This window comes from Manis pentadactyla, chromosome 5, assembly GCF_030020395.1.
Source record: "Manis pentadactyla isolate mManPen7 chromosome 5, mManPen7.hap1, whole genome shotgun sequence".
Taxonomy (NCBI): Eukaryota; Metazoa; Chordata; class Mammalia; order Pholidota; family Manidae; genus Manis; species Manis pentadactyla.
Window position 1 is genome coordinate 13144045 of NC_080023.1, and position 243956 is coordinate 13388000.

A 243956-nucleotide genomic window follows, 5' to 3' on the forward strand; every position below is an offset into this window, starting at 1 on the left:
TCTCTGCTTGCTGGATGGGATGCTGCCTGATTCATGAATCACTTAATAAAACCAATTAGATCTTCAAATTTAGTTGGTTGAATTGTTTTTAACACTTTTTATACAGAGAATTATACTCTACCTTCTGTTGGGCAATGAATGTCCTACAATATCTTATCATTTTTCTAGAAGCGAGGACCATGGAGACAAGGAAGCCGGGAGGAGAGAACGGGGAGGAGAGAGGGCAGGGAACGCAGGGGAGAGGAGGGAGCGTGTGTGCCCCATCGCCCTGCCTCTTCCATCACGCACGCTTTGGCTGGGCTTCCTTGCCCACCCAGCTCAGCAATCAGTGGTGGCCCTGTAGCCCAGCTACTTGCCCTCCTGGAGTGACCCCCTCTTCCAAAGGACACTCTGAGGGCTGTCAAATAAAAGCAACATGACTTGGCACTTAAGAAAAGTTTATTCAGTGTCAGATCAGGGTCTGAGACAGCCCGCCAGCACATTCTGATAAACTGCCCCAAAGCCCCTTGGTTTGGGCACATCTCACATACTGTTTTTACAATAAGGGGTGGCTTCAAGGAAGAGGTTATGTCAATGGATACATCAGGGAAGTGCCCTAAAGAACGATGAATGTTCTTTCTGTGTGTGATGCCATCTGTGTGTGAGAGGAAACAACTCTAGGATCACTCATTATTCTCCTAAAGGAGTCTCCTAGGGACAGATGAACCACACTGGTTTATCTTCTTTCAAGCATTCTGGGCTGGGATTTTTTGTCCTGGTCACGTGTGAGGGGCTATGAGTCTTGCAAAACAGACAAGAATGGCTACAGGGCATCTTCACAGCACAGCATGAGCTGAGCTGCGCCTGCAGCTTGCATAGTCATTTGCCACGGGACCACCATAGGGAAGCACAAAATTTCATTTAATGTCACAGGGCAAACTCCTGAAAGGCTGGTGGGGAGCTCAGAGCGTGGAGTCATCCTCTCAAGGGGAATCCTAGTTCTGCCACTCACAGCTGTGGGGGGGGGGGGGCAGCTGCTGCCCACCTGTGCCTCAGTTTGCTCATCTGTAAAATGGGGAGATAATAATACCTAATAGGATAATTGTGAAGATGAAATAGATATAAGGCATTAGAATGGTGCCTGACATTGTAGGCACCATATATTATCATCCCCACAGATTCCAAGTGAAGAGAGGGTCCGTCAGACCAGGAGTCAGACTTAAGGCTGCTACTATGTGTCAAGTACTTGGCCAGACCACACAGCTAACTGAACGGGGGATGCTGTGTTTTACAGAACGAAAAGGGCCTACCTCTTGTTAGTTACAGCCCAACAGGCAAGACAGACATTCAATAAATGAGGACAAATAATTAACTAAATGATGACCAATTGAAAACTCTAGAGACTGACAGAGCTCTGAAATAAAAAGGTTTGCTGAGCCCTTAGAGACGCAGCCAGAATAAGGACTGAGTCCTGAGACAGGAAGCTTCTGCTCCACCAGCAGCAAAGCCAGTTCACAAAAACAGCTTGTCTGTCAGACTCAAGAAATAGGGAACGTTGATGAGGGGCCTCAAGGAAAGAACAGTCTTTAAATTCACCCTGGCTACAGGTAAGGAAGGCGGACTAAATAACTCCTAGTGGGGAAAGCCTGGGAATAGGTGGTCAGTTCATAAAGAAGGTTTGTGGGTTGCTTGTTGATGAAGGTCAGACACTGGTCATGTGCAAGGGGGATGCGATGGTCCTGGGGACCTTCTAGATGACTGTTCATCCAGGAATGTGGAGTTCCTGGTTAGCTATGGCCCACAGCTATTGACAGAAGACCTTCCCTTGTGTCTCTCCCTCCTTCTCCATCCCTATGTCACTTAATTTTGGACATTTCAGAATGTTTGCCTTGCCAGGAATGACAAAGGAAACAAACCAAATTCTCTGACTAAAGGCAAAGTCCAGTGATAAAGATTCATCTCATTCATGTAAACATAAGGAGTTGCCCACAGCCCGAGACCTCCCCCCACTTGCTGGTGTTTTGGACTATCTCCTCCCAGTTGTTCCCAATTGCCTGTATACAGTTTTCCACTGAATCTAAAGCATTGCTGGCTTTCAGTTACACCATTGTGTTATGGCACAAAGATACTGCCAATTAAGCTATGATACATCATCAATTGTAAGACACTGCTGGCTTCAGTGACAGTAAAATATACAATGGTGTGTGCCTTCACACTGACAGAGGGCAGTGTAATGCGACTGAAACAATTGGGGTCACATCACATTTTATCACACATATATCAGGTATCCTGCCTTTCACTTGGCATTACAGATTTTCTCACATCATTAATAATTTCTTGGAAATGTGATCTTTAATAATAGTATTATATTTATGATTAACACAACTACATTGTGCTAACTGGGTGGCTTATTTGCAGGCTGGAATACTAAAGTGGCTGGGTGCACAGACTCTAGTACGAATGCCTGTTCAAATCCTGACTCCTGCTACTTCCTAACTGTGGCCTTGGGCAAGTGACTTCTATGTCACACTCTTCTCAACTGTAAAATGGACATAAATGGAGGAGTTTCCTCATTAGAGTGGTGAGGACAGGTTAATGCTTGTAAAGCACCTACAGGATAACAAGAGCTCAATAAATGTCAGCTGTGGTGATTATTCAACAATCCTCTGTTGGTCTTTTAAGTTGTTTCAAAGATTTCAGTAATTAATGATGCAGGAATTAATTTATCTATTCTAAATTTTTGCCCTTGTTCCTAATTATTTCACAGCATCGAAGATGTGGGATTACTAGGCCAAATGGTAAAATATCTTAAGGGTATTGATAGAGAACATCAATTTCCCCTCCATAAAGGTTCTATTTGGCCTTCCCACCAGAGCAAGGTTCAAAAAGACACCTGATAACACGTGCATTAAAGATCACTGCTAGTTTGTTAACTATTATAACTGCCATCTTCCTCTTTCCGTTTGCATTTCTTAGATAACCAGTGAAGTGGCATGTTTTAAGTTTTCTCTTATTCAGATTTCCAGTCCAAATGACTCTATCCATAGATTAGAACAATATGCAAAATTTTGAGTAGGAAATTCTCCCTGAAAATAGATCAAAGGTATATCCAGGAAACTAAGGCAGTGGTCAGAAAGGGACTTGTTTAACTCAGGAGTATTTCTTAGGACATACTGAGGTTCCCTTAATGCCAAGGACATTAGAAAAACATCAGATTTCTACCCACAATTCCCCACACACAGCTGTTTAAAAGCCCCAAGACAGCAGATGCCTCCAGGGAAGGAAGTGGGAGTCTGTCTGACACTTCCTTTAGCCTCCATGGAGCATTTTACTCCCTCCCTCTCCCTAAAATGTCCCAGCTGGTATTTATTTCACATCTAAGTGCTAGAGTGTCACAATCACCTATGAAAAAAATCAACTTGTGGAAAAAAAATTTGGACTCCACCTCAATTTTCTTTCGGGGACCGAGACCAGAAGTGGTACCTTCCCACCCTTCTTCCAAAGCCCCATAGAGGCTCTCAGCTGTGGACGGCAGTGCCTCCCTTCACGGTTTCCCAGTGGCATCATTTCAACTTTTCATTTCCTGGGCTTTTTAACAACTGTGACTTGAAAACGCTGCCAGGAGGAGCACGAGGTCACACGGGAGAGTACTCCCGAGGTCACAGCCCAGGCTTGACCTTCCCCTAAAGGTGTTTGTGCCAGGAGGGCCGTTCCCAGTCCCGGGTTACTCGAGGGCGCTGCTCCAGCCCTGCAGAGTGAGTGGTGGTGTCATTGCCACCTTCCCAGAGAGAGAAGTGGAAACTGTGAGCATGAGGACCAAGAGCTTTGGGGCAAACTGAAAATGCAGAAGTCAGTGCTCTTTCCCAGGATAGGCCTATCATTACCCCTCAAGTACAATTATAATAAATAATAATCAGGTGTTATCTCATTGACTGTCCATAGCTACTCCATAAAGCAGATCTTACTGTTGTTCCCTGTGGGAAAGTTGGGTTCCTATGGCCAGGATCCTCACTGAACTTAAACCACCTGATGTAACTGGCCTGTTGCTAGGCTACCGCTCCACACCTGTAGGCAATAAGCTATTATCGCGCTATATAGAGAGCTCGGCCCGGTGCTCTGTGCGGAGGCGGGGACGCTAGTGCTCGACCTACCGCCAGGAGAATAATCCGGATATTAAACCCTTTCACCCCAAAGAACGTTTTGCTGTCAATTTCTTTGGTCACACTGAATCCATAGCAAATTTGCCCGGGGCTGAAACCCATTGGCAAGACATTCCCATTTACAGATGAGGAAACTGTACCAGTCACAAACCAGCCAGCAAAGAGAAATGACCCAAACAAGGGAGTCTAATAAGGAAACAGGCCATAAGGGACATGGAAAAATCCAGAATCCAAACAGGGGATGGTGAGGTGACCCAAAGATTAGCAACAGCAGAAAGCCACTGCTACCCAAGAGCTGAGAGTCAAAGGGAAGGTTCCTGGCAGGCCTGCTGGGTGCTAGCAGAAGAGGGAGGAGCTGGCCAGTGGGCTATGAAGGGGACACGGCCACGGCCAAAGATGTCACTGCCCCGAGAGACGCCACCAGAGGCAGGAGGGGGCATGAGGATGTTACAGTTTCCTCCCCAACTCTTCATGTTTTCTACCAGGGCCCCCTACTGCCAAAACCTATAGGAAGCCAGTTGGCAAAGGAGCCTGGGAAATGCAGTGTGCTGCACACAGAGCAGGGCAGAAAAAGGCAAGGAATGGATCTGAGGACAGGGGTGTGACTGGCCCACTGCACACAGCATTGTTATGGGGCAGGGCCAGGTATGGAAACAAGGTGCACCTGAGTTTCCAACCCTGCAGCCTAGGAAGACAAGAGGTAGACAAAATGGCAGATGGCAGAAATAAGATGGATTCACTGGCTATTGGAGGGAGAAATTACAATCTTACCTCCCTAGCCGGAGGATCATGTAAACACCTGGGGGTGGAGGGCTGTGGACCCCTGGCTCCATTACTTATTAGGAGGGGATTTCTCCAAGCCTATCTTTCATCCACTCATTCAACATTCACTCACCAATGAGGATGGGAAGATGCAAACTGGAAAATCCTGCCCCTGTCTTGAAGGTTGGTTATGCGGACCCCTAAAAGATACGTGAGGAACAGAAGCCAAGAAGTTGTGTACAGCACCGAGCACAGGGCAGATGGTTCAGGCATGCCACTTATTATCATCAGCCCACCATGGGGGCAAGATACCAATGTGAAAACTCAATCGGCACAAAACGCAATTGGCACAAGACTCAATCGGCACAAAACTCAATCGGCACACCCCACGTGCCATCCATACAGGGAAGTGGTTAAGAGCAGGACTAAGGAATCCCATAGAATTCAGTGCAAATTCTGGCTTCCCTCTACACTAGCTTTGCTGTTTGCAGAGATTACTTAATCCCTCACGACCTTACTTTCCTCACCAGTAAAATCGGACTACAATTGACTTCATTTCAGGGTCTCCACTAATTCCCTAGAAAATGGTCCAAAGCCAAAGCCTATGTACTAACTGGACAGCATCAAAATTAAAACCTTTGGGCTTCAAAGGAACCACCAATAATGTGAAAAGAAAACCCACATTCTGTGAGAAAGACACAGAGAAAAGACAACCCACATAATGTGAGAACATTTTTGCAAATCATATATCTGATAAAGGACTTGTACTAGAATATATAAAGAACTATCCAAACTCAATAATAAAAAGACAAATAACATAGGTTTTAAATAGGCAAATGATCTGAGTGGGCATTTCACCAAAGAAGACAGGCAATTGGCCAATACACACTGAAAAGATGGTCAATATAATCTGCTATGAGATAAACACAGATCAAAACCACAGTGAGATAACATTTCACACCCACTACGATGGCTATAATCAAAATGACAGAGAATGATAAGTGTAGGTCTAGGATATGGAAAAACTGGAACCATCATACCATGCTGGTGGGCATTTAAATAGTGCAGCCACTTTGGAAAATAGTTTAGCAATTCTTAAAATGCTTAAACAGAGTTACCATATGATACCCAGCAGTTCTATACCTAAGTATATAGCCAAGAGAAATGAAAACATATGTCCACACAAAAACTTGTATGTGACTATTCAGAGCAGCATAATTCACAATAGCCAAAAAATGAAAACAGTTCAAAATTCTATCAACTAATGAATGGACAAATAAAATGTGGCAAATCTATACAATGGAATGTTATTCGGTAATTAAAAATGAAGTACTCATGCATGCTACAAAAATAGATGAACCTTGAAAACATTATGCTAACTGAAAGAAGCTAGTCATGAGAAACCACATATTATATGACTTTATTTGTATGAAATATCTAGAAAAAACAAATCAATAGAGATGAAAGTGTATTTGTGGTCTAAGGCTGTGGAAGGTGGGGGTATTGCGGGGTGATGGGTAAGGGGTGCAGATTTTCTTTTCAGAGTAATGAAAACATTCTAGATTGTGGTGATGTTTGCAAAACTTGTGAATATACTAAAAGCCATCGAATCGTACATTTTAAATGGGTGAATTGTATGGTATGTGAATTTTACCTCAGTAAATTTGTAGATAGATAGATAGATAGATAGATTAGATAGAGAGAGAGAGAGAGAGAGAGAGATAGAGATAGATAGATAGATAGATAGATAGACAGACAGACAGACAGACAGACAGACAGATAGATAGATAGATAGATAGATAGATAGATAGATAGATAGATAGATAGATAGATAGATAGATAGATAGATAGATTGATAGATAGATAAATAAAAATCCCATGATCATGGGAGCTCCTTAAAGGAAAAAGAAAAGCTTATGTACTAAAGCTTTCTTTTGGGGTGATGCAATCTTGGGGAAGTGGGAATGAAGAGGAAAAGGAGTGAGGCAGGGAAGAAATAGAACAGATCCTAGGCTGTGTGTTCCTGGACTGTCACAGCTGAGTAACAAGGGCAGCTGGTTGCTTGGTCTTACGAGATGTCCTCAGAGGGGCTGAATGAACAATCGCACCTCAGAAAAGTCCATCCAAGGGAGGAAGTGTTTATCCACAGATCTCTCCAGGATCCTCCTCCCCCAACTCGGCGGCCCCCTTCTGCAGGTCTCTCCAGGCCACAGCTGGGGAAGCCCAGCCCCTGGGGGCCCGCTGGCCAGTGTGCAGGAGGGCTGCCTCCAGGTAGTGCGGCAGCAGGGGCTCACTCCAGGACCACAGGAACCACCAGCTAGGTAGGCATGCCCTGGGCAGAGAGCCTAGCAAGTGTGTAGGGAGATGAATAAACCAAGACACCAAAACCAAGGGTTATTGTGAAATCAGATGAAAATGTAATCAAAGTTCCTGGTGCCCAGTAAACAGTAAACAATAGCATTCTGTGTTCCTGTTTCTCTCCCAACAAGCCTTTAAATGCCTTTCAGGCAGATCTCTCTTATACACCTTTGTATGCCTGCACAGCGTTTTGCAAATCCTAGTAGGTCAGTATATATTTGTCAATTCAGTGCATATTTTTAACATGCCCTGTCTGCCCACAGTACCTGACCATGGAAGGTGCTAAACAAACAGCTGATTGAACTACTGAACTGATGTGCTCTTAAAAGGTAACAACATTATTATTTTCCCATCATATGTCAATACAAACTAGAGACAAGTTACAAGAATGACAAATACTTTCTGAGCACTTTGTGCCAGTCCTCTGCAGGCATTCATCTGTTTAATCCTTGCAGAGCGTTGCCACCACTGTTCCATTTCTCATATGATTGAGACATGGACAGATTAAGGGATATGCTCAAGGTTCCACAGCAAGTAAGCAGGGGAATCATGTTCAAATGCAGGGAGGCCCACCCAGGGTCCTTATGTTTAACAATTACTCTATACTGCTTCTGCGTGTAGGTCACACTCTTCCTGAACTTTCCAAAGAAAAGCTACAAGTGTTTAATGGAACAGACAATTGCAGTGGGTGCCTTCCCAGTTCCCTGCAGCCCTGTGACATGCGGCTCGGACCACTGTCAGAAGCTGTGTGCCCCTCGGCTTCCAGGAATGCGCAGGTGGACCGCAGAACTGGTGAGAGCCCATCTGGAGAGACAGCAGAAGCTTCAGTCTGGAGGGTGGCAGCAAATGAGCACACGGGCTCCAGGAAAGCTCAGGTTCAGGGAACCTGAAAATTCAATAAACCAGGGAGCAAATTACGGGAACCAAATCTGCTCCCTGAGAAAGGATTTCAGCAAGAGAGTATATGCAAGAATAAGGCAGTTTCAAAAGCCCCATCAATTGCTCTAGATTCCGTTCAGGGATAAACTTCTGAAGACTCCAGCACAGCACCTACACTGAGTTAAAGTTGTGTGCACACCAACTCCTGTTCTCCGTGCCCATGTAAGCCCCCTTGAATTTTTTACCCCAGCTCATCTACTGAGACTGCTGGTCAGCCCATCAGTGACCTCCTCGGAGCTCAGCCCAGATGTCAGAGCTCAGCCTTCATTTTTCCTGACTTCTCAGTAGCACCTGACATTGCCGTTCATTCACTCCTTCTCGATATGCTGGTGTCACCGTACTCCGAGGACAACACATTCTCAGTTTTCCTTCTACTTGATTTTCTGCTCCTTTTCAGTGCCCTTTGTTGATTTTTCCTCTTCTCCCCAACCTCTAGGAGAGCTCTCAGCCCTTGGCTGTCTCTGCACACATTTAATGTACTGCTGGTGTCTTAGTCAATCCAGCAGCTTGACCAAGACTACCACACGTTGGGTGGCTTATAAACAACAGAAATTTATTTCTTACAGTTCTGGAGGCTGGGAAGTCTGAGATCAGGGTGCCCATGACAGCTGCCAAAATTCAGAGCTGAAGTCCTTAAATGGCCTACGCACCCTACATTTGCTATTTTCCAACTGCATTTAGGCACTCCAGGACAGCACAGTGAATTCAGAGGCACCACAGGACGGTTTCCAATTTCTAGATTAACACAGCAACATCTGTCTGACTATAACTATTAAATTGTTAGGATCTCACTACTTCTAAAACCCAGGTAGGCATTTCCTTTGATGTAGGGACACTGAACAACTACTAAGACACTAAGGGCACCTTGGACTCAGCAAGTTTGGGAACCCCTGCTCTACACAACCGTTTCTCTGATCTCATCACTGCCCCTTCACTCACCCCACCCAGCACTCCAGCCTGAGGCCCCCTTGAGCTCAACCACACCGGGCACACCCCTGCCGTGGGGCCATTGATGCCCGGATCCTTTGCCTGAGATACTTACTTCACGTGTCTAGATGGCTGACTTCTGCACTTCATCTACAATTTACTCAATGTCATCTCACATGAGGTCCTTTCTCACTGACCGTCTTAGTCAGCTCAGGCTGTCGTAACACAATATCACACAGAAGCTTATTTTCTGGAGGCCAGAAGTCCAAGATCAAGGTGCTGGCCAGTTTGGTTTCTGCAAAGACTCTTTTGCTAGCTTGCAGACAGCCACCTTCTTACTATACCTTCACATGGCCTTTCTCCAGAGCACGTGTGCAGACAGAGAAGAGCTCTCCAGTACCTCTTCTTATGATTAATGTAAGGATTTTAATCATATGGGATCTGGGCCCTGCCCTTATGACCTCATTTTACCTTACTTCTTTAAAGGCCCCATCTCTAAATACAGCCACACTGGGAGTTAGGGCTTCAACCTATGAATCTGGGGGGATGTATTCAGTCCATAACACCACCCTACCTGAAATTGCAACCCCCAAACCTCCCCAACTCTCCTTCACCCACCCCTGCAACATGGATCTTTTTTTCCCACAGTTCACACCTTTTTCATGTACTCTGCATTGTACTCGGGTTATATTGTTTATTGCTGTCCCCTCCCTGCACTGAAATGAAATTCTATGAGGGCACAGGTCTGTCTACTTCATTCACTGTAAGTCATAGTTAGTGCCTATTGCATAGTCGGCACTCAAAAATCACTTGTTGAATGACTGGCTAAAGCCTAAGAGATAACCATCCCCTCTTCTTTCCCCCATCTCCCTATTCTCTTTGCACATCACGAGGTTGTGAGGCCTGAGAAAAGGAAAAGAAACACACCTACCTAATCAATTTTAAGGCCTGGTTTCTAAATGGAATGAAATCGACCAGCTCTCCTGAAACTAACTACACCCTCGGAAGTCAATAATTCAGGGGACTGTTCTTCACCTGAAACCTGGAAACCATCTCTCTCAGGAGGACGAGATGGAAGAAGGACCATGAGGTGCAGTAACTGGGTGAGCACTGCAGGCGGCTACACCTGGGCCCAACTCAGCTGCACCGCCCCCGAGCCGGCTGTCTCGGGCCGTTCGGGCGGCTGGAACAAGTGCGAAAGACCTAGTGGCTTATAAACAACAGAAATTCATTGCTCACAGGTCATTGCAGAAGGCCAAGGGATCTCGCTGGAGCCCTTCATAGAATGTTGATCCTATACATGAGGGCTCACCTCCCAAAGGCCACACCTTCTAATACATCCATTCCATTGGGAATTAGGTTTTCAACATGAATTTTGTGGGGGACACAAACATTCACACCAAAGCACTCGATGACTTTAAACAAATCACTCCTACCTTGCTGATCCCTTCTTTCCTGTGAAACTTGGATGATATCACCTTGAAGAGTAGTGTCAAGAAACAAAAAAACACACCTCATATAGTTAAACATGGAGTACCAGATAAACAAGCAACCTCACTCCTAGGTGCACATATATCAACCTAACGGAAACAGGTACCCAAATACTTGCACATGAACGTCCACCGCAGCAGTCTTCCCATCAGCCAAAAGCACAAACAAAACTCCAACATCTATCAATGGATGAACGGATACACTAATTGTAGTTTATACACATGACAGAATATTACGCAGCACACAAAGGAAATACTGACAGGGTCACAATGTAGCTGAACCTCAAAAACATGCTGAGAAGCCAGACACAAAAGGCCACATATTGCATGATGCCACTTAAAGGAAATATCCAGAATAGGTGACTTCAGAGATAGAAAGCAAATGGGTGGTTGGCCAAGGGCTAGAGGAACGGGATACGAGGAGTAACTGTTAACACGTATGGGTTTAATACTGGAGTGACGAACATGTTTTGGAACTAGACAGAAGTGGTGGCGACAGAACATTATGAACATACTATATGCTATTGAATTTTTCACTTTAAAATGGTTAAAATTGTATTCTGTGGATTTTGTTTCAATAATTTTAAAAAAAGAAAACATATGGTAAAGGCCTTTATAAAGAGCAGCCATCTGGGCGACCAGGGTTCTGGTCTTAGTTCTGCCATTACTGGCGATGAGGATGGTTAAGTTCTCTCTCTGGGCCTCAGTTTCCTCGTCCGTAAAATGACCAGGTTGGATCAGATCACCAGTTCTCAATCAGAACAGCCCGCATCAGTCACGTGGAGCACTCTTCTTAAATACACTGAGCCACCCCACCACCTTGACCCTGGTATGCCCAAGAGGGAACTGTGCCACAGTAATGTGTTTAAAAAAAAACTTTTATCAGGGTTTGAGTCCACCCCCTTTTGAGACAATCAGACTAAAGACAGCTTGCAGCCCATGATTCTAGGACATTTATCTACAGTGTTATATAAGATGCAACTGATTAAAGAAGGCAACATAGGAAATGAAGTGCATTTATTAGGAAGATGAACTTCAAATAACCACAAGCAGTTATCTTGCAGACTTGGCAACTGCACAGGGGAAAGATACCTTCACAGAGACCATGGGGTTCTGCTTACACCGCAAAAGGAGTTTTAAGGCAGTTTAACTCAAGGCTGCAAAAACTACATCTGTGATGAAAACATGACACTTAAAAATAACTCAGGCCCCAAAATGTCCACAATATCAACGAATCTCTGAACTAATCAAGTTGACGACTGCTGTCAGGGACAGATGAACAGTCTCAAATGGAATTCGAGATGGCGTAGACAAGGAGGAGGCCCTTCAGAAACCTCCCAAATTTACAGTTATACACAGATTGCCTCTGCCCGTACACATTTTTATCTCACATAAACAATGTCCTACAAGAACGAATACACATTTAGTGAGAGAAAAACAGGACTCATTCTTATACCATGAACAGGATTACAGAAAACACAGGGCTGGACATGGCCACACTGAGACGGATTAACAACTTTTCTGGCAGTTGCCCAGCAGGCACTGAGACGAAGCTTAAAAATACGCCGGGGTAAGCTCTGTCTTTCCCTCTGTAGTTACCACCTGGATTAGGCTCCCTGAGCTCGGTCGGTTTTTCTCTGTGATCCAGTCATGGAAAGTTCTAGAACAAAGAAGATAAACTTTACATTTCAAAAGCAAAAATCTGGACACATGCTTATATTCACCTCAATGGCTTTCAGGAGGGTTTTGGGAGAAGCAGCAGATATGAAAAAGCCACGAGGTATCATGGACACACACGCAGGTCCCCAGTGACTTCTGTAGTCATTCTGATTTCTGAGTGACAGGATTTGGCGGGACATTGATTTACATTTTTGTATTTCTTTGCATTGTTGGAATCCTTCATAACACAGTGGTATGGTTTTATGTGATAAAAAAAAGATTTTATTTAGACACATGGTACACTACTTTATATTTTGCTACATTACCTTCTCAGAAATTTAAAAGAAAGAGAAGAAATTCATTCTATTTTTTTTTTTTAGTAAACATTTATGGAGCACCCACGGCTAGGCCACGCAATGGAAAAAAATACGAAAAGCAGCCTGTTACAATAAACTATGTTAAACGCCAAGAACAGGGGCATTTATTAACTAGCTCTGTGTGGGAGGAGGCAACACCACCGCCAGGGAGTGGGAAGATCTCCTCTAAGATAGGAATAAAAATGGGCCTGAGGATTTCACAAGACATAATAAGTAGCAGGTAATTTTTAAAAGAAAACATTCACCTTTGAGTCCATCATCCCTTTGGACAATCCAGCTCAGACTTTAGACTTTCTTTAATTGGGAAGCACTCGGGAGTTCCTGGGATATTGTTTAGCACCGATCTGAAACCTTCTAGATCAGAGCTGTCTAACTATCAAGTCATTCGAGCTTCCACTCTGAGGATTGAACAAACCAAGGGAAGTAAACAAGCTCAAAAAACTAAGCATTGCTAACATTTCCTGAACTATGTACCATGTCATGCCGAGCTTAGGGTGTGCCTCCGAAGAAAACCGGTCACGTTTGGATGTGTGGGGGTACGTGTGTTACTTATGCATGTTTTAAACTGTCTTCTCCTCCATCCCCACCATCTGTCTGGAGTAGGAGAGAATGCCATTCTAGCCACGGGTGGCAAAGAAGGGAATGTGCTCACACTTCGAAGCAAACTTCATGCTAACTTTTCATATGAGTTTCAAACACCACAAATGGGTGTCATGATTTTAGGAGGAAAGGGTGGCTGCCCCAGCCCACCCTCTGTGGATCTGTGGCTTGGTACTAATTCAGACACATGACCACAGATGTTCCATCTAGAATCTAAGTCCTAGATCCATGGCTCTCTCAAGTGGTGCTGGGAATGTGGGCATTTAAAAAGAAATTCAAATGCAAATACACCTCAAAGCTTGGTACAGGCAGAAATAACTGTTGCTGAGTAGCTAAGGCCACAGGCTTTGCAGCCACACTGCTTCAGTCAAGTCTTGGCTCTGCTGTGTAACCTTAGGCAAGCTCCCTTCCCTTGTGCCTCCAAGCCCTCAAGCCTTAAGGATGACAGCACCACCCTCAGAGGCTTGTTATGAGTAGTAAGTAATAGTAAGGAAGTGCTTAAATGGTGCCTAGCACATAACAAATACTACATAATACCTGTTCTGAACATAAAGTCCCAAATATCTTCATTTAGTTTACATGAGATGTAACCTCAAGCCAGAAGCATGTCCCAAACTTTACAAACATCTTGTACAAACAGCCGTCAAAGTGACTGACACACTGGCACTGCTGGGTGAGGTGGTCACCTGCTGGGTGAGAGCAGGGACCACATCTTATTCTCCGTGCTGCCCCAGGGCCCAGCACAGCATCTGGCCCACAGTGGGTGCTCAATGAATGCATGCTTACTAAATAGAGGGCTTTGGTCTAGATTTAGACAAATACAAAGAGCAACAAGGCTCACCCTTTCTCCGTGACCATCAAATGCCACTCACATTCACAAACGGATGAATCTGATTTCGAGAGCAAAGGATACTCACTCAACACTAATTTAGACATGTGAGCCCAGATAGTCGCCCTGATCAGCCTCATGCCCTCACAGCTGTTCCTCGTTAACAGAGATAATGACACCAAAGGAGCTGAGGTCTACCAAGCACTTGCTCCAGTCATTGTGCCAAGTGCTCGGCACACACTGACATTCGTTCCTCCTCACAATGATTACAGACCACGTTATGCAGATGGGGAAACTGAGGCCTAGAGCAGTTAAACAACATGCTCAGGCTGGTCAGCTGGTGAGTTAGGGGGTCCCTCCTCCACTCTGAGATCACACTGATGTGTGTGCACCCTTGGAGGCCCAGTACCCTCACAAGACCACCCGTGCTGATAAGCCAGAGAACCTGGGATTGTCTTACAGCCCATAAAAGGCAGAGAACGGGGACTGGAAACTGCTTAGTCACTGATGTTTCTGCAATACTCACTCCACTAGGAACTCCAAGGGCGTCCAGGAGCTGAAGTCAGCCTCAGGCATTGATTTCCTGTTCACCGGCGTATCCAGGGTCACCCTGCCGTGCAGAGATAAGCCTGTCATGTGTGCCTTGCCTTCGTGACAACGGCTGCCTGGTCCTCCTGGGCCACGAAAACGCACCTGTGGCACCAGAGGTGGCAGTGCTGACGTGGGCGACCACAAGGACAATCAGGGAAAAGCCAGGAAGCCATCCACATCCATCATACAGAGATCACATCTGAGCATAATTCAGTGAGGTGCTTTGCGACCTACCCTTTAGGCAGACAGGAACAAAATGAAAACCACATTTTGCCTTTTTACAAATATGGTCTTCATTGAAGTAAAGTGCTTTGCTGTTTATGTCTTCATTCACTCCCTAAATGTGGCAAACTCCGTGCTCAGCATTTTCTAAGTGTAATAATAATATTTCTTTAAATATGGGGGAAAGGACTACCTCATTTTTCATTTTGTTGATTTCTATGAAACTTCATGATTGGCAGCAAGAGAATACAAAATTCAGACGTGTGACTCTCCCAAGAATACTCAGGCTTTGGGAATCATTCAAAATAGCTGTGGGACCAAGTCACAGAAGCTCACAAATGGCAGGAAACTGGAAAATCCAGTCCCTGTGCAGTCCCAATGTCAGCTTTACTGGACTACAGGCCAGACGCCAACCAGCTGGTGCTGGAATCCTTCCAGCAAGGAGGAACTCCATCTCCAGAACAGCTGCCTCACCTGGGACAGCGGAAGAGGGCCCTGCTCCTGACCCCCCACAGGACCGTTCCCCACAGCCCCCCAGCTCCTTAGACCCCTCCCCACACACACAAACCACAAAGACTAAATACAGTCTCTCTTCCACACCGGCCTCATACGGCTTGAAAGACAGAACTACAAATATTAATGTAAAATGCATAGACTACTTTAAATAAGGAGCTAGGGACAGATGGAGGGAAGAAAAGAAAACACAAAAGAGGCAAGAAGACAGACCCACCCCATCAGCCCATCACCTCTCTGGACAGCCCAGAGTAATCTAACCCCGAAGAACTATCCTTAGGGCGTCTGGGGGGTTGTAGAAGCCAAGGCGACAGCACACAGAAGTCCCTGGTGGGAAGCAACTCTAAGACAAACGTGAGCTCTCAGCAGGGAGGCCGAGGTGGGTGGCACCCCGGAAGCCTGAGCACTTACGGGAGCAGGGCGACGGCCGCAGACCCCGACGGCATGCCGCTGTTCTTCCCCGCGAGGCTCTGGCAGAGCTGATGAACGGCACCCTTGGCCATGCCGTAGCCAATCATCCCTGGGAGACAGGGAGAAGACAGTTCAAGGACTGGCCACCACTGGTGTGTCCAAAGAACACCATGCCAGGGTCCAGAGGAGGCTGGGAAGAAGGGAAGGAGGGACACCTATGGGGAGAAAGCAGACACAACATTTCCAGCACACCTACTATTCGCCTGGCACTTAACATTTATCACAGAAGCTACGAGGTGGATCCTACTTTTATTGCTGAGGAAGCAGAGGCTCGGACAGAGTGAGTAATGTGCCCAGGCTCACGTACAGACTTGCACTGAGGTTGACTGAGAGGTTAAAGGCCAGGCAAGAGCTGGCTCTGCACTCTTGGATGGGTATCTGCTTGTGAACAAAACTGAACAGTCATCTGGAGTGCAGACTTTGAAGTCATGCTGCACAAGTTCAAACCCCAGCTCTTCCACTTGCCACTAAAGAAATCCTAGTCAGCTTCTCAAAACTGTTCTAATCCCCAGTTATCCCATCTGTAAAAGGGGGATAAAGTATACTTGATTCTGGGCTCAGCACAGGATAGGTGATCAATTCATGTTTCCCATCAAATTAATAGGAATAATGTGCCCTGGAGCCCAGCACCCTGTGTGAAGCACAACCATCTGATCAACTCTGGCATAAGTAAAAATGCTACCTAGTAGTCTTCCCTTCCTCCCACCAGCCAGCATATGGCTGACTGAAGCACGCCACATATTAGGACAGGGTTCCATCTGCCCCACAGACAAGTGGCAGTGCGGAGTCTCTCTCCTCTCTGTAGTTCCCCCAGCACCCTGCTGCAGATGCTCACTCAACAGCAAAGAAGGGTTAACTGCTGTAAATATTTTCCTTTCTTCAGAAAACCACTATATCCTCCAGAGATCAGCAGCCTCCTAAAAACCCAGCTTGCCCACTGTATGAAGAATAACAGGTGAAAAGGCATCAAAGGTCCACAGGGGGTGTGGACCCCAGCCCAGTCAGGAGCCAATCACTAAGCACTTCACCAGCGACCTACAATTGCAAAAGAGGGTCAAGGTCTCAAAAAGTTATTTAGAAACACAAGAATATTTCACCATCTCTGGCTTTTCTGCTTAATCGGGGGCAGGCGGCCAACAGTGATACAAAGATCTTACGAACTAGCCAGTGATTAAAATAAACCAGCACAAGAATCTCATTCATTAAGCCCAGCAAACTCCCAGGGCCCATGCTTCATTCAATTCAAACAATGTGACAGCAGGAATCTGATGAAGAAAGAAGCAAGTGACAGGCTACCAGCAGCCCTAACGGTTCAGTGCTAGCAATCTCTACACAATGCAAGGGGAAAAAAATTCATTTCATTAAGGAGACAAATACTTCCCCCCAATTATAAATGATCAATGTGGTCCCTAAGGATGGATTTCCAAACACAGTGCAGATCCCGAAATGGTAAACAAAAGTGATCACCATCATTTTAATAGTTTATCCTCCAGTGGACAGTCTACAAATACAACATTAGAAATAGGAGGGCAGGGGGTTTTCCAAGCATCTTTCCAAGTGAAAAACTTTCTATTTTTGAACAACTTTCCTTGGGTTTGAAGGACTTCTAAGCCTGTTCATCATTAACTTTCAAATTATAAACAAATTTCCCCAGATTCTTCTGGGGTCTGAATCAAAGTTAAAAGATTCTATGACTCAACTAAGTTTAATAACATCTAAGAACTTAACAATGAACAAACTTACTAACATCTGAAGCAGGAGTAGCTGGGCTAAAGTAAGTCTGGAGTAAATAATAATAAAAGTTTACATTTACTACTGACTCGAATACCTTTCTCAACCATTAATATCCAAGTCGCAGTCACCATATAAAGGAAGCATCATTATTTATCCTCATTTTACAGATGACAAAACTGAGGCTCAGAGAGGTTAAGTAACTTGTCAATACTGCACAGCAAGTAAGTGGCAAAACCACAATAAAAAGCCAACCTGTGTAGTTCCAGCACATGCAGTCTTAGCCACTATTCAAAACTGTATAGAAGTAAGATATTTAAAATCAGAAGAAAGGAAGAAACTCTTTTGTCCTTAGAAAAACAGTCTTTCAGCCCTTGGGTTTTCTTTTTTAAATGTCAAGCTGTTAGTCATTTTTCTTACTGACTTTCTAGTGCCTCTGGGTGACACTTCCTAGTGTCACCTTTAATAAAAATCAGATCTCAACCAAACTAACATGTAACATTTACACAGCTTTAATTACTGCAATAGCCATGGACTTCTAAGATCACAGCTCTGAGAAATCAAATAAGAAAATGAATGGCAAGAACTGTTAATCTGTAAGAGCCTCACAGCTCAGTGGGTTACATTAAAACTGAAAAGGGCACTCAAGGCCACTTACCTAAAGAGGTCCCAAAAAAGTTCTTTTTTAAGAGTTTAGGTAGTGCAGGTAGACACTTTCTGCCTCCCTGTGCTGTCCCCCACCCAACTTACATTCCTTTAGCCTTACCCCAAAGAAAAAGCAAAAGGCTGAATTGTATCCTCCAAAATTCATTATGAAGTCCTGACCCCAGCACCTCAGAATGTGACTGCGTTTGGAGATGAGACTTTAAAGAGGTGATTAACTTAAAATGAGGTAATACGGGTGGGCCCTAATCCCATGTGACTGGTGTCCTTATAAGAAGAGATTAGGATTAGGACCCAGACATGCACAGGAGGAGGACCACGTGAGGACCCCCAGGAGAGAGGGCAACTACAGGCAAGGAGAGAGGCTCAGAAAGAAATCAAGCCTGCCCGCACCCTGATCTCAGACGTCTAGCCTCCAGCACTGTGAGAGGACAGATTTGGTCGTTTAAGCCCCCAGGCTGTAGCACGTTGTTACAACAGTCCCGGGAAACTGACACAGAGGTAAAAATGCAAAGGAAACCTGGGTTTGTGTGATGTAATAGAAAAAGCACACAATTTAGAAATGGTTCGGGTTTTGAATCAAAGTAAGTTTGCAACTTAACTTGTTTTGAGTAATGACAAGTTACTTAACTTCTCTAAATTTTAGTTTCCTTGCCTGCAAACAAAAAAGATAATAATGACATCTACCCAAAGATTAGATGAGGATTACATGTGAAATGAAAGGAGTGAATCTAATAATCCTTATAATGAGCTGGGCCCTTTATACTTACCAATACCTCTAAGGTTTTACAGCTCTCTCTTCAAGACCAATGTTGGTGTCACTATATTACAATTAGGGAAACTAGTGCAGAAATTTGGTCAAAGAGATCAAATAATTTGTTCAGAGCCACACACAACTAAGGTGATGAATTCACCCAGCCCACACTGTTTCCAGGGCCCCAGTAGCTTCCCTGGGATACATGAGCACATGATGATAATAATACAAGGTTATTAACTAATTAGTATGTACTACAACACCATCCACTCCTGGGTAGATCACAGATAAATAAACCAGACTGTGGAGTTTTGGAGGGGGGCGTCAGATTCTAGTATTCCTTAACCACCATGAACGGAAGGATGACACAAATGAAGGCATCAGGAGTCCTTCCCCTGAAAAGATTCAGGGCTGAATGGAAGCAAATCTGAACTGTAAAGCAAAGGCCAAGGGCTCTGGTATTCCTCACTTCTCGGGAGAATCCAGCAGCCCCAGCAGGCAGGTGTGAGCATTCCCGTTTCCCAGGAATGAAGAAGAGAAGGCTTACCTGGAGTCCCGTCCAGAGCGGCCTTGGCACCGGCCAAGGTCAAGAGGCCCCCTTCCTTGAGGTGCTTGGTGGCCAGGTGGCTGGAGATGGTTGACGTCCACATGCTCTGCTTCCACATCAGGTCACAGTTTTTAAAGAGAGCTGAGTGAAAAAACACCATATGAGCTCAGCATTGCAGTGAAGAAACTGCAGGGGGAGCTTGGCTGGCTCATGGTGCATGGCACGCACTCCCGGCCATCCCAGCCAGCCCGGGCTCTGTCTACCGCAGACCTAATACAAACAGCCCAGGGCCAAGCGACGGTGGGGTCCAGCCCAGACCACGTGATCACTAAGTGGCCGCTTCCTCAGCTGTAACCAGTGACACTTCGCCAACACCCAAGGACTGTTAACAGGTATGCTTGACTGGCTTCCTTTCAAAGATCATTCTACTTTATGAAGGGCATTAGATTTGTAATAATCTATTTGTCTACGTCAGTCTTACTCATGATAAAAACCAGAGGGACTATTACCATATGGACACAAAGAGGGCTTTGACAGAGCTACATTTTTTTATGGCTGGAAGTTTAATACTGGCTTTAAAGATTTTCAAAGAAAGCTGGAATACCAACCATTTCACCCTACGTTAGCCCGCTGGGGAGGCGTAAGTGGCAATGTGTGTCACATCCTCAGTTGGACAGCTGTCCCCTTCCTCCCTTACAAGGCACACAGAATGCAGTGAAACTATGCCCTTGACCCAGAAAGAAAGACACAGGAAGAGGGGTCTTCAGCAGGTGACAACCAAGTGTCACATTTTCCAGGTAAAAAGGGCTAGGGGGAAAAAAAAGGATGGATCCACATTTATCACTTCTTGTTCCCAAAATACACAAGAGGCCATTAGTGTGTTCTGCCAGCCTGATTGCCCCAAAAAATACCCATTTCATGTTTAAGTGTAGTTCACAGAATATCAATTCCCTTTTAAATAGCTTTGACTAGTAAGTGTGGAAGGAATGATAGAATTAGAAAACCACCACTTCCCAACCCCCACTGGAATAACTGGGTCAGTCAGGGATAGTCCAAGAATGCATTAGTTTTGGGAATTTGAGACTGTCATGGTGTTTGGAAACATGATATTCACACATGATGCCAAAGTGCCATCCCACAGATCACTTTCTAACTGCAAACAGAAAGATGCACCTTTACAATGGAAGTCTGTTGGCTAACACCTTGACCAAACATCAAATTTGGTATCACCATGGATGGGGAGGGTGATCTGACATGGTAGGCATCCCAGTGTGATGTAATATGAAGAACACATCACTCAGGAAGAATTCTCACCTCCAAAATATTTAACCTGACTCTAAGCAAGTCTCTAGATCTAAATTCCAACTCACAGGAAATACCAGGGGTGGAGGAACAAGGTAAATGATACTTTAAAGAAGCCATTCAACAAATGCAGAACGTGGGACATTCTATACGAAAACTTCCCTGGACTCACCAAGTTGATCAGAGGAAAGAAAATTCTAGATTGAGACTAAAAATAACAACAAAATGCAGTATATAAACCTGGCTCGGAAAACATTTACAGGGGAAAACAACTATAGAAGATATGGAACAAATTGGGGGATTTGGGCTTATTATTAACCTTATAGAATTACTGTTAATTCTCTTAGGGATGAAAATGTTATGACAATACAGAATGGACTTCATCTTTGGAGATGCATGCTAAAATGCAGGGAAGTGTCAACTTAGTTTCAAATGGTTAACAAAAAAATACACACATGCAAGAGAGCGTGAGTATGGCAAATGGTGACAATTACTGACTCCAGAGGGAGGGCATCAGGGGGTTCATGGACTCTTCTTTCAAGTTCTCCGTGTTGTTGATAACATTCATAATAAAAAGTTGAAAAATGCACTCGGCTTGAATAAAAGCTCAATTCTGAGTCCTTCCGACCTTCAGAAGGATCTCCCCATTTCATACACAACCCCCAACTCCAGTGAATAGGCCCTGTGAGATTAGGGTGGAAACAATGCTGATTTCATTTTAAACTTCAGACTCCATGACCCCTCCGCCAAAGTCCCCTCTATGGGAAGAATTTTCTTCAGCTATAAAACGGAGTGTTAGTCCTCACCTCACAGACCTACTGTAAAGATTCTGGGAGACACACAGAAAAACATCGGGCCCGGCACATAGTACAAAGTCAGTCCATGCCAGAGGGACAAACAGCTGAGTGTAAGGAATGATTAACTCAGCGAATGACTCACACTTGGATTTGGCATTGCCCCCAGCCCATCCTCCAGCCACACAAAGGATTGCGTCCACCTTCTCTTCACCCAAGAGCTTTCCCACCTCAGCAGTCACCTTAAATAAAAACAGACAAAAAGCTGTATAAACTGTCAGGTAAACCTAAGCAGGCTAACATCTTTGCAGAGACCTCTGTTTGTTTTTTGCTACCATTTAAGTCAGTTAACAGTACCTAGCACTTAACACTCAAAATTAGACTTAGGACCAATCTACAGGAAGCATTTTGGAAAGTGAAGCCCAACTGCATTTCAATGTGATTTTTATAAAGCAATCTAGAGTCTTCTTTTGAATGTTCTAAAGGGTTGGAATATAAGCACCGGGGGAATAAAACAATCAATAAACAAAAGTAGAAAAAGTCTATAAAAAGATCACATAAGCATCAACACCCCAGCTACCCTTCTGATATATCTCTTTCCAGACTTTCTTTGCAAATCACAGAATATGAGATGAAAGAGGTAATCAATTCTACTGTCCCCCCAGTACAAAATCCTTTAACTGCAACTCCAAAAGAAAAATGCCAAAATTATTTTTTTTAAAGAGCTATAAAAAAACACAGCCAATGACAAAATGTTGGTAAATATTAAGTACACAGGGGATCATTTTAATTTTCTCTACTTCTGTTTGACTGAAACGTTTAGTGTTGAAAATGTATATATGTCCTTTTGTTACAATTATGAGGGCAAAAATCTTGCGACACTGACAATTTTGGCCATCGACCACAACCCTTTTCCATATTTCTTTGGAACGGCTGAGATGACACCTTCCAATTGCTTAATTAACATCAGTCTTCGTAAGACAAGCCAAGAACACACATCTTACCCAGCAGCAGTATTTAAGTCCATGACCTCTCTCTCTCTCCAGCAATTTCTCTGACCTCAAATTACTCTTTCAAAGAGAAAGCCTTGGCAATGAAAACCAGTCTTTTCTCTCCCCAATCCATACCTAAAGCTTTCCTTTTAAGAAGAACCCTGAATTTCTCTTGGCCTCTACTCATGAAAATCTCACCTAATCCCGATTTATCTTTCGTTGACCACCTTCCTGTTCCCTTGATTGCCCGCTGACCCTGCTCTTCATTCTTAGCCAGGCCCTGCTGTCAAGAGACCAGATCTCAGCTGCCAGGAGTTGGATCATCACCCACGATGTCTGTGTGTACACACAGCCTCTGCTCAACTCCTTAGGAAGCATGGGACCCGCAGCAACAATGCACTTGCTTCTTTTGTGTTTTATGACATCTATACTTTACTTTTCTAATAAAATTAAAATGAGGAATATTAAAGTTCCTCCTCCTCAAATTTTGCTCTGTCCAGTAATTGTCTGTAGATTCAGTCAGTGCCTCTTCCACTTGTTCATTGCCTGAATGTCACTAGTTCACTTACTGGCCAATGGACAGGGAATGGAGGAATGGAGGAGATATTTATACCAAGATATCCACCTGAATTTTTAACAGTGCTCCCTTCTGCAAAGTGACACTATTTGTGGGGAGAAAGCATGATATTTCACAATTGATTTGTGTATTTATAGAGTTTTGTCTGAATTCTTGTTTTACAATAAGCATATCAATTTTATAATTTAAAATATCCTGTTTTGTTAATATGCATGCTTTTGAATGGAGGAGCTCCACTTTTCACAATGTATCCTAATAACCAGGGATGGAGACAAAGATGCTCGCCACAGCATTCCTGGTAATGGTAAAAACAAAAAACTTAAAATGTATAATAAGTAGAAACTAAGGAGATTGCAATCAACCCACAAAATTAAAAATGATGTATCAATGCAGGAGATATTTTCAAGTGATCTGGAGAAGTATTTAAATGTTAAGTTAAAGGCTGACCACTCATTCGTGGAGTATAACAATGAAGCAAAACTGAAGGAACAAAATGGCAGCAGACTCAGAGACTCCAAGAAGGAACTAGTGGTTACCAAAGGGGAGGGGTGTGGGAGGGTGGGCAGGGAGGGAGGGAGAAGGGGATGGAGGGGTATTATGTTTAGTACACATGGTGTGGGGGATCACGGGGAGAACAGTGTAGCACAGAGAAGGGACATAGGGGATCTGTGACATCTTGCTGCACTGATAGACAGTGACTGCATTGGGGTATGGGTGGGGACTTGATAATATGGGTAAATGTAGGAACCACATTGTCTTTTCATATGAAACCTTCATAAGAGTGTGTATCAATAATACCTTAATAAAAAAAAATTTTTTTTAAGTTAAAGGCTGACAATAAAACATAAAATAAGCTTATCTTAACTTGTAAAACTAACAACATGTAGTAAGCATAGGAAAGACAAGAAAATGGGCCAAAATGTGAACAGTCAGTGTGGATAAAGTGAAGGTTCCTGTGGCCAGGATTCTCACCTGCCCTGACTGACTAGCTCACTACACACGTGTGGGCAGTATGTTGCTATGGACTCTATATAAAGAGCTCCCCCAGTGCTCTGGGTGACATGGTGGCACAGATGCAAGGCTGTCGGAGGGCAGAATAAAGGATGGAGTGGTGGCAGCACCAAGGACAGAGACTGAGACGGCTGCGCGGGTAGGGAGACCCAGAGGCAGAGACCAGTTTGCTGCATGCAGACTCGCTCTGAGTGAACGGGATTCGAGTGATTGACCTGCCACAGTGGGAATAAAGTTGTGTATAACCCTTTCACCCCAAGAACATTCACTGTCATTTTTCGGTCTCACTGAATCCATAGTGACCTTGCCCAGGGCTGAAACCCATTGGCAAGACAGTAAGCTAACCAGAAAAAAATCACAGGTATTTATCATCTTTTTTTTTTCTTTTTGCAAATCTCCCTCAGTGAACACAAATGGCTTTAATAAACAGAGAAAAAATAGTTTAAAAAAACAGAAGAGCACATTGCCAGAGGAAACCCCTCTTCAGGGTTCCCACAATGCCTAGTGGGACCCTAGCTGGAATTACCTGGTCAGCCTGCTCAGTAAACGAGTCTGTCATTTTGACCACAACACTCGCACTGGCCTCTTCATTCTCCACCACGTCGATGCTGGCGACCCACTGGAGCAAAGGAGAAAACAGCTTTGATCAAGAGATAGTAAGTTGTAATTCCTTTAAAGATCCCAGCTCAGAAATGTGGTGAATGGAGATAGATAAGAGGCTTAAATGAAAACCCACTAGAGAAAGGCTCTAGCAACTGACCTCTCACACGCCTTACAGGATGCTTGCCGTTGGCCAGCCTAACCCCTTACTGAGCCCCAGCCCAGCCCATTCTGCCTCCAAACACCTCATCTTGCTCTTGCTCTTCCACTATCACCCTTGAAGGCCAAAGCACACACTTGCAGAGACCCCTGGATCAGAGGTTTGCAAACACTTTCCATAAAGGGCCAGACGGTAAATATTTCAGGCTTTGCTGGCCATCTGTGCCCTGCTGCAACTGCTCGTCTGCTATTGCAGTGGGACAGCGCCCACAGGCAACAGATAAATGAGTGTGGCTGTGTTCCAATAAAACTCCACACATGGAAATATGAATTTCGTATAATTTTCACATCACAAAATATTATTCTGCTTTTGATTTTTTTTTAAACATTCTTATTCTTGGGCTATACAAAAACTGATGGCAGGCTGGATTCAGCCCATGGCAGACTGGAGTTTTCAGAACCCTCCACCCTGCGGCAAAGCACAGAGGGATGGCTTTAGGTTTAGGAATCAGACAGATTGGGGTTTGAGTCCTAGTTCTGCTACACAGCTGCCTCCTCGATCTCACACTCTGCATGCAGAGGCTCCTCACCTGTAAAATGGGAACTTACAGGGTTAGTGTGAGGATTAAATGAATTGGAGATTGCTACAGTCCCTGACACAGGTGACACACAGTTCTTACTCAGAAAGTTCCAGGACCCTGCGGTCTGAAAGCCACAAAGACAAACATTCCTACCACGAGCTTTGAAGAACATGGCATTCATTCAAGACCACTGACTTCCCGGCACTAGCCATGGGAGATACTGAGACAAAGGAAAGGCTGTATCCTGGCGCTCCCAGGATTGAAGGGGTTGGGGCAGAGTCACAGTAAATCAGTTTGCCAAATTCTGCCAAGTCAGAGGTAAGCTAAAGTGATCCCACGAGGGGGAAGCATAGCCCTTACACCTGCAACACCCGGATACCAACGGGATCTACTGTATTAAAGTCACGGGGGAGGGGAAATGAAATGGAGTGCGTGGCCCCTGGTACACAGGACCATGGTGCTCTCGGCCAGCACTCTTTAAATGTTCCCATTGTCACCACCATCCATCCATCTCCGCAGATGCTTGGAAGACAGTCTTCCTAGGTTCTGAGCAGGTGGATGGCAGGAGGATGGTGTGTTTAGATCCCTTAGAGGCATATTTCTGTGCCAGGTTATGAGCCAGAAGAAAATCCTGACACCCTCTCTCCCTGACTAGGTATCCTTGCCCTGATTGCAGCTGCTACCAAACTAAACCTCTCAGGTAAGGTCACCAGAGCTCCTGTGCGGACTTTGAACAATAACAGCTGCAGGAAGAAGACACAGGGCGGAGCCTCCCCCTCCTCCACCCCCACTACCCTGGGTATGCTCTGAGTCCTGCTGGTGGCTGGGGATCAGCTCAGCAACCACTCACCATTGCCTTTTTCATAGCAGATTGTGCAAAGCAGTTCAAAGTCTTTGCAAAACAAAGAAGCCACCAGCATTTGCCAGGCTCAGTCTTCAAGTATGGAGTCCAACCCAGGCTAAAATAACAGGGGTAGTAATGGTAATCATAGTAGCTAACATTTAAACAGCTTTTCCCATGATTAGGTAACATACACGGCCAATTAAATCATTTGCTCCGTCCAACTCCCCTGTGGAAATACTATCATCATCCCCATTTTACAGGTGAGGAAACAGGTTTGAGGGCGTTTAGCAATCAGTTCTCCATCAGAGGACTAGTCACCCACGCCAGGCAGTCTAACTCCACTACGCACCTGTCTAATTCCAGAGCCTGCCTTCACACATTTCTCCTCGTCCCCTCACAACCTCTTCTACCTCCCCTTCTGGAATGCTCTCCTCAGTCATACCCGAGTTTCTGGGCCTGACGGAAGCCGAGGGAGCAGCTCCCCACCACCACCCTCCTTGCAGAGGAAAGGCCAGGCCCCCATGGCCGGGCGTGCCACGCACTCGGGGGCAGGAACAGGCGTGCAGACCTGTGCATGCACGTGCAAGCACCCAGGTCTGGGGGTGCACACGGGCTCCCAGCTTCCTCCGGACTGCCCTCCCGGGCTGCACCGGAAGGTCCCCTTGCCCCCAGTCACCGTCGTGCCCTGCGCCACCCAACCCGAAGATGCCGCGGGGCCCTCCCGGCAGAGACCCGTTCCCCGCAGCCCGCCGATACCCAGTTGCGGGCCCGGAACGCCTGCACGCATCGGGAGCCCAGCGCGCCCCTGCCGCCGTACACCAGCACCCTGCGCGCCTCGCCCGCGGCCGCCGCCATGCTGCTCTGCCCGCACGCCTCCCGCGGCTCCCACAGCCTGAGCCGAGAGCGGCGACCCCGCGCGCCCCGCCCACCGGCCCCGCCAAGAGGGACAGCGCCGTGATCGCGCCCCGCGCCGCGCCCTCTGCTGCCACCTAGCGCGCGGCCGGCCTGGAGCACTGCGACCCGTCCCGCCCCGCGGCCGCCGGCCGGTGCTGGACGCCCGGGGTGCAGGGCACGGGCGGGGAGGGTGGGCAGGTGTGCGCGAGGGTGGGTGGCCCTGCGCTCGAGCTGCTTGCTGCGAGGCCACTGGGGAGACAAGACTAACACACGATATGTTTTCGCAGTGAAGGCTCCGAAGCCGGACGGCCTGGCTCCCCGGCTTTACAGCTGTGCGGCCCTAAGCAACTTCCTCAATTGCTCTGTCTCCTCTCCAATGAAATGGTAGTACTAATAGTCTATCCACTTAGGATTTTGGAAAAGATTTTAAAATATTAGAGTACTTAGAACAGTGTGTAGCTAGTAGTAGGAACTCAAAAAGTACCAATTGAGCATTATTAATGTTACAATGTTTACCACTAATTCTGTTACAATGCACCTCTTCTGTTTTGGGGGTGGGAGATAATTATCTATATCGGGGCATTTTTAAATATGTAAAATTGCCAAAAGAGTGATACAAAAATTGTAGCGTACTCTATTTTAAATGTTTAATTAATGTTTTTAAAACTACCACAGAAAATAACTGCAAGGTTTCTAAAAAAATATGAGTACATGTGGCATAATAGGCCTTTGGTCTGGTAGGGACACAAATTTCACCATGTAAAGTCCTAAAAAACTGTCCTTGGACCCCGTGACTATGTGCAAGACCCCATTTGACAAAAATATTAAACATCCACAGTCTACATTTGAATCCCACCAAATGGCACCACCTACTCCACCAAGAGAGCCTGACATTTTCTCTCTTGTTAATTAGTTACTGCCCATGGCCTGTAGCCCCTAATACAAGGTTCCTCAACCACAGAATTATCAGTTTTGTGCAGGCATGGTGGGGCAGGGGGTGGGAGGGCTATCCTGTGTATTGTGAGATGTTTACAACATCTCTGGTCTCTACTTCCTAGATGCCAGTGGCAGCTCCCTACCCCTCCCATCATCACAATAAAAAATATCTCCAAACACAGCCAGATGTCCCCTAGGGGGACAAAACCATCCTTGGTTGAGACTCATTGTCCTAACACTATTGTAACCCTCTTGACAGCAGTATCCCACATTATACAACATTATACATATCTATGTCACCCTCCACCCACATACAGTGCCTTGTACACAGCAGACACACAGATGTTTGCTCAATGAAACTGTGCCAAGTAAGGCACACAGATATACTTTGTTAGGCAATAGGATGCATCCCACAACAGATTTTATTATCAGAAACTTCATTGCCTGGAACAGAATTGCTAGAAGACTGGATGCAGAGGATAACACCATTTATTTAGTGCCTTTATTTAGTATTGCATGCACTGTGCTAAATGATAGGCATATACTATTTCTTCTTACTCTGCACAACAATCTATGACAGATTAGGAAACTGAGGCATGAAAGTCCCAGAAGAGTAGTAATTTGAACCTAAGTATTCTATAGAGTTCTGCTTCACTACACCTCCATTCAGCATGGCAAGGGCTTATTGGAAATCAGTTGTCTCCCATTGAATTTTTCTAAAAGTAGTTTCTTAACCCCTTAAACACCATAAATTATCAGAGGTCCATCATTTGGGGCATAAATATGATGCAAAGGTATGATACATGTTCTGCCATCTCAAGGCATGCTTAATGTTACAATAAGAATAACTAACCCTGGCCACTTACTAATGTGCTAAGCATTCTTGTAGGCCTTTTTTTATGTGTATTTTGTAACCCATTACCAGAAAATATTTGCTATTTCAAGGTCATTGTGTTGAAGGGGAGTGGTTGTATTTCAAAGAGCTGAGCTCCAGCACTAGTGCTGATATCCACTATTCTCATGAGAGAAATCTCTAGAATAGTATGTACATCCCCAGTCTACCACAAAGGGTTGCTGCAGCATCAGAGGTGAGCAAATATATGGTTAAAGCCCTTTGTACAGGGCACAGCTCTGTGCAAGCTTCAGAGACATTCTTCTTTATTTTCATTGTGGAGAGACCACAGATGTGAACCCCAGTTACAGAGAACGAAATTGATACTTCCATTCCCATATCCCCCTGCCCCCTCAGTTCTCTCCAAGTGAGGTTCCTGTACATTCTATTGGTTAACAGTGCAACTTTCTGAACCGCCCTCCAGAATTTTGTGACCAAACAAGGAATTTTACTGTGCCATTTCTGCCCAATGTTGCTCCTGAAAGCTATTGACAGCGGCTGTTGTCAGTCTCATGTGACATTAAGTTGGCAGTCAGCAATAAACTAAAAGTCAAATTTAAAAGCCACAGCATAAGATGGAAGTTACCGAGTATTGTATTCCTAGTGCCTACAGATCAGAAGAAAAAGACACATATCTTCACTACTAGAAGAGATTATGACCCCAGCAGGGTGATCATTATTTGCCAAAATATTAGAAAAACACTTTCCTTTCCCATTTCAGATGACACGACAGGCAGAGGGTGGCAGAGGAGAGGAATCTAAGTGTTGGCGTTGGCTGCCCCAGCAGCCACAAACTGACTCAGGTTGCACTTTTACCTACAGCAGATTCACCCAGTGATAAATCCAGGAATCATAGGCCTTGTTTACACATTTCCATTAAAAGCCTTGAGAACAGAGGTCATTTCATGGCATTAATAACAGTTATGGGGATTCTGACAGCAGTGACATTTTAGAGAAAGAAATGCCCAGGCGCGCATCACAGAGTTTGACATTTGATACCATGCGCGTCATTGGCAATATTCAAGTGCCATTTTTATTTTCCTTCTACCCCACACATATTTAGGAAATGGTTAATGTCTCCTTATCGTCAGATCTACCTGGTTTTGCCTGCTAACAACTTGCTTGTCATTAAGAGGTCCACACCAAGGTTATTTATACACTTGAAATGAGGAATGATTAAACCTTCTGCTGAAACACTAGTCTCCTGGGAGATATAGGGTTACCTCCTTCAGTGACACACTCCTGTACACTTGAATCGGGTGAAGCCCGTCTCTGTAGAGACTTCCGGATGCAGCTGTAGTAAACACGGCCTGCGGAGGCAGACGCTGAGGGAGGACCAGGGGATGGACTTGGAATCTGGAAATGGTGTGTTTGGAGAAGCTGCCCTTGGAGCAAGGGATTGCAGAGTGTCCGGAAGATGTCACTGACCCCCCGCCGTCACTTGGACACCTGGGGAGTGAGTGACCTGCACCCACTAGCATGCCTGGATGGTTTAAAAAGGTGTGGTATGGTCTGGCATCTTTACTCAGCTTCTCCTCCTTCATCCTGATCATTGTGGCCCTGGCAGTGCCCCACTGGCTCAGTGGGAAAATCCTTTGTCAGACTGGAGTGGACCTGGTCAACGCCACTGATCTGGAGCTGGTCATGTTCATTGGGGACATTTACTACGGGCTCTTCCAAGGGTGTAAGGTGCGCCAGTGTGGGCTCGGAGGCCGCCAGTCCCAGTTCACAAGTGAGTATGTTTGGGGCATGAAAGCTGCTTTAGAACACTTACTTTTTAAAATGTGTAAGGCGCTTGTGTCTAAATGTGGACATCTATGGCTGCCTCAAACTGTGGAATAATGACAAAGCCCATAGCTACCCAACAGCTCTTGTTCAGCACCTAGAGATGACTTCTTTTTCTTTTGTAGAGGCTTACAGAAACATTAGCAATAGGGATTCATATATCTTTGTAGGTTACCTCTATTGATAATTACTATTAAAATACTGAGTGCTTACCTGTGTCAGATATTCTACTAAGTGCTTCACACACCTTGTCTCTTTTAAGCCTTTTAACAAATTTATAAGAAAGGAATTATTAATGTTCCCATTTTGCAGAGGACTACACTGAGGCTTGGAGATATTACATAACTTGCCCGAGATCACTCAGCCAGGAAACAGCAGAGCCTGACCTCAGCCCCACGCCACATGACTTGGGAGTTTTCAGCCAGAACAACTTTGAGGTGCAGACTCTGTGCAGAAATGAACCTGCAGAGAGCCTGGTAACCACTTCCACTTCTGTTTACCTACAAGCCTAATATTCTGAAAAAAAGCAAAGGACTTCTGTGCCTGGGCTCTGGAATCAGACTGTCCCCTGTTAAAGCCCAATTCAGATTTTACAGGGCACTGGACTGCCCTCTGTGAACGTGAGCAGGCACAGATGTAGGCTGGCATCCAGTGCCTCATCGGAGCTGCTCTGGATGTAAACAGAGCAAGAATCCAAGCCTGGCCTATGAAGGGTCTCCAGAGAAGAAAAAAACAAAGCAGGGCAACATTCTACAAGCCTTTAGGACCGATTGGATCACTGGTAAGAACAGTGTCCTACAAAATCGTAATTAATCAACATAAGGCTAATGCAAAGGGAATAGGAAGTTGTATTCATTATTTGATTTTTGAATTTCAGAATTGTACTTCCAAGGATCCTGGCCTGGATATCTTACTCAGTGTAGAAAGACAGAAAGCTGGAACCATTGATAAATAAAACAGTACAAATTGACATCATTTATATATATGAAGGGACTATGTATTTGTTATGTATACAGTCAAGAAAAAAATTTTCTGGGACCAAGGATATTAGAAAAATAGCTCTGTTGAAAGCACGACATAAAAAGCTGAAAACACAAGTATACATAAACAAATAAAAATAAAAGGTATGCTACAAGGAGACCATGACAGCTATATGCAGTACTTGACCCTGAACTGGGTCTCTTTTCCTTAAAAGACATCACCGGGACAATTGATAGAACTTGAATGAGGCATCAGTCATGTACCAGTGCTAACCAAATGATTGGGGTTATGTAAGAGGATGGCCTTTTTGAGGAAATAGACCCTAAAGTATTAAGTGATGAAGGGGAAATTTATCCTCAAATGGCTCAGAAGAAAAAAAAAACTTCTTTGTACCGTTCTTGCAATTTTTCTGAAATTTGAGATTGTTTCAAAACCACACAAAAAATTCTTAATAGGGGAATGGCACAAAATTTTAAATTGCCAAAGGTGACTAAAATTAACAAACCTCCTAAAGGAAGTTTCAAAGTTCAACAAGGGAGTGACAGATTGAACAGCCGCAATAATCCAAAGACTTTAATAAGCAAGACAGTGCTTAGGGAATATGATAAAAATAGCCCATGGTAATTATATAGCATGATATATCATGTTACCATAGTTGCCTCTTACATACTAATTTATTTATCTGTTATGTTTATTATTTATTATCTGTCTCCAGCCCTTTAGAATGTAGTGTCATGAGGGCAAGTTCTTGTTTTGTTCATTGATGATCCCAAGCCTCCAGAACAGTGCCTAGCCTGTGCTAGGCACTCAAAAAACATTGCTTGACTGTGTAACTATAAAGTACTTTTAAATTCATTTGTACTGAATGTTCATATGCAAGATGTCAGACTGGTGACCTGTGCTGTACTAATCCTGCATAACCCTGCCAGATAGAAGGAGAAAACTGAGATTCAGAGAGGTTAAGCATCTTGCTGAAGGTCACAGAGTAATGAGTGCCTGAGCCAGACCCAGAGTAGCCTGACCCCAGAATTCCTACCTTCTACCACAAGCTGCTCCTTCTGAAATTCATGACTGGAAGCTTTCCCAAAGATGGTTCACCTAGTAGTCCTTACTGTTCTGGAACTCAGCAAACCATAGTGGGGAGGTGGTGGTGATCCAGAGCAGACAGCTGCTGTCAGAAATGATGGAGTCGTCACCCAAACTACTGGGAGGATGGTCCCAGGGCTGCCATAACAAAGCACCCCAATTGCCATTTTCTCTCCTTCCTTTGCCCTGGACCCATGAGAGGCTCTGAGACATCCATTGATAAGTAAACAAACTTAGGCTAGGCAGGAGATTCCTGATATTCTGCCATTTACCCCACACTGGTATCAGGATGTCAATAGGGCCGTGCTCCCTTGAAGCCCATGGGAGAGCGTCTGGTGGTCCCAGACATTCCCTGGCTTGGAGCAGCATGACTCTAATCCTCACATGGTGTGTTCCTTGTATTTCTTCACATTATCTTCCCTGTGTGCATGTCTTGGTGTCCAAATTTCCCCTTTTTATAAGGACACCAGTTGTATTGGATTAGGGTCCCCAATGACCTTATTTTAACTTAACTCTGCAATAACCCTATTTCCAAATAAAGTCATATTCTGAAGTGCTGGATGTCATGACTTCAGCATATCATTTTAGGGGAGGTGGCCACAAGGCCACCCATAGCAGAGAGTGTGAGATGGCAGATGATGACCCTAGTATAACCCAGGAAGTCACCGAGCACTGTTTCTGGAGGAGCAGCTAAAGCACAGACCAACGTTGCAGTAGGAGGGGGCCAAAGGGGAGCAGGCAAAGGGTGGGCCCTTGCACTTGGGGCTAATGAAACCCCTGCCATCCCAGCTCACAGAAATGTCAATAACCTCCTGCCGGAAGCCAGAAGCAAATGACCACTGTTTGCCCACTGGAGGATCTCAATGAATGTTCCATTCCCTCTTCCCTCCTTCCTATTCCTTCTCAGAGGGATGCCCATGGGAGACAGTTCCCTGGGTTCGTCTAACATGGACTGCTCTCTGAAGCATCACAGCAGAATGATGTGAGAATCATAACGGATGTTTTAATATTATCCCTGAATAGGATAATATTCAAGAAAGTTTTGTTTCTGCCTGCCCTGGGGGTATATAAATGTTCATTCACAGTGCTCTTGATATGATTCTCTTTGAAAATGTTCATCGGGAGCTGGGGCAAGGTTCCTCCTGATTTGTCTGGCTCAGGGAGACTGCATCTGTTATAACATTCTCTAGCTCCAGGGTGAATCTCTCTGCCTTTAGATTTATGGCTCCTGGTGCCAGCACAACATACCTGTGTGAGCACCTACAAGGTGTATCAGAGCCTCCATCCTCCAGCTGGAATCAGTATTTACCTGCATCTGTCCCTGTTGATCTGTAGAAAAAATCCCAACCCCAAGGCCCATATTCAGATGTGAGGACATGGGTGGTACGAACGTGCTCTGTGAACTGTGCAGTAGGGTCTCGTTAGAAGACCCTCTCTGCTCACCTTCACAGAGATTTCCCATCAAATCACCCAAGAAAATCAATTCCCAAATCAATCATGGAGAAAACCAAAGAAGTATTAATTACAGCCATAATTAAGGTCCATTTTTATACCCAGATCTTCTGAAAGAAAAACAAGTCAACCTAGCAGTTTGAGCAGTTGAGAAAGGAAAATGTGGAAGAGAAATTTAGCACATTCGTCTATGCTATTGAGTATTGAAGGGCCCAGCACCAGTAGGAAAACAGGGATGGCCAGAACAGACAAGGGCTTGCCGTCTGGGAAAGGCGAAGCACAGTAGTGAGTTCTGGGCACATGACATATTCACGTCTCAAGCTGCCCCCTCTAGTGCATTTCCTTTAAACTTTAGTATGCCAGAGGAGAGATTTTGTTATGCCTGTTTTGCTGATGAGGAAACTGAGGAACAGAGAAGTTAATTAATGAAATAATTTCTGTAAAAGTACTCAACATTGTGCCTGCTGTCTGGTTCCCAGTCCATCTCCCACCCCACAAGTATTCCATCAGCAGCCAGGACTTAGGTCTGACTTCAAATCTTGTCTTTTCTTATTTGCCTTACTGGTGCAAAAGGGACTGCTGGGTTTTGCTGGGATCAGAGCAAACAAATTATCCAATAATTCGATAACTATCTAACTTTAGATGCTGATAGAATGATTGATCACTTCTGTTATTCAAGTGAGGTGACTCCAATGTATACAAAATGAGAATATTTATTCAAATTCATATAAGACCTCTCGAATTCTAGCTGTACTAGCATTAAAACTTCAAATCTTTACTTATCCAAAGTATCTGACTTTTCTACTAGAAGTCCTATAGCTAAGTAGTAAAGCTAGCACTTCTTGGCTTGAGTGCCCATGGGTAAGAAATTTAACTTTTCATTTCTTCATTTGTAAGAGTGACAGAGGGTTGCCACGACGATTAACAGAATATGTGTTTCTGCCTGGCACATACTCTGCACTCCATTATTTACCACCATGGATCATATGCTTTCATGGCCATAGATTTCAAGCTGGAAACATAAATCTAACCAGTAAGTCAGATGCATCTAAAACTTTTGGAAACTGGGTACAAATATGAAAGGCCAGCAAGCAACAGTTTTCCTGGGACCACCCTGTGTGACAGGACCAAAGGTGGAGGCACCCCTCAAAAAATCATTCACAAAAAATTCCCAATGTAGTGCTTTGTTTAGAAGCTTCAAAATTACTCACAAAGAAAATCAGTTTATTTTGTCAGTGTGGTAGAGTTGAAAGGACGGCAGCTTTGAAGTCAAACAAGCCATGTTCTACTTACTAGTTACTAGTTATATGACTTCAAAGTTACTGGTTCTATGACCCTGAGCAAATCACTGAGCTTCCCAGAGGCTTGGTTTTCTTGCTTCCTTGCTGATAAAGAGCAGGGACTCTAAACTTAAAGATGGTTGTGAAGCTGAATGAAATAGTGTCATTTTATAATGGATTAAAAACTATGTCATGCTTCATATATACAAAGTTGGGTTGTGGAGTTCTTTGTAATTATATTTCCTAAAAGCACTCAGGATTAAAAATGACAGAAGCTCCTTATATAATTAATTGTTTTACATGAAGTTTATATATGCTGTGACAAAAGATGTTTGTTTAAGGCATGTTGGGACATGTATTCTGTCTTATTTCTGACTTTCAATTTGAGTATTAAAGAAGGATCTATTGCTAAAAAATAATAATAATCATTCATGGAAGGAACCAAAAGATTTGAATTTTTAAATAATGACATACGTGAAAAATACTAATATCTCAATTAACTGGGAGATCTGGAGATTGGGGCATGGCCTATGAATGTGGGGGCTGAATGAGATTCAACCTTTGCCAAATTAAGATTTTTTTATATAGTCAATACACTTCCCACTTTGGAAGCTAAGGATTAGGTATTCTTTCTCCACCCCTCCCCACATCACTCCATATGCCACAAATTCCTTCTCCCCCATCATCCTAATAGGGTTATTTCTCAATTTTTATTGAATCAGTTCTGGAGATGGATTCATATTATTATATGGATATGATTAATTCTTTTTGAAAATTGCATTGTGTGGCTGCAGCTTAATTTATTATAGCAATCCTTTGATTCATATTTTGGTTGCTCTCCAATCTTTTGCTCCTTTAATGAATTTCCAATATATACAACTTTGAGTACACGTGGAGGTGCTTTTCCTAGAAGTGAAATTGCTTTGATAGACGTTGTCAAATCGCTCTCTAAGGAGGTTGATATGAATTAATATCCTGCAGGTTTGACTGAGCCTCCTTCCCTACATTTTCATCATCTCAATGCATCAGCAAACTTTTGACCCTTGTGAATCACATAGGTAATTATCTTCTATTTTATGTGTTTGGTAAGGATTATAATGCTAGTTATTCATGCTGGATTGCATAAGCAAGAAAGGGGATAATGAAACAATTAGGTAATGAGGCATAAACTACCATGTTTGGAAGAAAAAGGGGCTGAGAGTTTGAAAAGAAAAGAGAAAAAAACCCTAAGGGACACAGAGATGGAAGAAAAGCAAAGGTTAGAGGGAAGGCTCTCAAAGAAAAATCTCTTGGAAAGAAGCTCATTTTCCAGGGTAAAGTTTCCAGTGCCAGTGAGATAACTGCCTAGAGATAAATATAAATGGAAATACAGAGCTGGAAAGTTAGATCAGAACTAAAGACGTAAACATGGAGTGTCTGGAAACTTCCAGATGGAAAGGACACTTTAAAGGGAAAAGGACAAAAATTCTAGGTCTCCAGCTTGGGAGACACCAATGTCTGTGTTTAAAGGGAGGCAGGTGAGCTAGCAAAGAGGCCAGAGGGGAAAACGGTTTGGAGAGTGAGTGAAACCAAGAGAACTTGGACTCCTAACTAGCAGCGGCCAGTCAGTGGTATCAAATGATGAAGCAGGGAGGGTGGCTCTCCCAAGATGAGGTGTTGAGGGGGAACCTTGTAGTAGCTGCAGAGGAAAGGGTGTGCCCAGGATGCTTTAGCTTTCACCATTTTAAATTCTTCATTTCTAAGTATCCAAAACAATGACTCTCCACTCCGTATACCATGTGGTATAAAGGATTTTAATCCTACATAGAGTTCAGGGTCACCTTGCCCAAAGATAAGGGGCTTAATGTGTCTCCAAGCCTGTGGGAAAGGAGTTTGATAAACTCTACCTCATCTTCTCACAAGGGTTGGATGAAATAATAGAGGTAAAAGGCCCAACCCATGACTGTGCTCGGTAAATGTTGAAGACGCAATTCATATCACTGTCCCCATTGTACTGGTGAGGAAACTGAGGCTCTGAGAAGGCACATGACTCTTCCCAAGTCAGAGAGTAAAAATAATAATGGCGACAACCACAGTAGCCATTTTTTAAAACTGACTCTTTGCTGGGCAGTGTTTGGAGTTTTCTATATCATTTCATCTTTACAGCTGGTGTGGGGTAGCAAATATAGAAAAAACAAATACAAATTAGTATTTCACTAAGTTATCCGGCCACATTAATGTGGAAAATTTATATTCTAATAGAGTATTATGCAACATGAGAATTAAGAGTCCATAATACATGGGGAAATAATGTCTGCCTTGCTGAGTCATTTGAGGAACCCAAAATGATGCTCCTGGCTTCTCATTAGTGCCCACTAAGTGGGCACTATTACTATTCCTATGCACTTCATTTGATAACCTCCACAATCTTGTAAGATGGATAGGGAAGGCAGATTCCAGAGGATCCTATTCTATAGTTGTGGCAAATCAGCAAAACTGGGATTTGAACTCAGATCTTTGGATGCCAGATCTAGACTTCACTGTGCTACAACCTTTTACACTCCACAGATACGCAGGGGACCTCTTACACCTCTTGGAGTGAATGAGGCAACAATCTGACCCAGATGAAAGCTCTGTGATCAGCCTTCTTTGATTGACTTTTGCCAGCCTCCTTGGCTAAAGAGACACACCATTCAGGGCTTATGTGCATCATCTCACAACCAAACCCCAGGGCTTTGTGGTCCATGCAACTTAAATTGCCAACTGGGGCATATTTTGATTTTGCATCCGCTCCAAGGAAGAGAGAAGAGAATTGTCATTCAACTGACAAGTGGCAAATCTGGGGGCTATGACTCCATCTCGGGAAGTCTCATGCTTTTTGAAAACCCAGCCCTTGCTGCCTGCCCGCGATCCCCATTGTTAAAGGCTGCATGGTAAGCAAGCTTGGACTTCACGAACTTGAGCCAAGCTCTGACGTTGAAATATTGGCTGTGTCTTCTCTCCCCAGTCTTCCCACACCTGGTGAGGGAGCTCAATGCCGGCCTCCACGTGATGATCCTGCTGCTCCTCTTCCTGGCTTTGGCTCTGTCTCTGGTCAGCATGGGCTTTGCCATCCTCAACATGGTCCAGGTTCCCTACAGGGCAGTCAGTGGCCCCGGGGGCATCTGCCTATGGAATGTCCTTGCAGGTAAGGAAGGCCCCTGGGGAGAGAAATTCATGTCCACGCCATCACCAGGCTGAGTCCCAAGTAGATGGGCACAAAGTGGGAAGGAATCAAAATGCCACATGTCATCCCTCACTTCCCAGGGTCTGTGACCTTTCTGATGGGCATGAATGTCCTCTTTACTGAAAGTTGCAGGGTGTCTGTCACAATAAAGAGCCAAATTGTTAGGATGTGTGAGTGGCTGAGGACTTAGAGCAGCAAAGAGAATTCAGGGTGAGAGAAGAGAGAGAGACAGGGAAATGGGGGTGAAGATGTGGATGTGTAGGGCAGAGATGGAACAGCCTTCAGGGAGTGGGGAGGAGCCCTCACAAACCATGACAGAGAAGGAACCTAGGATTTTGCATGGCTTATTTTGTTCACACCTCACAACTTCCCTGTGAGGCAATATTATTAGATCATTTACTGATAAAGAGCATGAAGCTCAGAGAAGTTAAAAGCTACACCGAAAGTCACACAGTGATGAGTGGGATTCCAACCCAGGTATAGTTGAATTTAAGCCCTTTGTTCTTTCATTAATCCATGATATCACTTATGACCATTGTGATCTATCTTCCAAGACCGAAACCAAGACAAAAGGTGTGTGTGTGTTGACTGGGTGCATATTGAAACAGAGAAATTAATTCACATTTAGTTATGTACTTAAAAGAATTATACGTAATGAAAATAATAAAATCTCAAGTAATGAGAATGTTTCAGAAAACCCAGCTCAAATGACCAAGATATTATTGTGGCAAAACCCTCACTACCTTAGCCCTATACAGGGTGACCATAAAGTATAAAAATAGCTAATGGTGTTTTATCATGTAAAACATGTATTGTAGTGTAATGTCAGTAAATCAATTTTTGTGTATGTACCTATGTGTGCAAACTGTGGCCACCCTGTAGAATTGCTTATCTACATGGCTCAACCCCACCAAAACTACTTCATGAATCCTTACTGGCTGGCATATAAACAGTGTTCAATCCTGCTTTTTAAATAAATGTTTATTTGTGTCAATTTCCTTCCTCAGAGAGATGGAATTCTCAAGCTCTACTGCTGAGAATATTTTTAAAAAGCAATTTCACAAAATTTTAATATCGAAAGGGATAAAAAAATGAATTTCCTTTGATTAAACAATTCCAAATAGGGATTTATGCTAAGGAAATAAGTGGACAAGAGCACAAAATGTACATAAAAATGTGTTTCCTGCAGCATTTTATACCAAAAACTTAGAAGCAATCTAGATGTACAGAAATAAGGTCACACTTTATTAAATTTAAAGAAATTAATTAATTGTGTGTCATTAGGAAAACATCATGCACCAGTTTAGAATGGTGCTGTAGTAGAAAATTTAACAACATAGGAAAATGTTTAAGGGGAAAAAAATCAAGTGTAAAATGGTAAGAGATCCATAATACAATTTTGTTAAAGAGAAAGAAGTGTAAAGAAATAATACTTAAAATGTTCAAAGTGTTTATTTTATACCTGGCTTTTAGGATAAAAGTAAATTTCTATTTTCACCTTTATGATTTTTTCCTCTGATGTCCAAATTTCCTTCAGTGAAGATGTAATAACCTAAACCAAAAGGATAATAAATCTGTTTTTAAAATATTAATAAAAATCAAGGCAATAGAAAAGTAGAGAGAGAGGGAGAGGATGGGAAGGAACACCAGAATGTTAAAGTTTGAAGCAACAGGTAGAGAAGCATATGCAGTTTGGAATCTTTCTCTACTTTTCTTTCCATCTTTTCTTATCTCAAACAAGGAAAAGGGATCATTAAAGAGGAGAGAACAGTCCAGCCCTCCATTGAAACCCCAATCCCTACACTAAGGTGTTCTTATCCCTTCCCACATAGCCTTATCTACATCTAAATGCTAAAATATCTAGAGATTGAATTTATCCAAACGCAGATACCCTGACCTGAATAAGGGAGAATATTAGAGAGGTCAAGATTCAAAGTCAATCTGATACGAAGCTTATTCTCTCTCCCCCACATCTCTTGCCCTTAACCTACTGTGTAAGTTATCTGCTGCTTTTAAAAGGTAATTCATACTCAAGTTCCCTAATAATTTTAAAAATCCAAAGCAAGTTTGTTGCCTGTGACACAGAAATGCCTCTTCGCGTATAGTTATTACATCTGCAAAAAGGAGCTGTGAATGAGAGCGATGTTTTGGGGTTTCAGGCGGAGTCGTGGCACTGGCCATAGCCAGCTTCATGGCCGCGGTGAAATTTCACGACCTAACAGAACGAATCGCCAACTTCCAGGAGAAGCTCTTTCGCTTCGTGGTGGTGGAAGAACAGTACGAGGAGTCGTTTTGGATCTGCGTGGCCAGCGCCTCGGCCCATGCTGCAAACTTGGTTGTGGTGGCAATCAGTCAAATTCCCCTCCCAGAGATTCAGACCAAAATAGAAGAGGCCACAGTCACAGCTGAGGATATCTTGTATTAATCACCTTCTCCTGCTCACACCTTTTCCTAAGTCAGTTTTGTAGTGCGAATGGAGACATCGGGTTTTTGCAGGCCTGCAGGCCCGAATGTCCAGTTCTTGGCAGTAAGAAGAGAAAGCGGAAGGAGGGAGGGTGGTCCCGGGGCCAGAAAAGGAAATGTTCCCAGATTTCTGACGTCTCTGTCCTTCTCTTTCACTGGGGTGGAGCTGGAGATTCTGTCACTTGCCATCTGTGCGTGACAGTGGATGGATCGCTTATTGTCTACTTCTTCATCTATAAAATGGGGATAATAACAATCTCATGAGGTTGTAAAGAAGTTTAAATGGGTGACAGGGCTGCCAGCTTTTGTATCAATATAATATGCATCTACAATTAGAGCTCTCTGCAAATATAAGGTACTGAGCACTCCAATAAATGCCTACAAAACCCTGCTCTGTTCCAGACAATACTGGGGGTTGCAAAGAGGTATAACATAATGTCCTGCCCTCCAGAAACACCTAATCTTTACACGTGACACAGGACTCAGCAACAATGACAATGAGTGAAAGTACCCACCTCTTTTTTTAAGTGGTTACTACATACTAGACACTGTTCTAAGAGTTTTACATGTTAAGTCCTCACTACAAATTCATATTGTCCATAATACTTTAGTCCCATTTTAAAGATGAAGAAACTAAAGCATAGAGAGGGTGGGAGCTTGCTGAGGTTAGAAATTCAATCAGAAGTTGAGGACCGGAGTTTATACTTGTAACCACGTTGCTAATCTGTTGCTTGGTGGCCAAGCAATCGCAAGGCAATGTGATTGATGATATAAAAGTACGTGCGAAAAGGACCAAAGAAGGAATTAATTCATAGGGATGCGGTGTGATACTAAAGAAAGTATCATGGAGTTGACAGTTGATCTGAACTTTGAAAGATAAGTAGACTTTTTCCAGTGGTGAAGTAGGGTTAGAGAAGGGCATTCCAGGATGAGTCATTAATGAGAGGGAGGTACGTGGGATGACGTTACCAGGAGGGCTTCGAAGCATGTGAATACCCACTGGGATTAGAATGTTGCTCTAATAACTCCTGTTAGATAAGCCCAGCTATTTTGTGTTGGGTTTTCCTAAGTGAAACTGTGATGATTAATTATATATGGTGACTTGGCTAGGCCATAGTGCCCCGATATTTGGTCTATTCTAGATGTTTCTGTGAAGGTTTTTGGATGAAAGTTTTTTTTGGATGGAACTAATGATTAAGTCAGAAGACTGTGAGTAAAGCAGATTGCCCTCCACCGTGGGGTGTGCCTCATCCCATCAGTTGAAGGCCTGTAAAAAAGCCTGTTCTCCCGTAAGGGATTTGGAATTCTGCAAGCAAACTGCCACTGGACTCAAACTGCAGCTCTTCCCCGGAGCTCCAGAAGGCCCGCCTATCCTGCAGATTTTGAACTTGCAAGTCTCTACCATTGGTTCATTATGCAAACCAATTCTTAAAAAAAAAAAATTCTATCTCTCTCTTTCCCTCTCCATTTCTGTCTCTGTTTCTGTCTCTCTCACTCTCTCTTTCTCTGTATATATCACACACACACACACAACCTATTGGTTCTATTTCTCTGGAAAAAGCTCACTTGTAGAGTACACAACTCTACTAATTCATTTTCCTATGATGCCAGCTTGGATTAATCCTCTCTCAGATCTCCTGTCTCCATGCCAAGTAAAAGTTATCTAATCCCCCAAATTAGCTCCATCTAAAATGACACCTGATTTGGACTCAGTCTACCTTTGCTTAATGCAGAGCTTCAGGAAATTTCCATGGCATCTCTTCTATTCTAATTTCTTGTGATTCCCTGCTGGGGCTATCTGTCCCAGCCCTCTATCTCTATCCCAGACATAGCTTCAGCACTATTTGGTAGACCAATGTCACTCATCAAATATGCAGATGACACATGGCTAGAAAGGATAGTTAATGTGACAGGAGATGGATCCAAAAGACGGTGACAGACTGCAGTGCCCTGTCTTGAAAACAAGTGGAAATGTCAGTGATGGAGCTACTAAAAACGTGCGCCCAGCCAAAGCCTTCAACCTGATTGCTGCCTTCAGATATGGCAGACCACCGTGCAGGGCCACAGTGTGCTGGCTGTTGCTTCTAACAGCATAATTCCCTTATCAGGATGGTACCTTGATCAAGATGAATGCATCCCAGGGAGTCAAAGTGCAGGCTTTCGTATGTGTGTGCATTTTTCCAGTGACAGAGTCCAAAGCTTTTGAGTTCGAGAAGTGTTTGTAACACCTTAAAATCTTCAAACCATTACCCCTCAGTTAGCAGTGTAATGTTACTGGAGATAATCAGGTTCAGTCTGAAAGACATTCTCAGGGAGACTGTGGGAGAGATCCCTATGTGGACTTTAGTGAGTTGTGTTAGGAGTTGGGGGGCAGTGGGAAGAAAGGCGATTAAATGTCTGGGTCGCACAATTCACTTGTGTGATCACTGAAATGTCCAGAGAAAATGTAAGCTCCTTTATTTTGACTATAGTTAATCTGATCATTTCATGAGAAAGGAAAAAATAATAATAAAGGCCCAGTCCAATTGAAGTGTAACCCGACTTGATCATTTATGCCCTCCTTCCAGGTAATGTTAAGCTGCTCTAAGACAAAGTGTCAGGTTCCTCAGATAACCTCTCTCCTGAAGGCAGTTCTAGGGTTATGGGAGAGGAAGGAGTGCACACGCATACTCTTGACTTCTGGGAAGGGTCCCCTGGCCTCCTGCTGGTTCTGGGGGGTGCACTGGCTGGGCTCTTTGGGCTCCTGTCCTCCCTGCTGCTGCTTGTCCTACCGCCTTCCCAGGGCAGTCTGAAGCTGGAGGAACAGAGGAAGCGTTCTCTCTGCTGGCCAGGGCCAGGTCACTACCTAGAGGACTTGTCCTCATCTTGGATTCTACTGGCTTCCACCAGATCCTCCCTCCAGCCCGCTTGTCTGCTGGTGCATAGCCAGGCTCTCCTGCTGAGCCACCCACCTCGGAACCTCACCTGGTGTCAGATGAGCATTCTGCCCCCATGGGATCCTGGGGACACCTTTCCGTTCCCTCTTAGGAAGTAGCCAAGGTGATTCATAGGCTCTCATCCCTCCCCATCAAATTGCAGACTTGACTGGTTCCCTTCTGCTAATATGACATATGCTGAATATAAAAACAATTTCTGCCTAAAAATTAAGTCTCAGATCATCGAAGTCATCAGAATGTGCTGTAAATATATAAATGGTAAGAAAGTAAAATCTCACACACAGAGCCCATTGAAATGGTTATATTTTTCCCCACACTTAGAAAAATGAAGTTAGGCTTGATAATGGCTGAAGGTCAAACAGAGGAAACATGTGAATAGGAGGCCCAGCCCTTTCGAGCTCTCCATTTCCTCCTTTATAAAATGAGAACGTTACACTAGGTGATCATGACTACCTTCCAGTGTAGGCCAGGTCCTCTGCATATTTTCTCCCTAATTCTGACAATTTATTCAAGATACATATTATTGTCTTTAATTTACAGATGGACAATGTAGCTTCAGGGAACTTAAGGAACCTGCTCAGACCACATTATTAATAAGTGATGGAGAAAGGATTCAACCTGCATTTGTATAATGTCAAGGCTACCATTTTCCCACTATAGTATGATTGCCTTTCTTGAAAGACTTCTAAGGCTCCTTCCCAAGGCTTCTGCAGATGGCTGTGCAGGTTATGCTTTGCCCAAGAGGTAACTGTTCAAATCTAGCCCATGCTCCCCTGGCCTATCCCAGCCTGTCCCCTCGGGGATGTGTCCACCAGCGAAGATGCCTTTTCTTACTGCTCACCAAGGGATCTTACAAATTCACAGCTGCCCTATCCTAGTCCATGTACAGTCAATCTGTTAATCATAATATGATTTCATGACATTGATTAGAGTATGATAATGATGATTAATTTTCGTATGTATTTTAAAGGCAACTGTCATATGCATACAGTGATAGATTTTTTTTACTAATACTAACTGCAGGCATCAAAGCCAATGAAACTTTGCTGTAATTCAGAGAAGTAATATGTCATCAGTGAGAAGAAGTACTACTCCTCTGTGTTCGTTCTGCAAAATCTGAGTAATGCATGATGTCTCAGTCCATTCGTGCTTCTCTAACCAATTGCCATAGAGTATGTGGCTTAAGTATCAGAAATTTATTTCTCACAGTTCTGAGGTCTAGAGTCTGAGATCAGGGTGCTGGCAGATCTGTTATCTGGTGAAAATCTGCTTCCTGACTTGCAGATGGCTGGCTTCTCACTATATCCTCACAAGACAGAGAGCAGAGTGCTTGAGCAAGCTTTCATATCTCTTCTTATAAAGACACTAATCCATTCATCTGGTCTCCACTCTCATGGCCTAAATTTCCAACAGGCCCGACCTCCTAAATACATCACATTGGGGGTTAGGATTTCAACATATGAATTTTGGAGAAAAACATTCAGTCCATAACACATAATTTTCATTAATGAAAATATACCAATCAAATACACAGTTAATCAAAGACTTTGATAGCAAGACCCCTTCCATATCCAATTGGAGCTGTTATGTTACAAATAAGCTTCTCTCTCTTTCAAGAAAATATGAAACTATGAAAATGGAATTAAACAATTCCTCATACTTCCACAAATATGTAATAAAAATGCTAGCTCTGCCATTAATTAAAGTCCTTTTCTAATTCATAAGGTCACTACGCAGTAGTGGATGAGTAATGAGAATAAATGCATGCTTTAGCAGAAGTTTGCAACATAATCCAGAATGACAATTGTATTATGTATTACATTCATGTACTATACATATGTGTATATATGTATTATTGTATTCATCAAAAAAGACAATCCTATTGCTGCTGCAGCAAATTGCCAAAAACTTGAAAGACAACACAAATATAGTATCTTCAGAATTTTGGAGGATGGAAGTCCAAAATGGGTCTTACTGAGGTAAACAAAGCTGTCAGTAGGACTGTGTTCCTTCTGCAGATCCTAGGGGAGAATTTGTTTCTTTTCCAGCTTTTGGGCTGCCTGCATTCTTTGCCTCATGTAATTCTTTGCCTTCTAGCAATTGCATCAGTCATCCTCTGCTTCCAACATACAGTGTTGATTCTCATAACTCTGACCTTCCTGCCTCCCTCTTATAAGGATCCTTGTGATTCCATCAGGCCCACCCTGAAAAGCCAGGACATCTTTGGGGGACATATTTCCACCTACCACAACAATGCTACTCAAATCCAGTATTTCTCTTTTTTTTTTATACTTTTTTTTCATTAAGGTATTATTGATATACACTCTCATGAAGGTTTCACACGAAAAACAATGTAGTTACTACATTCACCCATTTTATTGGGTCTCCCCCCATGCCCCATTGCAGCCACTGCCCATCAGTGCAGTAAGATGCCACAGAGTCACTATTTGCCTTCTCTGTGCTACACTGTCTTCCCCATGATCCTCCCCACACCATGTGCCAATCATAATACCCCTCAATCCCCTTCTCCCTCCCTCCCCACCCCTCCCCTTTGGTAACCTCTGGTCTCTTCTTAGAGTCTGTAAGTCTGCTGCTGTTTTGTTCCTTCAGTTTTACTTCACTGTTACAGTATTTTTTATTCTAACAATATTACTGAGGAGAAAATAGTGTTCAGATATAAAATCAATGAACAAAATACTGTATTATTAGTAATTATTAGCAATAGATTGGCATCACCATTTAGAAAACTCATGCTGGGAGTGGAGTACTACTCACCTCTATCAGCTACATGAATTTCAAATACTTATATATCATGCTGGGTACATTTTTGGAATTCATGGTGGGTTCAGAAGGAGATGGGGGGGAAACACAGGGAATCTCAAAAGTGAGCCCTGATCTCAGGATACATTATCAGAGAGGGACAGAGCCCTTCAGAGAGGCTCCTGTGCCCACTTTAGATAAATTTCTAGATGTGAAAGATTTCTCCTCTTCCTCCCCATCCTCCCCTTCTCTTCCTTTTTCTCTTCTTCCTCCTTCCCTTTTCAGTTTTGGGTGTTAAACTAACAGTAGAGCCTCATAAGAAACTAACTCCAGAGGGAAAATGAGTTCAGCCAGGACAAATTACCTTTGAAGCTGAAATTAGTCAAATGGAGAAATAAAGTTGGAGAAACCCGTTTATTGCCTACAAGCAGTCGCCCACTACTGCTTACCCGTGTCTCTTGCGACCCAGATGCAAAACAGGACCCCACCAAACTTCTCTGGTCCAGATATACCTTTGCTTCCCCCACCCTTATAATCACCTATCGATACGGAGATGGACTACTCTCCACCTGCTGGAAATACCTACTGATTCGGAGATGCACTAAGGCCAGGTGAGAGATTCTGGAAATACTGCAATTTTACCTACAGAAATCTATGTAGCTGTGAGCTATGTAGCTATGAGACATATAAAACTCTTGCCGAACACATTAGGTTTTATGCTTTCCTTTGTTCAAATAATCGCATTATCTTTTCTACTACAATGTCAACAATTAGTCAGCGGATGGAGTCACACCTCGTCATGAATGTGGCCTGATCCTTACGGAGCCCTTGCCGTGTGCCAGGCTTTGTGCTCAGTACTCCATGTGCATTATTCCACATCATCCTCACCAAAAGCCTGAGAAGTAGCCACTCTAATTACCAGATTTTGAGTTAAAGAACTAGAAGCCTAGTTTTCTCATTTGTAAAAATAACCAACTGACATAAGTGATCTCTAATTTTCCTTCTCAGTCTAAAATGCTAGGATTTTTAATGCTATGTAATTTATCATATCATACATTCAGATTTATCAAGCAGTAAACTCAACATTTTCATGTCTGCTATTAGATAATATGTGATAGAGATGCTACATGTATACACTGAAAATTCAACATTTTGAGAATTCTAACCACCCATGGAACTATATTTTGAATATATACATATTTCTGTGATAGTCATAGGTTAAATTCTCAGTTAAATAAGACAAGCTTAAATGTGGCGTGTAATCATTTGTTTTATTTCTCTTTGCTTCAGGAAAAATAATAGACAGCAATTACAAGTGACTTTGCAGCAAGGACGTTTTGTCTTTTGCCGTTTGGGGAAGAATAAATACATCTTTTTTTCATAACAATTCTCTCCATCTTAAAGATTTCAAAAGCATGGGAAGGTGTCCAAGTAAACAGAACAAAAGTTGTCCATTGTGTTGAAAGGAGATGTTTATGTAAGGCCAATGGGCCTTCCAGGCACTGCTGTAGGGAATGGTGAGCCAGTCCTTAAGGAAACCCTCTTGTCCCTGCTGATAGCCACACTGGCACTCCTAGCTAGACTGGCCCTTGTGAGAAACTGCTGCTTATTAACTATCTTGTCTGGGTGATTTCCGTCTCCAGAGCAAACTACTCAGTTTTACTTTGGGAAATAGTAATACTCTTGTTTGGAGCGGTCAGCAGAGCCATTTAAAAAACCCACCTTTCAGCATTCCACTGGAGTAGATTCTTTCTGATAGTGGGAAAAAGAAAATCCTAGAAAATTAATGCATCATGAATTTTTTCATTTTATTTTGTAAGTGTGTCACTTTTTCTTTAAGGCTCTCATCTAGAAGACTTCATCTCTTTGTCTGTCATCACTACAGCAAACATTATCAAGCTACTTGGAATTAAAAAACTGGCAAAACACTATTTTACAGCTTAGAAATGCGGGAATGCCTTACTTTTTCAAGTTTCCTTTACATATCAAGTTTCATACTTCTCACTATAAATGAAAACATTTACATACATAAATAGATAATATTCAACTTATTGAAGTTAAGCATTCACAGAATCAGTTCTTCCTTACATTGAAGTTCAGCTTAGAAATCTTATTTTTCTATTTATATTGCTAGCAAATTCTAATGATCACTTTTAAAGGGCTCTTGATTATTATTTGTTCCCATTTACAAATGAAGTTAAACATCTTAAAATAGTCCATGAAAATTTGTCCCATCTTTTCTAAGCGCTCCAACTAACTGACAAAATTTTATGATTCTTTTAAACCTAATGAACTAAAGTTAAAATCCTGTGACCATTAAATTCATATAAATGTTCTAACACGGACATAAATGGACTATGATTCCAAACCAATGGGAACTGCAAGGCTGACTTGTTTCTCTGGTAGACCAACTCATCTTAGTCAACACCAATGCCTAAAATAATAAATATGCACAGATTTTAATTTTAAAAATGTCAATACTTCGATTTTGTTTCTTTTAAATTTTCTTACCCTTAGTTCTAAATCTTGTCAGGGCAAAAAGATGCTTATTCACCAAGTAAAGAAATACCAACTCTTCTAATTTTAGGAACCACCTTCTCATCTATTTTGGGAATTGACTTCTCAGAAGGTTTGAGGTCACAGTATGATTTTGCCTCAACTCTCATCTCCTAGATGTCTACCCAACATAATACCAAAAGCTGTTTGACATCTCCCCAGCATTGCTGATCCTCCCAACTCTGCTCCACATTTTCTTTTTATTTTCATTTCATGCTAAGTAATTGAAATGTGTGTTGTGTTTACTATGTTTATCACCTGTCTTCTTCCATGAGAATGTCACCTCCGTTAAAACAGAAATCTGTCCAAGTTTTTTGTTCCTTGATGCATCTCCAACACCCAAAACTGTCCCTAAATTACATAGAGTCTTCAATTTTGAATTTTTTCAGAAACATTCCCTGTGATTTTCTTTTAATAAAAATTCATTATCATTGGTGAATGTGATGTGTGTTTTTGCTGGAGGTTTACATTGAATGAAAATAAATGATGCATTGTTTACAGAAAAGATGTCATAAGTTACATCATGATGTAATAAGATAATTGAAGAAAAAATCCTTTTATCCCAAAACCCCAAGAATTTTTAATAGCTTTATGGGTAATTAATTTACACACCATAAACTTCAGTCATTTAAAGTGTATGACTCAGTGGTTTTTCGTGTATTTACACAACTGTGCAAACATCGCCACAATTTTAGACCATTTTCATTGCCCCAAAGGAAACTGTGTACCCATTAGCCGTCACTCTCCACCACCCTTTCAGCCTGGCCCTAGTCAATCACTAATCTACTTTCTGTCTTAAGGATTTGCCTGTTCTGGACATTTCATATAAGTGGAATTATGTGATGTGGTTTTTTGTGATTGGTTTCGTTCCTGGGCTCTGATGTTTTCAAGGCCCATCCATGATGTAGCATCGTGTACCAACACTGTAACTTTTGTATGCCATCATCGTGTCCGTCATCCCAAACAGTATACATTGTGTACTTATTTTCATTCCTCATTCAAGTAAAGATATCAAGCCTATTTTTTCATTTCTATGTGGTTTTCTCTTTTATAACTTTTAATGGCTATCTCAGTACCGAATCTCATGAAATCTTCCTGCAATGGAAATTTCTAGATCTGACATTTCAGACAATCCCAGCAGTTTCTAAAATCCCTCAGTCGTGCCATCATGACAGGTGAATCTGTTATTGAACACTGAGCCAAAGGATAATGTAACAATAATCATTTTATTCCTCAACTGTTCCCTCTGCTGTAAATGAAGGTTTTATCTTCCGGAAACTGTCACAACACCTTAAGGACTGACGAGCCCCCGCAGTGACATCCTCTGGGCTTCACCACAGAAAAGATGGAAGCCGCTGCCATTATTCCTTGACTAAGGGCCATTGTGAAAACATGCAAATGATAAGCTTTCCAGAACAGCTTCATTCTAACACTAGCACTTCTTTCTCATGTCCATTTGTAAAGAAATGGGGCTTTTTATTTTTTATTTTTTATTTTTTATTTGGGAAAATTTCAAATCTGTTTAAAAGCACACTGCTATAAGCAGTCCCATTACCCAACTTCAACAGTGACCAACTCAAAACTAATCTTGTTTCATCTGTACCTTCACCTCCAAATCCCCACCTGCATTAACAATAGCCTCTCACTGAAAATATTTCCAAATTTTTGCTTGGGATGTCCCTGCCAGGTCTTCCCATAGATCTGATTGTTTTAACTTTATTTTCTAGAGATATTTTGGAAGTATTACTATGTGTCCGGCTCTGGGTCCTAACTATACAAAGATGAATAAGACATTGTCTGGGCATAAACTGTAAGGGCAGTTTCCAGACCAAGAAAGAGAAAGACAAACATTCCATTTGACCAATAATATGAGGTTGGGGGATGGGTTCCTGACATAGCTTCATGCAGACGGTGGTGGGGTTTAGAAATAAAATTGTTAATAGGAATCACACTCTGGAGTGAGGGTAAAGGTTTCAGTTAAGTTGCTAGTGTGGAAGTGCTTACACGATATTATTTTAAAGGTTAGACAGGGTTAAAGCAGCTACTACATGAGGTTGGAATTGGCTAAACCATGAAAGCAGGCCACTTCTTTGACTGAACATGGACCAGGTGTATTGGGTGTGATTCACAGACCAAAAAACCCAGAGCACTGGAAGTCACAGTGATCACACTATTTCACATTGCCCCAAATCTACACGTGGGGCCTGCCATCAGCTGGGATGTAGAAATGGAAAGGGTTGGAAAAAGGAAACATAAATGATTTCTCCATAAATTAGTACCAGCCCACAGCTATGAGGCTAAGTTAAAATGTATATAAACATAGAAACATATATAGCCAGCCATAAATGGGAAGAAACTGGGTCATCTTTGTAAAACTGAAATTTCACCTGCCCAGGGGCTCCTTCAGGCCACCCTGTCTAGGGCACCCTCCAAAGTGCAAGGGACAGTTTATTGGGACAGTGAGTTCCTAAGGTCATTTCCTTAACAAACTGCCCCAACAGTAAATGATATTCATCTGCCTGTATCAGCCACTCATAATGTACCGAGATGCACTTAGGCAAACAGGCTGTCCTGGGATCCAGAGATATCATCGCCTGGAGGAACTGGGAACCGCTCCCATTTGCTATCAGTTTTGAAGAATGAGGAAGACGTGGGCAAAGGGAGGAAGAAAAAACAAGGAAGCAGAAGACAAAGGTCTTGGAGTGAGGACATAAACATGAGCAAAGGCACAGAGGCAGGAAACAGCATGGCCTGGTCACAAAGCTTTTTAGTATCAGTGGTGGTCAAGCATCAGACAAGTATAGAGATAAAGGAAGTAGGTGAGAGAGGCCGGGCCGGGCCCAAGAGTGCTTCCTTCATCCTATGAAAGAACATGGGCTCGAAGCAAGGGTTAGAAGCAAGGGAATGTGCACCGTCAGACTTGGATATTAGAAAGATCCCTATGGACGGTGAACGGAGCGGAGTATCCAGGTGGGAACGTGCTGCAAAGTGAAAGGCAGAGGGGAGGTAGCCCTCAGCCAGGTCAGAAATATAACACAGTTGTTACAGGCTGAACTGTGATCCCCTAAATTTCTTATAGAAGTCCTGGCCCCCACTACCCCAGCATGTAGCTCTTTGTAGATGGGCCTTTAGAAAGGTAGTTAAAACAAGGTCACTCGGGTGGGTCCTGATCCAATATGTCTGTTGTCCTTGTACGAATAGATTAGGACACCCACAGACAGAGGAACGACCCTGGGGGACATGGGGAGAAGATGGCCAAGCCCAGGAGAGAGGCCTCAGAAGGAACCAGTGCTGCTGACAGCTGGGACTCGGACTTCCAGCCTCTAGAGTTGTGAAGTACATTTCTGATGTCCAAGCCTCCCAGTCTGGGGTACTTTGTTCTGACAGCTCCAGGAGAGTGAAACAAGGGAGGAACAGGATGTGGAGGAGGGGCAGGCAAATGCGGATGGTGCACATGGACAGAGGAGGAAGAAGGTTCAGGACGCCTCCCAGATTTCTCATCTGATGAGATTTGTGACGGCCAGTAACTCAATCCCACAGAAGGAGCAGTTTGGGATAAGCTGCATCTGAGAGCCTGTGGGTGGGGTATCCGAATAAAAATGCAGAGCTGAGAAGTGACTATTGAGTCTAAAGCTTCCCAAAGATGGGATAAGTGTGATTCTTGTCCCACTTCTGGGACTGTCTGGCTGTGTGCTCTCTCCTTGACTGTGAAAAAGGGCAAGAAAATAATACCTTCCCAGTCTACCTCAGAGAGTTGTTGAGGGATCCAAATGCAAGTAATCAGCACACACAAACTCTCTTTAAATATGGTTTAAAAGCAGGTTTTTTAAAGAAAAATGTATAATTATACATACTTTTTTTTGAGACACCAAAGGATGATTTAGAAACCTAGCTGAGCTCGTTGAGTTTCTTAAGAGCAACTTGCATCAAAAAGACAAACTTTTCTAGGCATAAATTGTTCTCAGTCCTGGATCTGGTAGTAAACTGTCCAAATCCTTTCTTTGTTTTGTCACTAAAAGCTATAAGCACAAAGTGGCAATTTGCTATTCCTGGAAATTTAATCATACTGGCTTATAATGCTGTTTTGCATGATAAGGGCTGTCTTATAACTACAAAAATTCCATGCATTTCTGTAAGCTTGCTTAACAATAGAAGTATTGTAAATCAGATAAGTTTCATATGAAACAGTGAGTCAAAAAGAAATTTGGGAAGTAATGGGCTTCACCTGCCTTAGACACTGTTGCTTTGATTGTTAAAATCATGACTTAATATTTTTAGCATTGATATTACATGATACTGCCACAAAGCATAGATTGTAATAATCGTAGTTAAAGCAACCCATGGTGTAAAATAATTTATAAACCAGGATCCTGAGACTGAACACTTTTAAAAACTGAAGTGGTATGAACACCTTTCACCAGAGGAAACCAACCCACTGCAAGTAAACACATTGTGTCCTCTGGTGTGACTTCTGATTGAACAGGGATGTTGAATGGTTCTTCCAACTCAGATTCTTTTTTAAAATTTTTCTTATTGAAGTATAGTTGATATACAGTATTTTACTAATTTCAGGTGCGCAACATAGCAATTCAGCAACTATATACATTATGAAATGGTAACCATGGTAAGTGTAGTTACTATCTCAGATTTACTCTGATTCTACTATGCAAATTCCAATTTCAAATTCCATTTGAAGAAGGAAATCCTGTTTATATTTTATACTTAACATTGCTGGCTTAGTATAATGGGTGCCATCTCTCAGGGGAGTGTTGTGGGACCCTAGTAGAAAGAGACTTGGAACGTAAAGGGCTTGCATCTTACCAGTATTCTGTAAAATTGTAGCCTTAAAAGTTTTCTTGTTTAGTCTTCTAGGGGAATGGAGAGTCCTAAAAATAAAAATATTTGGTTAACTGATAACTCCCCAAGTACAAAATAGTGCAGAGACAGGGTAACCCTAACAAGGTACTGGATCAACTTTTTTAATCCATAAAATTTCAATCTTTAAAAGTTGTTATTATTATAATAACACATGTCAAGAAAATTTGGAAAACATAAAACTAGAAAGAAGGTAAAGACGAAAACACTATTGATATTTTTGTTTATTTTCTTACAGATTTGGTTTCCTAAGTTGCTGTATTTAATTCAGTCAATAACTTAAATCTTTTCTGGAATAAAGAGAGCAGGATAAATAGGACAGATGGATAGATAGATAGATAGATAGATAGATAGATAGATAGATAGATAGATAGATAGATACAAGAAGCCATCTAAATAGTTTCCAAACAGGATGATAGTCAGAATTACCTGGTGAGCTTTTTAAAACTAAATCAAAATCTTCTGAGAGGGGAGGGAGGAGATAGAGGAAAGTGGATTCCTGAGTGGGGTTTGTGTGTGTGTGTGTTTGTGTGTTGAGTTCCCCAGTTGATAGCTCAGAGTTGCATTTGGGAATTATTGATATACTTTGTGTCTGGTGCCGCAGAAATTATACAGTCCCTGAATGGTTAAGGACTTAAATTTAATCAACCCAAATTGTGGAGACTGAATTGGAATTAAACTGTTTAAAAAAAAAGAAAGAATTTTGAAATATGAAAAATTGAAGAAGGTATACCTTTGACATATTGACAACTCTAATAACCCATTTATTAAAAGTCATTTATATTTTATTAGAGAAAGTTTATTTGCAACCTCAACTACTGAGAACAGTTTGTCTCTAGGAAGTATACAGAGATGAACAAACTGCTGAATAAGAACATGAGAGCCATCACTCACTAAGGCCCTTCAAGTAAAAACAAAAAGCAACACCCTGTGGCGTCCCTCAGGACTGTCACTCACAGAAGATGAAGTTCAGGGGTTATTGAGGGCGATCCCAGTCCTGATGAAGATGAGAGTAAGAGAAGATGAGTAATCTCGTTTACTCCTAGCTTATGGAAGCAGAAAAAATGCAAGGAGTTCTTGAAAGGGATGTGGGCACATGTTGGAGTGTAGATATTTGGCTCTTGGTAAGTGAACAGGGCTGGATCCCTGCTGAGCAGGCTGGGTGCCTGGGAGGTAGAGGAAGGTCAGCAGCGCCTGGTGAGACTCCTGCCCAAAGGAGCGAGGAAGAGAAAGCTCAGTGGGTCCTAGAGCTGAGGTAAGAATTGGAAAATAAAGAGAAACGACCACCGTGGGAGTCAGACACCACCAAGCCACTGAAGGCTTAGCAGACATGTAAAGATGGTCATGATCATCCTCAACAGGTCAGGAGATGGTGGGGACAGACAGGCCAGAATCTCAAACTCTAGTTCCCAGAGAAAGAACTAACTGGTTGAAGAGACTCATAGCTGAGACCTGAATCAGGTACGAAACAAAGTTCCTTATGATTCACCAGCAGGGCAGCCAACATAACATTCACATCAGAGGCTGCTGGGAGCAAAGTCCAACACCGCGTTCCCATGTGGGCTCTTCACCTGACTCCGCCCTCAGACCACCTCAGAGACACCTGGGAACCACAGAATCTCAGAAAAGCTTCCCTGGAGGCCAAAAATAAGACAGTGCTTCTTTAACAAGCAAGGTAGGTACTCAATGGCCCAAGGACCAGCCTCATCAGCATCACCAGACAACTTGTTAGAAAGCAGAACCTCAGGCCTCACCCCATACCCACTGAATCAGACACTGCCTTTTTACAAGACCCTCAGGCAATTCTATGTACTTGAGGTTCTATCCTCTAACACCACCTTACTGGTAGTGGTGAACGATGGTACCAAGTATGACCAAAGCAGACTTGTTAATTCATAAGCTTAAAAGAACCTCCAGCTGAGAGTTCAGATTAAGTGCAGAATTACTGGAATCTATAGGTTGACCAATACATTCCCTAGAGAGAAGAGCACCCAGATCTTCAAACAGAATGCCCAACATATAGAAACTAGTTATATTTTTATGCATTGGTAGAATTGATAAAGATGAAATAAATCTATCTTTTGAATAATTCACCTCTCAGAGGGAAACAAAATACACCCTTAGCTCTAGGAAAACCACATGTTGAGTGTTTGCTGTGTTGCAAGTACTCTGCCACCTGCCTTACATGTCTTGTCCCCTCTTCCTTGTATTAATCCTTACATAGATTCAACGGGCCTTCGTGTTCACAAGCTATTCTTATTCAAATTGAATAAGAATTTTTTTACTGATTTTTTTTAACTCTAGAATCAGGTTCTGTGGGACTCAGAAACATACATTTCTATAGCTCTTGAATTTCAGGCTGACCTAGAAAGCTTTTTAAAAATACAAACCTGTAAGTCATACTCCCAGGCGCTGATTCAGAGGTTCCACTGCGAGACCCAGAAATCCGCATTTTTAACAAGCATCTCTGGTGAATCCTACACACGTGAGTCACAACCCCACTTTTAAAGATGTCAGTGTGCTTGTTAATGGCCACTTCCTACGTGTACTCTGACCACGTCCCACGGAGTGAAGAGGGATTAGTTAGGACAGCTCCAGAGATGTGCTGGCTTTGCCAGCTCTTCTGTTACTGAAGTGATGCCAGGGAAATCCAGCTGAGCTGGGCAGAGCTTGGAGGAAACTGCCTGGTGGACCACAGCCAAGGAAGATGCTTCCCTGGCAGGAGGTGCCCTGAACTTGAGTCTCTGCCACCCAGAGGGGAGAACAGTGACTCACAGGCCCACCCACAGGGAAATGATAAAGTTGAAGAAAGCATTTCTTTTAAGACAGGGGAACACCTCTACAGATGCAAGCTCATAGCAAGGTAAAGCTAAGCCTAAATGTTCTCCTGTACTTCATATATATCTGTAGGAAAACTGCCCAAACACAACACTGGTAGAAGTGGTGAATTGCACAATTATGCAATTAATCCTCTGATTTTATTTTAGGGTATTTATAAAGGTGTCAAAGTTATGAGGTAAAGGAGAATACAGCCCAGATCCTTGCAGGTACTTGGTGGTGCAGCTGGAATGCCTCTCAATGGCTACGGCAGGGGTGGGCCGTACTGATAGGTGTTACAAGTCCAGTAGATCCGCACACACAGGGTTTCTGTGTAATAGGAAATGTGATGACCTATTATCAGGTACATCAACACCACTGTGGTGAGGAAAGGACACTGCGTGATGAATTCCCGGCCTCAAGCTTTGTCCTTTCTTTGAGGATGTAGCAGACACATCATAACTGCTAATTGTGTTGGGCCCTTTTAATGTACAAAACTCTAATCAAAGTGTTTTATCTACATTGATTAATTGAACTCTCACTACAAGCACAGGAGGTGGGTATACTGTTCCTTCCATTTTGTGAAGAGGAAACGAAGGCAGAGATGCACTAAATAATGTGTCCAAAGTCACACAGTGCGGTCACTCTAGGCAGTCTGGCTCCAGGACCCTGTTTTCTATTGCATTATATATCTGCAAGTGATTTGTGGTATTTCTTTATTTATTCTGGATACAAATCTTTCGCTGATTACTTGGATTGCAAGTATCCTTTCCCACGCTGTGGTTCGCTGTTTCACTCTCTTCCAGTCTTCTGGTTGAACAGAACTCTGAATTACAACGTAATTCAATTTGTCGCTCTTTTCCTTTATTGTTAGTGCTTTCTGTTCCCTTTTTAGGAAATCTTTGCCCATCTCCAGTTCATGAAAACCATCTCCTTTGTTACCTTAAGCAAGTTTAATTACTTCTCCCTTTCATGTTTACTTGGAAATGATTTTTGTGTTTGACTTAAGTTAAGGCCCAAAACTCACTTTTCCCACGTGGATATCCAGCTCACCCTCTTCATTTATTGAGATCAAAGTGGCTCATTGATTAAAGACTTCTTTCTCCATTGCTCAGCTGTACCACTTTTATAGTAAGTCAAGTGTTCTCATAAATACTAATTCATTTTCAAGGATAAGTTTGGCATAATTAGTACATAAACTACATTATATTGGAATACTTATTAAATTTTAAGAGATTTTACTAAAATTCTGGTCAAGGTACTCTTATCCCATGCACCACTGAACTATACCTCTAGTGGAAAGGGTGAAATTCCATGAATGTTCCTTGTAGCTACGGTCTACCCCAGAGCCTTCCAAAGCGTTGTGATGAGAAAATTGTTCCTGGGGGTAGAATGGGGCAAGGGGTGAGGAGAGGATTTAGAAACATACGTGGAGAGTGAAAATCTTAATCCTTCATCACACAAATTCATCTGTTCAAGCCACCGAGCGTGACCAGTTTCTTTTTCACCCTGGGATTTTTCTAAACTTTTAAGGAGTTCATAACCAGGGGTGTAGCAGGAGAAGCGCTCCCAGCCTTGTCTGGCCACAAGCCCTTTGATCTCAGAGTGCTTCACTCAGCATGGCCTCTACTTGCTGTCTAGTAGGGAGAAGAGAAGCCATTAAGTTCCTGCCAGCAAACCCATAAAGCCACCTGCTTCGGATCTCGCTCTTTCCTTCCTCATCGGGTTTTTAGTGCCCACCTTCCGGCTGAAGGGGCAGCCCTTCGCTTTGGCTCCAGGCCTGGCCCCTCCCTCTTCCTAAAGGTGAGCCTCTCTCTCAAGCTTCTTTCTCCTTCCTGGTGGCTGGCTTCTGCCCTGTGGCACGTACACATGGTTACATCACCCAATCTTTAAAAAAAAGAAAACAACCACCAGGAATGTAAAATGGTACAGCCCCTCTGGAAAACATTTTGACAGTTTCTTTAAAAATTTAAATGTACATCCGTCATGCAACCCAGTAGTCACACTCCCAGGCATTTATTCCAGAGAAATGAAACTACGTCCACACAAAAACCTGTACACAAATGTTCAGAGCAGTTTTATTTGAATTAGCCTAAATCTGGAAACTGAATCAAAATGTCTTTCAGTAGAAAAACAGTGATACATCCATACCATGGAATGCTCCTCAGCAAGAAAAAGGAATGAACAGACTGGGTGGGTCTCAAAAGCATATGCTGAGTGGGAAAAAACAGTTTCAAAGGGTCACATACTTTATGGTTCCATTTATACAACATTCTAGAAATGACAAATACAATTGGAAGACAAATTACTCGTTGCCTGGGGTTAAGGATGCGGGGAGGGTAGCATGAGGGAGACCTTTGTAATAGTTCAGTATCTTGATTAGGGTGGTGGTTACACAGTTCTGCAAATGTGATGAAGTAACATAAAATTATATGCACACATTATACCACTGCGATTTTCTGCGATTTTCTGGTTTGGATTTTGCACTATCATTATATATAGATCCTCTCATGAAACAACTTAAAACTATATACACACACACACGTATGATATGGATATCATCTCCCTGATTTTAAAGTACTGTATACAGTTATGTAGATATATAAGTAATTACTGAGGAAACTGGGTGAAGAGTGAGCAGAATTATTTTTGTTCCAACCTTCTATGAAGTAATAACTTTTTCACAATAACAAGAAAAAAATAGAAAACATCAGTATACACCAAACAAATACAACATATCAGCTTCCCTAGACCCCATGTTGCCCTCCAAAGACAATGATAGGATAGTTTTCTCCACTTTATTGCAGCCAAATGTATTGAAAATATTTTCTTTAACTGACAGTTTCCATATCTACCTTTCTCTGTACCAGTACTCAGTTCATTAATTTATTTATAAATATTGTTGAATGCCTATTTTGTTGTATGTACTTTTCTAGTTTCTTGGGACTCACGAGTGAACAGAATATTTTCCCTCGTGTAGCTTACATTTGAGGGAAGGTGAGGATGGCAGACAATAAACTAAACAGTATCTTCAAAGGCGATAAAGTGCTGTGAAGAAAAATAAAATAGGAAAGGGGATAGTGCTTGAATGAAAATAAATGTGATTTAAACAGTGTCAGGGAAGACCTCACTGAAAGGAAACATTTGAGCCAAGACATGAAGGAAGCAAAGAGGGGAGTTTGGCAGAAATCTGGGAGCATCATTCCTGGAAGAGCAAACAGCAAGTGCAAAGGTCCTGTGGCAGGAGTCTCCCTGGCTATTTCAAGAAATAGCAAGGAAATAAGTGTGATAGGAGCAGGGAGATTCATAGAAGATGAAGCCCAGGAGATAACTGGCTGGAGATGGAGAGACCAGATCACTTGCTGGATGTTGCAAGCTTAGAAAGTCAGCAATTAGGAAGACCTTGGTGAGTTCTGAAGAGAGGAGTATCATGAGCTATCCTACAGGATTGGCTGAGGATGGAATAGATCTTTGAAATTGCTGTTGCCCAGGTAAATAGTAACCCCTCCTCTGCATAACTGGTTGTACTCTTCTCAGTCCATACTCTTGCTGACTGACCTTTCAGCAGCATTTGAGCTTGTAGCTACTCCTCTCCTCTGCTCAGTATCTTCATCTCCTAACTCTTGGGCCCCTCCCTCTCTATCACTTTTCTTCCTGTTCCATAAGTTTTGGACTTTCTCAAGATTACGTTCATGGCCTCATAACATCTAAGTACAAAATGCTGTACTCTGGCAATCTTATCCTCTCCCCTGATTTCATTACAGCTATGCTTATGCTTGCAAAATGAGTATCATTAGCCAGGATGACTCACCTGAGCTGCAGACCCACACACACAGCTGTCTGTTGCATATTTCCACTTGTCTGAAAGTCCTTCAAACTGGTGTGAAATGTAACTGTTTTTCCTACTGTCTCTGTCCTTAACCCCCACTGCTTCTCCTCCTGGGTCCTCAATCTCAGTTTAAAGCAGGACATCCACCTTGTGGTTGAAGCTATAAATCCAGGAATCATCTTTAAATCTTCACTTTCCCTCACCCTTCAAATCCAGTCCATCGCCAAGTCGTCTTGATTCCACATAAGCAGCAGGTGATGCTCTACTTCTCTTCTTTGTTTCAGCTACCAAGCAGTACAAGTCAGCATCAGCTCTCCTCCGTATGCAACAAAACTCTTCAACCACTGGACCCTGCTTACCTGTCCACCTCCATCTTCCCCTCACTGCCTGCATCGCAGCCACATCAACCTTCTTTCAGCTCCTTAAGGACCAGCCACACAGGCTTGCCTGTTGGCACTGTGCAGGTCTCAGCTTTAATGCTAATTTCTCTGGGAGAACTTCCCACTCCACGAATGAGAAAAGAGCCTCCTATTCTGCTCTTCGGCACCCTGTGTCTCCCCTATCACAACCTGCACTCATCACACCCTTGGCATGGTCTTGTTAAGTTGATCCTCCTTGCATGATGTGCTGAGTGAAAGCAGAGAATATGCCTCTTATTTATCTTGTATGCCCAGAGCCTACCTTGTTACCTGCCATATTGTAAGCTCTCAAAATGTGTATTAAGTGAATGTGAATTAATGACATAAATAGATATATCCTGGGACTCATGTAAGTCAAGCCACTCTTGCCTGTCTTGTTCACTCTTGTACCCCCCAGAGTCTAGAAAAGTACCTAACACAAAGTAGGAATTCAATAAATATTTGCTGAATAAATGAATGAACACGCATAGTGAAATTCCATTCCAGTGTTCTGAGGAGTAATAAATTATTCAGCCTGATATAGTTATACTGAGAGCCATCCTCTTAATCCTTAATTGAGAGAGAAATTATGAGAATAAATTACACAGGAATGAAGAAAATATAAACAGAAAAACAAAATAATATCTCACTTGATCTTCAGACATTATATGTGCCCTCCTCCCACATAAGTGCATCATTCCCAGCTTGGCAGAAGACTAGTTTTCTCTTTAAAGGGGTTGAGTCAGGAGGCTCCATATTCGGGGGCCCCAAGTACAGCTGGAGGAGTGGGAGGCACATAATTGAAAATAGGAAAATGAAGTGAAAATCTATACACTGAATTATAGGATCCAAAATCCATTCCTCCTACCTTCCTCTGAAAAAACTAGCAGTCAGGTTTTGAAGACATCGAAAGATTCTTTTGGAGAGAAAAGGGCAACCCAAGAGAAAAGGCTTGTAGATTTTGACATTGGGGGTGTTCAGTGAAATGGCCCTAATCACTTTAGGGTGGGTTACTAATTGCCACCCTCTTCCCAGAAACACAAATAGGTTCCATTCCACCTTTTAGTGCCTCATTTTTAAATATGATTAGATGCCCAAAGAGCACCAGGCATTTAAGGAAATCCACCACCATCAAAGTCAGAGACCAAAGGAAAAAATGGCCTCAGAAGAAACAGACAAATCAGAGTACAGAAGCAAACTTTAGAGAAAGTGTCATTAATTGTCTATCAAAAATTAATAGTAAATACTGTATCAATGAGAAAAGAAAGAGCTCTTGAAAATTAAAATTTTTGATACAGAAATAAGAAATTCATAGCACAGAAGAGGAGATGGAAAATAAAATCTGTGTTAAACAACTGCTCAGCCTCCAGTTGCTCACAGTAGACTCATAATATATAGTAGTTATTACTATCTAATTCAAAAGATAAATTTGTCAGTGATGTACATGAGATTCTTTCTAATTGGAATGCATCTTCAAGAACTATTTTATTAAAATATAAATTTCAAAGTTTCACATATATTATTTTAGAACACTAAACTTGAATTTGTACACAATTAATTTACTCAGCATTTATAATATACTTTGCAATTTCTTTGATTTAAGCAATGTTAACAACCTACTATATAATCTTTCAGCCCTAACTGCTTCTATGTTTCTTGTGAAGGCTCCCATGTACATGTAAAAATTAATAAATAAAATCTATATACTTACTTCCTGTTAATCTGTCATGTCAGTGTAATTTTTAGGTTCAGCCAAAGACCCTAAAAGGATAAAGGAGAAATTTTTACTTCCTCTACAATGTTGAAGAGCAAAAAGGACCTGATCTAAGAGGGGCATCAAGAAAGAATTTCTTTGGGAAATGAAATTAGAGCTGGGACCCAAGAGATGAGCAGCAATGACTGTGTGGGCAGACATTGCTTATTGCTTAACAGTATCCAGTCTCCCTTTTTTTGTTAGTTTTAGAACTCAGACTTTTTCCTGAGGAGCAGCCCTTATAGATAGAGATGATCAATGGAATATAAGCAGAAGTTGTTGAGCTGGAGCTTCCAAAGCATTCTTTAACGGGAATGACTCAGCTGGGAAGGAGGGAGGAGGTGCCCTTTGTCTTTACCCTTCTGTCTGGAAGGCAGAGATGATGGCTGACATTCAGCAACCAGATGAACTTGAGGATAGAAACTCTACACTAATGTTGGGAGAGGCGGCTTCAGGCCTGCAGCCGTTCCATCCCCCACCGTACCCCATAAGAATGGGCGCTGGTTGTGGAACTCTTCCTGGCCTAGAGATAAAGACCTACGCAGACAGTGCTGGACTCCTCCACACTGCATGGGAATACCTTCCTTTGTTTCAGGTTCAGTGTGGGCTCCTTTGTTCCGCTGACGTGTGCGCATCCGTGGCCATCGGCACTCCCCCAGCTTTCAGGATCTCAGACTCCTTGGGGAGGAGGAAGAGGTCCTTCCACTGTGGCAAGACAGGTGCTAGTAAGCCCATTGCCCTGTGTTGGCTGCCAGGGGACCTGGTGGCTATGGGGGACTGTCACCCATTATTGAAGTTCACCTTGTTCTGTCTCTCCTCTGTGAGCAAATTGTTTCATCCAGTGCTTGACTGGGTGACATTCTGGGGGCAACTCTGATGCCAACATGCAGTAAGCAGAAAAGCTTGGACTTCCTTTTCAGGTAACAGGCAACAGGTGCCATTTGCTTGACACTAAACAGGGCAGACAGAAGCGTGAGCCTCTGATAACTTTATGTAGCTTTACTCTACCAGTCTTGGTCTTTCACATGACAAGATAAGCCTCTAATATGTTTAAACCCCTGTTTAAGAATTCTTAATCAATGAACAATAAGCTACACAACAGTAAGGGATTAATACATTGGACCATGTTAAAATCAAAAAGAAAGTAAAAAAATAAGCCATGAACTGGAAGATGTTTACAACACATTTAATTGTTGGAAGAATAGTATGTAGCATATTTAAAGAACTATAAACCAGTTTTAACAGACAAATTACCAAGTGATAAATGGGTAAAAGACAGACATTTCACTGAAGAGGAAGTGGAAATTATGAATAAATTATGAAGTTGCTCAACCTCTTGAACAATTAAAAGCACACTGACATACCACTTCACATCCACAGGATTGTCAAAAAAGTCTAGCAAAAGCAAGAGATAACAAAAATGTGCTAAATTGAGAACTCAGACACTGCTGGCAAAGGAAGGAAAACAATCTGGTATTGTCTTACAAGGTGAAGTATTTATAATCTACCTCCCAGCAATTCTATTTCTACCTTTTGCTCATAGGAATTTCTGGACTTGTGATACAAGAGACATGTTTACATTTTTTTCACAGGGCAATGGTTTGTAAAAGAAACTAAAAGCAAACCTAATGTCAATTGATGAAAGAATAGATAAATAAATTATGATAGAGCCACATGATTTTAGAATCACAAAATGGAATATTATACATCAGAGAAATTGATCCAACTGTACCTATACTGAGCAACATGGATGCATCTTAGAAAAATAATATTAAGGGAATAACATCATGGAAAGCAATATCTAGTATAAACATCCTTTAATAAAACTCAGAAACAGGAAGAAGAAAAGTGCATCAGTGCTTCAGTAGAATTGGAAATGTTTAGTCTGATGTTAAGTTTTGGGTTCACAGGTGTCTGATTTATTGGTATGCTTTATAAGTACCATATACATTATATCATTCTTCGGATATATGACATAATATATCAAAACATTTCTAACCATTAAAAATTTTTTTTTTACTTGCCTGGCCCCTTTCAGCTACCTTCCTGTTTATCTCCCTTGCATGGCTGTCAAATTCCTTAAGAAGTACAGGATCTGGTGAGGGTGTAGAAAAAAGGGAACTCTCAGGCACTGTTGGTGGGAATGTAAATTGGCACAACCACTACAGAAAACAATATGGAAGTTCCTTAAAAAATTAAAAATAGAAATACCATACAATCCAGTAATCCCACTTCTGTGCACTTACCCAAAGGAAACAAAAACACTAATCTAAAAACCTGAATGTTTATTGCAACATTATTTACAATAGCTAAGCTATAGAAGCAACCAAAGTGCCCATCAATGAATGAATAAAGAAAATGTGGTACATATATACAATGGAATATTACTTGGCCATAAAAAAGAATGAAGCCTTGCCATTTGCAACAGCATGGATGGATCTAGAAGGTATTAGCTAAGTGAAATAACTCAGAAAAAGCCAAATACCATGTGATTTCCCTCATATGTGGAATCTAAAGAATGAAACAAATGGACAAACAAAACAGAAACAGACTCAAATACAGAAAACTAACTGGTGGTTAACAGAGGGGAGGGATGTTGTGTGGAGGGGTCGAGAAATAGATGAAGGTGATTAAGAGGTACAAACTTTCAATTGTAAAATAAATAGTAAGTCACAGGGATGAAAAGTACAGTGTAGAGGGCTAGGGCAGGATACCCCAAAGTATCCCACCTTGGAAAAATGGATTATTTTAAATTAAAAGCTACTTTAGAAACAACCAGTGTGAAAATCACACTCTGATCCCCCCACTTTGTCTCCAGACATCAGGAAATAAATCTATGTGAAACATACACTTCCTGTACCAGGAGGTAAAGAGACATCTTATCAACAGGAATTCAGAGCTTAGAATACTGTATAAATAAACCTTGTTACTTTTACTAAGTTCTACCCCAGTCCAAATTGTTTAGAAATCATTACTAATTGAAGCATCTGAATATAAGTTCTCTTTCCCTGTCAATTCATAACAGATTTATTGTCTCTATGTCTAAAAAGCATAAAAACTGCCTGCTTTGATCATTTCTTTGGGTCTCAATTTCATTACTGGGCCTCCAAGCATGTATAATTAAACTTTTTTTTGCAGTGTTAATCTGTTTCATGTCAGTTGATTATCAGACTAGCTGGAAAAACTTGAAGGGCAGAGGGAAAACTTTCCTCCCCAACAACAGTATGGGGATAGTCAATAATATTGTAATAACTTTGTATGGTGCCAAACAGTAATGGTAACTACACTTATATGTAGGGAGCATTTTGTAATGTATATAATGGCCAAATCACTATGTTGTACACCTGAAACCAATATAACATTGTATGTCAACAAGAACAATTAAAATTTAAAAAAGTAAAAGAAATACAGGTCTGCGGAGTACATCCCTCACATTTGCTGACTTCCAGCACCTCTCACGCACACCTGATTAGGAGTGTCCCACCTCAAGCCCTGCATTTCTTTTTACCTTTTTTTTTTAGCCTTTGAAAGAGAGAAGAACATCTGCCCTATTTATGTTTCTACTCGGGAACAAATGGTTGTGTGTGTGTTTCCTTGTGTTGGTTTTTTAAAGAAATGGGAAGAAAAACTCCCTTCTCCCCTTTCCCATCTCTCGCTCCTCCCCCACGGTTCTCCCCCACCTGCTGCCCTCCCCATTTTGTTGTTTTGTTTTGCTTCGAGTCCTCCACATTCCTGTTTGTAATCCTTGGTTTGCCAGGTTTTCTGTTTTCAGTAAAGTCTTGTTACACCAAAAAAAAATAAAATAAAATACATACAATGGAAGCCAGAGAGGTGGGGGCAGAAGTGGCCCAGCTCTGCCAGTCAGTGCCACCCTCAGCAGATTTCAATTTAGAAAAGAGCAACCTAAGAGGGGAGGGTCCTGGTGGTTCGAAGAGGAGGCACCTGACATTCAGAAGTAGCAGTGGAGGCAAGATGGAATTCATAAGGCGGAAGTACAGGAATGTCCCATGACAACAAGAGCCTGAGGTGGGCAAGGGGCAGCCTTCTCATCAGAGCCATCCTGTAGCAGGTCAAGGGCATTGCTTCTAGAAGCTCTGTCCCTCAGGTCTTTTCTCCAGCCCTTATGCCTCCCTTTTAATAAACTCTGTTGAGTCAGGCAGGGTTGACTTCTGTTGCCTGGAGAGGGACACCTTCAGTGCTATTTTTCTCCTTTAACTCTTTTCTGATCTATCACTCCTAATATTTTACATTTCATAAACCAATATGTTCTTGGCACTAGGGACACAAAGAATAGGTTTAGATAAAGAGTTCACACCCTCAAGGAGTGCAAAGACTTATCTGTTTCCAGTGTTAGCCACCAGTAGTTGCTTGTCACAGTACCCATTCCTATCCCTCTTCTCTATTGCTGAGGTCAGGAAAGATCCAGCAATTCTACTACCGGGTATTTTTCTGAAAGAAATGAAATCATTATGTCAAAGTGATATGTGCACCCCAATGTTCATTGCACCATTATGTGCAATAGCCAAGACACAGAAACAACCTAAGTGTTCATCAACAGATGAATGGAAAGAAAATGTGGTTATACATACAATGGAATACTATTCAATCATTAAAAAGAAGGAAATCCTGCCATTTGCGACAACATGGATAAAATTTGAAGGCACTATGCTAAGTGAAATAAGTCAGAGAAAGACAGGTACTGGATAATACTGATGCCGGGGTTCTTGTTTGCGGAGCCGAAGAATGAGCTTCACAAACAGTCAAGGTAGGAGAGCAAGGTACAGGCTTTTATTTAGAGATAAAGTGAAAGGACAGAGCTCCCAGCTCACGCCAGGAGGGGACAAGAGAGTCCATAGTGGTGCGTTGTCTAGGGGGTTTTATAGGCAGTTGAGGATTTTTCGAGAACATGAAAACACTTAGGGGTGGGGACTTGTTAAGTGGTCCCTGAATATTAAAAATTAACTTAACTGTAAGGAATTTCCTGCCTTGATTTCTCTCTGGGACACCGGAGCCTTGGTCCAGGAGCATATCAAAAGGCTGCCTGCCCAGCCCCCAAGGTGGGCTGAGGTATTGTCTATTTGCTAAAGAATCCTGCCTCTTGAACTCCCTGGGTGTTAAAATGCAATCTTATCTTTAAGATGGAATTCTCCCTGCCTTTTACCATGCCGTCTACAGCTGGGTCTGCATGCTAAGTTAGTTGCTCAGTTTGCAAAATCACCTTGTCAGATCTGAAGGAGGAAAGACAGCACATAGGCCTGGGCCTTTTAGTATGCTAAAGTGAATCTTACACATGGTTACAAATGATTAGCATAATAAAACATGTGCTACTCTTCTTTATCTGGAGAACATTAACTGATCTCACTGAAGAATGATTCTAGAGCTCAATGTTTAACATAGAGTTTTAGCAGGGGGGGTTTCTTTGCATGTAGTTACATTGCTCTGACTGCAGATATCCCACCCTGCCCCATCCGGAGGCTCTCACCCTACTCTGACTACATCCATGGTCCCTGTCTCAATATCACTTATACATGGACCCTAAGAAACAAAAAAAAACCAAACTCATAGAAAAAAAATCAGATTTATGGTTATCAGAAGCAGGATGGGGGGTGGGTGGAAGAATTAGGTGAAGGGGGTCAAAAGGTACAAACTTCCAAGATAAATAAGTACTAGGGATGCAGTACACAGCATGATGACTACTGTCTGATATATCTGAAAGTTGCTAAGAGAGCAAGTGCTAAAAGATCACAACAGAAGAAAAAAACATTATTTTCTTTTTCTTTCTGTGTGTGTGTGTATATATATATATATATATATTAGGAGTGCCCCACCTCACTATATAAGTCACCCTTATATATATATATATAAAAGATGATAGCTGTTAACTGAACTTATTGTAATCATTTTACAATATAACTAAGTCAAGTCATTAAGCTGTACCCCTTAAATTTACATAGTGCTATATGTCGATTATATTTCAATAAAACCAAGAGGAAAAAAATAAAGAAAGGAGCTGAGAAAGGTTAATACCTCCCATCCCTTGCAGCTAGGGACAGCCACACACTGGTTTAATGCTCTACTGTCAGCATTTTGTAATTCTTAATCATTTGGAACAAGGGGCCCCACATTTCATTCTACACTGGGCTCTGAAAATTATGTAGCCAGACCCGGCAACAGACTCTGAAATACTAATGGACCAAATAAGATATATGGTGTCAATTAACTCAAATATTCCCCACTTTTATTCTCATACATTTCGTGAAATATATAAATTGAATTCTTCCTATTAAAGTATATAATACCTTCAAATGAAAATCAAACTCTCCACATGATGCTATTCTTTTCTCTGGAGTTGTTTTATATTGTTTTGTTTGTAATGTAAATGTGCAAGTTTAAGGAGCAACTGCTGACATGCCCCCTACCCTGAGACTAGCCCATGTGACAGTTTCTCAGTCTGTACTCACCATCAAAGGAAACCAAATAATTCTGTGGCATAGTGGATTGCTTTATTATTTACATTTTAACACTTTCAATATGCTCCACAAGAATTTTCCAGTTTGGAAAACAAGAAAGCCAAGGTGAGAATGAGAACCAATAAGTGCAAAACACTTGGAACCAGCTTGAAATCCAAGTGGGGCAATTAAAAACAAATTCTGAGCAAAAACTTTGTAAGGTTATCTTTGTGTATTAGTGCGGGTAAAATTGCAATGTTTCCAGAATCTCTCACCAGGCCTTAGTACATCTCCATATCAATAGGTGTTTCCAAAGGGTGGAGAGAAGTAGCTATCTCGATTCAACAGGTGATTACAAGGGTGGGGGGAGTGAGGGTATATCTGGACTGGAGAGGTTGGTGTCGTCCCTTTTTGCAGCTGGGTCTCAAGAAACATAGGCGAACAGAAGTGGGTGACTCCTTGTAAGCAATAAATGGGTTTCTCCCACTTTATTTCTCCCTTTGACTGATTTCATCTTCAAAGGTAATTTGCCCTGGGTTGGGAACTTATTCCCCACCCCACTCTCACCCCCATCCCCACCCCCAGAGTTACAATTAGTAAAGTTCAGCTGCTATAACAAAGGTCAAAATAACAGTGGCTTAAACAAAATAACAGTCAGGGAGTGATTCATTGGTCTTAGGCTGTTGGTGACTCAGCTTCCTTATCTCTCATGGTTTGTCTTGCTTGATGGTTTCAGCCCTGGGCAAGTTCACTATGGATTCAGTGAGGCCGAGAAATGCTGGGGTAAAAGGGTTTATACTTGGCTTTATTCTTCCGGTGGTAGGTCAAGCACTAGAATCATGCCTGCATCCAGAAGTTTGCAGGTCTATACACAACCCACCTCCATCACTGCCTTGGCCCAGAGCACTGCGTGGAGGTCTTTATGTAGTGACTCAGTCAATAACAGCTTATTGCCTATGGGTGTGGAAGCAGTAGCCTAGCAGCAGGCCAGTTACATCATCAAGAAGTTTAGGGTCTTGTGAGGATCCTGGCCGTGGGAACTTCCATTTTCCCCCACACCTGGTGATAAGAATATCTCTTTACCTCCGGGAACAGAGAGGGTACTCTTCACATGGGAGATTTGGTTCTTGCTTTCTAGAGACAAAGATGGCTCAGACTGTTCTCACACTGCATATTTCTCAAGAAATGTTTAAATCAAAATAATCAGTATGCCAAACTGGCACATTTGCAGGCAGTCTGCCCTTGGCCCTTTGGTCCTCAATATCATCTTCATACCAATGAATCCCAGATTTACATCTCCAGCCCAGAACTTTCTCCTGAATGCCAGACTCGGGTATCAAGCTACTTCCTCCGCATCTCCACTTGGATGCGTGAAGGACGTCTCACACGCCTGACAAACCCCTGCGAACCTGCCTGTGGAGAAAATGGAAGTTCCTATGACCCATCCTCACCTGAACCTAAACTACTTGGTGATGTAACTGGCCTGCTGCTAGGCTACTGCTTCCACACCAGTAGGAAATAAGCTATTATTGACTGAGCTCTGCCAGTGCTCTGGACGGAGGCAGGAATGGAGGAGGATTACAGACCCACAGACTATTGGACGCAGATGTGATTCCAGTGCTCGACATATAGCTGGGAGAATAAGCCTGGTAATAGACCCTTTCACCCAAGAACATTCCATTGTCATTCCTCGGTCTCACTGAATCCATAGTGATCTTGCCTGGGGCTGAAACCCATTGGCAAGACACTGCCCCACCTACAGTCTTCCTAGTTGATGACACCCTAGTTCCCATCCTCACTGATGACAACTTCTTCCCTACAGTAGCTCAGGCCAAAAATTGGAATCATTTTTCACTCTTTTTTCTCTCACCCAACCTCTAGTCCATGAGGAAGTTCTGATGGCCCTATTTTAAAAATATACCCAGAACCTTACAATTTCTGAACACCTCCACTCAGGCATCCTAGTCTGAACCACTGTCAGCCCTGACCTACCTTATTGTAATAGCTTGACTAGTCTTTTTGCTTCCACCCTTGCTTCTTACAGACTATTCGCAATCCAGAGGCCAGAATAATACTTTTTGAGTTAGATCCTGGGTTCCACTTTGCTCAGAATCCTCCAGTGACTCCCACTGCTCTCAGAATAAAAGGCAAAATCCTTAATGTGGCCTGTGGGTACTATGCGGTCAGGCCTCCCTGTCCCCGTCCACCCGTGATCTCATCACCTGCTGCCCCTCTCACTTGCTCCACTCAAGCCACACTGGCATCTTGCTGTTCTTCAAATATGCCAGTACATTCCTGCCTCTGGGGCTTTTGCACTGGCTGTTTTCTGTGCAAGGAAAGCCCTTTCCCCCAATATCCACATGGGTCATTCCCTCACCTCCTTAGAGGCTGTGTTCCCATGTCATTTTCTCAATAAGGCCTACTTTGCCCACCCTACTGCATACAACACCACAATCCCCCTCACTGGTTGCTCCCAACCATCATACCTTGCTCTACCTCCTCTTTTTTCTGTAGCATTTATTATCTTCTCACATACATATAATTTACTTATTATGTTTATTTTTGCCTCCTCCTACTAGAAAATAAGCTCCACAGAAGTAGGGATCTTTGTCTTTCACTCACTGGTGGATCCCAAGTGCCTAGAACAGTGCCTGGAACTGAGTAGATATTCAATAAAAGTTTTTAAATGAATGAAATGGGTGAGAAAATACTATGCTTTGGAAGTCATGCATGTACACTTCACTTCCACTCCCTCCTGTTAGCTGGAACCTAGTTACAGAATCACCCTACCAGCAAAACTGACTGGAAAATATGGTTTTAGTTGGATGGGAATGCACCTGGCTAAAACCTTTAATACTAGAGAAAAAGGGGAGACCAATATTGGGGGACAACTCACAGACTACCACAAGGGGGAGATTACCTCTCTTTTCAGGGATCTCAAATGACCAAAATTATCCAGTTATGGTTTGGGGATGGAGGAATTATAAAATGAAAGATAAGCAAGTTAAAATATTATTTTATTGCTCATATATGTAGCAACTCCTTTAATTTGAACATAGTAGGAGGGATACGATTTTTATTACTAGAATGTTTCTGCCCTTCCTTTCTAAATAAATATTGGTATTTTAAACAGCGTTGAATTGCTAGCCTGCCCAGGGTGACCCATGAAGTGCTAGATGACTGTTACTCATCAGTGTTTATCTAACTAGGTCTCTTGCCTCTCTGATCACTCCTTACTTTGCCATTTCTGCTGACAGAGGGTATCTTCCACAAGCTCTGTCCTTTCCCTTTGCACATCTAGCTCTATGATGGCTCCTTTAGGGAAACCATCAGATTCCTGGTTCTTGAATCTACCCTGTGAAGTCTGAATTATCAGCTCAAGCTCCCCCTGGATTTCTTCCATATGTTTTGCTCTTCAGTGTCTCATTGTTACTTCAGAATCAACATTTATAATTAAACTCCCTACCACCTATCACCTTCACAGCTTCTTTCTAAACCAGAAGGGAGTGTTAGGGCCTTAATAGGGTAGTGGTGTGTGTTCTCCCACATTCATAAGCTGTATCTGGCTGATTCTGCCTTTCATTTCCCAAATGGAGTCATCTAGCAAGTTCTGTCAAAAACTCATGCTGCCAACCCCTTTACCTGCTATTTAATTTTCCAAAAAAAAATAAAAATCAAGAATCTCATACAGATATGGAAATGAATACACATTAAAGATTTTATTTATCTCATGAAGGATACAGATAGTTGTTATAATAAGTACAAAAGAGAATTCTGAGAACCTATACATTTACAGATTAGGAATACTGAAATGAATGTGCAAATGGAGACGTGCTTGGCTTTTCCACAAGAGAGAGAGGGCTATCGATTTAGCTTCTACTAGACAGTACATATCTATAGACAGCACTTGTATTGCATTTACAACAATTTACAAAGTTGTGAAAGAACTTTCCTAGAATCTGAATCAGATAACCCAGAGGAGCCTCACAGCATGTCTGACAATGCATAGGTTTGCACTGAAGCACAACTTTCCCTACCCTGCTCGTTCACCACTCTTGACTCTAATCTCACCCATACCGACACACAGCTTTTACTTCTCCCAGCTTCTCCAAAGTACATTATTTAGTCCATGTTGACTCCCACATCAATAATAAACTCTTCCTGCTTTTCATAATTCTCTTTAATCTAGCATCACTCTCTTTTATAACCACCTTTTAGTCCAGGCAGACCTGATCCCTAGACCCCAAGCGAAGCCAACACCCTCCCACACACTCCTCCACATCCTGATGTCATCTTCAGACATCTGTATCCTTCTCACTCTACCGGTTCATTTCAAGCTTTTCTTGTTTTTGTATTTACCATCTGAAGGCCACAAGTGAGACCTATGCTATTCTTTAGTTATCACTGTTACACCTATTAAGACTTGATCATGTACCCATTCAACTATTTTATGAATATTTTGCATATGTGCCAGCCACAGTCTGGCCTCTAGATGTAGGTACTGGAAATCCAAAGATGAAGGCCATGGCTCCCAAAGTCCCTAGGGGAAACAGACAGTGAGCACACAATACAGGTCAGCGCTTTGAGACAGGCTGCTTCAGGAGCCGAGGCAGAGCACAGAACCTAGACGTGGAATAGCAGTGAAGATCTCTTGCAGGACATGGCTTCAGACCAAAGTCCTGGTCAAGCACAGAAGGGGGCAGAAGGAACTGGAGCATATGCACATGTAACTGTGCGAAACACTGTTTTCCTCTCTTCACCATCATGACATATCTTGCCTTTACTAAATAATAAGGGCCAGGGACACTTTTATCTTGTTGTACTCCAGTTTGTAGCAGAAAAACTTTGTAAACACTCTGTACACTAACGGTTTGACAGATGAGTAAATCTTACATCCCAAAGTGGTCAATAATACTGTTCCATAAGGATGCAAGTTATTTGGAGGCTGTGAAATTTACTGCTTCCATTAAGCATATGAATATGTAAACACTGCGGTCCTTGAAGAATATTTTAATTGGTGTATCCCCTCCCCTCCTCCGCCACCTCCAGGCACACACCCAAACACCCACACAGCGGGCTCTGGGCTAAAATTAAAAATCCATCTAAAATTAGGATCAGACACTGGTTTTCGTATCCTTCCTTATGTTTCCCCATGTTCTCTGAGTTGCATTTAACCATCTTTTTACAAAAAAAATGTAAAACCCTTTTTAAAAAAGAAAAGTTAAAATATTAAGCATTGTATGCAAAGCTATTTCAAACGCAGTATTTGGGCTAACTGCCTCAAGAGCTATGCACCCCTGGCCCAGAAGGAAGTCCAAAAATTTTTTACAAAAACAGGATAACAATCAAAATAACAGCGGGAGCGTCATCACCAGCCAGTTAGACCCCTGTAGAGCCACGTGTAGCCTATTTCTCAGTTTCCGGGCGGTCCGCCCCATCCCCGCCCCCTTGTACGTCACGACCGCGACTCCGCCCCCATCCTAGCGCTTAGTCCAAGGATCCCGCCCCTTTCCTCGGGCCGGCACGTGCACGCGCGGACTGGCCCGCCTCGGAGCCCTCAGCGGTGCGTCCAACCGAGCGGCTCCCCTTCCCCCCGCGCGCGCTCCCGCCCGTCCCGCCCCCGGGGGACGCACGCTCTCTGGCGCCCTAGCCTTACTGCGCGCGCCTGCCCACCCCCCACAAAGCCCCGCCCCCGGCGCGCGCGCGCTGCCCCCGAAACCTTGGCCACCAGGCACGCGCCCGCCCTCCAGGCGCCACGTGCTCGGGGGAGGCGGCGCAGGGGGCCGAGCCGAGAAGATGTTCTTGCTGCCTCTTCCGGCTGCGGGGCGATTCGCTGTCCGACGGCTGAACGTGAAGCGTTTCTGGGGACAGGGTCTCTCTACCACAAGCATGACGAAGGTGAGAGGCCTCGGAGCCAGCCGCAGGAGTCCTCCCCGCGGGCGACGGGGGCTTCGGGGCGGGCGGGCGCCAGTTCGGGGAAAACGGCTCAAAAGGAGAGTTCCCAGCCTGGGCAGTGGTGGGGGCGCGGGCCGCGGATCCCCGAGCATCCTCCAGCCGGCTACTTGCCGGTGGTGCGCTGTCCTCCTTCTCCTGTCTGGAGGTGCTGGGACCCGAACTGGGCAACACAGAAAAATCAGCTGGAGCTGACGTTTCCTGCGCTCCCACTCTGCGCCAGGCCCTTGTGTCACTGTTGCGTTTAGTCCTCAGACTATCCACGACAGGACGGTGCCGGTACTGCTCCCGCCGTGGCCAGGAGGGAGCCCGGGCCTTGCGAGGTGAATGTCCCCTAAGGTCCCAGAGGCGGCCAGTCACGGCCCGGACTCCTCCCGCCCTCCCTCCCCAGCTGAAGGGGAAGGCCACGAAAACACAGGTCCTCCAGGAGTAAATGCCCTAGAGGGATTCTCGAGAAAAATAATGCCTGTCTAGGGAAAAGGACTGTGCACCGAGGCCCATCTAATCGTGAAATTAAAAGGAGAGTGTCTTGCGGAAGAAAAGGCTTCTCCACCTAATTGAGCTCCAAAAAATTATGAAGAAGGTCATGACTGGGATGTGGAGGACTTGGAAGGGGGAATAGCTTGGTGGAAGGATCACAAGTTTGGGAATCATGCCTGAGAACCAGAAGGAAATGACTGGCCCCGGCCAGGAATGTTGTTGCGACTTGCCTCAGGCTCCGCCCGGGGGATCAGACGGCTGTCCCTGTGCCCTTTACAGTGCTGTGCCGCATCCGCATCCTTCCCAGGTAGCAGCCGTCTGTTTCCCTTCCCACTTGGGTCCAGGGATTCCCAGGCAATGGGCGGTCTTAGCACAGTTAGCCTAGAAAAGTTACCAATTACAAGGAAGCCTGTTGTCTTTGGTGGAAAAGATAGAAGGGACACTCTTAGCTGTAAGGACCCGTGTCACTTTTTGGAACAGACAAAGGATGTGAGAGAGGGGTCAGGGCTCTCAGTTCTGTTACATGGACTGGTAGGTCAGACGAGGCTTAGTCAGACCAGGTTTCCGTTTCCTTATCTATCAGTTGGGAAGAAGACTACAATGTTCTTTCCACGTCACAGAGTTGCCATAAGGCAGAAAACAAGTTTAAAGTCATAAATTACCATGTTAATCAAATAGTGATTCCTAGGTTTACTTCCTTATTTCGGTTGTCTGAGGCCTGGAGGGGTAAGCCTCTCGATGCTGGGTAGAATGCTCTGCTCCTCTGGGACGTTGCATCCTTTTTCTCTCTCTCTGTCAGAGCTGACCAGAGTTCTTGTTAGTATCGGCAAGTGCAGCCACTGGTTTTGCTGGGATATCATCCCAGAATATCTAAGATTTTCATTTGCAGCTTGTCAGGCAGGAAAAACTTCTGCTTTCCTAGGTTCTGTGGCTGGGCTTGAGAGTTAAAGGGACATAAAAGATTAACAGCAGAAACATGCATGTGGGACTCTTCAAAAGGAAAATGAAGACCCCCGCAAAACCTTCAGGTTCCAAAACTTATGTACCTTTTTAAACAGAAAATGAGAAATTGTGGGGATGTGACAAGACAGAGGGGCTTGGGCTAGGGGCAGTAAGTTGTGGGGCAGTGACTAGGAAATATGTGGGGGAAACTAATGGAAGAAAAGGGTTATTGTAGTAGGTTTCTTCGTAGGAGTTCATTTTGGTGTCAGCTTCCAGTCTGGTGATAAGAATATTGTCTCTTCCTTTCTCATAGGAAATTTTTTGACCTGCTTTTAGGTAGAAAGTGGAAGATGAGAGAGCCTTTCTTGCACCTGCTTTTCTCAAGCACCTTGAGCCCAAAATAACCAATATGCCAGAGCAGCATATTGGGGTGGTATGTTCTGAACCCTTTCTAATTTGATTGAAAATGGATTTGTTTGCCTACGTAAAACACCTTTCTGCTCCTCTTTATTTAAAAGTGAAGGAAGCCCTTTCTTGGAGGGGATCATGAAGACCCAGGACAGGTAGTAATTGCAGTCTTGGCTTTGGCAGGAATTTGAAACAATTAGGCAGGATCTGGAGGCAGCTGACCGCTGAGCACCTTCTTCGGTTTTGGTTTTGTTCTGTCGGTGACGGGAACATGGTTTGGGTGGAATTGTGTTCTCCTTCTGGAATTTGCAGACAGGAGTCCTTCTAAGGGATCTGCTGTAAGTATATTCTTGTTTTTGCTTTCTCAGGGCCTTGTTTTAGGAATCTATTCCAAAGAAAACGCAGATGATGTTCCACAGTTCACAAGTGCAGGAGAGAATTTTGATAAATTGGTGTCTGGAAAGCTGAGAAAAACTTTGAACATGTAAGTATTCACCTGGGGATTCCAGTTTTTAAAATATATTTTTCTATGCTTTGTTGTTAGTAGATGAAAATGCATGGAAGTTCAGTGGCCAGTGTCTTCCCAGTGAAAGTGAAAGTATGTGTCTATGGAATGCAGTTTGGTACTGTGTGTTTCAGAATGAATGGGTCTGCAATTCTGGGAAGTCAGGCCACTTCAACCAAATCACTGTGAGAGACTGAGCCAGAAGGATCTGGAAAGCACCGGATTTCTTCAGCCCCCCTCCTGGCTCCAATTCATTTCTCCCCACCCTCATCCTACCTGCCTGGCCTTCTCACCAGCCTCTACCTCCTTTTATGCCCTATCTTGGGCATAAAATACCCTGTATTTAAGGGAATGCTTTTATTTATGTGGGTCAGTGTGTCCCTGGACTAATTCAAAACAGCCTAAAGGGGCTGCTCCTCTCACTGCAGGTCTTGAGTTTGAAGGGTTTCTCAAATCCTGGCGCACAGAATAGTTAGAATGCAGGTTCGGATGCAGTTAAGTTTGGGTGGGGACTGTGATTCTGACTGCACTCTTAGATTAGTCAGGGTCTAGAGAAGGTAGGGAAACATTAGTTTCCAAGTCCTTCTGAGCCTCGGGCCACATTAGGGAGAAGTAGAAGAGTCAACATAAGCCTGTGCAACTGCATATTATTCTGTTTTAGATAATCTATTAGAATCTAATACATGTAGTCTAATAGTTATAGTAGTTATCTAATCACTGGGGAACAGAATTTGCATCCTCTCTCAATTACCAGACCTTTACCTGTAGGCAGTCTTCTGAAGTACCTTGATTAATTCATTAGTCCTTTGAAGTACCTTGATTAATTCATTAGTCCAAGAGCTAACCAGTTAGAATACAGAGCCACCTGGCCTGCCTGATGGAGAACTATCCACGCAGCACCAAGGCAGCCAGTCCTCTGGCTATCATCATGCTTTGCTTCCTGCTTTGTTAGAAATTGCCCACCTGTAGATGAGGCCCCCACAAATAACATCCAGTCAGGTCAGCCACTTAGGCTGGGGTCTGGTTGAAGTCAGCCTGCATCCCGTGCTCAGCTCCCCTCTGCAGCCTCACGTTACCCAGCATCATTGGCACTACTTTGCATTGTTGTTTTCAAATAAGTTTATATTTAACCTGGAAGTCTGCTAAATAGTTTTTGAGCTAGAATTAGAAGTGCTGTATCTGAAAAATCTAGCCTGAAAGAATTCTGTATTTTGATAAAAACACAAAAGCAGCAGATTCACAGAAACAGCAGAGTATTGTAATAATGCTAAAGGTATATGTGTGTCACTTCCCCAGGGAGCAGGGCCAACTGTAATTTTTAAAACGACTATTTTCTCTGGTTTTAGATCTGGACCACCTCTGAAGGCAGGCAAAACCCGAATCTTTTATGGTCTGCATGAGGTATGAGATGAAGATAAGGTTTATTTGGCAAACCACCAATGAGCACCTGCTATGTGCCAAGTACTGTGGCTTCATAGTTGTGCACAAAGTTTTGTATCAGGTTGAATGTAGAGTTTTATTCCAGTATTAAGCCATAGGTGGTATTTAAGATTGTAGAGAGGTGAATTGCTCTCAAAGTACTGCATCTCTTGTATTCCTCAATCGGTAGGCACTCTTTGTTCAGTTTCTGTAGTTGTGGCACTATTTTACATAATAGAATTATTTGCTGGGTTATCCTCACTGTACTGTTCAAATATACAAGTTACAAAATTTTACCAAGATAAAGGCCTTAAAAAACAAAACAGAATACCCACATTTCACAGTGAATGTTGCTGTGTGCTGAGGTGCAGGTGGTTGCTGGAAAGGCATGCCTAGAGGCATCAAATGATCGATTTTGTGTGTTTGTGGCACAGGACTTTCCCAGCGTGGTGGTGGTCGGCCTTGGCAAAAAGGCAGCTGGAATTGATGACCAGGAAAACTGGCACGAAGGCAAAGAGAACATCAGAGCTGCTGTGGCAGGTTATTTAACCTTGAAGTTTAATGTTGATAAGGATTCTTAGGGATCTGCTCTTTGAGATTCTCTGTCTTCCTCTCTTTTTGTCCTCTTACCCCCACCACCCCTACCACGTTCACAGAGAAATAACTCATCTGAGCAAATACTCATTTTCCCGCACCCGGTATACTTGGCCTTATATTAGATACAGGAGGTTAGCTGAGGGAATTTCATTTTTGATGTTTCTCTGGTTTGTATTGGGAGGTTTCATGACTATTTGTTCACTCTTGTAGTGTTGACCTTAGAGCTCCATTTTACCAGGAAGTTACGGTGTCTGAATTTTTTCCTTTACCAGGAAGTTACGGTGTCTGAATTTTTTCCTTTTTGTAATGCAAACCTGGGGTTGCCCAGCTTTTAAAGACATGGAACCACCTTATTTACAAATGGGAAAATGTTTACAGAGTGCAGGGTGCCTGTTTACACTACTTACCAAAGGTAGGTGTTGGTCATATGAATGGTTTAATAGTTGAGGCAGATGCTACTGAGTCACTTCTGAGCAGAGCAGGAGGATGAGGCCGTCACCACAGAGGCTGTGGTTACAGGTGTTACAAAAGACATTGCTGAGGCAGTGATGATTAGCTTCCTTGATCTTTGTCCCTGTGTTTATCATATATGCTTGTTAAATTTACTTTCAAAGTTCATCATTGGGTAACGATTTCATAACTTTTATTTGGGAGTTTTTGCTGATGTGATCTTAATAAAACATGGTGTTAATAATGGACATTACTCAGCTCTTAGGGTATAATTTCATTGTCATCATTTTTCTGCCATTTTTAATCTGGTAAGCTCCTGGTGACTGGGAAGCCTCCTCAGGAAATCCTGGTGTTTCAGAAGTGATGCTAGTAGTGGCGGCCCCCTCTGAGGGCCCACCCTCTGAGGAGCTAGATCAGCCGTTTTATCCACCAGTCTGTCCTCCCGCCACCTGTAGAAGGGGAGCGGGGCCTCAGAAAAGCCAAGAGTCAGAGCTGACCCCAGTGCTCTTGTTTTCTCAGCACACCACACCACACCTCTGCCTTCCGCTGTTTGAGTTGTCTCTGACTGACCCCACCTTTCTGGTTCCTCTGTCCTTTTATCCCTTTGAAGCGGGGTGCAGGCAGGTTCAGGACCTAGAGATCTCTTCCGTGGAGGTGGACCCCTGTGGAGATGCCCAGGCGGCCGCAGAGGGAGCAGTGCTTGGTCTCTATGAGTACGACGACCTGAAGCAGAAGAAGAAGGTGGTCGTCTCGGCGGAGCTGCATGGGAGGTGATGACCAAAGCCCGAACCGGGGTGGCATTCCCCGGTGTCCCGACAGCAGGGCCCTTTGGCTATGAGCTGCCTGCTGCTCAGTTTCAGGCACTGCCATGTGGCTTGCATGTGACCTCCCCGTCGCCTTAGCCATTTTAAGAGTATGATAACCGTTCCCCGTTCTGCTCCTGTCTTTCCTCACACGCATGTCCCCGCCATGATTCCATAGGCCCCTCCATGCTTGCTGGTTTCTAGGAAGCCAGACCAAGTTGGCTCCCTGAGAGGGAGGAAACACAGTGACAGACAGGTCCCAGCAGGTTTCCGTCCAGTAATTTCCATTTAGCCAGCATCTGCTGGCATTGTGCTAAATGCCAGATGTACACAGATGAAGGGATGTGGTCTTTGCCTTAGTGGTCTAGTGGGGAGGCTCTTCTTTCATCAGATTTATTGAGCACCTACTACATCCCAGCCCTGTTCTGGGTTCTGGGAGATGGTCCTGCTGTCAGCAAAGATAGCGTGAGATCTTCAGGAGATGGTGCTGTGAGGACAGTGCAGGTCCTGGCACGGCCTGGCAGTTGATGTGGGCTCTGTGACCAGTGAGCCTGACTTTGAATCCTGGCTCCCCACTTAATGGCTGGGTGGCTTCAGTTAAGTGACCAGAATCTGTCTGTGCTCCATTTTCTTCATTTGCTTAGTGGAGTTGTAATTCCAATTGCGTAGGGTTCTTAGGATGACTAAAAGACACACCTGTCAAGGGTGCAGTGCATGGCACACCCCCTAAACGGTGAGCTGCTGCATCTGTCTCTGTGCCTCCTGTATTAATTCCTCTTGTGCACAAGGAGAGCCAGGGTCATCAAACATGCACATATCCTCTTAAAGCTGATCCCTGCCCTCTGGCGGGTTAAGTAGAGAGAGCCCTGTCCCAGGTCGAAAGAAGGTAGAAGGGCCCTCAGTTCCACCAGCAAGATTATTGCAGTAAGCTCACTCTGCAGTTAGCACTTGGGGCCGCATGGCTCCTAACGCAGTGGAGGAGGACAAAACAGGCCCTGCTCTGAAACTCTTCCAACAGTTTATGTGGTAGATACAGATTTAGGGACCCACCAGGCCACCCCTTTTTACACAGGTGCAGGATCTGCAGTGGAGTGCTGTCCAGGGCTTCTCTGGCTTGGCTTGGCGGGGGCTGTGTTTCTCAGCTCAGTATATACTCTGCCATCGGCGGCCCTGGGCCCGCCCACAGACTGCGAGCCCAAGCTCCAGGTGTCCAGCGCTGGTCACTAGTTGTCTTCCTCTGTTTCTATAAGGGAAGAGTCCCTCCCAGCTGCAACACAGTTGGTGGAGGGCTTGTCTGACAGTAACACTGTGCTTTCTTCTGCCAGTGGGGACCAGGAGGCCTGGCAGAAAGGAGTCCTCTTTGCTTCTGGGCAGAACTTGGCACGCCAGTTGATGGAGACTCCAGCCAACGAGATGACGCCAACCAGATTTGCCAAAATTATTGAGAAGTCTCTCAAAAGTGCTAGTAGTAAAACAGACGTCCACATCAGGTAATTCAGGATTATGTCATACACTTGGGATATGACAGCCAAGAGGCTTAGAGATCTTAAAATCCAGCTCCCTCACTATTCAGGAGTGACTCAAGACCGGAGGTGAGACAACCCACCAGCAGCCACACACGAACTGAGAAGAGGGCTCAGTTTGAGGTTCTTTCCATCATATTTTCCCTTGTCTTTGAGAGGGTGCTATGACTTCACACCACAGGGTGGGGGTGTGTGTGTTTGTGTGTGTGTGTGTGTGTGTGTGTGTGTGTTTTCTAACAGCTTTATTGAAATGGAGTTCACAAACCTCATAATGTAAATACTGTGTAAACTATGCAATTCAGTGGTGTCTACTAAATTTAGGAGTTGTGCTGCTATCACCACAATCAATTTTAGAGCAGTTTCATTACCCCAGAAAGAAACCTAGTACCCATGAGCAGTCCCTCCTCATTTCCTTCTCCCCCTGCCATCAGCTGATGGACTGTTTCCACCTTTTGGTTACCATGAGTAAAGTCACTGTGAGTATTAGTGTTCAAGTTTTTGAGTGGACGTAGGTTTTCATGTCTTGGGATGTACCTGGAATTAAATTGTTGGACCAAGTGGTAACTGTTCAGCTTTTTGAGGAACTTACATAAATTGTGTTTTGTTTTGGCAAATTCTTTCTATCCTCTTTTTGACACAAGTGAAGAACACAGCATGCCTGCTGTGACTTGGAATGAGCATCTCTGCCCTGTAATCCTGAGCCTGGTAGCAGGGCAGGTGACCTAGGCAGTCCTGAGCTGTCGTCAGCAGCCAGGCTGGTGGACGTAAAAGCTGCCCTTCCAGGTTGTTACGCTCCTGTGATCTCCCAATAACTCTTTAGGCAAACCAAGTCTGAGCATTTGGTAATTTTTGATTAAAATAAATCAATAGATGCTTGCTTTGCTTAAATCTTCACTATCAAAGTTGTTTCTCAAGGAGACTTCCATTTAAAAAAATTCTTCAGTACTCGTGATTACAGTTCATTTCCAGCCACCCCTTCAAGAAAACCCATATGGTCTAAACTGAGTGAAGAGAAATGTGTAACCTATAGAAGAATAGCTTAAGAACATTTTTGGAATGGTTCACATACATGTAATTTGCAGCAATGTTTAGGCTCTATGAAGGTTACTTGGCAAAGACTAGTTTTATTTGAGGAGATCAGAGCTACTTTGTGTGGGCTGTGTGGTTACACATCAGTGAGGGCACCCCTGTGTACCTACAAATGTGGCATACCAACAAGGAGGACAGTGGGCCTTGTCCTCAAAGAAGGGAGGCCCTAGTTGGAGGGCAGAGGCAGGTAAGTGCAGCACGGGGAGTTGCTGCAGGGGCAGAGGGGCAGGGAGGGTGGTGGAGGAGGAGAAGGCTTGCTGATGGATATACCGCAGCAGATCTGAGCAGTTGTTGGAAGTGAGCACATGGAGAGAGTGGGGCAGGGCATCTGGGTGCGTACTGGCCCCTTGGGAAGCTGAAAGGCTTGTGGCCCAGGAAAGGGAAGGTTCCCCAGAGAGGAGGTGGGTCAGCGGGCGGGGCACACCCTTTACACGGAGGCAGCTGCGCCAAACCACTCTCCGGTGGGCAGGGGTGAGTCAGAGGCAGACAGGTGGTACTTCCAGAAGGCAGGCCTCTAATAAAACATCACGTACTGACTTTGTGACTTAAATACCCATGTTACAGCCCTGCTGCTTTTGAAGCAATTTTTTTATTGTCAGACCTTCTGTTCTTATATTCTTTTCCCTCTGAAGTTTGGTGGCCATCTCTCCATGACATAACCCCTTTTCTGTAATTTTACCAAATGTACAGGAGGGCCATAGCAGGAGCAGCATTTTGGGGATGTGGTTGTCTCTGTCCAGGGAGTGTAGGATTTCCCTCCTGGCCCCAGTTACTGTGCCAGAAATCAATAGGTAGGTGTTTTGTACCCTGGCCTCAGGGTTTGGTGTGTGGCATCTGTTTTTGGGTTGGCACTAAGGACTATTCCCTTTAAATCATTCCCATCAGTCCCATGTGTGTTGGCAACGACTCCCTTCAGTCAGACATCTCAAACTGCAGTTGAAACTGTGAGCGATAGTACAACATTGAAAAGACTGAATTCCAGCAATTCTAACAAAGCAGATAAATAGGATACTTCATTCAGTCCAGCCAGTGGGGTGTGGCCTTGTTGGTTTTTTTGTTTGTTGTTCATTTGGTTGGGTGGCTCTTTCTTTGTCTTTTTTAGAAGTACCTAAAAAAAGCAGTGGACCCCTTAACTGTCTTTAAGGACCTCTTATGGTCTCAGAGCCTTGCTAACTTTATGTTAAAACTTTAGATAAATGTGAGTAGATTAGGGGTAAAAATCAAGAAATATTTATCGATGATGCACAATTACCTGATACATTAGGGATATGAGTGAGTTCATTAGTAACCCTTCAGCTAACCTTTCGATGGAGGTGTATCACTGACCTCATTTTATAGATGAGAAAGTTTCAGAATCAAGTGAGCCTGGCTGGAGAATATACCAAAAGCAAATAGGACTCGATCATTGAAACGTTAATGAGGGTATAACTTTAAGAGCTTGTTACACCGTTTTACACACAGATGAGCTTTTGAAAGAGATAACAAAGTGTATTTACTTTTTCCCTTTTCTGCCCTGTTAGACCCAAGTCTTGGATTGAAGAACAGGAGATGGGATCATTCCTAAGTGTGGCCAAAGGGTCCGATGAGCCTCCAGTCTTCCTGGAAATTCACTACAAAGGCAGCCCCAACGCGAGTGACCCGCCCCTGGTGTTCGTTGGCAAGGGAATCACCTTTGATAGGTTCGTTCTTACCTGGTGTGCGTCCTACTTGGGCGACTGTTTATATGCACTTGTATTACTTGGTGTTTGCTTCAAAAGCATGACACTTGGTCAAATCTTGCGCATTACTTTAAATGTATTAAACTGCCACTTACAAAATGTTTCCTGTGTGTCAGAGACGCTGTTGGGCGTCTTACATACGTTGACTGTGCTCTTACCCGTAGGAGCTGGGCGTTGCAGACATTCTACAGGGCAGGAAACTGACTTGGAGAGGTTAAATAATTGGTTCAGAGCCCCATGACTAATAAGTAGAGTTGGAAGTCAAATTCAGACCTGTCTTTAAAATGTCTTAAAATCTTTCCATCATACACTTTCATTTTCCTATGTGGACACTAAAGATTCCCCATGTGGCGAGTGGTGATACAGCTGTTGGATCATATTATCTTCCCTTTGCTTCTTCAGATGACCTTTTTAGCTGACCAGTCTAGCTCCCAATTTATCTTATTAAGCCATAAGTATTCCTTAGAACTGGTTATTTGCTTATTTCAAGAAACTGAGTTGCAAGAAGGAATAGTCAGTGTTTCCCATGGAAGCGTCTGCTCCTGAATACTAGTTTCAGGAATGGTAATTTAAGTGTGAGACTTAAAAAGGATTATTTGACCACTAGGCTAGGTTAGAGAAATCTTTTTTTGGTGGTTTTTTCTTTTGTCTGTTTTTTAACTGTAGTACTTCTCAGGGTACAGAAAGTGACCTTTTCCAAATTTCCTTTTGAAGGAAATTTGTATCTTACAGGAATCATGGACCATGGTTCTTTGGTCCATGGAAGCGTGTGTGACCCCAGCCCTCACAAGAGTGCTTCTAGGCATTGTGCTGCCTTTGTCCTGAGCAGAGCTGGCTGCCAGGGTGGTCTTGCTCATAGTAGCAGTTAGTAATGTCTCCTGTGTCTTCACCCACTGGTCACCTTCTCTCCTTTAAAGCATTGGTCTCAAAGCAATCTTTGTTAGGTAGCTCATTGGTAAAAGTTACAAGCTCATACCATTCAAAATATGCATTTTTTGTGTGTGTAAGTTGCATGCATTATGCCATTGTACCTAAGTGTGTTTTAGGAAACACTATAGCTAATAAAGATTAGATAATGAAAATGAATCTGTTTTTAAATGTCTTGCTAATTGTGATGGTTTTATACTGTCTTGGGCTAATACCTCAATGCAACATTTATGCTCAGCATGACATCTATTGTTATTTAAGCTCATACTTAAATTTTTGCTATGAGAATATTTAGCAAGGAAGCCTGAGCTGGTCTTTGGGTTTAGAGAAAGCTTCCCTGAAGGGGAGATAAAGATAAGGATAAGGAAGCATTCGTTCAGCAGGGAGAAGGACAAGGAAAGGGGTGGGGAGGGTCGCTGGGGGAATTCTGGAACTGAAGGAGTACCAGAGCGGCTGGAGAGGTAGGCAGATGCCAGGGTGTGCTGGGTCCAGATGGATTTTGGACTTTGCTCTAAGAACAATTGGGAGTAACTGCAGGGTTTCTAGCAGAGGGAAAGAATGACATGGGATTTATAGGTACAGTGAAATTCTCCCTGTAAGTGTTCAAGTCAGTGAGCATTAACAACTGTGTGTATCCATGCAGCAACCACCATTATCATGAAAATAGACCACTCCTCTCACCCCCCAACCCCCACCCCAGAAGCTCCTTTGGGCCTTTTTGTAGTCACCGTTCCCCACCCTTGCTGAGCCACCACAGTCATCTTTCTGTTACTGTAGACTCGATTTGCCTGTTGTAGAAATACATATATGGAATCTTTTACTCGTGGCTTCTTTGTCTCATCATAATAATTTTGAGATTTACCCATCAGACATGTGTTCCTTTCTGTCACTGAATATTAGTAGTCCACTGTGTAGAAATAACAAAATTTGTTTACCCATTCATCTCTTGATGGACATTTGGGTTGTTTTCAGTTGCTTTATTAATAAAGCCAAGATCATCTACAAGCCTTTGTGTGGATGGTTATGTTTATCTTTCTCTTGGGTAGCTGTCTTAGGAAAGGAGAGGCTGACTTATATAAGAACTGCATGTTTAACTTTATAAGGAATTACCGAACTTTTCCAAATGGTTATAACATTTTGCATTCCCACCATCGAGGTACAAGGATTCTAATTGTTCTACATCCTCCTCAACAGTTGATATTGTCAGTCTTTCTAATCCCAGCCATCCCAGTGAGTGTGTAGTGGTATCTTTTTGAGGTTTATTTTGCATTTCTCTAATGACTAACAATGTTTAGTGTTTTCTTAATGTGCTTTTTGGCCATTGGTATATCTTTAGTGAAGTGTCCGGTAAAATCTTTTGCCCTTTTTTATAGGAGTGTTTGTCTTACTGTGTTAGAAGTTTTTAAAAATGTATCCTAGGAACATGTCCTTTGTCAGATAAATGTATTGAAAATATTTTCTTCTCATTTTGAGGCTTGCCTTTCTTTGTTTTACGTGGCATCTTTAAAAGAGCAATTTTTTATTTTGATAAAATTTAATTGATCAGTTTTTTATTTTATAGCTCTTTTGGTCCTTTTATATGCTTTTTTGGTCCTGTTTAAGAAATTACTGCCTATGTCAATGCCTGTATTTTCTTCTATAAATGATAATGGTTTTAGCTTGTAAGGCTATGATCCATTTTGAATTTTTGTGTTTGCTGTGAAAAGCACAGAGCTTTGTTTTTCTTTTCTTTTTCTTTCTTTTTATGTGGATATCCATTTATTTCAAAACTATTTGTTGAAAAGACTCTCCTTTCCCCACTGACCTCCCTGGCACCATTGTTAAATCAGTTGACCTTATAAATGTGAGTCTGTCTCTAGACCCTTATGTCCTTCACCAGGGCCTGGTGATGAAGCACAGCTTTGTTTTGAAATATAGTAATATGAGTCCTCCAGCTTTGCTTGGTTTTTCCAAAAGTACTTTGGCTGCATCCTTTGCATTTGCATATCAGTTTTAGAATCTGCTTGCCACTTGCTTTACCCACATGCAAAGACTACTGGGATTTTGGTAGTGATATTGTTTATTTTGGTAAAAACTTGGTAGTTGGGGGGGGTAATGAAATGAAGGGGGTAACCCTCATATTTAGGAGCCATGGCAAACATCCTGATGAGAGATGATGGCAGCCTCAGTAGGATGGTTGCAATAGAAAAAAAATGGGTGGATTTGAGAGAGGTCTAAAAGGTGAGCAAGGATCACCACTGGTCTTTGGTGGTCACTGTAGAACTGTGGTCCACTGGGTGGAGAGTGGGGCTGCCAGCACAGAAGCAGCCTTGAGACAGACGTGGTGGGTAGACAGAGCCGTCTCCTGCACTGGCCTGCTCCCTCTGCCCCCAGTTGTGTGATCCTGGGACTTCCTGAGCCAGAAGTGTGTTTCTTCTCATATTCTGAGCCAGTGAATCTTTAATTCTAGGTGTAAATGACAGCCATCCAATTATCAAGTGCTCCTAAGGCACATGAGAATTAGGTCCTGGTTTCCAGGGAGAGCAGGCATCAGCACAGGGAACACTCCCGTCTCCACGGCGAGCCAGCCCAAGACCTCAGGGCTCCGCCTCAAAGCCCCTGCTCAGAGCCCAGCCTACGGGGCAGGTGGCTTCTGGAGTCTTAGAAACTGGAAGCAGAAAAGCCCTAGTCAGTTAGAGAAGCTGGTTTGGGGCAGTGTGGGTTCTTGCTAATGGAAACCCTTCCCAGCTGGCCTGGTTGAGCACCTCTCCAAGGCTCTGGGTCACTGCCTTCCTGAGCCCCGCCTGACTGAGGCTGTATTTTGCCATCAGCAGAATCTCACATACCTTGTGGGTTTCGGAGGGAATTGTTCTCTGTCTGTCCTTCTGGGGGTTGAGAGGGACCTTCCCAGTCTTTGAGCTTGTCCGCTTTCTTTAACAGTTTGTACCTTTCAGTTTCAGTAAGTTGATCAATTCATAAAACCTACTGAAAAGACAAACCTATGTGGGTATAAAGACTGTAGTATCATCTTTAAAATGTTAAAATCTTTCAATTTTCTCAGTTTAGAAATTTGAATCCTCTGTAGGATAGGTGGTGCTTTTATGCAGTAGTTAGCCCTCAACTTATCTATTCTTTTTTAAGAAAATGATTTTGACTTCTTCCTTACTGTCAGTATTGGACATTGTCCTTTTCCCCACAGTGGCGGCATCTCCATCAAGCCTTCTGCAAATATGGACCTCATGAGGGCCGACATGGGAGGAGCAGCCACTATATGTTCAACCATTGTGTCTGCCGCCAAGCTCAGTCTGCCCGTTAACGTCATCGGTGAGTGGGAAGCGGAGTATATCTTGGAAGCCAGGCAAACGGTAGAACTGAAACAACAACATGGTGTCCTCAAACTTGAAAAGATCAGAAGCTGTTTAGCTGAGGTTTTCTTGTCTGTACTGATGGAGTTAAATGTGTTTTGCAACCATGGGCTGTAGCTAGAATTGATTTGTTTTACTTCTGCAAAAAGTGGTTAGCAGTCATGGGCACATGACGCTGGGTTTGTGATTGACTCCAGTGAAAAATGCTCAGTGGTCAGGGTGAAAGGCATTGCCAGCTCATTTAGTCATTGCCTCAGAGGGGTTGCAGCCAATGAAATGGTGCAATAGACAGACAGTGCCTGGACAGTAGTCCTCAGTGCTTGGCAGCTCTTTCTGGAGCTCATGATGCCAGACACAATGCTGGGAGTCCGCCACATCTCAGAGGAGTATTGGGGTGGGAGAGACTTAGGTTAAATGACTTGCCCAGTGTCCCTTAATACCATAGTCCTCTTTTGCTGAACTATTTGAAAGTAAGTTGTGCACATGACCTGTCACCCTTGACTACTTCAGCATGTGTCTTCTAAGAACAAGGACATTTTGTGTAAAGACAATCCCTTTGTTGCCAAGGGTTGATAGAGTAATCCAATTCAGACTTCCCAGTTGTCTGAAAATTAATCATTTAACATGTGTGTGCATGTATACCAATACACATGCATATTTATTTGTATTTTTGAAATCTAGGAGCTAATTAAGGATCATACATTACATGGTTGCCACGTCTCTTTAGTTTTCTTTAACGTAGAACACTATTCCTATCTTTTTTTTTTCTTTCATAACATTTTTGTCTTGTATCCCAGCTTGTCTTGTGAAGTTCTCTGATTTATATTTATTTGGTTGTTTCTTCATAATAGAATCAGATCAGACTTTTTGGTAAGAATGCCACATGGGTGACATGTACTTTTGATTGTGATACACGTAACGTCAGCTGGGTCATGGATGATGCTAAATGTGATCACTTGGTTAAGGTGGTGTCTGTGGCATGCTTCTGATGGGTCACCAGTCGCCTTGGTCCTGTGGGTGAGCCCAGCACTTTCCAGGTTCTTTCATGTACTCTTTTCTAATAGGTTTGACCCCTCTTTGTGAAAATATGCCCAGCGGTAAGGCTAACAAGCCTGGGGATGTTGTTAAAGCCAAGAACGGGAAGACCATACAGGTTTGTAAATGGAAGACACAGCCCTACCCTTCCTGGTGTTTCTAAAGGAATCTCGGGCAGCCACCTAAACATACCAGGAATGGGTACACAGTGCAGGCTCATTGGAGGGGAGGGCAGTGAATTTATTGCAAGTAGCATTTCATACAAAGTCAAGTGTATTTCTTTACAGGAATTTAAAAATGCTTTTCTATCTTATTTGTCCTGCTTCCCATATATCATACACACAAATTACCACAATTTGCAGCCAGCCTGTGTAACATGACAAAGCAGGAAAATATGGGCTATTTTCTGGGTATACCTGTCTCACATTAACTTTCTCCATTTAGGTGTTGAGGTGGAAAACACCGTCCTGAGTCAGGGACTCTCCACCCCGGGGGATGTGGCACATGTGCTGCCACAACTATTGGGCTTCTGTTTAAAAGGAGTGTAATATATGTAATACATATAAAATTGCTGAAGTTGCAAGAGTTCTTATGTCTGGAAGTCCCAGGCTGCCACTCCGCTGTAACTTTCTTAAACTCTTTAGCCTATTTATTCTCAGAAATCTTGAAATTTTTTCCCCTTCCTGTTACCAACTTGTTGATAAAATGAACCATTTTCTTTTTATTTCAAATGCTTCCAAAGTCATGGCCATTTGGTCATCAGCTCTGGTACAGGGATTATTATATTTTCTCTTCAGATTAAATATATTCCTATTCTAGTTGAAGTACAAGTGTGTTCGTAATACTTAATAATAAACGTCACACTAGCTTTTTCTCACTTTTAAATTGGGTATTGTTGTGAATATATAGTTTTGATATTCATTACTTCCATTGTCTTGTCTTGTTTTGTGTTTTTGACCATCCTCTTTGCAGGTTGATAACACGGACGCTGAGGGGAGGCTCGTACTGGCTGATGCGCTTTGTTACGCGCACACCTTTAACCCAAAGATCATCATCAATGCCGCCACCCTCACAGGTCAGACAGCATGCTTTTCCTGCTTTTGTTTGAAGAAAGTCTTACATGTTGGTTTAGAATGCACGCATTGTATTCAGGACATTATTCTGCTGAAATTTGGCTTCTCTGTTTTCGTTCAAAGATCTTTCACCAAGAAATTGTTCTGGATTTGTAACTGTTTTGAATAATAGGATTGTTATTTTAAGACATTCCAGCTGTGCCCTAAGAAAAGAAATAACAAGTGGGTCAGCATAGCCCATCCAGAGTGACATCTAAAAATGACAGTAAGAGATGTTTGCTGGTATGATTGCTATTTGAAACATTTGAAAAGATTAGGGATAAATCCTAAAATCAGTAGTGTTTTTTATCAGTCATAATGTATCTGATGCCCACTCAGGTTTCTGAACTCTTTGTACTTGATATTATAAAGGAATAAAGACATTTAGGGGTGGTTAACAAGATGCTCATTTAACAGAGGCAGGCAGTGTCATGTGGCATGAAGCATGAGCTTTCAGGCCAACCCAGGATGTCTTCCAGCCACGCCACCTACGAGTTAGTCGGCCTCAGGGAAAGTTACCTGACGCCCTGCAGCGTCTATACACAGGGACACGTGTTGTATGCCTCTCAGACTTGTAAGACTGGGGGAGTCTTTGGAGAGCCTGTGAACATGGCACCACCACGTGGCAGGCGTTGGGTGAAGGCAGGCCGTAATCCCGCCAGCTCTGCAGGGTGAACGGGTACATTCCTAAAGGGATGGCAGCGGCCACTGCCTCATTGTAAAACCCAGTGTTCGTAATCTTCTGTCCAGCAGTTTTCCTTCTAGGGATTCATTCTGCCTCTTCTCAAGTAAAATTTCAGATCATGTTTTTATCCTTGGGTTTTTATTCTTCCCCTGGTCATGTGAGCCTTTACTTTAACAGAAATCAGTTCATATTTCCCTTTCACGTGGGTCTAACAGTAGTGCACACATTGACTTGCTGAGTCCTTTTTAAGTTAGCCTTAGGGCATTTTCATGGTCCTTTGTCTCCCTCTTCAGTTTTGCAGACATGTTAAGCTGAACGGCGGAGGTGTTAAGGCCAGGGTTTGGGGGCAGTGGTGAGGTGGGTGGAGTACACCCTGTCTGTAGATGAGGCATCACAGACCTCCACCCTGTCCCCCCACCAGTCGGAGGGTTTGAGAAGGTGGGAGAGTTGGCCCCACAGCCATCCTGAGGGTAGGAGCAGTGGCATGTTCAGGGGTGGCCGGTCAGTCCTGCTGCTGCTCTGCATTTTCTTAACGCATGGACGTGGTTTAGGAAGGAATGAGAGTGGTGACGTCAGCACCGTCCTTGGGACTTTGATGCTTCTGCGAGATTGTGAACAATTCTGGTAGCACTGATTACTTAGCACTCAACATACGACTCCAAACGTGCCTTTAAAAGAAAATAGAAAGTATGCCTCTGCTATTGGTAATTCTGAAATTGGTGGTGGTAACTAGTTCTGTAATTACATAGAAAATGAACTGTTTTCTAAAGTATGAAATGAAATACTCTTTAGAGTCTTGATCTCAGCTGGATCACATTAAATATTAATGTCTCATTTTCTATTCCTTTAAGAGGGTATCACATTCTTGTTTGACATCCGTGCTCATCTTTTTTACGAGGTTTAAGTACTCATGCAATACTCTTACAGGGTTGATAGCAATGTTTTGAGGACAAGTGAACAAGTTTTTCCAATACTAATTTGAAAAGTAAAGCATTCATGAGTGTGTACACTTAAGTCAAGCTGTGACAACCCCCGTCTCTACCAGACTCATGTAGGTGGACCATAGGCGGTGAATAACCAGCACCTGTTCGTAGTACGTAGTGGTGTATATGTACTGCGGTATACATCTGGTATGTAGTGGGCACCAAATACAATGTGTTTAATTCCTGCTAATGGCTGGGAACATGGAGGTGGGTCAGAACAGACGTGAGCCTGCAATCTAGTGGAGAGTGACAGTCAGCAGACCCTCCCTCTGGCAGCCTTAAAGGTGCAGGTGACAAACAGAGAAGTAGAGTTAAAAGGAGTCCGTGAGAGCCTGTGCAGTTGGGCACTTGCCAGTGTCTCCTGAGCTGGGATCGGAAGGAGGGGGCATCCCTGGGTGGGGAGGGAAGGAAGAGCATGCCAGTGGGGGGCACGCATGAGGTGAGGTGGATGCGTCGGAGAAGAGCGCAGTGCCTGGGGTGGGGACAGAGAGGCCCACATGCTGATGGACACCAGACCTGGCTGGTCGTGGTCTGTTACAGGGTTTTGTTGTGAGTGAAGAGCACCAGGAAGCTCCTGAGGAGCTTGGGGATGATACGGTCACACTTGCCCTGTGAAGCAGCCCGTGGCCAGCGGTGTGCAGAGTGTGCTGGTGACGGGCCAGAGTTGACGCTGGCAGGCTCGTTGGGCTGGTGAAATGGTGTGTGGTTGTTGACTTGTGGATGTGTGTGTGTGTTAAAGATGAATATAACAGTATCTTCAGTTGGCTTCAAAACTGGGACCAAAGAAGGCAGCACTGAGCTGAGGCACCTAATTGCAGTTGACACTTGGGAACATGTGCCCAAGAGAATCTGGGAATCTGAATTTTTAAAAATATATTGAAAAGAGAAAGCCAATAGGATGTAACTGTTGGAGAAGGAAGTGAAGATGAAACAGATAAATATGATAAAATAATACAATTTTTTAAAAAGGCATCAACTCTCACAGCAGATACTTACTGAGATGTAATTAAAAATACTGAAGAATTAGAGATGCCTAAATGTCTGTAAATAATAATAAATTATGGTATCTCTACCCAGCGGACTTTTAAAATCAATAAAAGTAATTACAAACTTTTGTCTTTTTAAAAGTATAATAAATGTTTAAAGCGTAAAAGGAAGAACACATATACAGTATGGTCTTGTGTTTTGACTTTAGAAAAAAATCTGGAAGGAAATGTTGAAAATACGTAATGGTTATACCTAGTGGTATTTATGTTCCTTTTTTTGCATTTTTCGTAGAAGGTGAGTTCTAGTTGAGAAACTAGAAAGATGTTAAATACATACAGTAAGGATTTCCTAAGCACATATGTTTTTGAAAATGTGGGAGACATTAAAATAGAGCTAAAGGCTGAAGTTTTGGTCTGCGCAGCAGAGAAACCTAGTGCCAGAAGGGGCTGAACCCTGACTCGAGGGCTTGTGTGTCGCAGGTGCTATGGACGTAGCTTTGGGGTCTGGTGCCACTGGGGTCTTCACCAATTCGTCCTGGCTGTGGAACAAACTCTTTGAGGTAGGATAATACATAAAGACCTAAACCAGGGAGATGATTAAATTATCCTCACCTTGAAACTATGTATTTATTTAACTACTGTGTTAAAGTGATTTTTATGTTGTAGTGTGACTTTGAATTGGAAACACAATATACTTAATTCAGTGTGCTTTGGGTTTTCTGTGAGTGTCCCAAAATTGTGGGTATGATACCACGTTCCTCCTCTCTTCCAGTGGCTCAAAGTGATGTGAAAGGGACTTAGAAACACCACAGCCATAGGGTACAATCCCTGAGGTAGAAAAGGCTGTGAGGAAGGAGTGGCCTTTAATGACCGTGTCGTGAGTAGATAGGGCTTGGCCTGGTCCGCCAGTGGGCTGTGATGAGGACGTCTTCCCACAGCTGTGCTTTGCCTCCTCTGTGCCCTAGCACAGCCAGCCAGCCTTTCCCGAACGGCTGTCTCCTGTCACTGACTCCCCACGCCCAGCCAGTGATTTCATGGCCATCACTCAGTTGCCTCACAGCCTGTCGAGAGGCAGCATGTAACTGACCTCTTGGGGACACCCTTCTCTTGGCCTCTGTGATAATCTCTCTGGCTGCCTTCTCTGACTTCTGACCTTGGCCAGCTTTTTCTCTGTCAGCCCCTTTGGTAGGTGTTCAGTCCCGGGCACATGCTCTTCCTACTCTTCGCAGGCCTCATGGGGAAGCTCCTCTATGCCAGTGGCTTCAGCTAGCACCTTCCCGCTGGTTATGCCCGTCTCTCTCCTGAGCTGCAGACCCATGTATCTGCTTGGCTTCAAGACGGCTCGTGGGAGCCCACTATGTACCAATGGGGAACAAATACACAGTGCCCCTGAATCCATTCCTGATGGTGGTTTAAGATCTTAAACTTACCTATCCTCCCCACCCCTGTGATACCTTGCACAGTGCTCTTCTTCCAGGCTGGGCGAGGGATCTCTCCTCCGGCCTCTCACACACTCGGTGTCCCTTTTGATCCCAGCACCCACAATTTTGTTTGTTTTTTTTAACTTAAGCTTCTTTAAAAAAACAAATTTATATGTGCATAAATATTATTTAAATAACAGTCAACAGTCTGCAATAGTCTAGTCTTTATTCCTGGAGGCAGCCACTTCCAGCCCCTGCTGACTCATCTGATACACATCCCAAATAACAGCTTCTATTGCTCCTTCCTAATTCTTCACTTTTGGGTCTTACCTTTGACCACAGTATAGCAAAACAATGTTTATGAATCTGTTTCTCCCACTAGCTGTGGGCCCTTTTATGGCTCAGATATTATATTTCTTTATATCCCCACCACCTGGTGGTGCTCTGTAGACATTGAGTACATGATGAATGAATGTCTAAATGATTATGTGAATGAGTGAGGTCACCTTGTTTTGGGATCTGGTCCTCAGTGGTGCAGTTCCAGACATGTTTCTCTAGCACACTGAGGTGACAGTCATCACAGACTACTTCAGCCCTATCAAATCTGCAAGTCTGCACTATAACCTGCTTCCTAATTTAAAGATAACCATATGTTTGATGATCTTAGCAAATGCCCTACAGATTTGTGGGACTGTCTTGTAACATTCGTGGTTTCTTTTATAATTCTTAAGTAAATCTTTTAACCAGCTGAAATAATCATGGAACCTGTTGTAGAGTTTCATGTTTTAGAGTAACAGGTCAGAGCAGCTCTTTCCTTCCTGCACTGAACACCTCAGTGCCATGAGTTTACCCAGAACTTACTTCATCCAGTCTTCTATTTCTTCTTTAGGCCAGTATTGAAATGGGGGACCGTGTCTGGAGGATGCCTCTCTTTGAACATTACACAAGACAGGTTGTAGATTGCCAACTGGCTGATGTTAACAACATTGGAAAATATAGGTATGCCAAATGAGTCATAAAAGTTCATTTTTATAATCATTGATTCCCAAATGACGATTTTTAATTTTATCCCCTTTCACAAAAAGTGTAACTATCCAATTTCCTTTTGATGTAGTGTTTGTAAACATTAATTTCTAGCATCTTTAGTTTTCAAGGTATTTCCCAACTGGTTCTCAAAATTTTTCGAATCTAAAGGTCATTTCAAGCAAATGGTAAAGGAAAAAGATGGACAATATGGGAAATTATTGCCATAGAAAAAAAGGAATTTAGAATTTATCATTTACTGCTTTAAAGCTATGTCTGAAAATAAATATTCTCAAAGTGGTTTCCGGGTTACCTTCTTACAAAGTGTTGCCCTCTGTTTATAGAAGCTACTTAGCAAGAATGGATAACTTAAGATGTCCAGTGGATATTTACATGAGGTTAAATAATGATTTTTTTTCCTTCCTTCTCAGATCTGCAGGAGCATGTACAGCTGCAGCATTCCTGAAAGAATTTGTGACTCATCCTCACTGGGCCCATTTAGACATAGCAGGCGTGATGACCAACAAAGACGAGGTTCCGTATCTGCGGAAGGGCATGACTGGGAGGCCCACGAGGACCTTGATAGAGTTCTTGCTTCAGTTCAGTCAAGATAATTCTTAATTCAGATACTCTAGGATTCCTTCTTTCTGTCTTAAATGGGCAGTTGCGCTTAAAAATGTTTTTGAATGAATGGATGAAAATCTTTTTAAAAGAAACAAAGGATGGTATTTAAAAATGTAGAACAGCAGAAAATGTGATTCCTTGCCTTGTTTTTTTCATTTTATGTAGAGATTTATAAAGGTAAAGATGGTATCTTGCCTGCCAAGATATTTAATATATTCTATTAATGATGATGCATTTTTAAAAACTACCTAGTGCTCTTCAGAGTATGTTTTTAATTGAGAAAAATTGTTTTTCAGATTTGTGATACTAGGAACAAACAAAGTTACTATATGCCATTGTCAGAAACAATAAACCCAACTTTCTCTTCTCTCTGCTGTGGCTCTGTGTTTACTTACCTATTACTGTAAACCTAGTGACTACTGTAACATGACCGGTCTCTCTCGGCTGTACGTGAACTAAGTTGTGAGGTCGCAGCATGGTGATAAAGGTTGTTTTCTCTGTGTTAATCACACCGGAGCATTCAGTGATCTTACCAGTTTGTGAGGTGTTTTTCCCATACAAGACACAAAAGATGGTTAGTAACACGCCAGTGTTAGCAAGCTAGGAAGTGGGAGAGAAGAGGTTTAAATCTAGGCAGTCTGCTTTCAGCACTGGCATTCTTAATTGTTACACTATAAATCTTTTTCAGCTCATGACTTGAATGATTTGAAATAGTGAAGAAACCAGACTGTAAAAGGAACTGTCAATGGATAAACTATTTGCTCCCCACCTGGGACTTAACCAATAAACAAAATCCCACATGTGTAGACTTAGAACAACGGTCTCATCTTTTATACTTCAGTATTGGGTGAATCAAAGTACCTATGAATAGGATCTATGCCTTTTGAAAAAAAAATTTTTTGAAAATATTTGATAGGAAGAGCTGTTGATTGGAAATAATTATAATGTTTAAAAATTTTGACATATAAGAGGATCTTTTGTGTCTGAACTGGTTTATAGGGGAAGGAATGGAAATGGGCATGCATATTCATGGTACTTATACTAGAATTAAAGAAAATCAGGCAGGAATATGAACACAAGGTTGCTCTGGGTATCCACGTCCAGAAGCTTCTTTGTCACGAAAGATGGATTATGGAACTACCAGTGTATGAGGAGAATTTAAACACATTTAGGTATCTTCTGGGTGATTCAAAAAGCCATGGAGGGATCTGATAGGAAGCTTTCTATCAATGTCTTTCTTAATACATAAAATAGAACTGTGTTTACTAGAGTGTGCGGTTCAGAAGGCATGCCTTTGCCCTGGATTCATGTGCTTATCTAATCTGGCTGAGGTGGAACTTAGTTGTCATTGCATGTGCATCTGGCTGCCAGGTGTTTTCACAAACTCTTGGCTGTTCCTCAGAACCATGCTGAGACAGCTGGTATTCATATCGGTATCAGTGAGGACTAGGCATGGCTGTGAAGAACAGAAAATCCAAAACATCAGTGATTTAGGACGTTACAGTGTTGAAAGGTAGCTGAAGTAGGGAACCCGAAACTCAAGCAGTTCCATCGCCATTAGAAACCTAGACTGAGAAATGTGCCTCAACCAGGGCCTCAAAACTCCCTCGCAGTCCCAGGTAGCTGTTGGGGTTGAAGCTACATAAAGATAAGCATTAAAAGGATTTACAAAAAACAGTAATTCCACTCTCATATTTTTGGTTTTATAAAATAGCTGTATTTTTAATGAAGTATTAACGTGTAATGGGCTTATTTTTAAATGAATATTAATACTGTTTTCACTTAATAGGTAAATATTTCACCTATTCTGTTCTAATAGGTAAATATTGGCTGACATAACCTGCAAAAAAAAAAACGTTTGGTGTCCTCAGTAATTTTTCAAGAGTGTAAAGGGGTCCTCAGACCCCAAAACCCCAAAATGTTCAAGAACTGCTGGAGTAGAGGAGTTACCCCATGGTACTCTATTTTCATTCAACCAACAAATACGTTAGTTTAATGCCTGGCACAGATCTGGATGCTGGGAATACTGGCGAACAAGACAGGCAGGCCCTGACCTCATGGAGCTTGCATTCCAGTTGAGTTGGTGCATGTGTGCACACATGGCAACTTAGTCAATAAAGAAAATAACATAATTTCAGATATTTAATAAAGAGTTCAATACAATTAAACAGAGTGAAGTGGCTGGGAGTGTGGGTCTATTTTAGATTGAGGCTGTGATGATTTTTGATCTGAGACCTGATTGGCAATGGGAAGCGTGTGCTTATTCCGCTTCTGCCTTGCCTCACTCCGTCTTGCTACACTTTATCTGTGGTTCCTTATATACGCCAGGCAGTTTCGTTTTTCTGGGGCCCTTGCTGTCTAGATAGCTTTACTAGTTAAATTTTCACTGCAGTCTGTCACTCCAGTACGGATCTTGGAGAGGCCTTCTCCAGCCACCCATCTAAAATCCATCCCTAGCCGTCTCCTTGCTGGGCTTCATTTTTCTTCTGAGTGCTTACCTCTACCTGATATTGCTATGTACATTTATGTGTTTATCTGTCTCTCACAAAAACAATAGTAAACTCCACGAGGGCAGAGACTTGTGATTGCTATACCACCAGATTAAAAAGAGCCTGAGACACGGAAGGCTCAATAAACTTGCTGAATTATAATGTAAAATTAAATATAATTTAAAAAATTAGCTTCTGAAAAGATGTGTTCAAAGCAAGTTATTCAAAGATCAGCATAGTGACTTTCTTTTTGATGGAACCATAAAGATCCAAAGCGAACAGTTCCTGGCACATAGACAGCGAGCCTCACCAATGTTAGTCGTTTGTTTCCTGTCTGTCCCCAGAAAGAGTTTAGGAGTTTTTCCTGTTTGAACCTGCTATACCCACAGTGACTGGAATCGTAATTGGTATACGGTAAGGGCTCAATAAATGACTGCGGAATGAACGGGTACCTCCCCCGACCCACAGGTAAACTGAGCCTGGACAAAGCCTTGGCCAGTCACTCCAAGCGGTAACAGCAACGGCAGGTCTTGCACAGGAGTCTCCTGACTCCCGCGGGAGGGCTCATTCCACCGTAGTCAGTGATTATTCTCTCTGCACAACTGCGTCAAATCCGATCAAAGTCTTCAGTTCTCAAGAAAAGAAAAGGGGAAAGCCAGGCACCTCGTGAGCAGGGAAAGAGGTGGGGAGAGCACCAAACGTACGGGCTCCCGGGAGCCGGAGACGCCCGCGGAAGCCGCGCCGTCACGTGACCGGACCTGTCATGTGACTCGCCGTCTCGCTCCCGCGCGGGCGCAGTGCGCTTCCTACCAGCCGTTTGAGAAATGGCGGCTCCGCTAGGTGGGATGTTCTCGGGACAGCCCCCTGGACCCCCGCCACCCCCGCAGGGACTCCCGGGCCAGGCTTCGCTTCTTCAGGCCGCACCAGGTTCTTCTAGAACTTCTAACACTACCTTGGTGGATGAGTTGGAGTCGTCTTTCGAGGTAAGATGAGGCGCGGGCGTTCGCGTACTCAGCCTACTTTCCTTCCTGAAACCGAAGCTGCGTTTGCTCAGCTTATCGCCTTCGGCGATCCCCGCGCCGGGCAGAGAGGTGCGGAAACAGGGTCAGGGTACTTAGCTTTTGCAAAGCCTCAGATTGGGTGGTGCCCCGATTCTGCGCACGGCTGCTGGCGGAGACGCGTAAACTTGATGTTTCTGGAGACAAGTGGACTTTAAGTTTGCCTGCCCCCAACCTCGGGCCCCTCTGGATGCCCCGGCGGTCGTTCCCGCCCCACCGGGTTCCAGGTCTCGTCCCTGCATAGCCTTTCCCGCATCTCTGCTTGTTTAGTACGGGTTCGTCACTCTGCTACGTCCTGTATTCCTTCCTCTGGCTCCTTCCTTAAACGGTCCTAAGGTCATGGGACTTCTGGAGCTGAAATGCACTTAATTAAAAGTTGCTGTGCGAAAGTTGATACCAGGGGCCGAGGGCAAAGCTTGTGGGTGAGGGAGGGAGGCAGAGATGACCCAAACTTGTGAGTTCTACCCAAATGTTAACCCTGTAGCAAGGAAGATGGTAGTGATCGAAGATAACTGAGAAGTAAAAGTAAGTGCTTAAAAAGAAGGTAGCTTCCGGTTGTCTTTAAAGTGGAAGATGAGTCGTTAGTGTGTGGACAGAAAATAACTTTTAATTGGAGTTAACTTTCATGTGTTTTAAATCCTAGTCATGTGAGTGTTAGTTACACTGTATGTAATAGTACAGTAGAACATGAGTGTAGTTTGTAAATGAATGTGTTATTGGGGCTGCTTGGGTAAAATGCTTTTACTGATGGAATATACATTCAAGAGTTTGGAGGTAACTGGTAAGAGAGAGAGAGAGATCTGTTCTGTCTGGAAGGAGGACTAGATGCCTTTGGGGTGGTGCTAAGCCTTAAATGGAAGAGGTGGGTAAGCTTGAGAGCAGCATCTAGTGCTGAGGGGCGGTGGTTCATTGCTTGCTGACTGACAGACTGGCCTTGTAGTCTTGGCCATAGCTTACCACCAGCACCTTAGTGCTTCATCTTTAGTGGCTACCAGTCGCTCTTGGGATAAGACCAAGAAGTTTACTGTGGTCTCGTGTTTTCAGGTCTCCAGACCCATTTCCTCTTACTCTGGCCACATGAAACTTTCTGCCTATGCTGTTTGTTTCTCTTTGGGCTTCCAGTTCCCCTGCTCCAACTCATGGATCACTTGCTCTGTGGACCTGTGCCTGGCGCCAATTGTAGCACCACGAAACCAGGCTCATGAGGTCAGAGACCTCCTGGCCCCTGCCCCTCACATTGTGTCTGCAGTGCTGTAGTGTTCATGCAGTGGTAGCAGATAGTGGATGCTTGGTAAATATTTGCTAAACAATCAAGGAGCCAGTTGTGTGTCAGGCCCTGTCTTGGGTGCTAAGAATACAGCGAGAACTGTTGGAAGACACATAAATGGCCCGCAGTTGCCATGCCGTGAGACCAGAGGTCTAGGAGAAGAAAACCTAGGGTCCTGTGAGAGCACACTTGGGGGTCACTGCCAAAGGTGGCTTTCCAGAATACTCGAAATCCCAAAGGGCATGTGGATGTGAGAGAGGTACTACCTGGCCCTCCCTCTGCTGCTGGGTCATTACCTACTTGGTCTTCTTTCAAGACTCAGCTCATTTCCTGTCTCCTTCCTTGTCGTATGTGTCGACCCCTATTCCATAACCTCCAGTGGCTCATGGCATCTGCTTGCCTGCTTTTCATTTCTTTTTGAGTGACACCCCTTGAAATCTGTGGCTTTTGCATTCTAGCTGCTCAGTAAATGCCATTTGATAGAATGAGTTTATTGAGATCACGCACTCTCGCAGGCGGGAACCTTGAAGACCATCCCCTCCTTTTACGGACGGAGCTCAGAGGGGAAGTAACTTCCCAGAGCCAAGTTCTTGGTTTGTGGAAGTGAGGAATTGCACTTAGGCCTTCTGATTGTTCAGGCAACGGCTCTGTCCTCGTCATACTTACAAAAGGCATATTCTTTTTATAGACCGCTTCACATTTACTTCTCCACACAACTGTCTGTCTGTGAAGGCCTGTGTATTACTTAATTTATTTATTTTTAAAGGGGACAAAGAAACTAAAATTCCTGAGATGAGGTTTCCTCCCATGCTGCCTGGTGGCCCTGCTGGCTGTCATGGAGCAGCTCCAGCTTTGTTGGCCAGTTGGCCTCATTGGCGCGTGGATGGGATGTTTTCCGCTAGTCAGAAGGTTCGCAGAGCAGGTGCACCTGTTTTTCTGAGTTGTTGAGTGTTACATGGATTTCCTGGGGAAATCCTGTGATTGTTCTCCACTTATCAAATGAGGAAAACTCCTGGCAGGAGAATTTGTTGCTTCCTGAAGGGTGTGCCTGTCCAGTTGATGGCCCAGGTCGGACTCACATCTGCCTGCCTCACCCCAAGTGTAGTCTGCTTACTGCCAGTGGGGCTCTGCTTTCCTGAGGTTTGAGGCTGCCTTGCTGACCGCCCCTCCCCCAGCTCCCATCCCATCCTCTTTCTGACCCTGCTGCTGCCCTGCAATAGGCCTTCTTGGTGCATTTCCTGAGAGTTGCCTGTGTGCAGAACTCCTTGGCTGAATCATTATGTGTCTGGATCAGTGCCCATTTAGAGAGAGCCTCCTCTCTGGGACTTACTTATCCTGTAACTCCAGCCTTGTTCTCTTAGGCGTCCAGTAAGTCATTAACATGTATTTATTGAGCACCCACTTTGTGACAAGCAGTATTCCTATAGTAGGTGTATAGTGAACAAGACAGCAAATTTCCTACCTGCTCGTAGGAGACTAGAAGAATGATGTCAGTTAACTATATGAAAAACAATAAAACTGGGCTGAGCAGGAGGGGTGCCGTTTCAAAAGAGTAGACAGAGATGGCCTCTCTGAGGAGGTGGTGATTTACCTGAGTCCTGCATGGGTGTTGATACAAGTCATACAGGCATCAGAGGGAGGGGCCCCAGGCCCCGGTGTGGAATGAGGTAGTGGGGGACCAAAGCAGGTGGCAGGAGAGAGACCCAGTGGTGGTGCTGGCAGTGATCAGCCGCCTCGTTCACCAGCTCTCCCTCCATGGGCCTGAGGAGTTTCCCAAGCTGGCATGGTGTCTTCTCATCTGGTGTGCAGACCCAGATGCTATCAAATCACTGAATGATTTCTGAGAAGTTGTTTCTTACTCTGAGGTAAGATTTTTTGACATGTGAATGAATGACATTTCTTCTGTGATGTCTCTTGTTCACACAGGCTTGCTTTGCTTCTCTGGTGAGTCAGGACTATGTCAATGGCACAGATCAGGAAGAGATTCGAACTGGTAAGAATTCCTTCTTTATAGACAGTGTTCTTGACTTTAGCAGGATTCTTAATTGCTGATTTTATATTTGATGTGTTTCAGTCCTGTTTGTATCCCAAGAGAACTTTTCCAGAAATTAAAACTTATGCAGTTATCTCTGTATCCTGCTGTTTACTCGTTGACATCCTATGTCGCTCATAATGAACCACTTAAATGAACTTTTCATATTGGTACTAGGACACAGAAGACCAGTAGTGTGTTCTGCCTAAAAAAAAAAAAAAAGTAAGTTTTGATTTTTCTTCTTCTGCATAGATGTTACTAACAGAGAAAAGTCTCTTGTGGTTCCCCCATCACCCATGATCTGTTCCCAGAGGCGACCAGTGCTTCCTCTGATTTCTTTGTGCTGTATTTCAGATGTTACATTTTAACTGGAAATCATACTGCTGATTGCTGTATCTCTAGATTGTCTTTATTCAGAAGAACTTTTGTGTTGTATTAAGATCTCTTTCTCATCTGCTAAAAGCACAAGTTATCAATGGTTAACACATGGGTCGGGGGGAATCAATATTACTGCTGTGGCCAGAATTGAAATCCCATATTACATCTGTGAGAAGGTGCTGTTTTGATACTCTGTTTATGAAAGAGCTGTTTGTGTCTAGTGTCTTTATTACTTTAATATATTTTGTTCTTTTTTTTTAAGGTGTTGATCAGTGTATCCAGAAATTTCTGGATATTGCAAGACAGACAGAGTGTTTTTTCCTACAAAAAAGATTGCAGTTATCTGTCCAGAAACCAGAGCAAGTTATCAAAGAGGTATGAATTTAATTTTCTCCTCACCTTTTAGTAAGAGTACATGTCAGGATTCCTTCTGTGCTTTAAATGAGGTACATCTTTTCCTGTGGGTAATAGTAGGGCTTTATAGGTTGAGTACACATGTCGTTAGTTGTCAGTGTTCATGAGAACCTAGAAGGGTGGTGGGGGCGTGGGGGTGGGAAGCAGGGCTTCAAACAGAGCAGTTGCACTCACTGACTTTCATCGAAGATTTTTCTTAGAAGGTTCTGCTGCTTGAAAAAGATTAAAAAGCTATGAATATAGATCATAAGCTCTTCTTACCCAGTGCCTTACACACAGCATGATTTTGCTCTGACTTCATTGCGCTCATTTGTAGGATGTCTCAGAACTAAGGAATGAATTACAGCGGAAAGATGCCCTGGTCCAGAAGCACTTGACAAAACTGAGGCATTGGCAGCAGGTGCTGGAGGACATCAACGTGCAGCACAAGAAGCCGGCGGAAATCCCTCCGGGCTCCTTGGCCTACCTCGAGCAGGCGTCTGCTAATATCCCCGCGCCTATGAAGCCGGCGTGAAAGTGGTCTGGTGTGTATCGGCCTCAGCACGGTTTTGACAGACGCCACTTCTTGTGGACGTGACATTTGGGAATAACTCTTTGCCAGGGAATGAGATGATTTTCATTTTATGGTCCTACCTAAAAGTTTCCCCCCTTTTTTATAAGCGTTATTTCATGAGTGTTTTCTAAAATGCCTGTGGACAGGTTTGGTAAGCCAAGTAAACTTTTTTTTTGTGTTTAGCAAAATTTAGACTGTTATTATGGTGCCACTTACGGATTCCTTTTATGTTTCTTATTTGGTTTTGGTTTTTGCTTTTTGCGGGTGGGGGTATGACTTTTGATCTCCCTGTATTTCTCAGTTTAGTTTGTTTGATCTGGTCTGAGAATCAGAGGATGAGGATTTTGGTTGAAGGCCTTCTATGCTAGTTACTTGTCAGTTGCAGTCTAGAAAGATATGTAATTTTGCTGTGTTTCTTTGAACTACCTCAAGTAAAGGAGTCTAATGCAGCCAAGTTTGCAGTGTTTCCAGAGCTGTCAAAATGAGGATTTTTTATAAATAGGTCAGAAGAGGATTATAACGTCCTAGGATAGTATGTATTACAGCAGGATCCTTAAATAGATGTTGACTCCTTGTGGCGTGGTGTTTACTTTTTTTGTGTGGGGGTGCGGTGGGAGCAATGATATGCCAGACTTTGTTGTGGTCTGCAGTCATGAATCAGTGGAGACCCTGTGCTCAACAGCGTGACAGTAGGGGGACGTTGGTGAAGTACAAGGGGGTAAAGTTTGCTGTGATCTCTTGTAGTTTTGAGCTTTGTTTCCTTGTGTCATTTTTTGTTTTGTGGGGGTTTTTGTGAGCAGACCTTCCCAGTAAGGAAGGTTGTTGTCAAGGGATGTTATTGATGCCACAGGAGTGGGGCCGTGGGGCGGGGGATGGGCTGGAGGGTGACCCTTGGCAACCTGGTCCACAAAGCACGTGGAGCCTCAGTGTTTGGGGAGATGTTTCGCCCCCTTGCTGGTTGCACAGGCCAACAGGATTCTCCACGGAACTGCTGTTATTTGGAAATATAGACCGGCATTGTGTCTGGCTCTTCTTGGATGAGGTTTTCTTTCTCTGTTGTTTGCAGTCTCTTATTAGATTACATCCCTTAAAACAAATGCTCCACTGTTTTCTGAACAGGCAGGACTTGTGTGACTTGGGGTGTTGACTCTGTTTCTCCAGCCTTGAAGGTCCCTCCCACGCACACTGGCAGCCCCTCCCTGCCGAGCCCCCAGGACACAGGACTTCCTGGTCCTTCTGCCGGCCTTGCTTGGTTCTCCCTTGGGATTTAGTGATTTATATCTGTCTCTGTGCCTCTCAGGAGAATTAAGCTTTATTCTCTGAACATATAGGGGCTGCATGGTATTTATCTTTTATACATAATACTTCTTACTCAGTTTTGTTTATGTGTGTGTGTATGGGATACATAGCCCGAGGCCAGCGAATCCCCTCAGTCAGAATGTATAGGTTCAAGAGAGCTTTTAAAAGTTGTTTTTACTTAAATTATATGACTTCAAAGTTGTTAACCTGGTCTTCTCATGCTAATTAGAAGCTGATTAGCAGCTTTAGAGTTCTTGATTAAAAACCTAAGTAAAATGAATTTTAGGCAATCTTCCAATAATACAGTGGTTCTTAGTGAAAGATTGGGAATTGTCCTTAGAACACTGATATGCTTAGTGAAAGTATTTTGATTTAGTGTAGTACTAGTTTTTCTTTATTTAAAATTTTTCTGTCAAATAACAGTTTTTTAATCTGGTCTGTAAATGTCTTTTCCCTTTTAATGACATCGTGCTGGTTGATGAGCATAGAAAACCCTCTGAGCTGCTGTCTCCATCAGCTGGGATTTCTGATTCCTTCCCCTTCCCGGAATGACAAGCCTGCCCTCATCTGCAGGGTGTCCTTTCTTCCTTCCTGTTCCGTCTGCTGAAGTGCCTACCCTGCGGAAGACCAGCCTTTCCGTGGGTGTTTGGGGCCCCAGGCTAGCTGCCTTCCGTAGGGCCTACCCCCATGGCAGGTCTGTGCACCCACGCCACCCATCTGCCGGGTCAGTCCAGGCAGCTCCCAAGAGTCCTTACGTCCTGTCTTCAGCACTCCCTCAACGACAGGCTGCCTGCTGTCGCGTTACCCTGCCCCTTACTCAGTCTCGGGTCCCTGCTGCTCTCCCTCCTTTCTGCTCCAGCCGTCCCTCCCATGCTGCCACAGCTGTGATTGCCACGGTTACCGGATGCTTTGCTGTTGCCAAATTGAATGGATACTTCTCCATTTTCCTGACTTGAATTCATTCTCTTTAATGCATCTTCCCCTCCCTCTCCTCTTCACCCAGCCTCCAAATGCTGACGTTCCTGAGGGTTTGGTCCTGGGCCCCTGGAGGCCAGGGAGGAGCACTGCTCAGTTCTCCCTTTGAGAGCCGCTGTGGGCATGCAGTAGCCAAAGCTGCACCTCGGGGTGTGCCGCAGCATGCCCGTGACGGCCGTGCCCCTCCTGGGCGTGACGGCGCACTGGGGGCGCCGGAGCCAGTCCTTCCGTGCTCTCCTGCCCAGCAGGGCTCTGCTGCGGGTACTCTTGGGAGCTCCTGTTGGCCTGGCTGGGGCTTCTCCAAGCTGCTGCTCTCCATGCCTCCTTGGTCCGTATCTTCCTTGGCCTCCTTTCACACATGTCTACCCTGCACCAAGTCTGAAGGCTCTGACTTCTGCTTTCTCTCCCCTTTATCTTCCACAGTTGTCTCCCCTGAGAAAGGGGAGAGAAATCTGTCCCTGACATCCAGATGCTGAGCCAGCACTGCTAGGCCGTTATCCTCCTGTTGGACATAAGCAATCTCAGAATTTCGGCCTTTGATAAAGCAGCTCTGAGACCATGATTCACAAAGTAAGATCAGACAAAGCCACTTCATCACGGGAGAAAAAAGTCACTGTGTCACCAAACATTCTGGCTAAAATGAGTGACTACTTTTTCTTTTTAAACCATTTCCAACTTTATCTTCACTCTCGTCTGCCCTCCTCCCTATAGATAAGATATACTGAGGTACCCAGTTAGAGAATTGTCCCCACCTGCTTGACAGCATCCAGTCCTGAGTAAATCTCTGTATCCTGGTGGTCTGTGGCTGAAGGGCCCTAAGGGGCCCAGTACATTTCTTGCCCCCCAATCGCGTCTTGGGGTATGCCTCCTGGAGGACCCGACTGACATGGCTGTCAGTGGGCAGGATCGGAGGGAGCAAGCAGTAGGATGGGGTTTGGGGACCGCCTCACTGACCACTTGGCAAGGAAGACTCACCCTGAGTGGTACGTGAGGTCACACAGTCCCCAGCGGCCCAGCTGCTCAAGGTTCCACTGGTGGTGCCCAGCCCCATGTCCCAGTGGACAGGAACGTTGTCAGTGGAGGACAAACATTCAGGAGGTCGGGGCGATAGAGTATACACGAATGGTGGGGTTGGCGGTTACCACCGTGCTGCCTGGCACCCCCCAGAGGGATAACGACAAATTAACAGTACTTAGCAAACCATCCCAGGCCATTACGAGTGTGTGGGCATCTGGCTTTACCACCTACAGGGGTCAGCGGGCAGCTGAGGGGCTACTAGGAGGTAATAATAGGTCAAAAATAATATTGCACCCTGTGGTGGTGGAGACTGGTGCTACTGTATGAAGGCAAAGGATGCAGCATGGTGGCCCCTGTCATAGCTCCATTTAATTGGTCAGCTTGGCCCTTGCAGAATCCAGATGGATCCTGGACATGGGTATAGACCAAGTAGCCTCAGTCGCAACTACTGTGTTAGATGTTCAATGCTAGAGCAGTTAATACGGAAGGGCTTGGGTATCTGATACACAGCCATCAATTGGGCAAATTCATTCTGCCATAATTAAACACTTTGCAGGAATGTTCCTCTCCAGTTTTGCTCCAGGGATATGTTAACACTTCCGCTTTCTGCCATAATACAGCCTCAAGAGAGAGATCATCAAATCTTGTTGCTCCCTCCAAGCTATCACCATCCTTTCTAGACCACTCTGCTCTTGACAGATTGATGAAATCAGATTATGTGAAGGAGAAAAAGAAGAATGTTTTAGATATCCAATAATTTGTCAGTCTTATCTAGGGTACAGAGAGGTAGGATTTCATTCACTGCAGGTGAAGGCATAAATTGCTAGAAACTTTCTAGATGGTAATTTGGTTGTTTCAAGCAAAAAGCTTACCTGTGTATCCCTGAATACTTCATTGCAGTACTCATGAAATGTGTCCTAAAGAAAAAAATGATAGAAGCATGTAAAGATTTAGTTAACAAGATAAAATCAACACAGAGAAGACAAGTAGTGATTTTACAGCATCTTACTACGCTGATGGACAGTGACTGTGAAGGGGTATGTGGGGGGGACTTGGTGAAGGGGGGAGCCTAGGAAACATAATGTTCTTCATGTAATTGTAGATTAATGATACCAAAATAAAAAAAATGCTATTAAAAAAAATCAATGCAGGGTAGAATCTAAAATTTGATAAGATTGTTCACTAACCTCAATAAGAAAGGAGTCAAAATAGATGGAGGGTCTCAAAACTAATACAATTCTGTCCCTGTAGCAGGCGCAGAGTTAAAGGCAGTCATAGAAAGTACAGCCTACTTTGCTAGTCATCAGTTGCCCAGGGTTGGGAAAATGTCTCACAAACCGAAGTGAAACTATACGTAGTTTTTAAAATAATAAATACTAATATAATCCTACAACACTTACCCTAGGCAAGAAGCAAACGAAAAAAAAAATTTTATACTGAAAAATAATATGGCATGTTACATGTGTGGTAACAAGTATTTGCATTTAGAAATTTCTTGGGGCCGTGTGTTTTGACTAGACAGTAAATTTACCTTTAAACCGAGTTGAGTGAGTTGTAATTGCATTTCTATCAAAATGACCTAAGTATATAAGCTGTTGTTTATTTGAAGATCTGATAGAGGTTAATGTGAACCTCCTAATTCCAAACTCTCTGTTTGTCTAACTTCACCTTTCTTTGGAAAAATAATACAAGTCACAACCATTTTTATTGCCCAGTTGTTTTAAAGTTTTATTCAAAGAGCAAAGACTTGACAGTGCATAGAATAAACAACTGTTTATGGGCCACCTGCTGGGCCAGCACCAAAGAATTGAGAATATACTTTGCCCACTAAAAGTTGTATTGTGTCTTGTCATATTGCACTGCTCCATCAGGGGGTCAGACAATTCAGTGTGGCTGACAGCGAGGCCAGCACCATGAACAGCCAGTCCCAGTTCTCTTTGACCTACTGAGCGTCCATGCAGTGGAGAAGCAATGCACCATGAGGCAAATGGCCCAACCCCCAAAGACCACAGTTTCAGGAGATCTTTGACTTCAAAGAATAGATACTCTAGAAACCTTCACAAATGACCAAGTGGACAGTACAGTTGCTGACACTGAGATGTATGATGGATAAGGCTGTTATTCACAGAAAGATCCTGGCAGTGGTTAACTGCCAGTTCAGGATTGGTATCATTACCCATAATATTTTGCTTTGTTTTTGCAAAGCTCCTTTTGAGGTAGATGTTAACCCTCTGTAATCTACTTCATGCTCTGGACCTAGGAAGTCAAAATAATCAATCCAAGTATGCTGAGGTCTGCTACAGTCCATTTCTAGTAGATTCTTTTTCCATTGGCTTTCCTGGTTATTTGGAATTTTGTTTTTCTCTTACTCCTGTTGAGGTTAGATGTGCATTTTGGTATCACATCATTTACATAGAAACACTTTTCAAGTGGATGTGACCAGCATCCTAAGGAAGAGTGAAACCACTTTTAAAGCGGATGATGGAAAACACATAGTGTAACAGTCTACAAAGTGGGCTGTAATCCTCAGGACGGGAGGGATGCAGTGTGTAGGTCATCCATAACAGTAACATTTTCCTACAGGTGCTTTTTAATAACTGGTTTGTTTCATCTTAATGTCAATTTTTTTTTTTAATGAACTGGTGTCACAATGAAACAGTATGAAATGTTAATGCCAAAATTTGTTTCGGCTATCATAGATAAATCATACTGCAAGCAAGTTATTTGGTTGGGTGGTTTTTAGTTCATTCCCTCAATCAGATATTTCAAAGGAAATGTTTTTTCAAATGTCGTCTTCATGATGGATCCCAAGAATCTGTTTAGAAAGAAAAATACTTGGTAAACCATTCCTGGTGGGCAGAGCCCTGTTTCTGCTGGACTTCTTTGGGTTGGGCTGTTTCACGGTCTTGTATCCTGTAAACAAATAAAATGGTTTCTTAGGTGGTTTTGAACATTAATTCAGTAAACTCTGTAATACCCCACCATCTCTTAAGGGAAAGATAACTGCTTCTTTACTCTTCAAAAGACAGTTGGAAGTGACCAGCCAATATAAGTAGCTGGAAACCATGTGTGAACGATGGGGGTGGGGAAGAATGCCTAGTCCTGTTTTGAAAACAAGATTCTCCATTGTTTCACTTACAACTAATGAGGTGTATTTTATAACATTTATTTCAGGCACAAATTAAGTAATAAAGCCCATTAGAAAAAAAGATGAAATGGTTATAAGAGCATTACAATATAGGTCTTTGAAAGTTATCTAATGTGTTCTGGCATCTCAGTGAAGCTCTGAAATCAGCCTAATAAATTGAAAAGGGGAAACAGTAAGCAGGGAAGTAGACTGTGCACCTGCCTGAATGGCCTCTGTCTGCATTTGTGAAGCTTCATATGAAACAGTGGAAACAAATAAAAACCAAAGTGTACAGTGATGAGATGCGCTCGTGGCCAGTGGAGTCAGGAGCTGGCTGGAGCAATTCCCAGAGCGGTGTGCTGGGGCCTGACACTCGGAAGGGTCTGTGCCTCCCCGTTTGTTCAATAGCCAGGGACTTTGGAAAAGGAAGATTTTAGAAGGGGCCCTTTCTGAAATGCAAACTTTGAAGTCCAGAATGTAAAATTTTGCCTCTTAATTGAAGACTGGATCGGAGGGAGAATTAATAGATAATAGAAAAAATCAGTTTCTGAAAGGGACGTGTTCTGTATGGGTTTCTGGAAACAATAAGATGGTATCTGAATTGTCATGTATGATCAATCAGACCTGCTAAGAAGCCTTCAGATTCCAAGGTGATACAGTAAATCTTGAGAAGTAACTCTAATAGTAATAGTGGAAATATATTGAATGCTTCTAGACCAGGTTCTGTGCCCATCCTCTGGATTAATTCCTCTAGTCACATCAGTCTGATGAGGTAGGGGCCTTATTCATTTTAGAGGTGAGGAAATGGAGACCCAGAGAGGTCATGTTACTTGTCAGAGCTACACAGCTAAGAAGGAGGACCAGAATTTGAATCCAGGCTTCATGGCCAGATGGTGAGAATCCTGTATAACCCACACTGAAGTAGTTAGCTAAGTGATTCAATGTCCCTTGTCTAACTGTCCATGAAAAAGAAAAGATCCTAGAATTTGATATCAGGGATATTTCCTCTCCTAAAGAATGACATTTATCCCTCTTATGTAATTTCCCTATTTGTCTGGATTGAAATTTGTCCAAGGCAGGGCTTGTTCTGCTAGTCTCTGTATTTGCCCAAATGCTGGGTGTTTAATAGGGACCAGAAAGGAATCTAATTTCCCTCTCTATGGGAAAATGAGATCACAGCTTCTGCATCCTACCTTGTGGCGGTTTTCACATTCAGAGTCTGGGTGGGTTTGTAAGGCCGGCCACAGCTGGGGCTTGGGTCCAAGCTGGGTGACTTTGTAATGGGAGGGGCATTGATCCGGGAGCTCAGATCGCCACTCAGAAAATTCTTTGCATAAGAGGCGAGGTTTGGCACACTGACCACTCGGTTGGGCACTTCCTCCATCATCTTTTTCTGCTTGTAGTAAAGAAAAAGCCTGTTAGTACCACCCAAAAGAGGCATTATAAAAGTAAATAAGGCCTACCCAACCAAACAGAAGACAATTTTATTTATATACTTGTTTTTTTTTTTAAAGCATCTTTTCCTCTGAACTCTGTTTTAAAAAACACACAGGTTCATAATCTTGTATAAAACTTCCAGGGATAGATGTGTTTTGTAATTGAAAATCTTTTAAGATTTTAGAAGGCCATATAACACCCCCAGAAGGGGCTGGACCCAACTTGTCCTCAAAAACATTCCTGCAGTGAAACATTTTATCACCCTCAGAAGGATATATGAAAATTATAAATGAGCTCACATCAGTTCACCTTAGGTTTATTGTCCTGTGAACTATAAAAAAAAAATAGTAATTTTAGGATTTTGTGATATCTGCTAAGAGATTTGGATGTCAATATTTTCATTGCAGAAAAATCCCAAAAATATGTAAGGGAAAAACAAAGTGGAAGATTCCTGCTCTTATCTCTCACCTTCCTGTCACCAGGTATAGCCATTATTAATAGTGATATGTTTATTTGTAGGAAATTTGGAAACACATAACTTATTTAATTAAAAATACACACAAATCTAGTTAGATATGAATATTGTTTGTTAATAATTTGGGCTATTTTCTGTCAGTCTCATTTTCAATGAATATTCCTCTGGATGTATGCCAGCCCATATATAAATAAGCTGCAGTTAGCCTAGGAATAATGAAACCAGCATAACTGTGTAATGTATTGAAACCAGTAGAACCAATTTACCTTCATGGAAGGGGTCAAATATCCTGGGTGAGGATTGAAGGAGAAGGACCTATTCCGATGGGACACTGCACTGGGGAACGCTGCATAGTGAAATCTTCTCTCCTCCTGAAAAAAGAAAACAAACAAACAAATCTGAGTCTAAATGAGTCTAACCACATAGCACTGGGTTTGACTTGAGGAAGATGGCTGTGTGAAGGTAAAATACAGAGAGAAGGCAGGTCCAGGAGAGGTCCACTGAAGCTTTAAGGAAGCACCTTTACTCCTGTGGCCTTTGTGTCCCCGGCCCCTCTTGCAAAGGGCAAGTTTCTTTGGAATGTCTTAGGAAAGATACAGATACTCATTAAAACCACAAAGATATCACCTCACACCAGTAAGGATCACCATCATCCAAAAGACAACAATAAATGTTGGTGAGGTTGTGGAGAAAGGGGAACCCTCCTACACTGCTGGTGGGAATGTAAATTAGTTCAACCATTGTGGAAAGCAGTATGGAGGTTCCTCAAAATCTAAAAATAGAAATACCATTTGACCCAGGAATTCCACTCCTACGATTTACCCTAAAAATGCAGCAGCCCAGTTTGAAAAAGGCATATGCACCCCTATGCTTTTGGCAGCACTATTTACAATAGCCAAGAAATGGAAGCAACCTAAGTGTCCATCAGTAGATGAATGGATAAAGAAGATGTGGTACATATACACAATGGAATACTACTCAGCCATAAGAAGAAAACAAATCCTACCATTTGCAACAACATGGATGGAGCTAGAGGGTATTATGCTCAGTGAAATAAGACAGGCAGAGAAAGATACGTATCAAATGATTTCACTCATATGTGGAGTATAAGAACAAAGAAAAAAACCAAAGGAACAAAACAGCAGTAGACTCACAAAACCCAAGAATGGGCTCACAGTTACCAAAGGGAAAGAGACTGGGGAGGATGGGTGGGTAGGGAGGGATAAGGGGAAAAAACAGGGGCGTTACTATTACCAGCCAATGTATGGGGGGGCACAAGGAGGGCTGTACAACACAGAAGACAAGTAGTGATTTTATGGCATCTTGCTACCCTAATGGACAGTGACTGTAATGGAGTATGTGGGGGGGACTTGGTGATGGGGGGAGTCTAGTAAACAATGTTCCTCATGTAATTGTAGATTAATGATACCAAAAAAAAAAAAAGATAGAGATACTCTTGGAGAAGGGTCTACTGCAGAAAGCTGGAAAGGCAAAGAAAGAAACCCTCAAGTACGATCACTATATGGCCAACTTTGTTTATCATCATCCACTTCTTTTCTTTCCTGCTGTATTATTTTTAAAGCAAATACCCGTCACTGAAAAACACTGATACATATCTCTAAGAGATAAGGACTTTTTATTAAAAAAAAAAAGCCCACACTACCTTTGTCACACTTAGCAAATGAGCAATTCCTCATTAGTATCTAATTGTCAGTAAGTGGTTAAATTTTCTGGATTGCCTCATTAATGTCCTGACACAAAACAGTGTAGTTGGGGTACGGGGGGGGATGGGAGTAAGAGACAGAGGTGTGTATTTGTGGGAGGATGTTAGGCTGTATAACCCACAGTAAGATCATGAATTTTACTCTGAGAAAGATGGGAAGCCACGGGGGGAGCTGGACAGAGCTGTGCTATGATCCGACTTACATTTTCATACCATCACTCTGGTTGATGTGAGGTCGGCATAGCAAGATGAAGCTCAAGTGAGTGGGGAAACCAATGGCTTCTCCACTGCACAGGTGAGAGGAGATGGGGCTTGGACTAAAGTGGGTGAGGCAGAGACAATGGGAGCTGGCTAGTCTTCTGATGTGGCTGACTAGTTCTCCCACCATGGGCCATGCTGACAGGAATGAATCTATCACCCATTGTCCCCAGAACTGAATGTAAGCCACTGGGAGCTGCCCTAGCAGGTTCAGCTGGGGTGAAATATACCAAACCTTTCAACCAAACCGTGGAGCATGTAGAGGCTGGGGGTAGAGCCTAAAGCAATGGTTCAAGTATTAGGAGATAGGAATATGGGTGTGTGGGCTGCATGGCTGGGCAGGAGCAGATGGAGGGAGAGGCATTTTAAAGAAATGGTCAGTAGGCCTTGATGGCTGTTGCATACAGAAGAAAACTTTTTAAGAGGCCCAGGGGGTGTCTTTGTTAACTGGAAAACGTTGTCCTTTTCATATAAGGAAAATCAATAAAGACTGGGCTTGATAGATTCTACTAAAATTCAAACAGAAGGCAAGCCATTCTAGATTTTTCCAAATTCTAGAGGTTAAAAAACTAAACCAATATTAATACTGGCAGATAACTGTGGGACTTGAGGGACTTTCCTGTCTTCTATTTTCCTGTACTTTTTTTTTTAGTATGTATTTTTTTATATGATAGAAAAAACAGCCAAGGATCATTTATAAGGTGGTTTCATGGTTATCAGGATTAAAATTTTAAGTACCCAGAGAATGCCAGGAGCAAAGTGAATGCCCCGGGGGTGGGGGGAGTGTGACGTACCCATGCAGGGCCCGCTGATGGCCCTGATGACCTCACCGTGAGCTGCCTGATGATCTCCTCTCTCTCCTTCAAGCGGGTCTGCAGACGGCCGATGAGCTGAATGTCCTCCGGCTTGGATGCCCCCTTCCCTGGCTTCTCTCCAGAATCTTTCAGTCTGTTTTAAGCAGGCATGCAGTTAGCCCCGTAATTGCAGAAATTACTGCACTTACCCAACAACAAGCAGGAAGAAAGGGTGGCCAGGGTGGGGATGCTGCTGTGCGCTTAGCCTGGCCAACCACTTTGTGTTCACACAAGGGGAAACCATGGCTTGCCCAGGGCTACCCAGTGAGTTGACTGCAAAGCTCATGGTGGAGCCCAGGACCCTAACGCCTATTCTGACCTTTGTCAGTTCTCCTGAAGCTCTGGGGCCCAGGAACCAAAGGCCTGTGTGTGTGCACAGAGATGCTGTCCTCAGTGAGGCGTCAAGAAGCAGGGATGTCTCTGGACGAATCCCCCAGCAGAAAAATGCTCCCACTTCTGCCCACCAGCAGCAGGTGCAGCTCATGACAACGTGGCTCTGGCTCCATCTGCTGGTTCTCAGCAGAGTTGCGGGGCAGCTGGTACCCCTAGCGCTTTCAGCAGGAAGCTGGAGAGAAGACTCCAGAAGGTGCGGGGGGAGGGAGCGTTAGGGCTGCAGATGACCTGTTGACTGCAGTTGATGAGAGGCCAGGGCATTGGGTTGAGGTGACCTGGGCACTGATCCCAGCTCTAGTATGTTCTAGCTATGTGACCTTGGGCATAGAGAGCACTTCACCTGTGACCCTCAGTTCTGTATTCCTTCAAGTGGACCTGACACGGTGGTTGTGAGGATTCAGTGAGATAACGGGCACCTGTCATGTGGTAACTTCCCATTAGATAGCAAAACTTTCCACTCGATTTTGGATGGTTTATCTTATTTGGAGACAGTGGAGAACAGGTTTTAAGCATGCAGCTAAGGGTCAGAGAGGTGACATTTAAATCCACTTGGTGCTGCTTGACCTTGTGCAAGTGGCTTCACCTGTTTGAACGTGGAATACTCTGATCACCTCCCAAATTGCCTCTCTGCTGCTAACCTCAACCCCCAGCTCTTCTCCCCTCAGCAGCCAGGAGTGACCCTGTTAAAACACAAATCAGACCATGACACTCCTGTTCACAGCCTTGTAATGGCTTCCCAGTGTACTCTGAACAATCCAAACTCCTTCCTGTTTAATGTAGGGCCTCCTTCACCCCTCTCAGCTATACCACAGCCTCAATCCTACCACTCACCATCTCACTCATTCCGCTTAAGTTACACAAGCCTGGCTGTTCAGTCATGTGAAACAGACACCAGGGCCTGTGCACTTGCTGTTCTGTCTACTTAGAATGCTCTTCCTCCAGATACCTCTCATTTCCTCACTTCCTTGTGCTTAAATGTCACTTCCCTAGAGAAGCCTTCCTTGTCCACCCTTGCCACTCTCTAGACACTTATCCCATTTTACTTATAGCATGTTCACTATCTAATATGATTTTTCTGCTTCTTTCTTGTTGGACTCCCCACCTGGAATTTGTGAGCTCTGTGAGAGGGCAGTCTTTGTTTTGTTCCCTGCTATATAATTCCAGAGCTTAAAACAGTGAAGAGCATTCATTAGACCCTTCATAAATATCTGTTGAATGAGTAAATGAATGCATGCATACATGCATGCAAGACCCTAGGTTTCTTTATCTGTCCATGGGAGTAACAGTTTCCACCTAGAAGTATTGTGAAGATTAGAGATGACACATGTTAAATAGGGCAAATGCCCATTAAAAAGTAGCCCTGAGCCCTCTGATTTCTTCCTAGTGTGAGCCCACAAAGTGGTGCCCATTCCTCACAGATTCCCAGTGCCCTTCGCCAAAAGGGAATGCAGCCTCATGAAATGATGGATGACCAGCCATCCCAACTTTCCTGGGACTGAGGTACTTCTTGGAACCCAAGACTTCTAGTTTTAAAACTGGGAAAGTTCTGGGGACCCTGGGATGAGTCAATCATTCTAACAAAATAGTATATCTACTAGTCCCTCTCAACCTGGGGCCCAAAGCTTCACTTACTCAGTTTCCAAGGCAGTCAGCCGGGCCTGGAGCTGGGCTTGAGCACTGCTGAAATCCGCCACCATGGTCTGCATCTCCTTCCGGTGTTCCTGGCGTAGTGTCTCCACCTCCTGGGCCTGCTGGGCTTGCTGATCTGCCTCCAGCAGCCTGCAGGTAGATGGAAGCATAACTGGGCTTGCCCAGGCTCTAGGGACGGGACCTCTTGGGCACTGGGGTTTGCTCCATCCTCTGCTGGGTGGCTGGGTTTGGGAGAACATGGGTGGGGCATGTCTGTGACTCTGAGGTCAGGACACCTTGTCAGGGAGACCTGAGGTCACTGATTGACGGGGTCCAGAATAAACCCGCTGTGGGACCTCTTCTCAGCACCTCCACCCCAGCATTACACGAAGGAACCTGAGCATGAAGGGCAGCCCTCTGGGGCAGGGGTGGGGACAGCTCTGGGAGGAGTCCCAGGAAACACTCCTTTCCCTTAGGGCAGTTGGGAGGCCTGGAGGCTGAGATTCTCTATCTAATTCCTGAATGTTGGGACTCTGAGACCTGGGAGATCACCAGTCTACAGTGGAAAGGCAGGGTGGGAGAGGGGTTAGGAGAGCATCACAGCCAGGGGGCCTGCACCCATCCCTGGCCTCCTCCATCACTTCCAGGCTATGTGATCTTGGGCTGCACCGTGCTCAGTTTCTTCACCTGTTAGGTGGACGTGATAATAGTGGCTACCTTTTAGGGTTATTACAAGGATAAATCATGTTAATACATGTCCAGAACATCCCTGGTACAAAGTGTATGTTCAACCACCAGCTATCATTTTCCTTAACCTAAAGGTGGGGTGCTAAGGGATCCACAGATGAGCCTCAGGGGTCTGTCACCCACAGAAAGTACGTGCATATTTTTGTGGGATTATATCCTTTCAGGAGAAAGATCATTGCTTTCCTCACCTGGAGAAGGCTGTAGCTTGAAATGGTTAGGAGTCCCTACTGAACAGGCACTGGGACATTCCATCACTGAGATGAAATGGACAATCCCTTTCATCAAAGATACAAACTACCCACACTCAACTCAAGAGACAAGTAACCCAAAAAGTCGTATAGCTATTAATGAAATTAAATTTGCACTTATAAACTTTCCCACAAATGTCGAAAAAAAAAACCCCTGTGAATTCAGGACTGATAATGAGCTATTCAGGCTGGACTGGGTGATAACAGTTACGGCCACAGTTTAGCCGGTGCCTCCTGCCCGCCTGGGATGGCGCTAGGCTGGCGTGCGTCTCCGTGCACCCTCCAGCAGCCCGCAGGGGTGGCGGTGGCGTCTCCGTGTCACAGATGAGGCCCCGTCTGGGAGAGGTTAGCCCACTCACCCAAACTCACACAGCTAGTTGAGGGCGCACAGCACGGCCGGAGCTCTTGCACCGCACACCTCGCTGAGGCTGGTTTTAAGGATACTTCTGGTATGGTTAGGTCTGATTCCATAAATTCCCCGGTTTGTAGGGAACAGGGGGTGCCTCCTGTTTCAGGGCAGATCCTCTGCAGGTTTGAAATCCAGAACGCCTAGGGCACTGGTAGTTTAAATGGGCTACTAATCTAACGTCAGTGACGAGCTAGCGTATTAGGGAGTCTTTCTTTCGGGGTTTATGGACCCAGACCTAAATATCGGGGCGGGGGACCCAGTTTTAGATCTCAGAGGTCACCGAGGGTTGTTGGAACGGGTGGCGAGTGCAGCCCGGACGCGCGGACCGACCTGCGCTGGTCGCGGAGCTGCAGCGCCTCCTGCCGGTGCTGCTCCACCTCGGCCCGCAGCCGCCGCAGCGCGTCCTTGAGCTGCGCGTTCTCCTCCCAGAGGCCGCATCCCTCGCTGGGACCGTCAGCGCCGCCCTTCGGGGAGCCCGCCTGGCCCGGGCCGACCCCCTCCTGGGGAGAAAGTGCCCCGGGGGGAGGTTTCAGGAGGCGCAAAGGCGGTCAGGGCGCAGAGGCCCCTGCGCGCCGCGCTGGGACTTGTCTCAATTCAGGGACGGATCACCATCGCCCAAAGCAGGGCCCTGGTTCAGGAGCTCCCCACCAGTCTCTTCAAGGGTTTCCGCCTTGAGAGTCGGCCAGATCTGGCCCTTAGAAAGTTCAGTGACGCTGGTGAGCCAAGAATGTAGCTTAAATGGAAACAAGCCAAGCCCTCCGCCTGTTTGATGCTTCCCTGCCATTCTGCCCACCAGGGTCCTCCCCACCCACACTTACTGCCTCCTGGCGCCCTCCCCGCACGCAGGGGAGAAGCCATAAGCTCTCTCTGCCCTGGTACACCAAGCTCCTCTGCGTAGAGGTTATGGTGAAGTACACTGATTTGTTTAAATCAAATTTGACTCAAGCTCGCTGGTTTCCTCCGTGAGCCTGGGAGCTGTTTGAGAAGGCACCAGCAACTCCTCTTCAGCTTTTCGATCATACAGCAAGCACCTGGTAGCTGGGATCCAGAAGGTACCAAACAAATGCTTGCTAAATGGAAGTATGCCTAAATGTCCATGTTTCAGAGGGAAATCAGTGATTTGTGTCCAACATCAAATGGGGTTAAGAGTTAATCAGTGAATTAGCCTCAAACATGCCTGAAGGCGTGTGCATTTGCCCATTCCACATAGGACTGAACAGTGTTTACAGGGAGCATACTTCTTGCCTCCAACCCTGGAGCTCGCACGTGTGACACCACGGGCCTCCTGGCACGCGGCACTTAGATGTACTTAATGTGGAAGAGCCTGGTTAAGGTCCTGTGAGGCCACCCCTAAACCAATGGGGGAATGAAGCTGATAGATGTTTCCCCCTTTGTCCCTGGTTGGGACAGATATGAGAATTATTTCCCAGGGCTCCTCAGACGACCCCAGGATGGAGCACCACTTACCTGCAGCGGTGGCCAAATTGTGGACGCATCCTTGTACTGGGTCCCCCTTCCCCCTTTCACTCCTGCCGCTGGGGCTGTTCCCCCTTGCTGATACCCCCACATTTCTTCTCTGGGTGGGCTTTCATCTGAGGTCTCGGGGCTTCGTCCGGTGAGGTGGAGGTGAGAGCTGGCACACAAGTGGCCCCATGTCTATCTGAGGCCCTTGGGATGCATATCACTGCAGTGTCCAGCACTGGACCCTCTGGTCACCAGCTGTCACAGTCCCACATTACCCTGTCTCCTTCACAATCTCACACTTCCCCTGTCCCCTTTCACAGGTAAGGGTGGCTCCCTCCAATCTAGAACACTTAAATGGAACACACTCGGACTTCCCTCTGCTCCACTCTGCTGACGGGGCTGAACTCCTGGGGCTTCATCATTTGTTAGCATTTCTCATTAAACACAAGATCGCCTTCAGGTGCTCAGTGCCAGCAAAATGATGATCCTCATGTCCCTGGGATCCTCAGCAGGGCTGGGACAGAAACTAGTCCTCAGCATCCACAAGCCCTGGTGGAGACCCCACTGTGAGCAGAACATTGTGCTGAGCGCTGGCAGTGGGGTGGGGATGAGACCAAGCTGACATGGCTTGTTTTGAAAACACTCCTAATCTCAGTGAGGAAACAGGAAAGGACAGGAAGTGGTGGGCCCCTCACAGGAGCAGGCAGTGGGTGCCTGTGCCAGCCAAACTGCAGCACCAAGAAGCACTGAGGAACTCAGAGCTTGGTCATAGGTGTGAGGGGAGGCCCGGAGCGGAGGCACATGCTGGGCAGGAGTGGGGGGGGAAGGCAACACATTTAAAGGCCCAGAGGCAGGGCACAGAGCCCGTGTTTAGAGCCAAGGAGGACACGGCTGGAGATGCGAGGTGCAGCCATTGGATGAAGGCTTTTCCAATGCCAGGCAGAGGCGTTTGGACCTTATTCCAATAGCAGTAGGAGCCACTGAAGGCTTTATGCAAATGCGCTTTAGACGAAGAGCTGCAGCTGTAAGCAGTGGGCTGGAGGAGAGACACCCGGGCTGTTAGGAGGTCACTGTGCTCCCCAGCTCAGCAGGATCTGTGGACGTGCAAGGAAGGGACTAACGGGCAAGTCTGACCAGGAAGTTCAAGGAGGGCCAGCCTTGAGCTCCAGTAACAAAGGCAGCCCCCACTCAGGGGAACTGGGAGGACCAGACTGGGAGTCTGTCTCAGGAGGTGTTCTGAGAAATTCTCAGCAGATGTGAAGTGAGTGACCCACCCAGACTGGCTGTCTTAAGGGCCTGTCTGGCACCAGCACCTTGAAATGTTACCTTATCTAAACAAAAAATAACATGTAGCACTTAACAGTTGCTTTTGCCTTTTAAGACGGGAGCCTGCAGGTGTCTCCCAGGACTAGGGAAGGAGAAAGGTTTTCCCCGTTGCAGACGGGGTGCCTGAGCACTGGAGCCCCTCCTTTATGAGTGTCTCACAGCAGGCCTACTGCTGCTCCAAGGGGGGGTGTGGGCAGGGCAGGGGTGCTGACCTCTGCCGTGATGACCTGGTCCTCGCTGTCCCCTGGGCCCTGGCCAGTAGGCTGCCACCTGCCCGCGCTGCCCGGAGCCCTCAGCTCAGCCTGCAGTGCCTCCAAGTCCTTCTGGTGCTCAGAGCAGGCAGCCTGCTGCTCCAGCAGCTCCTGCCTGAGGGAATCTGGAGAAGGAAGAGCAGCAGCAGGTCAGGCACAGTGAAGACGACGTCTGTCCTACAGGAGCGACAGTCTCTGGGGTGGGGCGGGGCGGGCAGCTGCTGGCAGCTTTGGGCCAGGTTCTCCAAACTTACTTTAAGACAACAGAAATGGCTAAGTATATAGAGCACTGAATGCACTAAACCCTCCAAAATGTGTTCACTTAAGCCCTACAACCATTCCACCCAGTATTATTCTCCCATTTTATGAGGGAACTGAGCGTCAGAGAAGCTTAGTTAGTAGCTTGGAGCCACCCAGCTAGCAAGTGGTAGAGTTGGGATTCAAAACTTGAAGTGGTTCTGAGTCATCGTGAACCACCGGCTCAGCCGCTGCTGGTTAGGATGGGTGGTGAGGAAGGCTGCGGCAGCCTGAGCCCAGAGCCGGACCCTGAGGTGACACTTGGCACCGGGTAAAAACATGAAGAGAAGAACAGGGAATGATCAGATGACCCAGGGGCCTCTTGTGGGGGTGTGGGTCTCATGTCGGAAATGCTGACATTTATGTTGGCTCTTAAGGGACAAAACGTTCACGGGCTCCCCTCCCTTTGGAGGTGAGGCCTTAGCTGGGCTGTGGAGGCAGGAGATTGTACGCCCTCCCAACGGGATCAGGAGTAAAGCCAGAAGCACCCTGGGGAACTTTGCAGGGAAGAGCCCAGCCAGGACCTTGGGGTCCTCTGCGGACGGTGGGTGATTTCTGGTGTGTAACGCTTCCCAGCATGAGCAAAAGACACAGAAAACCATCATGTCAAAATGAGTATTTGCTGAGAGGGCAGATACTATTCAATAAGCTATTAATTTTTAAAGAGAAGATAGGTTTCAAGTGCTAGTAAATTTGATGCTTTTCTGTTATGTACTTTTAAGACTCTGTATTTTAGTTAGTGCATATTACTTTTTGAAACACTGTTCCAATAATTCCATAAACCATAAGATACCCAGTACAGGCCTAAATATAGAGCAAGTGCTCAAAAGATAATGTAAAATAAACAAATAATGCTTAGAGTAGAAATTAATGACATTGTAAAAGTATATCAGTTGTAAAAGATTCCCCATAAGCTGCCTTAGCATCTCTGAAAGGTATGCTATATTAAACACATGTAAAGCTCAATAAACTCTGATGATAGTATGTTGAAAATTTTACTTGGTTATCTTTTTTCTCCACTAGAGTTTTAATATAGTGACTTCTATGCTTATTTAAAAAATAAAAATAAATTTTAAAAAATCCTTTATCACAAGTATATGTGCAACAAAACCCTTTAGCAAAGCATGAGCTACAATGGGCTCATTCATTACCCTCCCCTCTTCTTTCATACCTTCCCACCATCCAGCCATTCATCCACCATCTGCCCATCCATCTATCCACCCACCTATCCATCCATCCCCACCCATCTGTCCATCTGCCCATCCACCCACCCACCCACTATTCATCCAGCATGTCTGGGTCCCCACCCTAGTGTTTCAGGTGATCTGGTGGACACTCGCTTTCCTGCCCCTCACACGCTGGCCTATACTGCTGGCCAGGTGTGTCTCACACACGGGAGTGATTGGGACCAGGAGTATCTAATATCACCCTGTTGTGACAGGTGCTCCCACCCACCCAATGCCTCCCACAAAGGCTACGATTCGTTATCATCATTACAGAGTCTGCAAAGCCTTTTCTTCCTGGGGCAGGTGCTGAGAATCCCTAGGGTCTCTCCTGCATCTCGTGTCCAGGAAAAGATGAGCTGCTGCGGGATCAGAGGGGCGGGGAGGAGGCAGCTGCTGTGGGGTGCGGGGATCACCAGGGGTGTCCAGCCCGATCGGAATCTGGGAAGTCTTGCACCTGAGACATGTGGCACAACCTGGGTTTTATCCTGCATAACGCGTCTTCTTTAGACGTTGCTAACTTCAGCATTTCCCACGCGGCTGCCTCCATTCCAGCATAGCTGAGAAAACTGGGGGACTCTCTTTCCTGCTCCCCAAATCACTTCCTCCAGAAAGGTGCACAGCTGACGTGCTGACATGCAGTCAGTAGGACACACTGTCTACTGCAAAGTCAACCAAGCAGCAGGTAGATCTTATTCACTTATGGAGGTAAAGAAAATTCTCTTGCCCAGAATTATCTTAAGAAGAGCCCTGTCTGGGTTTGAAAAAAATATTTAATGCTAGACACGCCAGGTCTTTAATGCTAGCATCAGATAGGGAGAGGCATTTGTCTTGCTCTTAAAAGTGAGAAGGAAGATGAGAGTAAAGGGGAAAATGAGGGAGAGAAATGATCTGCCAAAATGGAAAGAGGCCTCTGGAGTCAGCGATGGGATGTTAGAACATTCAGTAATAATGACTGAATTCAGTGAACTTTTACAAAATGTTTACTGTGTACCAAGCTCTGTTCTAAGCACTTCCTGAATATTTACTCATATGATTCTAACAACAGTCCAGGAAGGTGGAGAGTATTATTATTCCCATTTTATAGATGAGCAACCGAGGCACAGAACAGTTAAGAAATTGCCCAAGGTCACACAGCTAGTGAGTGTTGGAGCCAGGCTTCAAGCCAGGCAGTTTGGCTCTGGAGATTTGACTGCTTCTGGTAACTTCCAGAATGGTTTTTGATATGGAAACTGAAGAGGAGGTGAGTTTCATGCTGGGATAATGTGGAAGCAGAAGAATGGGCAGCAGCTTGCAGGCCTAAGCCCCTCAAATTTGCAGAAATCTTCAGGACAGAAATGAGAAGTTGAAGCAATCCCATGAAACTGTTATGAAGACCCAGAGATCTGGTTTACATTCAATAATAATAATAATAAAGATGATAATAATATAGGTAACCCCCACATTTTGAAATTTCAAAAGTTACATGATTTCATTTTTACAAAAGACATACATTAGTACCTGTTTTTGCTAATGGAAAGATCCAAAAAAGATTTTCACTTTTACAAAAAAAAAGGCAAAATGCTCTTTTTGAGCATGCAGCATATGTGCTGCATGGAGCCTTTACGGAGGCAGCGAGGGCCCCATGCGGCAAGAGTGGCCCCCAAGCTCCCTTCCCAGAAGACACTCAGCATCTCAGCATCAAGGTGCCAGAGCTTTGCACTGTGTCTGAATGATACTTTATCTCCATGTATTTTTTGCATCCACTATCAAAGTCCATTTCAAGGTATCAGAATCCTGAGAGAGGTGACTTTGGGGGTCTAAGAACACTCAAAAAATTTCCATATAAATTAATGGTAATTGGCTCTTCGCTTTATGCCATTTTGTCTTATGAAAGGTTTCATAAGAAAGCCCCATTTTCAGATATTGGGGGAAACCTGTATTATAATCTGCATTCAATGGGCTCATGTTATATATTAGGCACTTTATATTTAATATCTCTTCAAATCCACACAACCTCCTATGAGGTCAGAGAGTTGTAACTCCATTTTATAGAAAAGGAAAATGGCTGAGGGTGACCCCCTGCCAACCCGGCTCATGTCCCACAGCTAGCTGTGGTGGAGCCAGGACAGTCACCCTGGCCCGTGTGCCTCCTGACCGCTGGGCCCCACCTTGCCCAGTCTCCACATGTGGACCCTGCCACGTGGCTAGGCCCTCCAGGTGTGCAGCTGGTTGTATACCTAGCAGCAGAGCCTGCTGGGCCTGCACCCTCTCCAGCTCCCCCTGGAGCTTTTGCTGGGCCTTCTCCTCCAAGGCCTGAAGCTCCAGCTGGTGTGCCTGGTGCTGGATCTGAAGGCTGTGGCTGGATTCCTTCTTCAAGCGCTCCTCTGTGGCCTGTGGGCATAAGTGGAAGAAAGGAGGCATGAAAGTGAGCAGAGAGGGGGAGATCTGTCCCTTCTGCTAAGCTCCTCCTCTGGGCTGGGGTCTACTGAGCACTCATCACACCCCAGTGCAGCGCTTATCAGACTACAGTGAATGCTCCCCCACCTCTCTGGGACGACAGCAATGGCTTGGTCACAGCAGCCATTTTGTACCATGTGAACCTAACCCTTGTCCATAGCTGACTGAACCAGAGTGTACAACTGTTCCAAACTGGGCCAATCACTGGGAATTTGGTGTTAGAAAGTGGAGGGGTGGGGGGAGAGAGAGCAAGAAAGATAGACATCAAACTGGTTGGCTCCAATTTTAACACACTCAGGAGTGAGATGAGCCAGAACCTGCCCCAGAACCAGAGAAGTGGAGGGAGCTGTCTGTGAAGACAGCCCAGGTCTGACATGCAGAGCATAAATGACAGAAGCAGGGAGAACACTGACAGCTTTTTCAATCCCTGGTCTAGTCTGGTCCTGAGAACTGGCTCTCTGCATCTTTGAGGTCATTTATTATTATTTCGTTTATTAATTCTTTCACCCAGTCTTCATTTATTGGAGGCCTATTACATGTTAGACATCCAAAGCAGGTTCTAGGGACAGCTGTATAAGCTCTAATAACAGTCTCCTCACTGCCAAAGCTAACGCAAGTTGCTTTCTGTGGCAGGTATAATGATGGCCCCGGAGACGTCTGTGTCCAAATCCCTGGAAACTGGGACTCTGTCACCTTCGACAATAAAAGGGGCTTTGCAAGTGTGATTCAGTCAAGAGTCCTGAGATGGGAGATTATCCTGAGTCATCTGGGCAGCTCAATGTAATCACAAGGGTCCTCACAGGAGGGAGGTGGCAGGGCCAGGCAGAGGAGGTGTGAGGACAGAAGCAGAGGGAAGGGGTGATGGGAAGATGCCACACTTGGCTTTGAAGACACAGGAAGGTGCCCAAAGCCAAGGAATGCAGGCAGCCTCTAGAGCTGAGAAGGCAGGAAAGCAGATTCTCCCAGAGCCTTTCGAAGGAACACAGCCCCGCCAATACCATGATTTTAGGACTTCTGACCTCCAGACCTGTCAGATGATCAATCTGTGATGTGTTCAGCCACCAGATCTGTGATAATTGTTACAGTAGCAACAGAAAACGTTAAGTCTCTGCTTTGTTTTGCTTTGTTTATTTGCAACGAAGAGTTCCAATCAATACCAGCCCCACCTTTTAGATGAGGAAATTAAGACTAGGAGAAATGAATTCACTTTTCCAAGGTCACACAGAAAAGATTCTAGAATTATCATTCCCTTACCCCCTTTTTAACAGCAGAGGAAACAGGCTCAGAAAGGCGACAAGACCCGACTGGAGGCAGGTGGAGGTGGCGGCAGGATAGTAACCCACAGGCGGTGGGTGTCAGGGCCCAGGCCATTCCAGCTCCCCATGCATGCTGAGAACACTGAGCCAGGGGATTTCACCACATGCACGAGGGGCCTCCTAGGGGAGCCCAGGGCAGCCAAGCAGCCACAGCAGCACCTGGACGCTTGCTCATGCTTTCTGTCTGGGGCTTCCCACACATGGGGAAGTGGTCTCACTCCTCCACAGGGACCTCAGTCAGCCCAGGCTGAATGTACTGAAGACATAAACGTCTCACATTTTTCAAACTCTCCAATATTTCCACTTCTTGAACTTGCTGCAGGCTCAGAGAATTCCAATTGGTGATTGTTTTATCCCAGGGGATATGGGAATGGAGAGGTCTAAGCAAACATTTGCAAAAGATGGTGCCAAACTCTCCTACTCTGGGACCTGGCCCCTCTCTGTCCCGGGACAGCAGAGGATTCAGGGCAGCATCGTCTGCTTCCTCACGCAGAAGCCCTTAGCACCCCACATTTGTATCAAGCCAGACACTCATGCCTGGCATATTGCTCCAGTAAACCTATAAGAGGTTTACTGTGCTCTTTTTGTGGCTGGTTGGGGCCTCCTAAGGAGCCCAGTTCCACCTTGTCTCTCTACAAAGGTTCTGACACCAATTTCAATGTGTGTGTAGGCGGCATGGTTTCCCTGCACCAGCAAGCAATGCTCAGTTGCCAACTGTGTGTCCTACAAGTCAACTTGATTCGGGCTGTCTACCCTGAGATAGCATCAGATCCCCCAGGTGAATGGCCCAGCTGAAGGGACTATCCCCTGCCCCCTTCAGATGCCCATTGCCAGCCCAGGTTTTTACTGGTTTATATCAGTTTCCCATGACCCCCCTCCCTGGGTTCAATTTATCTGTTACAATGGCTCACAGAACTAAGGAAACTCATTTACTCATTAGACTGCTGATTTATTACAAAGGATATTAAAGGATACTAATCAACAGCCAGATGAAGACATACATAAGAAAAGGTCTGGGGGGGTCCCATGTGCAGAAGCTTCCATCCCCATGGAATTGGGATACATCATCCTCCCAGTACATGGATGTTCACCCACTGGGAAGCCCTCCTGACCTTCTCCTTTCAGGCTTTTAGGGAGTCTTGGTTACATAGTTATGATCGATCAAATCATTGGCCAGGGCCAACAGATTCAGCCCCCAGCCTCTCTCCCTTCCCCAGAGATCGGGGGGTGGGGAGTGGGGGACCAGGAGGTCCAACCATCTAGTCACTTGGCTCATCCCCTGGCAACCAGCCCACATCATTAAATGAGGTCCAAAAGTCACCTCATTGACACTTCTGTGACTCTCATCACATAGGAAATTTCAAGGTGTTTTGGGAGCTTTGTGCCAGAAATGGAATGAAGACCAGATACCTATTTGTTACTCTGCATCCTATCACACTCTCCATGCCCCATCCTAGGTAAAGTCCCCTTTCCCTGTGCTCCCCAAATACCTTGGGCAACCATCTCCTCGTCCTAACCCACTGAATTAGAGCAACCTGTTTGCGAGGGTACCTTCCCCCTGGAGGTGGGCCCCACACAGCCGAGGGAGTGTGTTCATCACCTTGGTGTCTCCTGGGACCAGCACAGGGGCTGTTCAGTATCACAGAATCGGCGAGTGAGTGATCAGTGTGGTTCTTTTAAAAACTGAGCTGTGCTATAGGCTAAAGGCTTATGCCCCCCCAAATCCGTATGTTGAAACCCACCCTGCAGTGTAATGGTGTGAGGAGGGGGGCCTTTGGGAGGTGATAGGTCCTGAGGGTGAAGCCCTCATGAGCAGGATTAGTGCCCCCCTAAAAGCGGCCCCAGAGCGCTCCCTTCCCCCTCCTGGCCACCTGCAAGCCAGGAAGCAGCCTCTTTCCGGACGCCACATCTGTTGGTGCCCTGGTCTGGCACTTCTGGCCTCTAGAACTGTGGAAATAACTTGTTGATAAGCCATCCATCGTGGAATTCTGTTTATAGCAGACTGAGTGGACGTGAACAAGCTCTGCTCTAAGTTCTTCACTGGTATTATCTCTGCTGACACTCTCAGGCCCTGAGGCACAAAGCAGCTAGGTGACTGCCTGAGCTCCCCACCACCCGGGAAGTGGCAAACCCAGGACCTGAACCCAGGCACCCCACTCCTATTCCCTATCTTATATAGGGATTGACTCTATGTCTGCTGTTTCTAATTAGAATTGGAACCTGGCTGTTCGGTCTCCTTTTAGAATAATTCCATGCAGACTTGAGCCAGCACTGAAGACCTCATCAATCCGGTTCTAGGGTCTCCAGGGACTAAGAACTGCAGGGTGGCCCTGGTGGGCAGAGCACCCCCCACCACCATGGCCAGGCCTCAGACCCTGCTTCCTCCAAACAACCAGAGCCCTTGGGACTCCTCCCCACCCCAGTGGGCCAGGGGCTTCCTTGTCCCCTGCACGGGACTGAGGTCTGCAGCCTAGAGGGGTAAAGCTCAGGCAAAAGGCCAACATTGCTCAGCAGCTAATAACCTGGGACTTCAGTTGCAAGCCAAGGTGGACAAAGATTTAAGAGAATAAAAGAAGAAAAAAAAGAAGAAAGGGAACTCACATTTTTTGAACACTTACTAAGTGCCAAATAGTCCACATGCATTCTCTCTTTTTTTTTATATTCATTTTATTTTTTTCAGGGCACACATTCCAAACAGTATAAAGAGACAAAGATTATTAAAGGAAAGGAAAGCCAGCACCTCCTAGCCCTCTTTTTCCTCTTTGCATCCTCTTCTCTGAGGGCTAATTGGAAGAGGGTCTGTTGGATGCTAGATTCTTCTGGAGTCTGGAGGGTGACAGATGCCCAGCCAGCAATGCTATTGGAAGCCCACAAGTGTGAGAATCCATAGGTCTTCTCTCTAGGGTGGTTCAGTTTCCCCAGGGAGGATTCTCCAGTCTCCTGTTAGGAGATCTAAGTTCTGGCTGCTGACCTTCTGGGGCTGAGCAGGAGAAAGCACTGCTGGGGTGGGAGAGAACTGACAGGAGTGCATCTAACGGCTCAGGATACACATTTCCACCTAGACCTGTACTCGAACCCACACCTTATCCCGGCTTCCAGGACTGGTATTTCCTAATTCAGAGTCTCCCTGACTTTCTTTATCTAGAGATTCCACACACCCCCAACTCCCGTCTCTTGTCCCTAAATAAGACAGAGATAATTGCTTGATTGTGCCAGGTAAGCTGGGAATCTGGGTTCCGGGTGAGTCATATTCCCCACTCTCGCCTTCCCAGGTAACTGGTACCTCCAATTCCTGAACTCCACCACAGGACAGCTTGCGTCTCATCCTTCTCTCCCTGCAGGCCCTTTGGTCTGAGCTTCTCTGCTCTGCAAGGCCATATGCTATCTCCTCATTTGTTCCCTGTCTTCATATGATGTGGTACCAGTGTGCAGATGTCTCCTCTCCCCATCTGGACGGAGTGTGCTTCTGCTTTGGGTCATTGTCTTCCGGAAGGTTTCCAATGAGAAAGGATTCAAAAGTCTTTATTCTGCTACCCTAAAACCAGAAATCTGCCCCCCTTTTTCCTTTCATTTAATCATCTGGACAACTCAAAGAGGTGGGTATCGATACCCCAGTTTATAGAAGGGGAAGTTAACTTTGAAACTTTCATTTAATGAGACTCTTGACTAAGGAGCTACCGGGAACTGGGAGATGGTTCAGTGATGAACACCTACCGATGGCAGCTGCGCTTGGTGGACTTGGTCATGCAAACAAGTCACGTGTTAGAGTGTGAGGCCTGCCCCGACAGAGGGAGCAGCGTGTTATCTAAGGCAGCCACAGAGGGAGCCTCCCCTCGAGAGAGAGCAGGGAGTGAACGCCTGTTGAGAAACTGAAGGGTGAAGGAGATAGATGAAATGTCTGGCGCCTCCCTGCTGGATGGGGCGCCGGTGGGCCTGATCTCATCACAGCTTTCCGAGCTCTGCACCAGGTCTTTCCACTGAGCCGATTTTTCTCAACCCTGCTGCTCATCCCCCTTTGAGCTCCCAGGCTGAGCCTGACTCCCCAGCGTGCACCAAGCACGACACTGCCCAAGTCATGAAAGAAAATCATTCTTACACCAGCAAGGTCACATACAGATGGGGAAAAGCATAAAATCTCAGACCTAAGTCTGAGTCCTTGCTTTGTCCCTTACTAGCTGTGTGACCCTGAGCAAGTTACTGAACCTCTCTGAGCCCTTTTCCTCATCTGAAGAAAGGGACTATGATAGTATCGACCTTGCAAGATGACTGTGGGGATTAGAGATGATGTACAAATGGCGGCCCTGAAGTGCATGGGTAGAGAGCGGACTTCATCGTCATCCCCCTTACCTTGAGTTCCTGGTTTTTGGCCTTCTCGAGCACGCGCAGGGCTCGCTGATGGGAAGCCTCGAGCTGGGCTCTCACGGCCTGGCTCTGCTGAGCGGCCTCCTGGAGCTCGCGCTGCAGCTTCTCCCTTTCGTGGTCGGAGAGCTGCTTGAGCTCCTGCAGGTCCTCCCTGTAGCTGCTGGCACACTGCTCCAGAGCCCGCTGCATCTGCGAGACCTGCCCACAGGCATCCTGCTCTCAGGTGAGGCCCCTTCCCCTGCCCAGGAGTTTCTTTAAATTAAAAGCCTTTGAATGTCTCCTCACCCCAGCTGAGCCTCCTCTATCTGCGGGAACTCTCAGGGGGTGGAAATCGCAAGCTTGAAGAATCTGGGGGTGGCCAGTCTCCAGGGTGCTCCTCAGCTAGAGCCATAAATGCCAGGCAAGGGCAACAGATGGGTGGGATGCCAATCAGCCAAGAGAAATCAAGAGGGGCCCAGAATACCCTCCAGGGTCTACCTGGCAGCCTCCCTCACCTCCTCCCCATGCTTGCTCAGATCTCATTTCTCACTGAAGTCTTCCTTCCCCGAAACCCTATCTAGTACTATACCCACTCCCCACACCAGTTTCCCATCCTTTTTGCCCTGCTGTCTTTTCTTTTTCCCAAAGCACTTATCCTCTGATATAGTATGTGCTTTTATTTCTTATGCCTAGCATTTTTAGTCTGACCCACCTCACTGCTAAAATACAAGCACTATCGTGCAGGACTTTTGTCTGGTTTATTCACTGATGTAGCCCAAGCACCTAGAAGAGTTTCTGGCTCATAGCAGGTGATCATGAGCCACAGCAGGTTCATGAATGAATAAGTAGGACCAAGAATCCCACTTTGCCCTGACCCGGAATGACCTCCCAGCTGGGCATGAATCAGGCCCCACATGCATTTCCAAGGCTGTCTGTAGGCAGGAGGAGGAGCCAGAGGCTCACTCGCATGAGGGGACCTCCCCACCCCGCTGGCCGGCTACCTGGGCTTGCAACCTGGCCTTCTGGCTTCGCCACTCCTCCTGCAGATGCTGGATTTGGGGTGCCTTCTCCTTCAGCAAAGAGCCCAGTGGAGGTTGCAGGTCACCTCCTTCCTTGAGGGAGACTTCAATTCTTTGAAAACAAGGAGGCCAAAATCACAGAAGATCCTTGGCTGGGAGTGACAAGACATCCTAACAACATCTCAGCCGCCAGGGCTGGGAGAACATAGTTCCCACAGCAGTTTAGTGGGAATGAGAAACATCTTCCCTGGAATCAAAAAAGCAACCTGACATATAAATTCTAGGTGTTATTGCACTTGGAATACAATCAGGACTCAGCCGGCACCACCCAGTATCTGTTTCCATGGGTGCTGAGTAAATGATGATCAACTGTCAGAATGACTGAGAGCTTAGAGTTACTTATTGGTTCCTTGGGAGCTCCAAAATAGAGGTCTCTGTGGTCTAATTTCACAACCCTTCCTGCATATAAAAAAATGAAACAATAATGCTTTACTTGAATATAGTATTTTATAATTTTCAAAGCATGTGCATAAGTTTTACTGGCTGTCCCCAAGTACACATAGGAGGGTTATAAATAAGCCTCTACATCTGTAGCAGGAACAAGAAGATGCTGGCTTAACGCTGCAGTAGTTTCTGCATCCTAGGACAGAGGCTGACAGGTGTCTTTGGAGGAGACCTTCCCTTACTCACTTCTGAACTTTTGAGCCAGCTGAGAAGTTCAAATGTAACTGGTTAAGATTGTGATGTTAATATATTTATCTCTGTAACAATGTGAAAGGATGCCACACGGTGGGCACCTCTCTGGAGATTGCTGGGATATAAGTGATGTTTTGCTTCCTCTGAAAAGGACATTAGGCCAGAGGAGCAGAGGTTAGGGGAGTGAGAAAGGCCATGATGGGGGGACTCCAGCCTGGCAGAGGTGGGAAGGCCCAGCAACATGGGCACAGGCTGGGGGGTTAAGGAGAGAGTCAGGGGGGACCCCTGAAAAGAAGGGAAGGAAACCAGGAGCAGCATAGTACTGTGGTTAAGAGCTTAGACACCAGAACAAGACTACCCTGGCTCAAATTCCAGCTCTGCCATCTACTAGGTATGTGACCTTGTGAGATCTTCAAACTGTCTGAGCCCAAGTTTCCTCATCTGTGACATGGAGTTGAAAATGGTAACTTTCACATGGATTATTATGAGGATAAATATCCAAGAAATGCTTAAAACTGTGTCTGACACATAGTAAGGATTATATAGAGAACCAACCAAATATTTAATAAAGAGAGGGGGTCTCTTTCTCTGCATTCTAGTTCCCTTAGGTTATCCTCAAGCTTTTGAGGATGTGCTTAAATGTAACCACCTTTAAGGAGAAATAAACAAGAGATAAACAGAAAGAAGAAATGAATAACAGAAGAAATAAACAGACCCAGAAGATGCGTGTTCTGAACTCTGGGTATGAAACAAACCAACAGTTCAGAGACAGCCAGAGGTTATGACCAGAGAGAAGTGGCAGAGAGAAAGACTGACAAGTGACATTACCAGGTCGGGTACATGGAACAGGTAAGCAATCCCTCATGCTTCCTGGGGGGCAGACTGGACTTCGTTCCAAAGCTCAGTTATGATTTTTAAAATAATTTACTGAAGTAAAATTTACATATAGTGAAGTGCACCAATCTTAAGTGTACAATTTAGTAAGTTTTGGCAAATACATATAATCATAAAATCAACACCCATCAAAATATAGAACATGTTATTACCCAGAAACTCCCCTTGCACCACCCTTCCTGTCAAACCACCACCCATAGGGAGCCAGGGCTATATTTCCATCACCACAGATTCGTTTGGCCCAATCTTAGGTATCATACAAACAGAATCATGTGGTATGTAGTCTTCCGGGTCTGCTTCTTTAGCTCAACAGAATGTCTTTGGAATTCATCCATATTGCTGTATATGTCAATAGTTCCTACTTTTTTGTTGCTGACTAGTATTTCATTACGTGCATAGGCTATAATTTGTTTATATTCCTCATGATACACATTTGAGTTGTTTACACTTCATGGCTATTAGGAATAAAGCTGCTAGACGTATTCTTGTACAAATATTTTCCATAGCACTGTATTTGTTCTGTCCTGGGACTCCTGACCTTAGATCTCAGACAACTTTCTTTCCTTCTCCATCATTGTTTGGCCCCTCCACTCCCGCCAAAACCCCTGTGGGTAAAACCCCCCAAGCCCCAACTTGCTCATTTGCTTCCACAGTTGGGGACACCCCCTTATCAGTATAACCACCATGGGAGAAAAGACAAGGCTGTAGTGATCACCACCTGTGGTAGGTCCGTCCAGCATCCTGGGAAAGCTTTCTGCTTTCCGCGGTAATCCCCTTTAGTCCACAGGGTTCAGGTGCAGCTAACTTTGCATCATCCCCAGCAGTAACAGGGAAGGGCATGTGACATACACCTGGCCAATCAGAGCACTCCATTTCTTTGGCTAGAATGATTGGCTTAGGGATGACATATGACCCAAGCAAAGCCCCTTAGAGACCTCTTTGAAATTTCCACCAGTAGTTACAGGAAAAAGATTCTCTCTTTCCTCTGGAGTTGTGAGTTATAAATAGGACAAAGTTTGTGGGAGCCAGCAGGAAGAAGTAATACCAGGATTTAACCGGGAAGCCTGACTCGAGAGTCTGTGCTCTTTAACAGACATCCCTCCATGCCTCACAGATCCTGAGATGGAATCTGCAGGATGTTGTGGAAATATTATCAGCTGGTGACTTCCCTGGACTGTAGGCTGCCTTACACTGCCTTTGATCTGGGTTAGGAGTATGGACCCTGCTTCCCCAGTGCTGTGGTCTGAAGGTTTATATCCCTCCAAAATTGGTATGTTGAAACCTATTACCCAACGTAATGGTGTCAGGAAGTGGGGCCTCTGAGAGGTCATCAGGGTGAAACCCTCATAAGTGGGATTAGTGCCCTTATAAAAGAAGCCCTAGACAGCTCCCTTGTGCCTTCCACCCTGTGACAACACAGAAAAAAAATGCCTTTTATGAACCAGAAAGTGGGACCTCACCAGACACAGAATCTGCTAGCACTTTGACCTCAGACATTCTAGCCTCCAGAACTGTGAGAATAAATTTTTGTTGTTTATAAGCCACCCAGTCTTAATTTCATTAAGCACTATGAATAGACTGCATCACCCTACCTAGGAAGCAGCCAGATGGCAGGAGAATGGCCTATATGGTATCTATGAGGAGTCCACACAGTCACTTATTTGTGTAGGGTAGTAGATCATAACTGTGGTGTCCTCAGAATCACCTGGGAAGCTTTCTCAAAATACACAGGGCTGGGATGTACCATAGACCCATGACAACAGAATCTTGTGAGGTGGGTGACACACTGTATTACTGTGCAGCAAATATTCACTCTCTGTTTCCTCTGCCTCCTGTGATGTGATGGATTCAGTTGTGGTCCCCAAAACTCACGTTGAAGCCCTCACCACAAAATGTGATGATACTTGGAAATGGCACCTTTGGGAGGTAATTAGGTTGGGAGGGTGGAGCTCTTGTGATGAGATTCAGGTCCTTATAAGAAGAGACAACATGAAGGAACTAATCCTTCAGCCCTGTCCCAGAGTGAGAAGGCATGTGGTACTGACTTGAACTCTACCCATAGTTTGGGGCAGGCAATAACACCTGACTCTGGCAGGAACCAAGCTCATAGAAGCCCAGCAGAACTTTGCAGAGCCATGGAAAAAGGTATCTTGACCCGTGAGATAAAAACCACTGATATTTTGGGAATGTTTGTTACAGCAGCAAGAGCTGACTAATATAGGCAGTCAGGATGGGGGATTTCCCAACGGTGACCAAGCTCCCCCATGTCCCCTAGTTAAAGAACACTCAGAAAACAAGGAGCAGAGGTTTGGGGCTAGTCCATGTCTGAGCTTTGGGCAGGTTTACCAACCTCTTTGAAGTTTCAGGTGTGTAATGTATAAAATGGTCTCTCTGGGTTAATGTGACAATTAAATAAGATAGTTTATATAAAGCTCATAGCTGTATGGAAGACATACAAAACATTTCTATTCCCTCCCTAGGCATAATGCAAGGGGCAGTAATAAATACTTGAGGAGAGAATGGATGAATGAATGGATCCTTCAATGTGAGTCATTCACTGGAGTGCTAGGAAGTCTGCACAGCCTCCTGTACCTTTCTTCATCGCTGCTGGTTCTGTCTTCAACCGCTGACTTATCTTGAAGCTCTCCTCTGGTCAGGGTCTGAGAAGGTTCGTTCAGCTTTAAGCATGGATCCTAAGACAAAAACAGTTGCAAGATGAGACTACGTACAGTTCCCTGATTCAACCTGTAGCTTATTAAACTAGAGCACAGAGGAGAATGAGTCCCCTGCCAGTCTACTACCGGTGCACAGTTGACAGGCTTGAGATGATGAGGCCCAAGCACAGAGCCTGGCCAAGGGCTGGCAGCAGCCCTTACCCCTGTAATCCTGGTTTTCAAAGCACTTCATGCAGCTGATGACACTAAAGTGTAGGGAGAGCAAGTAACTTGTCCGGGGTCCCACCGTCTGTGAGTGATGGAAACGGGACATGCAATCTAACTCTGGGGCTGTGAGGGACCCGAGGACAGTGCCAGCAACAGCCACTGAGCAACTGGTATTTTTAATATACCCACTTTACAGGTGGCAGTCTGCTGCTTCTCATTACATAGGATCAGAAATCATGGAACTTGTTGACTGACCATAAACATGGAGAAATGGGGTATGGTGGGAGGAGAATGTGGAAACTGAGTTAACACTGAGGCTTTATAATTTTCTATGAATTGAATTTGTTCATGTTACTTTTATTCCCTTTCCACATAGATACAAAGGTGGAAAAGACTTCCTTATTTTGATTTTCTACTTGTTACAGTAACTACTGACCATGGAAAACCCTGTGACAGTCTAGGAACAGATGGTTTTGTTAGTAAATGCCATTAAATAATAATATTGCAGGGCGCGGCTGCCGATCCTGAGAGGCTCAGGCGTTGGCGGTGCTCCCCTTCCGAGGGGCTCGACTCCAGCAGCGGCGGGGGCGCCCGCGGCCCCTGGGCGAATTGAGGACGAGGCCCCGAGGCGACGGCGCGGTGCGGCCCCCTCCAGCGGCCTCGCCCGGGGGGTTAGGCATCTGGGACTTGGAGAAGTTCAGTAACATGTATGAAGTCATCCAGCTCAAAAATGATGTAGCCAGTATTCCAGTACAAGTCAGTTTGAATCCAAGCGAGGCAAAAGAGAATGAAAGAAGTAGATAATCTTGAAAGCATAGAAGAAGAATGGGTTTGTGAAAGAGGATAACCAACCTCTTAATGATAATCAACAAATTGTGAATATTTTGTTGATACCCTTTTTGAGGAAGCTCAGAAAGTTGGTGCCAAATGCCTGTCTCCCACTGAACAGAAGAAACAGGTAGATGTAAGTATAAAATTATGGAAAAATGGATTCACAGTCAATGATGATTTCAGAAATCATTCTGATTGTGCAAATCAGCAATTTCTTAACTCCATCAAAAAAGGGGAATTACCTTTAGAGTTACATGGAATTTTCGATAAAGAGGAGGTTGATGTTAAAGTTGAAGACAAGAAAAATGAAGTGTGGATGTCAACCAAGCCTGTGTTTCAGCCCTTCTCAGGACAGGGTCACAGACTGGGAAGTGCAACACCAAAAATTGTCTTTAAATCAAGGAGTACTGAAGTTGAGAATAAAAATAATTTGTCTACTGTCCAGCTAAACAACCTGGAACCCATCACTAACATACAGATCTGGTTAGCCAACGGGAAAAGGATTGTCCAGAAATTTAACATTTCTCATAGAGATATCTCCCTTGTGGATTTTACAGTTTATATTATGTAACCAGAAGGCATATTGGAGGTTTTCTCATGTGTTCATTTAGAAAACGCACAGTAAGAAGTTCGTATAGAGAAGGACCTGTCATCAGCAATAACTTCATTTTTGTAGCTGTGAAAATTTTCATTAATGTGAATAATCTCAGAGGTTTTCTAATGGGAATCATTCAATAAAGCTTTTTACCTGAAAATTTAATAATTGTAAAGTGTGAAATACTTAAAATATGTTGACTTTAGAAAACATGGTTTTGGCAAGGGAAGGCAAACTTGAAAATAAGCTTCTTTGGTGGAATACAGTTTAACCTATGTAGTTGTTTTTATAACTGTCATCAATCAGTTGAAAGTCATTGTTAAGGCTGACAAACAGAAGGACAATTTTAATTTTACAGATCCTAATTCAACAGTTAAATTACTATGCATTATCCAGGTAATAAAAGTGATCTTACTTCTTTTATGCACTTCTCTCATTCAGAGTAATTTTCATTACATTTCATTGTGTGGAAATATGGTACGTATACATCTATTTCAGTGCCTTAAAGTATTTTGAGAGCTTTTACTAATGGTTAACTGTTGTCTTAAGGATGAAATACTACTATTCATTGAAAGGATCTGTGAAAGAATTTATACTTGTTTGTTATAAAATATAGGATGCATTTGTCTTTTATTTGGCCAAGTCATTCAGTTTGAGAACCAACAAACATTAGGTGCCTTCTGTTTGCCAGAAACTGTTACCAATGTTACTGTCATTTAATATACAGAAGTGTTAAAATATGATATTTTAATACTAACTCAATGGTTGTACTTATATTTTGACAATCCTTTGTGTCTTGAATTGAATTAACATAAAGACTTTGGTAAGGTTTGCTCTCTGTTCTTTCAAAGTACAAACCATTTAATTAAAAAATTGTTCATTATATATTGAATAAAACTGGCTTATTTGGGAGACTAAAAATAAATAAATAAACAAATAAATAATAATATTGCAACCTGGGCTTTCCACTAACTAGTACCATGGTCTTGAGCCAGTCTCTTCCCTTTTCGGGACCCGAGCTTCATCAACTGTGAAACAAAGGGGTTGGTTATATCTGTGCTTTTCAAACTATTCTGGGGACACTGGGAGGTGTGTCAGGGGCCCTCAGGGGTGGGAAGGGGCAAACTGAAGCCAGAAGATGGAGACTTGGGTTCCCATCCTCACTTGACCTGGATTGAAGTTGTTTTGGTTGCCCTTCCAACTTCAAGGCCAGTGTCACCAAACCCAGTGGCCACCCCTGGAGCCTCAGCTAACTGGGCCTCTCTGCAGAAGTGGGTATCTGGTCAGTCCCTGCTCCAGACAGGTTCCACGTGGCCCTGTCTCCTGGGTTTCCTCCTCCGTAGCCAGCTGCTCCTTCTTAGTTTCTTCTGCTGAAGCCGTCTCTTCTCCTGCCCCAGAACTTAGTCCTTGGACTACTCTTTTCTCTTTCATTTCCTAGCATCTCACTTAGTTCCATGCATACTGATAACAACAAATTTATCTATTTCCAAGCTTTCTCCTGAAGTCTGGACTTGTACGTCCAACTACCTTCCAGACATCACTCAGATGCTTAGTGTCTCAAGCTGCTACATGTCCAGAACTGAGCTTCTCATCTCACCCCCTCCAGACAATAAGAATGCACCTACCTCAGGGCCTTTGCACTGACTTTGCCACTGCCAGCAATGCTCTTTCCTGTGATATATGCATGTCTTACCCCCTCACTTCATTCACCACAACCGAGAGACCTTCCCTGGTTTAAAGGTTGGGCTATGGTACCAGACTGCCTATGTACAAATTCCAGTTCTTCTTATTAATGATGTAACTTTGGAAAAATTACTTAGGTTGTCATGAGGATTAAATGAGCCAACAAAGGTAAAGTCCTGTAATAGCATTAGCTACACAGTGAGTACTTAAGTGCTCATTCCCCAGGATTACTGTTCCCTGATCATCTGCTCTAAAACACCACACCTCACTTCCTTATCGTCCCTTGCTGTGTTTTCCTCAAAGTACATATCCAAGCCTGATATTAATTATTTACATTTTTTCTGTTTCCCTGATGAGAAGGTAAGCACCATGAGGGCGGGGACTCTGCTGTGTTCACCAGTAGAATTCGGTAAACACCCCATGAACAGCCCCAACACATCTCTGGCCACTCAAGGAGAGCAGAAGGGCCGTTTTCTCTCACACTTACCCCACACTCCCAGTGCATCCCATGGAGGGAATGGCTGGGACTAACTGCATTTCTCATGAGAAACCCACAGGGCATGTGGCTGGAGGCAGCTGTAGCCCAAAGTTTGGGTGCTTTCCAGCCCTGCTCAGGAGCCTTTTGTACCTTTCTGGCTCTTAAAGTTACAAGTTCTGTGTGATTCATTTGTGCTGCCTTCAAATGTAGCAAAATACCACGTGACACTGGACCTCACATCCAGAGAAGCAGGGGGCAGGTGGCACTTGGGAAGCCACTGTCCACCTCTGTCCAGGAGGACCTGTCCAGGGGTGCTTAGCAGTGGGGGCCTGTTGGAGCCCATGGGTCTCCTCTGCCTCCCACACCCAGTCTACCGAAGCCCAGTGTTACCTCTTCTGGTGATGTGTTCTGGGTTAGGTTAGCTAAGCCAGGACCACATCTTCCATCTGCGTAGTTCTGGGCCACATGACCCTGCATGAGAGCTGGAAGATGCACATGCAGCAGCAGGCCTTTCCTTTTTATGCTTGGATGCTTGCTGCAGGGCTCCTGGTACGGTCACAGCTCCCACTCGCTGTCTCTGACCTGCTCGCTCACTTTAGACTGGGCAGCGTTTGGCTCTTGGCTCCTCCGCCTCATGCCAGACCCGCCCTAGGCTTCAGGACCAAGTACACATTTAGCTCTCCCATAAAGGATGCCGGATTTCCTACAAGTCACCCATGTCATCAAGGCTGGAGGCTCATCAGCCTCAGAAACTGACAGTGCTCAAGCTCAGCCCCATGGGCTGCCTTCAGCCTTGGTCTTCTCTGTTCTGTGTCTGTCCTTTCCTTCTGACTGTTCCGCCTTGCTCTAGGCCTACTGTGCACTGAACAGACACAGAAAAAGCAGCTGGACGTAAAGTGTTCAACTGGCTCCCATAATTATGCAAGGTTATTTCCTAAAAGGAATCGCATATTCTCTATCATTTCTAATAGTCTGTTTCTCCGATCAAACCCTAACTGATGCCCTCTTTACTCCCTAGCTCTCCAGATCCTACTGATCCTTCAAAGCCCTACTCAACTGTCACCTCACAATCCTTCACAATCCCTTTTGCTGCAATTACACTCTCTTACCTTGTTGTTCCCATAACACTATTGCAAATTTGCTCACAACATCATAACTTGCTCACAAATATTTATGGATCGGTTACTGTGCGCCAGGCACTGTTTCAGGCACATGGCAATAAACAAAAGAAAAAAGAGTTTTTCTGCTTTCTTCTAGATATAGGAGTGTTCTTTTCTCCTTGCCTGGAATAAAAATGAAGGTAAAAGCAACTCCAGATATACTTTAAAAAATATCCTAGATCCTACAGCCAGTATAACTGAACACAATCAGCACGGCCTTTATCCACTGCCTGAACCCTTTCTCGTTATTGTTCATAACTGGATACTGAAGTCCAGCTGGTTGACATGCCACTAAGGATCAAGGCCCAGTGAGTTTGGTTCATTCCTGTGAACTTTCAAAAATGATATCAGATATCACTGACCAGTTTACCACCTCCATATAGACCTGAGGCTAAAAGGTCCACCTTTGCCTCCTACTTTCTGGTATTTGGGGCAAGGAAAGTATCTCAGAGACCTCCAATTCCTATAAAACCCAGAAGCAAATACAGTCTAAGCAAAACAACTTTGTGAGACCCCTGTTATAAATACATGTTCTGTATAATTCAGGGGAAACTGCACAATGAATGTGGAGCAACAAATCAGAATAGCATAATATACAATATAAATACATAAATGATGACTGAAGTTAATTAGGTCCAGATTTCACAAGGAAAACAGAAAGCACAAAATATGTTGGCAAAAATAATAAATATGAACTGGCTAAGTTCAGCATAGATATCTATCCTGGATATCGTTCTCTAAAACTCTTCAATAATGAACCTGTAGTTATCTAACAATAGAACCTAAAACCATAAGGCAAAGTGTTCAGAACTATAGGGAGAAATTGGCAAATTTATAACTATGATGGCAGATTTTAACATATACCTCTCAGAAACCGATATATCAGGTAGACAAAATGAGGTAGGGTGTGGAAGATTTGAACAATAAGATTAATAAGCTAAACCTAATAGGTAAAAATAAATACTGGTCACTGCTAACATTTATATGATGCTTAGTGTGTGCCAGGCCCTCAAATCGAGGTGGACACTATCGTCCCATTTAAATTGTGATAAAACGGAGGCAGGAGAGGTTATGCCACTTGCCCAAGGCCATACAGTGACTATATCACAGAACTAGGGTTCAAATATATATACTTTAACAACCAAACTGAGAATATATACTTTTTTTTCTATCACATAGGGAACATTTAAAAAACCTGACCCCACAGCAGGCCACAAAGTAAAGCTCAACACAGTTCCAAATGTTGATATTCTACAGCCCTTGTTATCTGATGACAATGCAATAAAATTAGAAGGCAACAAAAAAGTAGGTTTAAAAAAGACAAAATAAATTTCAAAACTCCAGGATATAGCTGAACACCTACACTTGGAGAGAAATTTATAGCCTTAAATGTGTTTTGGAAAACATTCCAGAAATTAGGGGGAAAAAATAACAGAATAAACCCAAAGTAAGAAGAAGAAAAGTGATATGAAAGACAAAATTAATGACATAGAAAAAAATATATCTGACAAACACACCTGGAAGCTGGCTTTCTGAAAAGACATATCAAACTATTGTTAAGCCTGATCAAGGAAAAAGGGAGAAGGAACTTAGGTAACATGAAAAATGGACAAAGTTCTCATGACAGTTATAGAGATGAAAAAGAATTGCAAATGTACTCTGAGCTACTGTGAAGACCGTGAGAGGGAATGTGCAAGATGTAATTTCTGGGCCTCATTATCAACCACTGATAAATTTAAAGGCATCCTGGGCAGGAGTCCAGGAAAGCAGAGGATGAAAAATGCTTTAAAAAGCTGGTGAAGCACCAAGAAGACTGCACTGAATCCCACTACATTGTATGTCTCTATTTCTACACATTAACTCATGGATGCATATGACTCTGTGAGGTGGACAGGAAAGATACTGCCATCCTTGTGTTATGGATGAGGATCTAAGACTGAGAACTCCAGTGACTTGCGTCAGGTCGTTTGGCCACCGGAGGCTGGCACGAGGACTGGGCCTCTGCGTTGTCCCACTCCCATCCATGTCATTCCATGTGACCACACAGGCACCCAGCTGTGCCATGGTGGTACACTACACAGCTGCCAGTGTCAGGCCCTAACTGGGTGTGTGTTCAAACCATGTCGTACAAACATGCTGCTGAGAAGTATCTGCAAAAAACACTCAAAACCAACCTGAGAGGTGAAGGCTATTTCCTAGTCAACAGGGAGGTGAACCAGTAACCCTTTCAGTTTCTCTTCACTTGTTTCCAGCCCCCAAGTCACCAGACAGGGGCATCCTTCCAAAAGAAGGTGAATCCTTCTCCTTCCACAAATAAATGGAGAAGGAGCCCAGTGTTCTTCTAAATCATCCTCCAGTCAAGGCTAATTTTTGAAGACATTCCCAATCTAACCATTTAACTACCGGGACTCAACATGGTACTCTCAATTCCATTCTTTCAGTTGTCATGTCCTGAATCAGTTTGTGTATAAGGAGGTGCTAAGCACCTGTCACATGCAGGTACGTTATGCACTAGAACGATAAAGATTAGTAAGACATAGCTCTTGACGTCAACAAACTTGAGGTTCAGCAGCAAGGACCAGCAGACCATATAAATGGCAAAAAAATCCTCTCCTCTCTCTCCCCCTACCTTGAGTACCTGGAGTTTTGGGTCAAAGCACATCATTCAAAAGGAACAAGGGTACCATTATACTATTTCATAAGTGGACATGACATTGAGATCAACAGTTCATTGAACGAGCCCTCTCAAGCCCATCAATACTCATTTTGATTGTGTGCTCCTCTCTGAATTTCAAATGGAATAGACTGTCCAGCTCCCCTTTTCTGGTTATCTGCTTGGGATCTTAGTGTGTTTTTCCCAGGTACAACCCCGAGCCCATCCTGGTGTAACCTGAGTTATCCACCCCTAATTCATGCTCTTGGTTTTCCCATCAGGCATTTTGCTCAGGTTCAGCCCAGCTCTGTGTCTCTGTCCAGGGCTCAAGAGGCCTGGATATAAAGCATGCACAGAAAATAATAGTTCTGCTTCTCCTCTAACGATCAACCACAAAAGCCTGCTCCCAACTCCTGCCAAGCAAACAGGCTATTTTAAACCCTTGTTCACATTAGGTCACCTTTCATCTTCCAGGCAGTTAACGTCTTCTGAATTGTTTCTATTTTAAAGGGATATTGATCCCCAGGAAATCTCCTGGAAGGAAATAGTCAGTCATTCTCAAGTTCACTTGGTAATTTTTCAAAGGTAGCATTATGTGCATCTTGAAATAGAATACGTAATGCAACAGGGTTTCACTGAAATGATTATGGAGGACTGTAATAGACACTATAAAGTCACCTTACATTTATAGCACCTTGAGCAGTTTTGAAAAGTGCATATGAGCTTTCTTCCATTCGTTACCACAAGGCTCTGGGGTGTGGAGGGCAGGGATTAGTGCTGCCGTTTTTACTAAGGAGAGAGAAGAGGTATAATAATGGTTTAAAGAATGGCCCTGGTGCGCCTCTTTGGGCCTCAGTTTCCCTCTCTGCAGAACAAGGAGAATCAAAGCATTTGCTTCATGAGGTGGTTGTGGGACTGTATAAAACACTCTGTTCTTGGCACATATTCAGGGCCTTATCTGTGTTTGTCGTTTGGAGTAATGAAGAAACTGATCTGAGAAAGGTTTTGGACTTGTCTGAGGTCTCCAAGCAGGTCTGGGGTAAAGCTGGAGCAGAATCCACGTCCTACACTTCAGACCGAAGCCGTTGCCCTCTCTGTGCTGTCTTCCTGGGCTCCAGCAGAACTCAGCCTGATGCTCAGCCAGGAATCTCTCTGTGGAGCAAATCTCCAGGGCAGCACGCCCTATTCTATGTCAGGTGAAACCAGACCCGTCAGCTCACACCAGACGGAGGGGACATCACAGTTTAAAAGGGGTTAGTGATGATTTGTCTGCCCGTCCCCGGGAGAGCTGATTCCCTCGGATTTATGCGATCCTCCAGCTATGGTACAGCGCAATGCGTGCCCTGTCAAACCACCCAGGGCCTCCCGTGAACTGGGGACACTCAGGCCTGGAAGAGCTTTGGAGTGCCCCTGTGTCCCTTCGCACTGGCCACAGCAGTTTCGCCTCGGGACCCTTCCCTGTGCTTCCTCCTCTGCCTCGCCCCCTCCTGGTGAAGTCATGTTCAACTTCAGAATCCAGGCTGAGGGCAGCAGACGTCACTGTCTATGAAAACTTCCCGGACTTCCCGGGCAGAAGCCTCCCTCTCCCTCTCCTCTCCTTCCCTCCCTATTGGCTGCAGAGGAACCTTCCTGCCATGACTACAGCATTTATCATACCGGGTTATTTAAGTAATTTAAGCTCCATGGAGCTCTGCAAGAACCAGAGCTGGGCCACGTTCTCCCTGGCATCCAGCCCTGGGCCTTGCACAGTGATAACACTCATAAATACTTGCTAAGGCAAAATGACTTGAATAGTAATGATCACAAATGATTCTCCTTTTCCTTCTGGAGAAGGGCAAGCAAAGGAATCTATGAAACCTGCACCCCTTCTCTGCCCCCAGCTCACTGTGTCCCAGGCACCAGACAGTCTTCCAGAAAGTTTTCCTTCAGAATTAGAATTAGCAAGATTGAAATGGTTTTCTGGAAGCTAATGAATAAAACTATGAATCTAAGAGAGTCAAAGTGACTAGACATGAGAGCCCAGGACAAGGTTCAGTGAAGTCCCAGCCAACTTCTGTGGGGAGAGCCACACCCAGGCATGGCAACCCTCTCTCTGTGTGTTCTGGGAGTGGAGTGAAAAGTCTGCTCTCAATGGTGTTATTATTTATATCTCCCTTGACTCATTGAAATACTTTGGCAGACAGATAAGGACCTAAACTAATACTACTGAGTCTTGAACAAACTGAAATGTTAGAGCCCGCAGTCCAGCAAGAACATCTTTGGGGAAGCTGTCAGTCAACACCCTGTTCTGGCGTCTGATTCCGTCCCCATCTGTCATCGGATTGTTCAGCTCCGCCCAGCCTCCTCTGTGTGACCTCTGACCCTGGCAGCACCCTGTCGCTGGAAGTATCTCCACAGGGCAGTGTGCTGCTCACACGTCGTCCGCACTAGCCTGGAAATCCTCTAGATGGTGTCTCCAGGACCTGGGCGAAGCTTCTTCTCACTCGGCTGGCATATAGTTGGCTTGCCAAAAACATGTGAACTAAGTTATAAGTTTTCTCTGAGCAGCCGCCTTCGGAAAGTTTGGTAGCACTGTGTTGGTGAGGCTGGGGGGAAACAGACACTCACTCATGCTTCTGTGTGCATCAGAGCATCGTCAGTGGAAGGCAATGGGCATCTCTAGTCAAGTTAAAAATGCACATACCATTGCACCCAGCAAATTCTACAATCGTGAGAGTCAGCACCTACTGAGCATTTGCACATGCTGGGTGCTGTTGCCAACACTGTTCCCACATCAACCCCACAAAAACCCTCTGAGCTAGGTGGTGCCTCATCCCAGCTTCACAGATGACCAAGCTCAAGCCATGAGACTTTAAATTACTGGTTCACAATTCTCTCAGAACCCAGGCGTGTGGTTCAGTTCGCCTAACCACTATGCTGCACTATATCTCTCTACAGTGCTATCTACTGAAGTACTACCTGTAAGAGAGAAAAACAACCTAAAAATCCACCACAAGAGAAAGGTTAAATTTATTATAGTTTTCCTGTACAAGGGACACTAGATAGTTTTTTTAAAAAATTAAGTTGATGTGGAGGTGCTCTGATGTATTACAATCTGCAAGATTTAAAAATTTAAGTTAGCAAAATCAGAGTATAGGAGAGAACGCTATCACTTGTAGAAGTAATAATTCAGAATTATGCATGCATATGCACAGTATGGCTCTGAAAGGGTATACAGGAAGAGGTAAAACAAGACAAATAGGGAAATAGGGGGAGGAGGGACACATCTCATTGTGTACCTTTATATATACTTTTTGAATTCTGTGCCATGTACGTGGATTAGCTATTTGAAAAAAAAAAAACTTAATTTAAAAGAACTATACCTGCAAAGCACATAGTAGTCGCCTAAATATCCCACACTGTTTTAATGCTGTTTGTTTATGAATATGTCTCCCCTCTAGCATCTAGCTCAGAGGCTGGCACACCCTAAGTGTTTATTCCACAAATGACTGCAGAATGAATGAATATTGAGTTGAATAAAGTGGAATTGATACTCATCAAGGTTCCTCCTGTGTAGGAGGGGTTTGTATCTCTCCAGAAGCTGGGTTCATGAGGGATAATGTTCCAGAACAAGGAGGGTCAGATGAGGGCTGAGTTTCATGATGAATCAACCCACGGTTCTCAACAAACACTTGTATTTTGAATTTTTCTGGGACTTGCCCTTTTAGCTACACTGGTAGTTCTCAAATGGGGGCACTTTTGCCCCCAGAAGACATTTGGCAATGTCTAGAGACATTTTTGGTTGGGATATTCTGACTGGGGAGGCGCTATTGGCATTCAGTGGGTAGAGGCCAGGAAGCTACTAAGCCACTTACAATGGGCAGTAGAGCTGCCCAGCAAGGAACTGTCCAGCCCTGAAGTCCAGTGCGGAGGCTGAGGGACCCTGAGCTGCTGTGATAGTGCTGGCCTTTGTTCATCTGCCCTCGGAGAGACCAGTACTTCTAGGTGTGTTTGTTCCCTCCTGTTGGACAATCTTCCTGAGCGTGTCGACCTTATTTTAACTGAAATCTCATCACTCAGGATCCCAGCTAACTTCATACCATCCCCCTGTCACAGTCACTTTGAGGAACTGAGAAATATTCAAGTATTTTACGAGAACCTTTCTGGGAAGTCCCACAGAGGCCTGGTGGGGAGTTCTTCCTGCAGAGCACTGCCTCACAAGGCTGGATCCTGAGAAGCTGAGGGAGAATGACAATAGCTGCACTTTCTCAGGCAGACATCCTCAGAGAGGACAGGGCAGCCGCAGATCAGGAAGGGCAGCCCTGATGAACAGGGTGTCTGCTCCTTTAGGTATTTCCAGGCTTACTTGGGACAATGGGGGCTGCTCACGGATTCTCTACCAGTCTGGGCATCAAAGGAGGAAACGTAGGGTCCTGGCCATTCTCCTCAACCCCAAAACACACAGCTGGGGCTTATTTTATCTGGAAGGCATCCTGGGCCTGGTGAGACTCTTAAGTAGAGTGGGAGTTCTGTTCTGGCTTGGCTGCTTACCCGCCTGGGACTGAGGGTAAGTCACCTAAACTGCTCTGTCCTTGAGTTTCCCCTTCTGTAAAATGGGTACATTACAGGTTTGTTGTAAAACTCCAATAAAGTCAAAGATGGGGATAATGCTTTGTAACTGACTAGATCCCATACAAATGTAATTATTCAAATCCAGATCACCAGATTTTTGGCTCAATCTTTCCCTGGTAAATATGTGGTTAAGCATGGATCGTCCCAGTGGGGCACACCAGGGGCCTGTTGGCAGCACCAGGGCCCGAGCCTGGAAGACTGGGGTCAAGGAAGAGAAACTACAGTTCCCATGGACACTCAGGTAAATGGAAATGGTGACTAGGAGATGGATTAGGGTGAAGTGGTGAGATCCAGACCCCCTAAAAGTGTTTTCCAACTGGGAGTCTGAAGAGGACTGAAAATTGGGGCAGCAATAAAATAAAATTTAGTGTTGTGGGTTTTTGATGGCTCCACATGCAAAAGTTAAGAGGGAAGCTGAAAGAGCAATCACAAGGGTCATTCAAGCCAGGGTGCTCCAACACCACCTTTTCGGGAATCATGTATGTTTGTGATGCCATGTTAAATGAACGCCTATGTTTTGGGTTAAATTGTGCCCCCAAGAAAGATATGTCAACAGTCCTAACCCCCAGTACCTGTGAATGTGACCGTATTTGGAAATAGGGTTTTTGCAGATGTAATTGGTCAAGATGAGGCTAAGACAGAGGCAGAGATGGGGTGATGCAGTTACAAGCCATGGAACTCCAAGGACCGCCAGCAGCCATCAGGAGCTGGGGGAGAGGCATGAGCAGGTTCTCCCTCAGAGCCTCCAGGAGAACCAAGCCTTTGACACCTTGATTTTCGACTTGCAGCCTCCCAAACCATGAGACTACGTTTCTGCAGCATAAGCCGCCAAGTGTGTGGTATGTGCCATGGCAGCCCTCTGAAAATAAAACACCCTAACGGGAGCCAGATGAAGGGAAACAGGGACCAGCTTCTGCCCTGGAGCAGCGTTGCTAGAGGGCAACATCACACAGGAGGGCTAGTGTGAGGTAACTGGTCTCACAGACGCCCCAAGGGAGGCAGCAGGGGGGCGTCACGGTCACGGTTCATGCTGGGGAACCAAGGGCCCGGCTCCAGTGCAGCCTGTTTATCTGCCAGACAGGCTGCTCATGGAAAGGGGTAGAAGGTTCATCCAACAGGCCTTGTTCATTTACAGACCACACAGATAATTACTCAGGACTCAAGTCTCTTTGTGGTTTTAGCAAATGGACTTTGTGATGATTTTTCTTTTTTCAGGCATTTTGGCAGCTCTGATGGGGGAAATAAAAGAGCCCATTAATGCCTGCGTGTGTCACTGGGGACACTGAAGTGCTGAAATGGAGAATAGAAACATCCACAATTAAAGCAGAAAAAGCTAGAGGTTACCTGGGTTTCTAAAATGCTGCAGCGATGGCAGTCCAATTCCTGGGAACTTTCCTCATCTCTTTGGGGATGTACCTTATTCTGTTGGATAAATTCTTCCAGTCTTAAAACCTAAAGCAGAAGAAAAGAAACCTTTGGCAATGAAACAAAGTCCAACCTTCTGGATGTGGTCATTAATCTGGGAATCCATTCTCCTGGGTCAATCAGTTCTGGATACAGTGCCCCACTAGACAAATGCCAAAAGTGCTTCTGGAAAGGCCATTTTTAATTAGCTAGTTGATTAGTTGTTCTGGGAAAAAATGAGCTTGGCCTTATAGTATTCCACACCTCCCTTTAAATTATTTACATACAAATATCTATACTGGAGCTGTTAGGTGGTTTTCATTGGCTTCCATACCATCCCTGGAAGTCCAGTCATTTTTTTCTAAAGTTAGTTGGTAAATAAAAGAAAGAGTATATAAGAACTTAAAGATGGTGGTGTGAGACATGAGACAGAAACCTCCTCCCCAAACCATATATAATATGAAAATATAGCAAATACAACTAACACTGAAAGAGCAACAGGAAAGAAGGGTGCCCCAGACTGTCTGCATCTGGGGAAAAGAGCCAACCTCATGTAAAGTGCCAAAGCTGTGATCCAGCAGGATCCAAGCCCTTCCCCCACACCAGCTCACTGGCAGGAGGAGGAGAAATGGAGCAGGGAGAGGGTGGAGGCCTGCTGACCAAACAGCCCTGGAGATATGCTCTGCGAGCACAAACCTACATTACATGGTGCTCTGGAGATCTGCGGGGGTAGAAAGCTAAGACAGGCAGGATACTTGGAGAGGCTGAGATTCCAGCCGCTTGTGGAGAACAGGTACCCATAACCAGCTGCTCTGTTTCAAAACAAAGGCAGGCAATCTGAGGACTTCACAACAGTAAGAGGGCTGCTAAGGGGCAAGGACTGCACAGAGCTTGCTGCTCTGGAGAAAGGACAGGTGGACAAAATTGTCCCAGCACACTCAGCCCAGTAGGTTGGGAACTTTCAAGAGCTTCAGGCACTCCATCACCCTGGCTGGCAATGCAGCTATGAGGCCCCTGACCATGATACGCAGCCTGCCACTCCCTCATCCCAGCCAGCACCAGCTCTCAAACAAGGCCCCAATGTTGCACCTGGCCAGCCAGAGGGTGGCCCTGCCTATGGCAGCTACAGGGGCATAACAGAGAGGCTGCTCCCTGCACTATCAGACCACTGGCCCATGCAGTGGAGGCAGGTACTGCAGCTGGGAAACAGGAAAGAGCTCTTTCCTCTCAGCAGGCAACAGCACCACTTGCCTGCACACCCCCACCATCACTCCAGGGGCTGAGCAGCTCCAGAAAGCAGAGCTTCTGGGCACTAGAGGGTGCCACCTACACCAAGTTATTATTACAAATAGGAAATGTGAAAAGAACTTGGTACAAACCAAAATCCCACAAACAAGAGGAAGAGGGCCAAGTGAAAGTGAACTCACCAATATTCTTGAAAAACATTTCGAAATCAAAATCATAAACAAGCTCACAAAGCTACAGAAAAATATTCAAGACCTCAGGGAGGAATTTAAGAAAAAGACAGAAAGTTTGAAAAACACAGTATCTGAAATGAAACATACAATGGAGGGATTTAAAAGCAGATTAGATGAAGTGGAGGGACAATAAATGAAATAGAAATTAGAAAACAGGATTACAAAGAAACTGAGGCACAGAGAGAAAAAAGGATCTCTAGGAATGAAAGAATATAAAGAGAACTGTGTGACCAATCCAATCAGAACAATATTCACATTTTAGGGGTAACAGAAGAAGAAGAGAGATAAAAAGGGATAGAAAAAAAAGGGATAGAAAGTCTCTTTGAGGAAATAATTGCTGAAAATGTCCCCATTCTAGGGAAGGAGATAGTCTTTCAGGCCATGGAGGTGCACAGATCTCCCAACACAAAGGACGCAAGGAAGACAACATCAAAACATATAATAATTAAAATGATAAAGATCAAGGACAAGGACAGACAGAGTATTACAAGCAGCTAGAGAAAAAAAATATATCACATACAAAGGAAAATGCATCAGGCTATCATCAGACTTCTCAACAGAAACCTTAGAGCCAGAAGGGAGTGGCATGATATATTTAATGCAATAAAGCAGAAGGGCCTCGAACCAAGGATACTCTACCTGGTAAGATTATCATTTAAATTTAAAGGAGGGATTGAACAATTTCCAGATAAGCAAAAGCTGAGAGAATTTACCTCCTACAAACCATCTCTACAGTGATTTTTGGAAGGACTACTATAGATGGAAGTGTTCCTAAGGCTAAACAGCTATGACCAGAGGAAATAAAACCACAGTAAATGAAGTAGATCAATTAATTACTAAGAAAATGTAAAATTAAATTACCTACCCCCCAAAGTCAATAAAGGGATAGACAGAGTAAAGAATACGATACCTAATATATAAAGAATGGAGGAGGAAGAAAAATGAGGAAAAAAAACGAACCTTTAGATTGTGTTTGTAATAGCTTACTAAGTGAGTTAAATTAGACTCTTAGATAGTAAAGAAGTTACTCTTGAACCTTTGGTAACCATGAATCTAAAGCCTGCAATGGCAATAAGTACATATCAGTAAATGTAAATGGTCTGAATGCACCAATCAAAAGATATAGACTCACTGAATGGATAAAAAAACAAGACTCATCTATATGCTGCCTACAAGAAACTCACTTCAAACCCAAAGACATACAGAGACTAAAAGTGAAGGGATGAAAAAAGATATTTCATGCAACTAATAGGGAGAAAAAAGCAGGAGTTGTAGTACTTGTATCAGACAAAACAGACTTCAAAACAAAGAAAATAACAAGAGACAAAGAAGGATATTATATGATGATTAAGGGCTCAGTTCAACAAGAGGATATAACTATTATAAATATCTATGCACCCAACACAGGAGCACCTACATATGTGAAACAAATACTAACAGAATTAAAGGGGGAAATAGAATGCAATGCATTCATTTTAGGAAAATTCAACACACCACTCACTTCAAAGAGAAGATCAACCAGACAGAAAATAAGTAAGGAGACAGAGGCACTGAACACCACATTAGAACAGATGGACCTAACAGACATCTACAGAACACTCCACCCAAAAGCAGCAGGATACACATTCTTGTCAAGTGCACATGGAACATTTTCAAGAATAGACCACATACTAGGCCACAAAAAGAGCCTCAGTAAATTCAGAAGGATTGAAATTTTACCAAACAGCTTCACAGACCACAAAGGTATGAAACTAGAAAATCACGCAAAGAAAACAAAAAAGCTCATAAACACATGGAGGCTTAAAAACATGCTCCTAAATAATCAATGGATCAATGACCAAATAAAAACAGAGATCAAGCACTATATGGAGATAAATTAAAACAATAATTCAACACCTCAAAATCTGTGGGACAGAGCATGCTAAGAGGGAAGTATATCACACTACAGGCCTACCTCAGGAAAGAACAATCCCGTACAAAGAGTCTAAAGTAACAATTAATGAAACTAGAAAAAGAAGAACAAATGAGGCCCAAGGTCAGTAGAAGGAGGGACATAATAAAGATCAGAGCATAAATAAATAAAATAGAGAAGAATAAAACAATAGAAAGAATCAATGAAAGCAAGAGCTGGTTCTTTGAGAAAATAAACAAAATAGACAAACCCCCAGTCGGACATATCAAGAAAAAAAGAGAATCCACACACATAAACAGAATCAGAAATGAGAAAGGAAAAATCACTACAGACACCACAGAAATACAAAGAATTATTAGAGAATACTATGAAAAAATATATGCTAACAAATTGGATAACCTAGAAGAAAAGAAACTTTCTAGAAAAATACAACCTTCCATGGCTGACTAAGGAAGAAACAGAAAATCTGAATAGACCAATTACCAGCAATGAAATTGAATTGGTAATTAAAAAAACCACCTAAGAACAAAACCCCTGGACCATCGCTTCACTGCTGAATTTTCAAACATTTAGTGAAGACCTAATACTCATCTCCTTAAAGTTTTCTGAAAAGTAAGTGGAGGAAATACCTCCAAACTCATTCTACAAGGCCAGCATCACTCTAATATCAAAACCAAGCAAAGACACCACAGGAAAGGAAAATTACAGACCAATACCCCTGAGGAACACACATGCAAAAATACTCAATAAAATATTAGCAAACAGAATTCAAAAATACATTAAAAAGATCATCCATCATAACCAAGTAGGATTATTCCAGGGATGCAAGAGTGGTAAAATATTTAAAAATCCATCAACATCAAGCACCACATCAACAAAAAGAAGTATAAAAACCACATGATCATCTCCATAGATGATGAAAAAGCATTCAAGAAAATTCAACATCCATTCATGATAAAAATCTCAACAAAATGGGTATAGAGGGCAAGAACCTCAACATAATAAAGGTCATATATGACAAACCCACAGCCAACATCATACTTAATAGTGAAAAGCTGAAAGCTTTTCCTTTAAAATTGGGAACAAGACAAGGAAGCCCACTCTTCCCACTTTTATTCAACATGGTTCTGGAGGTCCTACCCATGGCAATCAGAGAAAACAAAGAAATAAAACGCATCCAGATTCATAAGAAAGAAGTTAAACTATCACTGTTTGCAGATGACATGATATTGTACATAAAGAAACTCTAAAGAATCCACACCAAAACTACTAGAACTAATATCTGAATTCAGCAAAGTTCCAGGATACAAAATTAATACACAGAAATCTGTTGCATTACTACACACTAATGATGAACTAGCAGAAAGAGAAATCGGAATAACAATTCCATTCACAATTGCATCAAGAAGAATAAAATACCTAGGAATAAACCTAACCAAGGAAGTGAAAGACTTATACCTGAAAACTACAAGACACTCATGAGAGAAATTAAAGAAAATACCAATAAATGGAAATACATCCCATGTTCATGGATAGGAAGAATTAATTTTGTCAAAATGGCCATCCTGCCTAAAGCAATCTACAGATTCAATGCAATCCCTATCCAAATACCAACAGCATTTTTCAATGAACTAGAACAAATAGTTCTAAAATTCATATGGAACCCCAAAGACCCCGAATAGCCAAAGCAATCCTGAGAAGGAAGAATAAAGCTGGGGGAATTACACTCCCTGACTTTAAGCTCTACTACAAAGTCACAGGAATCAAGACAATTTGTTACTGGCCTAAGAACAGACCCACAGATCAATGGAACAGAATAGAGAGCCCATATATAAACCCAAGCTATATGGTCAAATAATATATGATAAAGGAGCCATGGATATACAATGGGGAAATGAAAGCCTCTTCAACAACTGGTGTTGGCAAAACTGGACAGCTACATGTAGGAGAATGAAGCTGGATTACTGTCTAACTCCATACACAAAGTAAACTCGAAGTGGATAAAAAACCTGAATGTAAGTCATGTAACCATAAAACACTTAGAAGAAAACATAGGTAAAAATGTATTGAATATAAAGATGAGCAACTTTTTACTGAGCACATCTCCTTGGGCAAGGGAAACAAAAGCAGAAATGAAGAATTGGAACTACATCAAACTAAAAAGCTTCTGTATAGCAAAGGACACCATCAGTAGAACAAAAAGGCATCCTACAGTATGGGAGAATATATTCATAAAAGACATATCTGACAATGGTTAACATCCAAAATATATAAAGAACTCACATGTCTCAACACCCAAAAAGCAAATAACCCGATTAAAAAATGGGCAGAGGATATGAACAGACACTTCTCCAAAGAAGAAATTCAGATGGCCAACAGGCACGTGAAAAGATGCTTCACATCACTAATCATCAGGGAAATGTATATTAAAACCACAATGAGATATCACCTCACACCAGTTAGGACGGCAAATATTGAAAAGACAAAGGAACAACAAATGTTGGCAAGGATGTGGAGAAAGGGGAACCCTCCTACACTGCTGGTGGTAATGTAAATTACTTCAACCATTGTGGAAAGCAATATGGAGGTTCCTCAAAAAATTAAAAATAGAAATAACATTTGTCCTGGGAATCCCACTCCTAGGAATTTACCCAAAGAAAACAAGATCCCAGATTCAAAAAGACATATGCACCCCTATGTTTATCACAGCACTATTTACAATAGCCAAGATATGGAAGCAACTCAAGTGTCCATCAGTAGATGAATGGATAAAGAAGATGTGGTACATATACACAATGGAATACTATTCAGCCATAAGAAGAAAACAATTCCTACCACTTGCAACAACATGCATGGAGCTAGAGGGTATTATGCTCAGTGAAATAAGCCAGGTGGAGAAAGACAAGTGCCAAATAATTTCCCTCATTTGTGTTGTATAACAGTGAAGCAAAACCGAAGGACCAAAAGACTCCAAGAAGGCTACTAGCGGTTACCAAAGGGGAGGGGTACTATGATCAGCATACATGGTGTGAGGGGTCATGGGGAAGACAGCGTAGCACAGAGAAGACAAGTAGTGACTGTGTGGCATGTTACTATACTGATGGACAGTGACTTCAATGGGGTATGGGGGGACTTGATAATACGGGTGCATGTAGTAACCACTATGTTTTTCATGTGAAACCTTCATAAGAGTATATATCAATGATACCTTAACAAAAAAAAGAAAGGAAAAGAAAGAGTATTTAAAAATTATACCAATAAAATGTGAGAAGAGTGGCTTGAAAATGCTATTAAGTTGTACAGCCTTATTATGATGATTACTATGAACCAACTAATTGTAAGTATCAAGACTGGCTTGCTTGCTCTAGACTTTCAGAACAAGGCCAATAGCCATAAAGGAAACTCTCATGTTTTGTTTCCTTTACTGAACGAATCTTTGTTGAACAGCCAATACTCCTCAGGTACGATCCTGGGTTTGAGGAGGGAAGGACCAGGGAGACGGTGAGAACAAAATGGTAAGAATAAAATATGGTCCCTGCTTTCCAGGAGCTGCCTTCTTATGGAGGAGACTGACACATGTTTATAATCAGGAACATTCAGTAGACATACATAAAAAGTAACAATAGTACCATTCATGGTGTGTTTGCTCCATGCCAGGCTCCGACCTAAACACTGAAATTCTAGAAAATAGTAAATCTTTTAATCCTCACAAAGTCTATGAGGTAAGTACTGGTGTAGGAAATTTACAGCATAAACTCATCCAGGGCAGCTTTAGGGGCTCTGAGGGATGAATAGGAGTCTGTCAGTGGCAAGGGTGAGAAAGGGCATTCGGAGCAGCAGGAATAGCCAGTGTAAGGGAGGACAGAGGGTACGATGTGTGAGAGACTGAAGGAAGGCTCCGTGTTGAGGGGCCCAGCAGGAAGCAGTGGATGGGAGAGGGCAGATTCCTAGGGGTGGTGCTGGCAAGTTAGGTTGGACCCAAATTGTGAAAAACACAGAAATTAAAGGTTTTAGGGAAAGAGGAGTGGGGCCTTGAGCAGACTTGGGTTTTAGAACACTAGCTCTGGAATTATCGGTCTCGGGGAGAATGCGGAGGCAGGGAGATACAGGACAAGGCATTCTTTGTTGTGCAGCCCACCTTTCGGGCTGAGATGGAACAGATGCCTCTATAGTAGAGATTTTCCACTAAGACCTCAGCTCTAGAGCCCCTGATACATCAAGTCTAAGGCATGGCATGCTTGCCTTTAAAAAGAGAAAGAAAGAAAGTTAATTTGTGACATAGAAAAAAAGTTAGAGAAAAACATAATGTGTGTGTTCTCACCACTCAGCTGAAGAAATAACATCACTATCACCCTGATCCAACGCCCTGTCCCCCTTCAGACCCATCTCCCAATCTCTGGTTTAGATTTGGTTGTACCACTCTCATACATGCCTCTAGAGTGAACTCAATTAGTTCTATTCCTAAATAATCAATACTGCTTTGCGCATAGCCTCTGTATTCTTTTTTTTTTTTAGATAATTATTTTTTATTGAAGGGTAGTTGACACACAGTATTACATTACATTAGTTTCAGGTGTACAACACAGTGATTCAACATTTATATACATGACAATTCTAGGTACCAGCTATCACCATACCAAGTTGTTACAATATTTTGACTATATTCCTTATGCTATACATTACATCCCGGTTACTTATTTATTTTACAATTGGAAGTGTGTACTTTTTTTTTGGTTGTTGTTGTTAGGGCATCTCTCATATTTATTGATCAAATGGTTGTTAACAACAATAAAATTCTGTATAGGGGAGTCAATGCTCAATGCACAATCATTAATCCACCCCAAGCCTAATTTTCGTCAGTCTCCAATCTTCTGAAGCATAACGAACAAGTTCTTACATGGAGAACAAATTCTTACATAGTGAATAAGTTACATTGTGAACAGTACCAGGGCAGTCATCACAGAAACTTTCGGTTTTGCTCATGCATTATGAACTATAAACAGTCAGTTCAAATATGAATACACATTTGATTTTTACACTTGATTTATATGTGGATACCACATTTCTCTCTTTATTATTTTTAATAAAATGCTGAAGTGGTAGGTAGATACAACATAAAGGTAGAAAACATAGTTTAGTGTTGTAAGAGAGCAAATGTAGATGATCAGGTGTGTGCCTGTAGACTATGTGTTAATCCAAGCTAGACAAGGGCAATAAAACATCCACATATGCAGAAGATTTCTCTCAGAACAGGGAGGGTGAGGTTCTAAGCCTCACCTCTGTTGATCCCCAATTTCTCACCTGATGACCCCCCTGCGACTGTGCCTGTCTTAGGTTGTTCCTCCCTTGAGGAATCTTACCCGTCTCTGGCTAACCAGTCATCTTCCGGGGCCATACAGGGAAATGTTAAGTTGGTACGTGAGAGAGAAGCCTTATTGTTTGAAATGGTTAGCTTTTTATTTCTTTGCATATTTATGCCCTGTGGCTTCTATGCCCAGCATTTGTCTTGAGGTATCTTTACCACTTGGAGGAGTTATGATACTCGGTAAATTTGATATGAGGCACGAATTCTATTTAAGAATTCGTTGTAATTAGGAAGGAAGAAGAAAAGCTATAGAAGTAGCAGGCGGGAGAAAACATGGGAAGATTGATTATTTCTTTGACATATCTTCTTGTAGAGTAACTTCAGCATGTATAGATTTTAAGCTACTACTTAAATTGCGCACACACATTAACATAATAGGAGTATAGTTATATAACCAAAGCATACCTGTAATTACCAGCCATCTCCAGTGAAACCAAGAAAACCAGTTAGGCACCCTAGGCATTTGTGAAAACTTATCAATGATATGATGGTTATTATCTAACTGAATTTGAATAGTTTGAGAAAAATCAGACAAATTAAAACAACCCATTCCTGGGCACTGTTCACATCCCATATGTTCTTTTAACAGTAAATAGTCTGTAGTTGTAAGATTTTGGAGCGCTACAATTTGCACTTCTCCTAATTCTTGGTTGAGTTCCAACAGTATAGATCCAGTCAAATTTGTTGTTTTACTGTATGCACAGGCCAGCTTAGATATCTCCTTCATTCCCATGGCAAGTCCAGGAGCTGGTGGGATGAGTGCATCTACAGCTGTAGCAGTACGTGGATCTTTGTTGGGGTTTTTGATGATCATCTTCTGGCATGAGTCTTCCCGAGAGTGCTGATGTTGGAAGTTCGTTTTCATATCGTATCATAGTTCATTTTCGGGGTAGCCAAATTAGGCTTTGATCCTCTGTATAAACACAAACAGACCCTTTGCCTACACTTTTATATGTCCTTTATATCATTGTGTAGAACTCATTAGAGGTCACCACATAGGAACTGCATTTTTTTTTTTTAATCATTAATCTACACTTACATGACGAATACTTTGTTTACTAGGCTCTCCCCTATACCAGGTCCCCCCTATATACTCCTTTACAGTCACTGTCCATCAGCGTAGCAACCTGTTGTAGAATCACTACTTGTCTTCTCTGTGTTGTACAGCCCTCCCCTTTCTCCCACCCCGCTATGGATGCTAATCTTAATACCCCCCTACTTCTCCCCCCCTTATCCCTCCCTACCCACCCATCCTCCCCAGTCCCTTTCCCTTTGGTACCTGTTAGTCCATTCTTGAGTTCTGTGATTCTGCTGCTGTTTTGTTCCTTCAGTTTTTCCTTTGTTCTTATATTCCACAGATGAGTGAAATCATTTGGTATTTCTCTTTCTCTGCTTGGCTTGTTTCACTGAGCAAAATACCCTCCAGCTCCATCCATGTTGCTGCAAATGGTTGGATTTGCCCTTTTCTTATGGCTGAGTAGTATTCCATTGTGTATATGTACCACATCTTCTTTATCCATTCATCTATCGATGGACATTTAGGTTGCTTCCAATTCTTGGCTATTGTAAATAGTGCTGCGATAAACATAGGGGTGCACTGATCTTTCTCATACTTGATTGCTGCATTCTTAGGGTAAATTCCTAGGAGTGCAATTCCTGGGTCAAATGGTAAGTCTGTTTTGAGCATTTTGATGTACCTCCATACTGCTTTCCACAATGGTTGAACAAGTTTACATTCCCACCAGCAGTGTAGGAGGGTTCCCCTTTCTCCACAGCCTCGCCAACATTTGTTGTTGTTTGTCTTTTGGATGGCAGCCATCCTTACTGGTGTGAGGTGATACCTCATTGTAGTTTTAATTTGCATTTCTCTGATAATTAGCGATGTGGAGCATCTTTTCATGTGTCTGTTGGCCATCTGTATTTCTTTTTTGGAGAACCGTCTGTTCAGTTCCTTTGCCCATTTTTTAATTGGGTTATTTGTTTTTTGTTTGTTGAGGCGTGTGAGCTCTTTATATATTCTGGACGTCAAGCCTTTATCGGATGTGTCATTTTCAAAGATATTCTCCCATACTGTAGGGTTTCTTTTTGTTCTGTTGATGGTGTCTTTTGCTGTACAGAAGCTTTTCAGCTTAATATAGTCCCACTTGTTCATTTTTGCTGTTGTTTTCCTTGCCCGGGGAGATATGTTCAAGAAGAGGTCACTCATGTTTATGTCTAAGAGGTTTGTGCCTATGTTTTCTTCCAAGAGTTTAATGGTTTCATGACTTACATTCAGGTCTTTGATCCATTTTGAGTTTACTTTTGTATATGGGGTTAGACGATGGTCCAGTTTCATTCTCCTACATGTAGCTGTCCAGTTTTGCCAGCACCATCTGTTGAAGAGACTGTCATTTCGCCATTGTATGTCCATGGCTCCTTTATCAAATATTAATTGACCATATATGTCTGAGTTAATGTCTGGATTCTCTAGTCTGTTCCATTGGTCTGTGGCTCTGTTCTTGTGCCAGTACCAAATTGTCTTGATTACTATGGCTTTATAATAGAGCTTGAAATTGGGGAGAGAGATCCCCCCTACTTTATTCTTCTTTCTCAGGATTGCTTTGGCTATTCGGGGTCTTTGGTGGTTCCATATGAATTTTTGAATTATTTGATCCAGTTCATTGAAGAATGTTGCTGGTAGTTTCATAGGGATTGCATCAAATCTGTATATTGCTTTGGGCAGGATGGCCATTTTGACGATATTAATTCTTCCTAGCCATGAGCATGGGATGCGTTTCCATCTGTTAGTGTCCCCTTTAATTTCTTTTAAGAGTGACTTGTAGTTTTCAGAATATAAGTCTTTCACTTCTTTGGTTAGGTTTATTCCTAGGTATTTTATTTTTTTTGATGCAATTGTGAATGGAGTTGTTTTCCTGATTTCTCTCTCTGTTGGTTCATTGTTAGTATATAGGAAAGCCACAGATTTCTGTGTGTTGATTTTGTATCCTGCAACTTTGCTGTATTCCGATATCAGTTCTAGTAGTTCTGGGGTGGAGTCTTTAGGGTTTTTTATGTACAGTATCATGTCATCTGCAAATAGTGACAGTTTGACTTCTTCTTTGCCAATCTGGATTCCTTGTATTTTTTTGTTTTGTCTGATTGCCGTGGCTAGGACCTCTAGTACAATGTTAAATAACAGTGGGGAGAGTGGGCATCCCTGTCTAGTTCCCGATCTCAGCGGAAATGCTTTCAGCTTCTCGCTATTCAATATAATGTTGGCTGTGGGTTTTTCATAGATGGCCTTTATTATGTTGAGGTACTTGCCCTCTATTCCCATTTTGCTGAGAGTTTTTATCATGAATGGATGTTGAACTTTGTCAAATGCTTTTTCAGCATCTATGGAGATGATCATGTGGTTTTTGTCTTTCTTTTTGTTGATGTGGTGGATGATATTGATGGACTTTCGAATGTTGTGCCATCCTTGCATCCCTGGGATGAATCCCACTTGGTCATGGTGTACGATGGTTTTGATGTATTTTTGAATTCGGTTTGCTAAAATTTTGTTGAGTATTTTTGCGTCTACGTTCATCAGGGATATTGGTCTGTAGTTTTCTTTTTTAGTGGTGTCTTTGCCTGGTTTTGGTATTAGGGTGATGTTAGCTTCATAGAATGAGTTTGGGAGTATCCCCTCCTCTTCTATTTCTTGGAAAACTTTAAGGAGAATGGGTATTATGTCTTCCCTGTATGTCTGATAAAATTCCGAGGTAAATCCATCTGGCCCGGGGGTTTTGTTCTTTGGTAGTTTTTTGATTACCGCTTCAATTTCGTTGCTGGTAATTGGTCTGTTTAGATTTTCTGTTTCTTTTTGGGTCAGTCTTGGAAGGTTGTATTTTTCTAGGAAGTTGTCCATTTCTCCTAGGTTTCCCAGCTTGTTAGCATATAGGTTTTCATAGTAGTCTCTAATAATTCTTTGTATTTCTGCAGGATCTGTTGTGATTTTTCCTTTCTCATTTCTGATACTGTTGATTTGTGTTGACTCTCTTTTCCTCTTAATAAGTCTGGCTAGAGGCTTATCTATTTTGTTTATTTTCTCGAAGAACCAGCTCTTGGTTTCATTGATTTTTGCTATTGTTTTATTCTTCTCAATTTTATTTATTTCCTCTCTGATCTTTATTATGTCCCTCCTTCTGCTGACCTTAGGCCTCATTTGTTCTTCTTTTTCCAATTTTGATAGTTGTGACATTAGACCGTTCATTTGGGATTGCTCTTGCTTTTTTAAATATGCTTGGAGTGCTATATACTTTCCTCTTAAGACTGCTTTTGCTGCGTCCCACAGAAGTTGGGGCTTAGTGTTGTTGTTGTCATTTGTTTCCATATATTGCTGGATCTCCATTTTGATTTGGTCATTGATCCATTGATTATTTAGGAGCGTGTTGTTTAGCCTCCATGTGTTTGTGAGCCTTTTTGCTTTCTTTGAACAGTTTATTTCTAGTTTAATGCCTTTGTGGTCTGAAAAGTTGGTTGGTAGGATTTCAATCTTTTGGAATTTCCTGAGGCTCTTTTTGTGTCCTAGTATGTGGTCTATTCTGGAGAATGTTCCATGTGCACTTGAGAAGAACGTGTATCCTGTTGCTTTTGGATGTAGAGTTCTGTAGATGTCTATTAGGTCCATCTGTTCTAGTGTGTTGTTCAGTGCCTCTGTGTCCTTACTTATTTTCTGTCTGGTGGATCTGTCCTTTGGAGTGAGTGGTGTGTTGAAGTCTCCTAGAATGAATGCATTGCATTCTATTTCCTCCTTTAGTTCTGTTAATATTTGTTTCAGGTATGTTGGTGCTCCTGTATTGGGTGCATATATATTTATAATGGTTATATCCTCTTGATGGACTGAGCCCTTTATCATTATGTAATGTCCTTCTTTGTCTTTTGTTACTTTCTTTATTTTGAAGTCTGTTTTGTCTGATACCAGAATTGCAACACCTGCTTTCTTCTCTCTGTTGTTTGCTTGAAATATCTTTTTCCATCCCTTGACTTTAAGTCTGTGCGCGTCTTTGGGTTTGAGGTGAGTCTCTTGTAAGCAGCATATGGATGGATCTTGCTTTTTTATCCATTCTATTACTCTGTGTCTTTTGATTGGTGCATTCAGTCCATTTACATTTAGGGTGATTATTGAAAGGTATGAATTTATTGCCATTGCAGGCTTTAAGTTTGTGGTTACCAAAGGTTTAGGGTTAGCTTCTTTACTGTCTTACTGTCTAACTTAACTCGCTTGTTGAGCTATTATAAACACAATCTGATGATTCTTTATTTCTCTCCCTTCTTATTCCTCCTCCTCCCTTCTTCATATGTTGGGTGTTTTGTTGTGTGCTCTTTTTAGGAGTGCTCCCATCTAGAGCAGTCCCTGTAGGATGCCCTGTAGAGGTGGTTTGTGGGAGGCAAATTCCCTCAACTTTTGCTTGTCTGGGAATTGTTTAATCCCTCCTTCATATTTAAATGATATTCGTGCTGGATACAGTAGTCTTGGTTCGAGGCCCTTCTGTTTCATTGCATTAAGTATATCATGCCATTCTCTTCTGGCCTGTAGGTTTTCTGTTGAGAAGTCTGATGATAGCCTGATGGGTTTTCCTTTGTAGGTAACCTTTTTTTTCTCTCTGGCTGCTTGTAATACTTTGTCCTTGTCTTTGATCTTTGCCATTTTAATTATTATGTGTCTTGGTGTTGCCCTCCTTGGATCCCTTGTCATGGGAGTTCTGTGTACCTCTGTGGTCTGAGAGGCCATTTCTTCCCCTAGTTTGGGGAAATTTTAAGCAATTATTTCTTCAAAGACATTTTCTATCCCCTTTTCTCTCTCTACTTCTTCTGGAATGCCTATGATTCTTATATTGTTCCTTTTATATTGATCACTCAGCTCTCTTAAAATTCTTTCATTCCTAGAGATCCTTTTATCTCTCTCTGCATCAGCTTCTCTGTGTTCCTGTTCTCTGTTTTCTAGTCCATTAATGGTCTCTTGCATCTCGTCCATTCTGTTTTGAAGTCCTTCCAGAGCTTGTTTTATTTCTGAATTCTCCTTCCTTAGTTCTTGCATATTTCTCTGCAAGTCCATCAGCATGGTTATGACTTTTGTTTTGAATTCTTTTTCAGGTAGACTGGCTAAATCTATCTCCCCAGATTCCTTCTCAGGGGAAGATGTAGCAGATGCTGAAGCTGTCTGGGTTAGTCTTGTCTGGATCATATTTTTTTGCCTTTTCATGTTGACAGGTGCTATTGACTGTCAGCTGGGAGGGCCAAAATTTTCACTTGCTACTGGCCTTTCTTTACTGGGGCAACTACGACCCCTAGTGGCTTGTGTTGGGTAATTGCGTGTAGAGTGGGTCTTTGTGTCTTGCCTGGCCTGAAGGGAGAAATTTCCCTTTCTGTGGGCGGAATTTGTCTCAGGCTGCTTCTCTGCTTTCGCAGCGCCCGGTGGGGTGATGGATGGGGGGGCTGCTTGAATGTTTGCCTCCGTGAGGGGTCTCAGAGCTGTTGCCCAGGGGGTTAGTGCACCCGGTTTTCCCTGTAATTTCCAGCTGCTGTACTGTGACCTGGGTTGTTTCCGTCAAGCTGTTAAGTCCCTGTCCCTTTAAGACTTTCAAAAAGCCCCCGCTTTTCTTTGTCACAGGGGCATCAGCTTCAGCACCCGCTCAGAGGTCTTACTCCCTGTTCCCCCAATATCCAGGGCCCCCTGGGCATGTACTGTGTCTGCGCTCTGGCCTGGATGGCTGGGGCTGGGTGTTCGGCAGTCCTGGGCTCCGTCTCCCTCCCGCTCTGCCTATTGTTCTCCCGCCGGGAGCTGGGGGGAGGGGCGCTCGGGTCCCGCAGGCCGGGGCTTGTATCTTACCCCTTTCACCAGTCGCTGGGTTCTCGCTGGTGTAGCTGCAGTCTGGCCACTGTCCTGCGTCTTCTGGTCTCTCTTTTAGGGCTAGTTGTGTTTGTTGTATTTTCAAAAGTATATATGTTTTTGGGAGGAGATTCCCACTGTCCTACTCACGCCGCCATGTTGGCTCCGCCTCCCAGCCTCTGTATTCTTAAAAGCTCCCCCAGGAGGTTGTGATGCTTGGCCAGAGCTAAGGAACCAATTTCATGGGCTCCTGAGGGGTGGTAGATGCCGGGCTCATCCAGGAGGTGTGAAGGAGGTCAGTGGAAGTAGGGAAACCTCTTTCCATTTTCTTGTCTAATCAGGTTCAAGAATAAACCCTTTCTAGCCACTTCCACTAGGTCTTCTTTCTAATAACATGGTCAGCAGTTCTTTTAAACTTTGACCTTGTTCTCTGGATAGTCTGGGCAGTTGGGCCCAGGTAGCATACTTCTGCTGTTTGGCTGGTCTACCTCCATTCCCCACCCCTTTCTCATTTGCCTGCCTCCCCCGTGGAGGCCTGACAGCTAAACCCTTGCTGTCGCATGCTGGCCACGTGACAAAGATACTACCACTGGGAGTCAGAGTTAGCTGGGGCTCCTGCAAATGCTCTAGGTTTCCTGGTGAAGTGGGCAGGCCTGGTCATCGCTGCCCCTCCCTGTTTCCTGCTTTAAATGTGGACATGAGATCCAGAGCAGGGACAGCCATTTTCAAAGCCTGGGGGAACTGAGGCCACTTCTCCCGTACACAATGCAGGCATAGCACCTTGGGCCCATGACACTGTCAGGGGCCACAAAAATGATCTAATTTCTTCTAAAGACAGGAGAAAAACATATGACCTAGCTATATTCATCTTTATATCAGTGCAGTCATAAAATATAAATTTTCATTAATTTTTCTTTGATAATTTGCTTTCTATAAAGGCAAAAGTGCCTAACACCCATGGAAGTGATAATGCAGCCCAGGAGAAGGAGAGATCAAGAAAATCCCAGATTTACCAGGCCTGACATCATTTAGCTACAGAATCAGCTTCAGCAACCTTCGGCCTCATTATTTTATGTGAGACATTAAGTGCCTCTTTGTTAAGCCTCTATAAATCAGGCTCCCTGTTACATGCAGCTAAATTTATACTCCCAAAACTGACTTCTTGTCAGGCTGATGTTCTTTTCTTTCCTCCTAGGATGCTGAATGCAAGGAGGTCGGGGCATTTTCCTGAGAGTCCTGGTATTTCAGCTAACCAGAAATTCCCAGGGTCCAGGACCATCCCTCCCAGCACTGCACTCATTTACCTCAAGCAGAGAATTCTGAAGCTTCACATTTAGGGCTGCCTTCTGTTCTTCCAGCTGCTTTATTTCAGTTTCTGATTTCTTCTTCACCTCTTCCAACTGTGCTTCTACTTCCTAAATAAGGATTAGAAGAGTTAGATGCACCAGGCACAAAAAACACGGACAGGACACTTGATGTAGTCACACCCTGCCTTATTCCCAAAAAAGTTCAAAGAAGCTTCCAAAAGTCATAAAGTATGTAAGAAAACATAAATTGGAAAACATAAATACATAAGAAAGTCAAAAGAATGCATGAGTTAGTTTTACACCACAAAGTCTGATATATATATATATATATATATATATATATATATGGTGTGGTGGGGGTGGGGCAGGGGGGTGAGGCAGCCGTTGCAGTAGCGGACCTGGGGGCTGCAGGCGGCTGGATGATGCAGCAGTTTGGGGGTAATGAGTAGTAGAACTCTGGATATATTGTGAATGCAGACCACCAGGACGTGCTGAGAAGGGAGGTCGTAAGGACAACATCGAGGTTTCTAACCTGAGCAAGGGAAGGGTGGTGCCACCATTAACTGAGATGAGGAAGACGGAAGGAGAAGCAGGTTTGCGTGCAGCATGAGAAGCCTGTGTGGGACGCGCTGAGTTTGAGACCTCTGTTAGACATCTAAGCAGGGAGATGGATATCCGGGTCCGGAAATCAGGGAAGAGTTCTAGATTAGAGACACGCATGTGGGAGTCATCAGCACACAGCACCAATTAGGCTATGAGTTTGAATGAGAAAAGCTAGAGAGAGAATATAAAGAAAAATAGGAGAGATTCAAGACCCAAGCATGCGACACTCTCTGTCATATTCTGTGAGTCTGAGGTTATAGAATGTGACAATTATTTGGAGTGCAGTTCTTCTATGCCACCAATCAATGATAGATCTGTGTTCTGATTGAAAATAGCTGGACATAATAGTACTAGCTGACATACACCATTTGCTGGGTATTTTACACAGATCACCTCTTTGATTCTTATGAAAACCCTATGAATGAGGTACTATTGTTAGAGCTCATTTTACAGATGAAGAAATGAAGCTGAAAGAGGTTACATGACTTGCTTGAACTCATGCAGCCAGTAAACAGATAAGTCAAGATTGCCAGACTGAAAGGTATTTCCAACTCTTCTTGAGCAAAACTGAGGGAGTCTCTGTGGGCAGGCCCCAGAAGTGCCCCAAAGGAGGGTGGAGAAGCTGAAAGCCCAGTCTTCAGGAACTGGAACTTCATTCTGTTTCCAAGGAGTGAGGTGAATTCAAGCTGACAGTAAGAACTGTGTGATGGGGCTGAGCTGGGATCATGGAAACCTATCTTTCATTCATTTAACCAACCAATATTAACTGAACATCTGCCATATGCCAAGTAGATAAGGACCTAGGGATATAGCCAGTGTGTGCTGGAAAATTTTTAACAACTGGCTTTCCAAAACTAACTAAATAAATATTGGTCTGTAGCAGTTGTTGATTTCCATGGTGTAAATGCTCCCACCATGGCCATTTTCAAGCTGCTACAGTGATATTACTAAACATGGAGCTACAAAATGGTGTGACAATTGCCTGTGAGGAGCCAGTACAAATTGGTGCCAACACACCACTGGATGTAGTAGTGAATGAAACATCCCAATAGGGCAAACACATAGTGAATAGGTCATTACAATGGGGTGTAGCAAGGGCTAAGGAAGACACAGGGAGTACCATGTACTGGACAATAGGACAGGCAGAGAAAGCTTGTAGGAAGACCAATATTTAAATCAACACCAATAGGATCAGAAAAACTAGACAGAGGAGGACAAATGAGTTTGCGAGTGGGTGAGAAAGTGTTCCCCATTAAGAGAAAGCCATGCATTAAGACCAAGAATGGAAAGAACATGGAATGGATGACCCAAAAGGCTAGAGGGCAGAGTTAGACAGGGGAGTGGTACAGGGTGAAGCAGACAAGGCAAACGGTCTGGCCATATAGGGTCTGACGAACCACTTTAAGGGATTCAAACTGTGGAGATCACAGAAGGCATTTGGAGCGTTTGAAGCCTAGGTTGAGTTTTCAGATGATTCCCCTGGAAGGAGACTGGATTAGATGAAGTGAAAAGATGGGAGGCAGGGAGGCCAGTTAGGAGATCATCATATATAGTTCACTGAGAAATGGTGGTGACTGTATCAGTGTGGTATCACTGAAGACAGAGGGGAGTGGAGATATTCCATCAAAGAAGTAGAATGAATGGACTTGATGGCTTATTGAGTATGGGAAGAGAAATAATTCATGTTTAATTCTTGGTTTGACTTGAGTTTCTAAAAAGATACTGCTACTGATCACCTGAATGACACCTTTACACTTTCTGTGAGGCCAACTCCAGGCCCTGGGGTGGCCCAGAGCATGGTCAGTCGCTTAGAAGAAAAGAAGGGTGTGATTAGATTATAAGTGTCACATGACATGGCCACTTAGCATGTGTGTACTCTCTTCAGTAGGTCTATGATCCCGTTTTGCAGAACTCATTGTATTGGAGAGTTCATTTTCTAAAGAAAATATGTAAATTATCTTCTTGCTCCAAACAAGTTGAAATAGCTTAAGCAACCATCAGAAACAAGGCAAAAATTCAGATTTTCTACTTCGTCAATTAACTTCTCATTCACTGAAACTTTTATTGAACACAAGTTTTTGCTTAATATTCTTACTGTACAGGCACTCACTAAGTCTGCCAAGGCATGTTCACTGTAATAGCACAGTGAAAATCCCCTAAGAAAGATTGTGAGCATAAAGCAATAGCTATTTCTAATTTTACACAGCCTAACTTCTAGGGTCCATGTAATCAATCATAGCTTCAACCATTGCCTGACAAATAGACCTAAAGTGGAAAAAAAAAATCCCCACAGATGGAAATTGCTGATTTCAGCAGTAATTTTTGGCACCTACTAAGCTTCATTTTAGGTGCAGAATAATTTGATTTACTATCAGAAAAGCAGTTCTGGGTCACCTAGAGAACACAGATTAGGATGAGGCATGCTCATATCCAGCTCAGTCCAAAGTGACCTTGAGGATTTCAACAGGACACTTTAACGTTCTCCTAACTCAGATAAAGAGAATAAAACAACTACACAGATAAGAACATGAGGAAAAAGAAGGAGACTAATGCTTTCAAATACATAGATTGCTTTATTCCATACCTGGAAGAATATTAGGGTGTTAATTTATAGAATTCACAGAGTATTTTCATAAACTCTGTTCTTGCTGAACTCCTGCAGTACTCAGGGAAAAAGGCTTTTTTGTACTCACTTCACATGGAAGAAATCCCATGACTAGTAAGAGGTAAAAGCAGGACCCACACCCATTCATTTGATTCCTTGTCTAGATGATCCATAATTGCAGGAAATTTAAGAAAAGACACATGAAAGAGCCACTGTGATGGAAACAACACATGAGCAATCACAGAAAATTACCAAGCAGGGATTTCAGCTGGTGTTTTAGAGGAAAACATGTTAACTTTTACAAGAAGAAAAATTACTATTTGGAATGTATTTATAGTAAAGTTCAGGGTACAGCTGAAAGAGTCAACCAGTACAAAGCCTAAAATGTCATTCAGAGTCAACGTTAGTGATAATACTAACACCAGTACTAATCAATACATGGGACATTAGACCCCATGGAGGGTCACACTGCAGTAGTAGCATTCAACTGGCATTAGAGCAAATGCTATTTTAAACCCATCCAAACAAAGTTTAAAAATAAGTCTGGAAAATGGTAAATTTTACATTATGTACATTTTACAACAATAAAAATAAGTTTAGAAAAGGAACAGCTGATTCACAAATACTTTAATTGCTTGCCAAAACAAAATTCAGTACTCATAAAAGGATGATAACAAAATCCAGACTTTCAACAAAGTTTAAATTTCATGAAGTTAATATTCTTAATGTTCAGCATCCAATAAAACATTACTAAACATACAAAACAGAAAATGGGACTCATAACCAGGAGAAAAATCAGTCAATAGAAAAAGACCCCAATATGACATATGAAGATGTTAAAAGAGCAATTACAAATGTGCTCAATAATTTAAAGAAAAACATAAATGTAATGAGAGACAGAGAAACTATGAAGAAGGATTAAATGGAATTTCTGGAGCTGAAAAATTTGATATCAGTAATGAAAAAATAAATCAAAGGGGCTTTAAAAATGAATGGATGATACAGAAAAAAGATACAGAAAAGAAACTAACCAAACTGAAGCACAGAGAAACAGGAAGACTGAAAATAAATGAACAGAGCTTCAAGAACTTTTGGGACAGTATCAGACAAGGGTGTGGTAGGGGCAGAAAAGATAATGGCCTTAAAATTTCTAAACTGGATACAACTATAAACCTATAGATCCAAGAGGTTCAATGAACCCCAAGGAGAAAATGTACACAAAATATTACATCATGTCATATCACAATTAAATTGTGGAAACCAGTGATTAAAAGAAAATCTTACAAGCAATATGAGAACAAAAGGACACATTACGCACGGGGGAAAAAACTGAAGAGTGGCTGCCAACTTTTCGTTAGAAGAAAATGTAAACCAAAAATGTTGAATGACATCTTTATAAAGTTCTGAAAGAAAAAAGAACTGTCAACATAGAATTCTATATCCAGCAAAACAGCCTTCAAAAGATGAAGGCAAAATGACACCTTCAGACACATAAAAACAGAGAATTTGCTGTGATCAGTCTTACACTACAAGAAATGTTAAAGGAAGTTCTTCAAGCCAAGAGAAAATAATACCAGATGGGCACTTGAATCTGCCAAAGGAATTAAGAGTATAGAAATGGTAAATGATAAAATATAAGACTTTCATTTTCTTCTTTTAAAATTTCCTTTAAAAGATTATTGACTGTTTAAGGAAATATAAAAGTAATTTCTGTTGAGTTTATAACATGTGCAAATTAAAATATATGACAGTTACACAAAGCTAAGGAAGGGACAAATGGAAAGGTATTGTTATTAGGTTTGTTCCATGAAGTTATATATATAAAACTTCTGCTATATATTTTATATATAGCATATATTTGAAGTAATATAATATTATGTGATGGCAGACAGGGATAAAATTAAAGATGCAAATTATAAATCCTAGAGCAGCCACTAGCACACTCTACACCTGCCCCCTTCCAGAAAAAGTTGCATGCTAATAAATCATTAGTGGAGATAAAAAAGGCAAATCCAAAAAAAGATTTAATGAATCCAAAGCAAACAACAAAAAGCGGTAAGAAGAAAAGAGAATAAATGTGATAAATAGAGAAAACAGCAAGATGGTAGACTTAATGATAATTACATTAAATGTAAGTGGTCTAGATGACCTTCAGAAGTCAGAGCATCAAACTGAATAAAAGAGTAAGACCCAGCTCTACCATGGTAGCACTTTGAACAGAAAGACACAAATAGGTTAAAAGTAAAGGAGTGGTTTAAAATAAACCATGCAACACTAACCATAAAAACAATAGAATATCTATATTTTAATCAAAGTAGACTTCAGAACAGGAATATTTCATAAAGGATTAAAGGGCCAATTTAGATGTGGCAGCAGGGGTGTTGTCATCAGTTCTGCAGTGGACCTGGGACATCATTGAGGGCTGGGGAGCTGCCCAGCTCCCTGGTCTTCCAGAAAGCTGGAAGACCCACTATCCTTTACTTTATTCCTTTTCTGCCTACACTACCCAGGGTGGGTTTGTGATGCTTGCCACTGGCAATCCTAGTGCTTCAAATGAGATGTGGGGGGCAGAGGCATCTAGCACAGCTCAGGAGGCACTCAGTAAATCTTTCCATGCTTTCCTTAGAATCAGTGGAGGCCAAAGCTAATTGTAGGATGTATGCTCTGTTCTGTTCCGTCAAGATTAAGTGACAAATATCAACTGATCCCGTGGACAAGAAAGGCAGACAAGGCCCTGGGTCACCTCCAGCCTCTCCTGCAGTGCCTTCCTCAGGTTAAGGTAGCATTCAGGATACACAACGTACCCACACCAAAGGGCTCAAAGGACCAATGCACTCAACTCTAGAGGTGAAAAAGCTGTATTTTTAGACCATGAATCCTAGATTTGGGGCCTCTTCATGGCTTTACCTTCCCCTAATCTGCATGACCTAATTTATATACTCAATTTATAGAAATGACAAAAAAAAAAAACATGGATGCATGCCCCTGATTATAGCTTAAGTGGGGTTTCTACACTGAGAGTCAGGCTTGGCTGGCAGGTCAGTGGGGCAACCTGTAGCTCCGGGAGACCTGCTGTCCCACTGACTGACTGTGGCTCAGGATGGGAACTGTGTTTGGCAGTTGGTCGGAGGAGTGGATTTGTGCGACCAGTCTCAGCTCATGGGGAGGAAGATGCTTTCACTACAGCTGCTTCCTACCCAGCACAGGGATGGGAAACCGTGAGCTGTGGCGAGAGGCTGTGGGTTTTAATACTCTACCACTCACTGGGTGAGTTGACACATAACATCTTCCAGCCTCAGCTTTCTTATCTCAAAAATGGGGATAAGAAAACCCATTTTGTAATACTGTTGGGAGGATTCAATATGTCCCTAAGAATAGTTCTTACAAAATATAGAGTATACTAGGCACTAAAAAATGTTTTCAACATGATGCTACCCAGTGCACATAACTAGTCCTGGCCACTGTCTATGGAACTTTGACTCTATGCTATGCACTGAGTTAAGGGTTTATGTATGGTACCATTATTTAGTTTACATAACAACCTCTCAAAGTATTTATCCTCATTTTAGAAATTAGGTTTTTTCTGAGAGGTTAAGGAACCTGTCCATGATCACACAGCTAGTGGAATAGTCAGGTCTTAGACCCAGGACTTATCTGTATCTTTCAGGAGTTCCTTTATTTATCCAACACATACTTATTGATACCTACCAGTCTTAACCATCACACAACACTGCATTTGTTAGTGATACATGATTATCTTTCAGCGAAAGCTCAAAGCTGATAATGAAGCCTCTTGGACTATAAAGAGGCTTTCTTGTAAAAATTAAGCACCACCTGTGTTCACAATAATATTGATTTACACTTCATTCTTTTCCTGTTACTTACTTTTCCTAGCAAACAGGAGATGAGGCTTTGCATTCCTTCTCAGCAGAGAGCTGCCCCCTGTGGTGGGAAACTGGACCAGCACCCAGAGGCCGAGAATCTGTCCCATTGCCAGGCCACTGATTAAAAACCTGCATCCACCTAGTGCCTATTGAGCCCCCTGCACTGTGATATGCTTTGTTTTTCATATGTATCAACTCATTTAATCCTTGCAGCTGTTCTTTGAGGCGCTACAATCATCATCTCTTTCCTAAATGAGGAACTGGAGGCATGCAGAATTTCCCTCTGAGGGCCCAGATAAATAACTTGCTGTGGTCACAAAGCGAGGGGGTGGCAGAGCAGGGATTTGAAGCCAGGAAGTCTGCCAGGCCTCAGTGTTTGCCTCATGTTATTTCTCTCTGTTTCTGCTGAGTTGAATATCCTAAGCTAAACGCTCACATGATAAAACTCTACCCCATGTCAGCAACTCCAGGCACTATACTGTCTCATGGTCTTAGGGGTGCCCCGTCTTCCCCTAGAGACCCTGACCTTTCTTTGGTCAGAGAACTAACTTAAATCTCTACAGAGTAGAAGCTCAAAAAATATTTGAGTAAGAAAAGAAGAAATACAAGAGAAAAGGAGGGAGGCAGAAGAAAGAAAAAAACGGAACGGAGAAGTGTCTGAAAGGCTGACTCACCTCCTGCAGCTCCTTCCTTTCTGCCTCCACCGAAGAGCGAACAGATTTGATTTCCATGGTGTGTTTCTTGATCAGGTCTTCCAGCCGCTTCACTAGCTGGTCTTTGAGATGTTTCTTCTCCTCTTCTGTCTGATGTTTGATTTTACGAAGGTCTTCTTCGTATTGTTGCTTCACATGTTCTGTCTCAATACTTGCCTCTTTCTTGGTCTGTAAAAAGAAAAAGGTCTTGTAAAACTGCCAGGGAGGGACAAGCAGCAGGAATCACCATTTCTCTTCTGTACAGCTTTCAGTGTTTTTCCACTGTGTTTTCACACTGACTTTTACAGCATATATCCCAAGGTGCAATAAAGTTTATAAGACTATATATATTTGATATTTTTAAGAGAATTCATCTTATCCACCATCAGAAAAGGACTCTTTGGAATAGTGCATCTATTGTCGTGGGATAAGATACTCCAGCCTATACTCCACTGGTTTCTAAAGAATGCTCTGTTTGCTTTGGGAACGTACAGGGAGAATCTTAGGCAAGTTTCCAGTTTCCCGGGAGCCAGTAAGACCCTGGGAGGATTCTGCTACATTCCCAGACTCCTAGTTTCAAATGACATGAAGGGGGCAAGAAGTTGGCTGGCTGGAAATTCATACCCACACATCCACCCCTGAAGCCAAGGGACCTGCTGTTTCTGAGTGGATCTGTCATGGTTGGGAATTGCCCTCTACCTGAAGCTCATTCCAGTAAAGCCTCCTGTGACCTCTCCAACCCCACAGCTGGGTCAGACACTACCTGTGTATCTGTGCCTCCTTTCATGCAGGGACACTCCTTGGGCAATGCCTGGCCCTGGTGAGGAGGGAGACTGCAGACTTCCACATCATTCGCTCTCCCTAGGACTTCATGCTCTGAAACCAGCTCCATCTTCATGTCATCTGCAAGCATAGGTTTCGACATCACCTGGAATGCTTCGTGTCCAAGGCCTTCTGCAGTCAGGTCCCCATTCTGCTATTCAACATTCTGCCCACCACTCCCCTGCATGGTCCCTGCACCATGGCTTTTTGGCCCTCAAGTACAATCAAGGTAGTGACTGTCATCTTTGCTCAACCAGCAACATCCTGAGTTCACATAGCTGCCTTGCTCTCTCTTCTTAAACTAGTCATCATCAAATTTTTTAAACTGTGTTTTCTCTAAGTAAACAAAAAAATGAACATGTCCCTGGACATATGTACATTCAAATGATTTAAATTTAAAGGAATTTGAAGGATAGAACAAAAAGTAAATATAACTAGAATTGCTCATTCTTTTCTTCCCATATTTCCCGAGGAGGTACTCATGCCCTACTTTGAGACCACTGTTCTAAATCGTTCATAGACTTCTGGTTCCCCGAACATCTCCTCCTCCACACCTTTGCAGCCCATGATGATTTCTTCTTTCCCAGGTACTTCATTCACCTGCTGCCCCGGCTGTGGGCGGTTCCATAAGCTCCCAGATGCAGAGCCCATGTTTTATGCCTTTGTTAAATCTCCTAGTGTCAAGCTGATCATACTGTCGGTATTCAAGAACTTTGTGGGGAGGGAGCAGTGGAAGGCACTTTGCAGTCAGATATTCTTAGACACAACCAGTCCTACCACCAACCAATGGCCTTGAGGCAGCCACCTACCCTTTCTCAGCCTCATCTCTTCACCTGTAATTGAAATACTGAAAACACCTATCTCACTAAATTATGGGTAAGACCCAATAACGTCACTGTGTGAAATGATGCTAAAAGTATATAAAATGTTGTCTAGGTGCTAGGGGAAAGCCAATGCTGAGAAATCCAGGTGTGATGTTGGGGAATATCTGGGGACAATGGGTATTTTTGCACCATGCCATATAGACAGCTGGCTTGTGGCACCTCTAGGTACTGGCCCACCAGGCAGATCAGTGCCCCTCTGCTCTGCTCCCTCAACAGTCTCAAGGTTGCAAGTGGCACCAGGTCAGCCTGGTGGCTAACCTTCCAGCATAAGGAATCTGTTCCAGGGCATCTCACCGGTTTTCTCTGTCCCATGACACTCCTGCAGCATCAGTCTCTCTTTGGCAACAGCCAGCTTCTCCCCAAGCTTTTTTGCAGTGCTTTTCAACTCTGAGTTCTCCTGTCGAGCTTCCCTGAGCTGCACATCCAGGTCCTAAATAGACAGAAAGGCTCTTATTTCCCTGGGCACAGTTCTGTGTAGAGACATCCTCTGTACACAGAACTGATGTCGGATCTGGAAGGTGGGCCTCTGAAAGGGCACGCATGAGCTCTTAGCCTCTGGAATTCAGTGGCTCAGTGCTCATCAGATGCCTACTCCTCCTCTGGTCGAGCAAGTTATTCAACCTCTCTGTGGTGAGGGTTACATGGGATAAAATGGCTGCGACAGAAAATGCTCAGGGTGTGTTAGGATTACTAGCCGCTGCTCCTTTTGGAGATGTGACTCTGTGAGTCTCTGGGGCTCACATAACTGACTTGTCAGTGGTATGGCTCCTCATGAATGCAAAGCCCCAGGGATTTTAGGACAGGCTAGTTGCTAATGGAATGAGTAGGCCTGCAGAATTAGGCTGATCTGAGCAAAAACTTATTAGCTGCATGCCCAGCTTGGTTAGTACTTAAACCTCTCAATTTCAGTCTGTTCTTCTTATCTATAAGCTCTCTGAGGTCAGGGACCAAGTCCAGCTCACCAGGTGTCTCTTGCCCATAGCTCCGGGCATGGCACATAGTAGGTGTTCAATAAATATTTGTGGAATGAATGTAGTTGAACTCAGGGGAGGTAATAATGCTTTGGTAGAAGTCAGTGCTCCTTGCAGAGCCTGACACATAGTAGATGTTCAAAATTAAGGACCATGCTTGTTATCCCCCTTGCTTTACCTGAGTCCTGTCCTTCAGCTTCTGGGCGTACTTCTTCAGGTCACTTATCTTCCGGCCTCTGTGCTCCAGGTCCCCTTCCAGCTTCCTGACCTGGGCCTGCAGGGCCGACTCCTGGACCTGGAAGTTCTTGCGGAGGTCTGTCTCCTTCTCCTGCCACTGCCACAGGGCCTCGCTCACCGACTGCTGCATGGCCTGCCGGATGGCCTCGTTTTCCCGCTCGTAGGTGGCCTGCAGCTCCTCGGCCTTGCGGGCGTAGTCCTTGCTCAGCTGCTGGTTCTCCCCTCGCAGCCGCTCCACCTCCAGCAGGACGTCCCGCATGTCGGGGCTGTGGCCGGGCTCTGCCCCCGGGTCTGGGCTCTCCTGGCACGGCCGGCCCCACTGGGATGCCTCGCAGCCCGTCAGGTGCCGGAGCCTCTTCTCGTAGCCAGCCTTGAGCTCCAGCATCTCCTTGGAGAGGGTGAGGACCCGCTCGGCGTGCTCCGCCTCCGCCCTCAGCTCCTTCTCCTTGGTCTCCAGCCTGCACGTGGCCGACTGGGCCAGCGCCTCCTGCGTCAGCCTCTTCTGCAGCTCCAGGGCGCTCTCCAGGGCCCGGATGCGCTGGAGCAGGGCCTCCTCCTCCTCCGCGCCGCCCTGCTCCCGCAGGAGCCTGGCCTTGGTCTCCGCCACCGCGTTCCGGAGCTCCTCCTGGTGCACCTCCCGCAGCGCCTCCATGCTGGCCTCTGCCTCATCCTGGCGGGTGTTCAGGGCATAAATCACCTGCAGGAAAGTCCAGAGCCCAGTTAGCACCAGGGCTGTGGGCACGTGTGAGGGGTGACGGGACCAGGGATGCTTCTCCTCTGTGGCGGTGACTTAGGCTGATGCACGCCTTAGAAAAGGATGTGTGTGGAAATGATTTATTAGAAATTGTGCCCGGAGAAACCAGCAGGGGAGCAGGGAAGCAGGACGGGGAAGTGCTGGAAGCAAAGCAAGGGCTGATACTGTACGAAGTCCCACCGAGGTTATCTGCGGTGGAGCTCAGTGGGGGACCCCTGGAGTGCCATGGGAATCCAGTGGGGGGCTTAAAGCTCTAATTTGTTGAAAAAGAACACATTGGGAAACAACACTAACAAACGATTTTTCCCCCACCCTGCCCCTGTGAAAAAAACCCCAGCAAAACACTAGAAAATAGGATTCACCCATATACAGAAAGGATTTATTCACCATGACCAAGTGAGATTTATCCCAGGAATGCAAATTGATTTAACATCTCAAAATCAGCCCATGTAATGCACCACATGAATAGAATGAAGGACAAAACTGTGCGGTTGTCTAAATAGGCCACAGGAAAAGCATCTACAAAACCCAACACCCCTTCTTGATAAAAACACTCAACAAACTAGAAATACAAGATAACTTGTTAACCTGATAAAGGCCATCTATGCAAAACCCACAGCTGAAAATCCACGACTGCTCCACCAGAACTTCAGGGACAAGAGAGGGATGTGTGGGGACAAGAATGAAAGAAAGCAGGAGCATGGCAGAACCCAAGAATGCAGAATGACTCCCAGATTTTTGGTCAGAGAAGCAGGTAGATGTTTACCAAATGGGAGACACTATAGATAGCACAGGTGGGAAGAAAACCAAGAATTCTATTTGGGACAAATTAAATTTGATATGCCTCTAGATAGCCTGGTGGAGAAGGCATCAAGACAAATAGAGAACTGTCTGGAGATCAGAGGAGGAGGCCTGAGCTCGAGAGGAAGGAGATACAGAATCAGGGTACCATTATGCAGTGTTTGCTTGGTGAGAGATTCCAGGGCATGTCTGCATGGTGATGGGAAATGACCCCATGACCGCAGGGAGAACGCAGGAGGGGAAGCCCCACGAGTGAGACGAGACAACAAAGGGTGAAATCCCTGAGAAGCGTAGCAGCAGAGTCAGATTTGAGAGCAGGGAGGGCACATCCTCCGTGGAAGCAGGACGGAGGGAGAAGACGGAAATGGTGTGTGGAACATATGACAGAAGAGTGAGGATGCTGTCACCTGGGAGAAGTGACAAGGTGACTTCTACATTCTCAGGGAGCTCAGAGGGAAGGTCAGTAACTGACAGGGTGCTGAGCTGGAGGACAGAAGGGAAGCATGGGAGGCTGAGGAGAGAGGTGTGGACTAGGCTTTGGGAAGGGGAAAGGGAACTGTGCGAACTGCCTTGCGGCAATGAAGGCTGTGTTTATGCAGCTGCGGTTCTCTCCTTTGTTCGGAGGTTTTCTTCAGTCATGTTTGGGTGCGTGAGTTCAGGGAAGGAAAGGAAGGATGGATGGGTCACCTCGAGCTGAGGTTTTACTTGGTGAGTGTGACAGAGGGAGAGAAGGACTAGGCAGTTTAGGTATATTTCAAGGTCGAGGGTAAGGCAAAGGGAGTGTGTGGCAAGGGGTGGCAAAGGGGGGTAGAGTGAAGAACAAGATCGCTGGAGATGAGGGGTCAAGAGATTGAGAAATCAGAGGGCACAGTGGTACCATGTGGGTTGTTGAACTTACTAATCATGATCTAAGAGAAGCTGGGCTTGGAATCAGGTGCCAAATACTCCATCAGCTCCGTTGGGCGTTTAAGAGAAGAAATATTCTTCTTCAAAGTTCCACCACACAGCTTCACATTTAACTACCCCTAACCTTTATGGGCTGCTGGTTTTTCCTTGTTCTTGAGTCTTGTCAACACAACTAGACTATAATTTCATTGTCAGTTTCCCATTACTTAATAAGCCTTCACCCATGTTTTTCATGCTGTATTCCTTTTAGCCCCAAGTTCCATGGTGAGATTGAGGGCTGTTACAGGGAGCCTGGTGGAAGCAAAGTAGGTAGGAATCCCTCTTGAAACCAGAGAAGAAAGGTTTTTACACTGGGACTTCCCTAATATAGTTTAGAAAAAAATCAAAAAGCTTTCCATTGCTTTAAAAGAGTCAAAAAATCAAGGACTTAGATGATTTTGAAATAAAGAGTAGACCAATCAGAAACATAACATAAGAGGAAGTTTTGGAAAAGTGTGTGTGTGTGTGTGTGTGTGTGTGTGTGTGTGTGTGTGTGTGTGTGCATGATTACAAAACAATTGTGGAGAAAGGCCAAATATCACCACTAGAGCTGACACTTATATTTAATAAGCTTACCTTATTCTGAGACTCTAGAACTTGGAAAAAGAATAACCATATATCCAGGACACTGCCTGAGAAATTTTTCACTGCTCACATGTACCATGACTGTTGGTTTTTTTGTCTGTCTCCCTCACTGAAATGTAGGCTCCATGACGGTAGAGATTGGTCTTCTTTGCTCATCACTAGTCATCCCCAGTCCCCGACTCCAGGACACTCTAGAGGTATTTCTCAAATGGATGAGTGAATGAAGGAATTAGAGCTATGTCTTGAAGGGTGTAGTTGTAAAGATCTAAGATGACCTTGATGTCTTGCAAAGCCTTGGGAGAATAAGCACTACGTTGAGAATCCAATATTCTCTGATGTCAAGGACAGGAAGGAAGCCCTTCACCCTCCCAGGAAGACTCCACAGTGAAATGAAGCTGCTCTCTCCACAGCTCTTCCGTCTCATCACTTGTGCACAGAATTAGGCCACTTTTGGTGATTTCTATGGTTTCTAAGGGCTTCCATACAAGAGTGTATCTGAGTGAGCAAATGTTGAAATTGCAATCCCATTGGCTGTCATTTGTGTTAACAATAAATACCATTTTTACAGAGTTTACTATGTGCCCAGCTCAGGGTTAGGTGCTGTGCACACATTCATAATCTCAGAAAATCCTCACAGCAATGCCGCCAATTTTTATATTTTTCTCTCCATTCTAAGAATGAAAACATTGAGATTCAGAGGAGTTCAGTAACTTCTGCAAATTCACACATGATCAGATTTGACTAGCTCCAAAGAACAGGCTCACAGCATGGCAGCACACTGCCTCTCACTGTGCCATTCATCGTCTATTCATTGACATGCTTACTGCACATTGCAGATGGACCAGGTTCTGGGCTGTGCACCAGGAATACATGCTGGTCAGTAAGACAATGAAAATTGGACCTCAAAAACATTATAATTCAGTAGGAGAGTCAGACAAGAATATGGAAAGTTTCAATGCAGTATGATAATGTTATGAAAGGGATTAGCACTAGTTACTATGGAAACAGAGAGGAAGGAGTCTAAATGAAAAGAAGACTTTCTTCCCAGAAAAAGTGAGCCTTGTCTCCTCATCCTTGGGGCGACCAGTTCCCTTTAAATGTCAACCTTTGCACGGGTAAGAACGATATGACTTCTTAGTATTGTTTCATAGCACTTGGTCTGAAATTGAGCACACAGAGGTCCATAATAAGTACCAATTATGATAATGATGCAGGTCATCAAGGATTTGTGCTTTCTATCCACAGAGCTGCTTACAGGGAAACAGAGACCACACTTCCTAGACCCCCTTGCCTCTAGGTGGGCCAATTGATGAGTGATTGCCAATCAATCGGAGCCAGAGGTAGTGATGATGTACACCACTTGGGGACCAATAAAGGGGTTAAGGTTAAGAGGAGAGTTAAGAAAGAGGAAGACCTTTCCACAGTCTCTCTTTCCATCTGCAAACTCAGTGGACAGGACTCAGATGCCTTAAAAGAAGGTGGAGTGCAAGGTGCCAGCATCCTCAGTAACTAAGTAGAAAGGCTATCCCCCCACCAGCAGCATTGGCACTGATCTTTACATGAATAAGAAATAAACTGCTGTGTTGAGTCTGAAGTCTTTCTTGGCGTTTATTTGTTATACTTACCCTAGGAGAACTCACAGGACTCAGCATGCAGTGATACTCGTGGCTATGAGTAATTACAGTGAATAGGTACAAAGTAAAAATGAGGAAAAGGTGACTGGCACCAAGTCTGGAGGAAACTAGGCACAAGCTTCCAGGAGTGCTCCCCATGTGGAGTCCTCCCCCAGGGCAGCCACACAAGACTTGCTTAATTTCCCTAGGAGCTGGGACGACACACATTTAAGAAACTGGTGAGGTTTTTATTGGGGGCTAGTCAGATAGGCAACTTCTGCCTAGCAATACCAAAATTCCAGACACCCAGGAGGAAAGAAGGTGCTTAGTATAAATCATATTGTTTGCATAAATGGTTTAGGAATAGGTTGCTGCTCTGATCAGTTTGGGTTATGGGAACACTTTGGAAAGCCAAGTTCCCATATGCCAGTCAAGAGCCCACTTTGCAAGCAGGCCATTCTAGTACAAACAGTCTCAGGCCTGCTATATTAACTCTTCCTCACACCTAAGAGAAGATTAAAAAAGACTTCATTACATAGAGCCAAGCTTGTGCCATGGGTAAATCTTACATAAATGGGGGTTCTTATGGTGAAGAACAAAACATCCTTGAAAAGGTTGTTCCATGAAATCTGACATTGGTGATTCCACTAAGGATAAAATAAACTACAGGTTTTGGTGGTGATCTTGGAGAATGGTGTTCTTACATTCGACAGCTGTAGAGCAGGAAACTTAGCTGAAGATCTTGTATATTCTGATGCCACAAAAGCATTCAGTGAAGAATGCAAATGTTCTATTCATTTGAGTAGAACCATTGTCCCCTAGATATGGGTCCTAAGAATGTCAGGTATGTCCAATATTTGCTTATGTGAGTCTGCTCTGTCTTGTGAAAATGCTCACTGTGTGCATACTTTTGAGTTAACACAAGATCAGATCTCAGGCTAAAGGAAGCAGAGAAGGTGTCACACTATGGGCACACAATATCTGAGGGCACTTTGGCATGTGGACATTTACTCATGGTGTCTTGCAATGACTGTCCCCAAACTACCCCTACCAAGGGTCTGCCCAACTGCTCTGCCTCACTGAGATCTGGTTACAGAGATCCTAGCTTTCTAGGGGTGCCAGGCTCATTTCCACCTTCCTGACTCCCTTCCCTAGAAAGTTACTCCAAGGATAGTATGTGCACAAAGCATGCTATGTTATATTTCATATATTATATTCTTCACCCTTTTATATACATACACATTCATTTGCACCATGATTTTTTTAACAACAATAGATCTTGGAGGTTATGCAATTTCTATACATAAAGAAATTCCTCCTTTTTATATTTTGGCTGCTATATATCCCATTGCATAGAAGTGCTATAATTTATTTCTCTGTTCCTGATAGATATTAAGTTATTTCTCTGTTCCTGATAGATATTAAGTTATTTCTCTGTGGAAGATTATTGATATGTTTCTTATTTCACTGTTTATTAAGTAAAAAGGTTTTTAAATCTTTTCTCCCCCATTCCTGCTGGTAAACTTGAGGTCAGCTTTTTGCTTATTAATACAACAAATAAAAGTCTCAAGTTTTCATAATTAATACAGTGTCCTAGTGAAGAGATGGACAAGGTGTCTCCTCTCATCACGGAAGGAGGGAGAGATGCCATTTTGTGTCATAAAATTGATTTGAAGAGTTTTGAGAACATTCAAAAGCACCAAGCTTTTCTTCCTGTGCAACGTGGAGATGTGTGTGCATGTTCATAACACTCCTGGGACTCCCCTGGGATATCCTGTCTGCTCTCAAGACATCCTCTTCTTTTTCCTCCTCCATTTCTTCACTCTTGCAAACTTGCTCTCTAGGCTTGACCCCTCTTTTCTCCTATAGTATCCAAAGGTCTCTTTTCATCTTAACCCTCCTTCTTTACTAGCCTGAGCCCTGTGGTCAGTCATTTCCACTACCTTCTCACTGGCATCTTCAAATCCCCCGCCCAGCTCATCTTCAGCCTCACGCCCTTGGCATTCTCAACACCAGATCAACCTGACCACCTCAGCTCTTGTCAGGTACTACCGACTTGTATGTAGTATTTCCAACCTCATCTGTGCTCTCCATGCTGACACCATTTCATTGATTTGTCTTGTAGTAATTCCCTATTCCTTTACTCCACAGGGGCTATTTCAATTCCCTACCATGTTTCTTAGGCTGAAGCTCTAATTGCTGGCCCACTCCCACTGTCCTAGCATATTGCATTGTCTCTTGCTTTTTGAAGGAGGAATGAATGAGAGCTCGGATCCCAGGGCCAGCTAACCTGGGTTGGAGTTCCAACTTCACCACCTCCTAGCTGGCAACCTTGGGCAGGTGATTCAACCTCTCTGGGGCTCTGTTTCCTAACAGAAAAGCAGGATTAGCAATAGCATCAACCTCCTAAGGCTGATGAGCCATGTACTGAAGGCTACGTGAGATAACACACAGAAACACCAGATACCCTACATAATAAATGTACCCGTTATCCACAGAAAAAAGACTTGGACTCTTAATCGTGGGCTGGGAAAAAGCCAGAGTATTTGGTAATATTTAGTGCAGTGTTGGGGGCAGAAGCAGACTGGTGTGCTTAAGGAGAGGATGGAGGGCAGGTAAAGAGAGACGATGTGTGAAGGCCATTCTTCCCCAAAGCCACTGACGAAGGGAAGTGGCATAGAGTAGGTAGATGGCTAGATGGGCAAACAGGACCAAGGGAAAAAGGGGTGCCCTGGAGAAAGGTAGATGAGAAAATTTAGAAAAAAAGGAAAAGATGCAAGATAAATGATTTTTATTTGGAACATTTGGGGACAGGTATAAGGAATTTTACCTCCTATATGAAGTGTCCTTTAGCTCCAAACTGATAATAGAATCTTGTTGCATTCATCTGTCTTCCAGTACACTTTGGACCACTTGGTTGCTACGGCCCTTTCATGTTACATTATGGACATTTAGGTGCTAGATGTCAAACTAAAATGTGAGCTTTGTAAGAGCAGGGACCTTGGCATGTGTGTTTTGTAGTTCCCCAAGCACCTAGCACATGCCTGGGCTGATCCAGACTCTCAGTGTACTTACTGTTAAATAGAAGAAGGACTTTGTAAGGGATGAAGGGAGGTTGAAAATAGGATTCCAGAAGGGAGATCTGCAGGAGCAAAAGCTCTAAAGTGGGACCGCACATGAAGTAGACGACCACAACTCCTAGGCTTTGGCGTCAACACTGCCTGAGTGCAGGTCCTATTTGCCATTGTATGGATGCCGTATATGTAAGGATCCAGGTGCTATTTGCTAGCTGTGTGACCTTGGCCATGCTATAAAATCTTGCTGGGCCTAAGTTGCCTCATCTGTACAATGGGGAAAATAAAGTCCCTATTTATAAAGTCTTTGAAGCATTAAAGGAGATACTGCTATAAGATGTATAGCATGGTGTCTGGCTCACAGGAAGTCCCTGAGGAGACCCGGCTCTTATGGTTGTCCATGGGGCACTTGAAGCCTGATAGACATTTCCATGGCAAGGGCATTTCTGTTAAAGGTGACAGTATGGTAGGACTGGTGGAGCTGGGGACCTCTAGAGTGAGAGAGACCTAGATTCTACATCCCTGTGGCAGAGATTGCCACTGTGCCCAGCATCTGTTTCTCTCCTTCATCCTTAGAAATATATAAAACCCCTAACGTTTCTGTGGACATGTTGCAACATTTCTCAGCTTCCCTTCTAGCTCAGAGTGGCCATGTGACTTAGTTCTGTTCAGTTGGATATAAGCAGACACGTCATTAGTTCTTCTGGGATGAGTCTTCTGTTTGAGAGCTGTCACCTCGGACCATGAAGTGGACACCATGGGGTTGAGGTGGCAAACAATGAGCCAAGGAGAGCCAGGGCCTCTGACACAGTGGAAGGGCCTCGCCAGCCCGGGACTGATTCCAGCCAGATCGCATTTGGGTTTTCTGTCACTCTAAGACAAACCTAATTCTGTTTGGTAAGTATACCTCCCAACTTTTATATTTTTTAAATTGCTCATGTTATTGTATTTCTTGGAGCTTCACTTTCTTGCCTATGAAACAGAGATAACCTGGACCTGATGCTTCTGAGGATCAAATAGGATTACAACTCTGAAGAGTGTGGCACGTAGTAGGTATTCATTAAATGTTTCTTCCTTGTCTCTTCTCACACTAGGCCTTCAAAAAGAAACAGCCCTTGTTTTTGGAGATACAACGTGCTCACCCTACCCTCAACATCTGAAATTGTTGAGCAGCTTTTGAGCAGACTCACCCTTTTCCTGGGCGTGGTGCCTGACAGGTCACTTGGCAGCCCTTCTCCTGCCACCTGCTTGGCTTCTTTCACTTAACCATCTACTCGACTGAAACATCAAAACTACTGGCCCAACCCTCATTTATAAATCCACCTCCTCAGGAGGAGGCTATTTCAGATTCCATCAGGGGACATGAATAATTAAGCATCCAAGAGAAAAATACTGAGCAAGTTGGGAAGGCTTCCCAAGGGCTTTAGAAATTCAATGCTAATGGTTTGCTTATATAGAGGAAATTTCTGCAGAGAGCCTGCTAAGGTCTTGGAGGTTGAATATTGTAGGTTTAACAAAGCTCTAATGAATTGATTATGAACATAAGATCCTAAGGAAAGTTTCCATCAAGTCTGGCTGCAGGAGTCAGAATTGAAATGGAAAAGGTAAAAAGGAAAATAGTGTTTGTTGAGTGCTCAGAGTATAAGCTTCACTGGGCCAGGTAATTTACAGATGACTTTTCAATTAATCTCCCAACAATTCTATGAAATGGACATTCTCATGCTTATCCCTATTTTACAGATGAGGAAACTGACATTGGGTGGGTTAACTGAACACGTAAAGATTATATAACATGCTTAGAAGGAAGCTTTAGAGCCTGCTGGGCCTGTGTTCACATCGCAGCTCCACCTCTTTCTAGCTGTGTGAACTTGAGTACATTACTGAACCTCTCTGATCCTCAGTCATTTCATCTATGACACAGAGAGAGCAATGCCAAACTTATCAATTTGTTTGGAGGTTAAAATGACCTAATGTACCTAAAACCTCTAACAGCATTCCTAGTACACAGTAAATACTCAAGAAATGCTATAATGATTTTTAACTTTGTTGCAGGACAGCTACATCTGGGGAGGTCTCTCTCTGGGCACTAGGTGAAACCTCAGCCTGGATGGGGGAGCGATCTTGATTCTGATCAAGAAAGAATTCTTGAACAGGTCCGACGAGTGTAGGTAGGAAAGGAACTCATTAAAGTAAGAGCAGCAGTGAAGGCAGCAGCTGTGCAGGCAGCAGAGGGAGGAAAGGGAGACTCATTGAACTCCTGCTTGGCATAGGGCAAATCCCTCGCCAACTGCCGAAGCCAGAGTTACCTGATGTCCACTGCCCATTGGAATCTGCACAGCATGGGAATTTTATCCCTACCATCACAGGATTTGGGGGAGCCACAGAGCACTGGATGGAGTGGGATTATGTTCTGAGAACTTCCGAAAGACAAAGAAAGGACATTTTTGGACAGGCTGCTAAAGAGCATGATTGACAGCTGCAGCCCCAACCAGGTCACCCAGGTGACAGGAACTTGCAAGCCCAAATCAAAGATCTTGGTAGCCCTTCCCTACCTGTCTGAGTAGAGGAGAGAGAGTGAAGACTTGTGCTTAAGCCCAGAAAATTGAAGGAAACAGTGAAGTAACAAAGATGCTTACCACTGGGAAAAGGACTCTTACTAACTTCCCAAGAGGCTTAGAAGAGCACAGAGACAAAATGCAGTAAATCAAACAGTACTTCCGGATCCAAAATTAAAAGAAATAGAACCATCACCATGTTTAGAAAAAAACTGGTAATATTCTTTAATTCAATGTTTTCTACAACATTTACTACATGCTGGGCACTGGTGCTAGGCACTGGAGAAACAGAAGAAATTAAACTGTTCTGTGGAGGGACTTAGAGGCTAGCAGAGTGTGGTAGGTGATATTATTTGTCCATGTTTTTTCCCTTCCCTCCCTTTCCTTGCCATGGTCCTCCCTGTCAGTGGACAGCATTTACTTTTCTTCCATTTTGGGCCTGAATGTATGAGTTGTTTGGCCAACAGAATATTCTTGTGGACTTGTTACAAACAGGCTTGAAATCTGTTCGTGTGTTCTGGCTTGTGCTTCTATCCTCTGGTACCCAAGAGTCATGCAGGGTAGTCATGGGTCCCAGAATGAGAGACACGTGGGGCAGGCTGGACCCCAGGGTAAAGCCTAGGGTTAGCCGGGCTCAGCCAAGCAAGCCCAGCAGAGAGCAGCTGAGCAGCAGCCAACCTGAGTGTGAAATAAATGACTGTTGTTGCAGGCCACCGAGATTTTAGGGTTGTTTGTTACACACCATTATTGCACGGAAACACAGACAGAGAGACAAGTGAGCCAATTAGTGCATGTGGGGGTATCATCCAAGGTGCTTCGCTAGAAGTTTGCAGGGTCACAGACAAAGGTACAAGGGAGGGAAAATCACACCGCTCCAGTAATTCTCCCCCTTTCCTCCCATATCATCACTAACAGATCTCTCCCACCAACGAACAGAAGCGCTGTAATTTTTATCATTAGCAAAAACCCATCTTGATATTTTTGCACCCTTTTATAGCAAACTCCTCAATACTTTGTTATACTTGTTATCACTAATTCCTCACCTCCCCTTCCCTGGTTGAACCCAATCAAGCTTTCAGCCCGACTAATCCCCAGAATGGCTCCTCACTGTTGCACTAATGACCTCCATGTTGCTATGACAATAGCCAATTCTCAGTCTTCATCTATCTAACTTTAAGAAATCACCTTCTCTTTGAGAGATAGTCTTCGCTTGTATTCTGGGATACATCACCCTTCTACTGACCCACTGACCAATCCTTCTCGTCTCCTCGGCTTGCTCCTCCTCATCTCTCATCCTTCAAACAGGAACTCCCCAGAGCTTAGGCCTCAGGCTTTTTCTCTACAAACATTTCCTTGAAGCCTTATCCAATCTCATGATTTTATGTATGCTTTACTTGCTACCGACTCCCAAATTTATATGTGCAGGCTGGGCCTATCTGAAATATATTATTGAATATGTACTATTCTATATAATATAGATAGATAGATAGATAGATAGACAGATAGATCTGAAATATATTATTGAATATGTACTATTCTATATAATATAGATAGATAGATAGATAGATAGATAGATAGATAGATAGATAGATAGATCTGAAAGAGTTATATATATGTCTTGTTGGTTCTGTTTCTCTGCAGAACCCTGGGTAATACACTCTCCATTCGTACAATTTGGGATCACTGCTTGCATTGCAGAGTGGAGTCCCAGTGCAAGGTGGGGTGGGCAGGGAGAGGCCTGCAGGAGGTAGAAGGGTGATGGGGAGGAAGGCTGGAATTAGAGGAGGGGGAGGAGATGAGGGGGAGAGTGCCAGGGCCAGTGACTCACTGAGTGTCAGATGGAGGAGAGAGAAAAGGTCCAGAGGATTCTCCAGCTTGCATGGCTTGAGGGGTTTTCCACACCACTCCACCCCGGAAGCCTAGCATCCTGGGACACCAGAATATGGAATAGTCATGGTCACAGTTCTTGACTGAAATGCCTGCACACATAGTAAACCAAGTCAGAATAGAGGACTTGCTAGGTCTTAAGAAGGAAGCCCTGAATTTGAGTGCTGAACTGCCCAGAGTTCATGTGGTTGCAGCCCCTTATTTTGTGGCAATGGGCTGGAAAAGGTCCCAAACAAGGCTGAGCTCCTGCAAGCAAATGGGCTTGAAATGGATCTAAGATGCTGAATCTCACCGTCACCCATCAGAGAGCTGTCGCCAGGCACCTCGCTGCAGGGCACTGGGCTGTGAGGCATAAGCTTCTGAGGAATTGAAGCCAACTGTCTCCCAAACCAATTTAGGCTGAGACTCCGTGCACGGTGAGGGCAGTCTCTCCGGAAGGCTCTTCATTAGAGCCCCGCCTCCGGCGCAGGCCAACACACAGACCCAGCCCACCTGCTCCAGGGAATTTCCCTGGCTGCAGACGTAGAACCTTGTCTTTCAAATCTTGACTGACTTGCTTACAGCTTTTTGGAAAGCAAAGATTAGGGATAGTGCCCTTGGTTAGCCAGTCTGGTCAGTAGATATGCATATGTGTTAGCGATACCTCTTCGGTCAATAAAACCAATACAAAGAATTCCTAATTTCCTTTCACAGGAAATATTTTAACAAAGCAATCCAAGTAGAAACATCAAGATCTATAACCACATGCAAACGAAATTGTGTGAACTCAAAGGCAGAAATAGTAGATCTTTAAATTTACCTGTTTAGAGAACCATTTTATACATGTAAATTCTGAAAGCAGGCTTTGTTGCACATCTATATGGACACACATATCCATTTGTTCCCTATAAATGATATAACAAGGACTGCTATGGTTATTAGCAATTTCCAGTTCACAAAGAAGCTTTACAAGGTAAATACCACAGCATGAAAGATAAATATATCGAATACCCACTGTAAAATAATTTTAATTTCATCCATTGTTCTCTGGGGGTGGGGGCAAAGTCTCATTAAACATTTTCCAAACCATTTACTGTATCTTCTGCAAAATCCTCAGTAAACAGTATGTTTCAAGCTAAATATTCTTGCCTAAGTAACATCTTAACAGAACCCAAAGATCGACTTATGATACGCAGGTCACATTTACAAATTGCCTTCTTCGCCATGGCTGAATTTCTGTGCTCTGATTACATATGGCCTCGAGTACAGCAGCAGGGCATGTTGCTAGAAACTCTGATTCTCAATGTATGGGTGATAGGGTAGATGTGACTTGCTTACCCTGCACACCAGAAACAGAAGAGCCATCGTGGGGTAAGTTTTCAGGGCAGATCATCTTTTGTTTCTGACTTGGTCTACCAGGGTCTATGAGAACAGAGTCCATGACAGCCTGCAGTGGCAAGGATCTCAAAAAGTCATTGTAGATTAAAGTAAAAAAGATGTAAAATTGAAGATGCAATAGGGTTCTGATTTTGTTTTAAAATCATACACCCACATCAACAAAGAAAAGGGTCAGAAATATACCAAAACATGACCAAGGGTTTATCTCTGGGTGGTAAAAATGAAGGGTAATCAATTTCCCTCTCTCTCTCTCTTTCTCTTTTTGCTTTTGTGCATTCCCCCCATTTTTTTTTATGATGAATGTGTGCTTTTTTTTTTTTGAAGGATAGGAATATGCCATCAAACTGTTCTGCATCAGTTAATCCATAAATGTCTAAGCTTGAGACACAAGCCCTGGAAGGAGAAACCAATTCTGACAAGGAAGGGCCAAGTCCTGAGGCACACCGCCTCCCCACCCCCGAGGGGAGATGCTCCGGCCGCCCTGCCTCCACCTGGCTGGTCTATCACCGTCTCAGCGGCTCAGCTATGATAAATGTGTTGTCTTTTCCATTAAGGTCCTGGGTTCCACAGGGAGAAGAGTTTAAGAGGGTCTTATTGCTGCTCTGGGTGTAATGAGGTAAGAAGTGCTGCCTGAAGCTTCACCCCAGGAGACAGGGAAACAAGCTACAGACAAATAACAGATGCCATGCTCACAGTAGCCACTCTTTGCCTTCAGAAATGAGCTCTTGGACTCAGCCTTGCACAAACCTCTTCTGGGAACGAACATGTAACAACAGTAAGAGTATTTGGCTTTTGTAAAGTTGAGGGCAAGCTTGCTTTCTCTACTGCCTAAAAGTTTCTAGAAGCATTTCCTTCAAACTGCTGTCCTGATGACTACTTCAGGGCCCCTTCAACCCTGGCCTCACTAGAGTTGTACTTTCTAAATTCAAGGGCTGACTACAGTCCTGCACAATCCTCCTAGGATGCTCATGCCCCACTGCAGTGGCTCTCAAACTTGTTTCTGCCCCAGTGTACCTGAGGGTGGGACATGATTTGTGGGGGACTCAACACTGCAGGGCCTGCTGGCTTTGTGAGGACAGAGTCATGACTGATTCATCTTTGCATTTTGCATCCAGATGCCAAATCCTGAACCAGGCAACTTGCAGGCACACAGTAGCTCCTCAGTGAGAGGTTGTTGAGGTGAATTAGCAGGACTGTTTGTTACACACCACTGTATCCTCACCACTGAGCAGAATCCTGGTCCAGAATTCAACACAGGGCTAATAAGTGAATGAATAAGTAATGAAAAAAAAAATGAAGGAAGAATCCATATGACCGAGAGCAGACACCATTCAGTGATCTGTGCAAGTTAAATTATGCAGGACTGCCTTGGAAGAGTGGCATGCAATTATTATCCCCATCTAACTGAGTAAAAAATGCAATTTTACTCATCCTTGGTAATATAGTCAGAAAGTAGTAGAAATCACTCTGCAGTAAACATTTGGTGAGTACCTCATATGTCTCAGACCCTGAATCCAGAGCTCCCTTCCCTCAGCTCAAACCCATTAGCTGTCTGGGGGTTACACAAACTCCAATAAGCACATTGTGGACATGAGCTCTGGGAGGCTCCCAGGGTATGTTCTGATAATAAAAGTAAGAATAAAACCATCTCTTTTTTCACCGATGGTGGTAGTCTCTTTCCTTTGGCTGAGAGGCCTGAGACAGTCTTTTAAAGTCCGCCAGCGCTAGAGGGTAGAAGATGAATGTTGTACATACTCATGAAAGTTGCCTTGTTTGTTTTAAAAAAGAAAGGTCCAGGGATAATGCAACAATGTCCTCTCAGCATGTTAGCCTGATCCTTCTTTTAAAAATATGTAAATCCCCTTTAAAATCTTTATGTTTTAGAAACCAAATCCTAGAAGTGTACAGATTTATTAACCAGAGCTCTTCTAAATACAAAAACAGAAACTCAAAACTATTAGGCTGAGAAAAAGGTGATTTACTGGTTCATGGACCTGAAAAGCTCAGAGCCAGTGCAGGCTTCAGGTACGGATCATTCCAGGCTCTCAAATGACATCATCTTGCCTCCATCTCTTTCCATCTCACAGATTTGCTTTTCTTTGAGTTGGCTGTTTACTTTGACAGGTCCGTGGCAAAGTAGCCACCACAGCGTCAGCATTACCTTTTACCAGCTTAGCATGTGCCTAGAAAGAGAGCTCCTCTTTGTCAACTGCTTCAACAAAAGTCTCAAGGCTGACTATTCACCTAAGCAGAGTCATAGTTTCTAAGCTAATCCCTTTGGCCAAGGGGATAGAATACACTGATGGGCTAAGTTCAGGTCCTGTGGGATCCAGGAAAATGAGCTGACCTGCCTCAACTACATGTACTGAAGACTGAAGTGAGACACAAGGCTGGCATCTCAAAAGAAATTGGAAATTCTGGGACCAAAAGAATGGATACCGTGTCAGCAAGAACAAATGTCTACGATAGCTGATAACCGTGTCCCTAAGAAGGGGTCACAGAGCACCAACTTTAGAGCTGGAGGAGACCAAGATCAGGACTCGGTCTCTGCTCTCAGAGAGGAAACAAGAAGCATGTGCACCCTCACACAGGAGTACGCAAAGCAGCGTGCGGGAAGTGGCGCAGGCCCACAGCCCTGCGGGGTAGAGCTGAGTTGCAAGGCCCAGGGCTGCGCCTCTCGAGAAGTGAGACCTGCGGCAAGTCCTTTAATCTCTCTAGGAAAGCTGTTTCCCCTCCTAATAAACAAAGTGGTAGAACTAAAATCTTATTTCCCCAAAGGAATGCAGGTGAACAAGGAGTTCAAGGTCAATGAGGCTTGAGGACTATTGCAGCAGTTCTGTTATAAAGACTTTATTTGTTTAACTTTTTCTCCCAGGAGTTCGCCATTGAGGTTTTCCTTTTTTTTTTTTTTTAATGAAGTCAACTAATAGCCCTCATAAAGTATTTCAGGAATTGCTAGGCCAAGAGTTCTTTAGGTTTCCTACGGGCACCAGGGTGGCGCAGAAAGGTCCTGCGGAGAGCTTGGGAGACGGCCGGGCTGGAGCTGAGCAGGGGAGGCAGATGCTGCTCCTGGGAGCCAGGAGAAATGCTGACCTAAGCCTCAGAGGGTTCCGGGCATGCTAGTGTCATTCTCTCCAGGCGGTGGGATTGTAGGGGAATTTTTTTTTTTTAAATGACTTGCTTATTTGCATTTTTCTAATTTTCCACAGAGTACATTATACTTTGTCAATTAAAACGATCAAAGGAAAGGAAAATAGTTTTTTAAACGAAAACCATACAAACCGATTAATCATGTAGCTTTTCTGTATCTAATATTGCATTTGATTAAACCGGAAAGTTTTAACTGAAAAATTGACAATTTTTATGGCTTCTTCCTTAAACCCGTGTCACTGGCATTGTTTTTTTTTTTACAACCAAAAAGCAAATGTAAGGATGACAATTATGAAAAAGAAACCATTCTCTACTCAACCTTTCATTTGACCTCACTGATCCCCTTCCGCTTTCAGGTCAAATGGCTCCTGAGAGGCTGCTGAGCATGCAGGATCGTGGGCACAGCGAACGCCACGCTCAATCACTGTGCAGGTGACACTACAAGCAGAATAAACGTAAAAGCAGCAGATACCTTTAGGACACATGTCCACGCATGGTACTAAACTTGGGTCAGATAGGTGTATGGAGAATCCCAGAGTGCTGACTTCAGGAAGGGTGACTGTTTTCATCAGGTTTCCAAAATCTGGGGTGCTCAGCAAGCCAGTTTTAAATAGACATAAATAGGTGGTGGAGGTGTTGATAATAAGATGACCCCAATAATACCAGTAATAATCACAACGGCAGCCAACACTCCCTGGGGGTTAAAGGTGCCAGGCACGGAGGTCACGGCTTTACACACTCTCTCTACTCTGATCTTCACAATAGTCCCACAGCAGGTAAGTCGCATTACTGCCCCAGTTTTTCAGATGGGCAAACCAAGGCACAAGAGGTTGGGTACTGTGGCTGGGGTTATGGGGCTGGACAGCAGCCAAATCGGGACCCTCCCTCCAAAGCCTGACTTCTTAACCACTGTGTAAACCATTTCAAGACAACAAGAGTGCCAACAAGGAGAAGTGAGTCCTAATTCCGTGACTGGTAGGGTGAAGGCTAAGCTGCTAAAGGAGAATTCACTTTTCTCCTTCTCATAACAGCCCCAAGGTGGGTGGTGGTGATAGTGGGTGGAAGGCTCTGCTCTATGACGGCTCAGCTCTGCTGCCCTCAACCTTTATCAGTTCTCAGCCTGAAGCTTCTGTTATCCGGGCCCAAGGCCACTCTCATGTCTGCAGCCGCTCCAGCGGTAAGAAGGGAAAACGGAGGAGGTGCAGGGTAAGCAGTTTGTACTTAGGGTGGGACGAACTGGAGGATGCACACCTGACCTCTCTCACTTCCCTGCACTGGCTCCCCTGCCACACTGAGCCACCGGGAGGCTGGGAGATGCAGTCTCTGCCTGGGCTGCCATGTGTCCCGTGAAAGCATCGATGGCTCTTTCCATTAGCAAAAGGAAAAAGGAGAGACAGGCTGTTTCCCCCTTGGAAATGCCTCAAAAAGTTAGTTAGATCTTGCCTTTCACCAAATCTGTACCCACTGTGTTATATACAAACGAGGAAGCAGAAGCTCAGAATGTTCAAGCAGTTTTGCCAATATTCTTCGTCTCTTTAGGATAGAACTGAACCTAGAGCTTGTCCCCTGATTTTCAGTCCTGTGTTTTTTTTTTCCTAAAATGAATCTTCAGATTAAATTGGAAAGGTTAGCATCAAATTTCTCAACTGTGCCAGATAAACACAATGACCTTTAAAAAATGATACCTGACTGTGACATTACTCAAATATTGAACAGAGATTCAAAAGGAGTCAATAAATGTCAAAAAGAAAGGTGAACATATTCACAGAATTTTAAGATTGTAAGCAAGATGTCACCAAGATCATTGTCCTCGTTTCATAAAGGAGGCAACTGTGGCCCCAGGAGTCTACTGACTTCCACACGTCACACAGCCAGCACGGAAGAGCCGCAGCTGGGCCTTCCTTATCGCTTGGCCTCCCACGTTTCTTCTACTGAACCTCTAAGTCCCACATGAGAAGGGCGAGGGGCCACAGAACAGCCTAAAGCTGGAGCCCACATGACTCCCAGGAACCCTCTCTTCCACCTCCTTGGCTGTTACCTACAGAATCTGTTACTCTCTGATCTGGCTCACAGCCAGAAACCAGCCAGTTTCAATTCAACAACTCCCATTTACAGAAGCACCAAGCTAGGGGTAGAGGGGCACAAAGACACAGAAGCCACGGTCCCTGCCCCAGGACCTTACAATTTATCAGCAAATACATAACAACAGTGAACCACCAAGTGGTGCAAACTGACATAATGTCTGGATGTAGAGATGGCTGTTTCTTTTCCCAGAAAACATAATACCCCACTCACCCTCTATGACAGACTCTTTGGCCACAGGGGTGAGTAGGTATTCTTGGCTGGGCTGAAGGTAGAACCCTGTCCCTCTAGGGTTTATAAACTGAGGCAGGAGGGAATCTCTCTCTTGCCTGTTAGATCTGAGGGTTGGAAGGATGTGAATTCACCTGTGGCCTTGTTCTCCGACACATGGAGAAAGCCAATTAGCAGGTAAGAATGACTCGGTCACACAGACCAATGTGGAGATATGAGTGGTAGAAAGAGCTAAAGATACTGTCTAATAGCAACAAATATCTAAGTTTTTGGATCATCACCATAATAATTAACATTTTTAGTGCTATCTTTATGCAGGAATGGTGCCTACATAAAATATAAGCATTTGATTTCATCTCATGTAATAATGATAAAGAGAGTGATATAAATAACATTATGAAGGCATTATTATCCTTCTTTTACAGAAAGGTAAACAGAAACAGAGAGGACAAGTAATTTGCCATAGGTCACATAGCTATTGAGAGAAGTGGGCCATAAGCCCAAATTTGTCTTACTCTGAAAAACTTAGTTTTTTCTCCTGTAACATATAACCCTAAGCCTGCAAGTCTCTGGATTAAGGCAGGTGGCCTGAATTTCCTGTACAGAACTAGGATTCAAGAATCCACACCATTTGACCCCCAGGCTGGACCGACTCTAGGGATGGCTTCTTTTCTAAGCCAGTTTCTGGTGAATCTCTCCTAATCTGGCCTCCCCTTTTCTACCACCATGGGAAACATAAATTAAAACCACAATGAGATCACCCCGCAGCAGCAGTTAGGATGGCCAACATCAAAAAGACTAAGAACAACAAATGCTGGCGAGGATGTGGAGAAAGGGGAACCCTCCTACACTGCTGGTGGGAATGTAAGTTAGTTCAACCATTGTGGAAAGCAATGTGGTGGTTCCTCAAAAAACTAAAAATAGAAATACCATTTGACCTGGGGATCCCACTCCTAGGAATTTACCCAAAGAATATAATTCCTCAGATTCAAAAAGACATATGCACCCCTATGTTTATCACAGCACTATTTACAATAGCCAAGATATGGAAGCAACTAAGCATCCATCAGTAGATGAATGGATAAAGAAGAGGTGGTACATATACACAATGGAATATTATTCAGCTATAAGAAAGAAACAAATCCTACCACTTGCAACAACATGGATGAACTGCAGGATATTATGTTCAGTGAAATAAGCCAGGCAGAGAAAGACAAGTATCAAATGATTTCCCTCATTTTTGGAGTATAACAACAAAGCAAAACTGAAGGAACAAAACAGCAGCAGACTCACAGACTCTAAGAAGGAATTAGAGGTTACCAAAGGGGAGGGGTGTGGGAGGGAGGGAGAAGGGAACTGAGGGGTATTATGTTTAGTACACATGGTGTGGGGGATCACGGGGAGAACAGTGTAGCACAGAAAAGGCACATAGTGGATCTCTGGCATCTTGCTGCACTGATGGACAGTGCCTGCATTGGGGTATGGGTGGGGACTTGATAATATGGGTGAATGTAGTAACCACATTGTTTTTCATGTGAAACCTTCATAAGAGTGTATATGAATATTACCTTAATAATAATAAAAAAAAGAATGGGCCTTGGGCTGGAAGGCTTCCTCACCTAGAGACACAGCACCCACACAGACTTATTGCCTTGCATGGGAATATCTTTCCCTGTTTCAGGGTCACTGAGTGCTCCTTTGTTCAGCTAAAGCATGAGCTTCGTGGCCCTCAGGCACGCTGCTAGCTTTCAGGGTTTCAGACTCCCCAAGGGAGGGGAAGGGGTCCTGGTCCTGCTGTCCAACTGCCCTGCATGGGCTGCTGGGGCATTCCCCAGCCCTGAGGGACGAGGGGGCACTATTCCAGCAGATCTTTCTCTCTCTTCTCTGTGTGGGTAAAATTTTCCATCCAGTGCTTGATTACACTGTGTTCTCCTTGGTGACTCCCATACAGAAGGGTTTGGACTTCTACTCCTGTGGCTGGCTGGCACTGTGTTGATCTTTGCTCTCCTCCATGTAGTTGGAGTCCTCCCCTGGCACTGAGATTCCAAGAATCTCAATTTTTAGCTGGTATCCTGCTAATATATTCTATTTTTCCAGACTCTCTTGCAGCTGGTTGTGGCCATGTAGCTAAGTCCTACTTAATGAAATGTTAGCAAGAGTATTAAGTGGCTTTCCAGAAAGCTTCTTTAAATGGGAGGGGATACACCCATCTTTCCCGCTCTTCCTTCAGCAGGGTGGAAAGGTGCTGTCATGCTGGAGCTCCAGCAGTCATCTCGGGTCACGAGGTCGTGTTGAGGATGAAGCCTGGCAGCTGGTGTGGCAAAGCAAAAAGACACAAGAACTTGGCTGCCAACATCACGAATCTTCCATCCCAACATGTGACTGCATACCTCTGATCCTCTTTTATGTCAGAAAGGAATAAATTTCTCATTTGTTTGGGTGCTTCTCCTACACATAGGCAAACTTAATCCTACGTAATAAAAAGTCTTGCTCACTTTTGCATCTCTTGTACCTTGCACAGTGTCTAGTACAAAATAGGGGCTCATGAGAAATGTCTGGTGAATCATAAACACATGGGTGTGTAAATGGCCCACACCACAAAGACAATATAAAATGAATATTATGCATATGTATATAAAACATACATAGATATTTATGGTTCAGGGAATATTTTGGGGGTAGCTGGGGATTTTTCACTGTAGCTTTTAAGACACAGTTGATGTGTTTACACCCCTCACTTTTTCAAACAACACACATAATCTTGCCTTTGGGAGAGCCAGGCTGTCAGGCTGGCCTCACTGTTTAAGTCACAACAGACAGACAAGGAAGAGTGGCAGCTGCCCAACTGGAAGCTGTCTGGGAGAGATGAGTGTTTCCATGATTATAGTTCTTTAATATTTATAAATGATAGCTGTCATCAGGAGCCAACCTCTAGGCCACCAGGTGCTTTGTATCATAAAGCCTCGTGGGGGTTTATGTTTTATGTCATGTATCTCTTTTCTATCATAGCAGTCTGCACTGTTAGCTCCATATGTAAAGCAAGCTGAAAAACTATATTGTCCCTTGTCCTGGATTTCTGTAGCTAGAGGGAATAAATAGCCAACTCACTATTCTTCTTAGAAAATATAACCACCATTAATTCATTTTAAGGAGAAAGAAATTACCCTCAGGAAGGGAAATATGTCTCTCCTTATACACACATTCCCCTCTTATTCAATTGTTCAGTAAGGATTTATTGTGGGCCTACTATCTGCCAGGCACAGTTCTAAGTATTGGGGAAACAGCATGCTTAAAACAGACCCAAATCCGTATGCACATGAAGCTAACACTCCAGTGAGAGTCAGACAATAAACAGTTCAGGAAGTAAAATAAACAATCTTTTAGGTAGCCATACATGCTAAAGAAAAGAATAAAGCAAGGAAGAGATACTTGGGGAGATGGAGTTAAAATTGTACACAGGGCATTCAAGGAAGAAGGCTTCTTTGAGAAAGTAGTATTTGAGTGAAGATCTGCTAAAGTCAAAGGATGAACAATGGAGAGTCTGAGGAAAGAGCATTCCTGGCAGAAGCACAAGGACAGAGTACTAAAGGGGCCAGAGTGCGTGCTGGTAATGGACCAGCAAGGAGGCCCATGTGGCTGGGGCAGAGGGACCATGGAGAGTGCAGAGGAGGTGAGAGAGGGGACAGGCCAGGTCCTGGAGGTCCCACAGGCCACTGAAAACCCTGTGTGAGATGCAAGCCCTGGAGAGTTTTGAGCATGGTTATATGACCTGATGTACATTTTAGAAATATGACTCTGGCTGCTGTGTTGAGACTAGTGGAAGCACAAAGATTAGTCAGGAGTCATTTCGCTTCCAGGTCCCCAGTCACCAGCACCAGCCATGTTCCATTAATACCCTCTTCATTCCTTCACTGACCTTCCTCCCCAGGCTACTGTGCAACCAAGAGCTATTGTGTGCTCCCTCTGTCCCCATCAAAGTGTATTTTTGGATTCTCTAATCACACTAGATAGTCAACAAGAGATGCTGATGTGAGCAGATTCATACCCAAGAAAAGCAGAGTGGGGAACAATGGTTTGCCGAGTCATCACAGAGTGAAGTAGGCTTATGTCCTCCCAAATATGCAGTCACAACTTCTCCAGGTGTAAGTAAAATGAATCCAAGTGTACAAGTTTTCTCTTACTAATAAACAAATTACCGCAAATTTAGCCATTTAATGTAAGTCCTGTATGTCAGAAGTCAAGGTGTGAAGTGGTTCTTGCTCAGGGTCTCAAGTGCCAAATGAAATTCTGGTGTCGGCCAGCTGAGCTCCTGTCTGGAAGCTCTGGGGAGAAATCTGTTTCCAAGATAATTCAGGTTGTGGCAAAATTCAGTTCCTTGTGGTTGTAGGACTGCTCTCAGGACTGCTCTCAGATCCCAGAGGCCACCTGCACTCCTTACTACCTGGCCCCTCCGTCTCCCTCACTGAATTTTTCTCACACTTCAAACCTCTCTGATTTCTATAATCTCTAGACTTGGCCTTAAGGGCTCATGTGATTAGGTCAGGCACACTTGCATAATATCCCTGTCTTAATGTCAATTTATTGGGGACCTTAATTACAACTCCCAAATCCCTTCCCAGCAAAATTTAGATTAGCAATTGACTGGATAACTGAGAGAAGGTGTGTGTGTACTGGGGCTGGGAATATGGGGCCATCTTAGAAATCTGCCTGCTACACCAAGTTAAATCCCTTTTATATTGACTGTGTGTCTGGGAAGGACCTCTCAGAGTGGGAAGAATTGCTGTAGGGCAGGTAGGGCCTGGGCAATGGGTCCCAAGGTGCACGGGACCCAGTCACACTCTCTCTTTCTCCACTCGCCTCTCAGCTCTGCTGGCTTATGCTCATCTTCACTCTGCAGAGTTCCTGTCCCCATCTAACAAAAAAGACAGCCACCAACTGCCCTTGTTCTTGCTATCACAGTTTTGCTATTCCAGAAAAGGGAATTTCTTTCTCCTACTGTTTGAATATCAATTGGGAGGGTGCCCTCAGCCAGGTTCCTGGGCTCAGGGCAGGAATGGAAGTGCAGCACCATGGCTGAGAGCACCCTGAGCGCCCTTTGGAGAGGGGGAGTTTCCCAAAGGAGGGAAATGGAAAGCATGCCCGACAGACACAGACCAGTTGTGACCCTAGTCAGCTATGTGTTGCACTCTTTCCCCCAAAGACCTTAAATCCCCTGTGCACCTCTCCCTTTCCTTGTCTTGCTTGACTGCCATTCTTGCCTTCTCTACTGCCCAGGGGCTTGAGATCAAGTGTCCACAAGATTAAGTTTAAATCTGTAACAGTTGGGGGTGTGGGATGGACTAGACAGAGGAGGAATATTTATGCCCTGTAGAATAATCTAGAAAAAATTCTGGACTAGGGTGCAGTCCTTGCTTTTCTACTAACTGTGATATTGGCCATGTTGTGGTGTCCACAGAGGTCTGCCTGTCAGAACTCCCTCCCAGAAGGGCTGATGATGTGAGGAGTATAGTCACTTGGCAGCTTCCCTTTCACAGTTTTGTATTCACTGTGACATATACACCAAGACAATGACCCCCTCAAACTGCTTCAAGCCAACAACCAAGCCTGGTGATGGCTGGGTGCTTTCTGCCCAACACGAGACTCCTCTAATATTCTGACTTTGCTCAGGAGCTCTTCATTGCCTTGGCCATGACCCTTCCTTAGCTGTGCCACAGTCTGCAGGTTCTCCTGCCCCATCTTCCTTGCTTGCCTCCTCTCACAGGTATCAGACCTGCATCACGGTCTCTGCCTGCTCCTGTTTTCTGTCCCTTTACTCCTCAGACATTTTTCCCAATAAGTCCCTTGCACATCTACATTTGTTTTGGTGTCTGCTTTTTGGAAAATTCAAACTGACACAACATTTCTCATCTGTAACATCAAGGGAATTGGACTGGATTTCTGGGGTCCCTTCTAACTCTAAAGATCCACCCATTTTTGAGATTGTAGTTATTCTTGTTTGATGAAAGAAGAGAAAGAGGGCTAAGCATCTAGATCTCTGACCCACAACTATTTTGTGCCTCTGATCCTTACTATTAGAGGACCTTCCTGTTGGTAATACCTTACTAGGAAAGGCAAATAATTCTAGGCAATGTTTCAGTGGCTATAAACAGTTCAGGGACCGGCTGAAAACTCTACACATGACTTGAACCATTACTTTGCTGTAGCTCATGGTTCTTAGACTTCAGCATACAAAAGAATCCCTTGGGAAGTACCTTTTAAAAGACAGGTCCCTAGGCCTACCATTAGAGAGCTTCACTCAACAGGAGAGAAGTTCCTTGGGAATCCCCTTTTTATCAAGCTCCGTGGTAACTCTGACGCTGGCAGTTCACAGAATAAATACTGAAAAATGCAAATCTATGGTAAAGTCAGTTTACATTTTTTTCTTAAGTTTTACAGCAATTATTTACTGAGAACCCATAGGGTTCTGTGGAAGCCATTTACTCTTCATGGTAGGGGGTAGGGTGGGCCAAGGTGATTTCTTATACATAGTGACATTTCTGCAGGTCATAAAAAAATGAGAAGAAATTTATTCGGAAGGTGTTAATATGGTGAAGACACTCCCAGTATGTTTAGAGAAAGTCTGGGTTGCTGAGGAGTCTTGAAATTGGTCAGCAAAGGAAGAGAAGACCATAGGAGAGAATGTGGACCTTCAGCTTTATCTCCATTTCTGGCTTGGGCCTTATTTTAGAGATCTGTGGTACCAACAGAGAATGCCACTTCTGAAGTTTAGGGTCCATCTCTTTTATCTAGATAAAACACGAGGTCAACAGAAAGTTGAGAAAGAGTCAGAAGTAGTGAATGTTATTTGTTTTTCTCTTCCCTGGCATAGCACGTGCCAGAACTCAGGATGGCGCCCCAGAGGAACCTCTCTGTGACGCTGGGGGATCTCTGCTCTGGCTCCCTGAGGCATGTGCTATATTTGGGGCATCTCAGTCCCAGGAGGGGGCACCTAACTGGCTTTGGCAACCCCCATCTGTCTCCCAAGGTTAACCTGGCTTGAAGGACCAGCGATTAGTTAGGCATGCTCCAAAGGGTTGCCCCGTGAGAAGTGGGGATTGAGACGCTCTTGTCCACAGACAGTCCTCAGAGGTCATCCATAGGTGTCCTTGGATTTCAGACCTGGCTTGGTCCGTTATACTTCAATCCCCTCAATAATTAAAAAAAAATCATTTTATTGTTCATTATAAAAGCAGTAAATGATCAAGGTAAAAATAAATAAAAAGAACACAATTAAAAAAATGAATCCCAATTAAAATATCCCTGCTTTTTAAAAAAGCATACATATATCCAAAATTCTGGGGGGTTACAGATCCTCTGAAGTTCATCTATAAGCCTCTTACTGTCTATGGACTTTAGTTCAGGAAACTCTGGGATAAGAAAATATAAAGGCAGAAGATGTCAGAAAAGAAATCCAAAATACGGGAAACAGGTCTAAAAATTGAATTGTTAGTATAACCTATATATTATGCATTTGTTGCCTTGAACATAACAAGCTTAAATAAATGTAACTTCATTACGTTTTTAAAAAAATCAAAAGAAGTCACCATTATCCCCACTAGTACAAAGTAATAGTCACACTAACATTCTGGTGTGTTTCCTGCCAGGTTGCTTTTGTATGTATATGTTTTAAGGTATCATCATAATTATGATTATGGTATAGACTCAGTTTCATTTTCTTGCTTTCATAGTTACCATAATAAGTGTTTTTTTTCTTCCTAAACAAAGTGCTTAGGGTGGACATAAAGTTCCATCGTGTATGTCAACCATATTTTATAGCTATATACATCTATTGTTGGAAATTTAAGTTATTTTCAATGTTTTCTTATAAAAAATGGTGCTTAGAATAAAGATTTGCAATGAAGCTTTTTTCATACTTTGGATTTTTCCCTTAGGACAGATTCTCAGAAGTGGCATTTGAGGATGAATCGGTATGAACATTTTTAAGAGTCATCGTACATATTGTCAAGCTGCCCTTGAGAACAGTGGGACCATTTCATACTGTCGCCAGCCCAAATAAGCGTCCGCTGCACCACGTCCTCACCATCGCTGTGTGCTTCCTCTTCTTTAAATCTTTACAAGTTTGCTAGCGAAAATTGTTGATTTACTTCCCATTGTTCTCTTTTAATCCCCTAAACCTTGATTCCTGGAGATTCCAGTAAAACATTATAAGCCAGTATCAGAGATGTGTGAAAAATGGGCTAAAACATTTTACAGATGTTTATAAAGGTTGTTTAATTCTTTCAGTCCGTCAGGCTTCATATTTTCATAATTGAATGCAGGGCTTCTCAACCTTGGCACTATTGACATTTTGGACTGGCTAAGTCTGTGTTGTAGGGGTGTCCTGTGTATTGTAAGATGTTATGCAGCATCCCTTCCCTTGACCCACTAGATGCCAGTAGCTACTCCCCTACTCAGCTGTGACCACCAAAAATGGCTCCAGACATTATCAGATGTCCCCATAGATGCAAATAGCCCCTAACTGAGAACCAAATGTTCCCTGGGGAAGAAAATGGTCTCTGACTAATGATAAATACATAGCTCTTTAAGTTCAGGGTTCCATTCCCATGTTAAACTTCTATTCTTTAGTATCTTAGACCTGATAGGACCTACCCAACACCCTTTCTTGCCTTCTCTCTTACCCACAAAACCTCAGTTTTATTTATCTGGTCCACTCCTAAGGACTTAGCAGGGGGAGTTGTGGCTAATTATGCCTGGTCTAAGCCAGGTCTCACGGTCCTATTTCCTTTACCAATGACTGGTTTGGGTTTGGGCATGGAACTCAGTTCTGGCTAATGGGACCCAAGGAGACACCTGCTGAAGGACTTCTGGGAAGATTTCCTTACTAATAAAAAAGCACATACAGAAAATACCCTCCTTCGGTAGATGGTATCGTGTCTGTGTGATGCCTGGAACTGCTGCAGCCACCTTGGAACTCAGAGAGGAGAAAGCACTGACATGTGGAGAACTAAATAGATTGCACTTGGCCTGAGATGAGGTCCTTGAGACACTGAACTACCCAAGCACGGAGGGGTTCTGTCTCCTGACTTCCTGTTACGTGAGGTAACACACCTCTAACCAACCTGTAAAGCTACTTGTACTTGTTGCGTCTCCCACTATTTGCATCCTAACTGGCTCTCTGGAAACCCAAGCACAGTGCCTGAGGGAGGCAGAATCAGGTCCTCTATGGGGTGGTTTCAACAACCAAATCTGAGCAAAAGGCAGCCTATCGCCGCAAGGGCCATTTCCAAGAAGAGGTGTGGTTACAGAGAGATCTGGCCAGTTGAAGAAGGCAGTCAGCCAAGAGGCAGGGCACTTACTTAGCTGATTCTGGCCCTAAAGAACCAGGCAAGCAGGTCCAGAAAGGTGGAGGGATGGCGGGGATGGAAGCTACTCCTCAGGGGCCAGGAGCTCCTGGAAGCAGACGAATTCCAAGCCCACCAAGGAAGGTAACAGGAGCTCTCAGTACACAGGACTGGCTATGTTCCAGCAGCTCACGGTAGGCAGGACTGACCTGGAGGGCTTCAGTACCAGCAAGAGCAGGGAGGAGGGAGCACAGGCAGGGGCTCACAGAGCCGGTGCTGCTGTTCCTGGCTGGGAGGAGAGCAGACCGTACAAGAGAAAGAACCAGGGTTTGGAATTGGAATTTCAAAAGAGATTTTGAACCCATGTCTGACATGGATCGATGAGTGAGGAAATAAATAAGAAGATGGGCAGAAGGGTAGATGGGTGGAGGAAGTGATGAAAAGGATGGGTGGGCAAATGAAGGGGACAGACGAATGGAGGGGCAATGGCTAACTAGACAGATGAACAAATGAGTCATAACAACTCTCAGTTTTTACTCTGCTCACAGTCATGTTCTTAAAGTGGGAAGGAACCTCTGGAGGTCTCAACAGGCCACAGACTCTTTTTAACTGTGGCTCCATTTCATGGATACCCCAAAATTAGACCTCAGGAGGATGCCCAGCATATCCCAATGGTCTACTACATAAAACCTGTAAATGGTGTAAAAATAAATAAATAAATATACTTTCTGCAAGTTAGGTATGTAAACAAGAATTGCACATGAATTTCCAAACTGATAGATAACTGCACTCATAAATCTCATATCATTGCCAAAAAAGAGCTTTGGTCTATATTAAATCCAAGACAGCTACACTTGTTCAAATTAAAAGAACAGCAAAAATGAAAGCAATGCGTGTCTTTTTCAATTGGAATGTAGTTTGACACCTAAACCTCAGCTCTTAGCCCTTGAAAGCAGCAGTTACTTCTCATTTGCTTGTAGTGTTGTAATTTGCCTGTATGTCTTTCAGATACTGAAATGTTCTTTCAACTTTGGTAGCTGGGCTTTTGTGCTCCCTCTCACATCTGTGTGACCTCTGACCTAATGCTCGTCCTCTCCCACCGCCCCACTGGGGGTCTCTCCTCTGGGTTCCATTCCTCGTACTCATCAGAATGTATTTGTCTCCTGATTTATCAGGAGTCCTGTCAGGTTATTCCTGACCCAGTGTCTAGCACAAAAAAGATCTCAAAAATGTTTTAGGAAAGAAAAAAATCAGGTAGAACTTATATGACCAAGTTTTATTAAAACAGGCTTTTAAAATTGCTCTGTATGTATATTTTACCCAAAAAGTTTTAAAATGTATTTAAATGGAACAAAGTATAATTTTCAAGATAGCTGTAAAGCAATTTTTCCACTTGCTTAAATCAGCTCTCCTGTTGTCAGTAATTTCCACAATCAAGTAATTCAGAGAAAAATGTTATTAAATACTGGGATGGGCTGTCACCCTCTAGAGACCCTTAAAAATGGACTTGGATTGAAATACATGATTCATTGGCTTTCTCAATTATAAAACAGCCAGCTGAGAAAGGTGAAGTGTTGAAGGAGGTCATGGAGAAGATGGAACCACTGCTCGGCCCACAGGCTGGAGCTTGGTAATCAGAGGTCCCCCTTTCTTGTGCTGGGAACATGTGCTCTACCAAACATTCCCAAAGTGGGAGCCATTTTCAAGGAGGCAGCCTTTGGAGAGTTAGGTGTTGAGACCATCTGGATAGTATTGGAGCCCAGGTAAGGCCTTTATACAAACTTTAAAGATTCTAGTAGGCAGGTCGGGAGATCCACTTGTCTGGTGGCTACCCAAGACAAGCCTTGTGGGTCAGTTCCCTTGCTTATTAAACCTGCCACCCTCCAGTCTGTAGACTGCTTCTTTCTTGGGTCTGGCCCTGCCCTCCCCATATGAGCCACTTTCAAATTTCACCAAGATGCCAGCAGCCATCTGATAACAACCAAGGAAGCCAGCATCAGGATGGTGCCCACACTACAGACGTAGAGCAGAGGCAGAAAGGATCTCAGGTCCTGATGATATTGTTGAACTGTTCAATCAACCTACCCCAAAGACTTCCCTACTTTTGGATTTTCTGTTAAAGAAGATAATAAATTTCTTGATTCTTTAAATCATATTGGAGTAGGTTTCTGGTAACTACCCCAACAGCATCCTAACTGATGCAGAACCAGGACATAAAACCCAGAAGCCATCAAGAAGAATATGGATATATTCCAGTACATTTTACCTTCAGTAAACTTTTAATTTCTTTGTGAAAAAAGTACAAAGATGCCAAAAGACAAATAATCAACTGAGAAAAATGTTTGCAAGTGATCTGACAAAAAATGAATTCCCTGACTCAACAAAAGCTTGCATAAATCTTAAGAAAAGAATGTAGAACCCAACAGAAACATGGGCAAGGGACTCATTCAATTTACAGAAAAAGAAATGCAAGCTGCCAATAAATCAATGGACGCTCATTCACTCAAAATTGTAAAAGGATAATCTAAATAAATAGGTTGCATTGTTTACATATCCATAGGTGCAGAAGGAAAGGTTTCATGAGGTTGCTGGTATAAGGAAGGGGAAAGAGGCCTCTCCTACACTGTAGTGAGAGTATACATACCAGCACAACCTTTGTCAGGGGCACCCCAGAAACATCTCCCACAATTTTCGGTGAATGTGCCCTTTGATCCAGCATTTCCACTACCGGGAATTTATGTTACAGGTGCCATGATAGGCCAAGGATAGGATGTTTACTACAGTATTATTTGGAATGGAAAAACAAAACAAAACAAAAAAAGGGAGCAACCAGAATGTCTAAGGAGAACCAGACAATGAATTACGGGACACTCACATGATGGAGTATTCTGCACAATTAAACAGATGGAGGCAGAACTATGCGTGCAGAATGGGAGGATCTCCACAGTTTGTTATAATAATTAGTATGATGCAATAATACTAGTATAATTAAAAGAAAAATGATAATAACAGTATACATCAATGAGTCTCTGTGTAAACAATTTTAAAACTAGATGTATGAAAATAGATATGTGTATGTATATATATATTTATATACAGCTAAAGAGTATGGTAGTCTAGGTATGAATCTTGTTTTCTCAGAAGAAAACATAAGAAACCCTTAGCAGGTTCATGAGAACTTATTTTTCATTTTATACCTCTCTGTATTCTTTAAATTGTCTTTCCCTGCATATTGTTTTAAAATATTCACATTGGTTAGCTGAATTGTGGAATAATTTGACATCTTTGTTTTATCTTTTATGTATCTGTGCATTAGAAAAGACAAATAGAGGCTCTTTTGACAGGTAATTGGCTGGAAAGCTGTCTGGATGGCTGGCTTGGGAGCAGACTGTTCAGCAGGGTATATGAGACCCAGTGCATTCAGGTCACAATTTCCCTTTGAGTTTAGTCATTTATTCATCAATTCAATACATATTTGCTGAAGGCCCACTATGCTTCTGGCTCTATATGAGCGGGTCTACGGATTCAGAGATCAGAAGACATGGGTGCTGCTCTCAGGTTGCTCATGGACACTGCCAGTGATGAAGGGCATGTGCTGTGCACGATGCTGTCGAGGAAGAGAGGGCCCCGTGCAGTAGTCCCCAAGGTGGGAGTGGCCTCCTCCCTTTGGGTGACTCACAGAGGCCTCACAAAGCCACTTGAACAAGACCATGGGAAGTTTCCAAGTATAGAGGACATTCCAAGTTGAGGGAACATGTGCAAACACAAGGAGAGGTGGAGGAGAATGGCGACTGCAAATCTTTCAGTCATTTGGCATGTCTTGTCCTTGGGGTGAGGATCAGAAAGCATTCAGAAGATGAGATTGGAAAGGTAGATTATGGTACCTCATTTATTCTAATGGCAACAGGGAGCCAGTGAGGGATGTATGGTCCTGTGTGTGTTTCAGAGATTACTCCAACATCAATGAGGATAGATTCTAGTTCCTGGTAGTGACATAACAGTGTGTCGAGCATAGTCATTAGTAGCATGGAATACTGGGTTGAATTCTGGCTCTACTACTTACTATTCATATAATTTGGGGGAAATTATTTAGCATCTTTGTGTCTCAGTTTCCTCACAGAGTCAATGTCTGATAATCCCCAAAGGGTCAAGGTATCTCACTTTCTCCGGGACACAGCCAGTCTGATAAACGGCCACAGCTCCCCTTTGGGAAAGTTGGGAGAAGACTCAGTACTTTAGTGTGTCAGTTATGAGTCCTTCCTTAAGGGGACTTCATTTCCCCACATTCAAGGGACTCTGACCCTGTGGACTGACTCAGGTATGTAAAAGGGTGAGGACACATGACCCTCCAATAAGTTGACTCCAGTTAGGCCTCTGTTCATGAGATCTACTGAAATAAAAATCATTGAGGTAGAATTTAAAACCCTTTATACCTCAAATTGAAATAAAAGCATCAATGTGATCTCATGATGCAATTATCTTTAAAAAAATGTATTCTATATCTGCATAAAAAGGCCTAGACATAATGAAGATCTTCATAGTAACAAGGACCCTCAGCATATATTAGATTGTAGTCTGTAAATGCCACTTCCTACTAAAAAGAAAGAAGGCTTCCTGGAGCAATGACTTCCAGATCTGGAACAAGAAGCGTATAGAATGGCCCTGAAATATTTTCTCATAGCAAGGTAGAAAAAGCAAGGGAGCTGTCAAAGGTTACTGGAGCCATGCCAAAAGAACTCAGGAATCAACACTTGAAGTCCAAAGATGGGTCAGTTTGAATACCACTAAGAATAATAACAGCAATGAATTGAAACATATTAAATATGTTTAAATTCATAAGTTCAGAATGATATCCTCCTCCAGTGTAAAACCTCTTTGGTCATCTTTGGGGGGTGTTAGAGAAATGAACCATTATTTTTAAGATAGGTAAAGAAATACAATCAAGCATCTATTTTGCTTTTCCAATATGCACTGCACTACCAGATAACCAAATAGGTGATGAGCAGTTTTTCTTTAACAAGTATTTTAAATATGTAATGAAGATGGAATGATAGAATTAGAAAATCATAAAGACAGCTAACATCACAAAAGAAGAAAATCAGACAGCGTGCTCCACTTTCATAAGCACTTTCTTATAAAGTTTTCTTACCAAAAAACACTGAACCTGAATCTAATCAGTCTTGTAAATATAACTACCAATTTATGGGAAATACAAGTGAGAAAACATGTTAAAAAGCATCAGGTGGCTGCAATCAGCAAAATGCAAACTGGGAACTTTACAGGACAAATAACCCAGATTCTTTAACAAGTAAAGGGAGGGAGTATGTTTCTGTGTGTGTGTGTGTGTGTGTGAGTGTGTGTGTTTGCACATGTGTGAAACTACAGATTAAGAGAAACCTAAAAGACGTATGAAATAGTTGCAATACATGGATTATTTGGATTGCTTTTAGAAGAAAATTTCAAAATTTTTATGAGACAAAACTATGAAACAGCACAAATACTAGAGGAAAATAAGGATTAAATGTGGACACTGATCAGATATTTTGTGATATTAAGGATTTGCCATTAATTTTTTTCAGTATGATAATGGCTATATGGATATGCTATAAAAAAGAACGATTCTTTCAGAGATACACACTGAAATATTTTTGGCTGAAATACTTCTGAGGTTGCTTTAAAATAAGCTGGAGTTAGGAAATAGATATGGGTCTAAATGAAGTAAAATGAGCATATGCTGGTCGTCATTTTTGAAGCTAGGCAATTTGTACAGATTATACTCTTCTCTCTAACATTGTATGTACTTGAAATTTTCATAGCAAAAAATTGTATAAAAACAACAGATGTCTTGTTTGAGAGCATATAATCGGTATAACCAGAATCACATCAAGAAATCCTGCAGCATGTAATTCTGAGAAACAATTTTAAGCTTTCCAGCCTCTGCAGCACATACTAGAATCACGATTGAAATACATGAGAGTGAGACATTCAGCAATGTCCACCCTCAAGTCGATCTCAAACACTGACCTCTCTCTTGGACCATTAAAAATATCGAGCTGTCTCCTTGACATCCTGACTTGGACGTCTCACAAGAGCTCCAAACTCAACATGGCAAAAACAAACCTAATGCTCTCTAGCCACCCGCACAACCTGTCCTACTACTACCTAGCGGTGTGACCTCAGAGAAGCCTCTTAGCTCCTCTAGTCTCCAGTGTGTGAACTGCGGGAATGACTACATTATCTGCACATCATTTCTAGCTCAAGGAACGTATGAGACTAAAACTTGCCCCTTTTGTCAGTACCAATTTAACTATGCATTGCAGTTTAAAACAAGTCACCTTAAAAGGCATTTAGCCTATGTATTTGTAGAAGCAGTAATATTTCATGATAAATCTGAGTAGCAGTTTGGCCATCAGTATCATTTATTCAGTTTGGCAACTGCAATATATTTTGCTGAAATTTCAAATAGCCCATAATTGCTTTCAGCACCGGCTCATGCTTCCTTGGACCAACCAGCCATGTAACTAACCACCTACCGCCCTGTTGCAGCAGCCAAAGAGCTGTCTGTTGTGACGATAATTTAGTAGGCTAGTTGTTTCAGACTTTTGTATCTTTTTCAGTACTGTGACAGGTGCAATTTTTTCTAAGGCAAGAGGAGGAGACGGCTTTGACCTCTAGTGCTTGTGGAAGCATCTGTGGAAGGGTGACTTGTTATTTTTATTGCATAAGTGAGGGTGCTCCCACAGCAAAGTGAAATGGGTGATAAATAAGATTCTCAGAGGCCATTAAATGGCATTTAGACCTGATGACAAGTGCACGCTGCTCAGGGATTGCAACAAGCTTCTCCTTTCCATGGCCTTCTGCACTGGCACATGGGTTGCAGTGTTTCACTTCACTTTCTCTCTGCTCAGATTGGTTCCTTGTTTGAAGGTCAAGTAGAAAAGTCAAGTAAGCTTAATACAAATGGCAATAAAAGAAAATTGGGAAAAGGTGGAGAAAAGGTGGATCTACCTCTTTTGGCCAATTCAGAACTTCCCCCAGGGTGCACAGATAATGCATGTTATGTTCAGTGTGCCTTTTCTCGGAGTCAGTTTGAGCATCCTAGCCTATCCTTGAGATCCACACGAAATGTGACTTGAACCTCCATTAAACTTAGAGTGGGAATTCCAGCACCACCTATCTGGTGGGTTTGTAGGGGACTGGTTTCTGTTTCTCCTGGTCCCTGCCTGCTCCATGTCCTTGCTTGCTTCCTCTGAACTCATTCACTTTAGGGATCAGCTCACTGTCCTGCTTCCTCAGACACTGGCAAGCAGTGGACACTGTTCGGACACTCTTTCTTTCCTGAGGAATGGGTCCGGGAGGCAGACCTGCGACAACGTTGGGAGGGGTGTCACACTGCCTAGCATCATAGCTTACCAAGCAGCTCAGAGTTGGCTATCAGGCATCTATTGACTCTACATAAAGTGCTCCACCCAGTGGTGAGTGTGTGTGACATGGCTGTAGGGCTGCAAGGCTGCAGGAGAGCAGAGCAGAGGCTGGAGTGGTGGCAGCGTGGAGGACAGAGGCCCAGAGGACGGCTGTGCAGGATGGCTGTGCAAGCAGAGAGGCCCGGAGGCAGAGACCAGCTTGCTGCATGCAGACTCCTCTGAGTGAACGGGATTTTAGTGATTGACCTGCCACCATGGAAATAAAGTTGGGTATAACCTTTTCACCCAAAAGAAACGCTGTACTGTCATTTCTTTGGTCACACTGAATCCATAGGGAACTTGCCCAGGGCTGAAACCCATTGGCAAGACACCACTGTAGTTACTGGTTCCAGTACTCATCAGGTGAGGGATCCAAGGAATCTGTTATAATTTTCTAAGGCTCCAGACAGTCTGTGGCCGACCAGGGATGTGAACCCAAGCCTGGCTGGATGCACAGCTAGGGCTCTTTCCTGTGTCACACTGCATCGCCTGAACACCTTGGGATTTTATGACATGCTTGATTTATAAGGAATTCATATAAAAATTCTCATCTGAATCTAGCAACAGCTCCATAGAGAAAGTGGAGATTAATACTCCTATTTCACAGATGAGGAACTGAGGCTCCAAGAAGTGAAAATTCAAGATCAACCAGATACTCAAATGGCTGATATGGTTAAGCCATCCCAGGCTGCCTCTAACCTTCTTTGTATCTTTGTTTCAACAAATAAACCTAAGACACATCTGGACACAGGCAACGCATTTCACATTGTTAGGTATTGCTAGTTATGTGTGAATTAGCCTTTTAATTTTCAGAGCACTTAGAGTCCTAACAGACTTCTGAGAAAATGGGGGGCCTCATCTCTAGGCCCTCCTCAGAAACTCTGGTTTACCAGCAAGATCCACCATGCTGTTGCATATTTGTGTAAGAGCCTGCTGAGCTTCTGGGAGAAATGCCTTCTCTTCAGGGGCACCTGGGATTCCTGGTGAATCCTAAGATGGTGAACTGCAGGCTCCTTAAGGTCAACGTCCAAAGGTTGCTCTGACCTTGAGTGAACAAGGACCTCACCCTAAGTCATTGGTTTTCAATGGGAGTTGACTGGCATCCCCGTTAGCTTACTCCCCAGAGGAAATTTGCCAAAAATGGTGATATTTTTGGTTGTCATGCTCGGGAAGGGCTACTGGCATCTAATGAGTAGAGGCCAGACGTGCTGCTGAACACCCTACAATGCAGAGGACAGCCTCTCACAGCAGAGAATTATTTGGCTCCAAATGTCAGTAGTGCCCAGGCTGAGACACCCTGCCCCTAACGTAATGCCGGGGTTCCATCTGGGCCCTGACTGGCTGTCAGCACAAGGTGAGCTCAGGGTGGCAGCCCTCAACTGTTCTCTGGCCTAGAAACCTCTCAAACAAGTAGGCTGCCCCCCCACCCCACCTTGAGAGGGCCTGTGAGGAAACAGAAAGCGTGGGATTGATTGCCCTCTGGGCCCTCACCAGGGCAGGCGACAGCCAGGGAGGCAGGGGGTCCGCCCCCTTCCACAGGGAGAGCTCGGTGAGTGGCAGGAAGGTAGCAGTGGTGGGCAGGGCAGCGAAGGAGCCCCTCTTCCCAAGGAGGACAGGCAAGAAGGCAGCCAGAGCAGCTGCAAGGAGGCATGGGAGCCGGATGCACTCAGGTGCCCCAGCCGGGACCACGGGAAAGAGATGCTGGAATGTGGTCAGGGTAGTGAACCCGATCCCTTTTGTAACTAAGTAAACCTTCACTGTACTCCTGGGATGCCCTGGAGACACAAGGAATTTACAGTAGTTTACTTTTTCTTGCAGCAGCTCTGAGGCAGGTAGGTGAGGTGGGCACTGTGCCCAGTAGCCAGATCAGGACCGGGAGTCCTGAGGGACGTTCCCAGGGAGATTGAAGAAAACCAGAACCAAGTCTTCTGCTGCATTTATGGACCGACTTGTGTCTCTCTCACATGTGTATGCTGAAGCCCTGAGCCCCAGGGTGACTGTACTTGTAGAGAGGCCTTTAAGGAGGTAATTAAAGCTAAATGAAGTCATAAGGGTCGAGCCCTAATCTGATAGGACTGGTGCTCTAAGAAGAGGCGGAGACACCGGAGAGCTCTCTCTCTCTCTCTCTGCAGGTGTGCAGAGGAAGGCCGTGTGAGGACACGGCAAGAGGGTGCTATCTGCAAGCCTGGGAGAGACCCCTCATCAGAAACCGATACAGCTGGCACCTTGATCTCAAGCTTCCAGTAAATTCCTGTTGTTCAAGCTACTCAGTCCGTGGTATTCTGTTACAGCAGCTCAGGGAGACTAATGCACTAGGCTCTCACAGCCGTGGCCTCTCCCTTGAATGACATCCAGGCCACCAATGTCCAATCACTATGACTATTTTTCAGGACTCAGCCCATCTTCATCTTTGCATCACCTGCCATGGCTCAACACTCCCTGCTGAAGGCCTCTGCTCCCCTGTGGAGCACCAGCTCCCCTGGGTCTCCCCGGCAGGCTCTCTCTTTCATGGGCTAGCAGTCCTCAGGGTTCTGTTTTTGACAGCTTTCTTCTCTCACTCTACAAATTCTCCCTGGGAAAGCTGCCAAGAGACCTATTTCCATGAGGAGCTTGGGCAGTCTCCACACCAATGCAGGCAAGTACCCAACACGGCATTGGCTTGAACTAAATGTCTGCTGAGTGAATGAGTAAATGAACAAATAAACTTGCCCCAATGAGTTGATCATTACTAACGTTGAATCCTTAGTCTAGATATCTTTTCTGAGCTCCAGCCCTACTCCTAGTCAGGGCTCCCCACAGCAGGGCTGCTTAACAAACCACCCCCCAAACTCACAATGGGAAGCATTTTTTCTCATGTAGGCTAATTGTGCTTGAGCTGAGCAAGGCTGGGCTGGGCTGAGTGGGTTTTGGCTTGAGTGATCTGGGCTTGGCTCCAGGCTGTGAGCTGAATTCAGCTCTGCTCCCTGAGGGCCAGACTGTAGAGGCAGTGACCACTCAGAGCATGCTTTTCTCATGGTGTCACCAACCCACACAAGCGTATTGATGGCCTCTTCCCATATTCACATCCTCTGACACTCCACTAACCAAAGCAAGTCTTGAGGAGAAACCCACCACCAGAGGAAGTAGTCTCTGCTCGTGGGGTGGGGAAGGGAGTGAAGCCGGTGAATATTTTCTGAACAATAATGCAAACATGCAGACTCGCACAACTGTACATCACATTTCCTACAAACCACCTCCCCCTTGCCTGTCTTCCAAGCTCCTTTAATTCTCCATACTGTTTGCTAAGGACCTGGCACTCTGCCAACTCCCTCCTTCTGTAGAGTTGAGTCTTCTTATCCATATCCTACCAGCGGGGAATCCTGCTGAATTTGGACAGAATTCCAAACACCTATATCTAACTGCCAGCACCCTCGAGTTCAGAATTGTCCACTTTCTGGAACCCCTCGCACTCGGGCCCATACCACTGACCAGCTCTCCCACTGCAGACATGCACCAACTCACTCCTGTGTTGCCTGGGCTGTTTAGACCACCGTATCCCTAAAGTCTCAATGGGATGTTCGTTTCTAGCTCCTGTTTGTTCAGAGCTAGTCCTTCCCTTTCTGTCAACAGCAGCTACTGAGGGCCCACCATGTCCTGTGCTTCGGCTGCTTAAGTCACGAAGCGGAGACTGGACACTGGACAGTCTTTTGAGCACTCACCTGCTGCTCCAGAAACTGGCTTCTCCATATCAGCTCTTCTCTGGGGACAGCACCTCATGGATTTGGCTATGAACCACCACTTGTGGAACTGATGTTAGAACCCACCAAAGCAGAGAGAGGTCAAAAAGAGTTTCTGGTTAGCTTTTGCTTTCCTGAGGCCTGGCTGAGATTCCATCTGTGCACACACACACATTCACATATAACCCTCTACTCAGTTCTAATCTCATTCCCTATATTTATTTAGGTGGTTGCCAGACAATTTGATAGGCTTCCTCAGGACAAATGGGCCCTGCTCCAGGGGCTGAGGACAGGAATAGCAAGTCTGGACAGACACAGTTTGGTAGCACGAAGAGAAAAACCTTTGCTAGATGAATGTCAGCAGTATTGCTGGCTCTTGCCTGCTGTCTTAATTCCTCCCTGAAAAGAAAGCTGACCCATTTCTCCCAGCACACAGCCCTAATGGGCTCTGATGCAAAGGCCATCCTTCTCCCACATAAAAAGCTGCATTGTGTTTAATGATAAGCCTTTTAATGGAACCTGCTATTTCTGGGTCTCTGGGAAAATGCCATTAATGAGCGTGCAAGTGTAAGGAAAAGCGGGTGTCTGAGGGATGCTTCTCAGGGACAAACTACCCTGGCAGGACAATGAATGAAAATCAGGAGCAGGTTCTTTTTCACTCTCTTGGAACTGCTTTGGTCTAATCAAAACTACAATCTTGACAAACTTTGTCTTCAAAATGTGAAGCCATCACTCCTACCCACTCCCGTGCTACCCAACCGCCAACATCCTGTCTGTATGCTCCTTCCTCTGGCATCACCCACAAATACTTCTGATCCTAATAAGGAAATCAACAGCAGAGTGCAAAACTAGTTCAAGACTCGTGGGGAAACTAAGCAGTCCACACCGCCTGTCACTCCTGTGCTTGGCCAATGCCCACAGAAGAGACTGAATGCAACATGAGAAGGTGGGAGGGAAATTACTCAGGGAGCTCAAGCTTTCTTGCACTGCCTGGAGCAATTCAGCTCTGGCCCAAGCCTACATACTCACTCAGCAAAACAGAAGCCTTGTGCTTAACTTGAGGTGCCCTCCTTCATAAAGCAGTTCATTGCTCAGCTCATTACTGTGCAAGGCCCTTCTAAGTTGCACCTCCAACTGGGAACAGTTCATTGAAGCACATGCAATACTCCCCGTAAGGGGTTTCTGCCATTTTGGCTTCCCTTAGCACTTCCTGTGTTGTGCTGGCACCTGGGGATGTTAATATCCCTTACGGATGGGAGTTTTGCTGGTGCACACACCCTTTACTATGTGTCCTACTGGCACTCCCCAGTGTTCTAGCACTAATGGAGGTGCTAAAAAAGGTATACAAAGGCATAAGATGAGGTCCTTGTCCTCAAGGGCTGAACAGTTCCAAGTAATCCAGCTCCTATTACTTACTGAACATTATTGCCAGCAGGGCACGAGGATGGAAGCTGCTGGAAATTAAAAAATGAGGAAGACAAAAGAGTCCTGGTTATCCTCAAGGCTTGCTCCAACTGTACTCTACAGCATCACCTGAACTTATTTAAAAGGTAACTTCTCAGGCCTCCCCCTTTGCACCGACTGAATGAGATATGTTGCAGGTGAGCCTAGCCATTTGTGTTTAATGCTAATGTTTGCACAGCACTGGTCTAAACAGCTTCTAGAGAAGTAAAGGAAGTAAGACAAACATGCAATCTCTCTGCTCCCAGTTAGGCAAGCCCAGAGCCAGGCCATGGGTCAAATATAGACCAGAGGCCAAGGACCTATTATTGTAATGATTTTAGAGTCAGGCTGAAGTCAGTCACCAGTGGAATTTTAAAAATGCAGTTGACTGAACCCCACCCACAGGTTTTAATTCACTGGTCTGGACTTTTGTTAAAAAATGCTCCCTAGCTGACTGGCAACTGTTAGAGGCGAGACCCTCAGCGGGCACCTGAGAAGATGCCTTTGGTAATGTGGTGAAGAGGATATGGGGATAAAAAGCCAGCATGTTCGTTTCCTGTGGCTGCCATAAAAAATCGCCACAAACTTGTGGTTTAAAAACAACTGAATTTTATTCTTTCCCAGTCCAGGAAGTCAGAAGTTCAAAATTAAGGAGACTGCAGGGCTGTCTCTCCCCTGAGGCTCACAGGGGAATCCGCTCTCTGTGTCTCCCAGCTTCCGTCAGCTCCAATGCCTGCCTCTGTCTTCACATGCCCATCTGCTCTGTGTGTTTTCTTCTGTCTCTGTCTCCTCCCCTTCTTTTCTCTTGTAAGGACACTTGTCAGGATTTAGGGTCCACCCAGATAATACAAGACTATCTCATCGCTACGTGCTTAACTTAATCTACAAAGACCTTTTTTCCAAATAAGGTAGCATTCACTGGTTCAGGACATTTGAGATCTACTGGGGGACCATATTTTGATCTACCACAGCTCCCATCAAGAGAAGGCAGCACCTGCCAAGTGCACAATCAGCACGGAGCAGTAAAACACTGAACAATCTTCTGGGCTTGCTGTTTAGCCAGATGAGAGCCTGACCTTCAAGGGGTAAGGCTATTATGGTGGCTGCTCAGGATTCAGCAGGCAGGGGTATATCTTTTCAGTATAAGTGTATCCCATTCAGCATCAGAAGACTGGGAACAACTCTATTTCTGAAGATGACATCAAGGATTCATAAGTAGGTCCTTCTGCTTCACATTCTGAAGTTTCACAACTAGGAAAAGCCTTCCTCAGGGAACAAGGGACAAGACAGGAAGAACAGCTGGAGTGCTATTGTTTCTATGGGACCCCTGGGCTGCTTGTTCCTCTGGTGCCTTGAGCAACCTGGGAGCAACTTTCCAGCTACATCCTCTTATTCTGGAGGCTCAGAACATGGTAACTTCAGAAAGGTCCACTAAACAGAATGTGAACAGACAACCTGGGCATGTGATTATGTCACTATAGTTTGAAAGTAATTACAATAGTCCCTCCTTATCCATGGGGGATGCATTCTAAGATCCCCAATGGATGCCTGACACCATGGATAGTACCAATCTCTATACATGCTATGTTTTCTCCTATACCTATAAGAAAGTTTATTTTATAATTTAGGCACAGTAAGAGATTAACAACAATAATTAATAACAGAACAGTTATAACAATATACTGTAATAAAAGTTATGTGGGCGTGGTCTCTCTCAAAATATCACATTGTGTGAACTCACCCTTCCTCCTGTGATGATGTGAGATGATGAAATGCCTACATGACGAGATGAAGTGAGGTCAATGATGTAGGTGTTGTGCGAACCCCTGACCATATGTCAGAGGAGGATCATCTACTTTTGCACCACAGTTGATGCAGGCAACTAAACCCGGGAACAAGGGAGGACTGCTGTATGCCATTGTGTCTGCAGCTACGAGTGTTGCCCCCTTGAACTGTTCTAGAGTAGGGGAAGAGAGGTTTAGCAAATGCCTTTTAAAATGGCATGCTTTGTCACGGAGAAGACAAGTAGTGACTCTATAGCATCTTATTATGCTGATGGGCAGTGACTGCAATGCGGTGTGTGTGTGGGGGGGACTTTATAATATGGGTGAATGTTGAAACCACAATGTTGCTCATGTGAAACCTTCATAAGATTGTATATCAATGATACCTTAATCAAAAAATAATAATAATAACAACAACAAAATGGCATGCTGTGTAGTTAACAAAGTTAAGTCAGGGCCCCCTCAATACATCTTGTCTATTAGCTTGTTTTGTCTAATCACTATCTACTTCTCTTTCTTCCAAACTACCCAATGTTCTTTCATAGGCATCTACCCATAACAAAGGAGAGTTCTGCTGGTAGAAATCTACCTCAAGAAGATAATCTAGCAACTGTATAGTTGCTATATATATAGTCTCAAAATATATATATTTAGTCTCAAAATATAGTCTCAAAAACGTCTATCATAATGTTGACTACAAGACTGAAAAACTGGTACGAACCACGATGTCCACAGTGTCCCTGCCAATCTCAGGCGCCTCCCGTGGTGCCTCAGACTGTTCAGTGTTTTCATGCTTCTGGTTTGGCAGCATATCAAAATTTGTAATTCAATTGCTCTGTTAAGACAGTAGAAGCTCTTTTACAGTCTCCACTCAACCAACATGAGGATAACTCAATACTCTTCATCCTTTCTCTGGAAAGCCATCACAGTTCTGCTCACAATAACCGTCACCGCTTATGCCAGTTGTATCTACTCCTGTAATTATGGAATTTAACACCATGCAAAGTCAATTATATGTGAATGTCAGAAAGTAAATCCTATGAAAACTGGGTTGAATGCATTGGAAAGACTCGATTAAGCAAGTAGCTAAAGAAAAATACCTAGTATCAAATTCAGGGTGACAAAGAAGTGTAAAGTGTTAAAGGTTTAGGAGGAGTCTGAACTCAGATTGTTTTACATGTGTGTTAGATTTTCATTTTCCATTTCAAAGACCAGAATGGGAAAAGTACAGGTGTTGTGGGTAGACTGACTTTACATCCAGGTCAGCCTGGGACAGTCCCTTTTTACACCCATTTTTCCAGTGCCCTGTCTGCTTCATGCCACCTTTCACTCTCAGAAGTGTCTTGATTTGGATGACAAATTGAAAGGTCACTCTAATGATGAGTATATTTAATGCAAGACAAAGAAGTTGGGATTCCAATCAGCAGGCATCCCAAAGAACTGAAAGTGGGCCTCATGTGGAAAGATTAGCAAATGACTGTTCATGTACATGTTTTAAATTAGGGGTCCTCAAGCATTTTTCTGTAAAGAGACAGAGAGTAGTTGTTTTAGGTTTTCGTCAGCCTCTGTCACACTATTCAGAATTGCCATTTTAGCACAAAAGCTACCCTACACAACCCATAAATGAGTGTGCATGGCTGTCTTTCAATAAAATTCTGTTTGGGACTTTAAATTTGAATTTCATCTGATTTTCAAGTTTCACAAAATACTCAAGCATTTAAAAAAATATTCAACTATTCTTGACTCACAAGCCATACAAAACTGGGCGGTGGGCTGATTTGGCCTTTAGGCCATATTTTGCTTAAAAGTTAAAATAAAAACAATGCTATGTATGTGTTAGGTTTTTTCTTTTATGGTTTTCATTTTTTAATTATTCAAATTGTCAAATGACATTGAATAATAGGGCTTTATATTTTAATATTATATATATTGTGTGGGGTACTATAATATATATAATGTATATAATACATATTTATAATATGTATTATATATAATATATATTATACATATATTTTATACTTGTTCATACTCTTTTTACTTCTCTTGTCTGTAAGGTCCATGCAATAAGGGATTTTTACCTGACATACAACAAGTGCTCAATAAATGTTTCTTAAATGAAAGAACTTAGATTATGCAATATACATACAATGAAGTACTAACATAACCATTAAAAATTATGTTGGCTAGTCCAAGATTTATTGTGAAGGGGAAAAATATATAGTTATAACACAATAGTTATAATGATATAAGTATTTTTTAGAGATCATATGTCTATATTTGTGTGGGATATCATCTAGAAGAACATATAAAATTATTACTAGTTATTATATCACTATAATTATAGGTTTGGGGATGCTTTAAAATCTTTCTCTTTTTGCTTATCTGTACTTTTTATTTTTCTAAAATGGGTGTGTTGGTCACTGTTGTTTGCATTTTACTCTATACTGCTGGTGTCCTGAAGGAATTTGGGTCTGACCAAGTGGAGGCGCCAGTTCTGGTCAGACCCTGCATCTGGGTCAGGGACTGGGAGTGACTAAGTCCAATGTCGGCCTGAGAGGGAATGGGGGATACCCATCGACTTCTTTTCGGATATGGTCAGTTCTCCACTGTACTCAGAAAATGTGAGGTTAGAGGCTCACACCTCCTGTGTTCTGGCTTTGAGAAAGGGGCCTCCCCACTGTCCCACAAAATGGCTGTAATTGGAACATGGTTAAAATTCAATGGTTAATCCTAGGAACAAACGGAGGCGCAGGAAGAGTTTGTGCATTTAGTCCATCACTGAACACACTTGCTGGGCACCATCACTGACCAGGCACTGTTTTAGGCTCTGGAGGTATGTACAGGAGAGAACAAAGCAGACAGAAATCCCTGTCCTCAAGGAACTTCTTCAGGGGAGAAGAGAAAGCAATAAACAGAGGAAAAACTGGAAGCAGCAGGCAGAGCTGAGGGGATCTCCGGGATGAGGCAGCAGCAGAGGGCAGGGTTGCTGGGAGGCCCTGTCTGAAGAGACACCTGAGCCGGGCCGAGCCGGCCAACCCAGGATCAGGCAGAAGAAGCAGTGAGGACAAAGGACCCTAGCAGCACGAGCTGGGCACATCTGAAGGCCTGATGGGAGGAGATGCAGAGAAGTGGCCAGCAGCCACCTCAAGTGACCACGGTAGAGAATGCAGTCCAAGTGAGCTAGTTTTATTCCAAGTGAAATGGGCAGCCACTGGTGGGCTTTCAGCAGAAAAATGACAGGCCCAGCAGGGGCTGCACGAGGGCTTGGGGGCCCGAGGTGGCTCAAACTAGGGTGGAGGTGGAAATGGAGAATGGAGGGGGACTGATTCATTATTTGTTTACCAGGCAAAGTGACCAGGACTTGCTTCAGAACCAAATTTAAACAGGAGAAAGACAGGATTCAGTTTGTTTGGTTTTATCTTGTTTGTCTTAATTTTAACAGCTTTATTGAGATATAATTTTTATACCATACAATTTTCCCATTGAAAATATTCAATGCCTTTCAGATGAGTCAGTGAATTGTGTAACCATCACTACAACTGACTTTAGAATATTCTCATTGACCCCCACACAACCCTGTGTTCTTCAGCCACTACTCCCACCCCTGACCCTGCTGTGCTCTGTACCACATTCTATTCATCCATTCTCTAATTGATGGACATTTAGTTTATTTCCATTTCTTGGCTACTATGAATAATGTTTCTATGAATACTGTTTGCCAGTTTTTGTGGGGGTATATGTTTTCATTTCCCTTGGGTATATACCTAGGCTTGGAATTGCTGGTTCCTATGTTAACTCTATTTAACTGTTTGAGGAACTGCCAGTTTTCCAAAGTGGCTGCAACATTGTATGTTCCCACCAGCAGTGTGTGGGGCTTGATTCTGTTTTAAGGTCACTCTGACTACTACAAGCAGAGAGGATTGGAGTAAGGCTTGGGGGAAGTGCAGACATCAGAACTGTTATGAAAAACTGGAGGCATCTTAGTGGTACTCAAAGACACATAACATGAGGTGTACTTCATGCTGTTTTATGGCAAAAATATTTTTGAGACAGCTATCTTTACACCATGAATCATATCACTAAATTAAAAGATTCCAACAGAGAAGGCTTGTTAAAACAGATCTGCAGTTTTTAAATCTAGAATCCTAACGCCGGCTGGTATGGAATTGCTTGCTCATCCATCCGCAAACAAGCTCCTGCAAGCAGGAGGGTATTTTTAGAGAAGCTAAGAGTCAGTGGGTCTAATTAAACTTCCACACCTTCAAGCCATGAAAACAGCAGCCTGTTGCTGAGGACTCCCATGCTAGAGGCATCACTCCGATTGCCTTAGGACACTGCCCTGGCCTCTCGGTCCCTGAGAAGGGCTGCCTGTGTTCCTAGTTGTTGTTTTTGACAACTGGGCAAGCAGTCTTGTGGTTCTGGAGTTCTTCCAGCTCAGGAAGTGGAGGGAATCCAACATCTATCGAGCTTATGACAGGCCCAGCCTGGGGTGAGATGCGCCACTTACATTCCTTAAGTTAGTGAAACAACAAATCACGAGGGAAGAAATAATTATTTTCCCCAATTACAGATGAGGAAAGTAGGCTCCTGTGGATGGGAAGGTCAGAAAAGGCCTCTCTGAAAAGATGGTCTTTTAGATGATACCAGCCACGTAAGGATTAGGAGGAAGAACATGCCAAGGTTAACCCCAAACTGTTTGTTAGGTCTCCAGGTGTCTTCATGTTTATTCACGTTTAATTTTCATTTTTATTCATTAGTATAAATAAAAGAAGTATCCCTCTAGAAACAAGTCAAGTTCCATTGACAAATAGCTGTGAGTAGAAATTGTAATTCTTTTTCCTTAATATTTCTGATTTTGTACTCAGAGCCTATTCTCCACAACATCCCCTCTCCATCCTACACACTGCCAATATCTCCCTCCCACCCATCCAATACCATGGTGTCTGCTAATGTGTTGTAATTGACCTCAGTAAGGCTCTGGGACATGGGGGGGGGCACAGTTCTCTCGGTTGGTTGTACCACCGTGCTGGAAGTAGTGACTTTGACCTCCAGAACTTCCCATGAAAGGAAGGAAGGATATACAGATACACACTACACTGTGAGGACAGTGGGCTCTCAGGTTAAGATGTTTTCCAAATGACAGAATACATTTTTACTATGACACTTTACCAAATCCCTCAAAATTGAGCTCATCCTAAGATCTGTGTGTTGGTCTTTGGGAAAGCCCAATAAGTAAAATCCTTCTTCCCCACTGAAATAATCAAAATATAAGACCAAGAAGTAAGGCTGTTTCGAGACCAAAATACATTACCAGTAAGATTACTGTTAGAGAGTGTGGCTTATATTCACCGGCAAGCAGAATTCCTGATGTTCGCCCACGTAGTCTCAATGCAGGGACAGGGCAGGGCTTCCTCCCAGAAGTGTACCTTCCCGTATAAAATGCGTGAGAAGGAAGGAAGGAAGAGGGAAGGGCTCTGCAGTCCCAGATCCTTCCTGCTCTCAACCTCACCAATTAAATAGACATTTCCCCTTGCATGGAAGCAAGTAGTAAAGATGATTGAGAGAGGTTTTGGAAACATAGGACAACCAAGGGAAAAAACATCACCCCTGCCACACACACACACACCCAACACTGGGTTCCCGATGTCCTGCTTCTGTCAAAATGTACTGATCCAACATCAGGCAAAAGAGCTGACCCTCTCAGGGGTCTCAGATTTTCCCTCCCTGAATTTGAGAAAATAAACACAAATTTTAAATGCTATCAAGAGAAAAGGCAGATTATCTATAAACAAAGGAATGAAGATTAGATTGACAGTAGAATTTTTACCAGCAACAATTAATACCAGAAGAACAATAGAGCACCATCTGCAATGTGTCATGGGAAAACAACTGCTCATTAGAATTTTATACCCAAAGAAGTGATGACCTAACACTGAGGGAGAAATAGGAAAAATGCACATATTTTCAAACACACAAATAATTCCCTCCCCTACAAGATCCCTACAGAAGGGATTATTAAAGGATAAATTTCAGCTAGTAGAAAACTGAACCCAAAGGGAAAGATTTGGATTCAAGAAAAAAATAGTGAGTAGAATAATTGATGAAATGACAGCAAAACTTAACTCTTAACTCTAAAAATTATTTTGAAATTAAAAAAAGCAAAACTCTAGACAACAATGACAAGATGGAAAAGGGGAGGGCTGTTAAGTGGGTAAAGAATGCAAGCTTTTTTGTAGAAAGAAAAAATTAAATTATAACTTTGTTAGAAAAATTATAGTTATGTATATTGAAAAATAAAAGACAATTCTGAGAAGAACATAAATAAAGCCTAAAGCTCTCAAACTAGCAGTGGAATATGGGGACTATAGATTATTTTACCAATCTAATAGAAGGCAAGAAAGGAAAAAAGGAAGAACGAAAAAGGACGGTAAACAAAATACACAAAATATGATGTAATAAGCTCAAATCTATTAATAATCACAATGAATGCATATGGATTAAATTCACCTATCAGAGATACAACTAAAACTTACAGAAAGATTATAAAGAGAAAATACGTGATATAAAAACAGCAGCCAAGAAAGGTGGCACATCAGTATCAATATCAAAAATGTCAAATTTTAGCATTTAAAATGAAAAATGGTAAAGAAAGGCACTACTTAAGAACCAGTCATGAATTCTAATGCAGAATATACGTTGGTAAACACTGCCTACTTTGTGCTGGGATCATGTCTGATTCTTCACTGCTGTATCTTCAGTGCTTGGCACTTAACAGATGTTCTACAAATATTAATGAATGGAATGATTGCCATGTTATATTGAAATGATCTGTCTCTGTGTTTGTCATATCACTAGGGCAGGGGGTCTGTCCCACTCAGTTTTATGCCATCAGTATTCAGCATAGTGCCTAGCATGTAGTAGGCACTCCAGAAATTCATGGTTCATCTCTTCCATAAAATCTCTTCCAACTGTTCTTGCCCATGAAGACCTACCCTTTGTTTCTATTTCTATAGCACTCATAATTTGAAATACCCAGTTTAGCAATAGATTATACAGTAGTATCTTTTAGTTTTCTCTCCATATTTCAACCTGGTTTCTCCTGAAGTATTTTAGATTTTTTTAAATCTATATGCTTTATACTGTGCCTAGTGCCTTGAATCATTACTTTTTGAATAAATATATCACTATTTAGATGAATGTAGGTTAGATCAGTGGTGCCAGCCGCACATGCCAAGGCCTCAAGGGGCATCTCCATTCCCCCTTGCAAATCCTTGACTAAAGAGATCACTGTTTGGAGACAGGCTCATATGCAAAGAATGTGAAAAAGTTAATGGGAGGGGCAGGTGAAGGCAGCTAGTGTCCAGTTCAAAGTCTCTGTGCTCTTTTCTTTCTGGCAAAATATCGAGGAAAGTGTCAGTGATCCTACTTCTGGTGGGAATGTAAACTAGTTCAACCATTGTGGAAAGCAATATGGAGGTTCCTCAAAAAACTAAAAATAAAAATACCTTCTGACCCGGGAATTCCACTCCTAGGAATTTACCCAAAGAAAACAACTTCTCAGATTCAAAAAGACATATGCACCCCTATGTTTATCACAGCACTATTTACAATAGTGGAAGCCACCTCAGTGGCCATCAGTAGATGAATAGATAAACAAGATATGGTACATATACACAATGGAATACTATTCAGCCATAAGAAACAAATCCTACCATTTGCAACAACATGGATGGAGCTAGAGGGTATTGTGTTCATTGAAATAAGCCAGGCAGAGAAAGACAAGTGCCAAATGATTTCCCTCATTTGTGGAGTGTAACAAGGAAGCAAAACTGAAGGAACAAAATAGCAGCAGACTCAGAGATGACTAGTGGTTACCAAAGGGGAGCGGTGTGGGAGGGCCGGTGGGAGGGAGGGAGAAGGGGAGTATCATGATTGGTGCACATGGTGTGTGTGAGGTTATGGGGAAGACTGTAGCTCAGAGAAGACAAATAGGGACTCTGTGGCATCTTAATACACTGATGAACAGTGACTGCAATGGGGTGTGTGTGGGGGGACTTGATAATAAGGGTGAATGTAGTAACCACATTGTTTTTCTTGTGAAACCTTCGTAAGAGTGTATATCAATGATACTTAATTTTAAAAAATGTCAGTGATCCTAAAAAAACTGGATGTGGGAAAATGGGAGAGAGAATCAGGGAAGAGTATGCCCAGACAGAACCTGGACCTGGCCTTCCACTGAGCAGGCATGGTATTAGGAGTTTATTATGAGATCAAAAGGAAACCCCAAGACAAACAGCTAAATTCTTGCACTGAGAATCTTATAAAAAAGAAGACAGAGAGCAGAGTTGTTTCCCTGTTTTCCCTCTACACACACGGCCTGGAGGGGAACCTAGGACAAGGGGCTCCTAATCGGGAAGCTGTAGAGAGTTAATTAAGGGCTGGGTGGCATCTTCTTGCTGGTCTTCATGAGGAAGACACCACATTCCAGGGTGGTTCTATCAGGTCGCTCCCTGGGAGATGAGCTGGCTGACCTCCCAAGGTCCTTTGCAATCCCATAATTAATGGTGAGCCGTGCACTTCCCCGTTCATGCTCCTACACACGTGTGCTCCCAGTTTGATCGTTAAATCCTCTGGGCTGCCTCCAGGTTTAGTACGGTGCCACACAAGCTGCTGGCATTTAACAAATGACTCAAATATTTGTTGAATGAAGGAATAACTGAATCGAGTATTTAAACAGAGCCCACATGACCTCCCCAGCTGTAAAGTACGGCGGATGAATGCAATTACAACATTCCAGGCACGATCAGTTGAGCAGAGCCCGCCAAAGAAAACGCGCGCGCGCGCATGCAGACACCCCAAAACTGATTCATCTACATCCACATTCCCACTGTGGGAGCACGGACCACCTGCTCAGCACGCAGGCTGTAAGAGTGTCCCTGGGAAGGGTCCTCTCTCTCAGCTGTTTTAGGAGACGGTGCCTCCAGAAGGTCAAGCCACCAATATTTAGAACTGCTTCCTATACGTGCTGGCCTCCAGGACAAAGTTTCTGCCCAGATTCCGCATGGGCCTCCCCAGCGTGCGTACTCACTCATTCCCTTGCCCGGGGCGCCCAGCGCGTGCAGCTCGCCGGCCCACAGCGCCTCACCTTACCTTGGTGAGCTGGGCGATCTTCTTGCACATTTTTACGTGCATCTCGGGATCGCAGTCTATTCTCCAGTCGGCGCCACCGCGGGCATCAGCTTTGGAGCTCGGGCAAGACCCCGGCGTGTGAATTTTGCTGTTGAGGGCAGAAGCCATAGCTAAAACGCATCCGACACTCAAGGGCTCTCGCGCGTGTTCTCGCTGCCCATGGTGTGCTCGTGCGGGCGCGCGCGGGCGTGCGGGCTTTCTCGGGAGAGGGGGCACTGCAGTCCCGCTGCCCGCACCGCCGCGTCGTCCCTGCTCCCCCGGCGGTCCGCCTCTCGGTCGCCCGCGCGCCCGCCCCCCGCCCTCCTCCGGCGCTCGCTCGCTGGCTCGCTGGCCCTGCGGGCACCCGCACCCGGCGGCCAGAAGCACGGGATCCGCACGTGCCGCTCGCAGACCGCACGCCGCTCTCCGCCCTGGGCGGGTTTCGCCTGCAATGGTAGAGCTTCCGCGACGAGGAGCCGCCGGCCTTGGAGAGGTCTGCGCTGGCCCGGCGCTGCGCTGACACGTGGGTAGCGCCCGGCTCCGAACTCAGCGGCGGCCGATCCTACCAGAAGTGGGCATCTCAAGCCAAGGGAGAATGAGAGCCGGCCTCGGCCTCGGGCGGCAGGGGCGCGCTGTCTGGGAAGGGGACCCTGGCGACGTGCTCCGTGGCCAGCGGGTTGCGGGGGGCCCGGCACCTTGACAAGCGCATCAGCCGGCGGCTTGGGAGCCTCGGAGCTCGGCGCTGAGGGCGGAGATGGGGCGCGGGGTGCCAGGCGAGGGGAAGGGGCGTGACAGCGAGTGGCGGGGAAGAGAAAAGGTACGCGGACCCTGGCCCACGGTGTGGGGCCCCGCCGGGGCTGCGAGTGGCAGCCCCCCTTCCCCCATCTTAGGGAGCAGCCCAGACGTTGCGGGAGGATTGCCAGAGATGACTGAGCAAAGCAGCCTAAGCGGTGGCTGAGGAGCTGGTGTCCTATATCTGGGACGGGAAAGCCCAGAACGCGTAGTACAGGAAGCGGCAGGCGCGCAGGAACAAAGTCATCAGAGAGGTAGAAAGGGTGGTGGCAGGTATTTCGGGAAAGGAGGAAGCAAAGGGGAAAAAGAGTGGTAACAGAGGAGCTGAAAGTCCAAGTAAACCGAGAGAGAAGTGACTTGCCTGTATCCACACTCCTGGTCACCCACCAAGAGGGGCAGATTCCTGTCATGTTTTAGGATTACGAGCTGTGTCTTTTTAGTTTGTTTGGTGAATGGAATGGTTAGGGGGCAAAATCTCATTGTGTCTTGCTTTTTCTAGTTTAAAAAACTGGACTTTTGGGAAAGTGACAGCACCCAGCAGATCAGATTTTCCTAAAGTGTGAATAATAGCGTCAACATAATAAGCAATTTGTATGGTTAATTTCGTTTTACAAACTGCCTTATATCAAGAGTCCCAATAATCTTGATAAACAAAGCAAGTAAGCTCCAAAGGGCCTCAGAAACCGCTGTTCCATCCCTCCATACTGCAGGCAACTAAGACTTTTACAGATGTGAAAATAGATCCAGAAAATTTGTACCAAATCAGGGAACTATAAGTTGCAGCCTAGTGTCTGAAACAGATAGTCCTAAGTTCCTATTTTCACCCCAGTACATCACACCACATAGGAATAGCCAACCTGGCCTTTCATGTCAGATTCCCTCTCCAGGACAACGACCCCCTCCTTGAATTAATTTAGAAAACAGAATGCCTGAATCAAAATCCCTGCCAGGGGGTTGATGTAGATTCTTGGTGCTACCCTAGACTTCCGAGTCAAAAACCCTAGAGTTGAGGGTCCAGGAATCCACATTTTAAACAAACTCCCTACTTATTATCAAATTGCATATTTACAGTATTTTCTCCAGGGTCTTAGTACATACTAAATTTTACAGAAATTCAACCACTGTGTGAACTAGAGGGAAATTAGCCTTATTGGTCCAGAACTTCACTAAAAGTCATTTACTATCTTGGAAAGTTACATCATCAATGGCCACACAGTTCATGGTGAGTCTACTTACAGTGCAAGCATCTGAGTACTACATTATGTCACACCAGAGCATGTCTACACTGAAATTCAGATGACTTAACTATACTTTTATTTCTCCTCTATATTAGTCAAAAAATTATATATTTTGAACATGTGTCCTAATTTTAAAAATTATCTATGAATTTCAAGATAGAAACATGAGCATTATAAAAAAGGTGATGTTGGTCTGAATAAGATTGAGAATCCCTGCTCTAAATGATAAGAATCTCACTAAAGTTTAGTGATATTGCAGTTTATCTCCAAGTTTTAGTTATTTAAATCTGATCTTACTAGGTCTAGGGGCTAAATTTTTCAATAGTATATTTTATACTTTCAACCTGGGAATAAAGCAGATACCTTTATCAGGCTTGTTGGACCTTAGCTACTGTAATGAAGGTACCACAGGCTGGCCTAAGGAAGGTGCTACAAGCTAGCCTGGAAAACGGTCTTCTGCAGCCGCTGGGATTTTCTAGTACTCTGATTATTAGGTCCTTTCACACTAACAGGGAGGGCAAGGGCAGAAATAACTGCTGTATGAACTACAGGGGGTAGGGGAGAAACACTAGATAGACCTCTATGTGATCTTGTCGATCTGCTGTGCCATTTCCACACAGTCTTCCTTCCTCTGAGGTATGTATTACTATCCTCATTCTACAGACTAGGAAATTGACACTCAGGCAGACTAAGTCCCTGACTCTTTACACCTAGGAAGTAGATCTGGGTCTATCTGACTTCAAAGGTTATTCTTCCCAGAGCACAATGCTGGCATATCTGAAATTTTTAAATGTCATAATTGATTTTTTTTAGATTATAAAAAATAAGCTTTTAGTGCTCTGCTTCCCAAAAAATCTCACCTGTAGTAATGCAAAAAATGAGTCTAAGAAGCAGGCAAAAATCACCTCAAATCCCAAAAGGAAAGTTTGTTAATATTTTAGAGACCCTTCTAGATATCTCTGTACACATTTAGAATATGTTACGTACATATATGTATTTTTGAAACATAAATGGGATACTGTATGTTTTTGAAAGCTATTCACTCAATATAAAATGGACATCTTTCTACTTCTGTCAATAAAGATCTACATTCCCATTTTTTACAGCCAGAGTATTCCATTATATACAATAACAACATATTTACCTTATCCCTATTTTTTATACATTAAGCAACTATTTTATACATACTTGTATGTTGTATTATGAGAATTTTCAATTCTGTTCTAAAAGACAGGAAAAGCAAAAAGGATGTATGAAACTTCTGTGTTAAGTATAATCAGTAAACAAGTAGCTTGTGAAATAGAATTCTGAAGATGTATTAAGTACAGAAAGTTTATAAATTACATGTGTAAGACATGATAAAGATAGAATGGAATATATGTAAAAAGGATGGTTCAAACAAGAATGTTACTAACAGAAAAAGATGGAATGGCCAAGCTATAGTACAGATGATACCACCTTCAGATCCACAGCTATATCATCCCCACAAATGCCATTCATTGTTGACACCCATTCTGACCCCATGTGTATTTTACTGCAGAAACACACATAAAAAACATGTTTCTCGGCAGGCCATTCACCAGGCGTATTTGCCCCTGCACATTTCTGACAGAGCAAGCATGTATTGGCTCTAGGCACCCTCTATGTAATTTTTCACCTGTGGTCCTCATTACCTGCACTATCACAGGTGACGGTTGATGGGGCAGACAGGATGTAACAACCTACACTGCATAACAAGGATTCAGGTCATTTGGTCCTCCTGCTCCCTGTGGCTTTATCCTAAGTGTTTGCCTTCACTATGCTTTCCAACTATACTTCTGTGTAAAAGTGATTCAATAAATGATGTGTTATTTGAGCATTTTAATTTGTGTTGTAAAATTTTCTGTCCATGACAGATGGGATAGCCTGCCCCATAATGCATTTGGAGGTTATCTTTGCATCAAGATAACTTCCTATATTACTTCATACATGGATTTTTGCACAGATGTCCAAGTATTGTCATAGGAATAAATCTAGCAATAGGCCAGTTTCAAAGAATAAGCAAACTTTAAATATTTTGTTATACTGTTCTCCAGTATAATTATGCCAATTTCACTCTCATTAATAGTACACAAAAATGCGCGTTTTCCCATACCGTTGCCCAAACTAGCTGTCATTGATCTTCTAATATCTTCCAATTTAATAGGTGAAGAGTGTCTCTCCCTACACCAGTTGATTACTAGTAGGCCTGCTGTAACACCTTTACACAACCTGCTCAGCTGTTGGAATTAAACCTTTTGTGCATTATTTTTGCCTTTCTTCTACATATTGAAATAACTTTCTAGGCCCAAGATTGAGCTGCTCCTGCCCAGTGTCACATCAGCGAACAGCAACTTAGATCTAACTCTGGTGTCCCTGTGAATGCTGTGTCTGCTTGACTAGAAACAGTGTATGGTCGGCCAATCCCCAGATGCCAATCCAGCTCTAGGCTGGGTTAGTTCTTTGTTCTTCCTGACTCCAAACTGGGCTATGTGGTCCCAGCCAATCAGATGTTTTCTAATTTTCTCTTCCTTGTTCTTTATTCTTTATCCTATGAAACCTTCCTGTCTTCTGCCTCATTCTGCAGTTCTTCAAATGGAGACTGCCCATTTCATGAAGTGTTAAATAAGGTTGGTTTGTATTGTCTTTTTCACTCATTTTTAACACTTATTTCAAGATCTTTCCTTGTAGGAACTTTTATCAGTTTGCCTACTATGTATTTTATAAACATTTCCTTTAGTAATTTATTTTGTCTTATTTTTTTTATAACTGTTTTGAATTTTAGGTAGTCAAATCTGTTGATTATCTTTTACATTTTTCCATCTCTTGCATGACAGTTAGAAATGTTTTCCCCATCCAAGATGAGTTTTTCCTAGCATTTTTGTGGTCTTCTTTTTTTTTTAACTTACATTTTTGATCTAGCTGGAATTTATGTTGATATAATGGTGTATCTTGAGGATGGAATCCAGACTTATGTTTTTCCAGGTGGCTAAGCTGTTACCCCAACAGGTATTGAATAATTCGTCTTTACCACACTGATACATGTCACATTAGGTGATTTCTTAGGTAGATTTTTACTAAGGTAATTTTTCAGTCTTTGCCTTAGTAATTTTCTTTCCTCATCAGTTAAGTAGCATGGGTAACTCTATCATTACTACTACGAATATACTCCTACTCATCTAAGAACAAAATTGCGTTCTTGAGTTCATTTCACTTAACCCCTTTACCAAAAAGGTTATTTTTCCTACTCTGCCTATTCCTACTCATCTTACAGGATAGTTTGCATGTCCCTAAAATATGCTCTCATGGCTCTGCATTTCTGTGCAGCATCTATGTCATTTTTAAAAATTAAGGTTTTGTCAAATATCCTTCCTTTTGGAGTGATGCATCCAAGAAACAAACACAAAACTTGAATTGGCACTATTGCTTTTATTGTAATCCTCACACACATTAACTATGGGTTTCATTAACAGCAGCCTGGTACCAGGTCTTCCATCTCATCAACCTTTTCACAAAATGCCAACATCTGTACTAAGATTACAGTATATGAACATAACACAAGGTGCATGACATCTTGGAATAAAATGTTTTGTAGCAAAATTATATCCAGGTAGTATTAAATATCAATATGATCAATGAGCTCCACAAATGAGCTGGTTTTGGAAACAGTGTGTGGGAAATACGAGTCTACAAACTCTAGCATGATGGTCATTTTTTTCATCTCCTTACCTTAAAATTGTTAGTGGTTACCAAGATATGAAACACTGGGACGAAAGAAGAGTGAGTGTACAGGCTAAGAGTAGTTAAATGGCAAAAGCAGGTTTTCCAATACCTGAAACATTGAACAACCAATTTGCAAAGAACATTTAAGTTGGCCGTAGGGCAAACAGGCAGGAAGTTTATCTGGCAGCAGTACTGTTGTCTTTCTGATCTTTCAAAGGTAATTAAACAACAGAACTCCTCAATATTCAAAAAGGTAATGGAACTGAAGCTATTAAATTCTCTTTATTTCATAGCAGTAAAGTGCTCAGTACTCAATGAGAACTCAAAACATTTTTAACCAAATTAAGTATAGTAATAGGGCTGACCTAAGGCTGAATATTTCGATGTGGCTCTTTCTTAATTTCTCTTTCTGGAATTGACCCTGCTTTTTTTTCCTCTCTTTTTCTAAGAAAAAAAATCGCCTACGGTATCTATTCAATACAAATCCAAGTATCATCCTGACTATTTACATGGAGTTAGAACTCCTCAAATTTTGGTAACATAAAAATTACCAGGAGCTTGATAAACATGGGTATTTCTGACTCATGTCAGACATTTTGATTCACTAGGTCTGGGTAAGGCATTTTAAACAATCCCTTCAGTGCTGCTATCGGCGGTGGTACAAGATCCCGCTTTGAGAAGTGCTTTAATGGTGCAAACAAAACTTAATCAGTTTCCTCTAGGTCTTCTTGCTTTATACTGTCCTTCTCATCCTGTCTTATTCAAATCCTATAAACCCTCAAGTCTCAGCTCAAATCACACTTCCGAGGCAGCCCTGATCCACTACTCCTGTCAGAGATGCTCTCTCTGATCTCCCATGGCAGTTAGTATACAGAAGATGTCTCCAAAATTTGACTCAGCAACCCACCAACAGAAACTTTTTGAATATGCACTCTCAACACTGTACTTATGAATCAGTTTTGTACTATATTAATATTTTATTCACACTACAAAATATACCAAGGAGAAAGTTAACAGATGAATTAAAGAACATAAATAAGATAATTTTTTATTAATTTGGCAAAAATTCTGGATTATAAACAGCATACAATATTGTAAAAATTTAAATGAAGCAATATAATTGAATATGCTTCAAAATTTAAAGTCTTGATCATTTTAGGATATTGTGATTCAAGAGGCTTAGTTCTAAGTTCAGTTTAGTCAATTTTAACAGCTGTCATATGTAGCAACCTATACAACTTCATAGGTTCAAGAAAAGGATATTAAGGGCACTTTATGGTATCAGTTTTGCAATCCTATCCACCCTGATTTTCATAAAGAATTCAGTTGGAAGTTTTGTTGAAATTCAGTAAAGTTTTATCTTCCCTGATACCAATCAGTTCTCACAAACTAATTACAGACTGTTGCATTTGTAAAAAAATAGGCAATTATCCATATGGTACAATATCTAAAGTGAAAAAATGAGGTCTCCTTTCTACCTGTTTCTACTCACTGGTTTGATTCCCAGAGACAAGAACTTCTTTTCCTATATAAGCATACAAAGCAAGTATATATTCTGAGCCATTTTATACTTACTACGATATTGAATAAAGAACATGGTTTTCCATATCCCCTCCACATTCCTCAGCCTTATTTTATCAGAATTCTAGTAGTCACTCTTTCATATTGAACTATGTAAACATGGGTCATGGGCCAAAGAGTACTGCCTCATTCAATATAATTTTTGGCAATCCTGAAATTGTACTAGATCAATAATGGTTCTGCTTTTAGATAAACAGCATATATATTCAGATCAACAATGTCTGCAGTTTATCAACTATATTAGTTATGATAATGTTCATTGCTAAAATATTATGCTGATTGTTAAAATAACAAACCCCACATTTCAGTAGCCTAAAACAGTAAAGTTTATTTTTTTGCTTACATTAAAGTCTGAGTTACTGGTCTTTAACCCCTCTTCTTATCTAAAGTGAATCAGTGACTGGCGCTTTCCCTCGGTGCTCCACCATCCCCCAGTACCTCATTGTCATCTATATCTAGCAAGCAAAAGACAAAAAAGAACATAGAGAAGGTATACTCACTTCTGCAATACCTTGGTCTGGAAGTGACACAAATTCTACTGTCATTCCATTAGCCAGAACTGATTAAAGGCACTAGCAAAGATATAAGGGAATCTGGGAAATACAATTCTTGGCCAGGTAGCAGTTTCTCAAAAGAACTCTGCACTATGAAAAGGGGAGCACACAATTTGATGGACTTACTGCTAATACCTCAGACTTACTGTTAATATCTGAATATTTACTTTTAAATAAAGGTAAACATTTGGTGCATAACTTGAAGGGAAAAATCGCACTGAAATGTAAGCTACGTGAACAGTTTTTGTCTGTTTTTTTGACTGCTGAAGTCCCATTGCTTAAAAAGCACTCTGTAGGATTTAATAAATATTCGTTGGATGACCAACTGAATTTATGAGTTGAAATTCTATTAACCAACCAAAATATTAATGCGTATGTATTACAAAAGTAAAGCGCTCTAAGTAATTGATGGTGAAAACTATTGATTTTATATACAGGAACAGATATCGAGAACTTTCTGGTAGTTGAATAACAGGGAAATAGATGCATAATAGGAATATTAGACAATATCCAGAATACCTTAATTTTATAAAAACATTTTAAATAATAGTATGTAGCAGAATAATAGTTTCAATTATTTATAGTTCTAATAGTTACAGAACTGATATATGATGATTTAAATTAAAAAAAAAACTATCAGATTTTTATTTTATGACATTTAGATAATTAATATTTAAGAAAAAGTCTGAATTCTTCAATCTCTTGAGGATAACTTAAAAATAGAATGTCAACTTTCCTATCTCAAATTTCATGAAAAGGACAAACTTCAATGATATATAATCCATATCTATGACAAATCACCTATGATCTGAATAAAAAAAGGAATATAAAGAGCATGAAGAAAAGGAGAAAGTAGTAGAGAGTAAGGAGATAGCTAAAATATTCTGTTCTCAGTAATCAAATTCCAAAATGTCAGTTTCAGTAAGAATATTTTAATGAAAGATAATTTCTCTTCTATGTCATATCATACAGAGAACCAATTTGAGACAATCACGACTTAAATGTGAAAGCTAAAACCGTAAGTCTTCTAAAAATATAACCATAGGATATCTTGGTAACATTCAGGATGGCAAAGATCTGTTGGAGCACTAACAATAATAGGGAAAAAACTATTTCATCAAAATTAAAAACTTCTACATATTAAAATATACCATGAAGTAAGTTAAAAGGCATAGACTAGCAGAAAATATTCACAATACATATGTAGTATCTGATAACTTGCATATAAAGTATATACAGACCTCTTACATATCAATAAAAGATGTCATTTATAGGTGGGCAAAAAGACTTGAACAAGAAGTTTCAAAAGAGGCATATGAATGGCCAATGAGTATACTAAAAAGTGTCCAACATTGCTAATCATGGAAATACAAATTAAAAGCACAATGTGATACCATTACACAACAACAGAATGTGTAAAATTAGAGACTGACAATAACAAACTTGTTTGTAAAGTGGAGTGACTGAAACTTTCATACATTGCTGGTGCAAGTGTAAAATGATACAACCACTTTGGAAAGTATTTGGCAGTTTTACTAAAACTAAGCATATACCTAACATAAACATATGTGAACACAAAAATAAACACAAACATAAACACATACATAATACATAAAATAAACATAAACATAAACACAAACATAAAAGCAATACTATTATCTATATACCCAAGAGGAATGAGTACACATTCCATAAAGAACATAGGTACAAAAATGTTCATTGCAACTTTATTTGTAACAGCCAAAAACTGCAAAGGACTCAAATGCTATCAACAGGATAAAGGTGATGGATAAATGAATAATGGTATGTTCACACAATGGAATAGTCTATAGCAATAAAAAAGAACCACAGATACATGCAAATAACTGAATGATGAACTGCAGATACTATATTGATGAAAGAATACAAGAATGAAACAATATATAATGTATGATCCATTTACATGAAGTTGAGAACAAACAATTGATCTTTAGTAGAGAGGTTATTTCTTGGGGGAGGTAAAGACTCAAGAGGGTGCTAGGTAATCAGAAACTTCTTTTGCAGTTCTGAGCATATATATCTTGATGTAAGTGTACACATATGTGAAAAATAAAGTACACTTATGATTTGTGCACTTCATATATTTTACTGTAGTTATGATATCCCTCACTTAAAAAAAAAGGCAGATGGACAAACCATCCTGGCATAGTTTATATAACAGATTTGATGACAAACACATCATCACACATAATCACTTACAATTAAAACAAACTTTATTATAAGTTTATATATTAGTATAAACAGATTATAGAAAAATAACCTCAGTCATAACTCACAGGAAAAAACTTAAAGCATGGATTGGGAAAATATTATGGAGTTGTCACTGGATATATTTATACCTTGATAGCAAAAACAGAATGAAAGATGAAAAATATGAAATCTTAAAGTATTATTTTTAAAGTAATAATTCCTTATGCTTTTGAGTCAACAGAGGCTAAAATTTAAAGAAAAATCATGTTGAAATTACCGTTATAGACTGTGTATGTCTGTAAATAAAAAAATTGTGAGATTTGCCCATGCAAGGGACAATACAAAACAAGTCACTGAATATTTTTTCCTGAAAACATCTCCTGCAGTGCACATCTTACTAAAGGTGAAAGCGTCTACTGCAATTGTGGAGCATGACTGAAGGAGCGATCTAATTGTTGACACTACAGTTTCATTGTAGTCAGACAGTGTCACTGTAGTAGTACAAAGTCAAACTTCTAAAATACTGTTTTTATATAGGTCTCAATCTGAAATCCACGGCACAACAATTATATTTTGAATAAAAATTCAAATTTATTTTCATGACAAATATACTCAGCCAAAAATGTGTATTTGGTGTACTTCCAATTGCCTCATTTTACTATTAACCTAATTTTCCTTGTACTTTACTTTTTCTCTTTCCCTAATGATCCAACACCTGTCTCCTTTCTACACTTTCCATGTACTCCCAACACTTTGTTCCAAGTTTCATAGGGACCTCCTTCCTGAAACCCCCAGCCTACTTACTTGACAGTAGTCATCCTGGGACTTTCCTTCATCGCATTTGTTTGTAAGATCTTATGTTTTCAGGATCCCATGCCTTCTTACTTAGATTTACTCTGCTGTTTTGATGAAGCACATCCTCCAGTAGCCTCCTAGGAAAGGGTACATGGTAAGATACAATTTTGAGACTATTTAAGTCTAAACTTTACATTAGCCCCATGCTTGAGTGGATTCTTGTGTACAGAATTCGAAATTAGAAATAATTTTTCCTCTTATATTTGAAGGCTTTGCTTTCAGTCTTCTAGAATCCAGTGCTGTTAACCAAGAAGTTTAAATGCCATTCTGAAAACATCTTTTCATGTAACCCTTGTTTCTCCCCTTTGGAAACTTTTAGGATCTTCTTAACCCAGGCATCCTGAAATACCTCATTTTTAAAAATTCATTGTGCCAGGCACTCAAGCAGATCCTTTTAATTTAGGAGACTCATGTCCTATTTTTAGAAATGTTCTTACATTTTGTTTTCTTTCTTCACCTCCTTTCTCTGTTCTCATTTTGGAGCTCATATTAATGTGATGTTGCATCCCACCCTGATCTTCTAGTTTTCTTTTTTGTTCTTTCCTATTTTCTATTTCTGCCTTTTTGTTCCACCTCCTGTATTTCTTCAACTTTCAACATATCTACTGAAAGGTTAATTTTGGCTCCATTTTCAATACTCTTTTATTTTCTGATTGTTCATTTTTTTATAGCATCCTGTTTTTATTTCATGGATGCAGCATATTCTCCTGTTTCTGAGAATACAGCTTCTGTGGAGAGTTTTCTGTTCTCCACATTATTTCCATTTTTTTTCCAGGTTCTTTCATTTGTTTTTTTTTGTCTTCATCTTTTATTGCTGCAGGTATCCTCAAATGCCTAGTAATCTTTGGCTATCAGTGTTTCATTACTTCAAGAGACTGAAAGTCATGTACGAATGGGCAGGGCTTGTGAACTTTGGGTTTCACTGTAACATCTTTCTGGGTGGGGTGGGCAGGGCTAGGAATAAGCTCAGCTGCCAGATTTTGTAGCTTGGTGGAGACAGGGGACTAAAGGCTAAGTGTGCAGAATACTGACATTCTCTCAATCCTATTTTTAGTGTGGCAACTCTCCTCCAGGTCCCACTTCTAACTTGTTTGGTACAGTTTCTCCAGAGAATAAGTCTCCAGTCTTTGGCTAGAAAGAGAGATCATCACCTGGCTACAAAAGAAACGTAAAAAACTTTCAAATATTCCCCTTGTTTTCAACTTTGCTCCTCACCCCAACCATCCAGGGCACC

At 43.5% G+C, this 243956-nt stretch overlaps 5 protein-coding genes and 1 pseudogene across 9 annotated transcripts; 4 read left to right on the forward strand and 2 right to left on the reverse strand.

Annotated features, from left to right (window-relative positions):
* Positions 1-11615: 11615 nt before the first annotated feature.
* Positions 11616-27348, reverse strand: QDPR (quinoid dihydropteridine reductase). The gene is made up of 7 exons (XM_036921054.2): positions 27189-27348; positions 24775-24867; positions 21814-21910; positions 19573-19713; positions 15818-15926; positions 14607-14690; positions 11616-12275 (listed from the first exon to the last, which is right to left on the reverse strand). Exons 1-7 carry the CDS (start codon positions 27285-27287, stop codon positions 12170-12172), a joined length of 729 nt encoding a protein of 242 aa, XP_036776949.1. The 5' UTR covers positions 27288-27348; the 3' UTR covers positions 11616-12169.
* Positions 27349-30449: 3101 nt separating this feature from the next.
* Positions 30450-42866, forward strand: CLRN2 (clarin 2). Its single transcript, XM_036921055.2, has 3 exons — positions 30450-30886; positions 38725-38904; positions 41103-42866. Exons 1-3 carry the CDS (start codon positions 30634-30636, stop codon positions 41366-41368), a joined length of 699 nt encoding a protein of 232 aa, XP_036776950.1. The 5' UTR covers positions 30450-30633; the 3' UTR covers positions 41369-42866.
* Positions 42867-75504: 32638 nt separating this feature from the next.
* Positions 75505-98172, forward strand: LAP3 (leucine aminopeptidase 3). The gene is made up of 13 exons (XM_036921052.2): positions 75505-75677; positions 77930-78045; positions 79413-79467; positions 79920-80025; positions 81143-81302; positions 82661-82825; positions 85468-85626; positions 89771-89895; positions 91001-91089; positions 91944-92046; positions 95218-95297; positions 97048-97157; positions 97613-98172. Exons 1-13 carry the CDS (start codon positions 75576-75578, stop codon positions 97800-97802), a joined length of 1560 nt encoding a protein of 519 aa, XP_036776947.2. The 5' UTR covers positions 75505-75575; the 3' UTR covers positions 97803-98172.
* A 2883-nt stretch (positions 98173-101055) lies between these two features.
* On the forward strand, positions 101056-112273 carry MED28 (mediator complex subunit 28). 2 transcript variants are annotated; one of them, XM_036921051.2, is made up of 5 exons: positions 101060-101277; positions 104546-104612; positions 105292-105404; positions 105760-105967; positions 108694-112273. In XM_036921051.2, exons 1-4 carry the CDS (start codon positions 101119-101121, stop codon positions 105955-105957), a joined length of 537 nt encoding a protein of 178 aa, XP_036776946.1. In that variant the 5' UTR covers positions 101060-101118; the 3' UTR covers positions 105958-105967; positions 108694-112273. The 2 variants fall into 2 exon arrangements, with proteins under 2 accessions (XP_057358107.1, XP_036776946.1); XM_057502124.1 differs by lacking the exon at positions 108694-112273 and having other exon boundaries at positions 101056-101277; positions 105760-106571.
* Positions 112066-242800, reverse strand: FAM184B (family with sequence similarity 184 member B). 4 transcript variants are annotated; one of them, XM_057502122.1, is made up of 18 exons: positions 242672-242800; positions 179705-180460; positions 178850-178985; positions 177613-177752; positions 176832-177038; positions 169063-169173; positions 152091-152198; positions 138446-138546; positions 134246-134375; positions 133251-133463; positions 127368-127521; positions 123590-123753; positions 120918-121087; positions 119187-119333; positions 117138-117255; positions 114593-114697; positions 113608-113810; positions 112066-112200 (listed from the first exon to the last, which is right to left on the reverse strand). In XM_057502122.1, exons 2-18 carry the CDS (start codon positions 180413-180415, stop codon positions 112107-112109), a joined length of 3012 nt encoding a protein of 1003 aa, XP_057358105.1. In that variant the 5' UTR covers positions 180416-180460; positions 242672-242800; the 3' UTR covers positions 112066-112106. The 4 variants fall into 4 exon arrangements, with proteins under 4 accessions (XP_057358105.1, XP_057358106.1, XP_036776942.2 ...); XM_057502123.1 differs by having other exon boundaries at positions 179705-180569; XM_036921047.2 differs by lacking the exon at positions 242672-242800 and adding an exon at positions 231715-231994 and having other exon boundaries at positions 113608-113807.
* LOC118930152 (UBX domain-containing protein 2A-like) lies at positions 138567-140509 on the forward strand (annotated as a pseudogene).
* Positions 242801-243956: the final 1156 nt, after the last annotated feature.

What these genes read in the sequence shown, in the direction of transcription:
- QDPR (XM_036921054.2), bottom strand. Translation starts at nt 27,287, where the DNA reads ATGGCGGCGGCCGCGGGCGAGGCGCGCAGGGTGCTGGTGTACGGCGGC. An exon ending in GGGCAATGCCAAATCCAAGT is followed by an intron (nt 19,714 to 21,813) that starts GTGAGTCATTCG and finishes TTTTTCACTCAG; the next exon opens with CTCTCTTTAAAAACTGTGAC. An exon ending in CCCTTGGAGTTCCTAGTGGA is followed by an intron (nt 12,276 to 14,606) that starts GTGAGTATTGCA and finishes TCTTTGTTCTAG; the next exon opens with AACTTTCCATGACTGGATCA.
- CLRN2 (XM_036921055.2), top strand. Translation starts at nt 30,634, where the DNA reads ATGCCTGGATGGTTTAAAAAGGTGTGGTATGGTCTGGCATCTTTACTC. An exon ending in CCGCCAGTCCCAGTTCACAA is followed by an intron (nt 30,887 to 38,724) that starts GTGAGTATGTTT and finishes TTCTCTCCCCAG; the next exon opens with TCTTCCCACACCTGGTGAGG. An exon ending in CCTATGGAATGTCCTTGCAG is followed by an intron (nt 38,905 to 41,102) that starts GTAAGGAAGGCC and finishes TTGGGGTTTCAG; the next exon opens with GCGGAGTCGTGGCACTGGCC.
- LAP3 (XM_036921052.2), top strand. Translation starts at nt 75,576, where the DNA reads ATGTTCTTGCTGCCTCTTCCGGCTGCGGGGCGATTCGCTGTCCGACGG. An exon ending in CTGAGAAAAACTTTGAACAT is followed by an intron (nt 78,046 to 79,412) that starts GTAAGTATTCAC and finishes CTCTGGTTTTAG; the next exon opens with ATCTGGACCACCTCTGAAGG. An exon ending in TCTTTTATGGTCTGCATGAG is followed by an intron (nt 79,468 to 79,919) that starts GTATGAGATGAA and finishes TTTGTGGCACAG; the next exon opens with GACTTTCCCAGCGTGGTGGT.
- MED28 (XM_057502124.1), top strand. Translation starts at nt 101,119, where the DNA reads ATGGCGGCTCCGCTAGGTGGGATGTTCTCGGGACAGCCCCCTGGACCC. An exon ending in AGTTGGAGTCGTCTTTCGAG is followed by an intron (nt 101,278 to 104,545) that starts GTAAGATGAGGC and finishes TTGTTCACACAG; the next exon opens with GCTTGCTTTGCTTCTCTGGT. An exon ending in TCAGGAAGAGATTCGAACTG is followed by an intron (nt 104,613 to 105,291) that starts GTAAGAATTCCT and finishes TTTTTTTTTAAG; the next exon opens with GTGTTGATCAGTGTATCCAG.
- FAM184B (XM_036921046.2), bottom strand. Translation starts at nt 231,861, where the DNA reads ATGGCTTCTGCCCTCAACAGCAAAATTCACACGCCGGGGTCTTGCCCG. An exon ending in ACCAGCAGCGATGAAGAAAG is followed by an intron (nt 134,376 to 138,445) that starts GTACAGGAGGCT and finishes TTGTTTTCAAAG; the next exon opens with AATTGAAGTCTCCCTCAAGG. An exon ending in CTGACTGCCTTGGAAACTGA is followed by an intron (nt 117,256 to 119,186) that starts GTAAGTGAAGCT and finishes TGCTTAAAACAG; the next exon opens with ACTGAAAGATTCTGGAGAGA.